This window comes from Squalius cephalus (genome assembly GCF_949319135.1).
Source record: "Squalius cephalus genome assembly, chromosome: 8".
In the NCBI taxonomy this organism is placed as follows: domain Eukaryota; kingdom Metazoa; phylum Chordata; class Actinopteri; order Cypriniformes; family Leuciscidae; genus Squalius; species Squalius cephalus.
This window is the reverse complement of record NC_137129.1, coordinates 40,307,866-40,572,262: the sequence shown is the minus strand read 5'-3', so window position 1 is coordinate 40,572,262 and position 264,397 is coordinate 40,307,866. Positions and strand designations below refer to the sequence as shown.

At 38.1% G+C, this 264,397-nt stretch overlaps 5 protein-coding genes, 4 long non-coding RNA genes and 1 pseudogene across 19 annotated transcripts; 5 read left to right on the top strand and 5 right to left on the bottom strand.

Moving 5' to 3' along the window:
- Positions 1-25,466: 25,466 nt before the first annotated feature.
- LOC307163369 lies at positions 25,467-28,328 on the top strand. Its single transcript, XR_013822060.1, has 3 exons — positions 25,467-25,635; positions 27,416-27,510; positions 28,058-28,328. It is a non-coding gene; the product is annotated as an uncharacterized lncRNA (long non-coding RNA).
- A 31,165-nt stretch (positions 28,329-59,493) lies between these two features.
- sh3bp5a (SH3-domain binding protein 5a (BTK-associated)) lies at positions 59,494-80,983 on the top strand. Its single transcript, XM_079878013.1, has 9 exons — positions 59,494-59,848; positions 60,960-61,022; positions 63,354-63,482; positions 72,821-72,985; positions 73,103-73,233; positions 74,758-74,800; positions 75,757-75,976; positions 76,760-77,083; positions 80,029-80,983. The coding sequence occupies exons 1-9, from the start codon at positions 59,768-59,770 to the stop codon at positions 80,214-80,216; spliced, it is 1,344 nt and encodes a 447-aa protein (XP_079734139.1). The 5' UTR covers positions 59,494-59,767; the 3' UTR covers positions 80,217-80,983.
- A 4,855-nt stretch (positions 80,984-85,838) lies between these two features.
- On the bottom strand, positions 85,839-86,246 carry LOC307163636. Its single transcript, XR_013822120.1, has 2 exons — positions 86,119-86,246; positions 85,839-85,966 (listed from the first exon to the last, which is right to left on the bottom strand). It is a non-coding gene; the product is annotated as an uncharacterized lncRNA (long non-coding RNA).
- A 12,698-nt stretch (positions 86,247-98,944) lies between these two features.
- On the bottom strand, positions 98,945-99,587 carry LOC307163634. The gene is made up of 2 exons (XR_013822118.1): positions 99,450-99,587; positions 98,945-98,980 (listed from the first exon to the last, which is right to left on the bottom strand). It is a non-coding gene; the product is annotated as an uncharacterized lncRNA (long non-coding RNA).
- Positions 99,588-102,738: 3,151 nt separating this feature from the next.
- On the top strand, positions 102,739-105,017 carry LOC307163341 (biotinidase-like; annotated as a pseudogene). The gene is made up of 3 exons (XR_013824079.1): positions 102,739-103,171; positions 103,611-103,760; positions 103,870-105,017. The product of XR_013824079.1 is annotated as a biotinidase-like (transcript).
- Positions 105,018-117,666: 12,649 nt separating this feature from the next.
- LOC307163635 lies at positions 117,667-118,313 on the bottom strand. Its single transcript, XR_013822119.1, has 2 exons — positions 118,241-118,313; positions 117,667-117,749 (listed from the first exon to the last, which is right to left on the bottom strand). It is a non-coding gene; the product is annotated as an uncharacterized lncRNA (long non-coding RNA).
- Positions 118,314-119,653: 1,340 nt separating this feature from the next.
- On the top strand, positions 119,654-122,257 carry LOC307163633 (biotinidase-like). Its single transcript, XM_079879760.1, has 3 exons — positions 119,654-120,222; positions 120,659-120,808; positions 120,918-122,257. Exons 1-3 carry the CDS (start codon positions 119,995-119,997, stop codon positions 122,127-122,129), a joined length of 1,590 nt encoding a protein of 529 aa, XP_079735886.1. The 5' UTR covers positions 119,654-119,994; the 3' UTR covers positions 122,130-122,257.
- Positions 122,258-124,193: 1,936 nt separating this feature from the next.
- Positions 124,194-157,798, bottom strand: ankrd28a (ankyrin repeat domain 28a). 4 transcript variants are annotated; one of them, XM_079878819.1, is made up of 28 exons: positions 157,550-157,798; positions 148,289-148,372; positions 146,389-146,467; positions 145,284-145,354; positions 145,005-145,205; positions 143,249-143,336; positions 143,013-143,155; positions 141,732-141,944; positions 139,912-139,990; positions 139,718-139,832; positions 139,550-139,632; positions 138,551-138,614; positions 138,400-138,468; positions 137,962-138,102; positions 136,624-136,735; positions 136,510-136,536; positions 136,056-136,130; positions 135,419-135,620; positions 134,752-134,839; positions 134,545-134,662; positions 133,332-133,542; positions 132,284-132,371; positions 132,104-132,187; positions 131,886-132,031; positions 127,798-127,880; positions 126,273-126,355; positions 126,073-126,164; positions 124,194-125,151 (listed from the first exon to the last, which is right to left on the bottom strand). In XM_079878819.1, the coding sequence occupies exons 1-28, from the start codon at positions 157,571-157,573 to the stop codon at positions 124,862-124,864; spliced, it is 3,153 nt and encodes a 1,050-aa protein (XP_079734945.1). In that variant the 5' UTR covers positions 157,574-157,798; the 3' UTR covers positions 124,194-124,861. The 4 variants fall into 4 exon arrangements, with proteins under 4 accessions (XP_079734945.1, XP_079734944.1, XP_079734946.1 ...); XM_079878818.1 differs by lacking the exon at positions 157,550-157,798 and adding an exon at positions 151,957-152,399; XM_079878820.1 differs by lacking the exons at positions 145,005-145,205; positions 145,284-145,354 and having other exon boundaries at positions 157,550-157,570.
- Positions 157,799-160,751: 2,953 nt separating this feature from the next.
- Positions 160,752-194,798, bottom strand: snx13 (sorting nexin 13). Of its 4 annotated transcripts, none has more exons than XM_079879751.1 (26): positions 194,646-194,798; positions 185,214-185,326; positions 185,029-185,131; positions 182,982-183,071; positions 180,468-180,589; positions 180,123-180,244; positions 179,736-179,840; positions 178,415-178,503; positions 177,510-177,593; positions 177,288-177,426; positions 176,849-176,937; positions 176,320-176,419; positions 174,479-174,675; positions 171,472-171,576; positions 171,259-171,391; positions 170,589-170,626; positions 170,434-170,503; positions 169,446-169,621; positions 168,528-168,635; positions 168,327-168,437; positions 167,267-167,428; positions 166,941-167,012; positions 164,368-164,513; positions 164,210-164,278; positions 164,017-164,129; positions 160,752-163,327 (listed from the first exon to the last, which is right to left on the bottom strand). In XM_079879751.1, the coding sequence occupies exons 1-26, from the start codon at positions 194,655-194,657 to the stop codon at positions 163,095-163,097; spliced, it is 2,901 nt and encodes a 966-aa protein (XP_079735877.1). In that variant the 5' UTR covers positions 194,658-194,798; the 3' UTR covers positions 160,752-163,094. The 4 variants fall into 4 exon arrangements, with proteins under 4 accessions (XP_079735877.1, XP_079735878.1, XP_079735879.1 ...); XM_079879752.1 differs by having other exon boundaries at positions 169,446-169,588; XM_079879753.1 differs by lacking the exon at positions 167,267-167,428 and having other exon boundaries at positions 160,758-163,327; positions 194,646-194,791.
- A 9,242-nt stretch (positions 194,799-204,040) lies between these two features.
- On the top strand, positions 204,041-232,969 carry LOC307163632 (histone deacetylase 9-B). Of its 4 annotated transcripts, none has more exons than XM_079879757.1 (11): positions 204,041-204,432; positions 210,253-210,464; positions 214,827-214,995; positions 215,905-216,025; positions 216,155-216,276; positions 223,285-223,416; positions 223,580-223,686; positions 225,754-225,876; positions 228,060-228,204; positions 228,917-229,134; positions 231,806-232,969. In XM_079879757.1, the coding sequence occupies exons 1-11, from the start codon at positions 204,342-204,344 to the stop codon at positions 232,112-232,114; spliced, it is 1,749 nt and encodes a 582-aa protein (XP_079735883.1). In that variant the 5' UTR covers positions 204,041-204,341; the 3' UTR covers positions 232,115-232,969. The 4 variants fall into 4 exon arrangements, with proteins under 4 accessions (XP_079735883.1, XP_079735882.1, XP_079735884.1 ...); XM_079879756.1 differs by having other exon boundaries at positions 204,071-204,432; positions 210,253-210,518; XM_079879758.1 differs by lacking the exon at positions 204,041-204,432 and adding an exon at positions 205,311-205,386 and having other exon boundaries at positions 210,253-210,518.
- Positions 232,970-264,397: the final 31,428 nt, after the last annotated feature.

The window sequence follows — 264,397 nt, the reverse complement described above, 5'->3', positions numbered from 1 at the left end:
CCATAGGAATAACGGTTCGAGAGATATGCGAATAACACACACAAACACAGACACAGACAGAAAGACATCCCCGTAATTTATAGATAGATATATACAGAAGTAAACGGCGTTGGTGACTTACAGATTTCAGGGAGCAGGCTACACAGTGAACTCCGAAAAAATGCTACGCTTGAGCAAACAGTTTGTGAATAGGTTACTACAAATGATGGCCGTGAAGAAAATATAATATTCAGAAGTAAACAGTGTAGCTGACAGAGTGTTTATATCATTATGTTTATTTTTAAACCACAACCTTCTAAGTGCTTCTTTTACCAATATATTTAACGATATCTTTGGCATTTCTAATCCAAACAACGTCAAACTTAGCAATGCACTTACTCGTGCCTGTAGCGAGACACCAGTCCTGTCAAGTTTGAAATCCATCGGACTAACGGTTCGAGAGATATGTGAATAACAGACACACACACAGACAGACAGACAGACAGACAGACAGACGTTTCTGTAATTTATAGATAGATGTAAGCGTCTTATAATGAATTTATATTACAGCATAGATATCATCAAGATTAATTATTTGCAACTAGGTCTATTAATGCATGAACGTGTGTGTGTTTGTGTGTGTGTGTGTTTGTGCGTGTGTATTTTAGGTCCTATCTATTGTGCTCCACTAGAGGGCGCCATTAGTCCAGTGTTTGGAGCAGTGGGAGAACAGGGTCAGATTCACGAACATTTTAATCGTAGGGTGCAACGAGGCTAAAGGCACACCTTAAGAAAAAAATTGCTTTTCACTATTGCAGAAAAAAAAAAAAAAAAGTTTGTATTGAACATTTATGGAGCAACAGATTTTGTGTGAAAATTGTGTTTATTTTATTTAAAAATCGTATATGTATGAGGTTGCAATGTGGGCCTTTTACCCCACAGACACCCGGTGTAAAACCAGCATGGGGCAAAAGACACACAGTATTTACACAAATACTTTAGCTGAAATACTTTGTTTTTAATAATATCTGAGTTAATACTTGTTCAAAACAATCACTCTAGCAAAGTTTGCACTGTTTTCTGTTTATTTTGATACATAAGAGAATTCAATTTTTTGTTCAATAAATATACTGTCATTAGAATATGTTAATAATATATTAAAAATATATTTAAAAAATACATAAACAAAATCATTTTAAAGTAAAGATTCTGAAAGCATTGAATGAGAATGAGATCCCATAATACAGTTTTTTACAATCACTTTGTTACTATTTTCAGAACCTTGATGTCATTTTTCACAACTCTAGACACAAAACTCACAACCAATGATCAAAATGCACATTTTTCAAAACTCTAACCCTTTTCTCAATTGCTTGGATACAATACACATAAAACTTAGATCATTTGTTCATTCAACAAAAATCACCTGTTCAATATGACACAACTTAACATCAAAGTACTACTATTTCAAAAGACAATTCACACATTACATTTCAAATGAGTGTCTATTCATTTCCTTACAATGATCTAACTATCAACTGATACAACTACTCAAAATGATAAGTAACTGTTGCAGTACTCTTAATGCATAGTTGTAAACAGACAAACAATCTTCCATGTTTACTGTAAATCATGAAAGTTTCAAGATAACGAGATTCATTGTCACCAATTAGCGTGAAGCATGAACCAATTAGACTACAATATCCATGGATGTAGCCTAATATTTTATCATAATGCTTCATCAGACACTGTGTCTACACTCTTAGAAAATAAAGTACATAATTGTACCTTTAGGGGTACACTGGCTTGTCACTGGGGCTTTTTGACACTCAAAAAGCTACATATATGTACCTTGAGGTCCAATAAATAAGCCCTATGGGGTACGTTAGTGTAGACTGTAGGGTAGACTGTGTACAGTTGAGACATAGGTACAGCTGAGACACCTTTAATAACTTGTGCTCGCAGCATGCACAAGTTGTGATTTTTGCTGTGCACATGCATATTAGTGTCCTCTTTTATCCTGCAAAATCTGAAGACTGGACGCATCTCCGATCAGAAGATATCTGCAAAAGTTTTTTTTCTAAGGGAAGGCTTGCATCGTTTTTTGCGCACTCAACTATGAATAACTTATTATCCTTATGTGACTGTTAAACGTAACTGGTACCATTACAAATGTTATTCTGTGCCCTAAAAATTGGCATATTTCATGGTATTGAGTCATGCAAGCTCAATGCAAAATCTAGAGAAATGTGCGAAGTGGCCAGCGGAGGATAGTTGAGACACTAGTGTCTCAACCGCACCCCAATAGAGTTATATTACAAAACACGCTGTTTATTTGTTCAGTGTTATGATAACAGGTTAAACGTCATAATTGGCCAGCATAGGACGCAAGTAAAAATACAATTTCATATTTATTATATTTAACTGTATGTTATTAATGAATATATTTTTCTAACATGCATGTTAGAAAGATAACCTAGCAAGTTGTCAAATAGACAAGGTGGTAAAACGGGTACAGTTGATACACCCTTTTAAGATGTGTCGTCACATAGTTAATTTAAAGAACATTTAATTTTTAAAGAATTAATTTAATGTGTGTGTGTGTTAGCTATGCTGTTTATGTAGTGCATGTGGACTTTTCGTTTATGTTTATCTTATACTTGTGCAGGATGCCCCGCACGAGAGCTAGGACAACAAATAGGGAATGCCAGGATACCATTTAGAGAGGGCCGCAAAAGTTGTAGATGAGGGCATATCAATTAGGAAGGTAGCTGAGAAGTTCAAGATTCCTGTTGCTTCACTGGCACGATATGTAAAAAAAAAAGAAAAGAGCTTCATTTCTTCATTTGTCTTTATTTATTATATTTGCAATGAACATTTAGTTACATTTCCCTCATTAAAAATGGGTGTCTCAACTGTATCATAGTACTGTCTCAACTGTCCCGTACATAGGTACAGTTGAGACAGAGTTGACACAAAAAGCACCTTATTTTTATTCGCTAATTGTGGAAAATGTAAACTACTTATGGGTATTATTGATTGATAATATATTAGTCTACATGCTAATGTAATGTCATGTGGCATTTCATGTGAAAATTCAATTCTTTTCCGTATGTATTTTTGTGTGAAAAATCAAAACTCAAAAAGTGTCTCAACTGTACACAGTCTACCCCTACCTTGGGGAACAGAAATGGACTCCTACTGTACCCCTATTTCTGACAGTGTATGGTCCCAAATACTGTACCACCTTTTCAGACTATTTACAGTATTGACAGTACTGCACTGTATAGATAATCACTCCTGTTTTGTTTCTTACAGTACAAGCAAGCAAGTTGAGGAACACTGCATTTGATGTTTTACAGTACTGTCTTTTCTTTTCTATTTCATAGCTAATTATTTTTGCTTTGACTCAAATAAACCTGTTGTGGTTGTACTGTAGTGTTTTGCATCAATATATTACAAACTTTGTTGAATGATTCCACTGTGTCTGTAGTATTCTCTCTACTACTGCAGTGCTTTTACAGAGATGTATTTACTGTACATGTAGTACCATAATGAAACCTGTATCACCTATTTTGTTCTACAATATTTAATGATTGTACGAACAATGGCACAATGAAACTATCGGTTGCTTGTGTGTGGGTGATCTATAGTTATGTTTCAATGGTATTTCACAGTAAATTTGTTTTTTGAACCAATGATTGTGCCAGTGCAAGATTTCTTTAAAGATGTGAATGCACAATGCAATGTTTTGAACATTAGATAGCCTGTGTTACAAGTGATAACCGTTTTGAGTTTTGTGTCTAGAGTTTTGAAAAATGACATCAAGGTTCTGAAAATAGTAACAAAGTGATTGTAAAAAACTGTAATATCTTTTTGATGCTGTAGTAAATATGAATTATTTTTAACAACAGCAACAACAACAACATTTCAAGTGTATGCTGGTCATATGCTGGCGTATTTGGTAAAGAAATGTATACACAATTGATATTTGTTTACAGTTTTTTTAGGAATTGAAATAATTTAAGAGTAAGTCTTTAAATCAATGAATATTGTATCATAAATATTATTAAGATTAATTATTTATAACTATTACAGTTTTTACCAACTGCTTACACACAAAATCTTTTCATGTCACACGATTTTTGAAACCTCTCACTCAAAGTGCAAAACTACATGCTAAATCTCCAAAACCATAAGCTATTTCTCAGCCTTTGACTCAGTTTTCAATTGCATAAAACACTTTTTTCAAAACACTACACACAATTCTCTACCTAAAACACAAAGATCTATCAGGAAGTGACTTGCTTTCCTTTTCCAAACACAACCAATCAAAATGCTACACTTATTCACCAGGTCACACAGACACACTCCTCACATGTGCAAACACTACAGTTTTTTACGATTGCTATGACAGATTTTTCAATACTTTTAACAATTTTCCAAAACTCTTAACACAGTTAGCACTACATCCGCCTGTGTAAGCTATACTATTAACACATTTCTTGTTGCTTTAACACAAAATGCATACAATTAACACAAATTTAAAATGCTTGAACTTCTTTTACACACAAGCTCAAACTAGACCAAAACAATGGATTTTTACTGCCAAATTTACCAATGCTTTAACACTGTATGTCAGAACAGATAACACCATGTTCTAAACCTAACCTTACAGTAAAGTCAAGGTAAACAGCTGCTTATATTGTGAACTGAAACACAAATATATCCCCTGTATTTTATTCTATTCTTACTGAGAAACAGCTGATTGAATTATGCAAATAATTAGAAGATGACTCATGATGAGAAGTTGACTTTTTTTTAATTACAGTATTATGGTGCTTTTTCTGTTCGTATATTTTGTATTTTCACATTATTCAATTGCTAGTGAGAAACAGCTGATTGAAGTTATGCAAATATGGGACAATGTGGCATTCCACCATTCCCGTGCAGTCACAGCCTGGTTTGAAGCCCATCAGAGGATGATGTCCATTTTCCTTGCCCCTTACTTCCCTTTCCTCAACCCCATTGAGGAGTTTTCTCAGCCTGGAGATGAAAGGTTTTTGACCATAGTCCACAGGACCAAATGTCCCTCCTGTATGCAAAAGATGCTGTATACCAAGACATCACAGCTGAACACTACCAGGATAAGGCAAGCCAAAAGATTCTTCCCAAGATGCCTTGCCAGGGAAGATATCAGGTGTGATGTGGATGAGAACGTGGACAAATGCAGAAGACCGGGCAGATTAGAAGATGGCCTTTTCTGTTTGTATATTTTGTATTTTCACATACCGTAATACTGTAAATGGCAGCTATATTGCATATTTTTGTTATCTTGCAGAAATGTCCTGTTGCAAATAAAGCCGTTACTGCAGCAATTCTGTCTCTGTCTTCTTCTTTTCATAAACCATACATTCTATAAAGCTACTCTAAGAAGGGTCATTTATTTTGTTGTATTGAATTTCTGCTGCTGCAAAAAACAAAAAAACAACAACAAAATGCATGCATTTACATTACAAACAAAACAAAAATGTAGAGAGACTAAATGTAGAAGAAAAAAAAACTGCAGTGCAAAACACAATCTATGATCAATACAATATAATGTCTATTGTATAACGGCATACCTGACACATATAAAATAATGTAGTTTCTGTAATTCCATCTGATGTTAGTGTTTTTTTTGTCATTGTGTTATGATTGACTAAATGTTCCTGTTGGAAGAGAACATGTGTTAGTGTTTTGAATAATTATTTGATTTTGAAACATGTTTGCAGTGTTTTGTTAGACATAGTGTATTGTGTTAGTGTATTATTGTATTTTGAAAATTAGTTTTGGAGTTTAGTTTACAATGTGTGATTTTGAGCATGAAATTAACCGTTTTGCTAATTGTGTGTTTTAGGTGTGTTGGTGCGTTAAGAGTTTAGGAAACTTGTTAAATGTATTGAAAAAACTGTCATAGTGATTGTAAAAAACTGTAATTCCTTAACTGATCACTAACCAATCACTGCTTTACTGTAGTATAGGCCTAAATAGGTCAAAGGTCAGATGATCTGTTTTGAACAATGGATTCCTGGGACCCCCCCGGGACCCCCCCACACAATTGTGTTCTTTACTGTATTCTAAAGAATATACTTTTGGTTTACAGTACATTTTCTGAAAGCATGCCTCATATTCTCAGAACTCTACACACAAATCAAAAAAAACACACACACACACACACTCACAATGGGCAAAACCCCTCAATTCTCCTGCAAAATTACAGTAAACTCTACATTCAAAACAATGTTATTTCTTCTCAAAATGGTATTTTGTTTTCAAATGACACATATAAACCATCATATGAAGAACCACTTGAACACTGATGTGCTCAGTGTAAAACACTATGATGAATGGAAAACACTTCTTCTCCATTCATCATAATGACTTAGGCCTTTTTTTGTTCAGTGTTACACTTACTACAGACAGTACATACATAAGTGTGTTGTAAAATATTTGAGAATATTGTTTTTATACTCAGAACACACAAAAACACGGTAACAGATATATTTTATTTTCCCCACAAAAACAATGTTCACAGTGTACATCCCCAACCAACACAAAGTAGGACATACAGTGGTCTACATACAAAACAACAGAAGAATTTACTGTATACAGTTACAGTAAAAAAACAAAAATCCAATGTTGGCATCCATTGCTCCATTGAAGAGCTCACCTGTTGCTCTTTTATGCTAAAGCTCTGATTGCTAATTGTAAAACTGTGTGACGGGTGTTTGCCCATGTGATGAGCCAGTGTGCATATCTGAATGGCAGTGTGTTCCTTGTGAAAACAAAATATTTTCTGCATGAAAATTGTGCCATAAGCAGAGAATTGTGTGTAGTGTTTTGAAAAAAGTGTGTTTTAGAACTGCAATTTGAGTGTAAAGCAGGAATTGTGCTTGTAGTTTAGCAGAATTGGTTCAGGCGGTTGGTGAATGAGTTACATGTTGTGGTCATTGTATCTCAAGTACCAGTATTTGTGTGTAAACAATTGAGAAAAACTGTAAATATTTTCTGTTTCTACATTGCATTGGTGTTTACAGTGTACTTGTTACACCAGATTACTTTCACTGTAGAACATTGTATTGAAATGTAGATACAGTATAAGCCTATGAAAGACCAAAGAGCTTTAGATTTAGAACAACAGTGTTTACATGGTATATCCAAAAATGTACTATTATGAAATATGTGTTTGCCATTTGATGCAAATGCTTCATTCTGACATGTGTTTATGGCATTTTGAATGCAGTGTTGCATTTTGAAGGAGATGTGAGGCACTTTGCATTTTGTGTGTGCAGTTTTGAGAATTGTGTGTAGAGTTTTGAAAAAAGGAGACTTAGTTTTGAAAACGTGTGTAAGCAATTGGTAAAAACTGTAAATTGTGTGTGTGTGTGTGTGTGTGTGTGTGTGTGTGTGTGTGTGTGTGTGTGTGTGTGTGTGTGTGTGTGTGTGTGTGACTGTGTGTGTTTTGAAATGGCACTGTAGGTCGTATCTATTGTGTTCCACTAGAGGGCGCCATTAGTCCAGTGTTTGGAGCAGTGGGAGAACAGGGGTCAGATTCAAGAAAATTTTAATCGTAACAATTATACATACAAAATTATAGAACTTACGATTATTTTATATTTTAACAACATTCTTTTTGGAAATTTAAAATCTTAATTTTTGTCTTAAGAACAATCTTATGGAAAATATAAGAACATAACGCAATGTTGTGGTGAATACAAAATATTCTTAACCTTTTTCCCCCCGAAAATAATGCTAAAAACATAGCAGTTGAGAAGAAGCCTATTAAGCTCCATCCACACACAAAATAGAATCAGCATTTTTTAAACACCTCTCATAATAGGAGTGGGGGAACGGATTCCGACAGCAGTTTTTATTGCCGTCGGATTCTGTTCCCCCCATATTTCTGACACACTGAGGTTCTAATGTTTATCAGATTGATGCTGTTTAAGCTCCATCCACACACAGAATAGAATAAGCATATTTTAAGCCAATACATCAACATCTCTCATCATTGGGGTGGGGGAACGGATTTCAACAGCTGAACTATTTGTTGTCGGATTCCGTTCCCCCTATGTTTCTTACACAATGAGGTTCTAATATTTATCAAATTGCAATAAACAACAAGACCCAATAGCCTAGTGGTCAGTGCCCTGACAGTATTTATTTTTTAGCTTTGGGCGACCCGAGTTCAAGTCCCAGGTCGTCGAACTTTCTTGATACTATACTTTCCTATCATAATAAGAGGCAAAAAATATATTCTTTAAACTAATGCAAGTTAAGCTGCATCCACACACAAAATAGAATCAGCAGTTTTTAAGCCATTACATCAACACTTCTAATAATAGGAGTGGGGGAACGGATTCCGGCAGCTGTTTTTTTTTTTGCCGTTGGATTCTGTTCCCCCCATATTTCTGACACACTGAGGTTCTAATATTTATCAAATTGATGCTGTTTAAGCTCCATCCACACACACAATAGAATAAGCATATTTTAAGCCAATACATCAAAATCTCCCATCATTGGGGTGGGGGAACGGATTTCGACAGCTGAACTATTTGCCGTCGGATTCCGTTCCCCCTATGTTTCTTACACAGTGACGTTCTAATATTTATCATATTGCAGCACACAACTAGTCTCAATAGCCTAGTGGTCAGTTCCCTGACTATGTTTTTTTTTTAGCTTTGGGCGACCCGAGTTCAAGTCCCGGGTCGTCAAACTTTCTTGATACTATACTTTCCTATAATAATAAGAGGCAGTAAAATATATTCTTTAAACTGATGCAAGTTAAGCTGCATCCACACACAAAATAGAATCAGCATTTTTTAAGCCATTACATCAACACCTCACATAATAGTAGTGGGGGAACGGATTCCAAAAGCTTTTTTTTTGTTTGCCGTCGGATTCTGTTCCCCCCATATTTCTGACACACTGAGGTTCTAATATTTATCAAATTGATGCTGTTTAAGCTCCATCCACACACAGAATAGAATAAGCATATTTTAAGCCAATACATCAACATCTCTCATCATTGAGGAACGGATTTCGACAGCTGAATTATTTGCCGTCGGATTCTGTTCCCCCTATGTTTCTTACACAGTGAGGTTCTAATATTTATCAAATTGCTAGACTCAATAGCCTAGTGGACAGTGCCCTGACAACATTCTTTTTTTAGCTTTGGGCGACCCGAGTTCAAGTCCCTGGTCGTCGAACTTTCTTGATACTATACTTTCCTATCATAATAAGAGGCAAAAAATATATTCTTTAAACTGATGCAAGTTAAGCTGCATCCACACACAAAAATAGAATCAGCAGTTTTTAAGCCATTACATCAACACTTCTCATAATAGGAGTGGGGGAACGGATTCCGACAGCTGTTTTTTTTGCGTCAGATTCTGTTCCCCCCATATTTCACACTGAGGTTCTAATATTTATCAAATTGATGCTGTTTAAGCTCCATCCACACACAATAGAATAAGCATATTTTAAGCCAATACATCAAAATCTCCCATCATTGGGGTGGGGGAACGGATTTCGACAGCTGAACTATTTGCCGTCGGATTCTGTTCCCCCATGTTGCGTTCACAGTGAGGTTCTAAAATGTATCAAATTGCCAGAAATTACTAGTCTCAATAGCCTAGTGGACAGTGCCCTGACAATGTTTTTTTTTAGCTTTGGGCAACCTGAGATCATGTCCCGGGTCGTCGAACTTTCTTGATACTATACTTTCCTATCATAATAAAAGGCAAAAAAAAATTTTTCTTTAAACTGATGCAAGTTAAGCTGCAACCACACACAAAGTAGAATCAGCATTTTTTAAGCCATTACATCAACACTTCTCATAATAGGAGTGGGGGAACGGATTCCGACAGCTGTATTTTTTTGCCATCGGATTCTGTTCCCCCTATGTTTCTTACACAGTGAGGTTCTAATATTTATAATATTGCAGCAAACAATTAGTCTCAATAGCCTAGTGGTCAGTTATCTGACAATGTTTTTTTTAGATTTGGGCGACCCGAGTTCAAGTCCCGGGTCGTCAAACTTTCTTGATACTATACTTTCCTATAATAATAAGAGGCAAAAAATATATTCTTTAAACTGATGCAAGTTAAGCTGCATCCACACACAAAATAGAATCAGCATTTTTTAAGCCATTACATCAACACCTCACATAATAGTAGTGGGGGAACGGATTCCAACAGCTTTTTTTTTGTTTGCCGTCGGATTCTGTTCCCCCCATATTTCTGACACACTGAGGTTCTAATATTTATCAAATTGATGCTGTTTAAGCTCCATCCACACACAGAATAGAATAAGCATATTTTAAGCCAATACATCAACATCTCTCATCATTGGGGTGGGGGAACGGATTTCGACAGCTGAACTATTTGCCTTCGGATTCCGTTCCCCCTATGTTTCTTACACAATAAGGTTCTAATATATATCAAATTGCCACACATGACTGGGCTCAATAGCCTAGTGGTCAGTGCCGACAATGTTTTTTTTTTTTAGCTTGGGCGACCTGAGATCAAGTCCCGGGTCGTCGAACTTTCTTGATACTATACTTTCAACACAGTCTCACCCCCAAACGTCACATACTGACGCGTCTTGACCAAACGGCAATATACGACGAAAAGGGTACCCCTAAAACGTCCGTATGTGACTATTCGGGTTATGGGTAGGTTTAGGTATGCGTTAGGGTACCGCTAAGAGGCGCTGCTGGTGCGCTTATGTCTTCGTCTCATATGGACGTTTTAGGGGTACCCTTTTCGTCGTATATTGCCGTTTGGTCAAGACGCGTCAGTATGTGACGTTTTGGGGTGAGACCGGGCTGATACTTTCCTATCATAATAAAAGGCAAAAAAATATATTCTTTAAACTGATGCAAGTTAAGCTGCATCCACACACAAAATAGAATCAGCAGTTGTTAAGCCATTACATCAACACCTCTCATAATGGGAGTGGGGGAACGGATTCCGACAGCTGTTTTTTTTGCCGTTGGATTCTTTTCCCCCCATATTTCTGACACACTGAGGTTCTAATATTTATCAAATTGATGCTGTTTAAGCTCCATCCACACACAGAATAGAATAAGCATATTTTAAGCCAATACATCAAAATTTCTCATCATTGGGGTGGGGGAACGGATTTCGACAGCTGAACTATTTGCCGTCGGATTCTGTTCCCCCATGTTGCGTTCACAGTGAGGTTCTAAAATGTATCAAATTGCCAGAAATTGCTAGTCTCAATAGCCTAGTGGACAGTGCCCTGACAATGTTATTTTTTTAGCTTTGGGCAACCTGAGATCATGTCCCGGGTCGTCGAACTTTCTTGATACTATACTTTCCTATCATAATAAAAGGCAAAAAAATATATTCTTTAAACTGATGCAAGTTAAGCTGCATCCACACACAAAATAGAATCAGCAGTTTTTAAGCCATTACATCAACACCTCTCATAATAGGAGTGGGGGAACGGATTCCGACAGCTGGGGTTTTTTGTCGTCGGATTCTGTTCCCCCCATATTTCTGACACACTGAGGTTCTAATATTTATCAAATTGATGCTGTTTAAGCTCCATCCACACACAGAATAGAATAAGCATATTTTAAGCCAATACATCAAAATCTCTCATCATTGGTGTGGGGGAACGGATTTCGACAGCTGAACTATTTGCCTTCGGATTCCGTTCCCCCTATGTTTCTTACACAATAAGGTTCTAATATATATCAAATTGCCAAAAATGACTGGGCTCAATAGCCTAGTGGTCAGTGCCAACAATGTTTTTTTTTTTTTAGCTTTGGGCGACCCGAGATCAAGTCCCGGGTCGTAGAACTTTCTTGATACTATACTTTCCTATCATAATAAAAGGCAAAAAAATATATTCTTTAAACTGATGCAAGATAAGCTGCATCCACACACAAAATAGAATCAGCAGTTTTTTAAGCCATTACATCAACACCTCTCATAATGGGAGTGAGGGAACGGATTCCGACAGCTGTTTTTTTTGCCGTCGGATTCTGTTCCCCCCATATTTCTGACACACTGAGGTTCTAATATTTATCAAATTGCTGCTGTTTAAGCTCCATCCACACACAGAATAGAATAAGCATATTTTAAGCCAATACATCAAAATTTCTCATCATTGGGGTGGGGGAATGGATTTCGACAGCTGAACTATTTGCCGTCGGATTCTGTTCCCCCTATGTTTCTTACACAGTGAGGTTCTAATATTTATCAAATTGCCACAAATTACTAGACTCAATAGCCTAGTGGACAGTGCCCTGACAACATTTTTTTTTAGCTTTGGGCGACCCGAGTTCAAGTCCCTGGTCGTCGAACTTTCTTGATACTATACTTTCCTATCATAATAAGAGGCAAAAAATATATTCTTTAAACTGATGCAAGTTAAGCTGCATCCACACACAAAAATAGAATCAGCAGTTTTTAAGCCATTACATCAACACTTCTCATAATAGGAGTGGGGGAACGGATTCCGACAGCTGGTTTTTTTGCCGTCAGATTCTGTTCCCCCCATATTTCTGACACACTGAGGTTCTAATATTTATCAAATTGATGCTGTTTAAGCTCCATCCACACACAATAGAATAAGCATATTTTAAGCCAATACATCAAAATCTCTCATCATTGGGGTGGGGGAACGGATTTCGACAGCTGAACTATTTGCCGGCGGATTCTGTTCCCCCTATGTTGCTTACACAGTGACGTTCTAATATTTAGCAAATTGCTGCAGATTTTTAGGGTCAATAGCCTAGTGGTCAGTGACCTGACAATGTTTGTTTTTTTTTAGCTTTGGGCGACCCGGGATCAAGTCCCGGGTCGTCGAACTTTCTTGATACTATACTTTCCTATCATAATAAAAGGCAAAAAAAAATATTCTTTAAACTGATGCAAGTTAAGCTGCATCCACACACAAAATAGAATCAGCAGTTTTTAAGCCATTACATCAACACTTCTCATAATAGGAGTGGGGGAACGGATTCCGACAGCTGTTTTTTTTGCCGTCGGATTCTTTTCCCCCCATATTTCTGACACACTGAGGTTCTAATATTTATCAAATTGATGCTGTTTAAGCTCCATCCACACACAATAGAATAAGCATATTTTAAGCCAATACATCAAAATTTCTCATCATTGGGGTGGGGGAACGGATTTCGACAGCTGAACTACTTGCCGTCGGATTCTGTTCCCCCTATGTTTCTTACACAGTTAGGTTCTAATATTTATCAAATTGCCACAAATTACTAGATCTCAATAGCCTAGTGGACAGTGCTCTGACAACATTTTTTTTTTAGCTTTGGGCGACCCGAGTTCAAGTCCCTGGTCGTCGAACTTTCTTGATACTATACTTTCCTATCATAATAAGAGGCAAAAAATATATTCTTTAAACTGATGCAAGTTAAGCTGCATCCACACACAAAAATAGAATCAGCGTTTTTTAAGCCATTACATCAACACTTCTCATAATAGGAGTGGGGGAACGGATTCCGACAGCTGTTTTTTTTGCCGTCAGATTCTGTTCCCCCCATATTTCTGACACACTGAGGTTCTAATATTTATCAAATTGATGCTGTTTAAGCTCCATCCACACATAATAGAATAAGCATATTTTAAGCCAATACATCAAAATCTCCCATCATTGGGGTGGGGGAACAGATTTCGACAGCTGAACTATTTGCCGTCGGATTCTGTTCCCCCATGTTGCGTTCACAGTGAGGTTCTAAAATGTATCAAATTGCCAGAAATTACTAGTCTCAATAGCCTAGTGGACAGTGCCCTGACAATTTTTTTTTTTAGCTTTGGGCAACCTGAGATCATGTCCCGGGTCGTCGAACTGTCTTGATACTATACTTTCCTATCATGTTAAGAGGCAAAAAAATATATTCTTTAAACTGATGCAAGTTAAGCTGCATCCACACACAAAATAGAATCAGCAGTTTTTAAGCCATTACATTAACACTTCTCATAATAGGAGTGGGGGAACGGATTCCGAAAGCTGTTTTTTTTGCCGTCAGATTCTGTTCCCCCCATATTTCTGACACACTGAGGTTTTAATATTTATCAAATTGATGCTGTTTAAGCTCCATCCACACACAGAATAGAATAAGCATATTTTAAGCCAATACATCAAAATCTCTCATCATTGGGGTGGGGGAACGGATTTCGACAGCTGAACTATTTGCCGTCGGATTCTGTTCCCCCTATGTTGCTTACACAGTGAGGTTCTAATATTTAGCAAATTGCTGCAGATTTCTAGGCGTAATAGCCTAGTGGTCAGTGCCCTGACAGCATTTTTTTTTAGCTTTGGGCGACCTGAGATCAAGTCCCGGGTCGTCGAACTTTCTTGATACTATACTTTCCTATCATAATAAGAGGCAAAAAATATGTTCTTTAAACTGATGCAAGTTAAGCTGCATCCACACACAAAAATAGAATCAGCAGTTTTTAAGCCATTACATCAACACTTCTCATAATAGGAGTGGGGGAACGGATTCCGACAGCTGTTTTTTTTGCCGTCAGATTCTGTTCCCCCCATATTTCTGACACAATGAGGTTCTAATATTTATCAAATTGATGTTGTTTAAGCTCCATCCACACACAATAGAATAAGCATATTTTAAGCCAATACATCAAAATCTCCCATCATTGGGGTGGGGGAACGGATTTCGACAGCTGAACTATTTGCCGTCGGATTCTGTTCCCCCTATGTTTCTTACACAATATGATTCTAATATATATCAAATTGCCACAAATTACTGGTTTCCATAGCCTAGTGCTCAGTGCCCTGACAATATTTTTTTTTTCAGTTTTGGGCGACCCGAGATCAAGTCCCGGGTCGTCGAACTTTCTTGATACTATACTTTCCTATCATAATAAAAGGCAAAAAAATATATTCTTTAAACTGATGCAAGTTAAGCTGCATCCACACAGAAAGTAGAATCAGCATTTTTTAAGCCATTACATCAACACTTCTCATAATAGGAGTGGGGGAACGGATTCCGACAGCTGTATTTTTTTGCCATCGGATTCCGTTCCCCCTATGTTTCTTACACAGTGAGGTTCTAATATTTGTCATATTGCAGCAAACAATTAGTCTCAATAGCCTAGTGGTCAGTTCCCTGACTATGTTTTCTTTTAGATTTGGGCGACCCGAGTTTAAGTCCCGGGTCGTCAAACTTTCTTGATACTATACTTTCCTATAATAATAAGAGGCAAAAAATATATTCTTTAAACTGATGCAAGTTAAGCTGCATCCACACACAAAATAGAATCAGCATTTTTTAAGCCATTACATCAACACCTCACTTAATAGTAGTGGGGGAACGGATTCCGACAGCTTTTTTTTTGTTTGCCGTCGGATTCTGTTCTCCCCATATTTCTGACACAGTGAGGTTCTAATATTTATCAAATTGATGCTGTTTAAGCTCCATCCACACACAGAATAGAATAAGCATATTTTAAGCCAATACATCAAAATTTCTCATCATTGGGGTGGGGGAACGGATTTCGACAGCTGAACCATTTACCTTCGGATTCCGTTCCCCCTATGTTTCTTACACAATAAGGTTCTAATATATATCAAATTGCCACAAATGACTGGCCTCAATAGCCTAGTGGTCAGTGCCGACAATGTTTTTTTTTTTTTTTAGCTTGGGCGACCCGAGATCAAGTCCCGGGTCGTCGAACTTTCTTGATACTATACTTTCCTATCATAATAAAAGGCAAAAAAACATATTCTTTAAACTGATGCAAGTTCAGCTGCATCCACACACAAAATAGAATCAGCAGTTGTTAAGCCATTACATCAACACCTCTCATAATGGGAGTGGGGGAACGGATTCCGACAGCTGTTTTTTTTTGCCGTCGGATTCTTTTCCCCCCATATTTCTGACACACTGAGGTTCTAATATTTATCAAATTGATGCTGTTTAAGCTCCATCCACACACAGAATAGAATAAGCATATTTTAAGCCAATACATCAACATCTCTCATCATTGGGGAACGGATTTTGACAGCTGAACTATTTGCCGTCGGATTCTGTTCCCGCTATGTTTCTTACACAGTGAGGTTCTAATATTTATCAAATTGCCACAAATTACTAGACTCAATAGCCTAGTGGACAGTGCCCTGACAACACTTTTTTTTAGCTTTGGGCGACCCAAGTTCAAGTCCCGGGTCGTCGAACTTTCTTGATACTATACTTTCCTATCATAATAAGAGGCAAAAAAATATATTCTTTAAACTGATGCAAGTTAAGCTGTATCCACACACAAAAATAGAATCAGCAGTTTTTAAGCCATTACATCAACACTTCTCATAATAGGAGTGGGGGAACGGATTCCGACAGCTGGGTTTTTTTGCCGTCAGATTCTGTTCCCCCCATATTTCTGACACACTGAGGTTCTAATATTTATCAAATTGATGCTGTTTAAGCTCCATCCACACACAATAGAATAAGCATATTTTAAGCCAATACATCAAAATCTCCCATCATTGGGGTGGGGGAACGGATTCCGACAGCTGAACTATTTGCCGTCGGATTCTGTTCCCCCATGTTGCGTTCACAGTGAGGTTCTAAAATTGATCAAATTGACAGAAATTACTAGTCTCAATAGCCTAGTGGACAGTGCCCTGACAATTTTTTTTTTTTAGCTTTGGGCAACCTGAGATCATGTCCAGGGTCGTCGAACTTTCTTGATACTATACTTTCCTCTCATGTTAAGAGGCAAAAAAATATATTCTTTAAACTGATGCAAGTTAAGCTGCATCCACACACAAAATAGAATCAGCATTTTTTGAGCCATTACATCAACACTTCTCATAATAGGAGTGGGGGAACGGATTCTGAAAGCCGTTTTATTTTTGCCGTCGGATTCTGTTCCCCCCATATTTCTGACACACTGAGGTTCTAATATTTATCAAATTGATGCTGTTTAAGCTCCATCCACACACAGAATAGAATAAGCATATTTTAAGCCAATACATCAACATCTCTTATCATTGGGGAACGGATTTCGACAGCTGAACTATTTGCTGTCGGATTCTGTTCCCCCTATGTTTCTTACACAGTGAGATTCTAATATTCATCAAATTGCCTCAAATTGCTAGTCAATTTGAGGCAAGTGGACAATTTGCTAGTCAATTTGCTTGTCAATTTGAGGCAAGTAGCCTAGTGGAAAGTGCCCTGAAAACATTTTTTTTTAGCTTTGGGCGACCCGAGATCAAGTCCCGGGTATAGTAGTATAGTGAAGTATAGTATCAACTTTCTTGATACTATACTGTCTTATCATAATAAAAGGCAAAAAAATATATTCTTTAAACTGATGCAAGTTAAGCTGCATCCACACACAAAATAGAATCAGCAGTTTTTAAGCCATTACATCAACACTTCTCATAATAGGAGTGGGGGAACGGATTCCGACAGCTGTTTTATTTTTGCCGTCGGATTCTGTTCCCCCCATATTTCTGACACACTGAGGTTCTAATATTTATCAAATTGATGCTGTTTAAGCTCCATCCACACACAGAATAGAATAAGCATATTTTAAGCCAATACATCAACATCTCTTATCATTGGGGAACGGATTTCGACAGCTGAACTATTTGCTGTCGGATTCTGTTCCCCCTATGTTTCTTACACAGTGAGATTCTAATATTCATCAAATTGCCTCAAATTGCTAGTCAATTTGAGGCAAGTGGACAATTTGCTAGTCAATTTGCTTGTCAATTTGAGGCAAGTAGCCTAGTGGAAAGTGCCCTGAAAACATTTTTTTTTAGCTTTGGGCGACCCGAGATCAAGTCCCGGGTATAGTAGTATAGTGAAGTATAGTATCAACTTTCTTGATACTATACTGTCTTATCATAATAAAAGGCAAAAAAATATATTCTTTAAACTGATGCAAGTTAAGCTGCATCCACACACAAAATAGAATCAGCAGTTTTTAAGCCATTACATCAACACTTCTCATAATAGGAGTGGGGGAACGGATTCCGACAGCTGTTTTTTTTTTGCCGTCGGATTCTGTTCCCCCCATATTTCTGACACACTGAGGTTCTAATATTTATCAAATTATTGCTGTTTAAGCTCCATCCTCACACAGAATAGAATAAGCATATTTTAAGCCAATACATCAAAATTACTCATCATTGGGGTGGGGGAACGGATTTCGACAGCTGAACTATTTGCCGTCGGATTCTGTTCCCCCTATGTTTCTTACACAATGAGGTTCTAATATTTATCAAATTGCCACAAATCACTAGTCTTAATAGCCTAGTGGACAGTACCCTGACAATATTTTTTTTTTTAGCTTTGGGTGACCCGAGTTCAAGTCCCGGGTCGTCGAACTTTCTTGATACTATACTTTCCTATCATAATAAGAGGCAAAAAAATATATTCTTTAAACTGATGCAAGTTAAGCTCCATCCACACACAGAATAGAATAAGCATTTTTTTAAGCCATTACATCAACATCTGTCATCATTGGGGAACGGATTTCGACAGCCGAACTATTTACCGTCGAATTCCGTTCCCCCTATATTTCTTACACGATGAGGTTCTAATATTTATCCCATTGCAATAAATTACTAGTCTCAATAGTCTAGTGGTCAGTGTCTTGACAATGTTTTTTTTTAGCTTTGGGCGACCCTAGTTCAAGTCCCGGGTCGTTAAACTTTCTTGATAGTATACTGTCCTATCATAATAAAAGGAAAAAAATATTAATATTTTAAACTAATGCAAGTTAAGAAACGGAATCATGACAACATGCGCAACACCGTTTTCTCTCGTCATGCTTACAATAGATCTATGCTCAGGTACAGTAGTTTTGTCTGTAATTGCAATAATTAATTTAAATATAGTGTATAATTGCAAAAATTAATTTAAATATAGTGTATTTAACAGGTACTATGGTAAGCTACTATGTTAACCTCCCTAAAAATGATAAATTCTCTAAATTGATTATAAGCTATAACATTAATCTCTTTAAACAAGAAGCTGCTAATCATGGACACAACATGTCAAATTGAGATTTTAATATGTGACAGAGATTATTGGTTATTGTATAACGAGTCGTCAGGTAGTGGTTCAGGTTGCAAAACTTGCAGGAGTGTGAAAACTTCTCTGTCGCGGCGTACACAAGCGCATGTGCAGAAGCAAGCTAAAGGATCAATCCGCTATAGGCTCTTAACATTTTAAGCAACAGATCAACACCATTATGTTCTACTACACTTATAAGTTTATTAGTCCTGTGAAGTTTTTTAACCCTTCATTACCATCGTAGTACTACAACAGTATCAATAAAAAAATCAATGTCTATTCCTTTAATGTGAGAAATACATTGTACAAAGTACAGTTTGTTTTTAGAAGGCAAGTCCAAAATCTGGGTCCCGAAGCAAAACCACTGCTGAGGTGTTTTCTGTTGGGTTCAATGTGCAAGGAAAAAGGTCAGGGTGTGCTTTTGGGGAGTTGCCACATTGTATTACAGTTAAAACTATTCAATAATCGTCCTACTAGAGTGTCTACATATTTCACAAAAAGAGAGGGTTGGCTGAATTCTACTCTGGACTAAATGCAGCAATGATCAGCAGGTGCTTTAGGCCAAGAGATGGGATTCTAAATGTATTATTATTATTATAATGGTAGAATTAATAGAGAGCCTCTGTGATGTTAGCTGTCTGTCAGTCAAAAGGTCGGTCATAGGTGATTTTAACATTTGAATAGCAGTGTCTATTTCTCTATTTTCACATCTTCACACTCAAACAGCTTGATTGACAGTTCCTTCTGTGGCTTGATTGGCTGCCAGAAATCCCTGAAGAATGATCATTGACAGCTTGGAGCATGTGTTGAGTGAGTAGCACACCTCTTACATCACAGATAGTTTTCACTGTCAACCCTTAACAACATTTCACAAAAATACCAGTTCTCAGCTTACTCTGAAAGAATGAATTAAAACTATGTGAGTTCCTTTACCATTTGAAATTTGTACATTGCAAAGTAAGACACAATGTCTAGCATTCAAGGGATTTGTGAAGTGTGTCTTTTCATGAAAGCAATCTTGATTGTTTATTTGATCATAATTAAATGACAAAAACAAAACTGTTTATCCTGAAAACAGCTGAGCGAACTTTTACAATGTTTACATTTGAAAATAACAATAAAAACATTACATGGAATTACATGCAGAAAATGCCCTCTTTTCCCTCCCAGAAGACAGCATGAAAAATAGAAATTCATTTCCTTTAAAAAAAAAAACAACTACTTTTAAATGAATAAATGCATTTTAAGAATTATATTCTTGAGGAATAGTGCAAAATCAAACTCATCTTTAAATGAACCTACACCCTAAATCGAGATTGTGCTATAATTGCAAATATTATAAGATAATATATATGCTGTTTAATTTGTTACAGCATGCCTTGCTGAACTCTCATGTTTGGTTGATATATGATTAAAAGATCTACAGGAAAAGTCTTAATATTTTTCCCATAATAATGAGGCCTGTTGCTTGTAGCAGATGCGATTCAATCTTTGATGCACTTGAAGATGCAGCCGCTGTAGCAAAAGCTGTAATAGAAAGATTAGCAGATCAGATCAAAATTACCTTTTTTGCTTCATTCAAGTCAAAATGAGAAAAAAAGTGAGGGTTTTGTATCTTGACCCTTCTGATTAACATTAATGTCTATTGCTTACTGGAACCATTGACAGAAATTGTCTGAGAAATGATGTTCAATGGATTGACATTTCCTGATTCTGCTGCTGCCAAAAGGGTGTCTGGACTAGAGGTCTTCACGGGTCCACTTGGATCCGAAAACCCGAGGTCCGACCCGAGACCCGAGCGGTTTCGGGTCCAAAAATCCGATGAGTGTCTCGGACACGGGTCGGGTTCGGTATTAGTGGCCTCGGGTCTCGGGTAGGCTAATTTAAAATAAATATGCCTTTTCCAAATGGACCCGAGAAGACCCGAATTCTTTTAAACTATGTTGGGCATTTAACAAAATTGCATTATTTAAAACAAATCTATGACACCGTTCTCTCACTTTTTCTAAATGAGAGAGCGAATCCGCGCTTCTACGTGCAATGGGCTATAAGCACGGTTGCCTCCGCATTTATTTACTCAGTTATTAATTTGCTTAGTTACATAATTTATAATTTGAATAAGAGAACAACCCCAATAAACTTGGGGTAATCAGAAAAAATGTTTTATTCATTAGGCTAGCCTACATCATAGATCGGAATTTTCTTCAGGAAACGGGCAGACTTGAATAAATAGCAACCAGCAAACAATAAACGATAAAAATTGCAAAACAAATTTTAATAATTAATCCAAAGTTAGAACATTTATGAGTAGGGTAAAACATCTTATTTTGAACGTGCGCTGTGTGACTGTTTACAGTAAGCAGACTCGTTGCTCACGTTGCTAAAGAAAAGTTGTGAAAATAAAGACATGCCTACATGGTAAATTCTGCTATGGCGGTTCTAATGCCCTGTTTTTAATCTGGTTTTATCTAAACAACTTTTTAACAACTGGATTGTAGGCTAAATAGCAGTCAATGACTGGGATACTTTGGATATTTTATTGAAAATCTGTTATAGGCTACATTTGAAAAATAGCCATCGGTAAATTTTACCCTGTGGTGGTTCTAATGTTAATCATCGTATGGTCCGGTAAATAACATTATGCCAAAATGTATAGGACGTAATGGGTTACAGTGATGTGTAATTGACATTTCAGCACTTCAGAGCGCAGGCTGTGCACAATGTAGGCAATCTGACATTGGATTCTGACATAAACCTGATTTTCATTTTCAGCGTTGGGTTTGGTTTTCTAAATGCGAATTTTGCCTAAATGCCGTTTACGTTCGGGTCCAGTCGGGTTCTAAAGGAAATGCCGTCAGGTCGGGTCGGACTCGGGTCTAATTTTATCGGGTCTGTCTCGGGTCGGGTTTTTCTTAAAAAAAAAATTGTATTTATGCACGTCGGGTTCGGGTAAGTATGATTGGGGTCCATTCGGGTCGGGTACAGTTTTTAGGACCCGAGAAGACCTCTAGTCTGGACTCTCTCTTCTGGATGGTAAAGATTGTTTGAAGCTGAAAACTAGTTGTGTTCTCGTGATGAAATATATTAAAAGGATGTAATAGGGGAATCCATTTTGCAAGCACATATAATTAAAAGTTCAATGTTCATGCTCAACACACACACACACACACACACACACACACACACACACACACACACACACACACACACACACACACACACACACTTACCTAAATTCGAACAAATGCCCAAATTTTAACTTTGGGTTTGTAGACAGTTCCAAGCTGGAACAAATAACAAACAATATGGAATATCCAAAGTTAAAGTGTCAGTCATTTTCTCCTCTGTTGGAGTGTTTTACAAATGCTCGATCAATCCAATAGAAATGTTTTCCTGTTGTGATATTTCCCACAATTAAACGATAATTTAAGAATGACTCTCTCTACTGTTCAGAATTCACTGCAGTTTATGTTGCATTACAGTACAAAATTATTGGTAAGTTTCATAGATTTTTGGTTGTGATTGTGTCTGAGTGAGAAAATAATTAATGTCAGTACGTGACGTTTTGGGGTGAGACTGTGTTATGTTATTGAATGCATTTTAGAGCCAAATCAATGATAAATGATCCACAGTTTAGCCCACATAAATTGCTGTTGTGCTCAATGTGTGAAGAGTTTTGACAAAGTGATTTAAGTATTGAGAAGTGTGTCCTAGTGATTATTAAAAATCCAGACATTTATCATCAGAGAAGCTCCAGTTGCTTCAACTCACCTGATCCTTCACAAGCTTAGACCTATTCTTGAACCCCTGAGACTCTGAATTGTTGAGAGCATCTGTAAATGTGTCAAAAGAGTGAAACTCCAGATCTGTTAGTAGCTCAGGTACTATTTTTGCAGTGGTTGTAGGCACTTTAGTTGTGGTGGGTGTAGTGGGTCCAGTGTTAGTGATGGATGATGCAGCAAGAGTTAATGTGGCTGTTGAGGATATTGTTGTAAGTGTTGTGGATGTTTCGACTGGACTAAACGTTGAACTTGCGGAAGCTGGTGACCCATACAAAAATGTAATATATGGCCATATATGTACTTATATTTTAAATAGCATGACATATATCTATACATATATTTGACTTGTATGAGAACACAATATATGCCTGCAACATATATCTATACATATATTTGACTTATCTGAGAACACAATATATGACTGCAACATATATCTATACATATATTCGACTTATCTGAGAACACAATATATGCCTGCAACATATATCTATACATATATTCGACTTATCTGAGAACACAATATATGCCTGCAACATATATCTATACATATATTCGACTTATCTGAGAACACAATATATGCCTGCAACATATATCTATACATATATTCGACTTATCTGAGAACACAATATATGACTGCAACATATATCTATACATATATTCGACTTATCTGAGAACACAATATATGCCTGCAACATATATCTATACATATATTCGACTTATCTGAGAACACAATATATGACTGCAACATATATCTATACATATATTCGACTTATCTGAGAACACAATATATGTTCAACATATATCTCTACATATATTTGACTTATCTGAGAACACAATATATGACTGCAACATATATCTATACATATATTCGACTTATCTGAGAACACAATATATGACTGCAACATATATCTATACATATATTTCACTTATCTGAGAACACAATATATGCCTGCAACATATATCTATACATATATTTCACTTATCTGAGAACACAATATATGACTGCAACATATATCTATACATATATTTGACTTATCTGAGAACACAATATATGACTGCAACATATATCTATACATATATTTGACTTATCTGAGAACACAATATATGACTGCAACATATATCTATACATATATTTCACTTATCTGAGAACACAATATATGACTGCAACATATATCTATACATATATTTGTCTTATCTGAGAACACAATATATGACTGCAACATATATCTATACATATATTTGACTTATCTGAGAACACAATATATGACTGCAACATATATCTATACATATATTTGACTTATCTGAGAACACAATATATGACTGCAACATATATCTATACATATATTTGACTTATCTGAGAACACAATATATGCCTGCAGCATATATGAACATGTATGTGTCCAAACATGTGAAGAAAATATTTGAGTTCATCCATATATGATACCATATATCTGCATATATTACAGTATAGTATTGGTTTCTCGCATATATGGACAACATTAATTATAAATATGTGACATATTTGTTTTCAACATATTTAATAAATGTATGTAAACATACACTGTAACCCTTTACTGTAAATTTACAACGAATTTCTTACAGAATTGTAGGCTACTGTATTTCCATAATACAGTATTAAGCTGTATCTTTTACAGAACAGCTGTAAATATACAGCACATTTATGTTTTCGTCCTGATAAATTCGTTACCATCATACTGACTGAAAAGGCATTGCATTGTGGGATTGATTTCTTTCGCGCTCAATTCAGTTCAAATGTGACGCGTCATGCGAGCAGACACTATTACGTTAGGCAGCTACAACAGGCAAACTCGTTTTGTCAGCGGGATTCAACTGAACAAATAATCATTCCTGTTATCAAGATAAACAATGTCTGCGAATCTGTGAGCAATTTTAAAGCTTTTTTGAGGTTCGGTTCGGTTCGGTTCGTGTTTCAAACATTAGTTGCCTGTGACGCAGCAGAAAATGGACGACGTTAACGGTAGCAGCTACCTGAAGACGGATGGAAGAATTTGTCATTGAATAATCTAACCTGCGCGTGACGATAAGTGGGATTTAGAGTTTGAGAAGATGGAGAATTGTTCAACTGAGTGATACGGTAAGCCAATATATAAGTTTTTTTTTTTTTTTTTGCGTTCGCATTTCTACATTGTTTTCACGTATTTGGTTTGATTTTGCGAACGCGGTTTACTACCGTGGCCGCGCAAGCAATTCACTGACTCTGTTCCACCTGTTTACCAAGTAACGTTAACTTCGACATTTCATATAATAGACAACCTTTACCATGCTATTTGCATGACGTGCATTTGATATTTTTTTCGTTTTAGGCTTTGTAATCTGATGGCCATTGTTAATGTAAGTGCTTTTAAGTAGTGTTACAGTTATAGTCTATGTTGTAAAAAAAAAAAAAATGCTGTCAAATTCTGTCAGTTCTGTGATCGTGCTTTTGAATCGTTGTCAGAATTTTGCTAGCACATGAAAATCCATGTTCCTAATGCTGTTTTCAAATGTAGTAGGCCTGTTCCTGATTGCCATCCCATGGTCCTACAACTACTCCCTAATTCAAAGAAGTTAGACGGTGTTATCCTTCAAGCAGATAAGTAGAGATTATTCAGCAAATCTCATTAATTTGTAATATGTTTTATGTTTTGGGTTCTGTTGATCAAGGTTGTGCTGTCCTTTTTAAAAATTGTTTCAGAAATTTGCATCGCTGATGTCCAGCAATCTACATTTGCCAGAAAGTCCACGACTTATTTCCTGGTATGTAAACATTAAAGGGGTAGATGAAACCTAAAATGAAAAGCCATCATTTACTCACCCTACTGCAAAATATGTTTTTCTTAATTAGTGTTTTTATTTTGTTTCCAGTCCAGATATCTACAATTCTTACATGAAGAAGCATTTATTAGACACGTAAAAATTGTCTTGTTAAGTCAAAATTAAGTCAAAATTAAGTGAGTTTATGCTTAAAACAAACAAAATTATATGCCAGTGCATTTTAGCATTCTAACCAATTTTAATTTTTAGTTGAAAAATTTAATTCATAGAACTATGAATAGACAACTACATCGAACCACAGTGGAACCCACAGTAGTTATTTTAATTATTAATATTATTTATTTATTCTTTTTTTTTATTTTCTTTTTTATTCCATTACAGGTCAATCTCTAAGCAACCAGTGCTGGATATTAAGTTTGGAAGGTCAAGGTGTGTGTGAAGGATCACAGCCTCTTCATCACTGGCCTAGCAGCGCTGTTTGCCTCCTCCTATAACTTCAGCTTGCAGTACCAGGAAGAGGCAGCACCTTGAGTTTGGTCAGAGGTTAGTCATTGGCATATTTGCCATTCATACATATATATTAGACTGAATTGTGTCACTAACCTTGACTTGACAGTATTTATTATGTTGACTACTGGTATGAACAATATGGCCCTGGTTTCCATACAGGGCTTAGCTTAAGCCAGGTCTAGGCCTTAATAAAATTAGGGTATTTAAGCAGCTTTTATAATAATGTATCATTAAAAAAAAAAAAAACATTACTGGTGTGCATCTTGAGATAAAACAGTGGCAGTCATATATTTTAAGATATATCGGTGCAAGTTGTTTTCAGTTGAAGGATTAGTGAAAATTCTGTCATTAATTACTCGCCCTCATGTCGTTCCAAACCTGTAAGACCTTCGTTCATCTTCAGAACACAAATTAAGATATTTTTGATGAAATCTGAGAGGTTTCTGAACCACCCATAGACAGCAACGTCTTTGCAACTTTTAAGGCCCAGAAAGCTAGTAAAAACATTGTTTAAATAATCCATGTAACTAGTGCAACCTTAAAGGAGAACTCCGGTCAATTTTAACATTGAGCTAATTTTTTTGTAAATTTGGAGTGCTGTCAATACAGAGAACAACGACAAAAATCGGTGTTGCCTACACCGTGTTATCCTCTTTTTAAAATTTGCACCCTGTTGACTTCAATTTTTAAACCTGCTTTTAGCCTCTTAACATCCTTGATGTGTCATACAAGTGCCCAGCCATGTGAGTGATTCCTTTAGAGTGAACACGAGTGAATCTGACTGCAGTAGATGTGAAAGATATCTTGTTGAAACATCTACAAATGTCCGTATATAGGTGAAAATGCCCCTTGAAATCAATTTAAGGTGGCAAATATATTACCCCTTAATAAAAAATGTTAATTTCTGTCACTGCTGTAAACTGACCACTGCATAGAATATGAATATCTTTGTCAGTCAGCTGTCAACAGGCCTAAACAAGCCATGGCACCAAGCACAGAAACACAATCCGTAAAATGTTATCTAATTATTATCAAGAAAACTTTGAAAATATCGATCGAGACATATTTTGTCAATATTGCTCACCCCTAATGCATGGTATTAATTTTGATTTCTTCGGGTCTTAAAAAGGTCTTAAAAAGCCTTAAATTTGACTTTAAAAAATGTGCAGAAACCCTGCTTCATAATATTTAGGTTGAACCACTGTAGCTATATATTTACCAATGTTTTTACCACTTTTCTGGGCTTTGACAGTTGCAATGATATTGATATCAATGGAAGGACAAAACTATCAGATTTCATCAAAAATATCTTCATTTGTGTCCCGAAGATGAACAAAAGTCTTGAGGGTGAGTAATAATGACAGAATTAAAATTTTTGGGTGCAAACATGCATTTAGTCTGGTAAATCATGTTGTCATATATGCAATAAACTTGCAAGGCTTGCAATTAAGTTAAATTATTTCTGTCACAAAGGTTTGGGCTGGATTCTGGCAGTGTGTGCTCTATATAAACGGAGAGTCTAAAGACTGCCTTTCCACTGATACTCTGATGGCACCGGATGAGGGCATGATATTGTTAATGAGCTGGGTGATGAGTAGACAAAAGTTGTAGAATAAAACTTTAAATCTGGCAACCCCACTTCCAAAAATTTAGTTAGTTGACAGTGTGCATGTAAACAGACACATTGAGTTGATGTATTTTACCAGGGCAGAAAAAATATCAGTTATTGATCACAACATCCAACATTGCATTTTTTTTTTCACAACATCCAACATTGCATTTATTTTATTTTTTTCATGTTGTTCAGTTTTAGACCGCTTTGTGCTGTCTCTCTTTGTCAAAATATATACACTCAGTTAATAATATTTAATTGTTGTTTTTTTCTGCCTTTTAGACGCTTTCTTGACATCAATCCTGAACGTGGATCAAAAACAAAGAAAGGACAAGTAACTTCAAAGAAAACTGGCCAAGTTGTGCAAAACAAGAACACCACTGTAAGCCTACAGGTGTCCTCACTTCTGCGAAACCTTGCAGACTTTGAATGGGATTTCGTTTGCACTTTTATGGACTATGGTCGTTATAAAGCTTGGAAGAGCCAGGACATTTTTTAATAGAACTCTGATTGTATTCGTCTGAAAGAATAATGTCATATACACCTAGGATGACTTGAGGGTGAGTAAATCATGTGCTAATTTAAATTTTTGGGTGAACTATTCCTTTAATTAAGTGCTAACTGTTACCTGTTTAAGTGTTAAAATTGCATTTTATGTTTAAAAAGTAATTCAGCCAATATGTTCACAGAAGGCAATTTAACTAAATAAATGTTGTAAAACCCAGAAAATGTTTTCTTTTTCCTAGTGTGACTACTCTTATGAAACCTTAAAGTATAATATTTTAATTATGTAATAATAAAAGCAGTATTCCCTGTAAAAATACAATTTATTGCTGTCGACAAGTTTAATGTAAAATGTGGTATATGCTGTATTTGGTAATTACAGTGGAGTACTGTAAATGCTGTTTACTGTAGTAGTGTTGTAAAAATACAGTATGTGGATAGCAACCCAGCTGCCAGTATTTAACTGTAAATTTACAGTGAAAAGTTTTACAGTGTACATGCATGTGATACTGATGCATTTTTAAAGCTGTGGCATATGGTTATGGTACTTTGTGGATGTATTTGTCAAAAATGACAAAGAAAACACTGCATTATTGTATTAAAATACTATATTTGGTATTCACACAATAGACAATCTCCAACTATAGGCATTTAATTTCAAGGCATTCAGATATAAGGTTTGTATCCCTAATACATGTGAAAGTATGTACTATAGAAATAAGTACATATATGCATACAAATATATGCGTCATATATGCGTGTATACATATATGCGTCATATATGCGTGTATACATATATGCGTCATATATGCGTGTATACATATATGCGCCATATATGCGTGTATACATATATGCGCCATATATGCGTGTATACATATATGCGTCATATATGCGTGTATACATATATGCGTCTTACATATATTTCACATTTATGTGCATATACGGGAAAATATATGGCACTTACATGAAAACGGCCATTTTTGATATATTTTGAAATATATGTTTCATATATGTATATGTGTTTTACATATATGAATTTTGCATATATTCTCATATATGCAGCAGACATACATGGGCACTAACATTATATATGTAATTTACATATATTGACATATATTACATTTCTGTATGGGGAAAAGGAGCCGGCTGAAATCAAGGTAGAAGCTGTTGGTGGTGATGCTGTTGTGGTAAGTGTTGCACTAGTTGTGCATGTTGTGGTTGGTGTTGTGGATGATTGAGCTGCATGAAAAGCAGATGAAGAAGGAGTGGCTTAAGTAAATGAGCTAGTGGACGACGCAGCAAGAGTCGATGTGGCTGTTGTTGTGGATGTTTTGCTGTTGAAAGTACCTGTTGGTGTCGTGGATGATCCAGTTGTACTATGAAAGGCTGAAGAAGACAATGTTGCTGTAGATGCTGTTGAACTGAATGCACTAGTGGTGGGTGGTGGTCCAGGAACAGTTATTGGTACTACTATTGGAAATTTTGATATTAGAAAAAAATATCAAGTTAGATTGAACCTCATGCCAACACCGACATCTGACAAAGAAATGTCATTGTATCATGTTTAATGAATTTTCAGTTCAGATATACTAAGCTTATTTTGTACATTACTTTTTCTGTAAGATTGAACACATTTAAAACAAGATTACTTTTTTCTTTTTTCAGGTGTTACCAGACCTACCTAAATCATTAACAGTGACAGAAGCAGAACTTATGTTCAGGTTATTGATTTCCAATAATGCAAATGCTATCTCATCAGCTGGTGGCGCATCCCCTTCAAAAATGAGCTCTAAGTCTGTAACAATTGACCCAACTCTGGAATGAAATTCAGAAACAGTATTATACTGTGTTCCTTTATAATTTGACAATTTGGCCACAGTTTTACTCTTGCTTTGTCCAGTTTCATGCATGAACACACACAAACACAAACACAAACACACACACACACACACACACACACACACACACACACACACACACGCGCATTCTTTAAATATTATAAATATATACTTACCTGAAGCCTAAGACATGAGCTCTTATGAAGGAAGGATACTTCAATTTGTAGATTGTCTCAAGCTGTAACGAATAACAGACAGTTACAATAAACACCTGTAATTTGGTATGATTTGGCTCGTGAGTTGATGAAAAGCTTCAAATGCAAAATACAGTTTTTTACGATTGCTATGACAGATTTTTCAATACATTTAACAATTTTCCAAAACTCTTAACACAGTTAGCACTACATCCGTCTGTGTAAGCTATACTATTAACACATTTCTTGTTGCTTTAACACAAAATGCATACAGTTAACACGAATTTAAAATGCTTGAACTTCTTTTACACACAAGCTCAAACAAGACCAAAACAATGGATTTTTACTGCCAGATTTACCAATGCTTTAACACTGTTTGTCAGAACAGATAACACCATGTTCTAAACCTAACCTTACAGGCTAAAGTCAAGGTAAACAGCTGCTTATATTGTGAATTGAAACAAATATATCCCCTGTATTTTATTCTATTCTTACTGAGAAACAGCTGATTGAATTATGCAAATAATTAGAAGATGACTCTTTTTTCATTCTTCTGGTGCTTTTTCTGTTCGTATATTTTGTATTTTCACATTATTCCATTGCTAGTGAGAAACAGCTGATTGAAGTTATGCAAATATGGGACAATGTGGCATTCCACCATTCCCGTCTAGTCACAGCCAGGTTTGACGCACATCAGAGGATGATGTCCATTTTCCTTGCCCCTTACTTCCCTTTCCTCAACCCCATTGAGGAGTTTTCTCAGCCTGGAGATGAAAGGTTTTTGACCATCGTCCACAGGACCAAATGTCCCTCCTGTATGCAAAAGATGCTGCATACCAAGACATCACAGCTGAACACTGCCAGGATAAGGCAAGCCAAAAGATTCTTCCCAAGATGCCTTGCCAGGGAAGATATCAGGTGTGATGTGGATGAGAACGTGGACAAATGTAGAAGACCGTGCAGATTAGAAGATGGCCTTTTCTGTTTGTATATTTTGTATTTTCACATACAGTAATACTGTAAATGGCAGCTATATTGCATATTTTTGTTATCTTGCAGAAATGTCCTGTTGCAACTAAAGCCGTTACTGCAGCAATTCTGTCTCTACTTTTTTTCATAAACCATACATTCTATAAAGCTACTCTAAGAAGGGTCATTTATTTTGTTGTATTGAATTTCTGCTGCAAAAAACAAACAAACAAACAAACCAAAAAAAAATGCATGCATTTACATTACAAACAAAACAAAAATGTAGAGAGACTTCAAAAAAACACATTCTATGATCAATACAATACTGTCTGTTGTATAAGGGCATACCTGACACATATAAAATAATGCAGTTTCTGTAATTTCAGCTGATTATAGTGTTTTTTTTGTCATTGTGTTATGATTGACTAAATGTTCCTGTTGGAAGAGAACATGTGTTAGTGTTTTGAATAATTATTTGATTTTGAAACATGTTTGCAGTGTTTTGTTAGACATTGTGTATTGTGTTAGTGTATTATTGTATTTTGAAAATTAGTTTTGGAGTTTAGTTTACAATGTGTGATTTTGAGCATGAAATTAACCGTTTTGCCAATTGTGTGTTTTAGGTGTGTTAGTGCGTTAAGAGTTTAGAAAATTTGTTAAAAGTATTGAAAAAATTGTCATAGCGATTGTAAAAAACTGTAATACTGTGTATATATATATATATATATATATATATATATATATATATATATATATATATATATATATATATACACTCACCTAAAGGATTATTAGGAACACCATACTAATACTGTGTTTGACCCCCTTTCGCCTTCAGAATTGCCTTAATTCTACGTGGCATTGATTCAACAAGGTGCTGAAAGCATTCTTTAGAAATGTTGGCCCATATTGATAGGATAGCATCTTGCAGTTGATGGAAATTTGTGGGATGCACATCCAGGGCACGAAGCTCCCGTTCCACCACATCCCAAAGATGCTCTATTGGGTTGAGATCTGGTGACTGTGGGGGCCATTTTAGTACAGTGAACTCATTGTCATGTTCAAGAAACCAATTTGAAATGATTCAAGCTTTGTGACATGGTGCATTATCCTGCTGGAAGTAGCCATCAGAGGATGGGTACATGGTGGTCATAAAGGGATGGACATGGTCAGAAACAATGCTCAGGTAGGCCGTGGCATTTAAACAATGCCCAATTGGCACTAAGGGGCCTAAAGTGTGCCAAGAAAACATCCCCCACACCATTACACCACCACCACCAGCCTGCACAGTGGTAACAAGGCATGATGGATCCATGTTCTCATTCTGTTTACGCCAAATTCTGACTCTACCATCTGAATGTCTCAACAGAAATCGAGACTCATCAGACCAGGCAACATTTTTCCAGTCTTCAACTGTCCAATTTTGGTGAGCTCGTGCAAATTGTAGCCCCTTTTTCCTATTTGTAGTGGAGATGAGTGGTACCCGGTGGTGTCTTCTGCTGTTGTAGCCCATCCGCCTCAAGGTTGTGCGTGTTGTGGCTTCACAAATGCTTTGCTGCATACCTCGGTTGTAACGAGTGGTTATTTCAGTCAAAGTTGCTCTTCTATCAGCTTGAATCAGTCGGCCCATTCTCCTCTGACCTCTTGCATCAACAAGGCATTTTCGCCCACAGGACTGCCGCATACTGGATGTTTTTCCCTTTTCACACCATTCTTTGTAAACCCTAGAAATGGTTGTGCATGAAAATCCCAGTAACTGAGCAGATTGTGAAATACTCAGACCGGCCCGTCTGGCACCAACAACCATGCCACGCTCAAAATTGCTTAAATCACCTTTCTTTCCCATTCTGACATTCAGTTTGGAGTTCAGGAGATTGTCTTGACCAGGACCACACCCCTAAATGCATTGAAGCAACTGCCATGTGATTGGTTGATTAGATAATTGCATTAATGAGAAATTGAACAGGGGTTCCTAATAATCCTTTAGGTGAGTGTAGGTCTCCACTCATGCTGTTTGGATTGACATGTTGATTACTGATTGTTGACAGCTGGTTGGAATGATGTGATAATTGGATCAATTATTTGAACGTGCTCCTCTCGAACTTTGTTAATAAAACAAAATTTAACTGTAATAAACAAATATCAACAGATAAAAAATCAAAACCTGACGGCCTCTGCTAGAAATCTTATAATGGGCCGTGGTTGGATCTTCCATCAGGACAACGATCCAAAACAAACATCAAAATCAAAACAAAAATTTGTTGTGGAGCACAAAATGAAGCTTCTGCCATGACCGTCTCAGTCCCCTGACCTGATGAGTGGGCTGAACTGAAGAGGAGAAGCACCAACATGGATCTGGGAATCTGAAGGATCTGGAGAGATTCTGTATGGAGGAATGGTCTCTGATCTCTTGTCAGTTATTCTCCAAACTCATCAGGCATTATAGGAGAAGACTCAGAGCTGGTATCTTGGCAAAAGGAGATTGCAAAAAGTATTTAATGAAAGGGTTTCAATAATTGTGGCCAACGTGTTTTGGAGAAAAACATTTATTTCATAATGTGATTTCCCCCCACTTTCAATTCTTTTACTTCAATGAAAGGTTAGAATTTTGCACATTTTTTGAATGAAAGATCACAAGGATAATCGATGCAGATTTATTTTTTACAGCCAATTTTGATCATATTTACCAGGGGGTTCAATAATTGTGGAGGGCACTGTATATATATATATGAAGAGTACAGATGCAAAAGCCTCTAAGTGCCATCTGAAATTTTCTTCTAGAATGATCATTTTTATCAAGCTTGTATATTTAAGTTCAACAAATTCACTTAAATGGCAATGAAAATTACCTATTAATTGTCATTTAAGTGAAATTACTGAACTTAAATATACGAGCTTGATAAAAATGATCATTCTAGAAGAAAATTTCAGATGGCACTTAGAGGCTTTTGCATCTGAACTAATATATATATATATTGTAGCGGCAGATACAAGCTCACACATCACTGATCTAATGACATAATTCACATATCAACAAGGCGCACGCATGTTGGACATGTCCCCTTTAAGAAGATGTTCATGAGAGTTTGGGGGTTGGGTTAATGCACGTTTTTCTGACGCATAGTGTTAATAAAAACAACTGTTGTTGTTCTGACACTGCAATCCTGCCTCTGTGTATTTTTGATAGCACAAAAGCTACATTGGTGACCCCGATGCAGAACAATTAATGCATGATGTCGACGAATGCTGTATCTCTGAAGCTGCCGGAGTTTTGGGAGCAACAAGCGACCGTGTGGTTCGCTCAAGCCGAAGCTCAGTTTGCATTGCGGGAAATAACCGCGGACGACACGAGATATTATTATGTTGTTGCCGCCCTTGGCAACTCCACGGCCGCGCGAGCGATCAGCATTCTGGAAAATCCCCCAGCTCGGGATAAATATGATACACTAAAGGCGTATCTATTAAAGACTTTCAATTTATCAGAGACTGAAAGAGCACGTCGTTTGCTCTCACTGCCGGGCCTCGGAGATTCCCGGCCGTCTGAGTTAATGGATCACATGCTAGCGCTGCTGGGTGAGCATAAACCATGTTTTCTGTTTAAAGAGTTGTTCTTACAACAATTGCCAAAGAGTGTACGTACCCCTCTTGCAAATAGTACAGTGACTGACTACAGAGAACTAGCACAACTGGCAGATGTTTATCAGGCAGCATCACACCAGTGTACAACTACTGACTCAGTGGCTGCATCTGTGTATCCGGTTATGAAAGCTGCTGCACAAGGTTCAGACGAACGGCCAACTTTTGCTGCACGACAGTCGGCAGAACAAGGGCTATGTTTCTTTCATGCCCGTTTCGGGGCAAAAGCCAAAAGGTGCCGTCCACCATGTACATTCAAGGGGAGCCGCAACACGCCAACAGTTAGTAGCATAGTGGCTAATGACAACGCTTATCTACTGTTTGTCACAGACTCATTATCTGGCCGACATTTCCTCTGTGATACAGGGGCACAGGTTAGTGTCCTCCCCGCTTCCCCAGTGGACAGACGCCTGGGCGAAGCCGGCTTACCGCTCGAGGCAGCCAACCAGGGCAAGATACGCACCTATGGGAAACGGCTAGTACCGCTTTGCTTTAATGGACAGCGTTTTACATGGGAGTTTGTCTTAGCAGATGTGAGTAGACCCCTCCTGGGTGCAGACTTCCTGTGCACTAATGGACTGTTGGTTGATGTCAAAAATAGCTGTTTAGTCACTGCAGAAGATTTTAATGTCTTACCCTGTTCGAGGAGCACTTTTCCCACAACCACACTGTCTAGCGCATTGACAGGCGAGTGCGGGTTTTCCCAGCTGCTCGGTGAATTTCCCAGCCTCACCAAGCCCACTTTCTCCTCAGCACTGGCCAGCCATGGGGTCGTGCATCATATCTCTACATCTGGACCGCCAGTACATGCCCGGCCCCGTCGACTGGATCCATTTAAACTGGCAGTTGCCAAAGAAGAGTTCACTAACATGGAAAAACTGGGTATAGTGCAACGCTCCAACAGTCCTTGGGCCTCACCCCTCCACATGGTTCCCAAAGCAGACGGCGGTTGCCGCCCTTGTGGGGATTATCGTAGACTCAACGATATCACAACCCCTGATCGATACCCGGTTCCACACATTCAGGATTTTTCTGCCCGCCTGGCTGGGAAAACTATTTTCTCGAAGGTGGATCTTGTTCGAGGATACCATCAGGTGCCAGTATTCCACGAAGACATCCCGAAAACAGCTGTGATAACACCATTTGGCCTTTTTGAATTTTTGCGGATGCCTTTTGGACTCAAAAATGCGGCACAAACATTTCAGCGCATGATGGACTCAATCCTACGGGATCTGGACTTTTTATTTGTGTACTTAGATGACATTTTAGTTGCCAGTACCTCTAGATCAGAACACCTGGCGCATCTGAGATTGCTGTTTGCTCGCCTCAGCCAGCATGGCTTGATAATTAACCCTGCCAAGTGTCAGTTTGGCTTGGCCGTTATCGACTTTCTTGGTCATAGAATCACAGGCGAAGGGGCAGTTCCCCTACCGGACAAAGTCGACAGCATTACACGATTCCCTGTTCCACAGACAACCAAAGGGCTACAAGAGTTTGCGTGGATGGTGAATTTCTATCACCGTTTCATTCCTCGAGCAGCTGAGCTCATGCATCCTTTGTACAAGGCCCTCAAAGGACAGGGCAAAAACAAAACGATTTCCTGGTCCGAGGAGATGTCTAGGTCATTTGAAGGCGTTAAACTCGCTTTGGCACAAGCCACATTGCTGTCTCATCCAGTTCCAGGTGCCCCTATTGCTCTCACTTCCGATGCTTCAGACTGTGCTGTTGGCGCTGTACACGAACAGCTGGTTGGCGGGGTTTGGCAGCCACTTGCATTTTTTAGTCGCCAGTTACGCCCGAATGAACAGAAGTACAGCGCATTCGACAGAGAGTTACTCGCACTGTACCTGGCAGTGAGACACTTCCGTTTCTTTTTGGAGGGACGTGTGTTCACAGCATTTGTAGATCACAAACCCTTGGTTCATGCCATGTCTAAAGTTTCTGAACCCTGGTCAACACGACAACAGCGACACCTGGCTTACATATCTGAGTTCACGACAGATATCAGACACATCGAAGGGAAAAGCAACGTGGTGGCAGATTGTCTTTCCAGGGCCACAGTGCTAGCGGTGCACTTAGGTATAGATTTTGTTCGTTTAGCAGCTGACCAGCACTCTGATCCTGGGGTACAGGCATACAGAACAGCCGTTTCAAGTCTGAAAATAGCCGATGTCCGCTTTACGGAAGCAGGAGTTACGCTGATGTGTGACGTTTCCATGGGCTACCCGCGACCAGTGGTGCCTGGACAGTGGAGGCGAGCTGTTTTCGACCAGGTCCACAATTTGTCACACCCCGGACGGAAAGCTTCACAAAAACTGGTCTCGTCAAAGTTTGTGTGGCATGGATTGAAGAAGGATGTCCGAAACTGGGTTTCAGCTTGTGTAGCATGTCAGCGGGCTAAAGTTCAAAGACACGTCAAGGCACCACTGGAAACTTTCGAGGTACCAGAGCGACGTTTTGACCATGTCAATATCGACCTAGTTGGACCACTGCCGCCATCCCGGGGGTTTACCCATCTTCTAACTATGGTGGATCGAACCAGCAGGTGGCCAGAGGCAGTACCTTTGACCTCAACGACAACGGCAGATGTAGCACGGGCTTTTGTTGATACTTGGGTTGCACGTTTCGGCACACCGTCGGATATATCTTCAGACCGTGGCACCCAATTTACATCTGAACTGTGGTCAGAGGTGGCTCGGATACTAGGGGTGCAGCTTCATCATACTACAGAATTTCATCCACAGGCAAATGGCCTCTGCGAGCGTTTCCATCGCTCTCTTAAAGCTGCACTCAGGGCCAGTTTGACGGATGACAGATGGACCGAACGGCTACCTTGGGTTCTGCTGGGCCTGCGGACAGCTCCCAAGGAGGATCTGCAAACTTCTTCGGCAGAATTAGTATACGGTCAGAGTCTGCGCGTCCCTGGAGATTTCATTCTAGACAGCACAAAGCCCTGGAGTCCATCTTCTGACCGTTCTGCGCTCTTAGACAAAGTCAAGGCTTTCAAACCGTTTCCTACCTCTCAACATAGGCTGGCCGGGGCTTGGGTACCCAAAGACCTATCTGAGGCTAAGTTTGTATTCATTCGTCATGATGCTCATCGGCATTCTCTGAGACCCCCATATGATGGACCGTTTCGGGTTCTGGAAGCTGGAGCCAAAACCTTTCTGGTCGATATAGGTGGACGCCCAGAACGAGTCACTGTCGATCGACTCAAAGCTGCTCATGGGGAGCTTGGTCAGCCGATGGTTCCGGCACAGGCTCCAAGGAGAGGTCGTCCACCGACCAACAAGGAATCAGCCTCCAAAAACGAATCTCTGACTGCTCAGGAGGTTCAGGATTCTGCCAATTCGCATCACTTTACACGTTCAGGGAGACAAGTTCGAGCTCCAACCAAACTGCTTTTGCCGGTGCTTGTGAATTCTGGGGGGAGCTGTGTAGCGGCAGATACAAGCTCACACATCACTGATCTAATGACATAATTCACATATCAACAAGGCGCACGCATGTTGGACATGTCCCCTTTAAGAAGATGTTCATGAGAGTTTGGGGGTTGGGTTAATGCACGTTTTTCTGACGCATAGTGTTAATAAAAACAACTGTTGTTGTTCTGACACTGCAATCCTGCCTCTGTGTATTTTTGATAGCACAAAAGCTACAATATATATATACACTCACCTAAAGGATTATTAGGAACACCTGTTCAATTTCTCATTAATGCAATTATCTAATCAACCAATCACATGGCAGTTGCTTCAATGCATTTAGGGGTGTGGTCCTGGTCAAGACAATCTCCTGAACTCCAAACTGAATGTCAGAATGGGAAAGAAAGGTGATTTAAGCAATTTTGAGCGTGGCATGGTTGTTTGTGCCAGACGGGCCGGTCTGAGTATTTTACAATCTGCTCAGTTACTGGGATTTTCACGTACAACCATTTCTAGAGTTTACAAAGAATGGTGTGAAAAGGGAAAAACATCCAGTATGTGGCAGTCCTGTGGGCGAAAATGACTTGTTGATGCTGGAGGTCAGAGGAGAATGGGCCGACTGATTCAAGCTGATAGAAGAGCAACTTTGACTGAAATAACCACTCGTTACAACCGAGGTATGCAGCAAAGCATTTGTGAAGCCACAACACACACAACCTTGAGGCGGATGGGCTACAACAGCAGAAGACCCCACCGGGTACCACTCATCTCCACTACAAATAGGAAAAAGAGGCTACAATTTGCACGAGCTCACCAAAATTGGACAGTTGAAGACTGGATCGTAGGGTGCAACGAGGCTAAAGGCACACCTTAAGAAAAAAATTGCTTTTCACTATTGCAGAAAAAAAAATTTGTTTGTATTGAACATTTATGGAGCAACAGATTTCGTGTGAAAATTGTGTGTTTATTTTATTTAAAATCGTATAAATGTATGAGGTTGCAATGTGGGCCTTTTACCCCACAGACACACAGTGTAAAACCAGCACGGGGCAAAAGACACACAGTATTTATACACAAATACTTTAGCTGAAATATTTTGTTTTTAATAATATCTGAGTTAATACTTGTTCAAAACAATCACTTTAGCAAAGTTTGCACTGTTTTCTGTTTATTTTGATACATAAGAGAATTCTTTTCTTTTTTTTGTTCAATAAATCTGTCATTAAAATATGTTAATAATATATTACAAATATAAAAATACATAAACAAAATCATTTTAAAGTAAAGATTCTGAAAGCATTGAAAGAGATCCCATAATAATTTAATTTAGATTTACTGTAACATTAAATCATATTTTATTATATTATATGATTAATGTATTTTTAAATATGTTTCATTATTAATACGGTGATTATCTCTAAGGAGAACACCCATGTCGTAAAGAAGAGATAGGATCCAAATGCGAACGATAGTCAGAGTTTATTGAGAGAGCAAAAACAAATAGTTTCTTCAAAAGAGGAACACAGGTAGCTTGCAGGTTATGCCGAAAAGTCTTTAGAAAGGAAAACAGGACGGACTCAGTAGAAGGTCCCCTTTAAACGGGTCAGCAGCTCTCACAACTCTCGCTCGTAGGCTGGGGTGCAGCAGAAAGTCAGGGAGACCGGCCAGTAGACTTCAGACCTCTCGTCTCCACGTACAGAGCGGCAGCAATGCAATGAACACAGCACAGGGCGTTCGTCGACAGCGGGAGGGCTGGACACAGTGTAGAAGAGATGATTAATAGAGAGTGGAATAAATTAGCTGACCTGAACCAGACTGTTGACAGGACTGGAACACGACAAGACAGATACAGCAGGGTTTGTAAATAGCCACCAGCATAATACTCTCACGAAATAATCTGGCAAATGGCAAGGGAACAGAGAACATTAAATAGCTAGCGGGCTAGAGAAAAGAACAGGTGAAATGAATAAGCGTGATTACAGCTAATGAGAATCAGCTGAAGAGGGAAGAAGGGAAAGAGAGAGGTGGTGACCAGCAGAGGGGGGAAAAGGAAAGGAAAAGCCCGAGAGAAGAACCAGACTCATGACAACCCAACTTAATATATGATATTTACCATCTGAATCTAGCCATGTCATGTCAACATATGGAAAAGTCAGACAGATATTTATTATCATGTAAGTGTACTGCGTTAGACTAAACTGGGAATGGTCACAGCACTTGCACTGTTGTCCTATTGTTAGTTTATTGGCTTCTATTGCTCTCCTCATTTGTAAAGTGTCTGCTAAATGATTAAATGACTGTGGCCTAAATGTAATGTAAATGCAAGCACACACACACACATACACACACACACACACACACACACGCACACACACACACAAATATACATGTTGGGTTTCCATGTTTTATGGAGACTTTCCATAGAATGATTTTTATACTGTACAAACTGTATATTCTCTCCCCTTCCACTAACCCTATACCATTAAACCTATCCATCAAAGGAAACTGTATTTTAAAGACTTATGCTGGGTACACACCAAAAGATAATCGGGCTGATTTTGGGCCGATTTCCCCCCTTCCGACAATCCTAGCTATGTCCCGATTATCTTGATGGTTCAACAGATTATCTTATCAGATTTTCCCTTGGTGTGAGGTGTGTTAAGAGTGTCCGAACCTGCTCGGAAGAACGCCGGAGCCGCCCCGATCGCGAATCGTAAATATTAAACATGTTTAATATTTACGATCAGAAATCCTGATGTGTGGGGGGAACCCCGAGGACAAACGCGCGAACGTTCTGGAGATTATCACGTGAAGCGAAACAATATCCAATCAGAAAGTGAGATGATGGAAGACGGTCATTCTCACACACACACACACGCACACACGCAGGAAGCTGAGTGTTATAGGCTAAGGGTTCAGTGAGGGATTAAATAGGCTAACTTTTTCTAAAGAGAAAATAAATACAATAAAGAATAAATTAAGACAATAAAGAATGAATATATTTCTGTATAAAAGGTTATATATAATGGTGGGTACAATGTTTTTTTTTTTTTTTTTTTTTTTTTATGTGAATTTTCTGTGAAAATCATTCATCAAACACTATCATCATAATTTCTTCCTGCATATCATCCGACATGCTTATTCTGAAGTCTCGCGAGCTTTTGTGAGATTTCCTGTGTTCACAGTCGAGAATCTGGTTGAAAATCTGTTTGTGTGTGGTGTGCTGTCTTTGTCACATCATGGCACACCACACACTATAGGAGCAAAATGCTTAAATCTAGGATTTTTTGTCCTCATGTTTGTGGTCTATCACATTTTGAAAATCTTATAAGATGTAAAAAATCTTTTGGTGTGTACCCAGCATAAATCTGAGCATCAAGGATCCTTACTGTGTGTGTGAGTTTATGTTTGACACAGTATTTTTGTTTTGACAGCAAGTTACAGCAAACTGGACTGGAATAACTAGGGATGTAGGAAGTTTGTTTACCATTTTGCGAATATGGAAAGGGCAGAAAGCAGTGACATTCCCTGAATGAGATCCCACACACATTCAACTATCCCTATTTGTTTCTAGCCTATACCTAGGCCTACAGTGTGAGTTAGGTGAATTCAGGTTGATTGGAACACTAATCTTCTGATCTGCGGCTGTAGAGCAATACCGAGACTCGCTACAATACATTCACAGTCATGCTTCTGTGAGCATGTGAGACATGATGCTGCTGCTGCTCATGTAACATACATGTAAAAGACCCGTTGCAGATCTATACAGGTGGAGCTGGGGAAGGGGGAGGGTTTCTGAAAGCATTCTGCACTGCTAACAGCAACACTATTTAAATGTTGAGCCGCAGCTCATTGGCTGCTGATGTAACAACAACCAATCAGCTGTGCAACCTATAATGATGTGATCGCTACCAAATGAGTTAAGGACCAATCAGCCTGCGCCGTCTAGAGTTTCATGCCAGAACTTGGTATTGCCTTCAAAAATATTTATTTTTACAGTTTTTTACAATCACTTTGTACTATTTTCAGAACCTTGATGTCATTTTTCAAAACTCTAGACACAAAACTCAAAATGGTTATCACTTGTAACACAGGCTGTCTAATGTTCAAAACATTGCATTGTGCATTCAAAGAAATCTTGCACTTGCACAATCATTGGTTCAAAAAACAAATTTACTGTGAAATACCATTGAAACATAACCATAGATCACCCACACACAAGCAATCGATAGTTTCACTGTGCCATTGTTCGTACAATCATTAAATATTGTAGAACAAAATAGGTGATACAGGTTTCATTATGGTACTACATGTACAGTAAATACATCTCTGTAAAAGTACTGCAGTAGTAGAGAGAATACTTCAGACACAGTGGAATCATTCAACAAAGTTTGTAATATATTGATGCAAAACATACAATCACAACAGGTTTATTTGAATCAAAGCAAAAATAATTATGAAATAGAAAAGAAAAGACAGTACTGTAAAACATCAAATGCAGTGTTCCTCAACTTGCTTGCTTGTACTGTAAGAAACAAAACAGGAGTGATTACTGTACTTCTACATTGTCATCAACTCTGTGTTGTGGATTTGTGGTACAGTATTATTTGGGACCATACACAGTGTCTGATGAAGCATTATGATAAAATATAAGGCTACATCCATGGATATTGTAGTCTAATTGGTTCATGCTTCACGCTAATTGGTGACAATGAATCTCGTTATCTTGAAACTTTCATGATTTACTGTAAACATGGAAGATTGTTTGTCTGTTTCCATACAACTATGCATTAAGAGTACTGCAACAGTTACTTATCATTTTGAGCAGTTGTATCAGTTGATAGTTAGATCATTGTAAGGAAATGAATAGACACTCATTTGAAATGTAATGTGTGAATTGCCTTTTGAAATAGTAGTACTTTGATGTCAAGTTGTGTCATATTGAACAGGTGATTTTTGTTGAATGAACAAATGATCTAAGTTTTATGTGTATTGTATCCAAGCAATTGAGAAAAGGGTTAGAGTTCTGAAAAATGTGCATTTTGATCATTGGTTGTGAGTTTTGTGTCTAGAGTTGTGAAAAATGACATCAAGGTTCTGAAAATAGTAACAAAGTGATTGTAAAAAACTGTAATATCTTTTTGATGCTGTAGTAAATATGAATTGTTTTTAACAAAAGCAACAACAACAACATTTCAAGTGTATGCTGGTCATATGCTGACGTATTTGGTTAAGAAATGTATGCGCAATTGATATTTGTTTATAGTTTTTTAGGAATTTAAATAATTTAAGATTAAGTCTTTAAATCAATGAATATTGCATCATAAATATTATTAAGATTAATTATTTATAACTATTAAAGTGTGTGTGTGTGTGTGTGTGTGTGTGTGTGTGTGTGTGTGTGTGTGTGTGTGTGTGTGTGTGTGTGTGTGTGTGTGTGTGTATGTGGACATGTTTTTCTACACCGGTGGGGACTTAAACCTGAATGCACACAGACTCATGGGGACTCGTGTCACCGTGGGGACCTAAATTGAGGTCCCCATGGGTACAAAAGCTTATAAATCATACAGAATTAGTTTTTTTGAAAATGTAAAAATGCAGAATGTCTCCTGTGATGGGTAGGTTTAGGGATGGGGCAGTGTAAGGGGATAGAATATACAGTTTGTACAGTATAAAAACCATTACGTCTATGGAGAGTCCTCACAAAGATAGTGCACCAGACATGTGTGTGTGTGTGTGTGTGTGTGTGTGTGTGTGTGTGTGTGTGTGTGTGTGTGTGTGTGTGTGTGTGTGTGTGTGTGTGTGTGTGTGTGTGTGTGTGTGTGTGTGTGTTTTGAAATGGCACTGTAGGTAGTATCTATTGTGTTCCACTAGAGGGCGAACTTAGTCCAGTGTTTGGAGCAGTGGGAGAACAGGGGTCAGATTCAAGAACATTTTACTGTAATCGTAACAATTATACATAAACAATTATAGAATTTACGATTGTTTTATATTTTAACAACATTCTTTTTTAGAAATTTTAAATCTTAAGTTTTGTCTTAAGAACAGTCTTATGGAAAATATAAGAACATAACGCAATGTTGTGGTGAATACAAAATATTCTTAACCTTTTTTTCCCCCGAAAATAATGCTAAAAAGACAGCAGTTAAGAAGTAGCCTATTGATTCCGTAAGCTCATCCACACACAAAATAGAATCAGCATTTTTTAAGTCATTACATCAAAATCTCTCATCATTGGGGTGGGGGAACGGATTTCGACATCTGAACTATTTGCCGTCGGATTCTGTTCCCCCTATGTTTATTACACAATGAGGTTCTAATATTTAACATATTTCATAAAAATTACTGGCCTCAGTAGCCTAGTAGTCAGTGCCCTGATACTATTTTTTTTTTTTTTAGCTTTGGGCGACCCGAGTTCAAGTCCAGGGTCGTCGAACTTTCTTGATACTATACAGTCCTCATGATAAAAGGCACAAAAAAAAAAAAAGAAAAAAAATCTTTAAACTGATGCAAGTTAAGCTGCATCCACACACAAAACAGAATCAGCATTTTTTAAGCCATTACATCAACACCTCTCATAATAGGAGTGGGGGAACGGATTCCGACAGCTGTTTTTTTTGCCGTCGGATTCTTTTCCCCCCATATTTCTGACACACTGAGGTTCTAATATTTATCAAATTGATGCTGTTTAAGCTCCATTCACACACAGAATAGTATAAGCATATTTTAAGCCGATACATCAACAACCGATACAACAATAACATTTCAAGTGTAGGCTATGCTGACATATGCTGACGTCTTTTGTAAATAAATGTATACGCAATTTAGATTTGTTTACAATTTTTTAGGAATTTAAACAATTTAAGAGTAAGTCTTTAAATCATAGATATCATTAAGAATTATTTGTAACTATTACTGTAAATTGTGTTTGTGTGTTTTGAAGTGGCACTGTAGGTTGTATCTATTGTGCTCCACTAGAGGGCGTCCTTTGCATATACATAAACAATTGTAGCATTTACGATTATCTTTTTTAGAAATTTTAAATCTTAAGTTTTGTCTTAAGAACAATCTTATGGAAAAATATAAGAACATTCACGCAATGTTGTGGTGAATATAAAATATTCTCAACCTTTTTTTCCCGAAAATAATGATAAAAACATAGCAATTAAGAAGAATTGTATTCTTAAGAATCGTGAATCATCACAACAAGCGCAACACCGTTTTCTCTCTTCATGCTTACAATAGACCCATGCTAGGGTAACCTAGTTTTTGTCTGTATAATTGCAAAAATGCGCTTTAAATATACTGTATGATTTGCACAGATTAATTTAAATATAGTGTATTTAACTATAGCCTAGGTACTATAGGTAAGCTACTACTTTAACCTCCATAAAAAGATCAATTCTCTAAATTGATTATATAAGATAAATCTCTTTAAACAAGAATCATGTGCCGCAAAAGAAAGAAGCAGCAGATGATGGACACAACATATCAAGTTGAGATTTTAATATGTTTTAATATGTGACAAAGATACTCGTTATTGTATAACGAGTGGTAAGGTAGTGGTTCAGGTTGCAAAACGTAGGCTATCTTTATTTATAAAGATGCCGGAGTGTGAAAACTTCTCCATCGCGGCGCACACAAGCGCATGCGCAGAAGCAAGCTAAAGGATCAATCTGCTATAGGCTCTTACAGTAACGTATAAAGCAACAGAACAACACCACTATATTCTACTACACTTATTATAAGTTTATTAGTCCTGTAAAGTTTTTTAACCCTTCATTAATACCACGCACTACAACAGTAGCCTATCAATAAAAAATCCAATGTCTATTCCTTTAATGTGAGAAATACATTGTACAAAGTAAAGCAAGTCCAAAATCTGGATCCCAAAGCAAAACCACCGCTGAGGTGTTTTCTGTTGTGTTCAATGTGCAAGAAAAAGGTCAGGGTGTGCTTTTGGGGAGTTGCCACATTGTATTACAGTTAAAACAATTCAACAATCTTCCTAATAGGCTACTAGGCTAGAATGACTGTAATGTCTACATATTTCAAAGAGAGTGTTGGCTGAATTCTACTCTGGACTAAATGCAGCAATGTCATCAGCAGGTGCTTTAGGCCAAGAGATGGGATTCTAATAACTCTATTTATTATTATAATTATTTCTAATAGCTATATTTAATGTTAATATTAATACAGAGCCTCTGTGATGTTAGCTGTCTGTCAGTAAAAAAAAAAAAAAACCTGTGCGCCTTGTATTTGCAGCAGTGTCAATGTTAAGGGTCATGCCATTCAGAAGATTCATGGGTGATTTTAACATTTGAGTAGCAGAGTGTCTATTTTTCTATTTTTACATCCTCACACTCAAACAGTTTGATTGACAGTTCCTTCTGTCACAGAAGTGATGTGGCTTGATTTGCTGCCAGAAATCCCTGAAGAATGATCATTGACAGCTTGTGTTGAGTGAGTATCACACATATCATCATAGATAAATCGTTTCATTGTCAACCCTTATCAACAATTCACAAAAATACCAGTTCTCAGCTTACATATCTCTGAAAGAATTAATTAAAACTGTCAGCCGAGTTGCTTTCACATGTGATATGTACATTGCAAAGTAAGACGCAATGTCTAGCATTTGTGAAGCGTGTCTTTTCATGAAAGCAACATATTTTGGCCCATATAAACTCATATTTATTTGATCATAATTAAATGACAAAAAAAACTGTTTAATCCTTAAAACAGCTGAGCGAACTTTTACATAAAATAATACAGAATACAGAAAATAATAATAAAAACATTAGGAATTACATGCAGAAAATGCCCTATTTTCCCTCCCAGAAGACAGCATGAAAAATTTAAATTCATTCCCTTTTTAAAAAACCTACTTTTAAATGAATAAATGCATTTAAAGTATTATATTCTTGAGGAATAGTGCAAAATCAAACTTATCTTTAAATTAACCTATACCCTAAACCGAGAGTGTGCTATAATTGCAAATATTAAGATAATATATATGCTGTTTAACTTGTTACAGCATGCCTGGCTGAACTCTCACGTTTGGTTGATATATGATTAAAGGATCTACAGGAAAAGTCTTAATATTTTTCCCATAATAATGAGGCCTGTTGCTTGTAGCAGATGCGATTCAATCTGTGACGCACTTGAAGATGCAGCCGCTGTAGACGGAGCAGCCGTTGTAGAAAAAGCTGTAATAGAAAGATTAGCTAATTAGCTGGAAAAGATCAAATATACCTTTTTTGCTTCATTCAGGTCAAAATGAGAAAAAAAGTGAGGGTTTTGTATCTTGACCCTATGATAATAATATGACAGAAGAATGTCTATTGAGTAATAATGCTTACTGGAACCATTGACGGAAATTGTCTGAGAAATGATGTTCAATACATTGACATTTCCTGATTCTACTGCTGTCAAAAGTGTGTCTGCAATCTCTGTTCTGGATGGTAAAGATTGGTTGAAGCTGAAAACTAGTTGTGTTCTCGTGATGATTGACCCTGGTCTGAAATATAGTAAAAAATGTTAGAGGGGAATCCATTTTCCAAGCACATATTATTAAAAGTGCAATGTTCATGCTCAACACACACACACACACACACTTACTTACCTAAATCCTTGGACAATCACTCCAAGAAAGTTAACATACTTGGGTTTGTAGACAGCTCCAAGCTGGAACAAATAACAAACAATTAGAAATATCCAAAGTTAAAGTGTTAGTCATTTTCTCCTCTGTTAGAGTATTTCACAATTGCTAGGACACATTTTTCAATACTTGGGTCACTTTTTCAAATCTCTTCACACAGTTCTCCTAACCAACTTTCATCTTGGCACAGCAGTTCATTTCACATTCAAAATGCACTAAAATCATGTCAATGTCTCAAATCAACTCATTCTTCCAGAACACTATGGATTTCACCCAACAAACACACTTTGTCTGTCATAAAACAAAAACCTAAAAACACAACAGCTAGCATAATGTTTTCTTTTGTAAAATGTCTCTACAAAACAAGAACGACTCTCTCTACTGATCAGAATTCACTGCAGTTCATGTTGCGTGGTCCATGTTTGCATTACAGTACAAAATTATCACAGAGTTTTGGTGGTGTTTGTGTCTGAGTGAGTAAAGAATTAATGTATTCTGAAATATGTTGTTATTGAATGCATTTTAATGCCAAATCAATGATAAATAAATGGTCCACAGTTTAGCCCACATAAACTGCTGTTGTGCTCAATGTGTGAAGAGTTTTGAAAAAGTGACCAAAGTATTGAGAAGTGTGTCCTAGTGATAATTTAAAAAAAGCTATAGGTCTTAAAAATCCAGACATTTATCATCAGAGAAGCTCCAGTTGCTTCAACTCACCTGATCCTTCACAAGCTTAGACCTATTCTTGAACTCCTGAGACTCTGAATTGTTTAGAGCATCTGTAAATGTGTCAAAAGAGTGAAACTCCAGGTCTGTTAGTAGCTCAGGTACTATTTTTGCAGTGGTTGTAGGCACTTTAGTTGTGGTGGGTGTAGTGGGTCCAGTGTTAGTGATGGATGATGCAGCAAGAGTCGATGTGGCTGTTGAGGATTCTGCTGATATTGTTGTGGATGTTTCGACTGGACTAAACGTTGAACTTGCAGAAGCTGGTGAAAAGGAGCCGGCTGAAATCAAGGTAGAAGCTGTTGGTGGTGATGCTGTTGTGGTAAGTGTTGCACTAGTTGTGGATGTTGTGGTTGGTGTTGTGGATGATTGAGCTGCATGAAAAGCAGATGAAGAAGGAGTGGCTGAAGTAAATGAGCTAGTGGACGACGCACCAAGAGTCGATGTGGCTGTTGAGGATTCTGCTGATATTGTTGTGGATGTTTCGACTGTGGTTTGTGTTGGTGTTGTGGATGATTGAGTTGCATGAAAAGCAGATGAAGAAGGAGTGGCTGAAGTAAATGAGCTAGTGGATGATGCAGCAAGAGTCGATGTGGCTGTTGAGGATTCTGCTGATATTGTTGTGGATGTTTCGACTGTGGTTTGTGTTGGTGTTGTGGATGATTGAGTTGCATGAAAAGCAGATGAAGAAGGAGTGGCTGAAGTAAATGAGCTAGTGGATGACGCAGCAAGAGTCGATGTGTCTGTTGAGGATTCTGCTGATATTGTTGTGGATGTTTCGACTGTACTAAACGTTGAACTTGCAGAAGCTGGTGAAAAGGAGCCGGCTGAAATCAAGGTAGAAGCTGTTGGTGGTGATGCTGTTGTGGTAAGTGTTGCACTAGTTGTGGATGTTGTGGTTGGTGTTGTGGATGATTGAGTTGCATGAAAAGCAGATGAAGAAGGAGTGGCTGAAGTAAATGAGCTAGTGGACGACGCACCAAGAGTTGATGTGGCTGTTGAGGATTCTACTGATATTGTTGTGGATGTTTCGACTGTGGTTTGTGTTGGTGTTGTGGATGATTGAGTTGCATGAAAAGCAGATGAAGAAGGAGTGGCTGAAGTAAATGAGCTAGTGGATGATGCAGCAAGAGTCGATGTGGCTGTTGAGGATTCTGCTGATATTGTTGTGGATGTTTCGACTGTGGTTTGTGTTGGTGTTGTGGATGATTGAGTTGCATGAAAAGCAGATGAAGAAGGAGTGGCTGAAGTAAATGAGCTAGTGGATGACGCAGCAAGAGTCGATGTGTCTGTTGAGGATTCTGCTGATATTGTTGTGGATGTTTCGACTGGACTAAACGTTGAACTTGCAGAAGCTGGTGAAAAGGAGCCGGCTGAAATCAAGGTAGAAGCTGTTGGTGGTGATGCTGTTGTGGTAAGCGTTGCACTAGTTGTGGATGTTGTGGTTGGTGTTGTGGATGATTGAGTTGCATGAAAAGCAGATGAAGAAGGAGTGGCTGAAGTAAATGAGCTAGTGGATGACGCAGCAAGAGTCGATGTGGCTGTTGAGGATTCTGCTGATATTGTTGTGGATGTTTCGACTGTGGTTGGTGTTGGTGTTGTGGATGATTGAGTTGCATGAAAAGCAGATGAAGAAGGAGTGGCTGAAGTAAATGAGCTAGTGGATGATGCAGCAAGAGTCGATGTGTCTGTTGAGGATTCTGCTGATATTGTTGTGGATGTTTCGACTGTACTAAACGTTGAACTTGCAGAAGCTGGTGAAAAGGAGCCGGCTGAAATCAAGGTAGAAGCTGTTGGTGGTGATGCTGTTGTGGTAAGCGTTGCACTAGTTGTGGATGTTGTGGTTGGTGTTGTGGATGATTGAGTTGCATGAAAAGCAGATGAAGAAGGAGTGGCTGAAGTAAATGAGCTAATGGATGACGCAGCAAGAGTTGATGTGGCTGTTGAGGATTCTGCTGATATTGTTGTGGATGTTTCGACTGTGGTTGGTGTTGGTGTTGTGGATGATTGAGTTGCATGAAAAGCAGATGAAGAAGGAGTGGCTGAAGTAAATGAGCTAATGGATGACGCAGTAAGAGTTGATGTGGCTGTTGAGGATTCTGCTGATATTGTTGTGGATGTTTCGACTGTGGTTGGTGTTGGTGTTGTGGATGATTGAGTTGCATGAAAAGCAGATGAAGAAGGAGTGGCTGAAGTAGGGAATGTTGCTGTAGATGCTGTTGGAGTAAATGAGCTAGCAAGAGTTGAGGTGGCTTTTGAGGTTGGTATTGTTGTGGATGTTTTGCTCATACTAAACGTTGAACTTGCAGAAGCTGGTAAAAAGGAACTGGCTGAAATCAAGGTAGAAGCTGTTTGTTGTGATGATATTGTGGTAAATGTGGTTGTGAAAGAACCTGTTGGTGTTGTGGATGATTCAATTGTACTATGAAAGTCTGAAGGGGGTCTGGGAAAAATAGGCATTGTTGTTTCAGATGCTGTTGAAGTGAATGCACTGGTGGATGATCCAGGAAGAGTTATTGGCTCAACTAGAGAGATTGAAACTGCTAATATTCGAAAAAAGCATCAAGTTAGATTGAACCTCATGCCAACACTGACATAGAAAAGTCATTGCATCATGTTTAATTTATTTTCAGTTCAGATATGTTTTTTTTTTCATGCAAGACTAAACACATATAAAACAAGATTTCTTTATTTCTTTTTTTCTTTCAGTTGTTATCAGACCTACCTGAGTTATTAACAGTGACCGAAAAAGAACTTATATTCAGGATAGTGACGTTTATCTGATCAATCAATAATGCATTTGCAATCTCGTTAGCTGATGGCACATCCTCTGAGTCTGTTGCATTGAAAGTGAGCTCTGTTATGGTAATGACTGACCCAGCTCTGGAATGAAATTTTCAGAAGCAGTATTATACTGTGTTCCTTCATAATTTGACAATTTGGCCTCTACATTATAAATATTATATACTTACCTGAAGCCTAAGACGTGAGCTCTTATGAAGGAAGGATACTTCAATTTGTAGATTGTCTCAAGCTGTAACGAATTACAGTTACAATAAACACCTTTAATTTATGTGATTTGGCTGTATACAATTAATCAAAATCAAACTGAAATCACGATATATCAAATCAAAGGCTGTCACTGTTTTCAGGGTCTTGAGTCAGGAAATGCTTCTGACAAACTCTCTGTATATTCTGTGAGTTTAACACTTAATTTAGGAAGGCAGTATGCAATTTCTCACGTTTTTGAGGACAGAAGTTTACAGCATTTCACCAGTCAAATGCACCGCAAAAATAAAAGCTTGAGGATTTGAAATGTTAAAAGCTTGAGGGTTTGGACATTTGAAAGTGAAGATATTGAAATATTAGTTAGTTAATTTTTTAGGACATTTTATTAATATTTTTTATTTTAAAATCACTATTTAAGATGTTTATTTTGCAGTGCAATTATTATCATTATTATTATTATTATTATTATCATTATTATTCAGTTTGATTTGGCTCCTAAAGTACGAATGTAATGTGGACAATTTGGACACAAAACAACTAACGAGAGGTTTAAGTTCACTTTTAAGTCTTGTAATAATAACTACACCGAGGCATTTTTTTATTTATTTCTTACAATCAAATAAAACACTAATTGAAAAAAAAATGCTTAAATATTTTATCTAAATGCCTGCGTGTCATGTGACCATTAACCAACATCAGAGAACCATGAATATAGGAATGTGCCATTTTTTTCATTTATTAAAATCTTAGGATGTAGCCTATCAAGTAAAGTTTAAGGGGTTCAGCTAAGTTTGAGACTCCCTGATGTAAGCTGTTGTTATAGTGAATCAGTTAAGTGGGTTTAAACTCACATTGTCTTTAAAGTGCTTAGCCCTGTCCTTGAAAGCCTGAGAGGATGAGTCGTTGAGTTCAGGTATAAATGTCTCTGAACAGCGGATCTCAAGCAGTGCATTGGCTGTGAAAGGAGACATTGTTGCTGTTTCTGTAACTTCTGGTGTTGTGGAGGATGGTTCAGCAAGAGATGTTGATGACGGGGATGATGCTGAGTCTGTTATTGTTGACTGAGTTGCTGGAAAAATTATGTAAATTTGACATACAAGTGAATGTATGAGTTTTTAATGATAATTTTGATCTCAAGTATTGTAAAGTTGATTCACCTACCAATCAAAATATAGAAAATAATAAAAGCTTTTCTCTCCATCTTGGAAAGCGTCCAGTGAGTCTGCAACGTATAAGCAATGAGTCACTGAAGAGTTAATGAATGTGTAAACTTTATTAGTATAACCAGCTATAGTTTTATAATGCTTCTGGAATATTTTTGAGAAAAACAAAACAATCCGGAAAGACGAGATGAGAGATGGCAACATCTGTTCAAATAAACCTAATATACAAGTAAGCTAATGTTAACATAAACAAAAAGTTATTACAGAGTTCTTAAGACCTTTTACAGTTATCTACTCTATAATTTACTCCAACACACATTTGACATCATACTTCTGTTTATCTCTTACAAATCACAAATTCTAATCAAATTTAAATTAAAGTATTATTTCCTCTAGCTACAATATTTTTCTATTATGACACTCTTATCTTATTAATATTTATTTGCGTTTAACAACATTATTTTCCTTTGATATTAACATCAGAATTTAAAGATTTCCCAGACTGGAATTTGGTTTCCCCAAAGAAAGAATATTTCCCAATTAAGATATATAAAGTAAAGTAATATAAAAGTTTATTTATATTGAGCTAGACAGCTGTCACATAGGGCTTTACAATATAAACCATAAAGATTACTTGTAATCAAAATAATGTAACTGCTATTTTCTTGTAACTGAAGATGTGTTACAATTACACAACTTAATAATTATTTAATTTCATTTAATTTGACACATACTGCTATGTCTTACAAAGACAAAAGCAGGCATCCATTATAAATGTTTTCCTGTTGTGATATTTCCCACAATTAAACGATAATTTAACACATAAACTTAATTAACACAATCATCTTTAGTGAAATAAAATGTTCTTACCAATCTTTAAGCAGATATATTACTGAACACATTGATTGTAATTTTGCTGTTGCCTCGTGGCTTTAAGTAAGTCTGCAGGTTATGCCTCTTATACCTGTGGCGATACTGCCTTTTAAAAGCACATAATGACGTCGAGACGTTTTTTTCCGCCTTCATTGAAATGCAGAAATAAACTACAATGTGCCTTGGCATTCTCATTAATTTCACTTTTCCAGAACTCATCACTCATAGCACAAAAGCGTTCTGTGTGGGTGAAACTGGATCTTAACCTAGATAACACAAACTCAAGACAGCAATTTGCTACATTTTACAGTAATACTGTAATTATAAAGATTTGCATTGTAGCCGAAGAGCTAACAATTTCATTATCATCTTCATCTTAAGAATAAATATGTAGTTTAATGTAAACATGGAGAGCGTGAATTCAAAACAGTAGAGAGGTCCCTATAGTGTAAATAAATATACTCAAATGTATTTGAAATAAATGTATTTTGTGCTAAGTATACTACAAATACATTTACATATTTATGTGCTTAATAAAAATACCCTGCAATTGTACTTTTGGTATATTAAACTGCATGGTCTTTTTAAAGTCTGCTAAATTGGATGTGTAATTCTTTTTTCTAAAGAAATGTTTCAAACCAAAATGTGCAATGCTACTGTTTAAGTGTACTATACTGTGACTGATAAAGTGTGGTATGGTGAAAAAAATTTGCTAGATTGTTCTAGAAGAATGACTTGATTCGAGACATGAATGAAGTGTTTTCGGTTTGCTTTTTGAATGTGAAATGAGCTCAAAGTTGGATAGGAGAACTGTGTGAAGAGTTTTGAAAAAGTGACTTTTGGGTCACTTGGGTCCTAGCGATTGTAATAATAATAATAATAATAATAACAATAATAATAAATATATAAGGCAAATCTTTGGTAACATTTCTTAAGAATGTTCTTATCTGTTTTCTTAAGATTGTTCCTAAGACAAATCTTAAGAAGAATTTTAATTTAAAGTATGATCTTAAAAATGCTACAAAAAGTCAAACAGTGTTCTCTGTTTATGAGAATATGCATTTATCTCACTGGTGTTTGTAGGTACATTGACAGCATTGAATTGTTCACATGCTTCTATCCAGGAAGGACCACAGGTTTCCAGATCTGTTCTGCAGAAATGGCCCTGGGCTCTTCAAGGAATTCCATCGGCATGTTCATTTATTTCCATGAATGTATCAGTTTCATCCTTCCTGTGTGATTATGGCATGTTTCCAGAATGTTCACAGCACAAATCCTTTGCTATGTTTCTTAAGGGTGTAACAAACATAACCCAGGTCGGCACTTTCAGAGACAGGATTTCTGACTCTAAAATAAGATCAAAACCATAACAGATCAGATAAAGCTTTATTCCAAATGTCTGGAACCTTTCACCAAATTAGACATGCTCAAAGCATTTACATTTTTAAAAGCATCTAAAGACACATGTTTTTGCTTTTGATTAAATACCTTTACTTAACTACCTTTATTTTATTTCTAATTTCTTTTAAAAGTTATTTTTTTCTGAATTATGTCATTCAAAACCAAACAAAATTAATAATAAGGTTTTGTAATTGGTTGCTAGGGTGTTCTGGGTAGTTGCTAGGTTTCTTACTCTCTGGTATAAAACTCACTCACACTTTTCACACGCTCTCACGCCACACATCCATTTTCTCACGCAGAGAAAAATCGCGAAGCAAAGATGACACTGACAAACAAGACTGAGCAGGTTACTTTAGATATTAAACAAATCCTCAGCTCTCAGATTCTGTCAATTTTATTACGAAATTCAAACAATAAATACCGTTTTGGCGCATATAAATGTGACCTGACAGATCGCTGTAGTGCCTCAGTTCAAGCGGCACGTGAACCGAACATCTCTTACTCTTTACTAGTTAATAAATAAACATGAATGAACAATAGGTTGGTTGAAAGATATCTTCACAACTTACCGAAATGTATATGCCCACATAATATTGATCAATCAGTGTTTTTCAACCGCGGAAAGAGGTCAATAAAACAGTTCGAGAACTATAAGTCACATAACTTTACATTTACCTCAGGAAAGCCATTTAATGGCCAAAGCACATTAGTTGGCTATAAAAATTAGCTATAGGCTATAGAGAGGAGTATTTTGTGCACTATATTACATATTTAATATATTTTCCTTATATCATTAAAATAGCCTATTATAAGGGTGCTATAATAATAACATTATATTTAATTTGAGTTGTTATTTTTAACCTTTTAATAATAATTCCAGCTGACAGCTCTCTGTGTTTACAGCATTAGGTCAGATATTTTTTTCTTGAGAAAAATGATCATGTAGGCCTATCTACTGTAGGCTAGCTAATATTTATTCAAATTAATCGATATTAAATCAAGATCGGAATCAAATCAAAAGAATTTAATTGAAATCGTGAAATTTGTGTCAAGCAATAATAAAAACAGTAGCCATCATTGTAATTTGTACCATGTAAACATTGTAACATATTGTCACTAAACTTAATAGAATTATGTTTAGTTGCCAAATGTTTTGACTATCACAATACACTTATTGATTGTGATGCAAGGTTTTTTTATTTTACACTGTACAGACGTAACTGTATGACCACGAGATCATTTTCAGTGGGACAGCAGCAGAACGGGGGCAGATCGCAAGCGCTTGACAAGCTTAATGAGAATCGTGCATGCAAAAATATACACCCGTTTCCTCAACTGTTCATACTTAGGCTACTATATAAATAATCATATATTTTTATGCTATTTAGTAAATATAAATTATTAACAACAGCAAAAACAACAACATTTCAAGTATATGCTGATGTCTTTTGTAAAGAAATATAGGCTATAGCCTTTGCTATTTATATTTGTTTACATTTTTTTAGGAATTTAAAGAATGTGCGTCTTTTCATCAAATTATAACATCATAGATATCATTAAGATTAATTATTTATAACTAGGCCTATTAATGCATGAACGTGTGTGTGTGTGTGTGTGTGTGTGTGTGTGTGTGTGTGTGTGTGTGTGTGTGTGTGTGTGTGTGTGCGTGTGTGTGTGTGTGTGTGTGTGTGTGTGTGTGTGTGTGTGTGTGTGTGTGTGTGTGTGTGCCCTTGTTTAGATTACATTGTGGGGACCAAATGTCCCCATAAGAATAGTAAAACCTGAGATCACCTACATTGTGGGGACCAGCCAGCGGTCCCCACTTTTCAAAAGGCTTATAAATCACACAGGATGAGTTGTTTTGAGAAAGTAAAAATGCAGAATGTTTCCTGTGATGGGCAGGTTTAGGGGCAGGGTTAGTGTAAGGGGACAGAATGTACAGTTTGTACGGTATAAAAACCATTACGTCTATGGAGAGTCCCCACAAAGATAGTGAACCAGACATGTGTGTGTGTGAGTGTGTGTGTGTGTGTGTGTGTGTGTGTGTGTGTGTGTGTGTGTGTGTGTGTGTGTGTGTGTGTGTGTGTGTGTGTGTGTTTAGGTCGTATCTATTGTGTTCCACTAGAGGGCGCCATTAGTCCAGTGTTTGGAGCAGTGGGAGAACAGGGGTCAGATTCACGAACATTTTAATCGTAGGGTGCAACGAGGCTAAAGGCACACCTTAAGAAAAAAATTGCTTTTCACTATTGCAGAAAAAAAAAATGTTTGTGTTGAACATTTATGGAGCAACAGATATTGTGTGAAAATTGTGTGTAAAAACGTATAAATGTATGAGGTTGCAATGTGGGCCTTTTACCCCACAGACACCCGGTGTAAAACCAGCATGGGGCAAAAGACACACAGTATTTACACAAATACTTTAGCTGAAATATTTTGTTTTTAATAATATCTGAGTTAATACTTGTTCAAAAGAATCACTTTAGCAAAGTTTGCACTGTTTTCTGTTTATTTTGATACATAAGAGAATTCTTTTTTTTTTTGTTCAATAAATATACTGTCATTAGAATATGTTAATAATATATTACAAATATATTTTAAAAATACATAAACAAAATCATTTTAAAGTAAAGATTCTGAAAGCATTGAATGAGATCCCATAATAATGTAATTTAGATTTACTGTAACATTAAATCATATTTTATTATATGATATGATTAATGTATTTTTTAAATATGTTTCATTATTAATATGGTGATTATCTCTAAGGAGAACACCCAACTTAATATATGATATTTACCATCTGAATCTAGCCATGTCATGTCAACATATGGAAAAGTCAGACAGATATTTATTATCATGTAAGTGTACTGCGTTAGACTAAACTGGGAAGGGTCACAGCACTTGCACTGTTGTCCTATTGTTAGTTTAATGGCTTCTATTGCTCTCCTCATTTGTAAGTCGCTTTGGATAAAAATGTCTGCTAAATGATTAAATGTAAATGTATGTAAATGCAATCACACACACACACACACACACACACACACACACACACACACACACACACACATACACACACACACACACAGCGGAGAGAGAGATTGATATAGATTAGATATAGATCTTTTTGAGTAAAGGCAAGAACTGGTTATTGAAAATGTTACATAGGCCTACATATATGCATTGAATTATCTCTCTAAAAATATATGATTTTATTGTTAACATGTCAAATTAAACTACAAAAATACGATTCTTGTTACCTTTGTGAATTCATAGTTGAAGACATGTTCATAAAATATATTAAAATGACTATTTTAATTACTATAAGGAATGACAAGAATTTTTTTTGAGCACTTAAAGTATTTTAATCCTTGTCCAAATAATAGAAGTTTAATCTTATTTTACTTTTATTTGGTCATTTCAAAATAACAACGGTGCCGTGTCATATATTGACCCAGTCAGTCAGAGATATTAAAAATTAAAATTTTTGAAGGCAATACCAAGTTCTGGCATGAAATTCTAGAGGGCGCAGGCTGATTGGTCCTTAACTCATTTGGTAGTGATCACATCATTATCGATTGCACAGCTGATTGGTTGTTGTTGCATCAGCAGCCAATGAACTGCGGCTCAACATTTAAATATGGTAGAGTTGCTGTCAGATGCTTTCAGAATGCTTTCAGAAACCCTCCCCCTTCCCCAGCTCCGCCTGTATAGATCTGCAACGGGTCTTTTACATGTATGTTACATGAGCAGCAGCAGCGTGTCTCACATGCTCACAGAAGCATGACTGTGAATGTATTGGCAGTAGCGAGTCTCGGTATTGCTCTACAGCCGCAGATCAGAAGACCAGTGTTCCAATCAACCTGAATTCACCTAACTCACACTGTAGGCCTATGTATAGGCTAGAAACAAATAGGGATAGTTGAATGTGTGTGGGATCTCATTCAGGGAATGTCATTGCTTTCTGCCCTTTCCATATTTGCAAAATGGTAAACAAACTTCCTACATTCCTAGTTATTCCAGTCCAGTTTGCTGTAACTTGCTGTCAAAACAAAAATACTGTGTCAAACATAAACTCACACACACAGTAAGGATCCTTGATGCTCAGATTAAATCTTTAAAATGCAGAGTTTCCTTTGATGGATAGGTTTAATGGTATAGGGTTAGTGTAAGGGGAGAGAATATACAGTTTGTACAGTATAAAAATCATTCTATGGAAAGTCTCCATAAAACATGGAAACCCAACGTGTGTGTGTGTGTGTGTGCGTGCGTGCGTGCGTGTGTGTGTGTGTTTGTGTGTGAGAACTGCAGTGACCCTCATTCAGGACACCAGAGGGGGCGGGCGAGATCTCAGCAGATCTCCGAGCTTTAGCGGCTCCTCATTCTCGTGTCTGCCGGTGTTCTGTGTGTTTGTGTCTCTGCAGATTCATATCTTTCGGATATGAGGGATCGTGCGTGTTTCCTTTAATCGCGTTTGTCTGGATGAACTAATGGAGTGACCGCAGAAGCGCGGCTCTGCGCGGATCATCGGAGCCCGTTATCCCGGACAGAGACCCGCTTTGTTCGGCTAATAATAAACGAATCGCGTCTACTATTAAAATGAACGACATAGAGAAAGAGAATAAATCTGATGAAGACTCGGAGTCTCTGGAGGAAGAGGAGGTTGACCCGAGGATTCAGGTAGGCTACAGAGAAACAAAATCAATTTCGACTGATACATCTGAGAATTCACATCGACACAATCCATTTAAAGCGGATTAACGAAACTCGACTGAATACTTATAGGCTATGTTGGCTGTATTGACATGTTATATTGTTCTATATGTCGATTATTGTTCTATATGTCGATCAGAAGTCATTCCTGTTTAACCTTCCCGAAACCAGAACTGAAGTTAGACTGGGTCAAACTCTTTTTGGATAAAAGCTCGATCAGATCGTAGATAAATTCATCAGAAGTCTATAATAATCTGATCAGATAATGCTCTGTTGGTTCAGATTGTTCAACAGCTGGTGTTTGATTCGATCAGGGGAACCCCATTGTGACATCATCTCTTATATTGTGTTACATTGTTTCTTCGTTTGTTACATTGAGGAACCGCGTTGACAATCAGATACATGTTTACTTTGACGTCATATTTAGAATTCGGGTTGATTTTTAAAGGAAACGGTCGAGTTTACGCGCCCTGCATGCAGAATTAAGACGTGCTTATGAAGTGTTCGATTCCTGTTAGAATTATAATGTTTTTTATTCGTTAGAAAACGATCTACAATCACCCAAAAAAGTATTTGGACACACTGCTATATTGTTTGACCCTGCAAAAACAACAAAACACTTGCACCAAATTAAAATCACCAAAACAATCGCAAACAAATTTTCTATAAAGCATGGTTTTTGTGTCCAGATACATTGTCTATTTTTTTTTAACACAATATCAATTGTTTTATCATTTGTAACGTTAAACTGTCTTTACAATAAATGACACTTTTAAATGTATTTTAAAATGAAGCGTTTCTCTTGGTAAGAAAGTGCTCCAAAGAATCATGAAACAAACTGTAAGACTGTGCAAGTTGAACTGGTTTTTCATCCTCCACCCATGAAAGAAAATAATCCCGTAATGAAAACAACAGTGTGAAACATCTGTGTGTCATCAACGTGTAGCTAACATGGGAGGAAAAGCATACATATGAGCTTCATTTCAGTGTTGGGTTACTTGAAGAACACTTTCCAGATGTTGCTGGCATTGCAACAGACATCTCACTGCGATCTCAACTGGCTCTCTCTCTTCAACAGGGCGAACTGGAGAAACTGAATCAGTCTACCGATAACATCAACAGATGGGAGACCGAGCTGGAGGTAAGGTTCACATGCCTGCTTTCTGCTGTCACTGTTTTTGCTGAAAATGGTTGCAGGCTGAATTCCAAAGACATGTCTGAAAGCTCAGCACCCTCCCCCCCATCCGGCTCTGACCAATAGGACCATTCCTTCATGCGACTGACACCCTTTTTATCTACTGAGCAGACAGAGGAAATCTCTTCAATCCGAGTCTGGAATTCCTGCTCTGAAAGCCTAGATGAGTAGTTTAGGAACATACACTTCCTCGTTTCATTCCAAACTCCAGTGACTAACTTTCTTCTGTGGAACACTAAAGGAGATACAAATAAATTGCAGTTGCTAAATTTGCACAAGAAATATCCATTTCCATGTTTTGTTTCAGCTGATTTATGATTTCCTTTTTTAATACAGAATACACTCTTACTAAAATAATGTGCTGGTACCACGGTAAATGTAAGCTGCCGAGTGACAATAACATGGTAGTCCAAAGTATTTAAAATAATACCATGGTAGTACCATGGTTAAAAAATACTAAGAAATAATGAGCAAAATGCAGTCATAATCTATGCAAGGATTATGGTAAAATTAGCTTTATATATTTGTATATGTGATTATCAGATATATTTTGTAAAACAGGGTTAATCCGTGTTATTTTAGTATTTTTAAGGCAACATTGTAACATTTAAGGCAATACTACTATATATATTATATTTTTAAATTCCCTCATATTATTATATTTTATTTCAGCTTTATATCTATGAACTAAAATGCTTTTAAAAGTTTTAGTTAGCAATAATAACACTGTAGAATTCAGACATTCGTAAGTCAGTAACACTTTATAATAAGGTTTCATTTGTTAACAAAATGCATTCATTTACATTAACTAACCATGAACAATACATTTGTTACTGTAAATACTTCACAGTGCATTAACTAATGCTAACAAATACAACTTTGGATTTCAATGATGTATTATTAAATGCTGAATTTAACATTAACAAATATTAATAAATGCTGTAGAAGTGCAGTTATTATTAGTGTTAACTAATAATATTAACAAATGAAGCCTTATTGTAAAATGTTTCCCATAAGTTCTCTTTTAGTCTTATTTCAGATTCATTTGTTCCTCATCCTCATTTTTTTTTAAATGACAAATGATCTCTCACGGTTCTCTGTATTTCACTGTATTTGGCCTGTGATTAATCAGCAGAGGGAACTTTCTGTCAGAGGAAGTCTAAATCCCTCTGACGTGTCTTTTGTCACAGAGGTCCTGTGTGGAAGGATGTAGATGTCAGTGTTTTTAAACATGTCCAAACCCAGTCCACAACAGATTCATGACCGGCAGAACTGGACACGACACACGGACACACGCACGACTCAAACTCACAGGCCCCGCGGCTCATCTTATGCTTGTTTCTTTCTGCTGAGGGAGAGTTTTCTGTCTAGAAAGCAGGGAGTAGATTCCTCCTTAACTGGGTTAAATGCTGAATTGAGTTAGCTGATCCAGCGCTTTTCAGGGAGCAACAAAAGGCTGGCTATTGAAGCGTTGCATTGCTGTGAAAGTGAAAGATGGAAACTCATAATTCAGAGAGATTCCTGAGCATACAGTGCATGTTGCCTGGATATGATGAGCCTGGGAATTATTCAGTTTACACAGACTGCATGTACTGTAATTCACACTTCAGTATACTTGTAAACACAAAGACAAGTATTCAGTTGTTCATACAGCTAAAAATGTTCAGGGAGTCAAACCTTGACAGCACTGTGTTCACTCATGCATATTGCACAACATTTGTTGTTAACACTTTACAATAAGGTTCATTAGTTAACATTAGTTAACTACCTTAACACTTCTACAGCATTAAATAATTTTAGTTAATATTAATTTCAACATTTACTAATACATTATTAAAATCAAAAGTTGTATTTGTTAACATTAGTTAATGCACCGTGAACTAACATGAACAAACAATGAACAGCTGGATTTTATTAACTTTGTTAATTGTATTAACTAACATTAATAGAGATTAATAAATACTGTTACAAATGTATTACTCATTGTTAGTTCATGTTAGTTAATACATTAACTAATGTTAACTAATGAACCTTATTGTAAAGTTTTACCATTTTTTTCATCTGATTTGCTAGCTTTATGCAATATTTAGGAGTGTGTGAGTGCACTTTATCAAGAAACAAAGTTGTATCAAGTTCCCAGTGCTTTCAATGAGGAACTACCCACTGAATTTGACAGATCTGTGAGTTTGTGCCATTGAATATTGAGTTTTGTTTGAGACACTTGAGCGTGTGTGATTTTTAGATTCACTGTCTGTTATTGATCTCTGTTTTCTTTAGGATTCCCGGCAGAAGTTTCGCGCCGTCCTGTTGGAGGCCACAGTCAAGCTGGACGAGCAGGTCAAGAAGATCGGTAAAGCCGTAGAAGACTCTAAACCGTACTGGGAGGCCAGGAGAGCGGCCCGCCAGGTGAGACGCAATCATGTTTGTTTGGTCACTGTGTTTTGCTGGATTTTTGCATGGTGTGGAATCTTCTGGAATCCCATCTAGGGAATAACTGATTAGGAAAAACACATTTAGGCCCTTTTAAACGTTATGAAATATAGTCGTTCACTACTGTAAAAAGGAAAGCAGGGTAAAGAACAGAGTTATGTAATGAAGGTTTGGCTGTTGCCATAGAGGCCCGTTGAACAGCAGGAAACAGCTGGTGACCCGGTTCAGCGGGCATGACTCTGGTTCACCTCAGATACCAGTAGGTTAAACACAGGCAACTGTGGATCTATGTGCAGAGTAAACTGTTGAAATGACCTTGCATGTCTAGAGCTGGACAATATATAAAAAATATTCATAATTCTTATGATATAAAATTAAAATTATTTTTGCTTTTAGCTTTTAAAAATACCTTTTTCCTTTGGCCATGAAGTAAACATGTTCACCATGATAATGATAGATAGATCAGCAGTGCAAAACTATCTTGCTGAGTTTACATTGTAAAGTGTCATGAACTAATAGTGTAATCTTTATAGATTAACAGAAGATTAACATGTGCTATGATAAAAAAAAAGTGATGTTACAAAAGAGTGTGACTCAAATTTTGGTGGACGAGTTTAAGAAAAACATGTTTGCCCCAGTTTAACTTCTCATAATCACATGACCGCCTTCCACCCCCAAACCCAGCCGGCGCTGTCAGCTTCTGAATAATGAATGACCTGCAGTGCAGCGCACAGACCATCATCATTTGTTTGCAAACAGGCCTTGGTATTTCCTATAGATAGAAACAGCGAAGGAGAGAAGACTGAACATGACGTCCTTCTAATGCGTCTAAATGCATGAAAAGCCTCTTCTCCTCAGAACATCTTAGCATACGACAGTTATTACAATCAAAATCTAGATTTTAATATGAACAACCCAGTAAACAATTACCGTCTTTCAACGTTGAAATATGGTTGAAAATAAGTCGGTCCGCCTTGGACTGGTTTACGACATGATTTCAACTAAGTAGTTTCGGCCGGACTGTTTGACTACGTGTTTTCAACTAATAATCTAAGACAGGATAAGTCTGGTATACATGCTAAAATAACGGACAAAACCAAACTACCAAACCATGTTCATTATTATCTCAAATAAATTTAAAGAGTTTTACATATTCCATCAAGACGTTGAAGATCGACCTGTTTTCAACGTTGAAAAATCGTAATTAGACGTTGAAGATTTACGTCTAATAGACGACTTTTTGCTAGCTGGGAAGCGTGTGTCATTAGTGTCATGTGAGTGTGTGTGAGGATGGACTTGAGATCCCTGTTGCTTTCAGCCATGAAATTCTCCATATTATCACCTTGTGACAGTGATAAATCAACACAAATGTCTCTCTCAAACAGTCATAAAAGAGCTTTTTATATCCAAGAGGTCCATTTTAGTGAGAGTTCTGCTCAGCTTCTGGCTCTAACGCAATTATAACACTGTCAAAACCCAACAGAAGTGCAGTGTTTATCTGCAGTGTATATTCAAATGTTTAGAGTTATATTTATTTATATATAAATAAAGAGAGAGAGAGAGAGAGAGAGAGAGAGAAAGAGAGAATTCTCATTATAAACTAATTTTATTTCAAATGAAGTGATGAAGAGATTGACTCTCGTGAGAAAGCTGTGAGAAGTCTTCAGAAAGACAGAAGCTCCGGTCACTCGCTCATATTCTCTGTCTATTTTTATACGCATTAAAACAAAATGATCTGACATTAGTCATGAGTCAGTAAAGTGCCGCCAAGAAAAAGACAACGCTAGCTAATCTTTTAAAAGCTCCTGGTAAAACCTGATTCATTTAAGCTGAAGTATACACAGATCGTAAGTAACACATCTGTACGTCAGCATCTACTCATGAACTTTCTTAGTGCAAACGATACGATCAAAAGAAACATAATAATACAGATGGAGTATATAATACACAGCACACACACACAGTTATTGATGTTAGCTAATATGATTTAATGGCTTGATTTAATCTTAATATGCATTATACCACTGTGCTTGATCTGTGTAAAGCTGAAGTCAGTGTGTGTGTGTGTGTGTGTGTGTGTGTGTGTGTGTATGTGTGTGTGTGTGTGTGTGTGTGTGTGTGTGTACATTTCCCTGCGCTGGTAATGAAATGAAGGTGGTCTTGTGTAACTGTCCTGTCATCACTTTAAAAGACCACCATGATTTGTCTGTGTCAGTGGGTGAGACACACAGCTAAGACTGGCAATGCCAGCTGTCTCAGTCAGAATGCCAACGCCTACTTTACAGCCAATCAGAACACAGTACACGATCACACCTCCAATGAGCAGACAGCTGAGCAGACAGACAGACAGACAGACAGATAGATAGATAGATAGATAGATAGATAGATAGATAGATAGATAGATAGATAGATAGATAGATAGATAGATAGATAGATAGATAGATAGATTCGGTCGGTCTGTCCGTCGGAATATCTGTCAGTCTGTCTGAATATATAGATAGATGGATGGGTGTGTCTTTTAACAGTGTTCAGTGTGTTCTGGCACGTCTCACACCTCTCGTTCCTCTGGCATCTGTTCTGTCCTGTGACACGTGAGCAGCAAACATCAGACATCAATGACAGGCGACTCCAACACGTGTCAGCTGACCTCACACCTCACGTCCCCTCACAGCGTGTGTGTCTGAGTGTTGATTAGAGATGAGCAGAGGTTTTAAAACAGACACACACACACACTATCATGGTCAAATCAAGGTCATTTGAACTGACAGGACATGAAGGTGTTATCCAGACTGAGACTGCACTGGATCTTCTGCTGCTGCAATGTCTCATATGCAAATGTAGAACTATTTTAGTTAACCACTCAGTTGGACATTAAAATATTCAAACATTTGTTATCTCATTTCTTTTCTGCTCACAGCAAAATCTTGTCCAAACTTCTGTTTGTTCAAAATAGCATACTACAGTACTTATACTCTTTCTGCAGTTTACTATGCACTTTATGCATGCATAAAATCAACATGATATACAGTGGTGGTCAAACTTGATGGCACCCCTGATAAATATGATAAAAAAATGGCTATAAAAAATAAATCTGCATTGTTTATCCTTTTGATCTTTCCTTCAAAAAATTCACAAAAATCTAACCTTTCATTGAAGTAAAAGAATTGAAAGTGGGGGGTGAATCACATTATAAAATAAATGTTTTTCTCCAAAACACGCTGGCCATAATTGTTGGCACCCTGTTATTAAATACTTTTTGCAACCTCCTTTTGCCAAGAAAACAGCTCTGAGTCTTCTCCTATAATGCCTGGTGAGTTTGGAGAACACCTGACAAGAGATCAGAGACCATTCCTCCATGCAGAATCTCTCCAGATCCTTCAGATTCAGAAGTTCATGTTGGTGCTTCTTCTCTTCAGTTCAGCCCACTCATCAGGTCAGGGAACTGTGATGGTCATGGCAGAAGCTTCATTTTGTGCTCAGTTGCCCATTTTTGTGTTGATTTTGATGTTTGTTTTGGACCGTTGTCCTGATAGAAGATCCAGCCATGGCCTATTATAAGATTTCTAGCAGAGGCCGTCAGGTTTTGATTTTTTATCTGTTGGTATTTGCTAGAATCCACAATACCATGTATCTGAACAAGATGTCCAGGACCTCCAGCAAAAAAAATAGGCCCACAACATATAAGATCCAGCAATATAATTAACCAGGCATGGGGTACTCTTTATTCCTGTTTGCACCAAACACATCTGCTGGGTTTGCTGGCAAAAAGCCCTTTTTTAGTTTTATCTGACCACAGAATCCGGTCCCTTTTGAAGATCCAGTCGTGTCTGACAACTGAATATGCTGGAGTTTATTTTTGGAGGAGCGAGGAGGATTTTTCTTGAAACCCTCCCAAACAACATGTGGGGATGTAGGGGTTGTTTGATACATTTTTTTTAGGCTTTCTGACCCCCAAGACTCAACTAATCCCTGCAATTCTCCATCTGTGATCCTTGAAGAGTCTTTGGCCAGTCAAACTTTCCTCCTCACCGTCCATTAAGACAATATAGACACATGTCCTCTTCCTGGCAGATTCGTAACATCTTTAGTTGATTATAACTTCTTAATCATTGCCCTGATGGTCAAAATGGGGATTTTCAATTCTTTAGCTATTGTCTTACAGCCACTTTCTATTTTGTGAAGCTCAACAATCTTTTGCTGCACATCAGAACTATATTCTGTGGTTTTACTCATTGTGATGGATGATTCAGGGAATTTGGCCTTTGTGTTTCCTCATATTTAAACTCCTGTGAAACAAGAAGTCACAGCTGGACAATTTCATGTTCCTAGTCCCCCTGGTGTGCTAAAAAAAGGTCAATATTAATGGGTATTTACTTCAGAGATATTTTTCTCCTAAAAAATTCTAGGGGTGCCAACAATTATGGCCAGCGTGTTTTGGAGAAAACATTTATTTCATAATGTGATTCACCCCCCAATTTCAATTCTTTTACTTCAATGAAAGGTTCGATTTTTGTGAATTTTTTGAAGGAAAGATCAAAAGGATAAACAATGCAGATTTATTTTTTACAGCCATTTTTTATCATATTTATCAGGGGTGCCATCAATTTTAACCACCACTGTACTACATTTGCACAAGAATTAGATTAGGTAATGAATGACACATCTTACTATCAACCCGCTCATTTTACTCATTATATTTGTTCAGTGTGCATTATGTATACAATATGCACATGTATTCATGGAATACCTGGATGACTAATTACATTTGCCGTAATGTGCTTGTGTATAAAACAGTGCAATGAATACTGAATCAGATTATACACTGCACTTGACCTATAACCTTGCATTTACAGTGTGATGATTGAATCAGAATTAATACCATCCGGGCTTGATTTCTTTTTACATCTTTTTTTGGACTCAATATTTGATTTCTCAAAAGTTTCTTAAAATTAATAAAAATGCAAAATAATAATAGTTATTTCTAAGATTATAACTGAATATGACAAAATACCACTGTTTATTGTTGCACACTGCATTACATGCAATTAAAAATAGCAGGCAGCATACAGGAAACACTGTAGTATTGAACTAGTGCACTGGAAATACTAAACTTCCTGTTTTCTACACAAATATTTGGCCTCAATTTAAGATTTATGTATTTGAATTGCATAAAACATCAACTTGCACAGTTTTAATATAGACAAGCTAATAAACTTAATGTAATGCATATTTTTCAGTCATATTTAAAAGAAACAGGTATGATTTATGTAATAGTAAACATAAACATTAAAAAATATATATATTTTAAAATGCACAATTAACCAGGTATATGAATTTTTAATAAATCAATCAATCCAATTAGTTTCAGTCTTTGAACTAATTGAGTATGGTTTGTTCCACAGATTGCCATATTCAAACTTTTTAAATTAATACATTTAATTGTTTTCACAATTAGAATATTTATGCATTTTGAAAATATGGTTATTTTAAAAAAAGTTGTAAATATATGCAAAGAGCTAATAATAAACTAGCCATTTAGTTTTTTACACTTCAGGGCCACTATATTGTTCTGTAAAAGCAAGACAATTTTAATTTTAAGTCAAATGAATTATGCTATAATAGGAAGGATTGTGGACAGAGAAAGAGAAGTAGCTCGTATTGCATAAATCATAGTCATGAAGAAAGATCCGGATTGTTTACTCTGATCCCTGTGGATCTGTGCAGAAGGAAAACAGCCATCTTTGTCTCATTTTGGATGAGGTTGTGGAATTCCACTGGTTTGCTTATTGGATGCTGGGAGATCTCCACTCTCGCTTGTGTATAAATATGTTCATATGTGTTTTCATAAAGGCATGTCATTTAAAAGGCCTTAATGTGTGATCATGCTAAAACCAGCAGGAGGAAGTTTGTAGATTATTTACAGACAGTGAAGTTAACATGCAAACATACTTCTGCATTTAATGCGAATGCTAATAAAAACACGGGGAAGTTTCCTGCGTTTAGTTGTTGAGGTGATTATGCATCTTCAGATCATACAGAAGTCCTGAAATGGTAATTCAACATGATTTCGTGAATGCTTCTCATGAAAAATGCATCGTGTCTGACCGAGTTTAGGAAGAAAATAGGTCAGCAAACCAGAGAAAATCATACTTGTGCTGCCTGTCAAACACATTACCAGGAGGAGAAAACGGGCAGTATAAGAAACAGACAGTGCATGTCTGTTCCCTTCTCAGTCCAGACACACAGAGCATGACAAGTGTGTGTGAACAGACAGGCAGATGAGCGAGTGTGTGTGATTTTGATCTTAAAAGCTCCACAGCAAGTGAGAACCTTTATTGACGTAACTCTAATCTGTCATTACAGTGTTAACAGAGCTCAGCTTCACCTGACCTTAACCTTGACCCCGTGAGGGAAAGTGTCTAAAGGCGATCGGATCACAAGTGGGCGACACTAAATACAGGTGTAAACAGAGTCTTAAGCGTTTTGAGCTTTTTGACCACTTCAACAACACATTCGACCGGATTGCTTTCGTTGTGTAAACGCTCCTAGATGTTTTTCCAGCTTCTAGCATCTCTCATTGTGCATCAGTATGTTAGGAATCCCTCAGTGGGTCACTGGAGAGTCTTCAGGAGCACAGTTCATCACGAGTTACATCACAGCCACAGTGACGGCTTTATGGCTGTCGTCTCTCCAGACTCCGGCGGGCCGACACACACAGGCTCTTTGTGACTGAGCAGCTCGGTCAAAATCACAGTATTATGAGTGACACACAATGGGCAGTTGACAGATCGGGAGAAATGCATCATCTCTCATCATCTCTAGTGTGGGCCGCTGTTCTGGGTTACTCTGTGGTCATGTGCTGCACAACTGGGTGTTGATTGAGCCATGGATTTTGTAATAGCCAATACTGAAAAAAGAACATTTATAGAACAGTGTGCACAACGGCCAATATAAAGATTATAATAATATACACTACTGTTCAAAAGTTTGGGGTTTCAGTAAGATTTTTTATAAAATCTTTTTATATATGTATTTATCAAACATATATTAAATTGTTCAAAAGTGACAGTAAAGACAGTGTTAAGTTTTCTATTCAAATAGTATTAGTAGACATAGTATCTATTTCTTACTTTTGAACATTCTATTCATTAAATGTATCATGGTTTCTACAAAATATGAATGTAGAAACAATGTTTTCAACATTAATTATAAAATTAAATGTTTCTTGAGCAGCAAATCTGCATAAGAATGATTTCTGAAGGATCATGCGACACTGAAGACTGCTGAAAATTCAGCTTTGATCACAGGAATAAATTACATATTACAATATATTCACGTAGAAAACAGCCATTTTACATTACAATAATTTTTCATAATATTACTGTTTTTTTAATCAAATAAATGCAGCCTTGGTGAACAGAAAAATCTTACTTGACCCCACATTTTTAATGCTAGCGTACTCATATAATACAGTTTAATGACAAATAAAGACCTACAGAAAATTGCTCAAATCAAACAAACAACTTTTCAATTAAAATGTTTTAAAAATCACTAAAAACACTTAAACACTGCCCCACTGAGAAGCCAAAGCAAATTTAGATTTTAATGTCTCAATGTTGCTTCAGTGTGGAGCGTTTGCCCACGCAGACATGCCATCATCACATCCTTGCATTAGCAGAGGCCTAAATAGAGCTATTGTTTGATGCTGGACATGCATTGTTTCATGATGTTGAAAGCTCGGTTTTGAACAATGGTCAGAAAGGTCAGTTCTGGAAACGTTTGACATGACGCATTACCAAATGTGTTCATGAACCCGAGGAAACTAAGCGTTCACCTCATCTCGCTAATGCTAACTGACGTGTAAGTGTGTGGGTCGTCTGTCTGGAGAAGTGCATGTCGTCTCTCTCTCTCTCTACCTTCACACTGTACTGAGCACTTCTGGATGCTTCCATGCAAAACAGAAATACACTGACGTTCGTTCACACAGCGCTGACCGAGCCACTGACTCCAGCTGGGATTTTTAATGGACTGCGACACAGATAAAGCAAGAAAGCAAGCAAGACTTAAAGTTAATATGAAACTAGTAATTCACTTACTAACCTTGTCTGTGTAAAGTTATATCCAGCTAACCTTGTCTGTGTAAAGTTATATCCAGCTTTGAATCTCCTGTCATGAGATTAAAGCTGGAATACTTTTTTAAATAAACACTCTTATAAATAAAGGTTCTTTATTGGCACTGATGGTTCCATGAAGAACCTTCAAAATCCATGGAATCTTTCCATTCCACAAAAGGGTTCTTTAGAATTGTAAAATGTTCTTCGCACTAAAAAAAATGGTTCTTATAAGAACTTTTAGCTGAAATTTATTTTGGGGAACCAAAACTTTACAGCATCACTGGGAAAACCCCCCTTTTAGAAGCTGAGAAAATTACAATTATTATTAGATTCTTTGTAACTGAGAAAATCAGATTTGATTGCACAGACCCAGGAGGTGAGATGATTGAGCTTTATGAAGTATATATTAGCTTCTTGTCTCAAGCTACTAGTTTTCTTTATGAATTCTTCAGCAGAATATAGATTTGAATAATGACAGAGGGATCGCCTGTAAATGAGAAGCTCATGAGACATAGCCTGGTCATGTGATCTATTAAAGCTGAGCGACTAATGCCGTGACTGATGGAGCTTTATGGTTCTTTGAGTGGAAATGAAAAGAAAACTAAAGATTAAATTGTGTAGTAACAGTTTAGAGTTAGATCCCATTATGGGACTAATGCTAAATAATGTTGCTAAATGGGACTTTTAGCATGGGACTAATGCTAAATGCAATATGGGACTAATGCTAAATGCAATATGGGACTAATGCTAAATGCAAATGTAAAGTGGTACCAATTGAACACACACTTAAATCACACTTTAATTCTTCCATAAATAGAAACATTGTCTCACATTGGCACTGAATTGTGGTACATTTGCGTCATCAGTATGAGCAAATGACAGAGTATTGACAGCAGTTGTTTACTACGGTATCTTGGTAACACTAAGGATGTGTCATCATGGTTTACGTAACAACATGTGCACACTTGAATGTGTCTGCTGAGAATGCATTGCAAGAGATGAAGAATGTGAGCTGCTCGCTGAAGACAGTTTCTGCTGAGACATGAGTTATACATTAGTCTGCAAATTATGCTTCAGCAAATTATACCGTATTGCATTCATACTAATTGCTTAATATATATACATACACAAGCTTAATTTCAAGAGTTTGGAAAACAGCCCAAAGTCCTGAAACGATGGTAATATTCTGATGTGTTTCAGGCTCAGGTTGAGGCTCAGAAAGCCACACAGGAGTATCAGCGGGCCATGGAGATCCTGCGGGCAGCGAAGGAGACCATCGCTCTGGCCGAGGAGCGTCTGTTAGAGGAGGACAGCAGACAGTTTGACTCGGCCTGGCAGGAGATGCTCAACCACGCCACCCAGAGGGTGAGAGACACAACAGCACTCACCATAAACATGCTACACGATACATGAGTTCCTGTAGCTGTAGAACACAATATTCTGTTCTATGTGATTCTGAACTGCTCTGATTGGCTCCTCCAGGTGATGGAGGCGGAGCAAACCAGGACACGCAGTGAACTCGAGCACAGAGAAACAGCGACCAAATACAACGCCGCCATCAGCCACATGAGACAACTGGAGAAGAAGCTCAAACGCACCATCAATAAGTCCAGGTCAGAGGACAACCATCCATCCATCCATACATCCATCCATACATCTATTTATCCATCCATCCAACCATCTATTTATCCACCCATCCATCCATCCTTCCATATACCCATCCAACCATCCATGTCAAGTCAAGTAATCTTCATTTATATAGCGCTTTTAACAATGTAGATTGTTCCAAAGCAGCTTTAATAGGAAATTAAAGTAAAGTGTTTTGGCTTTATAGCAGCTCTAGAATAAAGTTATTGTCCAGCTAAAGTTAGTTTGATTGATTCACTTCCGTCGCAAAGATCATTAGTTATTAACTTAGGGGCCGCTAACACGACACCGTTTTAACAAAAAACTATTTTCTGCGCAAACTTCAAAAACGCGAACCAGTGAGAGCGCTGATGGCGTGCACATGTGTATTACGAGTTCAGTCGGTATGTGCGTTTGAATATATGTGCGCAGGCGTGTAGTCCTTCCCTACAAATCAACCCTCAACATACGTCTGGCCTTAAAATTAATAATACAGAATTTTATCGCTTCCACGTAGCCACGCGAACTGGAATTATCCCGACAACGCTTTATCTGTAGAGAGGTAAAGGGAGGGGAGGGAGGCCTTCACAGGGAAGAGCCCACAGGGATCATCCATCCATCCACCCATTTAAGCATCCATCCATCCATCCATCCATCCATCCATCCATCCATCCATCCATCCTTCCATCCATCCATCCATCCATCCATCCTTCCATCCATCCATCCATCCATCCTTCCATCCATCCTTCCATCCATCCATCCTTCCATCCATCCATCCATCCATCCATCCATCCATCCATCCTTCCATCCATCCATCCATCCATCCATCCTTCCATCCATCCATCCATCCATCCATCCTTCCATCCATCCATCCTTCCATCCATCCATCCATCCATCCATCCATCCATCCATCCATCCATCCATCCATCCATCTACCCATCTATCAATCCATCCACCCATTTATCCACCCATCTATCAATTCATCAATCTGTTTTTGATATACATACACTACCGCTTTGAGGTTTGAGGTCTGTAAGATTTGTTTTGTAAGAAATGAATGCTTTTATTCAGCAAGCACACATTAAATTGACAGAAAATCTTTGTTCGAGGCATTTATTAAAATAATACAAATAAATCATGTCGCAATTGACATAAAGAGGAGACACCCTAAAATCTTGCTGAAACAAGTTCTGCACGCACTCGTTCTGCAGGACATGCATCATTCATAATGATCCATTTCAAAAACATGTTTGGGAATAAAATTATGTTTGCTAAGAAAACCCACAAAATGTTTCCTCTCTCTCACATATAAATTGCCAAAACTCTGTGTTTCCCCACCCCGGGCCTCTGCTGTGGATGAAGTGTAGTTCAGTGTGGGGCGTCTCTAATGTGTTCCAGATGTGCTTCTGCTGATGGAATGTGCCGGTTCCTTCACAGCGCTCTGTTGTTGCCGTGGAAACCGGCTCTGAGACTCACTCTGTTCTAATCGTCCTCTTTCTCTCCCTCTGCAGGCCGTACTTTGAATTAAAGGCGAAGTATTATCTGCAGCTCGAGGTACGTCAGTTTTTAATATTCATTCATTCATATTTATTTATATTTTATCTGAAGAAAATGAAGGCTATTTTTAAAACCATTAAGTACTCATTTCACCCTTAATTCTCATTACTGTAATATGAATAAAATAATTTTATTTTTTTATTTTATATAATCGGAAATTATTTAAATTGTAATGATTTATGCATCATTGTATAGTTTTTGTTGTACTGAAATGAACTTGTGTTGATGTATATAAATCATTGTACTACAGTAATTTTGTAATATTTTAAAACTTCAATTAAATTTAAAAATAAATTAAAAATAATATTTGTCAAATATTTAAAAAAATATAATATTTTTTTAAAAATGTGTTGAAATATTATGTTTTAATGTATATTTTATTTTAAAAAAAATACAGTATGTAAAAATGTAATCTAAGGAGAATCACCATTAAGAACAACGGAAATTACAATTAATAAATATAAAAAAAAAAACATAGAAGCGCATTACAGTAATGAAACTACTTCAACCAAATGTATATTTAAATATATAATTTTAAAAAATATATTATGTTTTAATATATTTTATATTTTATTTAAAAAAAATACAGTATGCAATACAGTAATGATAATCTCAGAAGAATCATCATTGAGAATAATAGAAATATAAAAATAATATTATAAATTAAAATAAATAAATATATAGATAAATAAATTTAAATACATACATGCATACAAATTACAGGTGCATTACAGTAATGAGAATTTGGGGGGAAATGTGCTAATATGTTATTAAAAATAATGTCACGATATTAAAAATGTAATGATCCAAAGGTCCCTTCTTTAGACATTTTCTTTAGACAATTTTTGCATGTTTTTAGTCATTCAAGAGTATTCCTATTAGAAACACAAACTAACATGTAGATTTGATCTGAATCTTGATTATGAATATATGTGACCTGTTCTCCCACACAGCAACTGAAGAGACGGGTCGACGAGCGCCAGGCTAAACTGACCCAGGCCAAAGCCGAGTACAGGACGGCCCTTCGGAACCTGGAGACCATCTCGGATGAGATCCACGCACGCCGCCGGCTCTCGGCCATGGGGCCCCGGGGCCGAGGGGTGGGGGCCGAAGATGACGGGGCCGCTACCGACGACATCGCCAACTTCAAAATGGAGTCTGACGGCATATCCAGTAAGTGAGATCATACATAATGCACATTGTAATTCAGTTTGTAATACATACAGCAGTCTTGAAAAGAAACATTTCACAAATATAAATTAATTTGGTTTAAAATGGCATGTGACATTTTATCCAATTCAATAAAATTCATACATTTTAAGTGATTTTATATTTTTTTGTGCCACTGTATAAGCGAAAAAGTAGTTTACACCCGTTTCTCTGATTCAAAATCATGCTGAATTACAATCAAATCTGTCAAGCAGTTTCACGCAACCTTATAATTCATTTTTTACTTCAGTTTTATTTTAGAGCTGAAACTAAACTAAAATTTTAAATGTTGCTTTGGCAACTAACTGCTGATACAAAATAATTGTATTTTAGACTGACTATAAAGTTTTTATTCATTCTTATTTCAGTTTGATTTCGCTTCAGCTGTGCCTGTTTTAGACCAGAGAGACGAAACAAAATTGAGCAATTACAGTGGCACAAAAAAGTGAATATAAACTTCAAAAATGCATATATTTTATTGCATCAGATAATGAAATATCATATTTGACCATTTCGCACCAAACAAACTTCTATTTGTGAAATGTTTTGCTCACTTTCCAAGGCCGCTGTATGTATTTAATCATTTCTAGTCCATTTTTACATTTACATGCAATTTGTCAAAAAGCCAAAAATATACACTTCCAGGTTTATTAGATAACTGGATTGGTAAGCAAGCTAGAAAAGAAATAGCAACTAACAATATTCAAAATGCTGATGTAAACTCAAACGGTTGTGTTTTTTCTACAGTGATTTCAGTGAATATGGAGGACAGCTGCACCGGCACGACATCAGAAGACGATCCCGAGACACGGTCCACCGGCAGCCTGAGCTCCACGTCTGCACCTCTCGACCTGGCCTGTCCGATCCCCTCCTCTCCCTCCTCATATGCCCTGCTCTCGTCCTCCTGCCCGTACCCGTCCTCCTCGCCCCCGTCGTCTCCCTCCGCCGCTCCTGAGCTGCTCCAGCTGCCCGGCTCGGGGTCTCTGGAGGGCTTCGAGCAGGTGTCTCCGGTGTTGGGCCCTCGCAGCGAGTGCAGCGGGGCCTCGTCTCCAGACTGTGAACAGGAACGAGGTGAGAGCCAAGAGTCATAAAGTTACCGGCCAACTAGCGAGTTTTATTCACTTGCCAAAGACAGTTTTACTTACAAGGAATTGTGGCATTATGTTGATTATCCACAAAAATATATATAAAAAAAATATATATATTTTATTTATTTAACAGGGACCATGCAAAACAAATGTTGTGCCAGAGTTAGCTAATTTGCATATGTGGTCCCTGGACAGGATGTTGTTACATAAAATTACAGCACTCCATTTCAATCCAGAAAAAAGAAGAAAATAATAATAATAATAATAATAATAATAATAATAATAATAATAATACATCACAATATAACAAATTACAATATCACAATATCAAATCACAAAAAAAAAAAAAAATCCAAATTAATGATCACATGATTGATTTTTTTTTAAGGCAATTTTTTTTTTAATGTTTCTTTATTATATTTAAAACATTTGTGACAATAAACAAGCCAGAATGATTAAGCCATAATTTAAGTGCTTGTTGCTTGTCCCCCATTTTCTTTAAAAAAAGCAAAAAGGCACTTACAATGGAAGTAAATGGGGCTAATCCATAAACATTAAAATACTGAATGATTCAATAGTATAAAATCCTTCCAATCTAAAGAGTCTAAAAGCTCAATGCTTGAAATGAATTTGCTGCGTATCCCAAAAAAAGGATTACATGCTGAGATTCTAGCAATCTTCTTATTAGAAGTGCAAAAAATAAAGCACAATCTTTGGAAACATTTCGTCTTTATATGCAATTTCTTATATATCATTCAACATGTACATTTAATTTAGCAATTATAGACCAGTTACTCAATTAGGAATTAACAAATCCAAAGGAGGAGGAAAAAAAACAGGACAGATTAAAGTCTTCATTCAATCTATGTGATTGTACAGTATTGAGACGAAAAATCCATTTGCTTTCAGTTTGTAATAATTTCTGTTCCATATTCGCAGAACGACGCATTGGAAGTACCATGTCTATTCCACAAAAAGAAAAATTAACTGGTGTAATACATAGGGCCCTATAATTTCCGCGATCACGGAATCGCGGACGGAATCGCGGAATTGGCAAATTAACGCGGAATCTAGTGTCAACGCGGAATTTCGCGGAATTTTACATATTTGGAATAAATTTCTGTTTTAGTGTGGAAGAAAAACGTATGTATGAGTAAAATCGCATATTACTGAAAGAACGAGCAGAGAGAGGCCCGGTCGCGCGCGCGTCTTCAAACTGTCTTGCTCTCTCTCACTCCCTCGCGCTTATTAATCTAAATCAATTGAGAATTGACACAATGGTAAAAGATCGGAAGAACGAAGTTTCACGTGGAGCATTCGGATATTTTTTCCTGAATTAGGCTACGCTGGGTGTGAATTGTGCAAAAAAACAAAGTGCTTTTTTACCTTGCCTTCTCTGAAAAGCGTTCCGCCCATTCAGCTGACATAAAAAACACTTTCAATAAACTAAACAAAACCTATCCAATGATGAAATGTTTTCTGTGTTGACAAATCTCGTGCGATGTCCTAACTGGCGGGATAATCACACAACGCGTACAAGTCTGCTAATGATACGTCCGATTCGCGAACTAATGACTCCTTTGAACCGATTCACTTTAATGAATGGTTAAAACAACTGATCTGTCCAACACTGAATCGGTTCGGTGTATAACAAAATCGGTAACACTTTACAATAAGGTTCCATTTATTAAACTCTAGTTAACTAGATCAGTTAACATTAACTATTGATAAACTGCACTTCTACAGCATTTATTAATCTTTATTAATATTAATTTCACCATTTAGTAGCCTACATTATTTAAATGAAAAGTTGTATTTGTTAACATTAGTTAGCTTAATGCACTGTGTGAAGTAACATAGTAAAAATACAGGGTTAGGGTTAACTAAGATTAACAAAGATTAATAAATACAGTAACAAATGTATTGCTCGTGGTTCATGTTAGTTAGCCTAATACATTCACTAATGTAAACAAACCAAACCACATTTAACACCTCTTAAAATGAGAATTTTGTTTGTTACCTCAATAAATTTAGGGTCATTCCTATTTTATTTGTGTACATTTTAATCATTAACATTAAAAACACTCTTTTTACAACTAAAATAACAGTAAAGGGTTAAAAAAAACTGAATCCCCAAAAATTAAAACGGAAAAAACGGAATTTGCAAAAATTAAAACGGAAAAAACGGAATTTGGGAAAAAATAAAACGGAATTTGGGAAAAAATAAAACGGATTTTATAGGGCCCTAAATACACCTCTGGGAAATGTGGAGCAACTGGTGATTAACTATCAGCTCTATTTATAGCACTCCTGTGTTCATTAAATCGGAATCTCAGCTTTTTTGGGATATGCAGCAAATGAATTTCAAGCTTTGAACTTTTTTGGAAGGATCGTAATGTATCTTTGAATCATGTCAAACGTGGATTGAAAAATGCGCAAGATCCTTTTCTCTCTTTTTGATTCGAAAGTATCGCTACAAGATGTAAACAATATGCACGTAATCATGCTTTTAGTGTAAAAACAAAACAAAATCACTTACATTTTTGTTATATCCATTCTTACACCTTTGTCGCAATGCCATAAGCCATAAAAGGACCGTAAAAAATGACTTTAACAGCTCAAATAATACAAATGAACAGAAGAATTAATCATTTTACATTTGTTTAAAATTGAAATTTGAACATTTTTAAATCTTCCAAAAAATTAGCCCTATTCACTTCCATTAAAATTGCTTGATTTTTACTTTATTTTAAAGAAAACAACATCAAAATTATTTTATTGAGGTAATAAACATTATGCCACAAATACTGTCGGCTCGCTTAACTTGTTCTGAACCTGAACATACCTTTATTTTAGATGTGATTTCTGGCGTTCATTTGATGTGAATAAATGAACAGATTCTCATCAGTTGTGTGTGTTTTCGAACAGGTGAGAGAGCCGAGGGCGCAGAAGTTAAACCTGGCAGAACGAACAACACCAGCGGTCAGAAAAGCTCACGTCTGGAGAAGAGCCTGCGCAGTTTATCTCTCCAATCCGCAGACGACAACGACACGGACACTCGTTCTTTCACTGTGACCTCCAACACACCAGCAGTGCTGCTTCTCAACAGTGTTTAGGAGCACAGACCTTCAGCACAGGGGCCAGAGCAGGGGCCCGGATCCGACACTACAGTATGACGAAGGAGCCATTGTGTGAATCTGTTATCATCTCAGTGTTACGGACATCTCATCTCAGACTGGTTTAAAACCAGAAAACCATGAAAGTATTAGAATTGCCATGCAGACATCAGCTATGAAGTGATGGGAACTATATTGAACTTTTCATCATCACTGAGTGGATGCTCTTCATGTCTTCCTCAAATGTTCGTGTCGTGAATGGACACTGTTTGTATTGTATCTTCTGCCGCGGCGTCTCACTAGCTCACTTGAAACGACTCCATGTTGATTGTTGTTGATGACACACTTACTAACTGTTGTAGCATAAGTGTCTGAATACGTCACCTGACTCTCCAGCGACTGTAAAGAAAGCGTACGACTTTAAAGCGGCGAGTGGGACGCCAGCCTTAGCAGAAGATTTCTGCACTTGTTTTTCACTCTGTCGGCGTTGTGCGATGAACTTTCTCTATAGTCTTAGATTTACTCCACAGGTCATAACGTAACGAGGGACTCGTGTAGTTCAAAGCTATATATTTATACTCAGTGTTTATCTCATGATGTTATCGATGTGTTTTCATGGCACAAAGTTCTTATTTGTGTAATAAACAGATGCTCACAGCTTGAGTCTCTTTCCACTGTTGTGATTTCACACAATAAGTTTTTATTCCAAAGTCTTGATCTTGTGATCTTGGACTTGAGGGCCTCAGTCTCAAATTTAAAGGAATAATTCACCCATAAACAACAATTGTCATTATTTACTAATCCCCATGTTGTGTAAAACCCATATGACTGTCTTTAATGGAACAGAAAAAGATAAGTTTTGACAAATACCATATAACATAGGGGTGGGTATATGATGACAGAATTTTCATTTTTGGGATATTCTTTGTCTGGATCTGGATCTCAGTTTAAAGCCCAAAGTATACTTTCGGTTTTGACGCATACAGTGCATTTGATGTAAATTTCATCCCCAGCATAGCATAGTACGTGGATATTGTACGTGCACTATGGGGGTGTAAAACTTGACAACACTAAGCAGCCAATCATGTCGATCATCGCTTACCTTTCCGTGAACTGATGTCGTAACCAATGACAGATTAGAGAATAAGTTTGACACTCTTGTTTCCACCCTCAGAGAATGCAGTAACTTTATTTATTTACAGTTTAATATCACAAAATAACTCAGTAATGTTATAGCTTCCCAGACAGTAACATAGAGTCGGCCCGGATCCGGCCCACATCTGGTACGTGGGGAATCCCTGTGTATCAGATGTGGGCCGGATCTGGGCCGACACTATGTTGCCCTCAGGGTTTCTGCGGTTGATTTGTTTATAGCAAGCTAGCCTTCATGTCAGTCTAGTTGCTGCTCTCCAACAATGAGCCTTTCATCAGCGGGATTGGTTTGAACTCTTTAGCCGCCAATGACAGAAATTTCTGTAATTTATGAGACAACGCTTCCCTGCCATTGATGGAAAATTCCGACTTTCCGTGTTTTCACTGTTATACGGGAGGAGGGCACTTCTTCTGAAGAGTGCTGAATCTCCTGATCAAAACACAGGTGAAGAAGAAGCAGAAACAACTTACATATGTAAGCACTAAGCAGATGCATGTGTAAAAAAACGCCATCATCAACATTAAACAGCATATAAATCAAAACTGCCTAATGTTACTGAGTGAAATGTCGACCCAGGAGCTGTAGGACTCTGAAGCTTTGGGGGTGTTGATGGACTCGATCTACTCCATCTGTGTTCTGATCATCGCTCTGAATCTGATCTAGATTCAGTTTTGTCTTTGACAAAAACACGTTTTTCTAAACGTTACTAAAACTAAACAAAAAGAATGCATTTAACTAGAGTAAAAAAAAAATTGTAAAAGCAGATGCTCTGTTCTTTTGATATTGCATGTTCGGATATTAATACAACAAAATATTCTGGGGGCCATGAGAATTATGTGAAAATGATAAAAAAATGCTGCCGGTGGCTGGTGGCAACTTTAAAAAATAAAAAGCTGACGGGGAAAGAGTTATTTAGAAAGTGAAGATAAAGGTAGAGTTCACAATGCCATTCTAGCTTACATGGAAAGGGAATAAATAAGTTATAGCCCCGACAATCTTTAACCAAAAAGTAATCAAATGAAATTGGACTAGCCCTTCAGCTTATTGGCCAGTTTGTTGATAGTATTATATCAATAAACTGGCCAAACTAATATTTCAAAATAATGTCGTCCCAAACAGTAAGAACTGGAAAAATTCAGAGTAAGGCTGAATCCATAGACCATGATTGCATTTATGTGTAATGTGAGGAGTCATTTTCTTACACATTATTTGACACAGATATATATTTGAGTGTTCATTGTAATTCAGTTAGAAAAAGAAGATATTAGCATATGGACTACCAGCTATTGGTTGGAGGTAATAGTCACAAGCCATGAAAGCCTGTAATTGGTCTTAAACTACACATTTAAAAGCATTAGGCCATTAAGTACAAACATTTCTAGTAGTGCTCAAGATGTTGAAAAGACACAATATCACCTTCTTACCTGCAATATGGGAATGCGCGCTGTGGTAAGGAAATTGGAGAATGGATTTAACAAATATAACTTTATATTTGTGTCTTCTTGGTGATAACAACTTCTACCACAGGGTGTCAGCAAAGCACATTTTGAATTAATACTGACAGTCTTCATTATTGCAGCAAGATTTGTTGTGAAACTATGGGAAGAACACAAAATCATCTGAACGAGTGGTTACATTGATGACTGAAACAGCTTACTGTACATTGAATTCTTGATATCTGAAAGAAAAGAAAAGGGAAATTTTTAGTAAGTCTGGGATCATTTTTTCCTGTACATTAAGGGCTCAATGCATTAACTAACAGTTTGTTAGAGGAGAGATTTTCTTTCTATTCACTATTTCTTTCCAGAAGTTATGACAGATATAAAATGTCTTTGCACTCATTTAAACTAGTTAACCCCCTCACACAATCTCTCACCAAAAGACTTAACTTCACATACTTCCAGCGTTTAGTTGATCCTAATAAGCTTCACTGTCCCAGTTGTAAACATAAGGGGGTTTGGCGTCACGCCATCTTTGTTTCCAGTTAAAGAATGCGATACACACGTCTCCCGAAATCTTGTAAAATTCAACTAATCAGATGACGACTTCAAAACTACTGAAGTGTTCCAAATTGTGTGTGTCATTTACATCAGACGTTTAACCAATGGTCCGTGGACGTGATGTCTGAGGCTGAGGCTAGCCTGTGCCGTTGTTTCACAGTCGAAAAGATGGAAAACAACAAACTACTGGACACCACAACAATAGACGCAATTTGTATGCCCTTCTCTCGCTAACTAACTTCCCTTTGTCTCGTTTTCTACTTGATCACTAGGGATCAGCTATGGACCTGGTTTATTATTTACAGTTTTTTCTAGCGTGACTTGAAGTCACTTGTCAAGGAAATTTGCAAGAGGAAATATTTCAGTTCCCTAAAAAGAATTTGGGCCAGAAGTTATTTATTATTATAGGTGTGGTGAAATTGCGTGCCACATTGCCATGAATACAATTCGTACAGTATGTTCCATCACATATTGTTCTGCAAACAGTTTTTGATTAGTAAGGGTTCATTTTGTGTGTTGTGTGTGTGGTAATGTTTACTTGTACTGTGTGTGTACATTTGATGCATTAGCTTGGCTGCTGGTCGATTGCAATCATTGAGCATTAAATGCAAAAGTCTGCCGTCTGTATTTGCATCCTTCCAACACTCAACTGTCTTTCCTTTCACTTCATTCCGACAAGGTTAAACCTTGGTCTAAATTATTCTTAGCAAATATACAACTATCATCTTGCACTACAAATTCTGTCCAATCAAATGCTCTCTGAAAATACTCTTATACCACATGCCTCTAACTAGCAATTAGAAGGAGCAAATCATAGTTCATTACTGTGACATACAAATGGAGGTCAGGTCAGTTGCAAGTACACAAGGACTGTCTGATTCCCAGGGTTTTTTAGTAACTAGACAGAAATGTCATGTAGCTTTTCAGATGCAAAACTACTTTATTTTATCGATAAAATCACAGGGGATCGCTGACAACTGTGTGTGATGTTTCCATGTGTTTGTATGGTTGAGAGAGCGCAAGAAAGAAAGCACGATTTCCATAGATAACAAATGGTAATTTAGTAGGGAAAACAAGGAAAGTCATAGGCTATTTGTTTGCTTTGTCAATGTCTTTGTGGGTTTTGGTTCTTTTGCTGTTGTAGGAAGTTATATGGGACAGTCCTAAAACAGCTACTGTGCAACAGTCATTAGCTATTCAGAATCAATAATTCATCAGCCCAGTGGTGTAATCGGTTTTAACAAATGTTGTAATCACACGCTTAACCTGGACCTCATATCAGTGGGCTACAGACCATTTGACAAGATGACCCAAACAAAAACATTCAAGAGATTGTGATTTTAATCAAATTAGCAGCCCTAATTTATATATTTTTTATTTATTTGAAGGCATCAAGTCCATGAGGAGGAGAAATGTAAAGCTTTAAAAACACTCAACGTCTTCTACCAAGCTGGCACATCAAAGAATGGCAATCCTGATTTTTATTGCATTGCCCACAGATATGAACTTTATTTTTGAGTCAGGCTAACTTCTATTTCTGATATCATGTGTGTGATAACATTCCTGCAACCGTCTGTCATTAATATTAATCAAACATTCAACTAAAAAAAAAAAGAGAATCATTCTCTGCTCTTGACTGAATGATTTCTGTATAGCTTTAATAATAATCAATATATATTTAATTCTTATAGTGATGAATATGCAGTTTTTAATTTTACATTTGATTAGTTTAATCAATTTCTGTAGTAATCTTCTGTTATAGCCATAGCTGAAATGCGTATACTTACGTCCTATTATTTGTAAGTTTCTTATAGTAAGTTTCTATGTAGTTTCTTTCTTCTTATTTTAGTACTAATTGTTTAATTGTCTTCAACAAGCTTTGGGAACTTTTTACTTATATTAGTTAGTCTATATTAGCTTTCACCTTAATAAAATGACTCAAATGCCCACCCCTATATGACACATACAAACCCTTTTTCAATAGTTTACCTACATGTAAATGCCGCCCATCCTTAACCATTCTGCTGCTGGAAGGTCGTTCAGGAAAGACATCAAAGTCATCAAATGTGTTTTTCTTTATTCTTAATGTGAAGTCTTCATACGATCATACATTTGTTTCTATATTTTAATATTATGCAGATAATTATCAGAACAGTAAATATCTCCAAAACGATCAGTAATCTGGCACAGTCTGATATTAAGTGTTAAGACTTAAAGACATCTGCATCCAAGAAAGCAGAAAGCAGAGTGCATCCCATCCCGTAGGTTTAGCCGTGTGACAGTCACAGACTGAGGGAGTTGATGATCAGATGAGCTGGAAGAGTTTGAGAAGCGCAGTGGAGGTGAGCGTGTAGATCAGAAGTCCAGGCAGCCCCACCATCCCCACCGGTGAAAGAGATGCCGCTGTGCTGTTGGGGGCCTTGGTGGCGCTGGTTGTGCTGGTTGCGTTGGTTGTGCTGGTTGCGTTGGTTGTGCTGGTTGCGTTGGTTGTGCTGGCTGTGCTGTTTGTGTCGGCGGCATTGGTAAGACCATAGCTTGCAATCATTACAGCCACTAGCAGGAGTAGTACTTCAGTTTTGAAAGCCATATTCAGGTCACTATTTAGATGAGGCAAACAACGAAAAAAAAAAATCATACTATTTATTAATATTTTCTAACTAAGACACATCCCAATAAATGAAATAAATGAACTTTTGCACGATATTCTAATTTTTCGAGTTTCACCTGTATATAAAATAGTCATATTTACCGTTTGCCACGGATGATTGTTCTCTGTGTCTGTCGATTCTCTTGAAGGTTGTTAATGTGAATGCCAGAGTTGAGCTTAGGCTTTTATTTGAATATTACACCCTCGCTAGAGGCGGAGATGTCCTATTACTGCAGGATGGAAGGGAATGCATTTATTATGATTTCTTTGGTCAGTCTCTTCCTCGTAGGGATAGTCCACCCCAAAATGAAAAATTGGTTATCATTTACTCACTCTCATGTACCTCCAAAACTCTCTTCTGTGGAACACCAAAAATATATATTTTGGAGAACACTGGATCGCATTGACTTTCACTGTATTGCCAAAAAAAAAAAAAAAAAAAAAAAAAAAAAAACACCTATGAAATTGAGAAACACTTTACTGTTCCACAGCAGAAAGTAAGTCATAGAGAAAGAGATTCCTACTTGAATCTGGGGTTATTGAAATTTCAAAAACAGCTGTGTAGTTTTTATTTACAGTGGGGAGAACAAGTATTTGATACACTGCTGATTTTGCAGGTTTTCCCACTTACAAAGCATGTAGAAGTCTCATTTTTATCATGGGTACTCTTCAACTGTGAGTGACGGAATCTAAAACAAAAATCCAGAAAATCACATTGTATGATTTTTAAGTGATTAATTTGCATTTTATTGCATAACATAAGTATTTGATACATCAGAAAAGCAGAACTTAATATTTTGTATCTTAATATTGCCTTCTCACCAAGCTGCTTGCCTATTGTCCAGTAGCCCATCCCAGCCTTGTGCAGGTCTACAATTTTATCCCTGATGTCCTTACACAGCTCTCTGGTCTTGGTCATTGTGGAGAGGTTGGAGACTGTTTGATTGAGTGTGTGGACAGGTGTCTTTTATACAGGTAACAAGTTCAAACAGGTGCAGTTAATACAGGTAATGAGTGGAGAACAGGAGGGCTTCTTAAAGAAAAACTAACAGGTCTGTGAGAGCCGGAATTATTACTGGTTGGTAGGTGATCAAATACTTATGTCATGCAATAAAATGCAAATTAATTATTTCAAACCTCTACATGCTTTGTAAGTAGGAAAACCTGCAAAATCGGCAGTGTATCAAGTACTTGTTCTCCCCACTGTATATATTTAAACAATAGGACCTGATGTGAAGAAATGGTAGTATTTCACATCAGTTTGGTTTTTCAACCAGCAATATAATACATAATGCATTTATTTTCTAGATATTCAGGGAAGTCTTTGACTTTGAGCAGGTGTTAAGTTTTGCATATAAGCTGGAAGAGGTTCTTTCTGTCCTTATTAGGTATTGGTTAATCATACTGTAGGTTGGCTACTAATCTGGACTAAAGTGAAACTTGCGGGTAGGAAGAAAGTTTGCATATCATACCTGTAACACTTTTGAAGGTCAACACACAGCGTTTTATTGTTCTGTGGTTGTTCATTAATTCTGTTAAAACAACAGTGGGCATCTCTCTGAATGTTACAATGTAGCTATTTACTTGGATAATTTGTAACAATGGTGCTCATGAAATCTGTTACATGGTCAATGATCTTAATCTTAATCTGAATCTGAACAGATTAAGATTAAGACAAAGAAAAGTGCTTTTGTCCTTTGAATAAGCCAAAGGAGATGGTGGGAAGGAAAAATCCCAAAGTAGAGGAGGAAGGACCAAGACTCGGGTGGGAAGGCCCTGCATATTTAAACAAACTGATGAGAAAACATTTAAGGCCGTTTCTCAATATGCGTTCTTGTCTGTACTTGTGTTCTTGTGGACTTGTGAAACGTCATCAGTCGCTGCCCAAGTACTGTCCCAATACACAAGTTTGCATTTTGGCAAGAACGGTTAAAAATCCCGGAAGTGTTCTTGACACGCCCATTTTACTGAGGATGCATCGGTTGGTAACTTGGGTGCTTCTCAATATCCCTCCTCGTCTCCTCTCTCCTCCATCCTCCATCCTATGACCCGGAAACCGATCGAGCTCAGCCATCTTGAAGGACATCTCAATTCTCTAATTGCACCGCGAGGAGGTGAGGATCGAGGAGTGAGGAGGCTTCCTGAGGAGTCATGAGCGAGGATACACAGGTGTATCCTTTGCGGAAGAGCTTTATCGACTAAAACGTGACGCATGTATAAATTCTCCTCCCCCATCACATCGTTCACAATAATTTTAATTTATACTTTACCTTTGCAGTTTATACAAACCACACATCTCACATATTTCAACAGGACATCTTGCTTTATTATTATTTATTATGAATTTCTTAAATAACCAAACTTTAACAACATAAGGGCAGATCCTTTGAGTGCAGTTGATGACGCTGTGTGTGGAGTGACGCTCGAGTGATGAAGTATTCCAATGTATAAATAAGCTTTCCTTCAATTCCTCCGTCCTCGCTTCTTTTCCTTGCAGCCTTCCCTCGCATCCTACAGGGGGTGGAGCTGAGACGCGAGGAAAGGAAGCAAGGAAAGGAAACGAGGATGCACAAATAAGAATTGAGAAGCACCCCTTGTGTGAACTTGACGGCAGAAATATCCCAGCATTCATTTCGGCATTCGAGGAAGGAGAGGCAGGTCAATACAGTAAGTCGTTTTTCTACAATTTCGTACGCTATTTCATCACTAAATTAACTTCTGAGAATGTCAACTTTATCATTTTCGGAAGTGAGAATCTCCATAAGCGTTGCTTTATTGTTATGAATATACATTACATTGTAATGTACAGTTGTAGAGTAATCCCTTGAGCTGAGGGTAGGCTTAGGCGATAAAGCCTGCTGTTATCGTCAATAATTCTCGTTATGTTTGGGTACTGCAGACGGCGTCTGTGCGGAGGTATTATTGCGATAATAATACCAGCAAGAACACATCGTCTCAAACTGTCAGCAGCGTTCTGTGTGCTCGTCACCTTGTGAGTTCATTCTTCCAAGAACAACTAGCAAGAGCGTTCTCCCCAAGAACACAAGTCCATTCTGTAATGATTAGATCTATTATGTGATGAGTAATGATTGATTCCAGCAGATGGCAGTAATGTGTTGTATAAGATGATGTGCATTTGCTAGAGGAAGAGTTGTTGTAATGGAGATATGCTTGTGTTCCACATGGAATAAAGTACCAGCTATTCCTCTTATCTTTATTTGTTGTTTCTTGAACAATACATGGTACCAGGAGTGGGGTCAGAAAGGCGCAATGGATGCCATTAAACGTGACACTATTGGACAAGGAGCTACTGTGGATGAAAGAAAGATTGCCGTATTACTTACCATTGCTGGAGCTGATGCCGTGGAGGTCTATAACATTAATTCTGAGGAAGAGGCAGACAAGAAGAAACTGGATAAGGTACTGAAAAAATGTGATGCTCATTGTTTGTCAAGAAGGAACGAGACACATGAACGATATGTATTCAGAATGCGAGTGCAGCATGAAGGAGAGGCTTTTTATTACTTTTTGACAGATCTCAAGATAAAGGTAAAGACTTGTAATTTTAATGAATTGAGAGATTCAATGATTCGTGATCAGATTGTGTTTGGAATCTATGAGAAAAAACTGAGAGAAAGATTGTTGCGAGAATCAGAACTCACCTTGGATTATGCTGTCAAATTGTGCCAATCAAGTGAAGTAGCGAGACGGCAAGTGAAGCAGTTTGATGGGGATAATTCGTCAGCGATGTCATTTCAGAGCGCAGCAGTAGACGCCATTTCATTCAGAGACAAGAAAAGAGGTAACTCAAGAAGTTTCAGAGATAATGACAATGAAACATTCTCTTGCAAGCGTTGTGGGACCAAACATAAGTGCAGACAGTGTCCAGCTTTCGGTAAAAGATGTTCAAAGTGCAGGGCCGGAGTGGGGCCACTTTTCATCCCGGGAGTTTCAGGCCCAAGACCGGCCCACTTTTTCCATGGTGGAATTCCAAATTAGCACTTTTTCTAAATTGGATAAATGAAGCAACAGTTCAGCTCTTACTATTGTGTAGTTTGTATTAATACCATGGGTTAACAAATAATGTAGCCTAAAGGTTAAATAATAATTCACTTAGACTTTAAGCAATTGTGACTTTATTTCACACAATTCTGACTTTATATTTCGCAATTCTGACTTTATATCACACAATTCTGACTCTATATCTTGCAGTTCTGACTTTATAAGCAATTGCGACTTTATTTCACACAGTTCTGACTTTATATCTTGCAATTCTGACTTTATAAGCAATTGCGACTTTATTTCACACAGTTCTGACTTTATAACACACAATTGCGACTTTATATCACGCAATTCTGACTCTATATCTTGCAATTCTGACTTTATAACACGCAATTCTGACTTTATATCACGCAATTCTGAGAAATAAAGTCAGAATTGCGAGATGTAAACTCGCAATTGTGAGATAAAAAGTCACAATTATCTTTTAAAATGTTTTATTCTGTGGCGGAAACAAAGCTTCCATACCTCCTGGCCTCTTCCTCCCATCCATCCTCCCTGATGCATACCGTTACTGTAGGGCCGGCCCAGCTATTGGTAGGCGCTAGCTTTGCCGTGGTAGCCTACCTGAGAAAACGTTTTGGAAAAGACGGGCTATGGACCCAACCAACTCTATAGGAGGGGAGGGGAGAACTCTATCACATGGTACAACCCATGCAGAGGCTGCGAGCTGCGCTGTCAGAATGCAAATGTGTGTAGCCTAATGTAACTAACGTGACACTGAAATGTGAAAAAAAAAAAAAATTCCTCGACCGGCCCAAAAGTGAAGCGGCCCACCGGGAATTCTCCCGATTCTCCCGATTACCCACTCCGGGCCTGTCAAAGTGTAATGGCCCGAACCACTTTGCAAAAATGTGTTTTTCGAAAGACATGAAGAGGGAAAATAAAGTGCACGTAGTGGAGGAGGTAGATGACAGTGACTCTTTGAGTGACTCATTTTATGTGAACATGGTTTCCGAAGAGAATACACATCAGGATGCTGCAACTTGTGTATCCAGTGAGGATTCGGTGAAGTCTTCGAAGTGGATTGTTCCTCTTGTGGCTAATGGGACCATAGTGCCTTTTAAATTAGATACGGGTGCAAAAGTTAATTTAATTAACATCAGAGATGTGAAAGCATTGAAAGAAAAACCTCTAAACGTACCTCTAAACCAGTGGTTCCCAAACCTGTCCTGAAGGCACCCCAACACTGCACATTTTCTTTGTCTCCCTAATCAAACACACCTGATTCAACTCATCAGCTCATTAACCCATGTGATAATGAGCTGTGTTTGATTAGGGAGACAAAGAAAACGTGCAGTGTTGGGGTGCCTTCAGGACAGGTTTGGGAACCACTGCTCTAAACGTTAAAAAACGTACAGTTCCCCTCAAAGTCTATAATGGACAACCAATTGAAACACGAGGAGTATGTAGATTAAAGATACAAGTAAGAGGAAAGATGAAAAGTTTGATGTTTGTTGTAGTTCCCAATGGCCATGAATCTCTTTTAGGAGATAAAGCTTGTGAAGACCTTCATTTGGTTAAAAGAGTGTATCAAGTCAACAGGGAAACCGTCGTCTTACAGACTGTCTGTGACCATGTAACTGACATTGTCAAACAATTTCCAGATGTTTTTGAAGGTCAAGGCACATTGCCATTTACCTATAAAATAAAACTGAAAGATGATGCTACACCAGTCATACATGCTCCTCGGCGGGTCCCTGCACATCTGCGCGAGCCCTTGAAGTAGGAATTGGATCGCATGACCCAATCAGGAGTCATACAACGGATTGAACAACCTACAGATTGGGTAAACTCCATAACCTGTGTGAAGAAGCCTGACTTAAGAGTGTGCTGCTTAGACCCTAAAGACCTCAATGATAGCATCAAAAAAGAACATTACCAGATACCCATCCGTGAAGAGATCATTAGTGAAATGTTGGGTACTAAGTTTTTTAGTAAATTAGATGCATCTCAAGGGATTTAAAGCTCAATCAGAAAAAGTGTCAATTTGGAGTCACAGAGATCAAATTTGTAGGTGACAAGCTGTCTGCAAAAGGTGTGGAGCCACACCCAGCAAAAGTGCAAGCCCTCCTTGATATGCCTCCACCTATAGTGACAAGAAGGGAATTCTGCAGGCCTTGGGAATGGTGAATTTCCTAGGAAAATTTCTGCCAAATCTGTCAGCCAAAACTACCCATATGAGAAAGTTGTTACAAAATGATCAAGAGTTTGTGTGGGCTTCAGTACATGATCAAGAATGGAAGAGGTTAAAGGAGATTCTTACTAATGAACCTGTCCTTGTTTTTTTTTTATCACACACTGCCAACTAAGATCTCTACATATGCCTCTCAGGATGGATTGGGGGCGATGCTTCTTCAGGCCATTGGGGATTCTTGGAGACCTGTGGCCTATGCTTCTCGATCTATGACAGAGACTGAAAGACTCTATTCTCAAATAGAAAAAGAGACCTTGGGTTTAGTATTTGGCTGTGATAAATTCCATTGATATGTTTATGGATTGCCTACTTTTACAGTAGAGATGGATCATAAACCATTAATATCTATCATTCAAAAGAACCTAAATGATATGTCACCTCGAATTCAACGCATGATGATGAAATTACAAAGATATGATCTGAATCTAGTGTATACACCTGGAAAGTATATCATTGTGGCTGATGCACTGTCTTGAGCACCAGTTGCTTCGGAGATCAGCAATATGGACGAAGTTGAGAGACATGTGAGTATGGTGTTTTCATCATCTACCAGTTTCAGATGAGATGTTAAGACTGATTGCGGAGGAAACTGCAATGGACGCTGAACTGCAGAGGGTTATTGCACATCTTCGTCATAGATGGATCAAAGGCAAGTGTCCACAGTACTTTCCATTAAGGGCAGAACTGAGTGTGGTTGTTTTTTGAAAAAACAGAATTGTCATTCCAGTGTCAATGCGCCAAGACATGCTTCGTCAAATTCATGAGGGACATCTTGGTATTGAAAAATGCAAGAGAAGAGCTAGAAAAGCTGTATTTTGGCCGGGAATTTATGTGCACATTGAGAAATACATCAGTCAGTGTGACGTCTGTCTGAGTCATCATTATAAACTGGCTAAAGAACCTATTATATGATGATAGCTGCTCATCCTACTGAACCGTGGCAAAAAGTAGGAACTGATCTTTTCCAGTTGAATGGTAAGGATTATTTGGTGGTTATCGATTATTATTCCAATTATCCTGAAGTTGAACAGCTCCGTCATACAACATCGAATGACATGATTCAACGCATGAAATGCATTTTTGCAAGGCATAGAATTCCTCATATTGTACAAAGTGACAATGGTCCTCAGTATAATAGTCGTGAATTCAGGCTGTTTGCAGAACAGTATTGCTTTAAGCATACTACTTCAAGCCCCCTTTATCCAAAGGCAAATGGTAAAGCAGAAAAAGGGGTACAAATTGTAAAAAGACTTTTGAAAAAAGCCGCGGCAAGCAATTCTGATGAAAATCTGTCTCTACTGAGTTACCGTTCTTCTCCACTCAGTTGTGTATTATCTCCTGGTGAGTTATTGATGAATCGTAAACTGCGTGACACACTGCCAAAATTATCCCTGAAAACAGAAAACCACAGTTTGTCATTGAAAGAGATGCAACATCTTAAAGAGAAGCAGAAAGAATACTATGACAAGGGAGCTCGGCAACTGAAACCTCTTTCTGAACGAGATGTAGTTCGAGTTGAGGAGCCTACTGGATGGAGAAGGAAAGCTACAGTCCTAAAAGAGGTAAATCCAAGATCATATCTTGTTCAAACAGAAGATAGGCAGACCTACGGAAAAAATCGACGGAGTCTGCTTAAGACTGCAGATAAATGTCCTTTGGATGAGCCAACCTCCAGAAATGCAGTCTTGTGAAATGCCCTCTGTTGATCTGCAATGTCCTGAAATGCTATCTTCAGTTATGCTTTACTCTGCAGGCCAAATTCCTGAACTTGATTTATCTGTACCAAAGACTGACATTCCTGATTTACGGAGATCTAATCAAGTTCGAAAACCACCTGTTCGAATGGACTTGAAAAAAAAAAAGGATTGATTAACTGATTGCTGATTTTTTTACAGTTAGGATGGTGTGAATTGTTAGTAATTATGTGATACTAATATGTAGAATTGTAAAAAATGAGTACTGATTGATTCCAGCAGATGGCAGTAATGTGTTGTATAAGATGATGTGCATTTGCTAGAGGAAGAGTTGTTGTAATGGAGATATGCTTGTGTTCCACATGGAATAAAGTACCAGCTATTCCTCTTATCTTTATTTGTTGTTTTTTGAACAATACACGTTCTTTGCATTCTTGGTTTTGAGAAACACCCTTAGACTGGTTTCAACCTACTGTTTTCCGCTCAGCACCAGCTTTGTGTTTTTTCCCCCTCGTTTGTTGTTGTAAGCATAATGAAACCTATTCCAGAGCCATAGAGATGTATACAAACTTTTAAACGTTTAAAATGCATCAGTTCTAATAAGAGATGCACCAATATGAATTTTTTTTATTGCTTATGATGCATTCACTAACTTTCACTAAGTTTATGATGAGTTCGGCCCACTGATAAAATAGCTAGCGCTATTCACCACGGAAACGGCAACATTAATGAGGACTGCATTGTTGCAAACATATTACATATACTACACCTGTAACTCTGTCTCGGTTCTACTCTCCTCAGTTCAGCACTAATTTCAACTTGTGCTTTGCTGAATGTTGCTCACAGCTGCTCTTGGATCAATCATTATCTGACTTGGATGCTGATCAGCATCTTAGCCTCATGAATTTTGCCTGGCTGAAGGTAGCAAATGCAACTGCTCCCTTTAAGCCTCACAAGCACAAACCAAAATCTGAACCGTGGCTTAATTCTGACACCCGTCTCCTAAGACAAAATTGTAGAAAGGCAGAACGAAAATGGAAAAAGGACAGGCTGCATATCTCTCTTCTAATGTTCAGAGATTCTCTGACATCTTACCAGACTGCAGCGAAGTCTGCGAAAGCTGTATATTTTTCCAATTTAATTGAAATGAATCACTCTAAACCTAAGGTTTTGTTTTCTATTATTCAATCTGTGACAAATCCTTCTGTTAACTCTTTGCCTGTTGCCTCTGTTGCTCTCTGTGAAAGCTTCTTGAGATATTTCAGTGACAAAATTACTAACTTAAGACTTAGCGTCTGCCCCACTTTAACTTTAACTGTCTCTCCAATCATGTCATCGGCCTCTGCCGTTTTCGATGCTTTTGTACCTATCAATCTCCAGGAATTGAAGGAGGTGATTGGCAAGCTTAAACCTTCATTCTGTTCTACCGATATTATTCACCCGCGATTTTTAAAATTAATTATCAATTCGATTGGGCCAGGTTTGGTGTCTCTTATCAATAAGTGTCTCCAAACTGGCTCTGTTCCTGCCAGTCTTAAAGTGGCTACGGTCACTCTTCTGCTCAAGAAGCCTTCACTGGATTCCTCTGTCCTAAAAAATTTTCGGCCAATTTCTGTCTTACCTTTCATTTCAAAAGTTTTGGAGAAAATCGTGCTGAATCAACTTCAATGTTTTCTGTCAAGTAACTGTATTTATGAGGTTTTTCAATCAGGTTTTAAGTCTGCTCACAGCACTGAGTCCGCCCTGTTGAGAGTGTTAAATGATATTTACCTCTCCACTGATTCCGGAGACTCTGTGGTTCTTATTCTTCTAGATCTGTCTGCCGCTTTTGATACCGTAGACCACTCCTCTCTATTATCTAGACTGGAGTCTTGGGTAGGTCTAAAAGCTAACGTCCTGAAATGGTTTCAGTCATACCTGTCTGACAGAAAGTTTTTAGTGAAGCTGGGTAATTTTACCTCTTCCCCTGCACCTCTGACCTGTGGCCTTCCACAAGGCTCTATTTTAGCTCCCTCTCTATTTTCTCTCTACATGCTTCCTCTGGGCTCTATTTTGCGTAAACATGGCGTGTCTTTTCATTTCTACGCAGATGATACTCAGATCTATTTACCCATCAAAAGAAACAATTTCACTGCGATTACTTCTCTTCTGCAATGTCTAGAGGAGGTTAAATTATGGCTTGCCCAAAATTTCCTCTTCCTAAATGAAGACAAGACCGAGGTAATTGTTTTCGGTCCAAATGAGAACTCTCAGTGTATAAGCCCGGAGTTAGAAAGTTTATCAGTTTTTAGATCCTCACGGGTTCGGAACCTAGGAGTTCTTGTTGACCAGCATTTAAAATTTGACAAACACATCTCCTCTGTTATCGGATCCAGTTTCTATCAGCTTCACTTACTGTCTAAAATTAAACATTTTCTCACTCCTAAAACTCTAGAAATGGCTGTTCACGCTTTTGTTATATCTCGTCTAGATTATTGCAACTCTTTATACTGCGGTATATCTAAGGGTCAAATTGCACTTCTTCAGCTTGTTCAGAATGCTGCGGCCAGACTTCTTTTAAAGTGTCGTAAACATGAACACATCACCCCGGTTCTTAAATCCTTACACTGGTTGCCGGTTTGTCAGAGAATAGATTTTTAAATTTTACTCTTTGTATATAAATCCCTGCACAACCTAGCCCCTGTCTACCTCTCTGAACTTCTTCATCTCTACACTCCGTCCAGAAGCCTACGATCCCGTGACCAGGCTTTGTTGGTAGTCCCTCACGTTAGGCTAAAGTGTAGAGGCGAACGCGCATTTGCAGTGGCAGGGCCTCGACTTTGGAATGCCCTGCCTCTAGAGATTGGAATGGCCCCTTCACTGTCTGTTTTTAAGTCCCTGCTAAAAACGTATTTGTTTTCCTTAGTGTATTGACTACTGTGATATGGCCTTTTATTTATTTATTTTTTTTAATTTTTTTTTTTAATCAGGTTATATTAAATTTTGCTTGGTCTGTTTTTCTGTGTATGTGGTTTCATCTGTAAAGCACTTTGGTCAGCCTATTGGCTGTTGTATATGTGCTATACAAATAAAATGAACTTGAACTTGAACATATTATTCACCCCGTTTTCAAGATTAACTTTTAAAGAAAAGCTGCAGTCAATCGGCAAAGGAATACCAACACCAGAGCTTAATCTTCTGCAGAAAGCCAAAGCTTTTTAAAGCATTTCAACCTCAGCAATTAGTGATACCCCTGGATGACAACATCAGTCAAGATCAGTTGATTAAATATACAATGTTCCAATGTTGAGAAAACACTAATTAAAAATTAAATGATTTCTGTAAATCCAGTGACGATTTCTGTAAATCCACACTGACGAAGGCAAAGAGCCGAAACGTTTGTTAACTTTATCTCTTGTTACAATAAAATAGTTTAAGAGTTCAGACCTATTTTGCATTTTTGTAAATCCAGTGATCAAATGCTGTGGGTCTCGGTTTTCAGTGATAGTCATGACTAGTGGCTGGACTGTGTGTGTAATTCCACAAACCTGGAAGATCTTCTGAACGTACAGTATATAAGCAGTAGGCTTTAGAAAATTAGAAAATTAAAAATATAACAAAGAAATATAACAACTTTACTGCCATTGTGAGGATAACATGTAATCATGTAATCAATAGAAAAGTAATTGGAACACTGTAAAAAATGATTTTTTGGTGAAGTAAATACTACTGAAAAAAAAACAATGTAATTTACATGAAAAAGTTAGTTCAGGCAAGAATTAAAAAAACTAAGTAAATTCCATATCAGTACTTAATTCAAGCGAGTAGAAATGAAAGCGTAAATATCAACTCAATAAAATTAAGTAAAAATTACTCAACTTTTCTGATACTGGGGTTCCCATCATGCACTGGACCTTCAATAATTGAGGTTCATTTTTCACTGGTTTCCAGCTGTATTTACACTGTTTTATCATTGCTTTTGTTGTCAGGATTAGTAACTTGCCATTTTGTGACATTTCGAGTAAATTTTCTGCTCAAAATGACACATTCAAACACAAAAATGATCCATCAAATGTTACCGTCATTGTGTATTGTCTACCAAGTATTGAGGTCTTTGCATTCACATGAGGTTTAACATCTGACATGAAGTAGTATAAATTACTTAGATAATCTTAAGTAAAGCACATACTATAAATGACTGGTATAATTCAATATTATTGTTTGAGTGAAATGTAATGCAAAGGAAATTTCAACTAAATCGATATTAATCAACCTTTTACTAGCCAAGTTAAAATGACTTATTTTCTTTGTTACTTTCACTTAACTAGGTTAAGTAAAGTTTACTTAATTCCATATTCCATTAATTCCAAGTAAATTTAACTTAAAGATTTCTAATTAAAGCTACTGATAAATATGTTTAGGTTTTTATTTGGCAAATCTTTGTAAATTTACTAGCATTTTCTGAGTGGAAAAAGTTGCCTAGCTTTTTTCAAGTAAATCCTACTCCAAATTTTTTTCAGTGAAGGTCTAATTAGAAAACTTATGGAAGGTCGTTTAGGAAAGACATCAAAGTCATCAAAAGTGTTTTTCTTTATTTTTAATATGAAGTCTTCATACGATCATACATTTTTTTTCTATTTTTTAATAGCATGCAGATAATTATCAAAGCAGTAAGTATCTGTAAAACAATCAGTAATCTGACACAGTTTGACATTAATTTCTAAAAGACATCTGCATCCCAAAAAGCAAAGTGCATCCCGTAGGTTTAGCCATGTGACAGTCACAGACTGAGGGAGTTGATGATCAGATGAGCTTGAAGAGTTTGAGAAGCGCAGTGGAGGTGAGCGTGTAGATCATAAGTCCAGGCAGCCCCACCATCCCCACCGGTGAAGGAGATGCCGCAGTGCTGGTGGTGGCCTTGGTTGTGCTGGTTGCGCTGGTTGTGGGGTTGGCGGCATTGGTAAGACCATAGCTTGCAATCATTACAGCCACAAGCAGTAGTAGTACTTCAGTTTTGGAAGCCATATTCAGCTCACTATTTAGATGAGGCAAACAACGAAATAAAATAATATTCAACCTTAAAAAAAAAAATCATAATTATTTATTAATATTTTCTAACTAAGACACATCCCAAAATTGCCTGCATAATATGATCGCCTATAAAACATAACCTGTATAGGTGAAACTTGAAAAATTAGAATATCGTTCAAAAGTTCATTTATTTCAGTAATTCAACTTAAAAGGTGAAACTAATATATTATATATAGACTCATGCATGCAAAGTGAGATATTTCAAGCCTTTATTTGTTATAATTTTGATGATTATGGCTTACAGTTTATGAAAACCCCAAATTCAAAATCTCAGAAATTTTGAAAATGTTCATAAACTGTAAGCCATAATCATCAAAATTATAACAAATAAAGGCTTGAAATATCTCACTTTGCATGCATGAGTCTATATATAATATATTAGTTTCACCTGTATATAAAATAGTCATATTTACCGTTTGCCACGGATGATTGTTCTCTGTGTCTGTCGATTCTCTTGAAGGTTGTTAATGTGAATGCCAGAGTTGAGCTTAGGCTTTTATTTGAATATTTCCCCCTCGCTAGAGGCGGAGATGTGCTATTACTGCAGGATGGAAGGGAATGCATTTATTATGATTTCTTTGGTCAGTCTCTTCCTCGTAGGGATAGTCCACCCCAAAATGAAAAATCGGTTATCATTTACTCACTCTCATGTACCTCCAAAACTCTCTTCTGTGGAACACCAAAAATATATATTTTGGAGAACACTGGATCGCATTGAAACTGTATTGCAAAAAAATAAAAACACCTACAAAATTGAGAAACACTAGTGTTCCACAGCAGAAAGTAAGTAATAGAGAAAGAGATTCCTACTTGAATCTGGAGTTATTGAAATTTCAAGAACAGCAGTGTAGTTTTTATTTATATATTTAAACAATAGGACCTGATGTGAAGAAACAGTAATTTTCACATCGGTTTGGTTTTTCAACCAGCAATATAATACATACTGTATTTATTTTCTAGATATTCAGGGAAGTCTTTGACTTTGAGCAGGTGTTAAGTTTTACATAAGCTGGAAGAGGTTCTTTCTGTCCTTATTAGGTATTGGTTAATCATACTGTAGGTTGGCTACTAATCTGGACTATGTATGCCAGTGAAACTTGCAGGTAGGAAGAAAGTTCATATCATACCTGTAACATTTTTAAAACACAGCGTTTTATTGTTCTTTGGTTGTTCATTAATTCTGTTAAAACAACCGTGGGAATCTCTGTGAATGTTACAATGTAGCTATTTACTTGGATAATTTGTAACAATGGTGCTCATGAAATCTGTTACATCAATGATCTTAATCTTAATCTGAATCTGAACAGATTAAGATTAAGACAAAGAAAAGTGCTTTTGTCCTTTGAATAAGCCAAAGGAGATGGTGGGAAGGAAAAATCCCAAAGTAGAGGAGGAAGAACCAAGACTCGGGTGGGAAGGCCCTGCATATTTAAACAAACCGCTATGATTATGATGCGTTCACCAACTTTCACTAAGTTTATGATGCGTTCCGCCCACTGATAAAATAGCTAGCGCTATTCACCATGGAAACGGCAAGCAACATTAATGAGGACGACATCGTTGCTAACCTATTATTCACCCCGTTTTCAAGATGAACTTTTAAAGAAAAGCTGCAGTCAATCGGCAAAGGAATACCAACACCAGAGCTTAATCTTCTGCAGAAAGCCAAAGCTTTTTAAAGCATTTCAACCTCAGCAATTAGTGATACCCCTGGATGACAACATCAGTCAAGACCAGTTGATTAAATATAAATAATATTGAGAAAACACTAATTAAAAATTAAATGATTTCTGTAAATCCACACTGACGAAGGCAAAGAGCCGAAACGTTTGTTAACTTTATCTCCTGTTACAATAAAATATTTTAAGAGTGCAGATTTTGCATTTTTGTAAATCCAGTGATCAAATGCTGTGGGTCTCAGTTTTCAGTGATAGTCATGACTAGTGGCTGGACTGTGTGTGTAATTTCACAAACCTGGAAGATCTTGAACGTACAGTATATAAGCAGTAGGCTTTAGAAAATTAGAAAATTAAAAATATAACAAAGAAGTAGAATCAATGAATTATGAATACTTTACTGCCATTGTGAGGATAACATGTAATCAATAGAAAAGTAACTGTAGTCTGATAATGAGTATTTTAAAAGGTAATATAATCTAATTAAAATTTACAAGTAGGCCTACTTAATTTTTTTTTCTGCTTATGTAATTACCCAGCACTGACAGTATGCACATATGCTGGTGGTGACAAAAATGTGCTCGCACTGTACAGTATACACATGACATACACCCTCGTGTATGTGTCAAAACCAAAGTATATTTGGTTACTTTGTGGTGTCAAATTTCTGATAATCATTCATCCGTTTCCTCAACAACCGATCTGCATATGGTCTCTGTAGGCTACAATATTTGCAGCATTGTCTTTATTTGAGTTCATTAAAATTGGTCTGAATCTCATCATCTAGGGTCAAGTCCTCGTCTGGGTTTTAAAGGATCTGGGTTTTACAGATCTTGACATAAACTCGAAAACATTTCAATGGTTATCTCCCTCAAAACACACGCACACCAAAATGATGGTGCAGACAAACCCTGAAGATGCAGGAAAAAACGTCGGCAGTCTCTGCGCATTTGCATCATATAAGAACACCAAGACAGCTCGTTTCAGATCAAGTTTGCAGTCATTTTTCTGTCTCTCAGACTCCATTTGCCATAATATACAGTAGGCTACACTACAAGAGCACACTGCATGAGATACTATATCCCACAATGCAATATGCTCAACTTCACCATCCATCTCCAACTAATGAATCAAAGATTAGATCAGCTGTAGTGTTAAACATCTTTGTTGACTCATTATTTTTCAAAAGTAAGACATTTTTACACAAAATTTTAATCTGAATTGAATAAAAACAGCTAAATAACAATATCTGGCTGCCACACACTATAATAAGCTTGCAACATATTAAGTAAACAATATTTACAGCTACACGTGTATTTTTCCACATGTCATTCAAAAAACAGAACATATGGTGCATTCAAGTCCTCCTGGGAAGTTATTTACGAGGTGGGAAGTCGTGTTCAGGAGCGTTCAAGTCACTTTCATCGGCGTAAGATGGCGGTGTACCTTCTCTTAAATAACTACACAAAAATACAGCAAGGCTTAACTCTATTTCTAGAAAATTATGAACAAAGACAATCTTGCTTTTTTAGGTTTCAATTAATTTATGAAGCCACTGTAAACTTTACATTTACATTTATGCATTTGGCAGACGCTTTTATCCAAAGCGACTTACATTGTATTCCAAGGTACACATTTACATTCTTATCAGTTCTTGCTTTCCCTGGGAAAGCAACTTTATCGTTGCTTATTATATTGTTATACAATGGTATCATCTTTTGTAGCAAGCAATTAGCTTACTTCACTCACTACTTAATACTGGTATTCCGCCATTGTTTACTGACACGCCCCCAACTCGTAAACATCGGGGTTTGAAGAAAATCCCGAGCTTCCCACTCGATCTTTCCGACAAATGACAAAAATGGAGCTCATGCCAACCAATAGAATCGCGGATTACGAGTGACGCAATGCCACCCGGAAGACGATTAACAATGTGCTATTGTTTACGATTGTTTATCATAATGGGTTTTTTTTATGCAGTGCATGCAAATATATTTTATAGGGAAACGCTAATGTAAATGATCCGAAGAGATATAAATAAGCAGGGAGCGACACGTTTCTAACTTTAGAAAACGTACCTTCGTTGTTTACCTTGTTGCACCGCATGTTTATGTAAAATTGTTTTTAACCACGCTAATAAGACTTCTTAAATCCATGACAGATTTTGCAATGATTAACCTGAACTTTTGGACTCACTTTTGAGCTCATGACAGACTGACCCACATGTTTCCATGTCCACCCTCCTCATGGCGCTCGGGCTCGCCGGGTTTGTGCTCTGTTTGAGCGGACTGAACCTCATCCTCGCCGCGGATCATCCGTCCTATGTGGCGGCGGTGTACGAGCACCGAGTGCGGCTGAACCCGAACCCCAGAGTCCCGCTGGACCGGAGAGCCGCCCTGGAGCACATGAAGCAGAACCTGCGTGTGTTAGAAGAGCAGACAGTGCTGGCAGCACAGCAGGTACACTGACAGATGGTGTGTGTGAGAGCTTCAAACACTGATCAAATGACAACAATAAAAGGGAATGCAATAATAATTTGTACCCATTTAAACACGTACCATATGCAAACTATGCATAATATTAATGCCAGAAAATGTCACAACCTTTATAGTGATAAACATCTCTCAGTGCTTTGTAATTGTTTTGTCAAAAGGTTATTTCACAAACACTTTGCACATGAACACGCTTCTTTCTAAGATAAAACGACCCTTAAAATGGCATTGAACAAAATACATTTTTATATAAATGAATGAGATACTAGTTTGCCTAAAAGTAATGGGTGCTAATGTGAAAGGATTGCATTAAACCATAAAAATGCAAGTCATTTAACTGTGGATACACAGACATTCCTAAATGATGTCTACAGGACCCTTGACGTTTATATCATGTGTTAAACAGGGTGCCCAGATCATAGTGTTTCCAGAAGACGCCATCCATGGGTTCAACTTCACCAGAGCTTCTATCGCTGGTTATCTGGAGACCGTTCCCCACCCTCAGGAGGTCACATGGAGTCCATGTGCTGATCCACACAGATTTCCAGACACTGAGGTACAAAACTGATATTTACCACCCTTTTTAAGTATTATTTAGACATGATGAGTGCCAGTTTTAGAGCCACTTTTTTCACAGTTTCTAACAAGTTATGTTTCTTTCTCAGGTCCTCCAAAGCCTCAGCTGTATGGCTCATAAGAACCGACTCTTCGTGGTGGCCAACATGCCGTCCCGTCAGAGCTGTAACCGAACCGCCGACCCTCGCTGTCCTGCAGACGGCCAGTACCAGTTCAACACAAACGTGGTGTTCAGTGACCAGGGCGTCATCGTGGCCCGATATCACAAATATAACTTGTACTTTGAGGCGGCGTTTGACGCTCCACCGGAGTGCGAGTATGTCACTTTCACCACACCGTTTGCAGGCCTATTCGGGGTGTTTACGTGCTTCGACATTCTGTTCCGTGACCCGGCGTTGACTCTAGTAAAGGACATGGGTGTCCGGCAGATCGTGTATCCCACCGCGTGGATGAACCAGCTCCCCCTGCTGGCCGCCATACAGTTTCAGCGCTCGTTCTCGCACGCGACGGGCGTCACGCTGCTGGCCGCCAACATCCGAGCCGCTCAGTATGGCATAACCGGCAGCGGCATCTTCACGCCATGGGATTCACTCATTCATCATGATATGAAGGGGGATTCTGGGAAATTGCTGGTGCGTAGAGTGCCAGTTTTGGATCCAGCTTTTATTGGGGATGCAGCATGGCCTACACTGATGCCATTTTCTGGGTATCCAAAAGAGAAACTGAGGTCAGAAGAACCAGAAAAGATGCATGTTTGGCCTACAAGTAGCTTTGAACCAGATGATGGTGTAAAATACTGCCAAAAGGACTCTGAATGTGCACAAGAAGCCACATCTACAACCTTTACCTCCATCATGATGTATGATAATTTCACTTTGGTCCCTTTGCGAGGCAGTAAAGGGAACATTAGCATTTGTAGTGGCTCTGTCTGCTGCCACCTGCTGTTCCGGAGGTCCGACACGCATGAGTTTTACGCTCTGGGCGTCTTCAACGAGAAACCGAACACGCTCGTACACCGGTGGACTTCAGGCTGACGGGGATCTTTACGACTCGACATGTGTTCCCTGGAATTCTGGGTAATGGGATGACTCTGGATGTTCCGGATCATTCTGGTTGGGAGAGAGGAAACCGCTTTTACATGAGCCGGACGGGAATGAGCGCTGGACTCGTAACAGCTGTGCTGTATGGGAGACACTATGAGAAGGACAATGATTACAGTTTTTTACGATTGCTATGACAGATTTTTCAATACTTTTAACAATTTTCCAAAACTCTTAACGCACCAACACACCTAAAACACACAATTGGCAAAACGGTTAATTTCATGCTCAAAATCACACATTAGAAACTAAACTGCAAAACTAATTTTCAAAATACAATAATACACCAACACAATACACCATGTCTACCAAAACATTAACACGTGTTCTCTTCCACCAGGAACATTTAGTCAATCATAGCACAATGTCATAAAAAACACTATCATCAGATGGAATTACAGAAACTGCATTATTTTATATGTGTCAGGTCTGCCCTTATACAACAGACATATTATTCTATAGGTATATTATACTATATCTATTATATCTATAGATAATGTATTGATCATAGATTGTGTTTTGCACTGCAGTTTCTTTTGAAGTCTCTCTACATTTTTGTTTTGTTTGTAATGTAAATGCATTTTGTTGTTGTTTTTTTGCAGCAGAAATTCAATACAACAAAATAAATGACCCTTCTTAGAGTAGCTTTATGGAATGTATGGTTTATGAAAAAAGAAGACAGAGACAGAATTGCTGCAGTAACGGCTTTATTTGCAACAGGACATTTTTGCAAGATAACAAAAATATGCAATATAGCTGCCATTTACAGTATTACTGTATGTGAAAATACAAAATATACAAACAGAAAAGGCCATCTTCTAATCTGCCCAGTCTTCTGCATTTTTCCACATGTTCTCATCCACATCACACCTGATATCTTCCCTTGCAAGGTATCTTGGGAAGAATCTTTTACAGTAACATGCCTTATCCACCCCTGGCAGTGTTCAGCTGTGATGTCTTGGTATACAGCATCTTTTGCATACAGGAGGGACATTTGGTCCTGTGGACTTTGGTCAAAAACCTTTCATCTCCAGGCTGAGAAAACTCCTCAATGGGGTTGAGGAAAGGGAAGTAAGGGGCAAGGAAAATGGACATCATCCTCTGATGGGCGTCAAACCAGGCTGTGACTATAGACGGGAATGGTGGAATGCCACATTGTCCCATATTTGCATAACTTCAATCAGCTGTTTCTCACTAGCAATGGAATAATGTGAAAATACAAAATATACGAACAGAAAAAGCACCAGAAGAATTAAAAAAAAAAAAAAAAAAAAAAAAGATCTTCTAATTATTTGCATAATTCAATCAGCTGTTTCTCAGTAAGAATAGAATAAAATACAGGGGATATATTTGTGTTTCAATTCACAATATAAGCAGCGGTTTACCTTGACTTTAGCCTGTAAGGTTAGGTTTAGAACATGGTGTTATCTGTTCTGACATACAGTGTTAAAGCATTGGTAAATTTGGCAGTAAAAATCCATTGTTTTGGTCTTGTTTGAGCTTGTGTGTAAGAGAAGTTCAAGCATTTTAAATTTGTGTTAATTGTATGCATTTTGTGTTAAAGCAACAAGAAATGTGTTAATAGTATAGCTTACACAGATGGATGTAGTGCTAACTGTGTTAAGAGTTTTGGAAAATTGTTAAAAGTATTGAAAAATCTGTCATAGCAATCGTAAAAAACTGTAAAACTTTCATAGGACACTAATTATAGTGCACTTCAAATAACATGAATTAGATTGAACTGCATTTCTTCACCCAAAAATGAAAATGAAAAATTCTGTCATAACTTTTTAATAAAACCTCATTGCAAGCCTTTTTTTCCTGTCAAACACTGTTTTTAAGATTATTTATGCTCTTGTATCACCTTATTTTGCAACGTGGAAGTACGTTATATTCTATGAATGCGCGAGACTGATTCATTAGCCGCTATAGGTGAATAACTAAAAGAACAGCAACGTGCAGTAAATGGTAAAACTATTTGTACTACAAACCAGTGTGTTTATAATTATGACAAAACATTAAAATAATATGATAATAAATACCAGTTTGCAATATCAAGCAGCATAAGCTGTTTTGTAGTTTAAAATAACTGGAAGCTGAGGACAATTATTTTTTTATAGAAATAGTCTTATGCTATATTTCAAGTTATCTTAAGTCATACAATTGCTTTATGTGAGAAATGGCTTTTCAAACAAGAACAAATGTAGGGCGGGGCTTGATTTTGTCCACCGGGAAATTATTAGATGGTTGTGGTTTGCTATTGGTTGATCTCATGTGAGTGACAGGTTGGTCCGCCCCCGTCATCAGAGAAGAGAAGAGATGCTGCGAGAGGGAGGATAAAGTGATTTTGATTAAAGATCACGACAGGCACATGAATTAATAAAATGATGTGCACGGATAAATAACAGCTTATAACAGTGAAAGAGACACTCAATTATCGACTGGTGTTTTCCTACAAAAATAAATCTTTCTGGGCATTAAGGTTTTACAAAACATTTAAATGGTACAATTTACAGTATTTACAAAATACACTTCAATAATAGATAATACGGAACATTAAACGGGGTGAAAAATATACCTGAAACAAAGAAAACTAATATATAAATATTAAAATAGATAATGCAGAACATTAAATGAGGTAAAATGATTTCTGACAATAAATATATTATACGCAAATATTAAATAGAGTTAGGAAACAATAAATTAATAGATTCAAAAACTATTGGATTATTGGATTGTAAAAATCCAACTGGATTCGGCCGAAATGAGCTTTTTCCGCAGGGGGGCTGGGCGATCCCTTAGAGATAGGGTGAGAAGCTCAGTCACTCGGGAGGAGCTCAGAGTAGAGCCGCTGCTCCTCCACATCGAGAGGGGTCAGCTGAGGTGGCTCGGGCATCTTTTCCGGATGCCTCCTGGACGCCTTCCCGGGAAGGTGTTCCGGGCATGTCCCACCAGGAGGAGGCCCCGGGGAAGACTTAGGACACGCTGGAGGGACTATGTCTCCCGGCTGGCCTGGGAACGCCTCGGTGCCCCCCCGGAAGAGCTGGAGGAAGTGTCTAGGGAGAGGGAAGTCTGGGCATCCCTGCTTAGACTGCTTCCCCCGCGACCTGGTCCCGGATAAGCGGAAGAAGATGGATGGATGGATGGATGGATGGATGGCAAATTGCTCTCTGAAAATACTGTTATACCACATGCCTCTAACTAGCAATTAGAAGGAGCAAATCATGGTTCATTACTGTGACATACAAATGGAGGTCAGGTCAGTTGCAAATGTCACAGGCCGGGGGTGTGCTGGCGCAGAGCCGGACAACCAACACCCCCGAACTACCACACCACCCTGAGGAGCTACCCCGCTGGACAGAAGAAGTCAGACGACAGGAGATACAATTTAAACTTTTATTTATTAAAGGAATGTCTCTTTTAAAATCAAGCAGTCTCTTCCTTTGTCTCTCCAACACACATTGGCTCTGTATTTCTTATCCACGGGACTGAATTACCGCAGGAGATAGACTCAGTTCAGCAGCTCTGATGTGCTTCAGCACAGACGGAGGACCGACGAGGATGCCAACATTAACTCTGTATGTTGTACTCACAGGACTGGATGACAGCAGGAGATAGACTCGGTTCAGCAGCTCTGATGTGCTTCAGCACAGACGGAGGACAGACGAGGATGTCAACATTAACTCTGTATTTTGTACTCACAGGACTGGATTACAGCAGGAGATGGACTCAGTTCAGCAGCTCTGATGTGCTTCAGCACAGACGGAGGACAGACGAGGATGTCAACATTAACTCTGTATTTTGTACTCACAGGACTGGATGACAACAGGAGATAGACTCAGTTCAGCAGCTCTGATGTGCTTCAGCACAGACGGAGGACAGACGAGGATGTCAACATTGACTCTGTATTTTGTACTCACAGGACTGGATTACAGCAGGAGATGGACTCAGTTCAGCAGCTCTGATGTGCTTCAGCACAGACGGAGGACAGACGAGGATGTCAACATTAACTCTGTATTTTGTACTCACAGGACTGGATTACAGCAGGAGATGGACTCAGTTCAGCAGCTCTGATGTGCTTCAGTACAGACGGAGGACAGACGAGGATGTCAACATTAACTCTGTATTTTGTACTCACAGGACTGGATTACAGCAGGAGATAGACTCAGTTCAGCAGCTCTGATGGGGGAGGACAGACGAGGATGTCAACGTTGACTCTGTATTTCTTACTCACAGGAAAAACTGGATTCAATGAGCCGGCGCAGTTACATAAAGGGTGTTTATCCACTCGGTCGCCCGAACAATCCGCGGAAGTCCCACACTCGTGTGTACACTACAAAACTCTCAACTCCACACGTGAAAATATCAACTCAGCACTGCAAATCATTCCAAACCTTGCAATGGATAAGGCAGTGTTCGGGCTCAGATGGACACCTCGATGAATGGAATCTTCATGCGCTGGCATAACACAGGAATCTATTGCACCATCATCTCCACATCACTTATCTTCCCAGCAAAACACCCCCACCTCGGGGTTCAATCAGGCCGGATAACCACCTCCCGGGTAACAAACAGAGTACAAGAATCCTTAGGCAATATGGGGATATAATCGTTCCTCATATAATATTCATGCCAAAGAAAGTTAGCCACTTAGCTGAAAGAATCCTGATTCCTCAGTCCTCCGTCCTTCTCTCGCGTCTTTACTGTGTCTCCCGCTGTTTCTTCCTCCTTCCCTCGCTGCTCCCCTCTCTCCAATGTCAGCGTCTTTTATGCTTCTCGCGCCCCAATCACCGTTTGGGATTTTTCCCTCGCACGTGCCGGTGATTTCGCCCGATCAAGTCTCGCTGCATTTCCCCCCTGTTCGTGAGTCACCGGAACCAGCCCGGTGTTGCACCGGAAGTGTTCCTCCATAGCAACAACTCCCGTGCAGAAAGGTTCCGGCCCTGGTCACCCCGTGACATCCTCCCCCACCAATGAGTTCTAGTACCTAGAACTCCTGACCGGAGGTCCACTCACCGTATCTCGCAGGTGGTTGCCCCCGGTTGTCTCGCTGCGAGCGTCGGGGTGGGGATGGTAGAGGCTCCCCTGTTGCCACAGATTCCAGTCCCTCTGGGACCACTGCCCATCCCACCACCGTTGGTTCCAAGGTCCTAGGGGCTGTTGGAGCCTCCCCCGCAGGCCTCGAATAATTAGGGCAGGGCCGAAGCAGGTTACGGTGCAACACCCGTTCTGGGCCCGACCTCCCTTCAGGGCGAATGGTATACACCGGTAAGTCAGGGTCTCTCTGTCGTTCCACCACGTAAGGCATAACCTCCCACCGATCACTCAACTTGCCTTTTCCTTGACGCCGACTATCCCGAACCAGTACCCGCTCTCCGGGCAGCAAAGGGGCTTCACGGGCTGTTCGGTCGTACAATCGCTTGTTTTTCTCTGCAGCTCCGTTTATTCGGTCCGTGACCCTCCCATAGGCGAAATGGAGCTGTTGATGGTGCCGATTCACCCATTCAGTGGTGTTCGGGGCCCCTGCCGCTGAAGCAGTCCCCCAGAGTAGGTCGACAGGTATGTGTCTCCCAAACATCAGAAAGGACGGCGCAAAGCCTGTGGTACTATGTATGCTGTTGTTGTATGCTTGCACCAAAGAGGGGAGGCAATCCACCCACGAACTCTGCTGGTCCGCATCAAGAGTCCCCAATAGGTTTAGCAAGGTCTAATTAAACCTCTCACACCCCCCATTCCCTTGGGGGTGATACGGGGTAGTATGAGTCTTACGGCACCCGTAGAGCTGGCACAGTTCTGCGATAACCCTTGACTCAAAGTTTGGACCTTGGTCGGAATGGAGGATCTCTGGGCATCCGAAAGGCTGGAACACGGTCTTCCAGAGGGCCATAGTGGTGGTAGTCGCCGTCTGGTCGAGAGTGGGAACAGCCCAAGAATACTTAGTAAACAAGTCTGTTGCCACTAAGATGTTTTGAAAGCGGTCCGCTGGTCGACCCAATGTCAGGAAGTCCACTCCCACAATATGTAGAGGGGCCCGTGGCCGCATCGGGACTAATGGAGCTCTCACCTCCTTCCGGGTCTTAAAAAGCAAACAACGGGGGCAATCTTGAATAAAGGCTCCAACCGTCGCCTCCATCCTGGGCCAAAAGAAGTGCCTCCTCAACAAGGACAATGTCCTCACTTGGCCTTGATGCCCTATCTGGGTATGGTAAGCGTGCAATAATGGCTGGACCTGGTCTTCAGGCACCACCACCGGGTACACGATTTCTCGGGTCGCTGGGTCCTGAACAGACCGGCAAATCACTCCTTCCTTCAGGCGAAGCCTCTCCCAATGCCCCAGGAGTCGTTTCACCGTGGCAGTCTGCGCCTGTCGTTCTGCGGCGGGAGGCAAGGAGCCCTTCTCCAAGTAGGGCCGCAGCGTCGCCAGATCTCCATCCCTTCCCTGTAGCTCTCTCCACCGCCTAGGATCCCATCCCCAACTAGCGGGGACATCAACCACACAGGTTCCTGGGGCCTCTACTACCCCCACCAAAAGTTCCCCCTCTGACTCATTAGGACGGGTTAAAGCCGGGTCACTCGTGCCGGTGACTGGGAGCCTGGAGAGCACGTCCGCGTTCGTATGTTCCCGACCAGGCCGATACTGCAACTGGTAGTCATAATTGGCCAATTGGGCCACCCAATGCTGTTCGACCGCCCCCAACTTAGCCGTGTGTAAGTGCACCAGGGGGTTGTTGTCGGTCACCACCAACACCTTAGCCCCCCACAGGTAGTCCTTGAATTTTTCGCTCATTGCCCACTTCATTGCCAAAAGCTCGATCTTAAAAGAGCTGTAGTTCGAATCGTTCCGCTCTGCTGGATGGAGGCTTCGGCTCGCGTAAGCGATCACTCTTTCCACTCCCTGCTGCCGCTGTGCCAGCACTGCTCCCAACCCCAAATTACTTGCATCAGTGTAAAGGATGAACGGTTGAGAAAAGTCAGCATAGGCGAGGATCGGGGCCTGCAACAACTCCTGCTTAAGGCTCTGGAAAGCTGCCTCACATGCTGAACTCCAAGTCACCGCGGGAGACCCCCGGCCCCGTGGGCGTGCAGTGCCCACAAGCAATTGGTTTAGGGGCTTGGCGATTTTTGAAAAGTTTTTAATAAAGCATCGGTAGTACCCCACAAAGCCCAGGAAAGATCGCACCTGTCGAACAGTTTTAGGGGGCTCCCACCCTTGCACAGCCGACACCTTTTCTGGATCTGGGGAGACCCCCGCAGCGCTGACACAATGACCCAGGAACTTCACTTCCCTCCGGAATAGTTGGCACTTATCCGGCCGTAACTTCAGCCCGTACCTTTCCATCACTTGGAACAGTGGCTCAAGGTGGAGTAAATGAGCTGCAAAGTCCGGGGAGAAGACAATAACGTCATCCAAGTATACCAGCGTGGAGTCGACCAGTTGTCCTCCCAGGCACCGCTGCATGAGCCGCTGGAAGGTTGCAGGAGTGTTGCAGAGTCCGAACGGCATCCTATCCCATTCGAAGAGGCCGAAGGGGGTGGTAAAAGCGGTCTTCTCTCTGTCTCCCTCTTCTACCTGGACCTGCCAGTACCCACTGGCTAAGTCCAGCGTGGAGTACCAGGCGGCCTGGGTTAAGCTCGTGAGAGAGTCCTCAATTCGTGGTAGTGGGAAGGCGTCCTTCTTAGTCACATTGTTCAGCTTCCGATAGTCGACGCAGAACCTCCAAGCTCCACTCTTCTTCTGCACTAAGACAATAGGGGCCGCCCAGGGACTACTGCTCTCACGGACAATGCCTCCCTCCAGCATCCCCCGCAATAGGGCACGAACCTCTGAGTAAAGTGTCGGTGGTACTGGACGATACCGCTCCCGACTTGGGGCTGCGTCCCCCGTGGGGATCTGGTGTCTCACAATGCTAGTACAGCCGTAATCCTCTTCATGGGTGGAAAACACATGCCGCCACTTGCTCAAAAGGTCCTGGAGCTGACGCCGCTGGTCCTCCTCTAGTCCTTCTCCCCATAGGGACTCCCTTGCCAGATGGTCTGGCATTCCGCCTTCAACCGGGTCTGTTCGCTGATCCTCTTGCGCAATAACCACTTCGACCACCGCAGCATCCACTCGGCTGAAACACACATCTCTGCTTTCTCGCACTTGCTGAGGATCCACTGATATCACCCGGACCAGTTGCTGATGACGATGAAGGCTAACCGGGTATGGACTGGTATTCCGCACTCTCACAGACACCCGCCCTCGGCGGACTACAGCAAGCCCCCGGGCAACCTCAACCGCCCGACAATCCCAGTGTGGCTCCACAAGAACCCAGTCGTCTGGTCTATCCGAGCGGGCCGGCAACCGGGCCCAAATAATGGCCTCACTCCTCGCCGGAACAGAAAGGGCATACCTGCAGGCCACCCGACCAACATCTTCCCGGTCCCACTTTGCTCTGGCAGTATGGATCCTACGGCAGTCTGTAATTATGCGTTCCCACTCTCGCTCCTCTGTGGAAGGGGGTCTTAGGGTGGGCCGACTCCGGAACAGCTCTTCCCAACATTCTGAGATAACATTCATGCCCAAAAGGGCTCGGTGGGCCCCCAGACACTGGTCTCGGACAATGACAACGCCTTTTTGTTGGACACCGACCCCCTGGATATGAAAGTCTGCTACTACGTATCCAATGTAAGGGATATCGAGCCCGTTCGCCCCCCGAAGAATGAGCCAGGGCGCTTCGGTCCCCTGGCCTCGGCATCCATCAAAGAGTTCCTTAGACAGGCTTTCCGAGAACAAAGTGACTTGAGAGCCAGTATCGACCAAGCATTGGAGCCTCTTACCATTGACTTGGATTTCGACTGTAGGACAACGTCCGACCAGTTGGTCTCTGGGAGCAGGCAAGGAGGGGGGGGTCAATCGAAGGGGTCCCGACCACTTGACCCACAGTGGCCGGTAAACCTAAAAACCCCCTTGCGAACCACGCCGTGGGCCACACTGACGACTCATGTGTCCCGACTCCCCGCAGTGGTTACAGATTGGCTGCCCCTGATCATCCCACTGGAACCTGGCCTGACCCGGCCGCCCAGGGCGGCGCCCCATCTCCCGACTCCCATCAGAATAGGACCGCTCTCGGGGCGGAGGCATTCCACCAGACCGGCCCCGGCAGAGTTCATCCAAAAGGGTCTTAGAGAGCTCAGCCATCTGCTCTTTGACGTCTTTCATGAGCTCTGCACGTAGCTCCTGCTTCCAGTCGACTGGTACTGTAGCCGCGGGGGTACAGGTTCCACTGGCGGCCATGCAAGCGGGCGGGTCGGTGGTCTCGGTATGGTCGACCTCCTGGGCCAAGGCCTCTCGTCGGAGAGCCTCAAAGGACAATGTGGGGTCCTGGCGGAGTTTTAAACGTAGGCTCTGGCGGATTGGTCCATCGCCCCAAGAGGAATTGATCCCGCAACAGGGTAGCTTCGTCCCCCAGACCGTGATCGCTTCGTTCTTTCAGGCGAGTGTACTGTTCTCGGAGTCGTAAAGAGTATGCACGGAGGTTCTGCCGGGGACCTTGCCGGAAGTTGAAAAACTGGGCCCGGAGAGCAGCCACCGGGGTGGCATCACCATACAATTCAGTAAGGAAGTCGAAGACGGCCTTTGCATTTGCTCGTGCAGCCCTGGGAGCGGCTTGGACCTCCCTCTTGGCCTCCCCCTCAAGGGACCCCAGTACAAATTGCAACTTCTGCTGTTCACTCATCCCTTGTAAGCCGGCCAAGTATTCAGTCTGGGTTTTCCACTCATGTAGACTCAGCTCTGATCCGGGCCCTCCGAACCTTTGCGCCCAAGGTGCTCCCATAAAGACCGGCATAACTTGGGGTCTAGCAGCTGGTGCCTCTTCGTCCTCCATCTCCCGGAATACGGGTGCTCAACTCAGGGTGGAACCCTGCCGACTACGGCAAATGTCACAGGCCGGGGGTGTGCTGGCGCAGAGCCGGACAACCAACACCCCCGAACTTCCACACCACCCTGAGGAGCTACCCCGCTGGACAGAAGAAGTCAGACGACAGGAGATACAATTTAAACTTTTATTTATTAAAGGAATGTCTCTTTTAAAATCAAGCAGTCTCTTCCTTTGTCTCTCCAACACACATTGGCTCTGTATTTCTTATCCACGGGACTGAATTACCGCAGGAGATAGACTCGGTTCAGCAGCTCTGATGTGCTTCAGCACAGACGGAGGACAGACGAGGATGCCAACATTAACTCTGTATGTTGTACTCACAGGACTGGATGACAGCAGGAGATAGACTCGGTTCAGCAGCTCTGATGTGCTTCAGCACAGACGGAGGACAGACGAGGATGTCAACATTAACTCTGTATTTTGTACTCACAGGACTGGATGACAGCAGGAGATAGACTCAGTTCAGCAGCTCTGATGTGCTTCAGCACAGACGGAGGACAGACGAGGATGTCAACATTAACTCTGTATTTTGTACTCACAGGACTGGATGACAGCAGGAGATAGACTCAGTTCAGCAGCTCTGATGTGCTTCAGCACAGACGGAGGACAGACGAGGATATCAACATTAACTCTGTATTTTGTACTCACAGGACTGAATGACAGCAGGAGATAGACTCAGTTCAGCAGCTCTGATGTGCTTCAGCACAGACGGAGGACAGACGAGGATGTCAACATTAACTCTGTATTTTGTACTCACAGGACTGGATTACAGCAGGAGATGGACTCAGTTCAGCAGCTCTGATGTGCTTCAGCACAGACGGAGGACAGACGAGGATGTCAACGTTGACTCTGTATTTCTTACTCACAGGAAAACCTGGATTCCATGAGCCGGCGCAGTTACATAAAGAGTGTTTATCCACTCGGTCGCCCGAACAATCCGCGGAAGTCCCACACTCGTGTGTACACTACAAAACTCTCAACTCCACACGTGAAAATATCAACTCAGCACTGCAAATCATTCCAAACCTTGCAATGGATAAGGCAGTGTTCGGGCTCAGATGGACACCTCGATGAATGGAATCTTCATGCGCTGGCATAACACAGGAATCTATTGCACCATCATCTCCACATCACTTATCTTCCCAGCAAAACACCCCCACCTCGGGGTTCAATCAGGCCGGATAACCAACTCCCGGGTAACAAACAGAGTACAAGAATCCTTAGGCAATATGGGGTTATAATCGTTCCTCATATAATATTCATGCCAAAGAAAGTTAGCCACTTAGCTGAAAGAATCCTGCTTCCTCAGTCCTCCGTCCTTCTCTCGCGTCTTTACTGTGTCTCCCGCTGTTTCTTCCTCCTTCCCTCGCTGCTCCCCTCTCTCCAATGTCAGCGTCTTTTATGCTTCTCGCGCCCCAATCACCGTTTGGGATTTTTCCCTCGCACGTGCCGGTGATTTCGCCCGATCAACTCTCGCTGCATTTCCGCCCTGTTCGTGAGTCACCGGAACCGGCCCGGTGTTGCACCAGAAGTGTTCCTCCATAGCAACAACTCCCGTGCAGAAAGGTTCTGGCCCTGGTCACCCCGTGACACAAGTACACAAGGACTGTCTGATTCCCAGGGTTTTTTAGTAACTAGAGAGAAATGTCATGTAGATTTTCTGATGCAAAACTACTGTATTTTTCAATAAAATCACAGGGGATCGCTGACAACTGTGTGTGATGTTTCCGTGTGTGTGTTTGTGTGGTTGAGAGAGCGCAAGAAAGAAAGCACGATTTCCATAGATAACAAATGGTAATTTACTAGGGAAAACAAGGAAAGTTTTTTGTTTTTTTTAAAATATTTGTTTGTTGTAATCAAACGTTTAACCTGGACCTCATATCAGTGGGCTACAGACCATTTGACAAGATGACCCAACCAAAAACATTCAAGAGATTGTGATTTTAATCAAATTAGCAGCCCTAATTAAATTTTTTTTAAAAACCATCTGTCATTAATATTAATCAAACATTCAACTAAAAAGAATCATTCTGTGCTCTTGACTTAATCATTTCTGTATAGCTTTAATAATAATCAATATATATTTATTTCTTAGTGATGAATATGCAGTTTTTAATTTGATATTTAATTAGTTTAATCAATTTCTGTAGTAATCTTCTGTTATATCCATAGCTGAAATACGTATACTTACGTCCTATTATTTGTAAGTTTCTTGTAGTAAGTTTCTATGTAGTTTCTTTCTTCTTATTTTAGTAGCCTACTGATTGTTTAATTGTCTTCAATGAGCTTTGGGATCTTTTTACTTATATTATATTATTCAATAATTTACCTATATGTAAATGCCCATTCTTAACCATTCTGCTGGTGGAAGGTCATTTAGGTAAGACATCAAAGTCATCAAAAGTGTTTTTCTTTATTCTTAATATGAAGTCTTCATACGATCATACATTTTTTTTTCTATATTTTAATAACATGCAGATAATTATCAAAGCAGTAAGTATCTGTAAAACATTCATCAATCTGACATTAATTTGACATTAATTTCTAAAAGACATCTGCATCCCAAAAAGCAAAGTGCATCCCGTAGGTTTAGCCGTGTGACAGTCACAGACTGAGGGAGTTGATGATCAGATGAGCTGGAAGAGTTTGAGAAGCGCAGTGGAGGTGAGCGTGTAGATCAGAAGTCCAGGCAGCCCCACCATCCCCACCGGTGAAAGAGATGCCGCAGTGCTGGTGGTGGCCTTGGTGGCGGTGGTTGTGCTGGTTATGCTGGTTATGCTGGTTGCGCTGGTTATGCTGGTTGCGCTGGTTGTGCTGGTTGCGCTGGTTGCGTTGGTTGTGCTGGCTGTGCTGCTTGTGTCGGCGGCATTGGTAAGACCATAGCTTGCAATCATTACAGCCACTAGCAGGAGTAGTACTTCAGTTTTGGAAGCCATATTCAGCTCACTATTTAGATGAGGCAAACAACGAAATAAAATAATAATATTCAACCTTTTAAAATCATACTATTTATTAATATTTTCGAACTAAGACACATCCAAAAATTGCCTGCATCTAATATGATCGCCTATAAAACATAACCTGTATACAGGTGAAACTCGAAAGTTCATTTATTTCAGTAATTCAAATTAAAAGGTGAAACTAATATATTATATATAGACAAGATATTTCAAGCCTTTATTTGTTATAATTTTGATGATTATGGCTTACAGTTTATGAAAACCCCAAATTCAAAATCTCAGAAATTTTGAAAATGTTCATAAGCTGTAAGCCATAATCATCAAAATTATAATAAAAAATGCTTGAAATATATCACTTTGCATGTAATTTTCTATATATTACTTTCACCTTTTAAGTTGAATTACTGAAATAAATTAACTTTTGCACAATATTCTAATTTTTCGAGTTTCACCTGTATATAAAATAGTCATATTTACCGTTTGCCACGGATGATTGTTCTCTGTGTCTGTTAATTCTCTTGAAAGATGTCAATGTGAATGCCAGAGTTGAACTTATAGGCTTTTATTTGAATATTTCCCCCTCGCTAGAGGCGGAGATGTGCTATTACTGCAGGATGGAATGGAATGCATTTATTATGATTTCTTTGGTCAGTCTCTTCCTCTTAGAGATAGTCCACCCCAAAATGAAAAAAAAAAAAAACGGTTATCATTTACTCACTCTCATGTTCCTCCAAAACTCTCTTCTGTGGAACACCAAAAATATATATTTTGGAGAACACTGGATCGCATTGACTTTCACTGTATTGACTTTCAGTTTCTCACTGAAATTGAGAAACACTAGTGTTCCACAGCAGAAAGTAAGTCATAGAGAAAGAGATTCCTACTTGAATCTGGAGTTATTGAAATTTCAAAAACAGCAGTGTAGTTTTTAATAATATATTCAAACAATAGGACCTAATGTGAAGAAACGGTCATTTTCACATCAGTTTGGTTTTTCAACCAGCAATATAATACATACTGTATTTATTTTCTAGATATTCAGCACTACACTGTCTCTTCACATTTGCATCACATTAGAAGACCCAGACAGCTCGTTTCAGATCAAGTTTGCAGTCATTTTTCTGTCTGACAGACTCCATTTGCCATAATGTACAGTAGGCTATAACAAGAGCACACTGCATGAGATACTAGGCCTATATCCCACAATGCAATATGCTCAACTTTGCCATCCATCTCCATCTAATGAATCAGAGATTAGATCAGCTGTAGTGTTAAACATCTTTGTTGACTCATTATTTTCCAAAAGTAAGACATTTTTACACAAAATTTTAATCTGAATTGAATAAAAACAGCTAAATAACAATATCTGACTGCCACACACTGTAATAAGCTTGCAACATATTAAGTAAACAATATTTACAGCTACAAGTGTATTTTTCTACATGCCATTCAAAAAACATTACATATGGTGCATTCAAGTCCTCCTGGGAAGTTATTTACGAGGTGGGAAGTCGTGTTTAGGTCACTTTCGTCGGAGTAAGATGGCAGTGTACCTTCTCTTAAATAACTACACAAAAATACAGCAAGCTTAACTCTATTTCTAGAAAATGAAGAACAAAGACTGTGCATATCTTGTTTTTTTAGGTTTTAATTAATTTATGAAGCCACTGTAAACTTTATCGTTGCTTATTATATTGCTATTACAATGCTATCATCTTTTGTAGCAAGCAATTAGCTTACTTCACTCACTACTAAATACTGGTATTCCGCCATTGTTTACTGACACGCCCCCAACTCGTAAACATCGGGGTTTGAGGAAAATCCCGAGCTTCCCACTCGATCTTTCCGACAAATGACAAAAATGGAGCTCACGTCAACCAATAGAATCGCGGATTACGAGTGACGTAATGCCACCCGGAAGACGATTAACAACAATGTGCTGTAGCCTGTTTATTATAGAAAAAAAAAAAAAAAAAAATGGAAGTGCATGCAAATATATTTTTATACGGAAAAGCTAATGTAAATGATCCGAAGGGATATAAATAAGCAGGGAGCGACACGTTTCTTTAGAAAACGTTCCTTCGTTGTTTACCTTGTTGCACCGCATGTTTATGTACAATTTTTACATAAACGCTAATAAGACTTCTTAAATCCATGACAGGTTTAGCAATGATTAACCTGAACTTTTGGACTCACTTTTGAGCTCATGACAGACTGACCCACATGTTTCCATGTCCACCCTCCTCATGGCACTCGGGCTCGCCGGGTTTGTGCTCTGTTTGAGCGGACTGAACCTCATCCTCGCCGCGGATCATCCGTCCTATGTGGCGGCGGTGTACGAGCACCGAGTGCGGCTGAACCCGAACCCCAGAGTCCCGCTGGACCGGAGAGCCGCCCTGGAGCACATGAAGCAGAACCTGCGTGTGTTTGAAGAGCAGACAGTGCTGGCAGCACAGCAGGTACACTGACAGATGGTGTGTGTGAGAGCTTCAAACACTGATCAAATGACAACAATAAAGGGAATGCAATAATAATTTGTACCCATTTAAACACGTACCATATGCAAACTATGCATAATATTAATGCCAGAAAATGTCACAACCTCTATAGTGATAAACATCTCTTAGTGCTTTGTAATTGTTTTGTCAAAAGGTTATTTCACAAACACTTTGCACATGAACACGCTTCTTTCTAAGATAAAACGACCCTTAAAATGGCATTGAACAAAATACATTTTTAAATGAATGAGATACTAGTTTGCCTAAAAGTAATGGGTGCTAATGTGAAAGGATTGCATTAAACCATAAAAATGCAAGTAATTTAACTGTGGATACACAGACATTCCTAAATGATGTCTACAAGACCCTTAACGTTTATATATCATGTATTAAACAGGGTGCCCAGATCATAGTGTTTCCAGAAGACGCCATCCATGGGTTCAACTTCACCAGAGCTTCTATCGCTGGTTATCTGGAGACCGTTCCCGACCCTCAGGAGGTCACATGGAGTCCATGTGCTGATCCACACAGATTTCCAGACACTGAGGTACAAAACTGATATTTACCATCCTTTTTAAGTATTATTTAGACATGATGAGTGCCAGTTTTAGAGCCACTTTTTTCACAGTTTCTAACCAGTTATGTTTCTTTCTCAGGTCCTCCAAAGCCTCAGCTGTATGGCTCATAAGAACCGTCTCTTCGTGGTGGCCAACATGCCGTCCCGTCAGAGCTGTAACCGAACCGCCGACCCTCGCTGTCCTGCGGACGGCCAGTACCAGTTCAACACAAACGTGGTGTTCAGTGACCACGGCGTCATCGTGGCCCGATATCACAAATATAACTTGTACTTTGAGGCGGCGTTTGACACTCCACCGGAGTGCGAGTATGTCACTTTCACCACACCGTTTGCAGGCCTATTCGGGGTGTTTACGTGCTTCGACATTCTGTTCCGTGACCCGGCGTTGACTCTAGTAAAGGACATGGGCGTCCGGCAGATCGTGTATCCCACCGCGTGGATGAACCAGCTCCCCCTGCTGGCCGCCATACAGTTTCAGCGCTCGTTCTCGCACGCGACGGGCGTCACGCTGCTGGCCGCCAACATCCGAGCCGCTCAGCATGGCATAACCGGCAGCGGCATCTTCACGCCATGGGATTCGCTCATTCATCATGATATGAAGGGGGATTCTGGGAAATTGCTGGTGCGTAGAGTGCCAGTTTTGGATCCAGCTTTTATTGGGGACGCAGCATGGCCTACACTGATGCCATTTTCTGGGTATCCAAAAGAGAAACTGAGGTCAGAAGAACCAGAAAAGATGCATGTTTGGCCTACAAGTAGCTTTGAACCAGATGATGGTGTAAAATACTGCCAAAAGGACTCTGAATGTGCACAAGAAGCTACATCTACAACCTTTACCTCCATCATGATGTATGATAATTTCACTTTGGTCCCTTTGCGAGGCAGTAAAGGGAACATTAGCATTTGTAGTGGCTCTGTCTGCTGCCACCTGCTGTTCCGGAGGTCCGACACGCATGAGTTTTACGCTCTGGGCGTCTTCAACGGCCTCCATGTGGTGCACGGGACGTATTACCTGGAGGTTTGCGCTCTGGTGAAGTGCACAGGTGAACATCACAGCAGCTGCGGAGGAGAAACCGAACACGCTCGCACACCGGTGGACTTCAGGCTGACGGGGACCTTTGCGACTCGACATGTGTTCCCTGGAATTCTGGGTAATGGGATGACTCTGTATATTCCGGATCATTCTGGTTGGGAGAGAGGAAACCGCTTTTACATGAGCCGGACGGGAATGAGCGCTGGACTCGTAACAGCTGTGCTGTATGGGAGACACTATGAGAAGGACAATGATTAAAACTTTCATAGGACACTAATTATAGTGCACTTCAAATAACATGAATTAGATTGAACTGCATTTCTTCACCCAAAAATGAAAATGAAAAATTCTGTCATAACTTTTTAATAAAACCTCATTCCAAGCTTATATCATTTTTTTTCCTGTCAAAAACTGTTTTTAAAGGGGTGGTTGATTATGATTTCACTTTTCTAGCTTTAGTTAGTGTGTAATGTTGCTGTTTGAGCATAAACAACATCTGCAAAGTTACGATGCTCAAAGTTCAAAGCAAAGGGAGATATTTGCTTTTAAAGAAATCGCTTTTTAAGGACTACAACAAACGGCTGGTAGAGACTACACCACATTCCTCCCGGGTTAGTGACATCACTAACTCTAATATTTACATAAACCCCGCCCCCGGGAATGCGATTTATATATTATCATGACAGAATTTGCTAATCAATGACTAGAAGATAGTTAACTCTACATCAGCTACATAAATTTAAACATAAACAAAAAAAGTTTTTGAAATTTTCAGGACACAAGCTGTTGTAGCTCCGCCCCCCGTGCTGGGAGCAGCAGCTCATTTGCATTTAAAGGGACAGACACAAAAACGGTGTGTTTTTGCTCACCCTTAAAAAGTGACAATTTTAACATGCTATATAAAAATATCTGTGGGGTATTTTGAGCTAAAATTTCACATACACACTCTGGGGACATCAGAGACTTATTTTACATCTTGTGAAAAGAGCAATACACCACCCCTTTAAGAATATTTATGCTCTTCTTCCACATTATAAATAAGGTGATACAACTTGTAACGTGGAAGTACGTCATATTCTATGAATGCGCGAGACTGATTCATTAGCCGCTATAGGTGAATAACTTAAAAGAATAACAACGAGCAGTAAATGGTAAATCTATTTGTACTACAAACCAGTGTGTTTATAATTATGACAAAACATTCAAATAGTGTGATGATAAAAACCAGTTTGCAATATCAAGCAGCATAAGCCGTTTTGTAGTTTAAAATAACTGGACGCTGAGGACACCGAAATAAAGAATTATGTTTTATAGAAATAGTCTTATGCTATATTTCAAGTTATCTTAAGTCATACAATTGCTTTATGTGAGAAACAGATCCAAATTAAATGGCTGAAAATCTTCCTCTTTGCCACACATCAGGGTGAGTAAATGATTAGAAAGCTTTAATTTTTGAGTTGAATTAACTGTTAAAGCTGAAGACTAGCAGTGATTAAAGTCGGCATGAAATCGAAGTTGGGAAGTCAAGTCTTTTTTCCCTATTGTGCCGTATATCCAAGTGAAACGGCTTTTCAAACAAGAACAAATGTAGGGCGGGGCTTGATTTTGTCCACGGGAAATTATTGGATGGTTGTGGTTTGCTATTGGTTGATCTCATGTGAGTGACAGGTTGCCCCGCCCCCGTCATCAGAGAAGAGAAGAGATGCTGCAAGAGGGAGGGGAAGTTATTTTGATTCAAGATTATGGGTGCACATGAATTTATAAAATGATGTGCACATATAAATACCAGCTTATAACAGTGAAAGAGACACTCAATTATCGACTGGTGTTTTCCTACAAAAATAAATCTTTCTGGGCATTAAGGTTTTACAAAACATTTAAATGGTACAATTTACAGTATTTACAAACTATACTTCAATAATAGATAATACGGAACATTAAACGGGGTGAAAAATATACCTGAAACAAAGAAAACTAATATATAAATATTAAATTAAAAATAAAAATTAAAAAGATTTCTGACAATAAATATATTATACGCAAACATTAAATAGAATTAGGAAACAAATGAATAGATTCAAAAACTATTGGATTGGATAAATAAAATGTTTTCTTGTATGCAGACTAATTTATGTTCTGATATATATACTGTATATATATATATATATATATATATATATATATATATATATATATATATATATATATATTATTATATTATTATTATTTATTTTTTAACACACATAGTAAATATAATACATTATTTTTATATAATTTTTTAATATTTGGCAAGTTTCTGTAATAAAAAGACACTGTAGAATCTTATGGCAAAAGATTTATTTAGAATTATTAATAATTATTAACAATGTACCAAAGGTCAAGTCACACACTTGATCTTTTCATTGTATTTGAATTATAAAATAAAATCACACACACACAACCATTCGAATTCACAATCACACACACACACACAACAGGAAGAACGCTGTAATTCCTCACAACAGCAGAGGAATAAATACTCAGATTGATCCTGAAAGTCTTCATGTTTTTTAATAATAAATAATCCATGATGATGCAAACCTAAAGTCAATCTTCATGCACGAACGGGGATTAAAAGTAAAGCTGGAGGAAAAGTCTGCAGCTCTTGGTCCCTGACGTCTTCTGCAGTTACAACAATCCATTGCCTTCTCACGTTTCCCGTGAATGCTGGCAATAACAGGCCATTTCTTCTGATTAAGGAAAACAAAATGAATTTGGCTTTAAATAAAGAGTATTAGAGATGCTTGAGAGTTCAAACATTGACATAGTAGAGAAGAAACAGAAATAGACTGGTTAAACTGCAGTGTTGGCCACTTATTTTCCTGTTTCTCCGTTTTCTCCTGAGACTTTCGTACGCACCGGTCATTGAGAGACGACCCTAATTAGCATAGTCACCATTCGGCCAATGAGGCGAGAGTTTAAGACACTGAGGGGCGGGACAGAGTGTGTTGTCAGTACGTTTCCGAGTCTGAATCATTGAGTTCATCATCGGGGACGATGAGGCCGTCCTCGCGACCCAGGCTGTTGAATTTACGGTAGGAGACGTGCTCGGGACGCAGCATGGGTAAAGGGTCAAAGGTCACGGTCTTGGATGGGCTGGAGTAATGGTTAATGGTGGTAAACGTGAGGTTTGATATGGTGCCGGGACTGCTGGGAGAGATGGGCATCATGGTGGAGAGTATCAGCGCCAAACAGTCGGCCACGTCTTTGTTCGGGGCACAAGACAAAGCTGGAGTGTAACCTGGGAAACACATTTCATCCAATTCAATTCATGTTTATTTGCATAGAAATATTTGTATACATGACCATGTCAAAGTAATGTCAATATGGCAGTTATATGCAGCTATTATATAACACGTTATGTGGTCAAAAACAAAAACAAAAAATTGCACCCCAAGTGCAAATATTGTGCTGATGTAAATTTACATGATGCAAATCTATTGTACAGAAATAATATCAGCAGCATATCCGTTTACCTGGAAATCACCCATAAGCACACATCCGATCAAAAGTTTGGTGTCAGAAAGATTTTCAGGTTTTTTTATGTTTTTAAAAGTCTCATCAAGGCTGCATTTATTTAATCATAAATACAGTGAAAATAGTAATATTGTAAAATACTGTTACAATTAAAAATAACTGTTTTCTGAGATGCAAAGCTGAATTTACTTTAATCGCTTGTGATACATTTTACGCATCCTTGCTAAATAAAAGTATTAGTTTTTTATTCCAAAAAAAAAAAAAAAAAACCTTACCATCACATGTAATGGTACACTTGTATGTTTTTTTTAATTGAAGTTATAGTGAGATTTCAATTTAAAGTCTTTGATGCAGTGTTATTTTAGTACCACTGAGATGCATATTACAGTTTTTATTAATATTTTGAATGTTTTTATATTTTCTGTTTTAATTTTAATTTTAGTGAAAACAAATTTTGTTGTGCTTTTATAATTTTTATTCAATTTTTAATATTTCTATTGTTTTTATTTCAGTGTTAGTGCAAGTTAAACTAAACAAAATGAGAATGTTGCCTTGGCAAGTTTTTAAAAATATTGTATTTTATTTCAAGTAATTTGTTTTATGGCATTACTTTTTCAGTCATCTTTAATAATAATTCTGCTTTGATGAAAAATGAGCTGTGCTTTAAAACCCTTTAAGCGCTCACCGTTTTCATCCACGGCGAGGACGCTGGCTCCTTTACCCAGCAGCTCCTGCACGACCACCGTGAGCCCGTTACGAGCCGCGACGTGTAGCGGCCTGAGACACGAGAGAGAGAGAGAGAAGCAGCTCTCTTTAATCTCGAGATAATGATGATGATGATGATGAGGAAGAGGAGGAGAACATGCATGAGGACACCAAACTTACGTCTGCAGCGCTGCGTTCGTGCAGTTGATGAGGTTTCTGTCCGTGACCTTCTCAAGAATTAACAAGGCACTGGTTTCATGCCCCTAAAAACAAACAATACAGGTGAAGTTAGATTTGCATTTCCACAAAATACGAGTGCACGCAAGGCTGCCGAAGACATGCTAGATACTCTATGAACAAAAAAAGCCTTTGTTGGATCATGGAAATTAACCCTAACAAAAGAAAAAAAATAGAAAAATCTAAATTTTTAAATGATCCATTGATATCACATTTGATACATTTTACGTCTTTTATGGCTCATATAGTATATATATATATATATATAAAACAACAAATGCACCAAATTTGATATTTTTGCTCAATTTGGGCCTCTGAATCAAACTGAGGTGTTTTGCCCTCCATATTCTCACTATATCAAACTCTATAAGATTTTACAATTTTTTTCTTTTGTTAGGGTTAATTACCATTACAGGTCAAAAGTTTGGACACATTACATTTTTTTATATTTTTGAAAGAAGTCTCTAATGCTTATCAAGGCTGCGTTTATTTGATCAAAAATACAGAAAAAAACAGTAATATTGTGAAATATTATTACAACTTAAAATAATAGTTTCCTATTTGAATATACTTTAAAAAATAATTTATTCCTGTGATGCAAAGCCGAATTTTCAGCATCATTACTCCAGTCTATCACATGATCCTTTAGAAATCATTCTAATATTCTGATTTATTATGAGTGTTGGAAACAGTTCTGCTGCCTAATATATTTGATGAATAAAAGGTTAAAAAGAACTGCATTTATTCAAAATAAAAAAATATTTTCTAATAATATGAATCTTCTTTATTATCACTTTTTATCAATTTAACACATCCTTGCTGAATAAAAATATTGATTTAATTCAAAAAAAGAAAGAAAAAAATTACTGACCAGTAGTGTATATTGTTGTTACAAAAGATTTCTATTTTTAAAAAAATTGCTTCTTTTTTTTTTTTACTTTTTATTAATCAAAGTATCCTAAAAAAGTATCACAGGTTATGAAAAAATATTAAAGCAGCAGAACTGTTTCCAACTTTGATAATGAATCCTCATATTAGAATGATTTCTAAAGACTGGAGTAATGATCTTGAAAATTCAGCTTTGCATCACAGAAATAAATGATAATTTAAAGTATAATAAATTGAAAACCAATTATTTTAAATTGTAATAATATATCACATTATTACATTTTTTCCTGTATTTTTGATCAAATAAATGCAGGCTTGATGAACAGAAGAAACTTCTTTCAAAAACATTAAAAATAGTAATGTTTCCAAACTTTTGACCTGTACTGTATATGGTCAAAACCAAGATGAAATTCTGATAGTTTGCAATGTAAATCAATGAGATCTTTATAAAATTATAACAGACTTATGTAAGTCAGCTGTTATTCTATATCTGCCAATAATGTCTTAGTAAGCTAGACTCTGGATGATGGACTCTCATGTAAAGTTGATGTAAAGTCAGTATTCGTCATTGAGATTGTACCTTACTGCAGGCCAGATGCATTGCTGTGTTTCTGTGCGCGTCCTGTAATGTGAAGTCTGCTTTTGCACTGCTCACCAGCACCTCTGCAGAAACAACACACTCGTCACAATCATATCAGCATCAACACTTCCAGCTGCTGTCAGACCGACCTCGAGCAGCGTGTCGACATGTTTACAGCAGCTTCCTGAATAACAACACTTCTGAAACTCTATCGCCCTCTAGATCCACAACTCAGTAACATCAATCCATGAAAAGCCTCGCTACTAATGAAATTCAAAAGATTGCAATGCAACTGAAATGCAAATAAAAGCTAAATAGAACTAAAAAACTACTTTAAATTTTGTTAAGCCTTTCTGTACTCTTTATATTTCTCCAATAAAAAAAGAAAAGAAAAAAAAAAAAAACTAACAAAAATGACAAAACTGTTATTAAAGGGGGGGTGAAATGCTATTTCATGCATACTGAGTTTTTTACACTGGTAAAGAGTTGGATTCCCATGCTAAACATGGACAAAGTTTCAAAAACTAAGTTGTACGTTTGATTTTTGTTCCAAAAATACTCCTTCCGGGTTGTCACAAGTTTCGGAAAGTTTTTTTCGAGTATGGCTCTGTCTTACGTAAGATAGGGCGGAATTTCCTTATATGGGTTCTAAGGGCACTTCTCCGGTAAGATCGCGGCCGCGCGCGCACTCGTAGACCAGAGCAAGAGAGTGAAAGCAGTTCGCCATCAAAGCGCCCTGCCCGGCTTTTGGGAAGTCAATGTCACCAAAGAAGTGTGTTTTTGGTTGCCAGGGCAAGACAACCCTGCACAGATTCCCAAAGAACCCAGCGTTAAGGAACCCGTGGATGGAGTTTGTTTTCCTGAGCATAAACGGAGTTGTGTAAGACTGTTGTTCCCTGCATTTCGACGATGATTGTTTTATAAACAAAGCCCATATCGACGGATTTGCAGATCGTCTAATGCTTAAGGATCGAGCAGTCACAATGATAAAGGTTCGCGGTCGTGCGTTGGAACCGGACGGTGAGTAAAACTGTTTGTTGAACAAATGTCTCTGTGTGTTGTCTCTAGCTCGGCGCGTTAGCACAGCTTTAGCTTCGCCCACAGGGCCCGCCCCCAGCCGCTCGTTTTTTTCCGGAAAGACTCGGTACAGCCTATCTTTCTGTTAAAAATTTAATAAAACAAAAGACTTTTTGGAGATATGAAGGATGCAATATTACTCTATAGGTACTCAAGATTAACAGGAGATTGAGTGAAAATGAGCATTTCACCCCCCCTTTAAAATGAAAACCAAAAATATAAAAAATAAAAGCTAATTCAAAATATTAACAAATACTGGTATAGTGGTATAATAATAATAATACTAAAAGAACTAACTAAATAAATAACTAACTAAATAAATAAATAAATAAATAAATAAATAAAGCACTGTTGGGGAATGTTGTTTACAAAAGTAACTTCACATTATTACAAGTACAAATAACTAATTGTTACATTGTTACATTTCTATTGCGTTTGACAGTTAATAAATAGAACACGAGTCTGTGAAAAGAGATACACTTAGTGTTTCAGTGTTTGGGGTTGGAAAGATTTTTATTTTATTTGAAAAAACTAATTATTGTATTCAGCAAGGACGCATTAAATTGATCAAAAGAGACTAAGTACATTTATAATTATACAAAACATTTATATTTCAAATAACTGTTCAAAAGAATCCTGAACAAACTTTTGATTAAAGAACTCCGGTCAATTTTAACATTGAGCAAATTTTTTTGTACATTTGGAGTGCTGTCAATACAGAGAACAACGACAAAAATCGGTGTTGCCTACACCGAGTTATTCTATTTTTAAAATTTGCACCCTGTTGACTTCAATGGGGCAAGTTTTAAACCTGCTTTTAGCCTCTTAACATCCTTGATGTGTCATTACAAGTGCACAGGTCATGTGAGTGATTCCTTCAGAGTGAACGCGGGTCAATCTGACTGCAGTAGATGTGAAAGATATGAATAAAAATTATGTTATTTCAGCCAGCGCACACACCTGTATTTACATCCTGTTTTCGGCTGAAGTCCACAGTAGTCGATTGTCGAGTTCACGCGCATAGGTTTAGTACGTACGATCATGCGCCCGAACTCGACAATCGATTACTATGGACTTCGACCGAAAACAGGATGTAAATACAGGTATGTGCGCTGGCTGAAATAACATAATTTTTATTCATATTTTTCACATCTACTGCAGTCAGATTCACTCGTGTTCACTCTGAAGGAATCACTCACATGGCTGGGCACTTGTAATGACACATCAAGGATGTTAAAGGAGTCATGACCTGCAATTTTCACTTTTCCATGAGAATCAATGTATGTTATGATTGCCTAACGATTATACACTGGCCGGGAAGTTAATATTTAAAAGTGAAGCGTTCGTTTACCCCAGGGTTCATAAACCAGCGCGCGTGCACGCGCACTCAAATACGAGATTTTGATTTCAGCCCCCTCTTGACGTCATGACGGGGCAGGATATACCATATATGGACACCGCAGACCTGCCGCAGGAAGTGCGCCCTGGCGCCCCTCCTCCCCTCATATTCAGTCGAGAAAGAAGCAGAAACGTAGTGCACACTGAGTTGCTCTGTTGTTGACTGCCAGAATCAACATGTAAATGTGTTTTCTCTCCCAAGAACGGACCAAGCTGTCAGGGACCAGTGGATTAAATTCATTTTTAATGACGCGGTTCCTACAACCCTTCCCACTGGCTTAACGTTATGTGTCTGTGCTAACTAAACATTTTACGCCGGAATCCTTCACAAATTTGAGGCAATATCAGGCGAAGTTGGCATCGAAGCTCCGTTTGGAAAAAGGGGCCATTCCAACAATCAGACACTTGCCTGCAATTGAAACAGTAAGAATGTGTTTTTATTGCTCTACTCTGTGTAACAAACAGCAGCTAACTGCTAATGCGGCTATTGTATGCTAGCGGGAGTATTAGCTTCGAGGTAAACATGGGGAATGGCTGCTAACGTTACTTTGCAAACAACAAATGACTGAGATCATCATGAATTCGGCTATTGTATATTGATTGCCTAACGCTTATATATGAGGCGCCGTCTAGTTTGTGTGTGTGTGTGTGCTCGCGTCTCATATGAGTATGTGCGCGAGTTTGTGTGTGTGTGCTCGCGTCTCATATGAGTATGTGCGTGGAGAGTTCATATACATGTATGTGTGACTACTTAGTATGTATGCAAGCGTGTTTCATATATGTGTGCGTGAATGAAGTTTGATTTAAGCCCTAAACGGCGCCTCATACTTATACACTGGCCGGGAAGCCGGTCGCGGCCAGGTCGGGTTCATTCATAATTTGCGCCATGATGTCATTTTGTAATGATATGCTAAAGCGTCACCTGCGGTGTCAACCCCCCTCCTTCCTGCCACCAATCAACACGCCCCTCATTGGCATTATTATAATGACCGTCCACGACAGCCAAAATATCGCATCAGATCTCGCGAGACAATAATGCCTTCAGAAATAAGGGTCTGAGGAGCTCTGTGTTTATTTTTTTTCCACTTTTCTTTTTTAGAAGGGCCTGAAAGACTATAATACAGCAGTAGGTATCCAAGGTAATACTAGGTCATGACTCCTTTAAGAGGCTAAAAGCAGGTTTAGTACTTGCCCCATTGAAGTCAACAGGGTGCAAATTTTAAAAATAGAATAACTCGGTGTAGGCAACACCGATTTTTGTCGTTGTTCTCTGTACTGACAGCACTCCAAATTTACAAAAAAATGAGCTCAATGTTAAAATTGACCGGAGTTCTCCTTTAACACTGATAATAATCATAAATGTTTCTTGAGCAGCAAATCATCATATTAGAATGATTTCTGAAGGATCATGTGACACTGAAGACTGGAGTAATGATGCTGAAAATTCACAGGAAATGTTAAAAATGTTGCCGACCCCAAACTTTTGAATGGTAGTGTATTTAAACAATTTTTTTTTTACTTTATTTTAAACATTTTGTTGCTTATACTGATCTGCTGTTTGATCTCTGAACTCTCTGTAACTGAAGAAAAATACTATATTTGGTGTGTCTCACCTACGGCGTTGGTTTGCCCGTTCTCGGCCGCCATCATGAGCGGTGTTCTTCCCAGCATGTCGATGGAGTTGACCTGAGCGTTGTGACCCAGCAGAAGCTGCAAACACTCCACGTGATCAGTGTAAGCGGCGGCGTGCAGCGGCGTCCTACGGCACACACAAAACACATCAGCTACAGAACATAAAGCAGTGCTGATCCTACAGAAACCCTGTTCTTACCTGGACTGAGAGTCTGTGGCGTTCACGATCGCTGGACCTAAAGTCTCAATCAGCATCTCAGCTGCAGATTCATTATCATTAATACTGAAACACACAGAGAGAGAGAGAGAGAGGAGAGATGTGATGCTTCAGATGCACGTCTTCATCCAGGAGGAAGCAGATCATACGAGTGTTTCTTACACAGCGCAGTGCAGCGGACTGAAGGAGTTCCCCTCCGGCTGCCGAAACACCTCCTGCTCTAAGAGCAGCTCCACACACGCGTCGTGACCTGAGATCGACACAACACGATTCGTTGATGAACAGAAAGTTCAGAAGAACAGCATTTATTTGAAATGGAATCTTTTGTGACATTATAAATGTCTTTACTGTCGCTTTTGATCAATTTAAAGGAGTAGTTCACTTCAGAATTGACTCTCCCCCACGTCATCCAAGATGTTCATGTCTTTCTTTCTTCAGTCGTAAAGAAATGAAGGTTTTTGAGGAAAACATTCCAGGATTTTTCTCCATATAGTGACTTCAATGGGGTCCAATGGGTTGAAGGTCCAAATGTCAGTTTCAATGCAGCTTCAAAGAGCTCTACACGATCCCAGCCGAGGAATAAGAGTCTTCTCAAGCCAAACCATCGCCCATTTTATAAAATAAATAATCATTTATATACTTTTTAACCACAAATGCTCGTCTTGCACTAGCTGTGATGCGCCACACATTACGTAATCATGTTGAAAGGTCTCGCATGTTCCGGTTCAAAAAGGTATATGGTAAGGTGAAAACATCTCATTTTCTCCTACAACTTTAAAATCGTCCGACATCATTGTTTTACCTTTTATTTAAAAAAAAAATTCCTAAAGGGCGTTTTACTCAGTCTTTGCACGTTCGCTTTGTAAACACTAGGTCTGTACTTCCGCCTACGTCACGCGTGACCTTTCAACGTGATTACGTAATGCGTGGCGCATCGCAGAGCTAGTGCAAGATGAGCATTTGTGGTTAAGAAGTATATAAATGTTTTAGTTTTATTAGAAAATGACTGATGGTTTGTCTATATAAGACTCTTATTCCTCGGCTGGGATCGTGTAGACCCCATTGAAGTCACTATATGGAGAAAAATCCTGGAATGTGTCCCTCAAAAACCTTCATTTCTTTACGACTGAAGAAAGAAAGACATGGACATCTTGGATGACGTGGGGGAGAGTAAATCAGCATCACTGTGATTGGATGGCGGCATGTTTACCGTTATAACAGGCCCAGTGCAGCGGTGTGAAACCACAGTTGTCCTTGAGGACGAGGACGGTCTTTTGGATCTTCAGAAGGGCCCTCAGAACCCCGACGTGACCGCAAGCAGCCGCCAGGTGTAGAGGAGAGCGCCCCCTGCCGTCCTGAACCACGAAACTGGAGCCGTGCTGCAGCAGCGCCTCCACACACGCCTCGTGACCCATCACCGCCTGTGACACAGTCAAGAGGAAAGATCTTCGTTTAGATAGATCGTCATAAACACCGCGGGAGAGCTATTCCAACAAGCTATCTTTAATTAAGTGACACCCTAGACACAAATCTGCTTTCTTTCGTCATATTCTGGGCTCAACTGAATATGATGGCAGATGAAGGCATATTTCTCCATTGAGACCAGAGTATGTGAGCGGTGCGGAGTGGGAGCGGATTTTTTTAATGTCGGAGCGTTGTGATTTTCTCTTGCTCTGAAAACGTTCCACTATCGCTCAATTCCGAATCACGAGCCAGGACCAAACCACTGTGAGGCAACGGAGGGGGACTCAAAATGTTTCTAATCATATTTTGCATTTGTATTGTTTTACTAGTACTTTCACAAACATTTATATAAAGTATATATCATGTAATTAATTTTACACATGCTTTTAATGATATTTTTACCGACCCCCTCGCGATTTCCGCCTGTGCAACTCGCGATTTTGGACGATTTTTATAAAAGTTGGCTTAAAGAGATCTATATTTTTTCATTTGGCAATTTGTTTAACTTCATATTTTAGTTTGTGATTTATTTATTTTATTTAATGTATGTTTTTTCGTTTGATAATTTATTTAATTTAGCCTCATTCAACACTTGTTTTTTATTTTGCTTTGTATAAAAGTGAGCTAAAGGACAGCCTAATTTATTGGTTTGGGGCTGTTCAAAATTCCTATAAAGTATGTGGATGTTCTTCTCTTAGTACTACGTATTCGTTTTACAGTACATGCATCTTCTGATCAGAGGTTGGTGTTATTTAAAAAGAAAAGAATAAAAATTAACCGTGGAGCGAAAACGGAGCGAGACGTATTAAGGACGGCGTGGGGAGCGAGCGAGGAGTGGAAAATTGTACACCCAGAGCGGAGCCTGAGCGGAGTAATTATGAAATGCTTTGAGCGTGGAGCGCAAATTTTTTCCGCTCTGCTCACATACTCTGATTTAGGTGTTTGTGTGTGTGACTGACCCCGCGGTGGAGGGCCGTCCTGCCAGATTTATCTCTGGCCTCCACAAGGGCTCCTTTACTCAACAGAAGATACACACAGTCTGTGTGTCCCCCCAGAACCGCCAACATCAGAGGAGTCCTGACAACAACAACAACACACAGTTAACCTATTCATCAGACTGACAGCATTCAAGCATATAGCGGAGACACAGAAGCTCTGAAACTCACTGTCCCTTTCCATCACGTATATTGATGGTTGTTTGCTGATCGGCGTTATGGATGAGCAGACGCAGACACTCAGAGTGACCGTTCATGGCTGTAGATGGACCAAATCAAACACACACAATAAAATAACACACACAATCTGACCTGACACATCAGCTCATGTACCATCAGTCTCAGTCAATGCTGTTCTTTTGAACTTTCTATTCATCCTGAAAATAAAATGTATCACAGTTTCTACAAAAATATGAAGCAGCACAACTGTTTTGAATACTGATAATAATCAGAAATGTTTCTTGAGCATCAAATCATCATATTATACTGATTTCTGAAGGATCATGTGACACTGAAGACTGGAGTAATGATGCTGAAAATCCAGCTTTGATCACAGGAATACATTACAGTTTACAATATATTCACATAGAAAACGTTTTTTTTTAAATAATAATAATAATATTTCACAATATTAGTTTTTACTGTATTTTTGCTCAAATAAATTCAGCCTTGGTGAGCAGGAGAGACTTCTTTCAAAAACATTTTTAAACAAAATCTTATTTAGGAACTCACTAAGGAAATCTCATTTATTTACTCTACATATATATTAAATGGTGATCAGGTGGTCTGAGGCTGAGATTAGTGTCTGATGCCATAAGTGTGTGTGTGTGTTGTTGACCTGCGGAGTGTAAGGCGCTTCTCTTGTGTGTGTAGTCCTTCAGCAGCATTGACGCGCCCTGATTGATCAGAATATCCACACACTCCACGTGACCCTTAAACGCAGCCAGACTCAGAGCGGTGTGACCCTGAGGCGTCCTCACGTCCAGATCCAGCAGAGACTGCACCAGAACCTCAAGAGCGGGGTGGTGACCGTGATATGCCTGCCAAAACACACACACACACACACACACACACACACACACACACACACACACACACACACACACACACACACACACACACATTAATGCACTGACGCTGACTTTTGACTTGCATGTTATTGTTGACAATCAAACCTACCCATAGACTAAATAACAAATAAAGGTTATTATTAATATTACATGTAATTATTTAGAAAGCATTTGAGCCTTTTATTTACTGAACTTCCTGCCAAGAGAATATATATATATATATATATATATATATATATATATATATATATAAAAAATATTTATTTATTTAGCCTCAGTTAGGTGGTGTTCTCTTGGCAGGAAGTACAACAAATAAAAGGCACAAATGTTTATATATATATATATACACACAAATAATATTTCAATATTATTCTACCGAGCAGGAGATCTGGATCTATAACTCACCGCTAAGTGTAAAGGGCTGACGGGAGGCTGGACGTCTGTGTCGTTTAAGAGACTTGATGCAGATGTGTTCATCAGCTGAAAATATACATGCATTCATGGCTTTATGAAATTACAACATTTAAAACAGTTAAACAAAGGAATAAGGAATTTTTTATATACTTGAGGACATGAAATGGCATTCAGAATGCATGCAATTTAGAGAGAGAATTTATTTTATTCATCAGAATGATATTGGACCATGAAATGTTAGGAGAAAGGCATTACATTTTGATAGATTATGAAAGAATACAAAATGTTTTTCTTCATGCACTGATGAATCACACATGATAAGAACAGAAACATTTATCAATACAGTGCACAGGGTTACTTCTGAACTTTATGTGGCCATTAGAGGGCAGCACTGGCCAGATCGTGTGTCGTTTAGCTCAATCCACACAGAAGTACAGATACTCACCACATCTAATGGTGTTTCGTTGGCGATCTACAAAATAAAACAGAGAGATTAACCCTGAAAACAGAGCAGTGTTGAGGAGTGTTTAAGCTCACTGTGTTTAGATGATGAACTAACCAGCTCTAGACACACTCTGTGACCGTACGCTGAAGCGTAGTGAACAGCGCTGTATCCGTCTTTATCCCTGAGACCTGGATTCGCATCATTCCTCAACAGATACTCCAGACACCTGACAGAGAGAGAGAGAGAGAGAGAGAGAGAGAGAGAGAGAGAGAGAGAGAGAGAGAGAGAGAGAGAGAGAGAGAGAGAGAGAGAGAGAGAGAGAGAGAGAGAGAGAGAGAGAGAGAGAGAGAGAGAGAGAGAGAGAGAGAGAGAGAGAGAGAGAGAGTGCAACAGACAGAAGTAAAACTCCATTCATTTTCTCCATAGAGAAATAGATTTTAATGATAACTTGTACATTTTTAAAGACAGACTTACTGGGAGCTCTGAGGTAGTTAAACGATGGTATGAGTTCTTTATTTCACATTATTTTATTTTAACAGCGGAACAACTACATTACCCATGATGCTGTATAGACAATTCCACCAATCAGAGTCACGGTGAGCAAATTGAGCCAAGAGTTGCGTTCCAAAAGTAAAAACTCCATTAATTTTCTCCATAGTGTGTTTACAACACAGTCTTGTACCTTTGTCTTAGTTGTCCGATTTTCAAACTTTTTTGCTTCAAATCAAATTTGTAATGTTGTGATTCACCTCGTGGCTGGTTGGCTTGGTTCATGGCTTATGCCTCTTTAACAAAGACTTTTTTAAAACCTTGAATGAATGTAATAAAGGACCCTTCAGGGAACGCCATACACTCCTCAAAATACTAATATATACACATACTGTATATATGCTGATTTTGCAATAAATTTAAAATATGTTCCTGAAGGAATAATCAACAACTTTAAATAAAAGAGTTTTATATATACCATTGTTTTTAATTTGATTATGTCATACGCAATGCTTCATGGGATTGTAGTTGGTTCCCTCACTAAAGCCATGAAGTACAGAGTTTTTTCCATTTTCAAATGCTATTTTGCTTTGAATCAAAGTTTGTAATGTGATTCTCCTCATAGTTTTTTGGTTGATTCATGGCTTCTAACGCTTTAACAAAGACTTTTTTTTTTAATTAAATCTATGTGCTAAAAATATATGCAAATAATACTTCCGAAACAAACGTAGCTGAAAAAGTGTGTGTGCACAATGCAGTCTATGGCACATTAGCTCATATTTGTGAGATATCTCTGCACAGCAAACACATTTTCTGTGTGCCTGTAATACCCGGATCGGATGACCTAATACATTTGAGGATACAGTATGTGCAACTAGAGCACATTACTTAATGTGTCTCCGTATCCCACAATGCATTGCGCTTGACTCGACCTTCCGTTTCCAGTGTGTGTGTGTTGATCACCTGCCGTCGGAGTCGGTCGCAGCTGTGTAGTGTATTGAGCTGCAGCCCCGGACGTCCCGCTCGTTCACACTGGCCCCGGAGCCCACCAGAGCAAACAGACACTGATAGTTACAGTTAGCAGCAGCGTAATGCAGCGCCGTCCTGAGAGAGAGAGAAATCATACATGATAAACACATTCCTCCTGCAGGATTCACTGTGCTGGGAATATGGAGGAGAATATACAGTACATCCCAGGCTGCTTTAATAAAACCAGCTGACTGTAAGTGTGCAGACTGTCTACAACATGTCTGGGTCATATCTAAACCCAATTCTATATAATATTTCACAATAATACTGTTTTTACAGTATTTTTGATCAAATAAATGCAGCTTCTTTCAGAAACACACACACACACACACACACACACACACAACCTTTTGATCATCTAATGTAACTCACCTCCCAAATCTGTCTTTCCTGTTAAAGTCCGCACCTGTGTTGAGCAACAGATTTAAACACTCCAGATTCCTGGAGAAAAGAAGGAGAGACGGGACCATAAAGCATCCAGGCCACAGGAGGAGCCGATGAGCCAATCAGAGAGAAGACTCACCCTCCTGCAGCGGCCGCATGCAAACACGTCCTGCCAAAGTCATCCGGCGTATCGACGTCAAAACCTGAAGCAACAGATAAGCATTAACCAAGAGCAGAACACAAATGCACTTCACCGAGAGAGGGAAAAGTGTGTTTACAACAGCAGGAATCAGTTTTAGAACTGCTGTTGTAAAGGCATGGATAAACATTAACCTTTATGATCAGGGTTTGAAATTAACTTTTTTACCCACCGGCCAATTTGGCTACTAAATTTTTAATTCACCGGCCATTCAGAACTTCTACTAACCCCAAATAAAAAGAAAAAAAAGAAATGAACCAGATTAACTACGTCACTGCAAAATCCAAATTTTACTAATATATATTTATGTAATAAAATTTGGATTTCACATCCAGCATCTCTTCCCTTCATCATTCATCCTCATCCTTTTCACCATAATGTGTTTTAGGTGGACAGATCAATGCAGTACAAAGAACATGTAGGATGTAGGAAAATAACAATGTCTTTTCTGTTAACCCTCTGGGGACCAAGGTGTTTTTGGGGCCCTTGAGATGTTCTGACATGCCTTGACATTTGTGCTTTTTTCAGTTATTTATAAACATGTTAATGGCTAAGGTGTAAATTCACTCTATATAGCACAAACAGGGCTACCATAATATGCGAGCAACGTGTATGTAGATGTTTGTATTTTTAAGAGAATAATGTTTATGCGTGGTTATTGGAAAAAATAAAAATGAAAGTTGCTGAATTAAGACCACAAAACGCATATTAAATATGTGTCCACAAGACTTTTGACTAATGGATGTTGTCCCTTTGAGTTCTAGCTAAATCTGCGCAGATTTGTCTTACACGAACTTCCCCAGCAAAGTGAGTAAATATAATAACACGCCAAATTGGCTCGTGACTTGACAGCGTTACCCGCCACAGTTAATTTTTACCCGCATTGGGCGGGTTGGCTGGTGTTCATTTCAAACCCTGCTAATGATAAATGTGTTTCACCTGAGGAGAGCAGTTTCCGGCAACAGTCTGAAAATCCGCTCAGCGCCGCCAGATGCAGCGGGAACATGCCGTGGATGCCCCGCCTACAGGGGCGGAGTCACAGTCACATGATCAGCATCAGCTCATATATCAGGCCTTAACTGTGTACACACACGTCCTGTCACTCACTTTGCCGTATCCGCACCGTTGGTTATGAGCGTGTTGACGAGCAGCTCGTGACCGTATCGAGCCGCTATATGAAGCGGAGAGTTCCCGTTCTCGTCCTCACAGTCGATCTCTGAGCCTACAAACCACAAAACAGAGGATGAGGAGAAACTGGAGAGGAAGACACCCAAGGAACGGCAGAATAACAACACACTCACCGTTCTGAATGATGGCCTGTGATCTGGAGTATCGCCCGTGAATGGCCGCCATGTGGAGAGGAGTTTTACCATCTTTACTCTGGAAAATAAGTTATTTTAGTATTATAAAAGTATACATTTCTTAAAAAAAGTATACGAATCTTACTCACCCCCACAGTTTGCATCAGAAATATGCAAAATAGAAGTGGTTTTGGATTGCATCACGGTATGCTTGTAGCTATGTTTCCATACATCTATTTTTATGCAAATTATGAGATATCACATTAAAAAAATGGCTGGATGGAAATGCCAAGATATGCATAAATGCTTATAAAAAACATGCACTTAATTGAGGCGGATATTTTTGAACGATGGGAACACATTTACAGAATAAACTCCTGCGCAACAGAAGACTCTGTGACTTTCCCTGAACAGAGGATGTGATTGGATAACTGGAATAACCAGTGGACCAATCGTATCACACGTCATCTCAAATGTTGGTTTGGTCATTCTGAAATGCCTAAGCCAGTCTGTCTGTCATCAGAATGATTTTGTGTAATTCCCTCCCAGAAGTACCCTGGTAATCCAGAGTTCTCGCGAGAGCACAAGTTGAATTTGCTCAGCGAGTTACTCTGGTGTCTAGTAATGATGCTCATTAAATATGCCCCTCGATCTGAGCTGCACCAATCACATCGGGTTATCTGATATAGGCGGGCCAGAGGCGAGATGACAACAGCGCTGTGACGTCGAAGTCATTAGTAAACATTGCAAGATGGCTATGGATGAACACCAGTTGTTTGAAATGGCTTTGGCCGCTACAATGAAAGATTTAGACTTTTTTCTCTAAAAGAAGAATAGAAGACGGCGCTCGAATCCTTCCTTTGCAAGAAGGACGTTTTTGCTGTTTTGCTGACCGGATACGGCAAGAGTCTAATCTACCAGTTAGCTCCACTGGTAGCCAAGCGATAACTTGTTGTGATTGGTCGTAGTGTTATCCAATTGCGTGCAGTGAGATTTTCAAATGCATGCTTGGTGCCGCCCCTCGAGCTGGCCGAGTTTCATTAGTCGATGCCAGACCATTAATCTTTCAGATTTAGGTCTGGATTTCCAGGCTATCCCAGAAGCGTCTCACAGGATTGCGTTCACAAACACCAGCATCCGAACGCAGGAGAACATGACAGCGTTTACTGCGTTTCGTCTGTGCGCTCTAAGATGCAAGTTATTTACAGTACATGTACTAAAAAAGAGAGTGTCCTCCCCGATTGCAGCCACTTCCATTTTTATTGCAGATATTTTGCTCCAATTTCCCAGGAAGTGACGATTTTGTTCTCTTGAACACAAAGGACAGAAATGCTGCTTTATTCGCAAATGTTTTATCCGATATTCCAATTTTTTACTTTGTATGGAAACATAGCTAATATCAGTGCATTAACATGAGTGAAATTTATATTATCAGACGGATTTCTGTATACTTCATTAAAGCATGTGAACAACCAGACTTTCTTGTTTTGCTTTGCTCTTCTTCAAGTTATTGCATTATTAATCTGCTTTCATCTTTATGATGATACTGATCTCTTTACTGTATTTTTTATCAAATATATGCAGCCTTGGCGCAGATTAAAAATGAATAATAATGCAAGATATTGCATTTTGAAGGGCCGGTTCGCACAGAATGCATTTTTCCATTCCACTGCGATGTTTTTTCTTTGTTAAACACACACTAGACAGACGTGTTTGACTTTTGCACTCTCTAATGCTTTTTTTCTGTTCCACTGCCCTGCGTCTCACGTATTTAACCACAAAAACGAGTTCTGTGTGAACCATTGAGGAAAGTGCCTGACCTTGTGGTTGACGTTGGCCCCGTTGGCCACGAGCAGCTCCAGACACAGCGCCCCCTGGCGGGAGGCAGAGGTGAAGTGCAGCGGAGAGAAACCCCTCTCGTTCACCTGATTCACTTCAGCACCCGCTTCTATCAGCTCATTCACCACCACGTCCTGCCCGTTAAAACACGCCAAGTGCAGAGGACTGTTCCCATACGCGTTCGGCTCGTTAATCTAACAGAGACAGATCATTTAACACAGTTATTTAACACTTAACTGGAATAATAAACCATCATAATAAAGTTTTACTGTGTTATTGATCAAATAAATGCTTTGGTGCAGATTAAGTAAATACAATTCCAGTTCTTAAATGTCAATAAATAATATTTTTATAGTTATTTTGTACAATTATATTATATTATACATGCTTTCTGTTGATGACTAAAATATTAATAAACATATATCCTTTTACAACTGAACACTACAGTAGATGATTGGTTATGATGTGGATTTTTTATTATTTTAATATGTTCCTTGAGGTTCACTTATACTGTTAATAAAGTTCCTTGCACAAAAAATTATCTTCAACCTTCATTCTCCTCTGTCTGAAACTATCAGTTTTTAAGGCGTGGCTCCTTTAAGGCTTGTCAGTAAAAAGCCACTGTTATGATTGGCTAACGTCAGTGTGTAGTAAACAGTGCCAACGCCCAATCGCTATTGCACGCGAGTGTTTTGTAAACATTATCCACAGAAAAAGCATTATGCATTATAACATTAGGGTTTGTGATGCAGCTTCTGGTCAGATCTAATACAGTCGGCTGTTTTACCTTTCAACAAAAGTCTCTTTGCAAACTCTTCATTACACTGTGTGTCAATTATAAAACAATCTGCTGTCAAATGCTCCGAACAAACATATAATCCTCAGACGGAAACATATAAACCATCCACTTGTACCTGATGCTGGGATTGGTTAAAAAAATACTTAGTTTTTAATGAGGACATTTTAAGCTATGAAACTTGCAGGATAATTTAATGGTACAAAGACCTTTTATATGTCCTTCTATATGTATATGCCTTTTATATGTCAAATTTGATTTCTCATATCATGAACCCTTTAAATTCTTTTATAATTTAAGGAAAATAACAATGTGAGTTCTATGAGTGTAGTAACTTGTGTAGGGTATTTGAACATTTGTAGCTTTGGCTAAACATATGGATTGTGTTCTCTATATAAAAACAAACACAGTTGACGTGACGACCAAGGGGCGGAGTTGAAGGTACGTGTGGGCGGGGCTTACTTACATCAACACCCAGATTCAGCAGGTATTTGACCACGTTGATCATTCCACTGGAGGCAGCGGCGTGAAGCGGAGTGTATGATTTCTTATCCTTACAGCAAAGCTCAGCACCATGAGACACCAGGAACTTCATCACCTCTAAATGACCTGAGACAGAGAGGGAGTGAGGGAGTGAGTGAGTGATTTCAGATCAATGACAGAAACATGTTTTCTGTTTGTTCTGATGTTGATGTTTTTCACCCATGTATGCGGCCCAGTGAACTGCACGTCTGTCCTTCTTATCAAAAGCGTTGATGTTTGCTCCTCTGGACACAAGCAACTGAACCATCTGCAATGACAGAGAAACTAAAGATTTCACATGCACACATGTCCGATTTGATGATTATAGATAGAGTCATGATGGGAAGTACAACTTAAAATGCATTTTAATGCTCCAATATGTTCCAGTAGAATAAGTGTCATTTTAAATCCCAATAAAATTAAATTAATGTTATTTGTCTTTGTTTGGAGACCTGAGCTGTGTTTGAAATCGCCCCCTATACCCTCATTCACTACATTACTCCCCTAATGTAGCTCACTTGATGGAGTGAATGAAAACGAGTGAGTGAATTCAGACACTGAGTGCGCCGGACGGGCTGCCGCTTTTGCATGGTTTGCGCTTGCAGTTTAATAATCATTTGACACGTAGCAAACTGGCAGCTTCAGTAATAATGATAAGATTGAACTCTGGAAACTAGCATGTACAAACCTTAATTAAACAATTTAGCAATCAATTAAAAATGTATGATATTACGCTGTAGCCACATTTGGAAGGATGGATGGATGATTCAGCTGCGGGCGCCATCTTCTGGTCAGGAGCGGGAATTCATTCAGCACAACCCTCACAGTGCATTATGGGTACTCTCTAGCCATTGAGTGTGCATTGGTTGTACACTCGTTATTGCAGTGCATTTATGGGATTGAATGAGTGCACTCGATAATGTCCACTATGGTTTCGGACACCATTACAAATGGCTGTCCCATCAAATAGTGCTCTATTTAAGGTATGGGATTTCAGACACAGCCCTGGTTGTTTTTCCCTAGCCTGCCTGACTGATCAATAATATATAAGCTTTTGGGTCATGTGTCCGCTAGCGGCACTCTAGACAGACCTCAATCTGTTGATCTCAGTGAAGAAAGAAGATATAAAAGAGCAAAAAGAAGGGCAAAGTTTGTGGCAATTAATTGATTAGTTCTGAGGCTGTCAACTAGCCTTGGGTCACATGACTTTTAAGATGGTCTGACTTTGTTTGGAAAGTTCAAATATAAATATACACTAGCTTTCAAAAGTTTGAGTTTTTTTTTTAAGTCTCTTCTCCTCACCAAGGCTGTTTGTTTGATCAAAAATACAGTAAAAACAGTAACACTGAAATATTACTCAAATTTAAAAAAAAAATTGTATGTGAATATATTGTAAAATATAATTTATTCCTGTGATCAAAGCTGAATTTTCAGCATCATTACTCCAGTCTTCAGTGTCACATGATCCTTCAGAAATCACTCTAATATGATGATTTGATGCTCAAGAAACATTTCTGATTATTATCAATGTTGAAAACAGTCGTGCTGTTCATATTTTGTGGAAACCGTGACACATTTGTTTCTTAGATGAATAATAAAGTTCAAAACAACAGCATTTATTTGAAACAGAAATCTTTTGAAACATCATAAATGTCACTTTTGATCAATTTAATGTGTCCTAAACTAGTGAACAATAGTGAAGTCTGTAAAATTAGAAAAATACATTAATGCGAGTGAAATTTATATGATCAGATACTATTTTTCAGTATTTTGCATTGAAGCAAGTGAACAAGCAGACTTTCTTATTTCACTCTGGGTGTGAATATGTCTTTTGTCTGTAAATCGTTTCCCCTTTTCTTTCATTCTTTGTGTAAAGGGGTCTCGTAACCTCAGCTATGATTGTGCAGCTGTTGATCTGTGAGAGTGAACGTCTGACCTCCAGGTGTCCGCTGAAGGTGGCGTGGTGCAGAGGCGTCCGTCCGGCGCGGTCCGACACGTTGACGTTGCTCAGCAACGGGACTAAAGCCTCTGCGCAGCGCACTGCTTTATGGGCCGCGGACACGTGCAACGGCGTCTGCCAGTTTTTGTCCCGCGCGTTGACGTCGGCAGAGTGTTTCAACAACACCTGGACGGCCTCCTGAACACACAACGAGAACATTAACGAGCCTGAAAACCTTTGTCTGTTTTTATTTGTTGTTCCGTGGACGTGTCGTACCTCGCTACAGGAAGCCACGGCCCGATGAAGAGGAGTGAGCCATTTATTATCTTTGGCATTTACTCTCGCCCCTGAGAGAAAGGATATGCAAAATGAGTTGCAGTTATTAATGTCACAGTTGAAGCAGCTTCTCGTAAGCCTGTTTAAAAGAAACTCCCACAATCCTCTGGGATCACATCTGTTGCTTAAAATACAGCAACACCTGTTACTTTTACTCTGTCATTCATGAAGACAACTCCCCTTTACACACGTACACACTGGAAGTCATTCAGGAAGTCACATGATGTGTATGTGTTTTGTCAGTGTTTCAATGGTGCAAAATCTAGAAAGGCTGATATAATTTACACACACGAGGCATTTTCTATTATATACAGTACACAAAGTCAGAATGGTGTTAGTGATTGCTAAGGGTTTCTAGGATGTTTAAGGGCTTGATATATTCTATTTAGATGAAAACACATTAAAAAGATGTTTTGGTGACAAGCTATCGTTCAAAAGTTTGGGGAAGGTACGATTTCTTTCCTTTTTTATTTTCTTTTATTCAGCAAGGACGCATTAAATCGATCAAAAGTGACAGTAAAGTTTATAATGTTACCAAAGATTCTATTTCAAATAAATGCTGTTTTTTTTTTAACTTTATATTTATCAAAGAATATTAGAAATAGAATCATGGTTTCTATAAAAATATGAAGCGGCACGACTGTTTTCAATATTGATAATAATCATAAATGTTTCTTAAGCATCAAATCATCATATTAGAGTGATTTCTGAAGGATCATGTGACACTGAAGACTGGAGTAATGATGCTGAAAACTCAGCTTTGATCACAGGAATAAATTACACTTTACTATATATTCACATAGAAAACAGAAATTTTACATTGTAAAAATATTTCACATTATTATTGTTTTTACTGTATTTTTGACCAAATAAACACAGCCTTAGTGAGCAGAAGAGACCGAAGAAATCTCACAGACCCCAAACTTTCAAACAGTTTTGAATACCATGGAGTTGGAAATTATGCTTTGGCTGTCAGTAGATTTTGGAACATATACAAAAGCATTGGTATATATTGGTAATTATATGTGGAAACGGCCCTTCATACCTGACAGGATGAGCAGCTCGATGATCTCAGCGTCGCCCAGGTACGCAGCAGCGTGAAGCGGCGTCCTCTTCTCACTGTCCTGAGGATTCACAATCACAGACATTAATAAACACTCACAGTAGCATCACATACAGCAATACACAACATACACACTAGTGTTTATCTCGCTAAGATTTCATAATGTTTTTGAAAGAAGTCTTTTCTGCTCACCAATGCTGCGTTTATTTGATCAAAGATACCGTAAAAACAGTAATATTGTGAAATATTATTACAATTTAAAACAGCTGTTTTCTATGTGAATATATATTAAAATGTAATTTATTCCTGTGATCAAAGCTGAATTTTCAGCATCATTACTCCAGTCTTCAGTGTCACATGATCCTTCAGAAATCATTATAATATGATGATTTGATGCTCAAGAAACATTTCTGATTATTATCAATGTTGAAAAGTATGGAAGCTTGTTTCCGCCACTGACTAATAAATAAATAATAATAGCGACTTTTTATCTCACAATTCTGACTTTTTTTCTTACAATTGCGATATATCAAGTCAGAATTGTGACTTTTTTTCTCAGAATTGCGACTTTATATCTCTTTATATCTAAAGTCGCAATTGCGAGATATAAAGTCGCAATTCTGAGAAATAAAGTTGCAATTGTGAGAAATAAAGTCAGAATTGCGAGATGTAAACTCGCAATTGTGAGATAAAAAGTCGCAATTATCTTTTAAAATGTTTTATTTTGTGGTGGAAGCAAAAACAGTCGTGCCGCTGCTTCATATTTTTATGCAAACTGATAAATTTTTCAGGATTATTTGATAAATAGAAAGTTCAAATGAACAGCATTTTTTTTTTTAAATTAAAATCTTTTGTAACATTACAAATGTCACAGTCATTTTGGATCAATTTAACGCATCCTTGCTGAATAAAAATATTTATTTCTTTAAAATTATGCCTCTACATCAACAAAACAAATTCTACTGCAGCTCCAAAACACAGATATAAAACCGGATGAAGCTGGTGGTTTTACACTCATCTGCTGTTTATGCTACATCCAAAATGATAATCTTGTAATTCACCTCTTTATTTGCATGCGTTTTGTACTCCATTTGAAAGCTTTGCGTTTGATGCATGTGTGGTTTCAGCAGGGTGTGTGATATATGATACACACAAACACACTGGATTCTTGCGCATGGTGGCACAATGATGCATTTCTGTGTGTGTGTGTGCGATCCACACTGATCAATGCGGCCACAGATCTCTTGAGAGAGCATGCAGTAACATGAGACACACACACATTTTTCTGTTTTTAAGGTTCCTGAGATCTTCTGCGATCACTGTAGCTTTAAACATTCCTCCAGATGCCTGAGTAAAGCTCCTTCTACATTTCCATCAATAAAGGCAATTACGAAAGAGCCGTAATCATTCATTCTCCATGTCATGCCACCCTGCAGGCTTCTGTTTTCCATCTGGTCTGGAATGAGAATGGAAAACAGGAGGCCAAGCCACACGGAGTCATGTGACCCAAAAGGGCATCACTGATTGGTTGGCAGTCAAATGGGCGTCGCTCCAGCCCAGGCCTGGCATTGGCGACGAAAACAGACTCCTCATTAAACAGTGAGCGGTAAAATAACCATCTTCAGTCCAAATGCAGGCTCATAACAGCGTATCAACCTCTCAGATGACGATCCATTACGAAACTAAGAGTGATAATGTACAGAAACCGCCAGTGTGTCCATTTCAGAATGGTTTCCAAGACCATTCATCACTGAGAGATCAATGAACTGGTCTCAATACCTGGCCAAATGCAATAAAGACTAAAAAGGCCCCACATACAGAGAATTTCAATGGGATTTAATGGGAAAGTTCACCCAAACAATACTCAGTAATGGACATTTACCTGCACATTCACATCTTCTTTCTTGAATATGAGAGAGCGAACTTCATCTGCGTCCACATTAAATATGGCTTTAATCAGAGAGGGCTGTGGAGAAATGAGAGAGAAACTAGTTAAATACAACACTGAAGAGAAACATCACATTGATCAAAACTGAAATTATGGCGAAAATGTTGTGTGAAGATGAAAAGAAGCTAAATGAATGAAACACTGTGTTTTGATCTATGCAGAAATGAATTCTGAGAATCAAACGTCAAGCGGCAGAAGAAAGGAAACCATTGATTCATCGAGACGCCAAAGAGGAAAATCCATTCAAGCTCAGGATGAAATAAATGCATTTAATAGTGTATGAAATCAGTCCTCACAGCATCTGTGATAACATGGAGAGATTCGGAGTTAGACTGTCCCTCTGTGATCAGTTACTTTACTTTACACAGAATCAATCAACCGTTTATATTGAGCAAATTATTAGGGTATGGTCAAAAACAGGTCAAAGGAATACAGTATGATGGGGGGATGCATTAGTATATAGACATTTTGGGTAATATAGCCAATAATCATGTTTACACTGTAGCTGATAATGAGAATTAGGGATGCACGATATATATCAGCCAGCATATCGGTATCGGCTGATATATTTTCATTTTTAACGTTATCGTTATCGGCCCGATAAGAAAATTTGGCCGATATATCAAAGCCGATAAATAATGGATTATTTTCTTCAGATGCGCACTGTTCGTCATGATGCTTTTGAATTGCTTGAAATATGATTGAAATCACTTAAAGGAAAATACTGTAAAGTGCAACATGTGCAGCGCAAGTCTGTCATATCGGCTACATCAGCTTGTTCACTAAAACTATAACAAACATTTTTGTTAATTGAAGTAAAGCTGAAATAAAATAAAACAAATATTAGAAGAAAAACTTACATTTTTGTAATAAAATTAGAAATGTTGCCTTGGCAACTAATTTACTGAAATTACTCAAATGAAATAAAAACAAATAAAAACATAAATGGTAATAAAACATAAATGGTAATTCAAAATATTATGTTTAAAGGGATACTCCACTTTTTTTGGAAATAGGCTCATTTTACAGCTCCCCCAGAGTTAAACTGTTGAGTTTTACCGTTTTCGAATCCATTCAGCCGATCTCCGGGTCTGGGGGTCCCACTTTTAGCATAGCTTAGCATAATGAATTGAACCGGACAAGACCATTAGCATCTCTCTCAAAAAAAATGAACAAAGAGTTTCTATATTTTTTCTATTTAAAACTTGACTCTTCTGTAGTTACATCGTGTACTAAGACCGACGGAAAATGAAAAGTTGAGATTTTCTAGGCTGATATGGCTAGGAACTATACTCTCATTCCTGCGTAATAATCAAGAAACTTTGCTGCAGTACCATGAGTCCAGCAGGCGTAATGATATGACGCAGCACCTGATAATAGTTCCCAGCTCAGTAGCCTATTATCAGGTGGCATGCGCTGCGTCATATCATTACGCCTGCTGGACTCATGGTACTGCAGCAAAGTTTCTTGATTATTACGCAGGAATGAGAGTATAGTTCCTAGCCATATCAGCCTAGAAAATCTCAACTTTTCATTTTCCGTCGGTCTTAGTACACGATGTAACTACAGAAGAGTCAAGTTTTAAATAGGAAAAATATAGAAACTCTTTGTTCATTTTTTTTGAGAGAGATGCTAATGGTCTTGTCCGGTTCAATTCATTATGCTAAGCTATGCTAAAAGTGGGACCCCCAGACCCGGAGATCGGCTGAATGGATTCGAAAACGGTAAAACTCAACAGTTTAACTCTGGGGGAGCTGTAAAATGAGCCTATTTCCAAAAAAAGTGGAGTATCCCTTTAAATAATACTAAAATATCACTGTAACCAAACTGATGAAAATTTGCCATACATATCTCATTCAAGGTTATTCCAAATAAGGCCAGGCTACATTACAGCCACACCCTGTTTGGCCCCGCCCACCAGCCACACCCTGTTTGGCCCCGCCCACCAGCCACACCCTGTTTGGCTCCGCCCACCAGCCACACCCTGCATGCTCAGGTGTCATTATTACAGGAAAGAGAGTAGCAGGCACTTACTGAATGACACAGACACACACACTGCAGGTTTTCTGTGAATTCACCTCACAAACACATGAAGATGAGCAGCAGAAGGCTTTGTTTTTAATAACAATGAAGGAAAGACGGGAGGGAATGCCATAAAAGAAAGAATGCAGGTTTCCTCTGTTTAAGGAAACGTGGCTTGTTACAACAGCAAAAACTTCAGCCTGAAGGTCCTAAAAACTGCTTAGACCGGGTGCTTTTAACTATTAAAGGACAAAACCTGCCAGCAAAATCCACAGAACTGAGACCTGTCTGGTTCTGCCACTAAACTGCTGATTATCCTGCTACTTTATCGAGAGTTTCCATCCTAACACCTGCTGTTGTCACTGATCAAGAACACTTTTAGCTGCACAAGATGCATTTGGTCTGAAATGTGAGAACACAAGTCATAATGTAGCATTCTCAACACTGCTAGTGAGCATTAGCATAAAATGTGTTCCTCTTTTATAAGCTTGTTTTAGGTGTGCTACAGTCGTGGCGAAGAAACAGTTTCAAGAATATCGTGAGATTTTATGAGTATGTTTAGCTCCATGAATAATGGCCTAGACATGTGAAGGTAACTGTACACAGTCAGGTCAAAAAAACAACAACAAAAAAACTTTTTTTATGTTTATCTTTTATTAAAAAATGTAAAATAAATACAAAAATAAAAACAAATAAATATTAGAAGCAAATTAAAACTAAATGTATTAAAGTTTTTAAAGTTGATCTTAAATAACAAAAAAAATCTAAGATAATAAATAAAAAAAATAAAAAAATAAGATAATATTAGAAAAAAATAAATTTTAAAAATTACATAAGGTTTTTAACCTTATTTGATGAATGAACAAATGTAAAAGATTTATAATTAATAAAAAGTAAATGTATAATTTAGATTCAAAATATTAAAATAAAACAAATTTGCAAAAGGTTTTTCAAATGTATCTTTCTTAAATAAAAACTAAAGCGGACTCTACTTTAGTGAATATATTTCCACATGGATCACAAAGAGAGCATGAGGTTTGTTTATGTCTGCATTACAGCTGATGTCGGCCTGAGGCCTGTTGTTGTTCACACAGAACATGTTCTAGCATTTTACTGCAGCGTTTTGTCATTTTTGATGGACATCTTTGGCCTTTGTAATGCATCTCATTGTTTTTCCAGCATCTCACGTTAAATATGTAGAAACGCCGGTGTCTTTTGACTGTAAGAACGTGTTAAAGCGTGTTAAGCTTGTGACATTTGCGTCTGACAGCTGCATTTCCATCCAGAGGCCAAAGGTCACCAGGTCAGATGATCCAGGGTTTCCAAAGGAATTTTTGGACCTCATCTGGCAGCACCAGAGATCTCCTTACCTGGAACCCCAACCAGATCTGACAGACTGATGAACAAGTCTGTATCTGTCTCAGATAATAATGGGGACAGATCATGACATGCAAATACTAAAGCAACTGAATCATTTAGCTCTTCTTCTCTTTCACACTGATACCTGCTGCTGTACACACACACACACACACAACAGAGAAACTATTATCATATCCTAATAGTCAAATCAGCCACCTCACCTTCTCGTCCTGAGAGGAATTCTGGGAAATGTGGTCCGGAGTGGCTTTGGAGTGCAGAGAGGAAGGTTCGTCATCTTCCACCTCCTCCAGGACCACGATACACACGCGACTCATGCGCTCCGACCGCATAGCTGCCTTTCACACACACACACACACACACACACACACACACACTCACACAAAACGCCCCCTCGACGCGCGCGATCCGACAGCGATATTCAGGTCCGGTTCCATTAGTATCCGTTAGGAGCGTTAAATCCCTCTTCCAAACACACACATCCCGGTGAACAGGGAATTCCTTTATTCCTCAGAGCAGGAACATCAGCAGTGCTGCAGTGAGGAGATGCGTGCAGCGTCCTCACACACACACACACACACACGCACACACACATTCACTCACTCACACACACATTACACACTGTGATCTGAGGACAATGGTGTGTGAGCTCCAGCCTGCTGAAACCTGCACTTTTACACATACACACACACACAGATCCAACCCCCACCGACCGCAATAACACACCAGCCAACCCTACTGCAGCGAGAGAGAGAGAGAGAGAGAGAGAGAGAGAGAGAGAGAGAGAGAGAGAGAGAGAGAGTGCGTGTGTGTGTGTGTGTGTGTTTTCTAGCGAGCTTCCGACAGCACGAGCCTTTAACAGTGAAATATGAAGCGCAGAGTTGATGGGACAAACACACTCAGGAACAGATCAAATTATTCTTTGTCAGGACGATGGACAAGGTCACTGTGGTTTTTGTTTGTTTTGTTTTTTACTTTAGAGACAAAATTGTTTCCAGAAGTGAGTTCAATGTGGAAAAGCCTTTGGGATACTAATTTTATCATTTTTTATTTTATAAAGGAAAGCTGTAACAGATCGCTATTGGTGTATATCTCATCAAACCTGTCAAGAACACATAGGTCATATTACACCTCAAAATCAAAAGAATTTCAGTTTGCATATGGAATATGAATCCTGATTTAAGGACAAAAAAGCATCCAGGGCTTATTCAAGCACATTTAAAATTCTTGTTAATGTAATTGAAAAAAAGTTGATAAAAATATATACATTTTAAAGTAATTATACATCTTGGTAGAATTTGTTATACATAATTTAATTAATGCTGATTTTAATTCATTATTGAATATAATATTATCAGATAATTTCATTAAAGTATTTTCAGTAAGTTCAAGTAAAACATTCAAATATATTATAAGAATTTTAGTAGAAAAATGTGCTTAACTGTCATAAATAATATCCAAATTAGGCCTAAAATAGGCTTCACTTTCCTTACACAAATTTTTTTTGAGAGTAACGTTATGTGTGTGAGAGTATGTGTGTGTGTGTCCAGTCTCTCTGAGATCATGACTGATCTGTGACTTATCTTCATCTCATCACCCTCCTCTTCCTCTCTCTCTCTCTCTCTGTGTGTCTCTCTCTCTGTGTCTCTCTCTCTGTGTCTCTCTCTCTGTGTCTCTCTCTCTCTCTCTCACACACAACAACAAACTGCTGACAGCCTGACACTCGTTAATGGAGAGATGTGCGACACGCACGCACACACACGCGCATGCACGCACGCACACACACTTCAACTGTCTCACAGAATTATTAATCAGATGTGATTTCTGCACAACACAGTGTTTGTGTTTCTGATTTGAGGAGCCACAGCGCCTAGCTCAAAAATATCCTAACTAATTCTGCCGGACTGAACACTAGCATGCACAGCAACACACTGGCAAACACTCACAACACCTCAGGTGGTTTTTGCACAAGCGATGTACTTCAGACAAGGTAAAAATGTAGCAGATTGTTTTGATCAGAGTCTCCAGAACGCCTGACAACACTGAAGCCTGTAACAACAAGATTCAGATGCTCTGATGCTCTTGGCAGACGCTCTCCAAACAAATGACTTATCCAAATCACGCTTGTGTCAAAAAAACAAGACCATAAAGCGAGCATGAAAGTCTGATAATCACACACGTGTTCCCTGAACACATTCCAGAGGTCAGGGACCTTTACTGTACTCGAAGTCACGGGTTCACAATCGTGACAGTCTACATGCAACGCTTATTTTGAGGAGCTTTCCACAAATAGTGTAGAAAAATTCCAGCTTGAAGCCGTCGCTCACTCATTAGGAGCTGGTGTGGGACCAAATGTTGCTTTGCATTTAGTGATATATTCATACGACACAAAGTGTTTATGCATGTTTTTTTCCACAATAACTCTGATCACAAGGCCGAATGATCAAGCTTGATGAATGAACGCAGGCCACACTACAATCTGAAGGGATTGATTAGTTACTTGTCTTCTTTTAATGTGTTTATAACTACAGTTTGTTAATATTGATGTTATCTCAAACAGTTATATCACATTAGAGTTAGATTTTTATTCATGAAAAGTAACTTTCAAGACAAACCTACACTAACAATTAAACTCTCAAATAGAAAGTCTACACATTTCTAAATATAACAGTAAAAATTGCTAAATGTTTTTTTGCAATGATGAACTAAAAAAAGGGAGTTTACAATTAATTATGATTGCAAAGCATTTCTGGAACTGCAGGAATCTGTTGACTTTTTCTGACATAATGATGCAAGACACAGCAAAACATTTTCCTCCCTGAACACCCTGGAGTCTAAAACTGAGTTATGAAATAATAACTGAAAATGACTGAAGACGTCCTGTATCATTGCATCAAAAACCCTGTATCAAAACCCTGCAGCATTGAACAGTCCTCTAAGCTCCGCCCCCTGAGCCCCTGCAGCCAATAACGAGCTCCTCTACCCGAGACTGCAACCAATGAGAACCTGCCGTCACAAGCTGCCTGCCAGATACAGAATCTCATTACACGCAGTCTGACGGTTACTGTATTATCAATCTAGTCTGATTTGTCACTAAGAAATACTGTTTATAATAAGATCCAGTGCAGAATGGAACCCGAATCAAGAGAAATCAGGCATCAAAACAAGCTAGTTTCATACTTTTGAAACCCGCCATAGATAGACATTGCGGACTGAATTTTGAATAAATAATCCTTAATATCAGCGAATCGCGACCTTCACTGACCTCTTTAAAAACAAGCAGAACTGACAGAAATATCATGCTAGACACAAGCTATATATGAACTACAGGGCAGATCCGGGTTTTTGCGTCAAACAGGATCTTTAACAAGGAAAAACGTGAAAGTTGTGTTTCGTATTAGAATGGAGTTTGCAGTTGATTGTGTGTAAACTGTTTTACATTAACCAGCATTAAATGACTGTTATTAATAACGATTGATAAGACTTGAAAACGTAATTAAACATGTTGGTTTAAAGTAATTAAGTAATTACTAAGTAAAAGTAATTAAACAACTTGTTTTAAGGCCCACTAAAGTGCTTTGTTCAATGTGTTGATGTGATTTCCACTGAAACAGGAAGGGGCGGGGCATATCGAACAGCCCCTCCCCTTTTATAAAACAGCCAATAGCGTTTAGTTTCTATCACAGCTCGTCCAGAGCCGTTGAATTCAGTAAAGCCGCAGTTTCCAACTGATCTCTAACCGTTTCTCCTCATAATCTCCTCCATATCGCTTTAAAATACAGCATAATTCAAAAGGGTTCGAATCATTTTATGATCCGCTCTGTGTTTCGTGTCTCTGGACCGGAGCTGCGGCGGTTCGTGTGACACTAACGTGAAACCAGACTTCATTCGCCCCAATGGAAAGATTATTTACACTGTCAGAATCGTTCCCTATACCCTATATAGTGCACTGTGCGCCATTCAGCATGTAGAAAATAGTAAATGTGTGAACAAGTGACCGATTTCAGCGTCTGTTTATAATGAAGGGGGCGGAGCTTAAGATTCTAGAGAGCATTGGATTGGACAGTGAGAGACTGTAAGTTTTGAATTGAATGCTTATATCTTCTAAATGTGAATTGTGTCATTGTTTTGGAGCACTAGCTTATAGATAACAGTAAGGCAAACATATTCATACTAAAATCCCAAAAACGTCCCATTTTGATTTAATGGGGACTTTAAAAGTCTCAGAATAGAGTCTGGATTTGATATCAAACGCCCTCTAGAGGACGCGAGAAGCACAACCGCATGAGAAAAGGTGTCGATTCATGATAAACAGTGTTTACTGTACAGATAAACGCAGTGTGCTTTAGCTGTGCTGGTTTGATGGTTTTATAGGGGTTTTGGCCCTGCAGAACAACTAGACCAATGTAACCCAGTTCAGGGTTTTCTTTAGCAGGTTCTGGCTGATGTTTCAGTCTTCATTCTCCCTTTGTTTTCAACCAGCATGCAAACAAAGACTACGGCCTGCTGTTCTGAAAGACAACCCGTGTGTGTTTTCACTCGTTTCTAACATCAGTCTCATTTATATGACTATTTACAAGATGAACGCTTCTGTTTGTTCACTATCTTCTCCTCTCAACCTAATCTAACAGCCCAAAACGAAGAAAGTGGGAAAGGGTTTTATAAATGCAGGTTTGCTTTAGTTGCGTGAATGATGCTTCATTTAATAAGCAGAATGCTGTTAAACTTTCTTTCTGTCAGTCATAAATCCCTCATGTTTTACCAAGCAGAACTTATTTAATAACAATAACAGCAGCCAGAATTTGTCAATCACAGCTAATGATGCAGATCAACTTGACTGTAAAATGGCAAATATTAAACATGAATGTTTGCTTCTAAAAAAAAAAAAAAAAAAAAAGCAAAAAAAGGCAATTTAAATGAACTGCAAATCAGATTTAAGACCATTAAAAAATTTATAATAATAATAATAATAATTGATTAAAAAATAAATAAAAATGGCAACGAAATGGCAACGTCAAAAAATATAATATTAATAATAATAATAAATTAATAAATAAATAAATAAACAAATTAATTAATTTAAAATATAGATATTTTTTAACGTAAACGAAATGTCAACCAGTCTACGGAAGCCCTAAAGGGAAATGGGGGGGGGTTTTTTCCCGTTGTTTTTTTCGTGATCTCGACATAAAAAAGTAGTAGTTGTTGTTGTTTTTAACAATAATTGTTTGATTCTGAAACACAGTTCACACTGAGAGTCTACTGTCGCTACACTGCCACCTCTTGGCACAGTTGTGTAACTTATAGAACAACTTTTGTTATGTCGAGATCACGAGAAAATGTAATTATTGAAAACAAGAAAAAAAAAAAAAATAATCCATGGCCTCTTAGGGCTTCTGTAACCAGTCAATGAAATGACAAATAGAAAAATACTATTTATCTAATACATTTATTTAAATTTAAAATGAAAATGTTTATGTTGCAAAAAGTTAATGTCCGTGTTATCCTATTTGAGCACTACGCAGAAAATACGCACATACTTTAAGGGTATTAGGGCCAAAAAATTAAACGCTAGGTAAACAGAAAAATTAACCCTTAGATAAGCATAGAGTGCATTAATGCAACAACGCATCATTTGCAGCAACAAACCCAACGCTGAACCACTGAAACCTGCGATTGTTAAAAGCTTAGCCTGCTGTTTGATTAACACTTTCGAGGCAGCAGCAGCAGCACAGCCTGAGATGCGAGCACAGGTGAGGTGAGGTGAGGTGATTCAGGTAACTGATGATCACAGACCTGCTCTCGGATCCGCAGCAACATCTTCTTTCTCCTCCAGCGCCGCGACTCATGCGCAAACCAAGCCGGACTGGCGCTTTAAAAGCCTAAAAGAGCCCGAAACATCTCAGACAGCCGCGGGAGAATGTTCTGCCACACATGCCAGGGCTTGAGTTTCCTCTCCTCTTCCTGAAATAGACAAACACAAGCGGCACAAACACACAGAAGCTACAAAAGCTCATTTCTAGCGTCTCCACTCTGCGGTAGAGCGACTCTCGCTGCAGTTACAGGCCGAGTCCGACAGAGGGCGCCGAAGACACGCGAATGTCATGACATATTATTATGAAAGTCAATTTATCTCAATCGATTAATTATGTAGCCCAGCATTACATCCACAAAAAGCACAAAAAATTACTATAACTTCAATAAAATATTAGAAGGACTTTATTATTTTTTATTTACCATTAGACTATTTATCGTTGATACATTATTAGTGATATGCGATGTTCTTATCTTGACGCAAAAAAAGACAGAAAATATTCATATTTATTTCTAATATTTAATTTTACAAACAACAAATGGGTTGGTAAATTATATAGATATTCAAAGTGCAACGTTATGGTAATACACCAGGCTATTTAATAATTATTCATGTTAAACTCAAATGCGACATTGATCTGAAAAGGCCTATCTAATGTTTGACAGCTTATCAAAGATTCTAGCGCTATCGCTTATTATCGTACAAGTCAAATCATTTGACTCAATCCGGAAGTAAAACCAGAGTGGAAGTTCTTTTGTCGTCTGAAAACATCTATGCCTGACATTCCACAACAAAGCCTAATCGAGGACGCCCCTGATTGGCTGAAACCGAGCGCGAGGCAAAGTGAGGTCATCGATGATTTCTTTCCTACCGTGTTGTTGGTTGTTTTTCTCATCAAACTGTCCAAAAACTGTTCAAATATATTCATACAAGCTGAATGTTGTGTTCATTTACCTCGTCTTAGAATCAGTTCACCAAAAAAAAAAAAAAAAAAAAAAAAATTACCGAGTTATATTTGAACAACATACATTTAATAAATGTATTTTATATTTAATAATAAAATAATTTAACTTAAATAATTTGATTGTAAGCGAAAATTTAAAAAACTAAAATGTTTAAAAATAGATTAAAATGTAATACAATAAATAAACGGTTTTTTTTTTTTTTCTAGCTCGATACTAGAGAAACGTGATAATGCCTCCAGTCTTGAAAATGTTCATATAAACTCACTAAGATAAACTCAAATAGACTGCTTTGGCATGTGAGTAATGTCGAAGTCAGTGCTTTAGGGTGCAGTAATTAGACAGATGGTCATTTCTCCTGCTGGGGAATCTGTGGCTGGAATAAGACAGAAATACTACAGCTGTGTGTGTAAGAATAGCAGAAGAGTCACTGAACCACTCTGGCCTTTAGATGTAAGGAAGAGCCTGAGGCCATTCATCAGACAACCTGACATTTGTCAGAAGAGTTCCTTCCCATAATAACCACAGTTGCATCTAGAAATACTCTCGTTCATTACTGTGTGCTTTTGGCGCCACCTAGATGTCACCAACAATAATGTAAGAAGAAATCACCAAAACAAACACGCATTCAATTATTGAATGAATTCATTTTATTGCAATACATGGAATAATTATGGCTGGAACTTAAAATCAATTAAACAAAAAAGAAAAAAAAAAAAGAAAAAAGTAATGAGAATAAACACTCTACTAGAATACACAAATTGTTAATAAATACATTTTCATGTAATTTCTTTAATTGCGGTTGTTGTTGGGAGAATTTTCTTTGCATTCAGAAATACTAATTATTCTTGGTATATAAGATGTTAAATATCAGTTATTTTTGTATCCACGGTTTAAATAACTCTTTCCCGCCAGCATTTTTGATAAATTTCATAAAACTTTCATGGCCCCCGCACAATATTTTATTGTAGCCTATAACATATAATATATCAAAAGATAGAACAGAGCTGTTGCTAAAACAACACCACTCATTTTACTCTAGCTTCATTCTTTTTTAACACTAAAATGTGGGTAAAGTGTAATAATAATAAAAAAGAATCGACATTTCATCTGGTAACGTTTGGCAGTTTTGATTTATATGTTTGATGATGGATTTCATGCACATAAGCAATGCTTCTATCATGTATATATATTATAAAAATAAAAATATATAAAAATTAAAAACCCTACACATTTTTCTATTTGTGTTTTCAAATGTACTAAACAGCTAATCATATTTTCAGTTGTTTGATGATATATCTAGAACAATTATAATTTTATCATGAGAATGCAGTTTCGGAAAGATTGGATAGATTTGAAAACTGAAACCAGTTTTGAGACTAAATGGTGTAGATTTTTAATATCTTCCATAACTAAAAAATTATATTATCAGCATTTCATCCCTCAAAAAAACAGTTTCTGGTTAAAAGATCTTAAATCAATGCTAGAATCAAATAAATCAACTACAAATGGTTTAAAACAGACTTGTTGCCCACACTTGTGATATATATATGATTATTTTCTATATATAAATACACACATATGCATGTATATATTTAAGAAAAATGTGTTATTTATATATAAAATATTTATATATAATATAAATATACAGGTATATACAGTATATGCATGCACATTTTTCTTAAATATATACATGCATATGTGTGTATTTATATATACAAAATAATCATACACAGCACACACATATAATGTAAACACAAACTTTTATTTTGGATGCGATTAATCATTACACACACACACACACACACACACACACACACACACACACACACACACACACACACACACACACACACACACACACACACACACACACACACACACACACACACACACACACACACACACACACACACACACACACACACACACACACACACACACACACACACACACACACACACACACACACACACACAAATGAAGAGTTCAGATGCAAAAGCCTCTAAGTGCCATCTGAAATTTTCTTCTAGAATGATCATTTTTATCAAGCTCGTATATTTAAGTTCAGTAATTTCACTTAAATGACAATTAATAGGTAATTTTCATTGCCATTTAAGTGAAATTACTGAACTTAAATATATGAGCTTGATAAAAATGATCATTCTAGAAGAAAATTTCAGATGGCACTTAGAGGATTTTGCATCTGAACTCTTCATATACACACACACACAAAACATAAATGTAAAACTTTCAGAGTTGCCATGCTTAATTCTAGTCAAGACTCTTTATTTCCGTCTCCATCAGACGTCATTCATACACACACACACACAGTAACGACAGCTCTCATCAGGGCAGTGAGTTGGAGTTAATTTTATTAGTGTTATACTGAGTTAAGCTGCTCAAAATTAATGTTTTAGAAGCATAATGCAAAACACTCTACTCCTTTAGAGTCCTTTTCAGTCTATTAAAACGACCATGACATTCAAATCGACTTACTTCGTTAAAGAAAAATAAGAAAATATAATTGACAGTACATTTAGGCACACCGCTGACACATACTATACACCAATACGCACAGTTCATTTTCATAGATTCATACAGACGGGGATTCAGAGAGCAAATCAAATGAGGAATCTGAAACATTAGTATCAAACACTGAGTGAATTTAAAGGGGAAGTGTGCTCCTGTGTGACTCGACCAATCACAGCAGAGTTCAGCTTCTCAGTGCCAGCCAATCACAGAAGAGAAAGAGTAAACCTGCGTGTGACGCTGGCCAATCACAGCAAACAGCCACAAAATAAGAGCATCATAAACAATGTTCAATTAAGAGTTTAAGTGCTATTTTTATTTTAAAATCACATAATTAGTTCTTGTCTATTGGCATCAATATCTGGATGAAGCTCATGAAACCTGAGACAGGTCATATTCACTCCAAAATCTAAATAAATAATATATTAGCGTAAAGACCAAAACTTTCCCATGACGATTTCTGATCCAAATTCTCATTACTTAAATTGAAAGAAAAATCGAATTATTACATAACATGAAGAAAAATAGTTTACATAATAATAATAATAATTCAGTTTTATTTGAATTGTAATATGCATTTATTTCACATTACAGTAATGAGAATTAAGGAGGGAAATGTGCATAATCGTCATGAAAATAATGTTACAAAGCAAAAAAAAAGGGCATAATTTTCTTTAGTTATGTACTTTAAGGGTGAAATATGATCCGTGCATGTTTTTGCAAAGTGTAGATCTATCATAAGAGTGTTTAACCTGTGTGCTCTAACGCCAGACGACCTCTGACCTCTGCTTGCATGTTTTGAGCCTCCGTTCACCAACAATGTGCTTTCACTCGTCCCTAAAAGCAAAAATCACGCCAAAATCCATCGTCAAGAAAACGGCAGGAGTGACGAAACATTAAAAAAAAAAAAAAGCATCCCCAACACAAACATAAAAGCCAGACTTATAAAACAAGTCCTTTAAAACAAGCCATTTACAACAACGGAATGTTCAGGTGGTTTCTGAAAGAGTTTCGTGTGGTTTCCGATTTCCGCTTCACTCGAATACACTTGAAAACTATCCCATACACGATTATTAGAGAACATGCATTAAAGAAACATATTGCACAACAAAGAATAACGTATTCTCTGATCGGGCCAGTGGAGATCTCCTTGATGTGTGTGTTTGCGGGGAAGCTACGTCTACAGCACACGTCTCTTGGTCTTGGGTTTAAGGCTCTATATCTCACGCGCAAACAGTCTTCGGCTTCGGACAGTTGCAGTTTAGTGCTACACTTGCTATTCTAAAATAAAGTAGTTTTAAAAAACAAACACATGTACACGAGCCTTTGATTGAGTTATAAAAACAGGACACACACACACACACACACAGGCTCACTAGAGACGGGTACATTCGTTTAAAGCATATCTCCGTATGCGCTGAACTCCACCGCCCGAGACGGCCATGCAAACACACGCTAGGTGAAATTCACCATCTCTGTCCCCATTTGATGTGTTTGAGGGCTTTAGATAATGATTAAGTCATTTTTATGTTATGTGTAAGTGAAAGGCTGAGGGGCGTGGCCTGTTTTAAACCCCACCCACTCTATACAACAGGATAACATTACGCCTATTTCAGTGTCAGTGCCACATAATGTTTGTAGATGAAGATCATACACCCTCATCGTACGGTTCTGCTTGTAATGAGTGTTAAGGTGCATAGGTTGGTTCGTTCACCATACTGTATTGACGACGAGTTCGACCACTGCCGAATACAAAACAAACCCAAAAAATCGCATGTATCTACACAGTGTCATCCCAGCAAACATACAAACGGAGAGGACGATCGCTCAGTGTTCAGTCTTTAGTGGTTCAGAGGTGAGCGAAGTGTCGGACAGTGCGCTTCACGATGGTAAGATGAATCCTCTATGCTACGACCGTGTCGATGCAGTGCTTTAAACGAGAACAGCCAGGAGGCACTAAGAGGGAGGTGTGTGTCGAAACACACGCGCCTGACTCCTCCTCTTCTGCGTCGGCGGGAGAATCGTCCGTCTGTCACCTCTTGTGCAAGCTGCGCAGTTTTAGTGAGTATTTGAGCACACGCGGCGAGCGCGAGTGGAGCTTCACGAACAGGTCGGAGAACTTGTACTGAGGAAACAAGGTCTCCAGGAAGCCCTCTAGAAAGACGTAGACCAGCCGGCGGTTCAGAGACTGGTGCTGGAACATGTCGAAGACACGCAGGATGCCCTTGCGCGTGGTGTCCGCCCCGATGATGTGCTTCAGCTCATCTGATGGCAGGAGAGAAGAGTCAAAATTTCAAGATTAATCGCTAAAAGATCACAATCTCCATTCAAACACCCACGCGATCTCATTCCTAAATGACAATGATCCTCCTGTGTCTATACAACCTATGAAAAAGCTTCAAAAACAAGCACTTCATTTCAACCACACAGTATTTTGTCAGTTTTGACAGTGAGTCATTGAATCATTCACTCAAACGTTTTTTTTGTTTTTTTATAATTTGGATTAATGAAACATTTGAAATAGACTGCAGCAATTAACATTTTGTTAGAACCTCTAGTAAATAATGTTAATTGATGCTTCAAATAATGATTGCATCCATAACATCGTAACGCCACTAGGTGGCGAAAGTGAGTGTCTTTGAATCATTCATTCAAGAGATTCGTTCAAAAACGCTGATTCATCCAGTAATGAAACAAGTGAAGTATTTGATTGAGTCATTGAATCATTCACTCAAACTTTCTTTTTTTTTTCTATAATTCAGATTAATAAAACATTTTAAATAGACTGCAGTAATTGACATTTTGTTAGAACCTCTAGTAAATTAAGTTATTTTGTTTAGTTTGCTCAGAATTGTGATCTTTATTTAATAATAATAAAAAAAAACCTGATTCTTAGTTTATCCAGAATCACACAGCTCTAGTATAGCACTTTCCACAATACTCATTGTAAGTACCTGGCATGATGCCCAGGAGTGTGGTTTTGGCGGCGACCCGCGTCCTCATGCGGAGGCTTTTGTCTCTGCGTGGCGGCGTCTCGGCGAGAATCCCGTTCGGCCAGTAAGAGTCTCTGAGGAGCCAAAAACCCAGTCAGAAGAAGAACCACAACCATTTATATGTCAGAACAGACAGTACGCATGCAATCATCACCTGAATCTCTTCACATAATCAGACACTTGCTCAGGCGAGGTCATGTACTCGACGTGATCCACGATTTTCCTGCAGTGAAGCAAAAACAAATGTTTGCCGTTGAACAGAGAGGAGAAATACTGTCGTAATGCGCGCGAGAGTACACGTGTCCATCGCACCTGTTAATGGTGTCTCCATACGTCGCTTTGATGAGCTGCTGCAGGAGGTTCTTGATGTTTCTCCGCAGCCACTGATTTCTCTCCTTCAGGTCAAACACTTCGTCCATCAACAGCAACATCACCCTCAGAGGAATATTATCATCCACCTTACAGCAAAACAACATTTATGAAACTCACAGATCCAACGCTCATATGATTAGATTGTCCACATGCAAAATCACTGAACTACCAATAAACAGGGATGCAAACTAATAGGGGGAAAAAAGGTGACAGAGGCCTCATAGGAGGGTCTGAGGTCCAGGAAGACTTCATTTTTTAATATCAGCTTTAAAATGTGGATTTTGCATTGACACAGCTTGTTATTATGGTACCCATTCAAAATGACTATATTTGTTCAATTATAAAAGTAAAATTCAATAAATACATTACTATGCTAATAATACTATTGTACTGTAAAATAAAAAAAATCTTTAAAACAAATTATTATCATCATTTTATATAAATTCGATACATTAAAGTATTTAATAATTATAATAATATTTCTATATTTTAAAAAATAATTAAAGATATACATTTCTATGGTTATAATAATATTGTACGGTAAAATGAAAAAAGCATTTAATAATAATAATAAATATTTTATAAAAAGTAAAAAATCCAAAAAGAAATATATTACTGTGGTAATAATACTACTGTACTGTAAAATAAATAAATAAATAGTATTAAATAATAATTTTAAAACTGTAAAAAAAATCACTAATATTACTACAAACTAGGGCTGTAGTCAACCAAAGAAATGCTTAGTCGACCAAAGTCATGTCCTGCGCAACGATTAGTCGACTAAAAAAAAAAAAAAAAAAAAAAAAAGACGCGATGTTTCGACATTTATTAAACATTAAAAATAAAAAATAAATTTATTAAACAATTGTCATAGAGCATTTATAAAACAACAACGAAAAAAAATCAATAATACATAAAACTATAATAATAATACAATTCTTTGAAAATTAAGTGATTTTTTTTTAACTGCAAAGTGAGGAGCTCTGTCCTAGGTCTATAGTGACAGTCACAATCGCGCACCTGACCACACCACACGCTACAAAAAAATATAACTGCTAAAATTGCCAAATAATGAAAAAACCTAACAAAAGCTCTGTTTATACAGGCTGTAACTTATATTCTTCTTTACTTTCAAAGCTATGGGTTAACTTTTGTCCAGCCGATCTAGGCGTTTTAAAACAAACACACAAAAACCCCAAATAGCCTAAAAAACAATCCTAATAATAGGCTGTATAGAAGGAAGGCCTATAGGTTTATTTTCGTTTTGTTTTGTAATAAATAAGAAGCAAATACGGATCGGGCGCCCGCGCGGTCACATTGCACGTTAACTGGAGCGCATCTCATCCTAACTTAACGAAACTAAGTGTATGCCTCACACAGACATGAGAAATACATCAAATACACAAAGCTTGAAATGTCTTTAAACGAAATAGGCCTAATTCAAAAAGATAAAAGAAATAGGCTACTCTCTGATTATGATCCATTATGGGCATTTCTCTCTGTACGGCTCGTTCACTACGGAGAAGGCGATCGTCAACTTCATATTTGCAGGCGACACTGTCAGAAAACACTAGTTTATTAATAAAAATCAATGCACTCGTCACCGGATTTACGCACATCTTGCTTGTTGCACGCACACATATTATGTCGAAATAACGAGATATTATGTTGAAATAACATTATTAATAATAGCCTACATCTTTTAAAATATTTGATTGAATGCTGAATGTTGCACTTGTTCAATTTAATAATAATTTAAACAATTTAATAACTCCGCTTCGCGTCGTGACCGCATTACCACCTCGGGTGTGCATTATTTTTCTAATAATTCAACGGCCTGTCGTCAATTATTCCTTACTTGTTCCATTACCTCCAACCCCCGTTTTAAATCGCCGGATCCACCCTTCCTTTGCGCTCCGGGACCTCCCACTTTACAAATTAAGCACTGGTTCTAACTGAATGAATACAGCAAAACTACCTATATTCCTTACTGAGCGCGAAGCTGCAGTGCAGCCAGCCACAGGTGCGGTTCCCGAGTGTTCTACGTGGTGCGCTAAACTGTGGCCCTGTTACAAAATAGCCTAAATTAAAGCATTTAAAGTTGGGGATAAAACATAGGCTAATTATATTTAGAATACAGTAATATATAACTGCTTATAAAGGAATAAATATCAAGGAGTAAATCAATGAAAATTTCTTTATTGGGAAAAAAAAAAAAAAAAAAAAAATTATGCAACTGGTCGACCAATGAGAATGTCAGTCGACCAAGACGGCATCGACCGATTAGTCGACTAAACGACTAAAGTTGACAGCCCTACTACAAACATCATTATTTCTTTGCTTTTAACCATTAAAATATAAACCTTCAACTAGAATTGTTTATTTTAATTATTAAACTAAATGTCATTATTTATCAGTGCCTTAAAACATATTGCACTGCGATAAAAGACGACAAACCTCTTGAGGCTGTGTTAGAGTGATCTGGCCAAGTGTTTGATGTGATGTTGACTTACGTTGTCGTCCAGCTGGGCCGAGACGCGGCAGTGTTCGGGATCGATGTCAGACTTTTGGATTAAAGGAGGAACCTGTGGAGCAGAAACATCTGGAGTTCATGACATGCATTCACTGATAAAAAATTCATATATTCAAATAACGCCAGTCGAGCGCAAATGCTCTGCCTACATGTGTTTTGCTCCTGCTCAGCTATGCATGTGAAATTACTGACTAAAGTTTCCCAGTTTTACAGAAATAGGCTAAATAAAAGTGTATGTAAAGCGTCCAGTTTTTGAGGTCTTTCGCATTTCTCGCTGTGTTCTGTGATTCTCTAGTCGTGCTCTACCTTAAATATGGACTGTTTAATATCCTGGCCAATTTTCTTAATATCCTGGCCCATGTCCGCCGAGACTTTGGACACTCCCTCGGCCAGGCTGTCCGGCAGTGACTTCACGGCATTGGACACGTTCCGCATGGAGCTCCGGAGAGGATTCACAAACGTGTCCATCTGTCCGAGTCCAGAGAACAGGACAAATTTACAAAAACTGCGAATCCCATCAGACAACAAGTATGCCGCTCCCCTCTGGATGAATACATCGGGTTGCGTTCAATTTAATCACTGTTAGTCGCTATGTTAGTATCCAAATGTATCAAGACGTGGATCATGGGAGCTTAATTGTCTTTGCCACTGCTAATCCTGCTCAACTTTCCCGCTCCACCAGTGGTTGCTTTTCCTCGTTGTCCAGAATCGTGAATTGAATGACTTTTGGCAACTCCAAAATGCTGTTTGTGTGAACGCACCTTTAGTCTGTCAATCTCTCCATCAAAAGTGTGACAAGAATATCAAGTCCGACACAGTTTGTGTTTTTTCATCTTAAATTTATGAATGATTTCTGCTGCAGTGTATTGATACGAGTAGTTTGCAATAATATACACCTCTGTTAAAAAAAATTTAGGTCAGAATGATTTTGTTTTATTCAGCAAGGATGCATTAAATTGATTGGTAAATTTGAGCAGCAAATCATCATATTAGAATGTTTTCTGAAGGATCATGTGACACTGAAGTAATGATGCTGAAAATTTCAGCTTTGATCACAGGAATAAACTACATTTTACCATATATTCACACAGAAATCATCTATTTTAAATGTTAATTGTATTTTAACAATTTGACTCTTTTTACTGTATTTTTGATCAAATAAATGCATCCTTGGTGAGCAGAAGAGACTTCTTTCTATTGATGCATTAAAATAAAAATGGATAAATATGATTCTTTCTTGTGATTATTTGGTTTAAAAAAAAAAAAACATGCTTAGATTGTTTTATATCAAGAGATTTCTGGCTATATCTGGATATATACACCACTGATTATTCAGAGCATATTTTCTGCATGTGGCGTTTCTCACCTTGCGTGCAAAGTCCCCTTTGCCTTTGCTGTACGCTTTGTTTTCCAGGAAGTCATAGACGTAGGGTATCAGCATGGGACAGGCCTTCACCATCTCAGGGTTCAACAGCAGCTGCGGGACAAATTCAGCTCTCAGCACACCTGGATCCAAACACCTGAGCTAGCAGAATCCCAAATAAACACACGTCCTTATCTGACCCACCTGTAAATATGAGTTCAGGTCCTTCTTCCTTTTCTCCAAAAACTCCCTGTCCATGTTGTTAAAGGTCTTTTTGCCAGGAAGCTTGAGAATCGGACCAAGGCTCTCAAACTAAAGATAGGAAACAGATCTCAGCAAACTCCACAAAAGCCGTTTAGGTCAGAAAATGACTTTGTTTACACTGGCAGCCCACATTTTTAAGCTTATCCAGACCAACATGCAATCTGTGTATGCAGAATTAAACACTAGTTTTTCTACACTTCCTTCGTCCCTTCCACATTAGTTTAGTAAATATTTTAGCTAGTTGATTATTCATCAACAATCAGCACAGAAAATGTAGAAAAATGTTGATTAAAATCTGATTTTTACAAAGCCAACACAAGCTACATCCATATATATTTTAAGATATGTTTAAATTCAAATCGTTGTGAATTTGTTTCAAGAACAACCAAAATTAAAACAATAATAAAAATACCTATTTTGCTTATAGAGAATGAAAATCTCCAAATTTCAAATTCTCAAATAAACACAATTCAAAAAAAATATTATTATTATTATTTTTTAAATGAGCGCGGTTTGGGTGAAATTACATTATTCATCATTGTGACTTAAGCACATTTCCCCCCAAAATCTCATTAATGGCAAAAACAAACATTAATTACAATTGTCAAGAATTTATACATCAGGGTGGTTTATTGTACTGCCTTTCAAGTTATACAGATTACATTTAATACATTTTTACTATTATATAGTTAAAAAAAGGTCATGTAAAATGTAAAAAATACATAATAAAAATAGCAAAACATAGTTAAAAAATTAAATCTGCATAACTTAAAGACAGTCAAACAACCTTCCCTGATTGGTGACGCCTGATGTTCATTTATTGGTCAAATTCTTCATTTTCCCCCTCGACTCGCTCACCTGCTCCGTGATGCGCATGTGGAAGTCGTGGAAATCGCTGTAGCGGCGGTATGTCTTCCAGATGTCCTCGCTGCCGTCTGAGTTCTTGCGTATGACGGTGACGGTGTAGAGGGCGTACGTCTTGCCATGATCGTTGCAAACGCCTGCCATAGGAAGTTGGTTTAGAAAAGCATCAACTACAGGGAGGCAGGATCGATGGAAATGAAGGAGCAAGAGCCGGCAGGGGCAAGAGGACAAGAACGACAAGACGGACACACAGCAGAGAGAGAACGACACAAGACAAAGCCACAGAGGGACAGAGGGAAAGAAAATGAATGTAAGAAAATAAAGAAATAAAGTTGATGGAATGACAGTCACAAAATAAGAATGAAAAAGTGGCAGGAAAAGTGTTGCATCCTTCAAATAAATGAAGCTTGAAAATAAGAAGAAGTGAACACTGAACATCTCTTTAAATCACACAGACTTCTACTTGTAAGTGTAATTACTTATTTACATTACAGATCTGAAATAACACGTTTAATAGAATGTAACTGAATTAAATAGAAATCAGAACTCGAAGAACATCTGCAGATGAGAATAGGTCATATTTCACCCCAGAATCAAAAAGGAAAAATTAATTATATTATGCATAAAGTAGATGAAACTTATTTTAGGAGCATTAGGATATTTGTGACATTATTTTCATGACATTTAAGAACATTGCCTTAATTTTCTTTTTTTTTTCCTTTTGATATTAGGGTGAAATATGACCCGGTTATATCTCATTAGATTCACCTCTGCAGATTTGTGTAAGCATGTGCAATGCAATAAAGACACAAGCATTGCACATGGTTACAACCATGCTGGTTCAAGTTTGTGTCCAGCCATGATGAGCGATAAGCAACAAGACAGAAATGACTAGACGCATAGTGAATGATTAGGACACAATGTTGAACTCTTGAAACAGTAAATTTGGGTAAAAACAGCAAAAAAAGGGTAAAATTCTCACCTGTATCAGAGATAAAGGCATGAAGCTGAGCAGACTCATCCACGCTCCCGCTGCTGAGATCATCTAATGACTACAAAAAACAGACATTCATTAGAAACTAATCGAATGCATTCAGCACAATGTATGTACATATAGATATGTTTTATTTTACATACTAAATTAATGCTTCCTGTTGGAGACCCGTTGAATGACTCTGGAGAAACAGAGAAATATTAACAGTTACACAAATCTAGATGCTTTTTCTCTACGTTTTGGCCTTTCGTCCACACTGAAGTGTTTATGTCCTACGAAAACTGAGGTATTTGAAAACGATGACGCATGTTTAGTCATGTGACGCATATCGTACCAATATATATCTATGTTTATACCAGTATGTACCTGCTATGTGCTATTAATTTTCACAAGATAAATGTTACTTTGTACAATCTTCATATTATATTTCTACAAATATGACAGAAAAATTGCGTTTTAGACCACACATGAAGTGGTGATTGAGTTCGACCTGAATGCATCAGTAAGTGGTGAGATATTTTGCAATTAAAATGATCGTGCCAGAAGAATAATATGAAAAATGTATTGTGTCTGATCTCTTGGCATCATCTCAGTGAGCTTTTATTATGTTTTTGCATGTGCATTAAGATGATTTAAGCTTCAGTGTGGACGAGAAACTTTTGGAAAACGCTTGAAAATGCTAGTGTGGACGGAGAACATTTTGAAACGAAAATGTATCCGGATTAATGTAGACATAGCCTTAGAAAATTATGCTTAAACAGACTCATTGTTGCAGTCATTCATGACAGATCTGATCCCGTGTGGGTTTCTCACCTCCGTCCCCATCATCAGATCCCCTGAAACTGGGTTCCTTCAGCATGTCCAGCTCGGCCAGCATCCGCACATACAGCGGGTGCTGCCTAAAAGACGGGTAATACCGCTCATCCCTCAACATCATATCATACACCTGAAAAACACAGTGAGCTCAATCAGTGGGCTTTATACTGGTCAGAATACACAAATCACACATATGCACAGAAAACTGACCTTTCTCTGGATCTCATCAAATATCTCCGGTGTGGGATCCTCTTTGCTGAGTTTTTGAGCCAGTCTGGTTACGGACGCTTCGTCCACCTCCACCCTAGGAGAGGCCTGATTGAAACAAGAGTCTGTCAATTATCACTTCATGGACCTACTAGACAGGAAGAGACCATCTGACTGACATGTAATGGAATGGGCGATATTACCAAAATCTTATTTCACGATAACAACATATACAATATAGTTATTTCAGTTATTAGAAATACAAACAAAGAAGTAAATTAGAAGGCACCAACTTCTAAAATAATTTCACATTTCTACTACATAAATGACCCAATTTAAATACACATTCAACTTTCCAGCGGTTAAATATCCCTTTAAGAGCAATAAGCTGTGAAAAAGAACTGAATTTGGGATTGTATGCTGTCTGAGAAAGGCGTTTTCCTGCATGCTTCAGCGCGAGTGACAACATCGATTATTTTTTCATGGCTTACTGCACTTCATTTTAAAAAAATCTGTATTTAATCATTCATGCATGTTTCTTTATCACTCTAATGCCGGAGTCACCAACCCGTCGATCGCGGTTGACAAGTCGATCTTGGAAGCATTTTAAGTCGATCGCGAAGAGTTTTCAAAATCAGAGAAAAAAACCCAATATTTTTTACTCATTATTATTTATTCATTAAAAATGCACCATGTGTGAACTTATTGTGTGTAGTAAATGGTGTCTAGGGGAGAGAGAGGGTATATCTGTCCAATCAAATAGCCTATAGTTTACATATAATGTCTGTAAAACAACCGCTGACTTAATCCTTGTTTATACTTTCGCCTGGCACCGCAGCGTGAGCCTCCGCTGACTGCGCGCGCACCACCTCTAATATCCGTCTGCCCGGGCAGATTCGGCTCAAAGTCGTGCATCTTGGGATGCGGAGGCGCGCGCGCTGTTACAATGACGTCATTTTTGCCGCGCCTCCGCATCCGAAGATGCACGACTTTGAGCCGAATCTGCCCGAGCAGACGGATATTCGTTTTTTTTTACCTTCGCGCTCATGCGGACGCGTCGAGTATAAACAAGGTTTTACAGCTCAGCCACTTGTTTTTTCATATTTTTTTGCAAGTGGTAGATCTTGGTTTACATTTGGACTTTGGATGTGATCTAAGGCTTGAAAAGGTTGGTGACCACTGCTCTAATTAGGGCTGTCAACTTTAGTCGTTTAGTCGACTAATCGGTCGATGCCGTCTTGGTCGACTGACATTCTCATTGGTCGACCAGTTGCATAATTTTTTTTTTTTTTTTTTTTTTTTTTTTCACCAATAAAGAAATTTTCATTGATTTACTCCTTGATATTTATTCCTTTATAAGCAGTTATATATTACTGTATTCTAAATATAATTAGCCTATGTTTTATCCCCAACTTTAAATGCTTTAATTTAGGCTATTTTGTAACAGCGCCACAGTTTAGCGCACCACGTAGAACACTCGGGAACCGCACCTGTGGCCGGCTGCACTGCTGCTTCGCGCTCAGTAAGGAATATAGGTAGTTTTGCTGTATTCATTCAGTTAGAACCAGTGCTTAATTTGTAAAGTTGGAGGTCCCGGAGCGCAAAGGAAGGGTGGATCCGGCGATTTAAAACGGGGGTTGGAGGTAACGGAACAAGTAAGGAATAATTGACGACAGGCCGTTGAATTATTAGAAAAATAATGCACACCCGAGGTGGTAATGCGGTCACGACGCGAAGCGGAGTTATTAAATTGTTTAAATTATTATTAAATTGAACAAGCGCAACATTCAGCATTCAATCAAATATTTTAAAAGATGTAGGCTATTATTAATGTTATTTCAACATAATATCTCGTTATTTCGACATAATATGTGTGCGTGCAACAAGCAAGATGTGCATAAATCCGGTGACGAGTGCATTGATTTTTATTAATAAACTAGTGTTTTCTGACAGTGTCGGCTGCAAATATGAAGTTGACGATCGCCATCTCCGTAGTGAACGAGCCTAGAGAGAAATGCACATAATGGATCATAATCAGAGAGTAGCCTATTTCTTTTTTCTTTCTGAATTATTTCGTTTAAAGACATTTCAAGCTTTGTGTATTTGATGTATTTCTCATGTCTGCGTGAGGCATACACTTAGTTTCGTTAAGTTAGGATGAGATGCGCTCCAGTTAACGTGCAATGTGACCGCGCGGGCGCCCGATTATATTGTCTGTTATACCGTATTTGCTTCTTATTTATTACAAAACAAAACGAAAATAAACCTATAGGCCTTCCTTCTATACAGCCTATTATTAGGATGGTTTTTTAGGCTATTTGGGGTTTTTGTGTGTTTGTTTTAAAACGCCTAGATCGGCTGGACAAAAGTTAACCCATAGCTTTGAAAGTAAAGAAGAATATAAGTTACAGCCTGTATAAACAAGAGCTTTTGTTAGTTTTTTTCATTATTTGGCAATTTTAGCAGTTATATTTTTTGTAGCGTGTGGTGTGGTCAGGTGCGCGATTGTGACTGTCACTATAGACCTAGGACAGAGCTCCTCACTTTGCAATAAAAAAAAAAATCACTTAATTTTCAAAGAATTGTATTATTATTATAGTTTTATGTATTATTGATTTTTTTTCGTTGTTTTATAAATGCTCTATGACAATTGTTTAATAAATGTTTTTTTTAATTAATGTTTAATAAATGTGAAAACATCGCGTCTTTTTTTTTTTTTTTTTTTAGTCGACTAATCGTTGCGCAGGACATGACTTTGGTCGACTAAGCATTTCTTTGGTTGACTACAGCCCTAGCTCTAATGTGTCAATAACTTCATGTAGCACTGTGCTGCACGGATATTTTTACATAGCACAATATAAATGATACAGCGAAATCTCTAACGATACTAGCCACTTTATATCTTCGCTCGTCACAATATATATCATTATACCACAAGGCCCTATATGAGACAAACCTCAGTTGTGTTTTTTGGTGAAGTTTAAGAACCGGTAAATCTAAATCACCTCACCTTCTCAGACAGGTACTGGTCGTAGACGCCGACTGCAGCGGCTCTCAGAAGCCCTTTGGTTGTCTGGCTGCTCGGCTTCTTTCCATCTCTCTGGCTGCTATGTAGGACCTCCAACTGCTGCTGCGCCGTGACCCGGTAACCCTCCACCGTCAGCCAGAAGAACAGGACTGCCTGACCACCCATGTGCTGCATGTAGTCTACAGAGAGAGAGATAAAAAGCAATAAGGGACGAGCTGATGATGTATTTCCAGTGTTTCCCCTGCAATGTATTCAGCAGCGACGCAGCGAAAATCTTCACATGATCAGTAATTTCACTTCATTCACTTACACACCAAAAAACACTGAGACATGGCGACCGGCGGCGCTGCTAATGCGGTGGCTCTGAATCCACTTGTTGACAAGAAAGGAGGAAAAAGCCACATATGGAAATATTTTCGATTAGGCTAATGTCACGTTGCCATAAGGGGCCGTCCACATAGCACGTTTTTTTGCATGTGCAAATTTGTTATTTCAAATGTAGGCGTTCATAATAGAATGAAGAATGGCGCGCCTCTGTTCATAGTTGCATAGCAATGACAGACGCCACGGGAGAGCAAGCGCTTGTGGAAAGGAGAAAGCAGTGCGAACTGCAAAATTGGTACAGAGAACCGTGGATTTTCACTGGTATTGGTAACGAATACTGAAATTTTGGTACCGTGACAACACTATTATTAGGTAGTTATAAATATTCTAATCACAAACAGACCTTTTTTATGTTTAAAGGAGAATTCCGGTCAATTTTAACATTGAGCTCATTTTTTGTAAATTTGGAGTGCTGTCAGTACAGAGAACAACGACAAAAATCGGTGTTGCCTACACCGTGTTATCCTCTTTTTAAAATTTGCACCCTGTTGACTTAAATGGGGCAAGTTTTAAACCTGCTTTTAGCCTCTTAACATCCTTGATGTGTCATTACAAGTGCACAGCCATGTGAGTGATTCCTTTAGAGTGAACGCGGGTGAATCTGACTGCAGTAGATGTGAAAGATATGAATAAAATATTATGTTATTTACATCCTGTTTTCGGCTGAAGTCCACAGTAGTCGATTGTCGAGTTCGGGCGCATGATCGTATGTACTAAACCTATGCGCGTGAACTCGACAATCGACTACTTTGGACTTCAACCGAAAACAGGATGTAAATACAGGTATTTGCGCTGGCTTAAATAACATCATTTTTATACATTTCTTTCACATCTACTGCAGTCAGATTCACTCATGTTCACTCTGAAGGAATCACTCACATGGCTGGGCACTTGTAATGACACATCAAGGATGTTAAGAGGCTAAAAGCAGGTTTAAAACTTGCCCCATTGAAGTCAACAGGGTGCAAATTTTAAAAAGAGGATAACACGATGTAGGCAACACCGATTTTTGTCGTTGTTCTCTGTACTGACAGCACTCCAAATTTACAAAAAAATTAGCTCAATGTTAAAATTGACCGGAGTTCTCCATTAAGGCATTAAACATACTGTAGGCTAAGTAGAAAGGGTTGTGCCATTTCATTTTTCCCCTATTCAAGGTACGTGCTGCAGTAATCATGCCTTGAATCTGTTGATGGTATGTCATATTTGTATGTCTCAAAATGTCCATTTCTATCCACAAAATTTGCCAGAAGTCGTGATTTATGGGGTTATTTAAAAAAAAATTCTACCGGAGGTGCACGCCCCCGGACCACCCCCGCACGCGGCTTGGTAACAACATCGTAACAACATGACACGTAACAGCACCGCTGCTGGAAATGTCTAGGGGAAACACTGATTTCAAACGAGAGGACAGTTTGTGTGCATCCGTCTCGACTCACCCATGAAGAACTGCAGCGCGATGTTATGCACTAGGATATGTTCCAACGGAATCACACACAACTTCCCAAAATTAGCCGCGAGTTTCAAAGCGTCAACTTCCTGTTTGGCAAAAACAACCAAAACATGTTAGTCATTCTGAGGGTGAAATGTTGCATGTCAGACAGCTGATATAATTTGTTATATCAGCGAGATGATTTAAAAAGCTCATAAAAGTCAAATTTGAATTGAAAAAATAATAAAATGTTGAAAGTCAAAGTAACATCCGATAACGGTAATTATTTATTATTTTATTTGTCTGTATAATTATTTGTATAACTTTCTTAATTAAATAAAACAAATGAAACTCCAAAACATTAATTAACAGTGCATTCTGAAAATACATTAGGAGCAATTGTTTGTTTAAAATAATCTGAAAAATATTCCTAGCAAATATTATTGTTTTTAATGAATTCATTACATAATTTTTTTAAAACAATTTTAATGAATTATAAAACAGGAAGTGTAAATGAAACCGGGGGATTTGGTTACCTTTCCTGATTGTAGCCTTTGTATCCGTGTTTCACAGACTTTCTTCACAAAAAGCAAACTATTGATTTGATTTTTTATTATGTTGATATCTGTGAGTATGGAGAGAGAGAGAGAGAAAGAGAGAGAGAGAGAGAGAGAGAGAGAGAGAGAGAGAGAGAGAGAGAGAGAGAGAGAGAGAGAGAGAGAGAGAGAGAGAGAGAGAGAGAGAGAGAGAGAGAGAGAGAGAGAGAGAGAGAGAGAGAGAGAGAGAGAGAGAGAGAGAGAGAGAATGAAGAGTAAACAATGTTTGTTATTATAAAGCCCTGAACTTGCTCTCATATTTTCCAAAATAAACCCCAGAATTCCCCTGGCAAGTTATTTTCCAAACAAATGAAAAAAAAAAACCCTGCCATTTAAGCATACGCGTGTAAAAATAAGTGTGTAGTGAGCGTGTGTGTACCGTCTGCGCCCGTGTCCAGAGATCGGAGATGCTGAAGCTCCTCCAGGACTCGGTCTTTCACAGCCTCCAGCTCAGGCGGTTTGTCCGTCAGCTTTAAGATGTTCATGAAGGCCTCATAGTTACAGCTTGAGTCACGAATCTAAACACACACAGAATGTTTTAAAGGGAAAGCATAAACATTTACAACACACTCCTCTACTATAAGAACAGAGCAGGTCTCACCATCCAGATGACGAACTGATTGATGTAATCCGGGTCACTGAGCTGGTTAATTAAGGGCAGGAGAACTCCTCTGGCCAGAACTTCCTGCAGGACATCAGACAATCAATCAATCAATCAATCATCATCATCAACAAGTTTGTCCAGTTGCAAAACACAAGGCTGGAGCTCTAATCTTGCAGTCTCAGCAGCGAGACCTGTCAGGACCACATTAGCCACTTCTTAAAGTTCAGAAGTCCTGATCTCAAAACAGAATCCTGCTTTCCGTAAATCCCAGATCTGGTGTCTTAAAGGATTAAATACTACTTAAGCTCTATCAACAGCATCTGTGATATACTGTCAATAACCACGGATTATTGAAGCTGGGATTTAAATTTACAGCAGATTAAAATACAATGAGTGTTATTTTATATATTATAATAGTATTTATTAATTTTATTTGAATAACCTTTTATTTTTATACTTTGAGTTATTTAAATGTTAGTTTAAGTTTTAGTAATTTTGTTATATGCTTTTGTCTTATTAGTTTTTTTATATTTCTATTTAGCTTTACTTTCTTATTTCAGCTTTAGTTTTAATAATTTTAGTATTTCAACTAATTTATTTCAGTTAGTTTCCAAGGCAACATTTTTTTTTTTTTATGATGTTATCTAATATTTACATTCTAATTTATTTGAAATAATGAAAACTATTTTTAAATAGTTTTAATAGGAAGACAGAAAAGGTTACAGGGTTTAAAAGTAAGAAAATGCTTGCATAAAATGTATGTTTTATGGTTTCCTCCGTGTAAACACTGCTTTACAGTATTCCTCCTGTTCATTTCTTTAGCCGGCCATGACTAGCTGAAAGATACATTATTATTTGGATGCATTTGGGACTGATTTAGCATGTGTGTGTTTATGTCTCACCCTGAGGAAGTATCTCATATTCTTGTTGTGGAAATCTCCAGAAGGTAGTAACAGGTACAGCAGCACTTCACAGAGATCCCGCAAGTACCCTGCACCAGAAACACACTACAGTCAAATCTACAGCACAAAGACAACGTACAGGACAGCCTGATCCTCACCCAGAGCTATTGCAGGGGCTTATAAATTTAAGGCTTTTAAGATCTTTTTTAAGATTAGCACAAATAAAATGTCAATTCAAAACAAACCAATACAATCTGAAATTAAATCATGCATCTCGGAGTCTTTTCTTAATTAAACACACATTCAACAAGGACTTAGTACTGCTTATCTGCAGCACAGGGTAACTGCAATCATAAAACAGTCAAGACATGTTTTATTCAATATGTACTGAAAAAGGTTCATGTACCAACATGCGAATTACAGATTACTGTGCCGATACTAGTAATCACTATATATTGAATGTGTTAAATTATGTTCTTAGTCTTTCCTTCCAGTGACGGAGAGAGAAGCTACAAGAGCTTACACTGAATTCGATGCCAGACACCATTAATAACCAGAACAATTTTTTTTTTTTTTGCATAATGTGGAACTTTTAATTATAAACAAGCCTGAATTACTCCGGAAACTTATTTGGAAATGTCAAACATTTAATTCTGCCATCTACACAATAAGGAGATAAAACTATTACAACCATTTTCAACATATTACAATATAAACACCATAAAGTAAACATTGTCTTAATGCATAAACAGTAGATCAGGAAGCGATCACTTGGCATACATTTGCAGTGGTCTTGATTTCAGAAGTCTTGGAGTATAACGCACGAGCTGTACAAACTATTTTCATGGTGTTTTTGTGCATTTGTGAAGTTTCAACAGCTGCAGTTCCTAATCACTTTTAGTGTTTGAGAAAAAGCAGCGTGAACATTCAACACAACTTCTTTTGTGTTCCACAGAATAAAGAAAGTCATTTGATTTTGAAAAGACACAAGGGTGAGCAAATCATTTGTTATAAATATAAAGGTGGATTCACATGTGACATCTTTATTCGCAAGGCACATACACGCACACAACAGTGTTCTTGCCTTCTCCCGATTGTCTGTCAGTCACTAAAGCGTTTTCAAAGCATTTCACTGTATTAATGACTGGGTGTGTGTTTGTATTTTTTGCTAATCAAGTCTTTCAGCTTGTCTGGCCTATAAGATCTGCCCTAGAGAAGCATGTACAAGTTATTCATGACTATTGTTGACATAAAAAGTGCCTTGAATCACTGGCCTGGAGTCTTTGATCGGTCTATAGACACAAATCTGTGTTTGTCTTACCTTCTTCATCCTTGCGTGACATGCACACCATATCTCTACAAATATTCCTCTCCATTTCCACCTCCGCCTCAAAAAACGAGTCCAGCAGCTCCTCTGGATCGTCACCTGCCGCAAACACACAAATAACGTCATGCACATTGCTCACATTTTTGAGTCATTAAAACCAAGTTACAATTAAAGCCCTTTACTCAGTAATTAGGCATTAGGAAATCAACTATTTATTACAGGCTACAACAATTTTAGTCCTGATATTGAGATCTTTAAACATTAAATTAATGGGACCTTATTGTAAAGTGTAACCATTATTGCTTTTCTTGGTTTAATCTGTCCATTGATAAATGTTTTGTCTATTGACGATGTGAATTGAGGGGAAAGAATGATCATTACGTTGTTTAGGATCTTCTCTCTCATTCAGCCTCTCTTGAGCTTTCCTGAAAACACGCAGATGAGTTGCAAAATCATCCACCAGTCTGGTGGTGAAATACGGCTGCCAGTCCACCTCTTTAGACCTGAGGAACGGAAAGATTGAGAATCAATGAATCATGGGAGTTACAGTCTCCGTTTCAACATCATGTTTACCAAGGAAAATGAGTAAGAACATCTGAATGCAGTGTTTGGATTGTGGTTAGGTGTTGCATCAGCGCTGGAAAACCACAGTGTCGTTCACAACCCTCTGCAACAGTGATTGTAAAGCAGGTGTGTGAGGGTGAACGGGCCGGACGGGTGTCTCACCTGGTGGAGAACTGGACGAGGGCGTTCTGGACAGTCTGACGGATCTCCAAGAGGAACGTTTCATCATCACTCAGTGTGTAGTACCAATACTGGATATAGTCCCTCAAAGCAAACTGGATGACCTGAGGAATGACATGAACAAAACAGGACACTATTCACTTAAATATTGTCAAAAAGTCATATAGTATAACAATATCACACAAGCAAAAGTTCTGTTTTTCCCAATTGTAAAAATACAATACAATTCAATAAAAGTAAACATTTTGAGTAACATTTTAGACACAACATTGTCAATTTTGTCTGTTTTTGCTTCATTTTGGCAACGAAAATCGTTCCAAACAAAACAACGATCCATTTGTAAACACAACTGTTAATGAATCAGCCATTTGAACGAATCGGTTGAATGAATGATTCAATGACTCACTCATTAAGAAAGTGACTTGCCGCCACCTACTGGTGGTTTTAGTTTCATATTTAAAGTGCATTTATTAATTTAGCAGACTCCAAAGCGATACAACAAGATATTAATTTTAGGAGGCAATAAACATGAGAAGTACTAGCAATACAAAGTTTCAGTCATCGTTCAGATAAAGTATTTCATTTAAAAAGATGACACGTACATCTAATAAGGTTAGAAAAATGTCCCTTATAAAAGTAAAATTGCCTCTTGAAATCAAATTAAGGTGGCAAATATCACCCCATAATGAGAACGTTATTTTCTGTTAAACTCTTAATGTACATGAAAAGCATCAGGCACAAGGAAATGTATTTTTCTTGATCATGTGCCCTGAATTCTTCTTGGCACAGACAGACACAACAACCCATAGCTTCTACCACAAAGGAGTCCACACTGAACAGAAAAGCTTGCGAAGCTGCTGACACACTCTCATGACTGTTTAACTTTTAACACAATTTCCTCAAAACGTCAGACTAGTTTAAAAATGAGTTGCATAATGATTTTGGTCATGAAGAGCTTATATACTATAGTTTTAACAGGGTCATATCATGAAAACGGCACACTGCCCACAAGGAGGCTGTTCAAAACCGTAGGTAACATCGTGTTGCCTTCCACTAAAATACCTTGTTTTAGCTCTTCTCAGGCAGACTAATCCAAAATGCACTGCAATGATTTAATTAGAAATTAACAAATTATGAATGTAAAATTTATTGGAAATTGATGAATTAATAATAATAATGATTTATACAACAATTTAGTATATCCAACTTTACCCGGATACATACAGCACAGTCATGTTAAGTGATATGTACTACATAGCAAATCAAAACTATATTATCGCCCAGCACTCTAGTCAAGTCAAGTCAAGTCATCTTCATTTATATAGCGCTTTTAACAATGTAGATTGTTTCAAAGCAGCTTTACAGAGGTAAACGTATAATTTAAGGTAACAGAGATTGTTTTGGCTTTATAGAGGTTCTTTAATAAAGTTATTTTCCAGCTAAAGTTTGTTTTGATTGATTCGCGTCCGTCGTAACTCTACATAAAGTTGTGTATATATATATATATATATATATCTATATCCAACTTTATTCGAATGCCTAACATACACTTATATTAAGCATAATATGTGTATTGTGAAGCAAATCTCAGATGCCACTTTTTTTTTTTCACCCAACTCTAATCTGCTAAATTTGACTATTAGGCTTTAAGATATTAAGATATCATAAACATTAACATCACGATTTTCTGTAAAGCTGCTTTGAAACGTGTATCATAAAAATGTATACAACACTAAAAATTATAGCTCCATCTAATTAAAATAAACCATTTTATCCAAGATTTTGAGTGTACTTTGAATTGTACTGTGTATTTTTGTGCTTCTTGGAATAAATCATTAATTTAGAAATGAGCCTCTTGTATGCTTAGTGATATTTTTGGCTCACAGATTTGCTGCCTATGTAGAGGGTTCCACATCATGGTACGTGCCAGTTATGATGTCTTGGAAGCGGTCTACGCAGGCAGCTCGTTAGGTGTTGGAACAGAGCCAATAACGTACAAACGCTCATGTTTTCAGAATTCTGCAACTTAAACAACCGTTTCAGTGATACTGGTACGTCATGCTGGTACGATACATATCTAAGGTGGAGTAGTAAAACAACCTGTTTTCTAAATGACAAAGAAAGAGTAAAACATGCAACATCAATAGGAACCTATTTGACTAACAATAGAAGTGGCCTTTAGGGAAGCAAAAAAAAAAGCTAGTGTAGAAAATAGTTCCATCGAAAAAAGTGACACTTGCAGAATATATGCATTGTAAGCAGACTCAAACTTGATTCAGTGAAGCATGTGAGAGCACTGAGTGAAAACGAGTGTCATGTGCTCATCAGTTGTATGAAAACACCAGTTCAGCCTAAATCCTCAAACTAGCTGATCCAGCGTCTTACTCATGTCACATGCAGAAAGAAACGACTCGACAGTCTGAGAAATCCTCATCAGTAGAGAAACCACAGGTTCCTCAAACACACACTCTGTCCGTTTGGTTTGGTTGACAGTACCTGCTGCAGTGGCTCATCTATGATATTGGATCCTGTCAGACGACGGTCTATCTTGATGGGTTTGGACTCTGATTTCATCTCCTCCGAAACCTGAGGAACAAAGACTTAAAACTCAGGAGTGGAACACAAGCACAATTTTAACATTTCACAATTTCATTTGATTTAAAACTATTGTCATGTCATATGCACAGAAACTCAAAGATCGTCACTACAACCAACCAAAATAAAAAGTTATTACAATTATTAAAACGTCATTTAAGGAATATCATAATTTTTTCTTCCATCCTCTAATATTGCCAGTAAACCTCTGTTTAAAGTAGGGATGCACCGATCCGATACTCAGTATCGGTATCGGCTCCGATACTGCCATTTTGGCGGATCGGGTATCGGTCAGACAAGGCCGATCCAAATCCGATATTGTGCGTATACTATTCTGTGTATTGTTAAGCCCCACAAAAGGCACACAAACATTATAAAGCACCATAAGTTTTCGTGCACAATATTATAAGTGTTCTGAAGCCATTATATAGTATAATGTGAGATAGAAATTAATATTTAAGTCGTTAAATTCAAGATCACGTAAACGTTTCCCTCGGCTGCGGCTGTCAATCATTCTTCATTCAAACAGCGCGTCGCGCTCGGTTACGACAGTTAACACTATGAAACTCTCTCCAAGATGATTCAATGTTACTATTATTATACTTGATCTGTAGATAAAGGTCTATGGTTTCACATAAAACAACTTTATCTTGCTGGACTTTATTGCTGTACCTTAATCATGTTACTTTGTACCGGGTGTCTGTTAGGATCACAACACTGGAGTAAAGTCAGAGCACTATTTGTTCTTCACGCGCACAGTAACTGAAATTTAAAACTGTTAAAAGAAAATGCTGACTAGACTATTGCATAGATAGATACTGTATAATACACTACGCATCAATATGTATTTTCTTTGTGCTTTAAACTTTTCAATGCGGACTCGACGCGCTGCGCGCTGTGACTCATGTTGCTTCAAGCGCATCATTCTGCGCTCGGGATGCTGTGTGCCGCACTGTATTGGAGCCTTTCATATCATAATACTGTGACGAAATGAAAGATTATTAATAGCGTTCTTGTTCTGTCCTATCTATCATGTTGCTACCCCATTAAACAGCTGTGCTATACATTTAAAAAATGTCTCTATTTTATAGTAGGCTATATATAAAATAATTGCTATTTTTGATTTTTATCTTGTTTTTCATGAATGTATTTTACAACAATACAAAGAGCAATGTGTAAAGTTTTACCAGATTTAGTGTTACACTTATTGTCTCTAATTTGTTCCCCACTAAACTTTTTTTTTTCACAAAATGTTCAGATTTTATACAATTATTGTGCACTCATGATTTTTCTAGACTAAATTTTACTGCTGAATTATCCACTAACCTAGTTTATAAAAGCATTTATGTCAGATTATGATCATATATTTTTTGTTGTTGTTGTTTTTCTTTTTTTTCAGTTCTTATTATCAGTTCAACACAGAGTTATAGAAATTCTACTTGATTAAAAAAAACGGCGCTGGTATCGGTACGGATTGGTATCGGCCGATACTCAGAATTTTTGGTATCGGATCGGATCGATTCTGAAAAAATGGTATCGTTGCATCCCTAGTTTAAAGTGCAGCACTATGTTTGGCAAAAATTAAATGAATTGTTAAATTTTCATTTGATTACATTTTAAAATATTAATTACATTTTTAAGGTTTTATGCCATCATTGGATTACCAAAGTTTTCGATTAATAAATTTGTATTCAATCATACATTTACCTCCCAAAAAAAAAAAAAAAAAAAAAAAAGTAAAAGACAACAGAGAAATACTGAAAAAATTTACATTTAATTGGGCCCTATTGCAACATTGAAAAAATTATTGAATTGTTAAAGTTTTATGAAAAAAAGCAGATTTTCATACTATATTTCTTAAATGCATTACAAATGCATTTGTGTGTTGTGGCAAACATAATAAATTAAAATGCAATCATAAGGAAGACGGATGCAAGCGTTTGCGCACCTTCAGTATGGCCGTCTGTGTCGATGGCAGGTAGGAGTGCTCGCACCTTTCCAGGTGTTTCTCTGAGTTTGTCTTTCCAAATAAAAGCAGCACTACAAAACCCCTGGAGAGAGAGAGAGAGAAGGGAGAGATCATGCTAGAGCATCACCAGGTGTTACAGATGCTCTAATGTGGGATCCACTTACCCGCCAATGAAACAGAGGATGTAGAAGGCCAGATAAAAGATGGCAAAGGGTCCAAATGAGATGAGGAAGAGGACGACTCCCAGACCCCCCCATCCCCAGACGGACAGACTGGCCTGAAACACACACACACACAGTTAACAACATTATTTCTTATCTTTGGCTTACTGTGAGTGCTCATTTTGAAGGACGTTAATTGATCAGAATGAAAGCAGCATGAATACAGTATACTTGAAAATACAGAATTAAAGACACGGCTGCAGCGACTGAACACCTACAATTGAACATCATCATCGGGGTCTAAAATGTTTTTCCAAACGTGGGTGAATTGAGTTAATTTCAAGGACATGAAATTGTATTTTGCACTATTTCATTAAATTAATGTTTTATCTCTAGGACAAATGCACTGTTTTGCTGCGAGCACCTGTCACAAAAACACCAAGACTCATTGTGATTTTGTTTGTATTTGCATTAATGTGAACATGCCTGAGCTCTTCTTTAACATTAATATTCTCTGATGTGATTCACTCTTGCCAGAAAAAATCAGCAGCGGACAGATTATCATTCTTGCATTGCAATTAAAGTGACAAAGTTACAGAACAACACGACAAAATACAAAAAAAGTTGCATTTTGCTCCTGATCATCATCATCATCATCATCATAACAAAGACCCAGAAGAATTGAAATCGCTGCTGGAGCTTTCAGCAGACGGGTACAGGTTTTTAAAAGACTATACGAGGGATGAGACAGATGAATTGAGTGTGACAGAGAATGTGTCCAGTGGACAGGTTTCCTGTTTTTTCCAGGACAGGAAACTCAGTGACCCAATCTCTGCCCTTTCTCTTCCTTCTCCTGAGACGATCGCACACACACACACACACACACACACACACACACACACAGACACACACACACACATCTCTGTGTGCCTCAGATCTGAAGGGTCGGACCTGGAGTATGTCCTGCTGACGTGTGTTAAATAAACATCACCCAAAAATATGATCAAATGTTCAGGGACCCTTTTCACAGACTGCGATGACGCATTTCCACAGTTATTAAAGTCGAAACAGAATGAAACAGAAGTTGTGATAGTCTTTATTTCCCCATTGCGACGTATATCCGAGTGAAACGGCTTCTGGAACAAGAATAAATGTAGGGCGGGGGCGGGGCTTGGTTTTCATGGGGAATTGATTGTTTGTGGTTTGTTATTGGCTGATCTCATGTGAGTGACAGGTTGCCCCGCCCCCATCATCAGAGAAGAGATGCTGCGAGAGGGGGGGGGGGGGGAAGTTATTCTGATTCAAGATTACGTGACACTTCAATTAAACAAAATGATAGATAATTTATATTAAATTCCTGAAAAAACAACAATTGTTATTTTTGATTTCTTGGTAACTTTAACAGAGTAAATCTAGCAACTAGGACTGCAATATAGCTAAAAAATTATCACAAAAAATCGGTTCATATCGTTCGGTATCGATAATTATTGACATTTTTTATAACCTTTTTTTTTTTTAAGACAAGTAGAAAAGTTTGAATTTAAACTTAAAAAAAAGATAAATCTTTTTTTATTTATCTATTTCTGTTATATTACCCTGGCATTAAATTAACGAGAAAAATAGATTAACATATGATGTACGTAAATTAATCTCTCTGTTTTTTTGGAAAGTCATAGAAACTCTGGTCGTGGAGTTTTTCTTTTGCAATGGGAGGAAATGAGCATGTAAAAATGATATTTGTTGTAGTTTCCGTTCACCGCACTATAGAGGTTTATAAAACTAAGACAACTTCTGCTTCTGAGAACCCCGGAAATGTTCATAATGATGAAAATAATGAGAGCAAAAGAAAATAAGAAATTAAAGTGCAAAGAGGGTGCAAAAAAAAAAAAAAAGGCTAAGGAAAGAAAAGAAATCTAGATAAATATGATTTAAGATAAACCCGCCCTAGTCTTTTCCAGTCAAAGTGTGCAGTTTTTGTTCATTTGTTAAAAGTCTGGCCACATAAGACCATTAGACCACGTATTCATCCCAAGACCACAAACCCCAGTCCTGACCTCTGTGACCCGTGAATCATTCATGACTTGTGCTGACATCATGTGGATTTAGGCAAACAGCCTAACAAACCCACTCTGGATGCGGCTGTAGCGTTCTAGAGATCATCACAATGCAGGTGTGTGTTATTACAGGGACAAACAAACAGGCTTTCACGTGTGTGGTGTGTCACAGGACTGCAAAACAGGGCGCTGGCAAACTATCCCAGCTGAAACACCAGCTTACACACAACACAACGCTATGGTGGATGCTATTAGAGCAACACAATGATATATCGGTCTAGTTATATCATTTAATATCATACACTCTCTGATTTTTACATTTTCTTGTATTGTTTTTTGTTTGTTTTTTGATGACTGCTTAAGACTCAACTAATAAGAGTATTGCACCCTCAAGTCTCTGGATCTTTTGTCTCTAGACAAGGCTTGGGAACATCCTTTAATGTGTGTCTGTGGGGTTTTATCACCGGTTTTATTGTTGTTTTATTGTCCAGTACGTAAAAGCATGCATCTGATTACTTAGTAAAGCAACAGCCCGTCTCTCCTCAACAGATTCATGATTTGAGGAATCAATAATGTCTGTTTGTCTCAATTCACCCGAAAATGAAACTTCTGTCATAATTACTCCCTCTCAAAACAGATTCTTTCTTCCATGGAACACAAATGAATTTCTGAAGAATATTCTTGCCTAAAATGACAAAAAAGCACCATTAAAATTGTCAACACAACTTCTGTGCTGATATTTAAGTCATTATCATCAATAATGTTTGCACCAGTTCACTGTTCATTTGAAGGGAAGATTATCAGTGAACAATGACTTAAATGTTGATCATTTGAAATTAAAGATGTGTAAAGTCGTACAAGCGATTTTAAAGGTGCTTTTGTGCTCATTATGAAGCATGAAAGTTACAGCCAGTGAGCAGAGCACATTACTCAAACTTTCTCCTGTGCTCTGTGGAATAAAGTCAATCATACAGAACAACATAAGGCTGAGTTAATACTAAACAATGATCAATTTGATTGATTAAATAGCCAGTGTGGTGGCTACTAAACAGTCCTGATGTGTCTACCTCAAAATGATTGTGTCTGCTTTGCATTTGGTCTCAATGTGTGCAAGTAAACGTCATCAAAACAGTGACACCGGACCACAAAACACAGAAAAGGTATCAGGTATGAGGGAAAACAAGACATCTGAATGCCACCTTACCAAAAACCAAAGACAAAGTTATCCACTACATCAATCAAACAACATGAAGGGGAGAAAAATCTGTTCTGAATCAACATTCACTGTTTGTTTTTTTTATCAAAGTTCATAATATATGGACTAGCCTAGTTAATATTAGCAGTTTACGCTTTGTGTTTTTTAGATAAAGAGGTCCTTGACTGTGGGAAGTTTTCCGTGTGCTCTAAAAAACAGGTTTCGGCTCTTATCGCCATCAAACTCATACCTCTAAAGAAGATAAAAGCAGATTATGACATACGGGGGACTAGAAAACCAAAGCTGCTCTCTGTCGTCAAACACACAATAATCCAACAGCCGTTTTATCTTTAACATGTTTTCACATCACAGCAAATCACATGAGGGCTGCATATATCATTTTAGCATCGATATAATGATGTGCGAATCCAGGATAGTCACACCGCAGGGTGTGCGATGTCAAGTAAAGGGATCGAACTGTAGTTGATCCGTATGGGCCAGTTATCTGTGCTTGTGCAGATTCACTCCCCTACAAAATCACATAAACAATTCCACAATTATTAATTCTTTCCAAATAGAGCTATTCAAGTCATCTGGTGAAACTGTTTTCATATCATATCTCTATCCAGTAGGAAGACAAAGACAAATAATTTAGCCTAATCATCAGGCTTTGACAGAAAGGTGTAAAAAACCTTAATTGGACTCTTAAAGGGATGGTTCAGAGTAAAATCAACCTAGGGTCCTTTGCACCATGACCTCGAGCCAAACACCCCTCACAGAAGCCTTTTTTCCCTTGGTTGAACTGAACATTATTAAAGTTAGAGCTTATTTAGAGATATCAGCCGGATGCCTTAGAGCAGGCGCTATTGGCTCTACATCCTTATGCATCGGTTTCTGACAGAACTTTTACGTGCTTTGTTTTCCCAAATCACTGAAGTGACCTCGGCGTCCGGGTTAGCGGTAGCATGAGCCGTCAGGCAAGTGTTACATAAATAAACTCCTGATGTACTTACAAACTTTCCAATGCCTTGTTTTATGAGTACAGAACCTATTTGTACTACTGTAGAAGTTTGGTACCATTCTGGGCATTATTAGTGGGGTAATTTATGCATCCTTGGATCCATTAGCGCCTGCACTAAGCCATTCGGCTGATATCTCTAAATAAGCTCTAACTTTAATAATGTTCGACCAAGGGGAAAAAGGCTTCTGGGGGGGTGTTTGGCTCGAGGTCATGGTGCAAAGGAGCCTAGGTTGATTTTACTCCGAACCATCCCTTTAACAATAATGATCTCAGTCTGTCATGTCAGAATAGGCCACCAAAGATCTCAGCCAGGTTAAGATTATTATCCAGCGACGGTCATTCAATCATCTACAGCAAACAAGCTCCACCTTCTTAATCAAAACGCAAAATGCATTCACATTACGCTGCGTGGCCATGCTACGGCTAACGGCGTGATACACGGATGTTTCCAGAACATGATTCTCAGCTCAGATCGAGGGTGACTCGGCACTGAGAAGAGCTCATAAGAGATCCCAAAGGTTTCAAGAGTGATCTGGCACAACTCCTCAGACTTTGGCGTTAATTCAGGCTTGTCACCGAGGTCTATTTTAAGACGGGTGTAAATACCCCAGGCTCGAGTGCCGCTTCCCAGAGACCAAAAGCTGTGTGTATAATCCAGATCTATGCCAACTGCACTTATATATAAAAGAGTTAAAGTTCTATACAGACCAAATTACTACATTACACGTATTGCCATGTAAATAAAATAATGTTCTTAAAAAGCTTACTTGAAACACGCAAGTAGTAGCACCTGTACTCGGCCGCTCGCTCTAACGTTAACCTAGATAAATGTGCGCTATTATTAGGCGCATATCCAAGTGTTTGATAACAGTGGAAACAACTTAAAATGCTTATTTTTGGTCATGCAGATAAGAGTTATACATCATTACTCTTATTTGTGTAAACTCACAATAACAACAAAACGTTGTCCCTTTGTAAAATAAAGAAAACAAACAGGATGCGCTTTCTGCCGTCTCAGTATCTGTGAACTGTTGAACTGCACCGAAACTCAGCGTATACTCGCCATCAGGGTCCGAAATAAACTTTTTGGCTCACCTGCCACGGGGACTGGTAGATGAAAAAATCCACCAGCCAAGCATTTTTTTTACCGGCCAAAATAATAAACAGCCTTTTTTTTTCTCACATAGGCCCTACATTCATTTCAGTAGTTTTAATTGAGATAATAAGGTAGGCCTATTATGTTGAATACAAACATAAACAATTTTCCAGAGCAAAATTTGAAATGTAGCCTATATAAAAAAACAACTTTATATATGTATCGATCAAAATGTGAGAAAAATATGAAATATTATCATTGGGGTGAAATAAAAAAAAAAATTGTGAGTTTTGTTACCTGACTGTGGTAAGAGGCAGAACGTAACTTACTCGGTTACTTTAACCTCGGTTCCCTGAGAGATAAGGGAACGAGTAGCCTATTGAGTTGCAAACGCTATGAGAAAACTCCTTTTCTCGAGAAAAGAACGACCGGAAATATGCACGATCCGCGAGTGCTGAAGACGTTCTGCACGGCTTTGATGGGTGCGCAGGAGGACACAAATGGGCGGCGACAGCTTCTTCCAGTGGCGGGAGCTTTTTCCTCAGCGCCGTCAACAGAAAGAGCGTTAACTGTACGTACACACCGCCGCCGACTTGAGCTGCAAAGAAGCTCTGGCCACCCTGTCAAGGACGCTTGTCAAAAAGTACGGGGAAGCTTGACCGCTCTGAATGGTGAGTGAGTGCGCGCGCGCGCGGCCGGGACTCGCTCTCTCTCTGCTCGTGCGTGCGCGCTTAAAATTTAATATTTTGTTATGAACATTCACCCGCCAGTGTGGCGGATAGCCTTTTGAGATTTACTCGCCAAACAGAAAATCTACCCGCATTTGGCGCTTGGCGGGTGTTAATTTCGGACCCTGCTCGCCATACTTACAGACATGACAAATATATCTATAAAAAGCTTGAAATGTCTACTTTTAAACAAACCAATTCAAATAGAAAACAAATGCTCTGATTATGTAATCCGTTTGAAATAGAGTTGTCAAAAAGTACCGACTTAGTCGGTATACTGAAATTTAAAAAATGTGTTGCTTTGAGCGCTGTTGAGCACAATCGTAAACACCTCTGATTGCCTATTGTACTAATGCGCTCATCGGGTTTGTCTGTGATTGGCTACAATGATCAATGCACGGGAGCATTTGAGAGCACACGGAAGTGTTTGAAAGTGTTTTAAAAAAACGGGAGCAGGAGAGTTTTAAAGCACAAGCGGCGCGTCTATTAGTGGACCGCTCTGCTGACTGACGGCTGCTTTCAAACGCTCCCATTTGTATCTGTGTAAGCGCTCGGTGAAGAGTGTGATTGATGTATATTTACAACATGTTTTTGAAACGTTGATCATTGTAGCCAATCACAGAGATTTCCAATGAGCGTGCGAGTACAATAGGCAATCAGAGGTGTTTACGATTCGGTTCAACAGCGCTTAAAGCGTCACATTTTTTAAATTTCAGTACAGACTGGTACCGAAGTCAGTACTTTTTGACAACTCTGGAAAAGCCCCTCCACTATATCAGCAGCGATGACGAATCAGCATCGCCAACTTCATCTTTGCAGCCGACACTGACTCAGAAAGCACTAGTTTATTAACAAATAATTAAAATGTCTCCTTGCTATTTTTTTTAATACTTTTGTCAGTGCTTTGCGGCAAGCTTATAGGCTACATATATTACACCTAGGCTGTACATAGTAAAGGCTCATTATGGTTTAGTATTTCCCCCAGTATATATTTAAGTAATTAAATATTAATATGCAATAGGTCGACTAATGGCTTAGATGAACGACGACTAGGCTAGTCGGCAAGAAAAATCTTTAGCCGGAGGCAGCCTCGAAATCAGACATAATATTTTTGCCAGGCAGATGATAAAACGGGTGAAACAAAATCTTACGTCTAGTTACATATAACTACATCACTTCAAAAAACAAACTGCACAGGCTACGGTCACGGTGTTACTGTGAAATAATTGTCAGTATTAGATAATAGCACTCAGCTAATTAGGCTAACACCCCATGACCAGGAGCTTCACAAAGCCTTGATAAGGATCAGATAATAAGATTTACATCAGCATACATCTCACAGCTGTGATGGGCATAAACAGGGCACAAGCAGAGAGCATGCTGGGATAGCTTCAGTGCGCAGGTGAACTGAGCTACTCGTGTCGTAACACGAGTCTGATAGTCAAGTTCTGGACATTTACACACAACCCAGCGGCGCACTGTACAAGAACACATTATAATTTACTGAGGAAACAAAAGGAATGAAGAAACAAACATGAAAAAACTCTGTTGTTGTTTGTGCATTAAATTCCTATAATTCTCTATGATTCTATTCTATTTGTACTTACTGCAAACAAACGAAATGACCTGTAATATAACATCACATGCGTCACAGCAGGTTGACCTGAAACTCTTTGGTTCAACGCCACGGGCTAGTAAAACATTTGCTGTAGTGCATTAACTTCGAGGTCCAGCCCTAAAATGCAAAGACAGAGTGAATGCGTTCAAGTCCTGATATGCCAGCAGAGACACGTGAGGACGCTCTTACAGCGGGTCAGGCGACTCAAGAGGATCCAGCTCATCCACCTGTCATCAGGACACCAAATACACACACATTTCAACAATGCACTGATCTTTTGACAAATGCACGATTTTCATTGCTGAAATGTGGCATGCAACCAAGCTTGTCTTCATAACAAAACAGGTGTTTAATCTTTAAGTTAGTTTCTAATTAAATACATGTGATGACCTAAAATAACCCCAACACAGGGCAAGTATCACACAACAAGACTCTTTCAGGCCTGTCATGATTAACTAGCCTATACTACAATATTTGCATGAGTTTAAACAATCATTCACAGCTAAAACAAAAAGCAACACACCTATTCACAAAATAATCAGGTCCCCAGAAATCTCACCAATTAATTTCTATGACTTTTCCTGTTGTTCTTGATTACAGATTTGATGCTAAAATTGCATACAGTATATATGCCCCTGAAAACAATAATAAAAACAAAAAAACAGACAGTCTGCTTATTGCAAATGTCCCAAACAGGAGTTATGTTGAAACTATATAATTAGAGGGTGAAATGACACATCCAGAGAGTAAGTGTAATGAAACCAGACTGTTATCTTGCCATCATAACCAACCATACCACAATGTTTGCATAGTCTAAACAAGTATGTCACTTTATAAATATGCTCAGAAACTGAAATAAAATCCACACATAGGCTGAGCGTGACCAACTTTAACATCCGACACAAAGTCTGCATGGCTTTACTGCCTCATTAAGGCAAATTAGATGTTTATAGACATATTCAGAGACCGAAATACCACATACACATATACTGATAGGTTAAAAAAAAACATAAGACAAGAGCAAAACAAAGAGAACCAGGCTTCTCATCATAAACAAAGTACATACAGCTAAAACAGGTTCAAGGTTTTACTTTCTATACATTGCTTTTTCAGTATCAGCACATCAAGATCAGATACTGATATGACACTAACAAACAAAACCAGTGTCTGTTATCAGGTGTGTCATCATAATCAACCTTATGGCCTGAAGAACTGCAGCTTTACAAGGTTTTATTTCTCCCATACACGCAAAACTGGCATTTTATTTCAACATAGTGTAAATACATAATCATACGCTCAAACGACACGTACACATATGTATAGGTTTAACACACATGCCACGACGTATCTCAACATCAACAAGCTGAGACACGCAGAAAACACACAAATACCCATCATCACCACCCATGGCCCCTATACACACAACTGTCTCTCTCTCTCACACACACACACTACTCATGTAAACACACATACATGTAACAGGCACAGCTGATGTTAGCTGAGCTAGCTGAAGACTTACTGTCAGTGCTCAGAAACATATAATCCCATCGCATTACTGTGAGTAATCCTGCACACAAGACGCGCGTGTGTGTGCTAATGTGTGTAACTGTGTGTGTACTTCAGTGTGTGTGTTTATTTACCTGCTCAGGTAACACACGGCTAAGCTAACAGCAGCTCAATACAGCAGGAAATAAACAAAACAGAACAAAACATCATGGCTTACCTCTGCAAACATTATTTAAAATGTAAAAACGGTTGTCTGGTTTATCCCCGCCACATTATTAGCGCATTTCTTTCTTCTCACGTTCATAAACTGAGGCGCTTCAGGACTGCGCGCGCCCACCCTGCAGCCGCCATGAGCGCGAGCTCGACAAGCAACGCAAACTAGAGCAAACACTCCGGAGCGCTTCTGGGAAAGGTCATGTGATGAGAAAAGCGGGCACTGATTGGTTGGCAGAATTCAATCACCCGGAAGATTGCCTACGAAGCTACGATTTTGGCAAATATTATAACCATGATTTATTGAAAAATATCTTCTAAAATTATATAGACTCATATAGAAATTATTTTTATAATGATAGTTAGACGTGAGCCAAATGGTATTCTTCTCCCAAGCAGGAGTCTGCCCTGCGCTGTGTATTACTCGGCGTTGTAGAGTGGGCATACTACTCAAAACAGTTACCTGTGGCGTAACCTGTGATTGGTCAGCGTGTGATGATGACACACCTTTCTTACCCGTGACTCATGATTTATTATATTTGGTAAATTTAAATAGTGCAGGCCTGTGTAACGATGTAAAGTGCCTCGTATTGTTGATTTTTTTCTTCTTCTCAGAAATCGTGCTTCATTTTAACGCACTTCTGCTGAACCAGCACTGATACAGCAGTTGACCTACTCAATGCTCTCAACATGTGACACAATAAAACTCTAGTGCACAACTTGCATAAAAGCATTTTCTTTCTTTTGACATGGCATATGTCAAGAACTACACTGAAGTAGAGCCAATTATCTGTGTAAACATGGCTAAAACATAAAGGATGATCCCAGCTAACAGGGAATGCTCTCAGAACGGCTTTTCTGAACAAACATTCTTCCAGTAAAGTAAAGTTATCTGGTCTTTAATAATGTTTTTAAAACGTTAGCAAAAAAAAAAAAAAAAAAAAAAACAGTTTAGACATCATTAATGAATGTAGCCTAGGCCTATAGCACTTTTTATAAAATGTTACTAGGCTATACTTGTTTTAGAATGTTTTGAGAACATTCAGAAGTAACATTCCCATAATGTTTGCAGAATAATGAAATTGAATGTTCCCCTAACGTTTGAAAGTTTGAAAACTGGACATTTTGAACATTCAGAGAACATTAAGAAATAATTCCATAACTTGATGGGAACATAAGCAAAATGTTTTAGGACACATCTTTGTTAGCTGGGTTGCGTGGTGTGACAGCTTGATATATTTTGATATTGATATATAAATATATTCAATATGAATCAGCTTTTGCTGCATTGGCATTACCGGTTTCCAGTTGCTCAAAGCCCGGCTCGGGTCACACTGCAGGCAGGGAAGAACCATCATCAGAGGTACATGAAGGGCAAATGAAGAATAATCTTCACATTTCTATTCCATTTCAGATTCCAGGTAAGCATCATATGTCTTCATTTTATAAAGTAGTCCAAGTCAGAAATAATTATGTTAATGTGTTTCCTCCATAGGCTATCAGTCACACAACAGGATAAAGACCGGCTGACGCGGGCCATGACGTCACACTGAATGATCCTAAATAAACTTTGGACCTTATTTATGTTTATGACCGTAAGTGAGAAGAGCAGAGATAGATGAGGAAGAAGCAGGAGATGAATGCACAGAGTAATGCACATGCAACTGATGTGATGCCTATGATAAGGCTTGTTCATATATATGAGCCTGTGATGATAAAAATGGAATTAGATGCTTTGATGTCATGATTAGTGTATGCGTAGCTTATAGTTGACTAATAGCATGGACATTATTTTTCCCCATGCACAGCAAGATTTTATGACAAAGTTCAACAGACAAATCAGACAAAAATATCTCATTTGTGATTTTTCTTTTCTATTTGGAACATAGTTTTTTTCAACAGTTCCAGCTTCAACTGAGGCTGATTATAAAGCAAAATAAAATTTGCTATATAGATTTTATCTTTGATAGCCTATATGCATTAGAAAGATATAGATGTCCTGTAGCCTATTTTGTGCTCATGGTGTAAAAGATCATGTCACACTCATTGCATCAAGCTATTCTCACTGTCAGCATCTCTTGAGTGATATAAGACAGCACTGTGATGTGAGAAGCAGTCAGCGTGGGTAACGCGTTATTCCACTGCATCTGTTCTGTTGCGCGACGCGCTATTTTTAGATCTCGCGTCTTGATGCTGCGGGCGCGCGCGTGCGTTCGTCTACGGCGCGCGCTGAAGATCCGCGGTGCGTTTTTATGAATGAGTGTGTGATCGCCATCGCTCCTCTCATAGCGACTCATAAACGAGCAGGAACAGATATATACTTTTTCAGGTGAGTGTCAACTGCATGTCTCATTTTATCCTCTTGTCTTGTCTTGGATAGATAGATAGATAGATAGATAGATAGATAGATAGATAGATAGATAGATAGATAGATAGATAGATAGATAGATAGATAGATAGATAGATAGATAGATAGATAGATAGATAGATAGATAGATAGATAGATAGATAGATAGATAGATAGATAGATGCACTGTTTTTTTGTTTAATTTTTTTTTGCCCAAACTTTAATTAGATCATTGCTTTTGTTTAAAATTAGATTCATGGATTTATGACATTATGCACTGCAATGCATGTATTTTTTTATTACATGTAATTTTTTTTATTACATGCAATAATTTTACATGAGAATCTATCTCATAAATTTAGCATAGCCTATATAAGGGCTTATAATACAGTCTAATCAGCACTAATAATAGTAAATTGTAAAAACATATAAAGCATGACACAAATACATCTGAATCATTTTTGTAGTTTTCCCCTTAAAGAAGGGTTTAGAGCTCTTGGTAACAGGTACAGAATATATCCAGCATTGTCTGCTCATAGGATGCATGGAGGACACATCACTGAGCTGCTATAAATAGAACTGACAGCACACACACACACACACACAGAAGCTGTTCCTCCTGAGCATCTCAGGTTTGTAGGCATTAGTTTGCACAGATGAGATTTCACATGATTCATCCACAGGTGAATTGTACAGCGACAGGGTGAAGATCAGATCCACAGGTTATATCAACAGGTCTGCTATGAATAAACATGTGAATACAGTACACCACGGTCTAGCACTATTATTTCACAGCCTATATCACAGTAAAATAATTCTGAAATGCAAAATAGCTTATCAAACGGTAAAGGAAAAATATCCAACCATTGTTTTGGCTGAGAGCTATATTGATTTGCATGCAATTACATAAGGAGCTGTAGTGTACTCTGCATCTCGCTTATAATGTGTTCTTGCTGTTAAAGGACTCACGTGATGCTCTACGCTCTTCATCATTGGCTGACATCTTGATGAGCTTACACACAGGTACCACTCCATCACTCACAGCTTTATAAATTATGTAATCTCCTATAAATAAATGAAATAAAGGTTTCACAGCAATGCCATAGAGCAATAGTCTTAGAACAATTCAGTGAACAGTTCTTAAGAGAACCATTTTTTCTTAGTGTAAAGTCAATGTTAAAAATCTTAGAACCCTTTTCCACTAAGAACCTTTTGTGGAATGAAAAGGTTCTTAATGGAACCATCGATTCCAATAAAGAAGCTTTATTTCGAAGAGTGTATCTTGACCTTTTGACCTCTCCCATGCTCTCACACACACCTGGACTGAAGGTCGATGTCTCTCAGTGATGGCTTTAGATATATTTAGCACACTTTGGATGTGTTTCTGGCTGATGTTGTGTGACTGAGTCTCGACTGAGAGGTTTTGAAATGAGTTCATGAGTGTGTGTTGAGTGACGCAGATGGTGTGATTGTTTGAGTGATGTCAACACAGAAAACTGCAGCTTTATATTGGCTCGTCCATCCTCAAATCTCCGAGGGTGGAGACCAGCGGCATTCCTGACACACTGACATATGCGTGATGTTTCCTTCACAAACACACACACACACACACACACATAAATGAGCAATCTTAAAATACACACTCACATAACACACATGTATGAACACTACCTTGAAAAAGTTTTGTCGATAAGTCTCTCCTGTTCACCAAAGCTGCACTTATTTGATTAAAAATACAGTAAAAACAGAGATATTGTGAAATATTATTTTAATTCAAAATAATAGTTCCATGTGAATATATTGTAAAATGTAAATTATCCCTGTGATTAAAGCTGAATTTTCAGCATCATTACTCCAGTCTTCAGTGTCACATGATCCCTCAGAAATCATTTGATGATCAAGAAACATTTATGATTATTATCAATGTTGAAAACAGTATCTGTTTCAGGATTCTTTGATGAATAGACAGTTCAAAATAATTTATTTGAAATTCAATATTTTTGTATCAAAATAAAAGTGTCACTTTTGATCAATTTAATTCAGTCTTGCTGAATAAAAGTATTTATTTCTTTGAAAAATATACTGACCCCTTTTGAACAGAAGCACACACACACACACACACACACACACACACACACACACACACACCTGGTTTACATCATATCTCCACCTACACTAATACAGACATGCACTTGAGTATTTTAGCCTCAAGATGGCGCTGTTGCAATCTGACCCTAAAAGCTCCACCTTTAATGAGTGTGTGTGTATTTTTATGTGTTTGAGCATCTAAATGTGTTTACACTGGTGCGCTTTTATGTGTTCCCCTCCTGATGCCTCTCATTCCTTTAGTGTATGTCATGAGGTTTGATCAGTAGAGGGTTTCCGTCCACTGTGACGAGTCTCATTCGATAAGACTGCAAAAACAAAAAAAAAACAAAAAAAAAAATCAAGAAGGCAAAATAAGAATATTTATTTGCTAATCAAGATTATGATCCGGTGCTGAATTAAACAAGTAATGTAGTGAGTCATCACGTCACAACAATGCAGCTGCTGTTTGAAATGTCTCTCATTACATAATGCCTACAGTTTCACATATTCTCAGGCCTGAGAGATACTCTTACTGTCTACACAACACAAGTACAGTCACAGTAACACAAGAAGCATTCACAAACTGCATCCTTCTTGCTTTATACATAGAACATACTGTGCAATATGCAGTTGCCAGTGCACTTGTGTTCAGAGAAACCGCTGAAGGTCTTTATAGATAGAACAGGCTGTTTTGCTGTCGTGGTTATTTTTATCTGCCCTCTTTTACCTTGGGAGTGTCTGTTTCTCTGTCAGACCTGTGCAGATGACCTATTTAACAACACTGCTATTGTTTTGTCTGGAGAGGAAGAGCAGGACATCTATAGGTCTGTGTGTGTGTGTGTGTGTGGATAAGAGCAGTCAGTACACTTCACAAAGATGTACTGTAGCGGTGTTTGCACAATTCACAGCCACAGTGCTACACATTTGCCAAAGGTTTTGTGAATGGTTTTTACTTCCAGCATGTTGTCCTGTGGTTGCTAGGGGTGTTCTGGGTGGTTGCTAAGGTGCTGGGTGATGTGTGCCTTAGCAAACATCCCTAAAAACTGCATGCTTGGGAAACTAAAGTTGTGATGCCATTTGTGGCCACAGAGGAACTTCATCTCTGTCATGCATTAGGAATGTCTCACTCCTGGGAATTGTGCTTTTTCTGGATTACAAAAAGATTTCCTCTGTTTCCTAATTCATTGGGCAGGCCTGAGGGGATTCCACGTCAGAAGCCGGTGTTTTATGTCCTATTTTTCCTTAAAACTGGCCGATTGTCAGGTGTTTTCCCTGCAGGGAAGTTTAGTGGGGCTTTCATGATTTTGTTTAAAGAGCCCATGAAATCAATCTATCTATCTATCTATCTATCTATCTATCTATCTATCTATCTATCTATCTATCTATCTATCTATCTATCTATCTATCTATCCGTCCGTCCGTCCGTCCGTCCGTCCGTCCGTCCGTCCATCCATCCATCCATCCATCATCCATCCATCTGTCTGTTTTCTCTATCTATCTATCTATCTATCTATCTATCTATCTATCTATCTATCTATCTATCTATCTATCCATCCATCCATCCATCCATCCATCCATCCATCCATCCATCCATCCATCCATCCATCTGTCTGTTTTCTCTATCTATCTATCTATCTATCTATCTATCTATCTATCTATCTATCTATCTATCTATCTATCTATCTATCTATCTATCTATCCATCCATCCATCCATCCATCCATCCATCCATCCATCCATCCATCCATCCATCTGTCTGTTTTCTCTATCTATCTATCTATCTATCTATCTATCTATCTATCTATCTATCTATCTATCTATCTATCTATCTATCTATCTATCTATCTATCCATCCATCCATCCATCCATCCATCCATCCATCCATCTGTCTGTTTTCTCTATCTATCTATCTATCTATCTATCTATCTATCTATCTATCTATCTATCTATCTATCTATCTATCTATCTATCTATCTATCTATCTATCTATCTATCTATCTATCTATCTATCTATCCATCCATCCATCTGTTTTCTCTATCTATCTATCTATCTATCTATCTATCTATCTATCTATCTATCTATCTATCTATCTATCTATCTATCTATCTATCCATCCATCCATCCATCCATCCATCCATCCATCCATCTGTCTGTTTTCTCTATCTATCTATCTATCTATCTATCTATCTATCTATCTATCTATCTATCTATCTATCTATCTATCTATCTATCTATCTATCTATCTATCTATCCATCCATCCATCCGTCCATCCATCCATCCATCCATCCATCTGTCTGTTTTCTCTATCTATCTATCTATCTATCTATCTATCTATCTATCTATCTATCTATCTATCTATCTATCTATCTATCTATCTATCTATCTATCTATCTATCTATCTATCTATCTATCTATCTATCCATCCATCCATCTGTCTGTTTTCTCTATCTATCTATCTATCTATCTATCTATCTATCTATCTATCTATCTGTCTGTCTGTCTGTCTGTCTGACTGACTATCTATCTATCTATCTATCTATCTATCCATCCATCCATCTGTCTGTTTTCTCTATCTATCTATCTATCTATCTATCTATCTATCTATCTATCTATCTATCTATCTATCTATCTGTCTATCTGTCTGTCTGTCTATCTATCTATCTATCTATCTATCTACAGTATATTGCATTTTGCAGCGTGATATTATTGTGACTTCTCATTTTCATTGCAATGTGAAGAACTGATATATTGCTTTATAGCTATTAATACATATACTGTATATACATTATATATAATTATAACGTACAAAAACATTTGTAAAATACAATTTTAAGTATTTGTCACAGTAGTATTTGTACTGAATTTAATTAATATATTAAAATGAACAACAATAAAAACAAATTGAAATTATATTCATATTTTTTATTTTTTTAATTATTCCTTTCTGGTGTAAACCTACAAGCTGGCAAAAATAAACATTTAATGATAAAGAATTTTCTGCCAGTAAAACATTCCAAAGTTATTGATGACTCAGGTCAGAGATTTTTACTGTCTCCAAATATTTGTCTAATGCTAAAATGTAGAATGAGAAAAATCCTCCTCCTTATATCAAATTATATATCAAAAAGCAAAAAAGGTGAATTAAAGGTTGTTTCAACCCAATTTCCCAAATATGTTTCGACTCAATTTCATGTATCAATAGGAAATGCACAAATCTGAGCACAAATCTGTTCACGTTATTTGTTAACAGTAGCATCAGTTTATATTAAATGTGTATTTCATTATGGAATTTGGAGGAAAGAATAATCACAAATCTCTCTGATATCTCAGATGTTTCTCCTAGAAATAAGATTAAATGGAGACATTTCCAAAATTACTTCATTATCTCTTCTAGTTTCAGAAGAAATCTCAACAAAGTCTCAAACTGTGCTCAGACTGCTCAAATTTGATGGTTTATAATGTGATGTTAATAAGCTGGAAATTGTACACACCAGATTAATCACAAAGAAAGGCACTAAATTCTAACTGTCTACTAGCAAAGACACTTTTTATCTGCAAAGTCAAAGTCCAGATCTCTCTATTCTGTGCATTTTGACTTAAATGCCATTTTGCAGATAGAAAATCAAAGTCTTTATTTGCTGACTGATGAAGGTTTGGGAAACAGCAGAATGTGTCCGAATCTCCCTTTGAAATCGTCCTGCTAATGCTTTTACTGAGATTAACCCTCTGAGAGAAACAGGTGAAGAGAAGACAAGACCATGAGACAGACCCGTCTGAAAGAGTGTAAACGGATAAGAGGAAAGATCAAACAGAAGAAAAACACTCAATGACAGAAAGATTGTCCACAGGAGCTTGAGGAAAAACAGTCTGACACGAGCAGAGAGAAACTGAGAGAGAGATAGAGGGATTCAAAGGGTCATCAGGAGAGGGAACCTCAGCAAACCTGTCAGGATCTCGGCCAGCTCATATTTTACCACAAGATCAAAAGAAAGAAATCAAGAAATTTGAAAAATGTCATTTAAAATAAGACAATTATATATATAATGTCACAATAATGTCACATTGCAATATATATATATATATAGGCTATATATATATATTGCAATGTGACATTATTGTGACAACTAACCATATTTGTCCACAAATGATAATTTTTATTTCTATTGGTTCAATTATAAAGTACAAAATATGTAATAAATTTGTTTTTATTGATTTTAATTAGAATAATAAAATAAAATGAATTACAATATAAAAAAGTAAAATTTCATTCATATTTATAATAGTACGATTGATTTAATTTGAATATTTTTTTAATAAATTACAGTTATGAGAATGAGAATTTTCATTGCTCCAATATAAGAATTTTGAATATATATATATATATATATGTCTTCAATCATAAAGTACAAAAATGTGTCCTGAATTTAATTCATGTTGATTTTAATTTAAATGACAATAATAAATAAAAGTAAATAAAATAGTAAATAAAATAAATTACAATATAATTCATATTTTTCATTTAATTTTATTTTATTTACTGTAAAATAGATTACAATTCTGATAAATTTTCTTGTTGAAGCAAAAAAAAAAGCTATTTTCTGCATTAAAGTAATGAGAGTCTCAACATTTCTCATGTTACACCAATAATATTTTTTCACAGTCACAGTCATGAGAATTTAGTAGGATGAAATGTGCTTAATTTCCTTCCAGGCTTCCTTTTCTTGACGTTAAACCTAGTTGCCTGGTCCTTTCTTTTGGTTTTGTGGTGAAACACGAGCTGGTCGTTTTCTTCATGCGACTCACCCATGCAGAGATAAATGAAAGGAGAGAGAGAGTGCGCAGGGAAGAGATGAAGGCAGACAGCTGTGTTTTTGTGTTGCTATTTTGAGCGTCTGGCCGCTGCTCTACTCCCCTGGTCTGGCCCGGCCTATTTCTGTCCTGGGCTGGTCCTGCTGCTATTCTTGGCACCTAAGCGAGAGAAAGAGAGAGAGAGAGAGAGAGAGCGCGCGGTTAGGAAGAGTAACAGAGAGAGAAAGCGTGAGACAGACAGAGAGAGAGTTTCCTCTACAGAGGTTGAGAGGCAGGAACAGAGCTGACGTTCTCACCTGTGACGTCTCCTCACTGATCTACCTGATGAAACTCAGCAGGGACGGCTAGAAGAAACCACAGAAGAGACCCGGAAACAGCAGAACCCCTCTGCAAGAGAGAGACGGATCAAAGGAGAGGAAGCCGGGACGCTGAGACCGAGGTCTGAAGCTCAAGTTATGCTGCAAACCATTTATGAAGCTGACTCCAGCATCACTGCAGAGTGGAGGAGGAGAAGCCTGGACACACACGCCGCTGCCATCGGGTCAGGTACGACACCTGAACACACGTCCCAGAGCATGCTTACATGAGCAACATCATCTCAGACGTTTCTCTGAGAATTCCATCATTAGAACTTTAAATTGATGTTTCTCTTAGAATTCCATCATTGGAATTCCAACAAGAGACATTATGTTGTTGATGTTCAAAATCGAGATATTTTGTGAAGTGAAAACCTCAGACGCAGGTGTTTAGTCTTCATTAGCTCTCCATTAGACCTGTCTACAATGCAAAGGATTTGCTTAGTAATTTTACTTTTATGTTTTTAATTAAAAAAAAAGTATTTTTTACTTGAGAAGCAAAATTACAAAAGATGTAAGTCTTTTTTTTTCTGAGAAATTTATCAAAATTGTGTGAGTTTATGCTTAAAACAAGAACAAATATCTGCCAGTGGGGTAAGAAAAGTAAAACCAGTTTTCACCAGTTTGACAACATTGGCAGATAACTTATTTGTTCTTGTTTTAAATGGGCTATATGTAATAAGTTTCATGCATTAATCGTTTTTTTATTGCCAATGTGTGAACAGCTTGTAATGAAACTTAAAAACAAGACATCTTGTGACTCGGGAGTCGGGACGTTTTTGCCGGGAAAATCAAAAGGATGTGAGCCTCTCTTCCATTATGTGCCACATGAAACGAATGCTTATCCAATGTTCAGATCAGGATAATGAAAGAGCCATTCTGTACTGTAATGTCAAAGTGCCATGTTTCATTACCTCATCTGTCGACATGATGCCTGTGAACTGCAGAACTTGAGCTAACATGTCCACATCGCAGATGCTCTTTGCTGTTTTCTCACCGCTGTCATTTTTGTTGTGTGTTTATTTTGTCACTGAGAGGAAAGATCTCAGAGTGTATTCACATAGGCTACTCGTCTAAACACCGCTGTCAGCAGCGTGGACGGCGTCAGGGTGTTCGTTAACAGTAGGCCTGTATTGCTGCAAAGGTATTTCCAACTTAATTTTACTTCTAAGCGAAGAACGAAAAATAACTTCGCCGTGACGCGAGTATATCAGGCCTTTAATCACGATCAGTGTCTTTCTTGTGCGGAATGTGCGCGTTCACGAGCAGTAAGTGGCTGTCTGCAGTTCACTTAACGGCCACCGGTGTCGCTAATAACAAGGGTTTCTGAATTCCACAGCCGATTTAAGTATGAATTCGCCTTTTCCCTCTTTTAATTGTCAAGTAAATGTGTCTTAATTAAAGAATGTTTAGATAATTATCAGTAATACTGAGTAAGACAGTCCTTTTCTGCAGTGTACCAGAAACAACTGAGATATTAAGGTGATGGTCAGGTAGGCCTGTCACATGTGAGGACCAGCTCAGGTAAATTGTGTTCCTCAAATGTCGCTACACACAAGTAGTTGGCATATAGTAAGAGTATATGAGCTTTAAAATGAATGTGAGAAGCAGCTCAGGTCATGTGTTCTTGGGAGAAGTCGATGAGAAGTGTTTGAGTTCATATCGAGATCTCTGCAGTTTTCTGTTTCTGTTTCCATCTTGTGTGATGAGAGTTACTGAGAGTTTCACATCACACTATTCGTAGATGATTCAACAGCTCTTGGCCAGGTCAAATCTATATTGAGATGTCAGATAGTTTCATATGTCACATAATAATCCATTGTTTAATTTAACAAAAGCAAATGACTCACATCAAATGATTCGCATCATGTTTCCTCATGATGGTGTTGTATATAAACACCAGACACACTCATCCATTAGTCAGGCACTTTACAGCTAAAGTCCAGCAGCAGGTTGCAGATCTCAGACCAATAGTATCCTCATTTATTTCATGAAGATGGACTAAAAACAGTCATTTTTGCTTTGTTTTGGCAAGTTATGTTTCTTACTAAATACTGTGCAGTATACTGCATTTTGCCTATGCGTTGCGGAATTAAATAAGTAGAATGAATTGTGCAATGATAAACATTTTAATCAGTTGCATGCTAAAGTGTTGTCACATTACCTCAATTATTTGCACATTGAGTCCCATCCAGCATTTTTATTCCATTTATGCAAAATCTTACTCAACATGTTTGTCTTGTTTTCTAGTAATATCTAACATTCCTAAATCAAGATTTACTTGAGAATCAAAATGGCTTTAGATATTAATATCTTATGTCATTTTCCTTCTCAAGTAAATCTTGATTCAATACTTTTTACTATATTTTTACTGGAAAACAAGACAAAAAATATATATATTTTTTTTTGCAGTGAGAGCAGTACAGTATGCTTCCAAACAGAGCTATTAATCTACCAGGTTGGTAACTCTATGAGTTAGCAGCGTAAGAGTTCAACAGTGCAACTCCTGTTTTTAGCATGTGTGTCGACTGTGAGGAGAATGTTTCTCTTAGACACCTGAAGTCGTTCTGCAGGGAATGAGAGCTCGTCCAAGTGCGTGCCTGCGTCCCATTTAGCATATTTAGGCTATACTATGCACTAAATGTATGTACTTGGCTGGTGATGAGAAAGTGCACACTAAGAAGGTAAAATTGATAGCACAACCCCCATTGTCACACACTGTTTGCATACGCATAAAAGTGCAAACGTCCAACCAAATTCATTCCTTTTGAACTTGCATTGCAAAGCTGGATTTTCAGCATCATTACTCCAGTCTTCAGTGTCACATGATCCTTCAGAAATCATTCTAATATGCTGATTTGATGATCAAGAAACATTTAATAAATATTTAGTTGTGCTGCTTCATATTTTTTTGTGCAAACTGCTACCTTTTCAAAGGATTTTTTGAATAAATAGAAAGTTCAAAAGAACAGCATTTATTCGAAATAGAAATATTTGTAACATTCTTTACTGTCACTTGCTGAATAATAGTGAATATCAATAGATTTTCCAAGCAGAATCTAATGCTGTCAAGTGAAATCAGTGTTTAGCAGGTGGATGCGTGTTTACTTCATGCTTGATTTGTGGTTTCTGGGAACATCTTTTGACAGTGTTGTGCTCAGGTGTGTTTGTGAGCGGCGTCCCGCTTTAGGAATGGCGTGAGAGGGCAGTTATTTACCCCTCTGCGCTCCCTTACTGCCCACGGCTGCATGGTGAATGTTCTGGCCTCTTGACTTCAAGCCTGACTATTCTTAGCCACCGTATTTTGGGCTTAAGGCATTAGGATGCTAAGATTAGGCCTGGTTATCGTTCCGTCTGAGTTGACTCCTCACGTAACTACATACCGGAAGGCTTTATTTATAACGCACGCTGTTTTTTAATAACAGCAGGAGAAACAAACAATGAGATGTTTCTGAAGTGAAGGTTTTGAGAGTCAGAGAGTTATCTCATGGTGTCTTTTATTACGTTCAGAGGCACATGCCGCAGTATTTTTGGTGTCGATTGACACCTTTGGCCAGTGTTGTGGTTCTGTTTTGGTGGCCTGTGCTTTTTGTGGTTTGTGTATTCTGGGCCGGGGGCCCGGTGGAGTCTCTGTGGCAAGAGATGGTTTCACAACGAGGCGGTTTTTATTTCATCGCCAGAACTTGGACGTGATGCTGATATTCTGAGTCGAATGCAACATGGTTACCCCCATAACCCACTATCAAAGAATAACTGTGTGTGACCAGAGGGAGGTTTTATTGCACCGAAGTATAGAGTATTTAGAGTATAGAGCTAGAGTGCAGTATCAAATGAATGTGGAGAGCAGCTCATATTGTTTGATCATTGAAGATTGAGTTCATATTAAGATCCCAGACTTTGATATCTTGTCATACCCCAGCATATCATTGAGATCTCTTATGGAAGTCCAATTTCAGCCACATAAAAAAAACAAAAAAAACCACTTTATTTCGATGGTCCACTTTAGTCATTCTACTAGCTATAAGTAACTTTGCATCTATATGCCAACTAACTCTAATTAGAGTATTAGTAGACTGTCTGCTTAATATCTGCTAACACGTTATTTTGATGCTCCTCCAACAGACATTATACAGACTTTGCAACTACAGTATGCCAACTTATTCTACTAACACCCAACCCTAACCTAACAGTCTACTACAGTCTAGTAGTACTATAATGACTGCTAGGTGACACGTGGTTGCAAAGTTACGTACAGTTAGTAGAATATCTAAAGTGGACCATCAAAATAAAATGTAACCAAAAAAGAAATCATACTTTGGTAAATTATAATTATAATACATAAAAAGTCAATTTTGATATACTATAATTATAAGATAAAAAGTCAGAATTATGACATAAGAAGTAAACATTATGAAATAGGCCTAAATGTCAAATTTGTGACACACTTAAATCATAATCATGACATGAGATATAGTCGAAATTGTCATACTAAGTCATAACTATGAAATTAAGTCATATGACATCAAAATCATGAGAGACTAGTAATAATAATGATAAAAAGGTAATAATTATGGCATAAAAATTAAAAGAATATGAGATAAAAGTCACAGTTGTGACATACTTAGTCATAATTGAGATACAGTCGAATGTATGACTAAGTGAACTATCACAAAAAGTTATGGCATAAAAAAATATGAGATAACAGTCACAATTGTGACATTCTAAGTTACACAATTGTGACATACTAAGATAGTTGTGCCAATAAGTCACAACTATCACATACAAAGTCAAAATTATGACATAATAAGTCATAATTATGAGGAAATAATGGCATACAAGTCATAACTATCACATAAAAGTCCTAATTGTGAAAAAAATAAATAATTGTGACATAAAAAGACAAAATTATGACACACTAAATCAAAATGAATGATTTATGATTAAAATTATGACATAATTTGAAATTATGAGATACTAAGTCATAATGAGATAAAAAGTCATAATTATGGCAGAAAAAGTAGAAATTATGAGATACTAAGTCGTAATTATGACATTAAAAAACAAGTCATTTCTTTTCTTATCTCATATTTCTGTATTATTGTCTCATGATAACTTATGTCATAATGTCTTGGTATTTCGACTTTTCATGTCATCATTTTAATCTTATAACCATGATTTCCCAAAGCATATTTTTCCTCATGTGGCTGAAATGGGCTTCCATACATCTGAAACTCAAGAGGAGACACGCATGAGATTACTGGGGTCTTTTCCTCAGGAGGGACATCGAAGAAACTATTTGAGATACTGTATATTGATATACTGAAACTGAAAGTCTATCTCATTGTTGTCTCATGCTTATGGTCGTGTCTGTGTGCTTTATAAAGAAAACAGCGCATGCAGTAATAGGTTTATTAGTGAGGAGATTGGAGCAGCAGATTAAGGTCATGTTTACGAGCGCATTTTTACAGCGCAGCTTTTTTAGGGCATGAGACCAGATCATTCTCTCTCTAAACACACACATATACTACACCGAACGAACGCCTTTCCTTTTTTCACCTGTGTAAAAATACATTAAGTGCATCTCAAACATGACAGTCACACGGTGTCTCGCTTTAGATTGAGCTCAAATAAGATTTCGGCCTCGAACGGGAGGGTTGTTGAAATACCTCTGTGTTTACGCTCAAGGCATTTGAAACAGACCCCATAAAAAGACCCTCCCTGTAGATTATGCCCGTAATTGCCCTTGGGTTTATTTAAAGACCGTAAAGAAGGGTTTTAATTTGTCATTTTCATGCAGCTAACACTGCAATCCTTCACAAATGAGCTAGTCTCAGAAATAAGTTTGCGATCTGTAAAACTGAGGCATTTAAACTGTACTTGTCCACAAACCATTTGGCTGAATTGAATCAAACTTGGGCAAAGTAGCATGTTACCTCAAGTGTGGCTTTATTGCATTAAATCTAGTTTGACACTCTTTGCTGAGTGTATTTGCGCTGTCTCTCTCTCTCAGATTCAGAGGGGTTGTCCGCGTCGGGCACATCTGAGGTCAGCATGTTGGACTGGGACCGTGATTCGGATGACTGGGAGAAGCAGTTACAGCGCGAGCTGCTTCTGATCCAGAGACAGCAGCAGATCCAGAAACAGCTGCTCATCTCTGAGTTCCAGAAGCAGCACCAGAACCTGCTGAGACAACATCAGGCCCAGCTCGAGGAGCACATCAAGGTACAACCATCTAACAGGGAAGCTTCCCACAACTTTGGCACGGTTCTCTCAAAGGTATTATTAAGACATTGTTCAAGGAACTTTTTTTTTCTGAAAAGTTTTACCTGAATATTTTACTAACATTTTTTATTACTTGCTTCAGAATGTTCATTGAACATTGTTTGTGTAATGATAAAATGTAATGTTCCCAATGACGGGGGCCCATTATGCTATATATACACATGTTCATCTTTCTGTTTAATGTTGCTGTTCGAGCATGAAGAAAGTCTGCAAAGTTCCAAAGCACCAAGTCCCTCCAGCGGGAGTTATTCTCTATATCAGTGTCAGGAGGCGCGTTTCCATTACAGATTTGTGCAAAACATTTGCGATTTTTGTCTAAATGTCGACAAAAAACTATTGCAAAATGACGGCATTTCCATTAACCGATGTTGTGCAGCTAAACTTCATTTTTTCCTCTCGCGATAAGTCATTCCAAAAATCATGACATCGGACGTTGGTAGGTTTATGTACTATATCCCAGCCACTGCACTGGCCATTATTATTAATGGAAGGAGACGTATGTGTGTTATCCAATCATTAATGGCAAGGAAAGACCCTTATACTTGAGAGCGGCACATGTGAGGTGTCTCTGGGTGTTTCTCCCTCATTCCTACTTCAAGGTCTTGATTGTGGCATTTCTTTGAGGTTTAGAATCCAGTATTCCTGTAATTATTTTGTCTTTTATGAATTTAATAAAGAACTCTGTCTCGTAATCTGTCCAAACACACCGCGTCATCTACGTCAGGTGACTGTAAATGCGCAAAAACTGTTTCCATTGCAGTTTTGCGAAAAATTTATTTTTCAAATTGCCTGAAAAACCACCTCATGCGAGCATACAAACTTTTTTGCGATAAATGTTTTTTTTTTTTTTTTTGCGAAATTGACGTGTTTCCATTGGGCGTATTTTCAATTCGCAATTTCAATTTGCGCAATTTGAAGGGTAATGGAAACGCGGCTACTGTTTCTGAACTCCCTGAAACGCCTCCATTGTAGTCTTGAGTTTACTTCTAGGAACAAACACGTCACAATATTCCTCATTTAAATAATTATACACAGAATAAAGGGGCGGGGCCTGGTTGAGTTAGTTAGTAGTGTGTTGAAACTGGTGGTTATGGTAAGGGGCGTTGACCAATGGTTGACCAATCACAACACACTGGTTCAGCCGACCAATCAGAGCACATTGAGCTTTTCAGAAGGAGGGGCTTCATAGAGACAGGAACTAAACAGAGCGTTACTGACAGACAGGGAAGAGAGGAGCTGCAACAATGGAGAATATGGGAAAATAATGTGTTTTTTGATCATTCAAGCATGTAAACCTATTCTAGTGGAGCCCAAAAACAAAATCAAGACCAAAGGACATATGGCCTCTTTAACTTTTTAAAAAAAAAACATTTGAAAAACTTTTAAATAATGTTTTCATAACTTAATGGGAACATTCACAAAATGTTCTTTGAAAATAATTTGGTTACACTTTATTTTAAGGTGACTGAATTAGTTACATTGTGCATACTCAAATAAGTACTGAGTAACATTAATTAAATACATGTACTTACTATAGAGTTACGGTTAGGGTTTGGGTTTGGTTGGGTTAGTTAGCTTGTAATTATACATAATTAACTGTTATTACTATGTAGTAACGTGTAACTACGCCACCTTAAAATAGTGTTACACATCATTTTGTTAGCTGGGAATCAGTCTTTATTTACTGTGACCCCGGATGGAAAAACCACACACTGCAAATAAACATGCAAATTTTGCAGTTATCATACTATTTAGAAAGTATAATCATAAATGGTTAAACAAATGTGATAGAAAAATCACCAACCCTGAAAAACTGATTTTCCTACTTGGTATTGTTTTGTACTTTTATGTTTTCCAGTATAAATATCTAAACATACATTTACTTGAGATGCAACATTTCTTAAGATATTAAGTTGTGAAAAAATTTATCAAAATGAAGTGAGTTTATGCTTAAAATAAGAACAAATATCAATCAGTAGGGTCAGAGAAATAAATAAATGTAATTCAGTTCATTTTTCTGACCCCATTGGCAGATATTTGTGCTTGTCTTCAGCAAAAAAAACACATTTTACATAATTTTGTATCTCGAGTAAATGATTGTAAATGATAAATCTTGATTTAAGAATGTTTAGATATTTGTACTGGGAAAACAAGACAAATTTTGCTGAGGAAGAAAATAATTTTGCAGTGTGTGCAAGTTTATCCTTGCTAAAAATAGTAAACCTGGTTACTTGTTATCTGTGTGAGGATACCAGGAAGTTACATGCAATGACGACAATGTGACGTATCCGTATAAAGCTCTGTTTTCATTAGAGCAAACTCCACCCACTGAAATGATGCCGTTGGTCCGTTCATTAGTCAAATCAAGACGCTGTTTGTGTCAGATATTTGTAGATCGGATGAAGCTGATCTTCTTTCTGAAGCAGGTCAGTGGGGTTTAAGGTCACTTGTCTGACCTGCAGGAAACCAGTCGATTTAGTCAGAGATGCTCAGCTGATCTCATTACCTCAGTGTGTGTGTGTGTGTGTGTGTGTGTGTGTGTGTGTGTGTGAAGCATTGAATGAGTGCATACATGCAGAATAGTTCAAATTGGGCCACAAAAGAAAGTCATAAAATATTAAAAGTAATGGTTATCTGCACTATTTCATTTTCAGTGACTTTTAATCTTAATCTTTAAACCTTTTGCATGTTTAGTTTGAAAAGTATGTTTTCTGATAAATTAGATTTAGATTGAGTCAATGTGCAGAGTACAGTACAAAGCCAATGAAATACAGAAGCATCTAGCCAGAAGTGCAAATAGCAATAAGAGCCAAAACATTATAACCGGTCACAGGTGAAGCGAATATATTGTTGATCATCTCCTAACAAGGCCATATATTAAAGTCCCCCTGTAGTCAATCATTTGATCCCTTAAAACTCATCTTTGATCACCAATATGACATATTTAAAAGTTTTTTCCTTAAAATAGCTTGAATGTAACTCGACACCCTTGCCTCATTTAGTATTCGTGGTTCTATGAATATGCAAATGAGCCCCGCCTCCACTCACTCACTCAGCTCAGAGATCCACTCGTTGATCTGATAAATACTCAGCAATGGTGTCGACTTATGAATTTACACATGGTTTTCCTTAAAGCATATTAAAAACACCACATAGACATATAAACAACATTAAAAACTTGATTTTCACCACAGCGGGACTTCAAACAATCAGCAAACAATCAGTTTTCATAATCAATGTGTTGGAAATGGGCAGGAATAAAGAAATGAGACACCCTGATGAAGGCTTATTGGCCGCATTGCTTGTCACCTGGTTTTAAAATCATGAATAAAGTCATGAAATAATAAAGGCTTTTTATATTTTTCTAAAAACTAATACTCGAGTGCCTTGGATTGTTTTTTCTTATGAAAGATATGAGACACTTTGATAAGGGCCAGATTATAGCAAGGCGACTGGGTTGGAGTATCTCTGAAATGACAAGACTTGAGTGTTGCTCCCAATCAGCCGTGGTGGGAATTTACCTACAGTGTCCAAGGAGGGACAAACCACAAACCGGCGACAGTGTGTTGGGCATGTGGTCGTAATGTTTTGGCTCATCAGTGTATATGCACAGATAAAAGTTAAAGTACATTTAAGATGCAGATGGGAGACCAGTCAGTGCAAGTAATGCTCTGGTTGTGATGTGAAGGAGATGGGAGATGATGGTCAAAATGCAAAGAAAAAAAAAAAAAAAAAATGGGGGTTCATAATCATATTTGTTATTTAATACTACATTTAAACATTAAGTGTGCACTAAATGTCCAAATACTGCTTGGGGACACTGAATACACTGCAAAAATGCTTTTCTTGCTTAGTATTTCTGACTTGTTTCCATGCAGTCCAAATATCTAAAAATTCTTATTTCAAGAAGCATTTACTAGAGAAGTAAAATGACATAAGAAATGATATCTTAATTCAAATGGAAAAAAGTATTTTTGGGGTATTTTTCTTACCCCATTGGCAGATCATTTTGCTTGTTTTATGCAAAAACTCACTTAATTTAGATGTTTTTCCCCAGAAAACAAGATATAATTTCTTATGTCATTTTACTGCTCTAGTCTTGATTTAAGAATTATTATATATTATTTATTATAATATTTGAACCGGTAACAAAGATTTCAAACAAAAAAAATCATAATTATGAAAAACATTTTTTGCAGTGTATCGCCAATACATCAGTCTGAAGTCAGTTTGATCTGTAAATATCAGCATCAGCCATGTTCTTTAACCCTGTGCACATGTCGGGTTCATCTGTGTGTTCAGCTCCAGCAGGCTCTGTTGACTCTACGGCAGCAGCAGGAGGTGTTCGCTGAGGAGCGTCGGCTGGTGTGTGAGGAGGAGAGAGAGGAGGTGCGAGAGGACGAGAAGGAGCTCCACAGGAGAGAAACACACAAACACCAGCACCACAGACGGAAGGAGCGGTCTAAAGAGAGTGAGCAAACGCTAGCAGAACAACCCTTCCCTGACAGTCGCTCTCAGTCTTTCCCACTTTCAGTTCAGAATTCCCCAAATTGGCCCAATAGTTTTTTCTTTTGGTAATACACTTGAAAATGAATAATGACTACTGTTTGTTATGTCCAGAAACTATTGGAAAATGGTTTGATTCACCACTAGGTGACGCTGTTTCTGCACATGTCTCTCTTTTCTGAGTTGCACATGTAACTTGAGCGGAGTGAGAAAATCAAATAATAAAAATGCACTGAATTCATTATACAAATATTATGACTTATATTAAGACACCTGAACAAAACTTTTAACAATATCAAATTTTATTTGTCAAGCATAATTAGAATAGAGATAGCACGCAAAAAAATGAGATCTTTTAAATTACTGAATTGCAAGGAAAACTATTAGACTAAGATATATTAAATACATGTTTAATTAATTCATTTTAATAATATAACTATATCATATTCAATCTTATTTATTATATGAATAATATTTGTTTAAATATTATATTTAAATTATAAAAATAATTAACAGATATATTTAAATATTAAAATGTAAAATGATAGAAAATTACTGTTTGCTTGAGATAATGAGATATTTGAAAGGGCTTGATTACAAGAATAAATATTTCTTTAAAAAACAAAAAAACATAAATATGAACAATTAAATTGAAAATACATACTTTTATTTGAATATATATTAAATACATATATAAAAGAAAATGAAATATGCATTTATTTAATTATTTAAAAATAAATATAGCTACATATATAAAAAAAGGAAATTTCACATCAGTTCCATATTAATTATATATCCATTACATATTAAGTCATTACATATTAAGAGTCACATATAGGCTGACTTTAATACGTTTCTAACATGTTTTCCGCAGGTGCGATGGCAAGTACTGAAGTCCGTCAGAAACTGCACGACTTTCTGATGAGTAAATCGGCTAAAGACCCGTCTGTGTCCGGCGCCGGTTACCCTCTCAGCCGCTCAAAACTGTGGTACAGGTACATCATCACCCTCCTCATTCTGCACTTTAGACTTCTTTTCCATGTGAGTGTTTAACAAAGTAGAATAGAATGTGAGTGGAATCAAAAGTATGAAAAGTGTAACGCGCTCTCATGATGTCACCACAGCTCCGCCCACCCGGGTCCTGCGGAACAGAGCTCCCCTCCTCTAGGAGAGACTCCGCCCACCTTCAAATACCCTCTGACCTCTGGCCTGGACTACAGAGAGGACTTCCCTCTCAGGAAGACTGGTAGGTCAGAGTTCAGAGGTCACGCTGAAGAATCCTGTCCTATGATCCTTACCAAATCAGTATAATCTGAGACACGTTTGGAGGCCTTCAGGTTCGGGTCTCTGATGGGAAGTGTGTGTGGTTTTGTCACAACTAATGCTTCTTAAATTTGATTTAATTCTGAAGGCTTAAATACTGTAAGTCGATGTGTTTTGCATATTATTGCTAACGGCTCAGTTTGATTATAGTGAGCTGCCCTGCTGTTTACTACCTACATCTGCAGCATGTAGAAAGTTTGCCATTAGCGTTCCTGCTTAACTAATAATGCAATGTCATATATATATATTGGACCTAAACACATTCATTTGTTTTGTTTTCCAGTACAAATATCTAAACATTCTTAAATCAAGATACTTGAGAAGCAAAATAAGTCTTATTTTCTGAGGAATATATCAAAATTAAGTGAGTTTATGCTTAATAAAACAAGAAAATATATCTGTCAGTGGGGTTAGAAAAAATACACTTAATTCAACGAGAAAACACGATTATTTTTCTTACCCCATTGATAGATATATTTTCTTATTTTAAGCATAAACTCACTTAATTTTGATGTTTTCCTTCTCAAGTAAATGCATCTTGATTTAAGATTTTTAAAATATTTGTAATGGAAAACAGCACAAAAATACTTTTTTTGCTGTGCAAACTTTCTCAACGTTATGAACAAACGTCCAGTAATGTTAACAGAACGTTCGTTCAAAGTGATCTGGTCTTTAATGAAGTGTCCAAAAAACCTTTGTTCCTAAAACCCTTTGTGCATCATTAGTTTGTTTGACCAAATGGATGGATGTTTGTAGTTTGTTTGCCCTAAATGCAGCATAGTTTCGCTGCTGTCTAGGTAGGGCGCTGATTGTGTTTTGTAGCAGAGCTCAGTGCCCTGATGTGTGCTCTTGCTCCGAGCTCGTGCAGAATCTGACAGCATTGCACGAGTGTCACGGGGGCTCGGCGGAGGTGACACTGCCTAAATGTTTGCAGATGAATCTGGCCGATATTTAATCACTGGGGTCAAGGGTCAACTGAGCATGTCACTGAGCCCGGTGGCCTGTGGGCAGAGCTAAATGGGGCCGGTGAGTGACCCTGTTTAGCTTTAGGGTCAGTGTGGTGAGAATGACCACGCTTGTGGCCGCTGTGTGCCCCGGGGCGGCCGGTGCGAAGGTTTGCAAACAATTACCCAGCGGAGGGGTTGTAGAGACGAGATCCGGGCCGGACCGAGGGACGGGACGGCTCTCGGGCCCCTAATCAGAAGAACAGAGGTTAACTCGTCCTGGGGGCGTAGGTGGCTTTGGGTCGCATGGTTGCGAATCACCTCAGATGAGTGTTCAGTGTGCGCATTTGACCTTTCAATTGTTTTTGCATGTTTTACTGTCGGACAGGTCAAAAAGTGCTTAATGTTTTAAAAGTTTGGGGTTAGCAGAAATATTACGCTTATATTTGGTGGGGGGGGGGGGGTATGTTCATGCTCACCAAAGCTGCATTTATTTGATCAAAAATACAGTAAAAATAACAATTGTGAAATATTATTACAATTCAAAATGGCAATTTATTCCATTTATTTATTATATAAATGTAATTTATTCCTGTGATCAAAGCTGAATTTTCAGCATCAATACTCCAGTCTTCAGTGTCACATGACCCTTCAGAAATCATTCTAATATGATGATTTGCTGTTGAAGACACATTTCTGATTATTATCAATGTTGAAACCAGTCGTGCTGTTCATATTGTTCATATTTTTGTGGAAACTGTGATGCATTTTTTAGGATTCTTTGATAAATAGAAAGTTCACATGAACAGCATTTACATTATGAATGTCTCTGCTGTCACTTTTGATCAATTTCAAAAGAAAACAAAAGTCTTTTAAACGGTAAAAAAGTAAAAGTGATGCTTGTCTTTGCAAACACCACAAAAAAAAAGTACAACATGCTCACTTTTCCGGGAACTCGCATTTGAGTCAACATGATCTTCAACCTCGGATATTTTCTGCATATTTCGGCGTCTCGTAGCGAGGCTGATTCCGAGATGAGTTTGCAGAGGAAGGTGATACGCCTGACTCGATGATAAGACTGAAACCCTTTTCAAAGGAAATGTAAATATAGACCTGGTTTTCATCCAGGCACTGTTTTCACGGAATTTCCAGCATGGCCTGAAAACTGGGAAAGGGGGTCCTGAGGCTCAACGGGCCGGAATACCGCAAACCTCCTGGGAGATTTTTCCTGAGCGCAGGGGTTTGCGCCGCATCGAAGATCACGAAACCGTGGGCCGTCTTTTCATCCCCTCTCAATAACTCAGGTAACAGCTTTTAAAAAGAGGCCCGTCCGGTACATTAGGGGGGGATACAAAAACAAAGACGCAAAAGCTGAAAAAAACGGGAAGAAAAACAGCCTGCTTTTTTGTCAATGGAATAATTTGTCTACGCTGACAAGACAGTCTGCAGGGCCACTTCCCGTGGCTCCGGTTTCAGGCCGTAGATCAGAACGAACAGAGATAGAGCAGGAGCGGCCAATTAAAACACAAAACACCTCCCTGTGCCTGAACAGAATGATTTTTGTGACTGTAATCACTCCCACAACGAGAAGCTTTGCATCCAACATTCTAGATGTTTAAGCACGGCTAGTAAAAGATGTTTGAATTGAAATATCAAACATCCTGTATGTGGACTCTCCTTGATGTTCCGAGGCCTCATTCCCGGTAGATTCCCGCTCAGATTCGGCCAGGCGGGGTGATCATGAAGGTAGCGTTTGTTCTTTGCCCTGGTCAGGACCTTCACGGCTGAATGATTGACAGGTGTGAGGGGGGGGGGGGGGATGCTGAGTGGTCATGATGTGCAGGCGACAGATCTGTTTGTGTAAGAGAACAGCGGGAGAGACACTGGAAAACTGCCAGTGCAACTATGACTTACAACTAGTGATTTGGACAAACTCTTAATGCCAAGTATTCATGTTTAGCGTTTACTACTTTACTAAGTGATCAGGCACACCATTTTCAGCAAAAAATAAATATGTTTAGATATACATTTAAAATATACTTCAAAAATGGTCAAAACATATATATATATATTTTTATTATTAATTAACTAATATTTCCTCATGTGTTATATTTTTTCAGTGTAAATATATTTATATTGTCCAAAATGTATTTTAAACAAATATATTTAGTGCATTTACATAAAATTTAAATGTATTTTTTTATCCTTAAAATACATAGCCTAATACATTTAGCCATATGATGGTTTAAAGAAAATATATTTTAAATTTCAGTAAATATATTTTCTTAAACCATGCTGTTCACAACATTTATGTATCTTATACAGTATATTATACATATATTTTGGCAAGAAAAATAATGTTTTGCCGTATAGAAAGGAGGAACTGAGTCTAGAGACAGAGCCGTTAAACATCCACCTAGCAACAACCCAGAATATCCATGCAACCACATAGCAACACCCTGGCAACCACCAATAACACCATAGTAACCTCATAGCAACATGCTGTAAACAACTTAGAATGTTCTGTGTGGTTGCAGTTGCTAATGTGTTCTAACAACCACCCAAGAATGTGCTAAAAACTGAATAACACTTTAGCAACCACATCACAACACCCTGGCAACCATCAAGAACATCATAGTAACCTCATAGCAACATGCTATAATCCACTCAGAACACCTTAGCAACTGCATAGCAACCACACAAAACATTCTAGCAACCACCCAGGAATGTGCTTAAACGGCTAAAGAACACTTTAGCAAACCACATAGCAACACCATGGCAACCATCTAAAACACCATAGTAACTTCATAGCAACATGCTGTAAACCACTCAGAATCCTAGCAACTTCTTAGAAACCACACAGAACATTCTAGCAACCACACAGGAATGTGCTTAAACAGCTAAAAAACACTTTAGCAAACCACATAGCAACACCCTGGCAACCATCTAGAACACCATAGTAACCTCATAGCAACTGTAAACCACTTAGAATACTTAGCAACCGCATAGCAACCACACAGAACGTTCTAACAATGACCCAGGAATAAAACTACTGAAGAACACTTTAACAAGCCACTTAGCAACACCCTAGAAACCATCTAGAACACCATAGCAACCACATAGCAACACCCTGGCAACCATCATAGCATCATGGCAGTAAGTTTTGCATGGGAAAGAACCACTTACATTTTATTCAAACATATAAAAATCTATTTTTTAAAACATTACTAAAATTAACTCAGTATCAGCCACCAGTGACTTTAAATTAAATACACAGTTTTAATGCAGATCCTTACGATTTCACAGTCGGAGCAATAACTGTAGTGACTAGGGTATTTTGGTGGGATCTGTAGTTCACATGTATTGAGTGCTCTGTTGTGAGGTGTAGCGGGGAACAGGGTGTGCTGGTTTGTTAGCACTGGTAATGTATGCGGTGTGTATGTTCTCATTCCTCCCGCCATATGGAACTGGTCAGCCGCAGCTAAACAAGCCTCACAGGTGCACATGAGTTTGGTGGACGGACCCCTCTAGCCGTCACCCGCTCATGCCTTGTAACCCCGTCCCACAGGTGTTTGTTTAAGGAAGCTTGAGTCGGGCTACACTGAAAATCCCCTTTAATGACGCGGCCCAGCGTAAACATGCCGACCGCTCTGCGTATTTTCCCTACGAATTAAAAATGTGTAAATCCTTCCCGCTAATTGCTGGGCAAATATTTTTGCGGTATTTTTCTAATAGCTCTTATTCATCATGTGTCAGAGAGAGTAAATTACAGTATTTCGCCATTGCCGTAATCTCTGATCTCGGCCCAGTGCTCCAGAAACTCAAAGCATCCGTTTCATTATGATCAGCCTTTTTTTTTGTCAGCCGTCTTCCATTTTATTAATCAATGTGGGGCTCTTAAATTGCTTTTAACATTTTTTTGCATTTACAGCCAAATATGACCTGTTGGGTTTTTCCCCGCACGACAGCCGTAGGACTGTGGGGTTACAGTAGTGCTAAAAACTTTGGGAAGTCAAAACTTAGTTTCTGCTGGAAATCAGTTGTATCCTTGAACTATTTGCATGATTGTAAAGTCAAACACATTCAAAAGGCCTCACGTTTAAGTTGTCTGTGCGTATATGTTCACTATTTATCCCCCAAAGTTTAGGCAAGTCTGACAAAACCCACAAATAATTATTCATAATTTATAATATTCAAAGGAACGTTTGTTTTTGTCAACAGTTTATCTCTTAGGGGTAGGATGTAGTCACTTTATTTTAATTATAAATACAATTATATTTAATTTCAATTTTATTTAATTATTTTGTTATACATTTTTATAACAAATAGTTATATTTAATTGAAATGTTATATTATTTTGTTATAATTTTGCATTTTATTTGAATTATAAATACAATTATATTTTATTTCTATTTTTTTTAGTAAATATTTATTTCATTTTTGTTATAAATATAATTATATTTAATTAACATTTTATTTTATTCTTTTTTATTTTAATTTATTACAAATACAATATTTAATGTTAATTTATATTGTTATAATGTTGTATTTCATTTTCATTATAAATACAATTATATTTAATAATTGTTATATTTCTATATTATTTTGTTACAATTATTATACTGTATTTTTATTATAAATGTTTAATTTAAATTTTGTTTAATAATTTTATTTATTTTTATTATAAATATATTTAAATTCAATTTGATAATTTTGTTATAATTTTTTATTTGATTGTAAATACAATTATATTGAGTTTAAATGTTATTTTATTATTTTATGTATTATTTTATTATTTATTATAAATACAATTATATTTATTTCAGTTTAATAATTTTGTTATCAATTTTTGTTTTAATTTTATTTTTATTTATTATTCTCACCGATAAGTCTTTGCAATAGTGTGTGTGTGTGTGTGTTTCAAATTCCTTCTCTCGTTTCATCTCTGTCCTCAGCCCTCAGTGTGTTGTAATCATGTCGGTCTCCTGATGTGTGTATCTTTGATGCCCACTCAGCGGTCAGACGGCGGTAGGTGGCGTCTATAGGGCGGCCTGAGTAAAATCCAGGGAATTTTGGTACTTCATAGGTCATAGTGGTACAAAAAAAAAGAGGATTTCCCCTTTTTTCCCAAGCCAAATCTGCCTCTGTCTGTGCCGATATCTCTGTGTTAGTTTAAACATGGCTACCGTAGAGGTTTGTGGTTGGCAGGCTGGCAGGTACTGGACTCCTACAGCCAGCGGAGAGCTGTTGGACAGATTTAATGTCCTCCAGATGAACGTTAGAATTGATCTTCCAGTTCTTACCTCATTACAGCTGGGAGACATCCCAGAATTCCTCAGTGTGGCTGGACCGCGGCCACACATTCACTCAGCTGGTTCTGTGAGCTGCCTCGTCAGACCACTTGTGTATGCATATATGTGAAAATGAAGTGACATTGAATTTAAAGCTATTTTAAAGGTTCCTCATTTTGTTTTGGAATCTCGAATAGGTTTACATGCATGCAATGTCAAAAAACACTCTATATAATATGATATATATACTCTATACTATACTATATATAATATACACTGCAGCATCAGCTCTTTTCTCACAGTGTCTGAAACGGTTCGATCAAGGATTCAGTCTCTCTAAGCCCCGCCTCTCCGAGAGTCTGCTCTGCTCTGATTGGTCAGAAGGCCCAGTTTGTTGTGATTGATTGGTCGACTGCTTACAGCTTGTCGGATACCAAAACGCCTTTTACATGCACAAACAGCTCAATTACACACCGCATGAAAAGTAATATTTGAAAAAGCATAATGGGGAACTTTAAATTTGACATGTATTTATTCAAAAATGTATAAAGACATTGTTTATTATCCTCTGAGAACAGTAGATTTTAGAACTAAAACTCTTGTAAATAGCAGAAAACCTCAAAAATAGCCAAATATCGGGTAATTAATCGGCCTGGCAGAAATAACTAATGTAATCTGTTTTCTCTATCCTCTCAGCATCTGAGCCCAATCTGAAGGTCCGGTCCAGACTGAAGCAGAAGGTTTCTGAGAGAAGAAGTGGACCTATACGCCGCAGAGACGGCAGCGTTCTCGTCACGCCGATGAAAAAACGAACTTTAGAACTAACAGGTGAGCGAACAACAGTTGCTTGAGCTAAACACATCCATCTATCTGCAACCTGAAACAGAAACAGACTATGTGAAGAGAGATTTTGATGTTTGATATACAGACCAATGAGCTTCAGCTGTGGGCGGAGCTCACAGTCAACACTTCCTGTTTTCCTCTTGTCTAGATTCTTCAGCCAATGAGAGCCCTGCAGGTTCTGGACCGAGCTCACCCATTGGCTTGTGCAGCAGTGAGAACGGAGCATCATACCGGTCCAGCACCAGCCAAATTGAGGTACCAAAACTTTTTTTTGAGATTATATAAAATGAACATTTTGAGCACTGCACAAAAGTTTTACTTTTAATGGCTTTATTATGACTAACCTCTCCACATGGGAAATGACTAACAATACTTGTGGGATGCAAGTATTACATAGGAAGGTCTGAATATCATTGCTTTGGCAAGTGGCAAATCTGCAATCAGATATTGATATATTGATACAGATATGTTTATATTGATATATTGATACAGAAGTGTTTTTCTGTGAAATGTTTTGCTTGTAATCTGGATTTGTGATGTTTTTCTTTTCTCTCAAAATAATTGTCATTTGCTTTGTTATATTTAATGTCATTCTTACATGATATACACGTAGCAGTGCTGTCTTTAAAGAACAGGTTAACACCCTTCAGCACACAGAGGCAGCTGTGGAACGGGTCTCATGCTCTTGCGTGCAGTTTTGAGCCCGTGATTGCATTTTTAGGAACTGAACCATAAACCCCAAAAACTGAAACTAAATAAAATCCTCCATTAAAGTCCCGTGCCTCATTACTCTTATCAGACTGTGAGGTGAATGAGTCGGGCCCCCCGATTGATTGGTTGTTTGGAGCTGAGCGTACACAGACCCGGTCCCGGGACGCTCGTACCATCAGCCTGACAAACAAACACATGGAAACACTGCATTTAAAACCGCATTTGAAGTTGTAGAGTTCTAAGAAGTTTGAAGGTGTGATTATGTGTGTGTGTGTGATTATGTGTGCGTATGCGTGTGTGTGTGTGTGTGTGATTTATATGTGCGTGTGCGTGTATGTGCGTTTGTGCGTGAGTGAGTGTCTGCGTGAGTGTGTGTATGTGCGTGAGTGTATGTGTGTGTGTGTGTGTGTGTGTGTGTGTGTGTGTGCGTGTGTGTGTGTGTGTGGCAGTGCTGTGCTGAACTAACTGTGACAGCTCTTTTCCGCTGTGGTTTCTGGCTGCGCTGGCGTTTGGGGAAGGGGGTGAGGGGCTCTGGGATGGTGAGGTTTATTTCTCCTGTGAAGTTCTTCCCAAGCATTTCCTCATGGGCAACGGGCCAGCGAACTCTCCTCCTGTAGACACACACTCTCCTCCTGTAGACACACACTCTCCTCCTGTAGACACAGCCTATTGAGTTCATCCTCACACGAGAGACGGCTAAACCTACAGCTGGCCGTTAGTGAGGGTGTGTGATCATGAGATTTCACTGCTTCAACTATGACCTAAAGATGACATCACACACACTGTTAACTGATATTGACTGACAAGGGGCAGAAGTAAATACCCATAACACTAGAAAACACCTAGCAACACCCTAGCAACTACTACAGAACATTAAAAAAAAACTCTAGCAACTACTAGAGAACATTTAGAACACTCTAGAAACCTTCCGGAACTGCATAGAAGCGCACAAAAACATTCACAACACCCAAGCAAGCACATAGAACACCCTAGCAACCACTAGGGAATGTTCAGAACACCCTAGCAACCACTAGAGAACATATCCAGAACTGCATAGAAGGAGACTAAAAACCATTCAAAACACCCTAGCAAGCACACAGAACACCCTAGCAACACCCTAGCAACCACCAGAAAATATGTAGAACATTCTAACAACCATCCAGAACTGCATAGAAGGAGACTAAAAACCACTCACAACACCCTAGCAACCCCTTCAGAACACACTAGCAACCAGCTTTTGCCGGATCAGTGTGTTACACCTGATTGAACATCCTGAATCGAAGTTAGAATGTCTGAGAAGTGGCGTGCCGTAATCTGGTCGGCGTTGGTCTGTGTCTGTCGGTGCAGTGTGAACTGACCTTTAGAGTTGTATGTTAGAATGCACTCTGATTGGCTGTGATGGTGGAATTATACACACACATACACACACACACACACACACACACACACCCCTCTGAACGCTTACGGGAGGTTACATCATAGACACTGCAGACTGGTGGTAATGTGACAGCAGAACCTTATTCAGATATTTGTACAGCATCAGTGTTGTTTCTCTGTGACGCTGCATTATACGAGGTGATGTAACGCAGTCTGTCTGTCTGTCTCCTCCAGCGGTGTCTGTCTCAGAGCGGCGTCCTACAGACGGATGGGTCCCTGTCCCTGCTGAATCTCTACACGTCCCCCTCTCTGCCCAACCTCACGCTGGCTCTGCACCCGGCTCACGCACACCTCTGCGTAAGTTACTGCGCATCATAGACAAACCCTGTGAAGATATAAACAAAGACAGTCAATTTTTCCTCATGGAACGAACACGTCACAATATTCCTCATTTAAATAATTCCCGCCCAAGGCATATGCAGAATAAAGGGGCGGGGCCTGGTTGAGTTAGTTAGTAGAGATATTTTTGTCTTGTTTTCCGGTACAAATATCATAACATAACATTCTTAAATCAATACAATATTATGTTTACTTGAGAAGCAAAATGACTTTTTTTGAAAAAATGTTCTGAAACAAATATTGAATGCTTTTGTGCTTCAAAGAATTGAATATTTCTTTCTGCTTAAAACAAGAAAAAGTATGTCAGAGTGGTCAGAAAAATAAAAGTAATTCAAAGGGAAATTTTTCTTTATTTTTCTGACCCCATTTACATATTTTTTCTTGATTTTAGCATAAACTCACTTAATTTTGAGATGAATTTTTTTGAAAACAAGACTTAATATCTTGTCATTTTCATTCTTCAGTAAATTTATCTTGATTTAAGAATATATATATATATATATATATATATATATATATATTGGCCAAGATACAAAAGTATGCAATCAAAAGTCAGGGATCTCAAACACTTTTCATCAAATGATTTGCTAATTCATTTTACACTGTAGCTTTGTAGGTCAACTATTGGCTCATTCAATTTAGAGAAACATCTGAGACACTCTTGATTCTTAAACGAGACAAGCTTTGAAAGAGCAGCCTCTGAGAAACACGGCTTTCCTCTGGGAATCAACACAAAAGCAGCATCGCCAGCTCTCGTTCTGCTGCGCAACAGATATGAATAGATCTTGCAGAAAGAGCAAGGGACTGTGAGACGGTATTTTTAGGAGACAGTGAGACACAGAGTCGCATCTATTTGCGGAGAAAGCACAAAACACTGTATGAGGAATGTGACGGGTGCATTAGGAGGCAGCGATGGGACCAATCGCCTTTACAGAGCGCAGAGATCAGCCGTGTTTTGAGAGAGATGTTTGCTGTTTGCTGAAGGTTTAGGTGCAGATCTCATTATCTGCTTTCACTGAGTGCTAGTGTTCAGTCCCGGCTGGATTAATGTACACCCCCGAGGGCTCGTGACCTCTGACCCCTGGGATCTTTAGCCCTTGGGTAAATACGGCGCTCGGTTTAGGGTTTCAGAGTTTTAGAGTTTAGCATCTCGTTCATCACGGGCTGTTAAAAAGCTCAAGAAATTGTGTTCGGAAAGCGCGTAACATGCCAACAAATCAAAACACGGATCACTTTTACCATCCAGACGAGAATACTTTCAACACTTTCACATTTTAAAATAGTTGAATGACTCACGAGGGAGCTCTAAATGCAGCTCGGTAATTACGCGCACCTTGTGGACGCCGCCGACGTGAATGCTGACTGGATGTGTTTTAAAAAGAGCACAGTTATTAATATTTCATATGCATGAGGCATTATGTAAGTCACTCTCATGCTTGAGTGAAAATTTGTCTTTAAATGCAAAAGTAGGGGATCATGTTTTATGATTTAGAGCACATGTCGTCTTTGGCTTCCTTAGATGGAGTTTAAAAGACTCTTAATATTCAGTAATATCATTATTATTTGACTGCACTGACACTCGGATGAACTGAATTGAGGTGAATTATGACACCTCTGTACAGCTGCTTATAGCCGAATCCAGTTTGTTTCATAACTGACTACATAATTGACCATGAATAATGTCAAGTCATATTTATTTATATTGCGCTTTTTAGCAGCTTTACAGAGATAACAGGATAATAATGCAAAAAAGTTTGTTTCCAGAAGAAAGTAGATCCACAATCCAGCCTAAGTAAATTCAGTGATGTTTCATTTTTGTTTAAAAAAAAGTTATTTAGCTTTTTTTTTTTGTTTAATTTAGATGTCCAATGCAGGCAGATCAATATTATTGTTGAATATTAAATTCAATGTTATTAAATATAATAATTCAATGTCATCGATTCTATTACTGTGAAGCTGCTTTGAAACAATCTTCTCAAACGTGAGCTAAGTTGATCGTAGAGCCCATCGGTGGCAACGATTCTACAAACTACTAACAATGCTGTTGAGAAACGCAGCCCTGTGTTTAGCGCTACATAAACAAAGGTGAGCTGATTTGACCTGTAAGATGACTAGCGTTTGCCTGATCTCTCCTCTGTTAGACGGGAACGGCGCTGAAGGACCGGAGCACAGAAGGTCTGGCCGCGTGTCCCGTCTCGCTGGAGTCTAAAGTGAGCAACGGACAGCAAGCGCTCCTGCAACACCTGCTTCTGAAGGAGCAGAGACAGCAGAGGATGATCTCGCCTGGTGAGCAGATCTTACAGAACAGCAGACATCCCTTAACCATACAGACTTTTTTTTTTTAAATTATAATAAAATGGCAAAAACACAACAAAATCACACACACACACAAAAAATACAAATCAAAACTTTTCTAATACTTTATGTGATAAGTCCCCATGTGGTGAAAATCCAGTTTTTAATGTTGTTTATGTGTCTATGTGGTGTTTTTAATATGCTTTAAGACAAACCGTGTGTAAATTCATAAGTCGACAGCATTGCTGACTATTTCCTCCTTAAAACTGCAGTGAACCAAAGACAGTCTCAAAAACACGCTTTGAAATCGCTGGTGTTTCTGACGTCACACACTACCTTGTAACCAATCAGATCAACGTGTGATCGACAACAAGTGGATCTCTGAGCTGAGTGAATGAGTGGAGGCGGGGCTCATTTGCATATTCATAGAACCGCGTATACTAAATGAGGCAATGGTGTCGAGTTACATTCAAGCTATTTTAAGGCATTTTTAAAGGGGAAAAAAAATCATTTTGGTGATCAAAGATGAGTTTTAAGGGACACAATGATTGACTACAGGGGGACTTTTATAGTTCTTGCGTCTTGAACTCATTTTAACTTGAGAGACGCTGCTAAAAATGCAAGCGCACCGGTTAAAGGCGTCCGTCTAGCGCGTTTACATTGAAAAACATGTGTGGCTCATGTTTGATTTCTGTCTGTCCAGTCACAGGCAGCGTCCCCGTGCTGTCCTCGTCTCCTCTGGCGATGAAGGAGCGTGCACCGGTGAGCGCTCGCGTCAGGTTACCGCGACACCGACCCCTGAACCGCACGCAGTCGGCACCGCTGCCACAGAGCACTCTGGCCCAACTCGTGCTGCAGCAACAACACCACAACTTCGTGGAGAAGCAGAAACAGTTTCACCAACAGGTTCACATCAGCCAGGTAACTTCACAAGACACCCTTAAATAATGCCTCAAACCCCACAGTAAAAGCTTTCTACAGTAAACACTCTACATGCATGAGAAACTTTTAGTTTTTGTACATATTTTCACATGGACTCAAATAAATGGGAAGCAGTGAGTGCTTTAAGGTGAGACACGGCAGGCAAAAACATTGTTTTTTTTCCACTGGTCAATTTTGAGATATTTGTCTTCAATAACATGTCTTCTTTCAGACTTGTGGTGAAAAAAAGTCAGAAATACACATTTAGGTCTTTATTTTACTACACTTTGTCTGTTTGTGTCTGTAGATTACTCATAAATTCAACAAAAGTTGGCGTTTTTAATCAACATGCTGCTCCGCGATCTCTGTCTGCACACTGTCATCACACACACACCGTTAGAAAGCTCTCTCTCTCCTGTACAATGATGTCTGATCCAAATATGGTCATTTTCTTTTTATCAGCAACCAATCATGAAAGTAAAAGGGCTGAATGCGCAATCTCATTGGCTGATATAAATCTTTAAAGCCCGTTTTCTCAAGATGACTTTTCTCTCATTCTCCAAGTCCGAAATCTCCACTTCAGTAGCACCTATATACACCTGACTTTCCAGTCTTGTACCTAGTTATATTATGAAGACTTTTACAGAGGGATTTGTAAATATATTATTCCTAGCCTGATTTATATAACATTTTATTCCAAAAACATGGCGAAAATAAATTTAAGGCTATTGACAGTATATTCTGATTTACAGGATAACAAAAGTAGATATCCATAAATATTTTTTTTCCCATCTAATATGTGAGCACAATGAAAAAAGAATTTTGAACCTGGCTTTATCCAATACTCAGATTTCGTTTTTTAAAATATATGCAAATTAGTGCATATTTAATTAGATAATGCCTCATTTGCATATTTAAACATTAAATTACAGAAAACATGTAATACATTTTTATCTCATCTTAATGTAGTTAATCAACTGGGAAATTTTCATGCTAGTTAAAAATGTTGCCCTATTCACCTGTAGTGTCTCGCCTTAAGTATAGTCTTTATTTCTATAGCACTTTATACAATACAGAATGTTTCAAAGCAGCTTCACACTAATAAACAGGAAAATAAAATAAAATTGCTCTTACGAATGTTCTTATTAAATTCTTATTAGAAGCTCTTATTATATGACAATAGTGTTATTGTTCAGCTTGAGTCGGTTCAGTGTTGATTTAGTTTAGTTCAATAACAGTGTAAAGTTCATTAATTATGAAACAAGTTCATTTTAGCTATAAAGCTCAATAACAACATGTTGATAACTATAAAGCAGCTGTACAGAAGACCATATTGTCATCATCCTCTCGATTCAGTCAGTGCGGTCAAATCAATAATCTTACTGAATATGAAGAGTCTTTTAAACGCTGGTGATTGTTTAATGGACAGTACATCATCAAAACAAGAGCACTGTCATGATTTATCACTTTGTAATAGATTAACAGGATCTTAAATATACCAAAAAAGACTTTAGTGTTTTGTTTGAAATGTCTTTAAATGAGTTGAGGTTTTCTTAACAGTTATATAGATAGATGGAGTTATGTTACATAAATGTGTCTTTCAGAGCTGGTGAAGGACTGCAGCATTTTCACAGGATTCCAGAGTGTCATCTGGAGTGTGTGCGCGTTGTGTGTGTGTGTGTGTGTGTGTGTGTGTGTGAGAGAGTGTGTATGTGCGCGTGTCTGTGTGTGTGAGACCCTGCAGTGTGTCAGTGTTCCTATTAAGAGTTTTAAGGGTCCTTTTCTCTTAAATGACTGTGTAAATGGAGCTGACTGATGCCTCGTTCAGACAGGAAGTGAGTTAATACAAGGAGAGGAAGTGAGTAAATCCCAGCAGGATGTTTTACTGCAGCTGCTTTTAACTCATTTAACATTCAGACAGTCAAACATTCAAGATATTTTATTATAATTATTTATGTATTTATTTTTGTATTTTATTTTATTTTGGAAAATTGTCAGTAATTCAGTGATGAAAACGGTATATTTTGCAAAGCTGGGTAGTAAAAAAGAAAATGCTTTATTTTTACCCCAGTAATATAGCCTACCCAGTTCTTTATTTTAGTCTTTCTTTCATTTCCTGAAGGCCTAGGAGAGGATTTTGCAGGCAGGCGCTGGCGGCACTTTAACACACATGTATCCGCGTGTATAATTTAGCCACTTTTCATTTTACACAAAACTTTTACAGCTGCTATTTTTTCGGGGTGGTATTATTTTACCCTTTTACAGCCGGACTGAAGCCAGACCGGGCGGCGTGTTCGGCGAGCGGCAGAAGACTGAGTTTATGACGGCTCTGACCACATTTACAAGAGGATATCAAAAAGAATGAAAGAGCATGTTAATGTGTAACTTCTGATTCATTATGATGACACATAACTGAACACAATGCTGGAATAGCAATTGTGACACTGTTTCAAGTACTTTTCCAAATTATTTTCTCCATAGGAATCAGATCAATTACCCCATTAGGTTTTAAACAGTTAGAAAATCTGGAAAAATGATACAAAACTGTGCATCTAAAGACTTGAATGTGTATTTAATGGAATGAACTACTCATCCCATGATGCTTTGCGAATGATGCAATTGAATCAGCATTATAAACTCCTCTGTTTCTCTCTCTTGTGTTTTCCTGTAGGCTCTGTCTCAGTCCATCGAGCAGCTGAGGAACTCCAGCACTCATCTGGAGGAGGAGGAGGACGAGGAAGAGCACAGAGAGCCAGAGATCGCATCGCCCCCTGCTGGAGTCATCCACAGCCGCAGCTTCAGACACACACACGCCGAGCCCAGAGTGATCCGGCTGAAAACCGAGCCCGAGGATGGAGAGATCGAGGAAGGGAGAGGGGACGGGAGAGATGCAGGTGAAGAACAGAAGGAGATTTCAGCTCAGCTGAAACGAAGCGACGCCGAACGCAGTCTTGAAAACATGACGGAAACTGATGTTTGAAAAAAAAAAGAGAAAGAAATGAAGAAAGAAAGGGCAGAATCTCATGAAAATTGTTCATATGTCCAGGTCATATTTAAAAAACTAAAAATAAATAAATAAACTAATTTCTTTTTGCTTAAAGAAAATAAAGCCTTAAGATTTTTCATTGTGACTTATTTTTAAAATTACATTTTTTAAACTTATTTAAAACTATTATATATTTTTTGCTTTGTGACAATTTTTTTTTTAAATTACAATTTTGTAACTTAATTGAAACTATTATACTTTTTTTGCAAATTGATTTTAAAATGACATTTTACTAAGAAGTTGGGAGATAATTACTGTAATACAGTAAAAAAAAAAAGATTTAAGCATAAATTAAAGGCAGATATTTAGAACAAATACTGCATGATGCAAAAAATACTATAATGTACAATCAATTTTGCATTACATTAGTGACATTTGTTTTGCCTTACAGTAATGAATATTTGGCAGCGATGGCTTTGCAAAAATCTCAGCTAAAATGAGCTTCCACTTACTTTAAGCAAAATGTCATTTCTTTTGAGTGTGGGGTGAAATGTGACCTGGACATTTTTGAATTGAGGTTCAACCAAAGAAAAAGAGAGATAGTAAGTGGAAAGAAAGAATCAAAGTGAAGTCCGATACTGAACAGAAAGAGAAAGTCCGCAGGTATGAGAGTGAAACGTGCTCGTCTGGGATGTTCCTCATGGAAACACTCACTCGGTCGGAGTTCGCCCTGTTAGTGTGACACTGTATGTGACCTCTGACCTCTGTCTCTGCTGTGATCTTCCTTCTCGGTGGTGGTTGTTGTTGTTGTTGTTGTTGTGTGTGAAGCTAAATAAAGAAAAGCAATGACCACAGAGCTTCATTTGCCCCCCACATTAAAGCAACAGTAGCACAGCAGCTGTGTTTCCAGCCGGCCTCGTGTGAAGGGTCGTCTGACTAGAGGAAATGATGAAGCTTTTCTTTTCAGTGTCTGTCTGAAGGGTGACACGCAGAAACCGTGATAAATGACGTCTTGAGATCACTGTGTTGTGAAACCGTGTGCCAGTACATACACACACCACAGTTTAGTGAAGGCTAATGAGACTTTCAATAGCCGAAAGTAAATGAACACGATGAAAACTACTGGGTTTCTCGATTCTGGTCACGATCGCGCCTGATTGAGACGAAGTGCTCCCTGCTGTTGTCTGGAGGCCGGATTCACCAAAATCTTCTTCAGAAAGAAGTTATGAAATTCGTAGGAACGTTCCTAAGTGCAATTGTTGAGAACATGTACGGCGCGCTCATATGTGCTGAAGCTGCCGAAAATGATGCTGTGATTACACATAAAAAATGAGGTCCCTATTTGACTCGATTTCTGGAATTTCAAATTCAGAACAAAGTCACATGATGCATAATCATAACCGATCATTGTTTATCAATTACGGGTGTTACTTTTAGAGAGCCACATCCTTAGCGGCGTCAATCGAGTTGCTATTATAGTTTTCATTCATATTTATTTCTTTTTTTAATTTTCAACTTTAAAGTTTTATGGTTTTTGTTGCATTTTATTAGTTTAAATGTATCTATTGTTTTTTATTCATTTTTATTTCAGTTTTAGGTATTTAGTTCAACATAAAATTGAGAAATGTTGGCATCTTGTTGAAAGAATTTAAGGTTATTTTAAAAAAAAGTACACAACAGGGGCCTGAAAACACAAACTTTTGAAAACAGGTTAAAAATGCAAGTTTTTGAAAGTGATACCGTTATTGTCTAACTACTAAAACGCAAATTAGTGAAAACTAAGTGTATAGGCACGCGTGTGTTTCTTTACAAAAGTGACATCGCCAACTACTGGCCCGACGTGAATATTACAGTGTTTTTACTCGTTTTCGTGGATCCGTGAGAACGACGAATTAAAAATTTCTCAGGTTTTGTCTTTGGACAAAAATTGTAAGAACTTTGGGAATTCAAAATATACTTAACTCTATTCTTAAGTTAGAAAAGAAGAAGAATGTTTGGTGAATCCGGCTCCGGGTTTTCTGTGTGTGTTTACATGTCATGTGCAGTTCGACCAGTCAATGATTCACACCATTCAGTGATTCGGATCAGTCAGCGTTGGTGTTTCGATGTGTCTCATGTCTTGCCTGGTGTTTGATTCTTGTTTGTTAGTGAAGAAAATAAATATAATCAGTGTGAAGAGCCAACGAGAACTTCGTGCCGATGAAGAAACCTTTTGTCCATGTGACGTTTGTAGTAAAAACACTGATATTTCATGTCCATATCATCTAAAGTTTTCATTTTCACGATGACGCCAGCACAGATCCTCTGAGATGTATAAAGTTTTGTGAATTTGCAATATCATTTTGTGATCGTACACTGTGTTCAAGGCCTGTGAGATGTACAGCACAGATGAATTAATCGCCGTCACTAATCGCACTAATGAAATGAATGATTGACGGTTTCTTAATCATGTGGCCACGAAAGCCTGTTTTTACTTCACTGCTATGTAAATAAAGTTTATTATCCACTGTTACGCTAGATTGAAACAATAACTGCATGAAAAACCTCGGGTCGAAGGTCATGTTTACGCTGACATTATAGTTTTAAAATAAAACTTCTCTAAACCTCCTCAGACTCGTCGCATTATTGCCATTTTGAAGGGTGGGAAGGTGATTTCTGCGCTTTCTCTGGGTTTGACCTCGCTGTCTTTGCCTCTGCCACCCTGCACATATTTCCCACACCGCCTCACGTCTCAGGGTGATGCTGAGGGAACGTTGCGTTAACCTCTTGTGCTCGAGCAGAGCTCAGGGATCAGGTTAACCCTTTGAAGTGTGCTTGATCTTCTGCCTGCTATCAAGGGAATGTCTCTGTCTCAGATATACGACCAGCACATCACAGACCTCTGTGGGACTAGGAATGCTGCAGGTTCAATATACGTTAAGCACTATTGACAGCATTAGTGGCACTTTTTTAAAAAGAAATGTATACTTTTTTTTAGCAAGGGCGCATTAAATCGATCAAAAGTCACAGTAAAAACATTTATAAATGGTACAAAAGATTCTATTTCACATTAATGCTGTTCTTTTGAACGTACTATTCATCAACAAATCCTTAATGTATCAGGTTTTCCACAAAAAATATTAAGCAGCACAACTGTTTTCAACATTAATAATAATCATAAATGTTTCTTCAGCAGCAAAATCGGGATGATTTCTGAAGGATCATGTGACACTGAAGACTGGAGTAATGATGCTGAAAACTCAGCTTTGATCACAGGATTAAATTACATTTTATATATTCACACAGAAAACAGCTATTTTAAACTGTAATAATATTTCACAATTTTACTGCTTTACTACATTTTAATGATCAAATAAATGCAGCCTTGGTGAGCAAAAAAAAAAAAAAATATATATATATATATATATATATTTTTTTTTTTTTTTTTTTTACTGTAGATTAAAAAAATAATGGACTCATGCCTCAGCTTTTAAAACAAGCAAAAACTGTGGTTACAGTGAGACATTTATAATGTATGTACATGAGGCAACACTTGCATGTAAAAACACACAATGTTTTTTTGAAACTATAGCCGCAAGTCTTACACATCATACATTAGCATGATAAAATTGCTTAGTAACCTTGTCTTTGAAAAGTTATGAATCAATCTTTAAAGTCAGTAAACCAGAAATGAACTTTTCACATCCAAACTCTAAACAATAAAAGTTCCTTGACCTTTTTTTTTAAATAAAAGTAAAACCTGAGCTTAACCTTTGTAGTACGATGCAGTTTATAGATATATGCTTATATATCATCTGATCAACGACCTGTGATGACTGCCTAGCATCTAGTAAACGAAACATTTAAATACATCTTTCATCAAATTGATATTTATTTCCCAAGCAGGTCCACAAGCCCCTGGAGATCGACTCTTTCTGCGGCTGCAAACCGACCCCTTCCTTTGCTTTACTTTCAGACCTGCTCGACTCAAAAAGAGTCCTGTTTTCTGCCTTGCTGCTCTTATCCTCTGGAAATTGCTGTGGTCAGACCTCCATTTGACATCAGATCTCTATTTCAGCAAGGGGCCATTTGGTTCTCCACAAATAAAAGCAAACATCATTCATATATAGATTAGGAAATGCCTCAAAATAGAGGAATTATCCACCCGCCCCCCAATTAGAGAGCCTTCCACCTTCCCGCAGAGGTATGCCATTCATCTTAGGGCTCACCGGGGTTTCCCACCGGCAGAAAACAAGCCCACCTGCATCCCGAAGCCAGCTGTGAAAGCAAACTCCAGCGCTGCAGTTTAAACGCTGCATGGCCTGCTTCATTCTGGCTGTTGCAGGTATAACATGTTAGGCCTTGCAGAACCAATTCATGTTCACTTAAGTGCCAATACCAAAGACTTTAGGTATACAAAGACGGTGCACTCATGAAGAGAGAGTGCAACGCGCAATATGGCGGAATAAGTCCCGCCTTCTAAAACAGACAATCATCACTCAATAAAGTCAATGTGTCAATGCACTGCTTATGATTGCACATGCGCATCCAGCCTGAAAAATTCATTTTTTTTGTCACGATTTGAGCGTTTAGAAACAAAATGTCAGATTTCATTGGTGATTTTAAATATGAAATTTAAAGCAACACTAAGGACTTTTTTTACCTTAAAATAATGTTTCCAAAATCGTATCAGTGGTTCATCAAGTCGTAACAGGGTGAAAGGCACTCCTGCATTCGCTTTGCAGCCCTATATCTGCTATAACCGCACTATGCAAGTTTGCCAGATCGGGTCGAGTTTCTATAGTTCGAATGAGACATAATGAACTACAAATTTGACTTGCTTTACGTCAAGCGTTGCAATAGTCATTATTTATTTTTTCTTCGTTTCTGATGTCGCAATACATCATACTTTCATGAAATCATACAACATACTCTACCTTGTCTGTGGACATCGTTCATTCAAAGCTGGTGCTGGATAAACAGCAAGTGTGCGTATGGCGGTAGGCTAAATTATTTACGACAGCGGTAATGGACAATTCCGCTTCCAACCTGTAGGGCGACCGAAGAGGAAAAGTTCCTTAGTGTTGCTTTAACTGTAAGCTTGGTGAACAGCTTTGGAGAATTTAATGTTTCCCCATCTGAAGAGATAGGAGCTGTACTTGCATGACTGGAAACGCTGCCCGAGAGTTGTTTCAAAGATGGCAAAGATTATGTAAAATTCACTTTTATATTGTTTTTGAACATATGTATGTGTCTGCAGTGTGTGTACACAACCACCCTATTGTGATAAAAAAAAAGTCCACTCCACTCCATTTGATAAATCTGAAAGTGTCTCAAAATGAGCCGTTCAGGATTATACTCCAACGTGACATCACATATGCTTAGGCCCCGCCCACGACTGGCGACGGACTCCGCCCTATTCGCTTAGCTCCTCCCCTCAGTGAGCTCTACACAGTCTGCCATGTTTATCTCCTCGCCAGAGCATTTAACAGCAATATTCAAGTAAGAAATGTGTTCTTATTAAAACTACTAAAGTTATTCAATCAAGAGCAGTGAGTGATTTTCTGTTTTTCTTTTGTTGTTTGGTTCATATTAACAGCATATACTATTATGCTCCTGTCACTTTAATACACAGATCTAATATACACATGTGATTTCTTTCCCTGCAGTTTACGTTCACAGACATAACGACTATTGTTTGTGAACTTTGTTCACTACAGTTTTAAAATAACCTTGTGTGTATTTGACAGTTTAAGTGCATTAAGACGTAAAGGAGAACACGCCGTCTGACAGGCAGCTTTCTGTGCGCGCGCTTCAGATGTGTGCACTCGGAAAACATATATCAGAAGTTTAGACTTTAAAATGCATGCAAAATAAAAAATGTTCATGATGACGAAGAACTGCAACGTCATGTGAGCATGACTGTGATAGAGATGATAATCAAAACCAAACAGATGTTTTGTTAGATTTTGACAGAGTATCTGAACCGACACAGGCTCCGCCCTCTTCAGGGCAGCCGCTCATTTGCATTTAAAGATACATACGCGAAAACAGTATGTTTTTCCTTCCACTCAAAAATGGTATTTACAACATGGTATAATAAATTATCTGTGGTGTATTTTGAGCCGAATCTTTACAGACACATTCTGGACACATCTTGTAAAAAGGGGCATAATAGGTCCCCTTTAAAGGGACTTTAAACTGAGTGGTAGAAACCACTGAAACTGAGGTTATTTTCACTTCACTTACAGTGTGAATTAAAAAAAAAAAGCTTTCTAAACCTATTAGTCATCACTTTATTTATATAAGAACTACAGAGGCCAAACTGTACGCAAAATATTTAACATGACAGAGAGCAAATTTAATATTTTACAAATGCGTAAACATCAGCAGAAACGCTTGGAGTGCTTGGTTTCTAAACACCAGTTGAAGGTTTGGTTCCATGCTTTCAGCAGTCAATAATTCACCTCGCATTTCGATCAACACAAGCCATGTTTATCCTAGTCTGGGTTGTATTTATTTGTACCTTGTGTAGTTTTGTTCATGCTTTTGGGGGATGAGGACATTGACAAAGAGAACTGAGAAGTGTTTTCCTCACTTTTAAGTGACTGAAAGTGTGTGCTGGATCTAACAAGCACTGGACTGGAGCACATGCATGGCCTGGATTGACAAACAAACTGCCAATATTTTTTCTTTCCGGATGGTTTGGGACTATTTCAAGCCTTCATGATGTGTGTGGTCGAGGTTCCTGAAGAGAAACTTCCTGTCATTTAGTTTAATGATGTTGCTCATGCACACGGATCGACTCTGGCGGAGAAACAAAAACAATGTCACTCACCATGGAGAGACTCCACAGTCTGAGTAAACCTTAGAGGAACATAATATCAAATAATGACACACTTGTGTCAATTGTAATTGCAGTGTAAATGGATTTTGATGAAGTAAGATGGATTTTGTTAATACTGATTTCTTTTAAATAAACGATGATCAACAATATGTAACTTATCTTTTTATAAATATTTTATTTTCACTTGAGCACCTGCCCCCAAAATGTCTGTGCACGGCCCTGAACCAGAGTATATCTGTGGAGAAAAGGGAGGCACATGAACCATAAACATACAGGTTTTTGGAGACCGTACCCCCCTCCACCAGGCAAGTCCTCATGACAAACTGCCTGTGTTCGGTTTATGTGCACCTCGCAATTATCCTGGTTAATCTCGAAATGCCGTGGAGCTGATCATTAAACAAACAAAACATTTATCCCTGTTATTGCATTGACACTGAGGTCCCACGCGAAGTTTATTATCCCCTTCTTTTACTCAAGACGCCAGAGAGAGAAGAAAAAAACAAAAAGCAACGCACATTCTTGCAGCATGACCTATATGCTGCAGAGAAACCCTGGTGTGAAAGATAATAAATTTGTGTTGTGCATAAAATATGTGACATCAACACGTTCGGAAAGCTCAAAGACTCACCTTGCGGAGCGCGAGATGCTGCGTTAAGAGCTGCACTGCCATAAAATACTGTAAAATGCATAAAACAGTTTGCTTTTATGCTTTGAAATAGGACCGAATCACTTAAATGACCTCATCCGAAAGCCCATGTCGAGAATTATGTGCCCCTAAAGATTCATAATGCAAGAAACAAATCCTGCATCACGGGCCACAGGGAAATATATTTAAGACTGATGAACCCCACCGCTGAGTCACTGAATGTTTGAAAATATTTCAAGCTCTTTTATAACAAGAAGAAAAAAAAAGGTCTAGAACAGTGGTTCTTAATGTTTGTTCTGTCAGTAGGGAAAAATAATGCTAAAAGCAACTGATAAACTACAAATAAATGTTCTATAATTGTGCATAGTTACGACAGAGAAATTAATAGGCTAAAAGTTGACATGAAATGTTCTATTTTCTAAATGTATCAATGCATCTGTGGATACGTTTCATTTTTTAAAAGTTTGTCTTTGTAATATTTAATCAGAATGTCAACTGGATCTTCCGGTGAAAATGACAGACTTCTCTCTGGTGATGTGTGCAGGACTTCTCCAATCATTTAGTCCGCTTAAACCCCACCCCTTTTGAAAGCCACACCCACACCTCAACATCCAATCAACAGACGATGCATAGAACTAAGTCCCCTCCCTAATTTTTTAAATAATCCATTATACTCAGATGCATTGCATTGCATTGCACAAAAAGTAGTCCAATAGCCTATAATGTGTTGCATATATTTTCCTACAATAGTTTGTTGAACAGATTAAAGATTTGAAGCTCTCAAAACTGATCAAACTACTTTTATGATGTTTTTTGTCCTGTTGGGAATGTGACAGACATGGCCTACTCTATACTGTCATTGAATAGAAAATATATTGTGGCATAGGGAAAAAACTGCATAGATCTGGAATGATATAAGGGCTTTAAGAATTTTTTTTTTTTTTTTGGGTGAGCTGTTAATTTAAGATACATCTGTTGGTTCCCCACGTGATGTCCAAAGTAAGCAAACCCAGTTGCATCATTTAAAGGAGAAAAAAAGGCGGGATTTTTACGTAGTCCACCTGTTGGCAGGAGTTTTGCACAAAGTACTAGGACAGACTTCTGAAAGATGACGGGGTGTGTGTGAATCTGGTTTATTATTCTTCTTCCAGCGTTCCTGTGTGCGCAGGCGTTCGGGTATGAAGCGGTAATGTATCGTGGCTGTTATTCTTTCCGTACATTATTCCCGCATGGGCGGTGTGGGACAGCATTGGCAGCGGGATAAAGAGAAAGACTCGATGCGTGAGAGTATAAAACAGACCACCCTGGACTCAAACACAGGCCTGATGAAGCTTTTCATGGCGGTGTGTGTTTCTCAGCTTTGTCTGTTTTCCTGGTGCCGTCCGATTGTTCATGCAGTCCAAATAAGCTGGGAGAGACCCGTCTACTATAATACGTGGCTTTGTTCGGTTAGGCAACAGTTATGGCTTCAACACTGACGGAGAAAATTGAGTTTTACAGGATAAATGACGCAATAATCCGTGCGCTCGGGGCAGACCACCGCAAACTTTTGCTCCCCGTTTCTTTTTTTTGCAATGACTGACAGAACTGAAAATACTCGTAATGAAGTCTAACAGGTTCATTCTTTAAAAAGTCAGCATGAGTTTTTATCACTGTGAATTTTAAAGGCTATAATAACATGGCTGCAGCCACTAGACGAGTAATCAAAACATTTCGCTGTTTATAAATGAAAAAGGAAAAAACTTATGATCGCTGCTCTCGGGTACAGCTGTCAAAAGTCTCGTATTAAAGCTGGGAATCAGTGAATGTGAACCAAGAAAGGTTTTCTTGTGGTTTTGAGCGAGAGCAGGTGCAAATAACACCAGGATTTTAAAAGGGTAGTTCACCCAAAAATGAAAATTTTGTCATCATTTACTTTCGTAAGACTTTCGTTCATCTTCGGAACACAAATGCAGACTTTTTTAATGAAATCTGAGAGATTTCTGTCCCTCCATTGACAGCTACGCAACTACCAATTTGACGTTTCAGAAAGTTCATAAAACAAACCTCATTGGTTCTTGCAGAAGCTCAAACGTGCTGCGAAATGAATCTAGAGATTGCTTCAAAATTCATCGAATTTTTGTTCATTTGTGCAGATTATCATGATGACTAAAACATGTAAGAATCATAAACTTTGGTTGGTTTATTAGCTTATTTTCTGCAATAATCCAGAAGCCTATGGAAAAATCCTATTGGATTTTTAGTCAAGGAAACCAGGGTGAAACACGTCATCACCACAGCTCTCTATATACAAGTTATATTGGCTACTATTTTGTCAGCCTTGCCTCGAGATGTTTTGGTATAGCAGAGCTGTGCGAAGATCTTCAAGAATTCTCCTCCACGGAATAATATATTAGCATACAGGTATGGAGTGACATGAGGATGAGTAAATGATGACAGAAATAAAATGATTGCTTTTAAGTTATAAATGTCCTGCACCGTGGAATTCAGTCAACCAGCATGCGCACTCACGGCTCATGTATAGAAAGATGAATGAGCCTTTAGTGGAGCTGGTTTATGAGTTTGTCAGGCGGATTGCTCTTACGGTCCGCGCTGTTATCTCAACCCCTCTGAGGGATCAGCACTCCCTCTCAAGTTATGGGAGATAAGACCCCTGGAGGAGGGGGAACTCACTCCTGGAGTTCAAAAGACTAAAGTTTTATCTGCAGGCTGATGGAGAGACGCTTTGTGGATGGGAGGCAGACTCCAGATCTTCATCCATTCAGCTCTGATGAAGGTTTAGGTCACTTTCACCTCCCCCACTCCATCAAAAACACGTCCTCGGTCTCTAGGCCAATGGCACGATTGCATCTCATCTATATAGATCCGTCTTAAATGCAATGCAAGATTAGTGCATCCAAAGTGTGTTGAATATGCTAACTGTGCATAGTAAGGATTCACTTAGTAAAACTCCCACTAAAGCTGCTTGTTCAGTTTTGTGAATCCAAATTATTGCAAAATTATAGCTATTGCAACACATTTCTTGCTCATTTTGTCAAATTTTATTACATGCAATCCATTTAAATTTGAAAACTGGAGGTTTTCTTAATGCATGAATCATTTTTGTTGGCATAACTTGGCCAGGGAATTGCAGTTCCCCGTGTGCTTTGCATGGGACGTGATGGGGAGAGTAAATGTTGAAATTAAGTGTTATTTTAAGCATTTTTGGACAAGATGGAGAAAAAGAGGGAGCATTTATAGTGTTTAATGTCCAGTATTGTTGGGATTTCGAAAAGTTTCTGTTATGTTGCTTCATATGGTGGTGAAAAATGAAAAAAAAGGGGGAAAAATAGCACTAACTACTAACAAGCAACAGCACATATTTGCATGATAATAGTAAATGCTCATTTGAGTAAAGTAGCATTAAGCTAATTTATTACTAGCTGGTAAAATAAAAAATATATAATTAAGTAATGTGACAAAAAATGATGAAATTAATTATTTTAGGGACACATCTAAAATCACACTGATTCTACTTAATTGGCTCACTTTCTCATGTTATACATTTTCAGTAAACATTTTTCTCACGCTTGTCTTCTTTTCTTTAAAAATGAAATGTGTCCCGTATCATACAGTCTCCCATTTCTTATGTTTAAAAAAACCCAGGAGGGAGGAATTCAGTTTACAAAAATATTGTTGAAACTCCCTATAATTTAATAAAAGGCCTAAAAAAATGGAATGAATCTAATTATGCACATATCTCTTGGAATCAACTCTGCTCTGCCCTCTGTAATACATCCATGTTTGTTTTTCTTCATTGAAGAGCCACATCAAAAAATGAGTTTTTTTCTGGTATGCCGAGGCTAAAGAGGTTATACTTAACTTACTTACTAACACAAATAGCCCACAGCAAGGTAGCGTTTCACTGGCTCGCTTTCGGCCCGTCCCGCTCTCATTCTTTGAGATGCTTTTTAGATTGTGTTCCTCTTTATTGGAAGCAGATACAGCTTATGTAATCTTTACTTATCTCTGTTAGTTGTCAATTTGTCACTGTGATCAAGACGATGGCCATTGAACATTTGTAGGTGTGTGTGCAAAGGCGAGTATCACTATTTCTGTGGTGTTTTGAGTGCTTTTTAACCTTGTTGATACTGAATGTGGTTGCTAGGGTATTCTAAGTGGTTGCTAGGTGCTTCATAAGAGTCCAGATGTTTCACACACCCTGTTCAATATGATAGTCTACGTAGCAGGAGTATAAGATGGAGTAGATCACAATTCAAATAAAAGTTGCAATATTTATCAAAATAATGACAATATGACTTATTTTTTGGCCAAATCATGCAGTCTTAATACTATCCGCTATAGGCCACGTCTCCGTCTAATTTGTTTCTGCTTAAGAGTCATAGAGCAATGACACGCTCACATTCACCAAGATAATCCATCCTGTCACTGCTAGAACAATGACTAATTCATCTCACTTTTCATTCAGGCGTTTTCATCCAAGGAACGGTCACATCCATGAACTTGAAGACTCAAATCAGTGGCGTTATCAGGCTGTGATGTCACTGACGCTTTATTTAAAGGAATTCTGGGAATCTTCCTGCTCTGGTATCCTACTGAGATGAGGATTCAGCGTCTGTTTTTTTTATTTTTTACACGCTGTGGTTTTAATCAGAAACTCGATCTGCTCTTCTAATCAGTGCATTGATTTCCCTCCTGCTAACGTGGGTCAGACGGAGCAGATCTGCTTTCAAACGTGACCACAAATCAAGCGCCGAAGAACAAATCCCCTCTGTGTGTGTGTGTGTGTGTGTGTGTGAGAGAGCAAACGGAAAGCCCTTCCTCAGACCGTCGCTTTGCTTTTTGATCAGGCGCTCAGGACGGTTGCTATTGCAGTCTAGCATTTGATTATAGCGGAAAGCACTTTTTTTTTTCAGTGTCAGATGAAGTTTTTGGGAAATCTGCCCCTTGAACTGCGACTGCATGGAAACCTCAATCTGTGGCTTTTCCAAGTTCATCACAAGCGCAGATGTTCAAAGCGAGCTTGACCGTGGTAAAGTTAGAGCGACTGGACTATATGCAACACTCATCACAGCTTGATTGACACTGAAGAAGATTTGCAGGGTTGAATTCTGTTTGCATTATCTGGTTTAATCTGGTTTTTATCTGGTTTATCTGGAGTGCATGAAGTCAAGTTTGGCTGCATTGTCAGATACTCATACTCTGATGTTTAGCATTTAAAGGCAATTGTCTCTTTGTCTTTCTAAAGAACATTCAAGTCATGTTGGAATGATTGTATTTACAATGTCGATTTTTTTCAACAATGCACTTTTTTTGGGGGGACTCTGAGTTGGGAAACTCAGAGTCCCAACTAAAGTCGTTTAGTAGCCTATTTATCAATTTAAAGTGTACCTACTCTTTTATGTTTTCTCTTCCTATTGTTGCTGATAAAACTGGCCAGAACACAACACTCGTTTAGCCAGTTTATAAGGCACAGGTTTGCATCACTAAACTACATTTCCCATCATTCTCGGAGGCAGCACCAGCTAAAATACATAGATTTATGCTGCCTTCAGAAGTATCATAAATACGAGTTTCCTAGTCGGAAATTGGACATGAATGCCCTCTCAAGTCATATTTACTACTGGGAAACTCTGAGATCATTTTGTTTCTGAGTTGGGCGGGACATGAACTTTAAACATGGCGGAGGGGAGAATGATTGGTTGCTCATTTCATAAAGTGATGTTTTTTAACATCTTATCGGGGTGAAAATGTGTGTTCTGGTCAAATAAGGCCTTTATCAAGCTGCTTTTTTTGACTGATCTTCCATTTTTGAGGAGTTAATATTTCATTTCATGTGCTTCTGGATTGAGCCTCCCAGTTTTTATAACTGTCTATTGGAGCTGCAGATAAAGATGAGCCTTGTAAACGTCATCCAGAGCAAATCTTACTGAATATTAATGCCTTTCAACAAGTACAATTTACAGTTCTCTCAAATATTGAGCTGGCTTATCTGGACGGTGAAGACGGAGCGGTGTGGAGATGAATGAAGTGGTATGAAGAGAGCGCGACAGATAGACGTGGAGACAGGCGGAGAGATTCGGGTCGGTGGAGGCAGACTCTGTGACAGCATAACCCGGCATGATGAACTGGTTCATTAAGCTTTCGGTTGAAAAACAGCAATTCGAACATGGGGCAACTCCAGCTGTGAAAGAAATTACCAAATAATTCCACAAGATAAATCTCTCTAAATATGAAACCACTTGACTTCCCAGCACACACAACCTCTTTGCATGACTAAGGGTGCTTACATGCTAGAAAAACAAAAACGTTTGATGGATACGCAAGATCCATTTTGAAGCTTTTCTAATTTCAAAGCACCTTGCGTTTTTACATTTGACAGCGTAATCTCTAATGGCAACTTCAGTTTTTGTTGACTCAATCCATTCAAACATGGTCTTTTATTTATTGTGTTCACTGTAAAAAATTATCGTGATTTTAACAGTAAAAGACTGTAAAAATTCGACAGGGAAAAACTGTTAATTGGTTAACAGAAAGTTCCCTTACTATATACGGTAAATAACTGTGATAGATCTAATGGTACATTTCATGTAATTTTACTGTAAAATACCGTTACAGTTTTTGGAAGTGAAAACGAACAAGTCATTTAATAAATAACAGTGAAAAAACGTAAATTGACATTCCCACAATTCCCTGCATGACACTTCACATTTGATGTATTTTTGTTGAAATAACTTTTTCGTCATAGTTTTCTTAGTTTTTTTCTAATCAGTTATGTACATTAGGGTTTTATGTTACATCTAATGTTGTTAAATGTTTATTGTATTTTTAAAATTTCATGTGTGTTACCGTTTAATGTTTGTATGAATGACACTGCAGCTTCTATATATACATTAATTTGAACTTTAAGGAAGAACTGCTTGTGATGAGCTTTGATTGATCATGTGACTCATTACTGCTGTGATTGTTAGTTGTCAGTGTATTACAATGGTACAAAACAGATTTGAAATCTTCTATAGGTCAGTAAATTAACATTATATCAGATAATGAAATACGGTTTATCACTGTACATTATAAGTTAAGTCTGTAAAACCTAAAATGTTGCTACCGTATTCTTTACGGTAAATTTCTGGTAACCACGGCTGGCAGTTTTTTTCCATAAATTTAACAGATTTCTTTTTACAGTGTTGAGCACGACTTGATGAGCATCAACTGCGTCCTTTCGTGTTCGACATATGAGAGAGAGAGAGACAACGATTGATCCAGTTCTGTCTGGATTGTTTCAGGCTTTAAACCGTGACGGCCATCTGTGTCAAAACTCAAGCCAATTCAACTTTTAGTCGAAAAGAAACAAAGACGACTGTTTTTCTTCCCGTTTTTTTCAATAGGAACTTTGAGATGATGAATAAATATTGTTTTCCAGAAAGGTTGTGAGTCAGTTTTGGGCTGGTGTTGTTTAGGGTGGTATTACAGTGAGACTGTATGCTTTCTGTCTTGGTTATTTCTATTGGCATTTTGTTTCTAATCCAGCAGGATTTGGGTTTGTTTCATGTGGATTTGGAGGTCCAGGAACCAGAGGGTGGAAAAACTCCTCTAGAGAAACACAAGAGCAACAATAAGGTGGACTTCACCGCAAACATTTCTGGATGTATTTATTTATAGGGGAAAACTCACAAATCCAATTTGGCTCCAAAATTCAAAACAATACAATCACTTTTCTGGGTTTGTACAGGAAATCTTCCGCCTTGAGGAACATGATCATATAGTTGAACATGTACAGGTTAGTGGAGTTTAAACACACAGTATAAAGGTTGATTCACAAGAGAATATACAAAACGTATATAGAGATTCATCAAGGACACATTAATTTGATCAAACTTGACAGTAAAGACATTTATAATTTTACTAAAGATTTCTATTTCAAATAAACGCTGTTCTTTTTAACTTTCTATTCAATCCTGAAAGAAAAGTATCTCAGTTTCCACAAAAAATTGTTTTCAACATTGATAATAATCAGAAATGTTTAAATATATACATATTAGAATGCTTTCTGTAGGATCACGTGACACTGGAGTAATGATGCTGAAAATTCAGCTTTAATCACAAGAATAAATTACATTTTACAACATATTCTCATAGAAAACAGATATTTTGAATTGTAATAATATTTCACAATATTACTGCCTAATTTAAACATGGTCCAATTCATCCCGACAAAGAAAAAATTGTCATTTGCACCATTTTTCAATCTGTTCGACAACATTAATCAATGACCAATAAAATATAAGCTTTCGGGTCACGTGTCCACGTTCCAGATTTATCATCATTGATCTCTAATTGTTCAATTTACTCTACCTATTATTAATATACAGCATATTTCCATATCACACCATCACTATATCAGTGCTTTGAAGTACAGTAGTGAGTGAACTTTCTGCTTTTTTGTTTCGTGTGGCGCCTGTGTTTGATACCAAGGGTCTCTTTGGCTGCTGTGTGAAATAAATGTGCTTCTGTAGTTAACTAAAGTCCAGGAAAAGCATGAAAGCAGAGATGTGTGTGTCTTGACGTCCTGTCAGCGGCCGGCTGGACTCAAAGGACTCCCGCTGTGTGTGTTGTGCTTTGACTGACGGAGGAGCTGTGGATCTCAGATGCCTCTGAAACATCTGCAGAAATACACAACATGTCGTCCGCTGCTCGGTTCTGCTCGTTCTCTCTCTCCGTCGAGGGTCTTTTCGCAAGCCTGAGATGTCCGACCTGGATCTGAATGCTGGAAAGCATGACGTGGCGTTCGAAACCCACTTTACTTTAGTAATGTGATATTTTTGAGAGAAACAGGACACTGAATATCAGTGGTTCTTAATCAGGAAATAATTGAATGATGTCTTTTAGGGCCGATGTACATTTTGTCCGATACCGATAACCCATAATTATTTATATTTGAAAGCTGATAACCGATATATTGGCCAATACATTTAAATACAAAATTTTATTTTTAAGTGATTCCAATCATATTTCAAGCAATTCAAAACCACCATGATGAACAGTGCACATCTGAAGTGTCTCAGCTGAAGGAAATAATACATTATTTATCGGCTTTAATATATTGGCCAAATTTTCTTATCGGGCCGATAACAATAACATTGAAAATGAACATATATCGGCAGATACCGATTTGGTGGCCGATATATATCGTGCATCCCTAATGACTTTATTACAGGTTGAAAAAAACGAGGGCTTGATGCTTTCTTACAGTTTACATTTTGATGAAAAATTAAGACAAAGACTTTTTTCTTTGGAATAATATGATTCTAAACGACTACAACATCTCTATAATCTAATCATGTTAATTCCCCTATAAACTAATTTATATAAAGTGCAGAACATCCAAACATAATATCAAGGTACAGAATCAAATAGTGTAACTACAGATGACTAAATCTAGTCAAAAACAACAATTGGGAGTTTTGCAGTTAGGTCATTTCCAGTTTATATATCACAATTTTGATTTTAATTAATTTAATTTATTCTGAATTGCGAGATATGAACTCGATGTTCTGCCTTTTTCCCTCAGATTTGCGAGTTTATATCTGCAATTCTGACTTTTTTTCTCAAAATTGTGAAAAATGGGCTACAAAAAAAAAAAAAAAAAGAAAAAGAAAAAAAAGAAGACGATCTTCTTTTTTTTTTTTTTTTGAATCCCGATTCTGACATCCAATGGCACAATACTATTTGTTCTCTCATTCTGGGGATCTTGTCCGTTTCCTCCACAATTAAGCGAATAAGAACAAATGTAGAGAGGGACTTGATTTTGTCCATGAGGAATTGATTGGCTGGTTGTGGTTTGCTATTGGCGGATCTCATGTGAGTGACATTGCCTGATGATGTGACAGGTTGAGTCCTTCAGACATGAAATAACACCTGCAGATCACCAAGGCTTTAAGGAATCATCCAAAAATGAGGTAAAAACAGCCACTGAAATGTTTTTCGTGTTGCCAGGGAAAACATCTAGGCTGGGACTTCTGCTCGCAGAGTTTGGTGATGTTTCTTCATTCTTCACTTCCTGTAACAGTCGTTTCTCTTCGTCCTCCGTCTGTCTGTCATAACCCCTCTGTCCTCATCCGTCTCTCTGTGACAGCAGCGTTTCTGCCCACACACACACACACACACACACACCTCTTTCCTGTTTGCTCAGGTGGATGAAGCTGTGGTTTGGAGTGAACCAGTAGTGACCCTCTACTTCCACACACACACACACACACACACACACACACACACACACACACACACACACACCTCAACCTTTTAACTGACAGCATCACTTAAGGTTCATGCAAAGTCAACAGATCACATGTCTAGATTAGTTAATGAAATGTGAAAAAACGGAGTAATCCTGAAGTGACTCTCAGTGCTCAAATCAACAGAAATCAAAACTGACCCTTTCAAAACTGGAGTTTTGTGACTTTTCGTCCATATCTGTTCGCATCTACTGCATATGCGAGTGTCACGCTCAAAGCTGTTCACACAAAAGCAAAACCAGCAGCACTTAAGGAGTGGAAATATTAAAATCAAGTCCAAAACTCTTAAATGCACAGATTTACCAATAAGAGTTAAAACAATTCAGATATATCATCCACCAGCCACCAAACCAATGTCAAACCAGTCTCTATTCATATGAATTTGTAAACAATATTCTATATAAAAACAATGCGTAAAATATAATTGTGCATTTATATTTTTACATATAAATGCACATCCACAAACATATTTTAAATGTTTACAATAAGTAGAAAATATGCAGTATACCCATGCTAAGTAAACGTGTGTATCAGTGTCAGAAATGAATGGGTCTCGAGGCAGAAATGCCACCGAGGGTGACAGAAATACCCCAGAAACTCAAAATATGGCAGTAAAAATATGATCATTTATTTTTGTATAAAATATGAGCTGATGTTCATTTAAACTGATATCATGCACTCAAGTTTCATGTAATGCATTGATTAAATTCAGGTGTTTGATAAAACTGCATGACATACAGGGTGTTTTTATATAAGAAATGCCCCTGAAAATCAGATCCAGGAGCAAACATGGGCTTTTTATGTTTTTTATTGCTTTTTTTTTTAAAGAATGCCACTGGTGTGTGTGTCTGGAAGGAGAGCTGCACACCTGCAGGGTCTACGGCCATCATTACCCAGACTCCCCCTCTCAGAGAGTGACAAGCCAGACCCTTGCAGCACATCCAGCCTGGAACAGGATATGACATCGGACAGAGCGCTGGACTCACCACACATGGAAACCATCAGAACTCATAGTCATTTGTAGAGACGGTCGGTGGTGCTAAAAACTTTTAGACACAACTCTCTCTCTCTCTCTCTCTCTCTCTCTCTCTCTCTCTCTCTCTCTCTCTCTCTCTCTCTCTCTCTCTCTCTCTCTCTCTCTCTCTCTCTCTCTCTCTCTCTCATGTAAGACCTTCAGGAAGTTCCACTTAAATAAGATGCATTGTGGTACAAGCTGAAGATATTTCATGTTCTCTGCATTTCTAGCATAAATTCAGCTTTTACTTCTACTGATTCAACCATATAAGCTGACCAGTCAGGTTGTGAACCTTTAGGTTCGGTGTTAAAATGCAAATGTGAACGCTAAGCGGACCAAGACTAAATGTTTTTTTTTTTTTGTCAGAACCAAGCAAACTGAACTAGAAGTGTGAACACGCAATGAGATAAAGAAATATCTCAAACCGGACTACTTGGCATAGCCTGATTTGTTTAGGTTTCGCCATTAGACATGCATTTGCAATCTTACACTAGTTTGGTGCCGCTTAAAAACAAAGACGGTCTTAAGTGGTTTAAGTTGTTGTTTCCCCGCATCCATCCGTCTCTAGTGCAATAGGTCTTTGTTCACGTCTAGCATGAGGTTTGTTTTCCTCTCATATTCAGCCCCATTAATCAAACGTGGCAGTGAATCTCCTCAGAGGCTTCGGGTTGGGAAGTGTTTGTTTTTCTCGGGCAGTAATCACTGTATTTCGTGTAGTGTTCAGCTCTATGAATTGAAAAAGTTGTGTTGCTGTGGAGAGAAGCAGCATCGTGTGTGTTGCACGACCTGTCATGGCATCCGACGTTATCGCTCGCGCTGTGTTTATCTTAGCAGTTTCCTGAATGGGGAGCCGATTAAACACGCCATTCTCTGGGTCGCTTCGGTTTGATTGTGTCACGATTCATTACACAGAATTACCTCTTGCGTGAGCGGACGTCTGTGGAGGTTAGCGAGCCCACTCTTTCCTCGTTGTTTATTTTCTTCTGTCTTCTTCACTGGTTGGCTCATTATGCGTCATTCAGCTGAATCAGTGCGATGGACAGATATTTGAGGAGGTAAAGTATGAATTAGCAGAGCGATGTCTTAAAGGGACAGTTCACCCAAAAAAAAATGCAAATTCTGTCATCGTTTACTCACCCACAAGTTGTTCTGCTGAACACAAGAAGATATTCTGAAGAATGTCAGTAACCAAACCAACAGGCCCCACTGACTTCCATAGTATTTTTTTCCTCTTACAGGTTTGGAAAATCTTAAGGTGAGTAAATGATGTCAATTTGCATTTTTGCGTGAACCTAATATATCAATATGCACTGATCAAATGACAAATGATATGATCTAACAATGCACCACGTAAAAAAGATGCACTTTTATTTTGACACTCATGTTGGCCACATCTGCACACAACGTCTTAAAGTTTGTTACTTGCTACTTGTTTCTCTGACCCCTGACTCTATGATCTGATTTTTATGTATCTCTATCTATTATGTTATCCATCTCAGTTTATTTGTATCGTTTCTGTCATGTTTATTTTTACTTTATTGTAAAGCGACCTTGAGTTTTCTGTAAGGCACTATATAAAATAAACGTATTATTATTATTATTATTATTATTAAAGAAAACCCCTTGAAAAACTTGTTTGACTTATTAAAAGATGTCAAATTGCCTCTAAACTGTCATCAAATATTTGATAAGTTTTAACAACTTATTTTTCTGTATAAATGTGTTTCTCAACACCTAGAGTGCCTCATTGTGTTGTGTATAATCAAGTACATACAATATTATCAAAAGTATCAAAATATGCAAGTATTCAAATATTAATTGATATTGGTCATTTCAGGTAAAGACATGGAAAAGCATGTTGCTATGACTTACTGATCATATCATTTTTACAGTCTATTATTCAAAAACTAAAGTGTATTTTATGTTGTCAATGTCTCATGTGGGATACAGGATTTGCAATTTTCAGAGAGTCTGAATTAAATGTTCATGCTACATTTTGGTTGCATTTGTGAGCCAATAAAAAAAAAAAACATATGGTTGTGAATAGGCACATACTGTGTTAAAATTAATCATAAGCTCCTGAATCTAATCAAATCGCATGCTTTGAGAAATCGCCAAATATCGTTTCGAAGTTGTGCATAGGCAAGTACCGCTCGTATTTTCTTTAAAAAACAAAATGCAACACTTAATATTTCAATATTCCAAATAATTAAAAGTGGCATTTTGAGCAGTCAAACACAGTCACATTTTTCTTCAAATAAGGTTTGCTGTGTTTGTCCAGCCTTGACTGACACTTCAGATGCTGCAGAGTGGAAAGATCAACACCTTCACTGAAGAACATTACACAAATAAACTTCAGCTTGTTCTCAGAAATGCCACGGCGAGAGACAAGCACTTTATTTCATATTTCAATCCCACAAATAATCTGACATGGCACTTCTGAGTAGCACTGAAGTCCAGCGGCGGTAAAGCCTGGTTGGTTTTTCTCTTTCTGCAGGTACTTGTGCTTCAGGTATGTGCTCATGCAGCGTTTGCGTGTGTGTGTGAATGTGCTCGGCGTGTATAGTTACACGCATGTGTGTGTGTGTGTGTATTAGTGTGTGTCCGGACCAGCACGCCCGCGGGTCGCTCCACAGATGAAACAGATAAGGTAATTGGCTCTAATGAAATCCAGACCTAGCAGTCCAAAATCTCTCTCCTGTTCCTCTCTCTCTTTTCATTCAAATCCATTTATTCTTCTCCCTTTCCTTCTCCCTCTCATGCTCATGTATGTCTGTTTGAAGTTTGCGAAACTTCAGGCTTAAGCGAAATTTTGAAACAGAACTTCAGGCCGCTGGGCCCGTTGCCATGTACAGAGGGTCTAATTATCGCCCTTTTGCTGTCGTGGAGTTTACGGCACAGGAAAAGAGTCATTATGCCTTCTATCCATATTCTTTTTTTAATGCGGAGGGAAGGTTGAAAGGTCGCCAAAAGGAGGTGCAGAAAAATGACTTCGAAACTCGCAAGCGGGGATGGGAATCTCACGGAATAAAATGATTAATGATAGGTGATGTGTGTTATGTTTTTCTAAGTTCAAATACTTCCCGTCTCAGTTTAATATGGAGAGATAAAAGGAAGCCGTTCGCAGGTTGAAACTCTGTGGTGATTTCAAAACATTGTTCTGTTTGTTTGAGCAGCAACACAGCGACTGTGGCTCAGCCAATGGCGTGATGTGGGGGCGGGACCATTGATCGACCAATGGAAGGGCTATATAGCATATCTCAACTGCTTGATTATTTATATCATCGCAAAATATAAACTATGTTATCACCCAGCTCTTTATATAAAGGTGGATATATGTGACCCTGGATCACAAAACCAGTCTTATGTCGCACGGGTATAATTGTGGCAATAGCCAACAAAACATTGTAAGAGTCAAAATTATAGATTTTTCTTTTATGCCAAAAATCATTAGGATATTAAGTAAAGATCATGTTCCATACAACCATACATCAATGCAAAGATTATGTATTCAGCTTTCAGATGATGTATAAATCTCAATTTAAAATAAATTACCCATAAGACTGGTCCAGGGTCACATATTAGTATATGTCCAACTTTATATATATATATATATATATATATATATATATATATATATATATACAGTGCTATGCATAAGTTTAGACACCCATGCTAAAGTTGACTAAAAAGAGGAATAAAAAATCATCTTTGGAAATTGAACAATGCATTAATTAAAAAAAATTGGAAAAATCCAACCTTCTTGGACACCAATTTTCTTTGTGAATGAATAATGTATCGTAAATAAATGTTCTTCCTTAAAATACAGGGTGCATAAGTCTGGACACCCCTATGTTAAATTCCCATAGAGGCAAACAGATTTTTATTTTTAAAGGCCAGTTACTTCATGGATCCAGGATACTATGCATCCTGATAAAGTTCCCTTGGCCTCTGGAATTAAAATAGCCCCACATCATCACATAGCCTTCACCATACCTAGAGATTGGCATGGGGTACTTTCCATAAGATCATCTCTCAATGCAAATCAAACCAGCTATTAGGCTAACTGAAATAAAACCATGCCAATCTCTAGGTATGGTGAAGGCTATGTGATGATGTGGGGCTATTTTAATTCCAAAGGCCAAGGGAACTTTATCAGGATGCATAGTATCCTAAAAAAACACACAAAAAAAATACTTAAAAATAAAAATCTGCCTGCCTCTATGGGAATTTAACATAGGGGTGTACTCACTTATGCACCCTGTATTTTAAGGAAGAACATTTATTTATTTACGATACATTATTCATTCACAAAGATAATTGGTGTCCTTAAAGGTTGGATTTTTCCTAATTTTTTAAATTAAGGCATTAAGTTCAATTTCCAAAAGATGATTTTTTATTCCTCTTTTTAGTCAACTTTAGCATGGGTGTCTAAACTTATGCATAGCACTGTATATAGCCCATATCTCTGCTGTTTGATTGCTTATATTAATATATTATAAACGTTAACATCATGAATTTCTGTAAAACTGCTTTGAAAAGTATGTTGTGAAAAGTGCTATGTTTGACTGGAGAAGACTCCACCTTTAGTGATTCTATGTGTGCTGCTGTTTTGTGTGTAAATTAGTGTTTTTTGAATGATTAATATAAAAGAACCAGTTCATAAGTTCAGTTCATGAATCTGTCATTGAGGACATTGCAAGAGAAAAATGTTTTTAGTTTACCGTCTTCGCATTGAATAGAGATGCACGAAACACTCTCAGAATATTTTGATGCAGTGTCAGTTTTAACTGTTAATGCAACTGAAAGCTTGGGTTTTCCCTCATCTGCATTTTACTGTTCATAAAGGAATTCATAAGGCAGCGTTGGCAGAACAGTAGAGAAAGGAAAGCGGAAAAAATGAAGGAACTTTTTTTCTTTCATTAATTATGGTTTGAACTTTGGCTTAAATATTCCCAAACAGGACATAATTACAGGTTTTAATGAAGACGAGGTTTAATGTAACAAATCTTACAGATCCCCAAGCAACATCAGCATGCTAGAGGTTTCCATGGTTGTTTACACGTTGCTATGGTGGGCTGTGTGGTTGCTAGGTGGTTGTTTAGTCAAAAGAGGTATCATTCATGTCTGTCGCACAAATGGCACAACGTTTAATTCTCAGGGTTAGGGGTTTGACAACTTAACTCTTAAGTATGAGCAGCAATGCTTGACTTAGCAAAGCAAACACTACTAAAAACTAATTTAACACGCAAACGGATCCCTGGGAAGAGGGAGGAACGGAGACCTAATGAGGAAGGATTTACAATGCCCCACTGAGACATGAAACCCCAGTTTGGGCTATTAAAACCTCTTATCTGTCCTCAACTTTTAACTTGAGCTTCACACTTCTGTATAGTTGGGCTGGGTTTGAGGGTGCGAGAGGCTCTTTTACCCCTGCGGGGGGGCAGAAACGCAGGGGTGATGAAGTTGTTGTTGGTTCAGACTGCATGGGGCGATGGACCATCTGTTTCAGGTTTTCCGTCTTTACTTTTCTCTTTCTCTGTGGCGTAATGGTGCATGCAAAGCAGCAGGAGATACCTGCTCCTGACCTCCAGAAACCTCAGACGCAGACTTGGGTTTAGATCATAGAATGAACACAATTACTACTGAATCGGCCCATTTTTCCCAAATGTTCTCATGCTGTATTTAAAAAAAAAGATGTGAATGATATTTGAATGTTTTAACTAATGAATGTCACTTCATTTCTATTTTCTGAGTATGAATTATCGTATGCAATACAAGCACTGTAAAAGGTTTTGCCACAAACTTCGTCATGCTGATGTCGTCACGAGACAGCTTTTCACCTCAACGATAAAACATCGTCACGTTTTAATATCGCGAGAGCTCGTCACAACCCTTGTTCTTCTGAATGCAGCAAAGTTTAGGGTTCATGTAAACAGAGATTTCAGAATCTGAAATCAGATTGGATTCATTCGAATTGACAATAAATAGTGCATGTAACATAACTAATGAAATCAAATTTAATATAATGAATATATAAATTATATAAAAAGAGCATTATTCCTGCATGGACATATGGAGATAAGCACACTTCTGGCACTCTAAAAGGGATTGTTCACCCAAAAATGAAAATTCTGTCTTCATTTACTCACCCTTATGTTGTTCAAACCGGTGTGACTTTCTTTTGAGGAACACAAAAGAAAATATTTTGAAATATAGGGTGAATTCAGGTTGATTAGGATATTTTTTGCCATTGAGATGACTGGAAAAAAGTGTCCCAATCAACCCAAATTCACCCTGTGTTTTTTTTTTTGTTTTTTTTTCTCCATACAATTAAAGTCCAATGGTATATGGATCCCAACGTTCTTCAAAATATCTTCTGTTCAACAGAGGAACGAGAGAGCAGATTCAATCTGACTTGTGAACAAATTGTTCAGGACTGCATTTCCCAATAGCATTGTGAGCCTACGCAATTGGTGGAGAGCACTTGTCCCAATGCTTTCTACAAGGATAATTTGGGGAAATCTCTGGTTCAATCGATTCATTGAAAAGATCCAAAGTCCAAAGAATCACTCGTTTACAAATCAGACTAATGTGAAGTGTTCTCAGTGACTTGTCAACTAGCAAGACTGAATTTTCATTTGAGAAGAGCAATCAAGCAGAAATGCAGAGCGAATCGGATCAGAGTGACACCGTTTGCAAATGAATCTGGATCATGAATGAGGGCTAATAAAAGTTGAACGGCCACTTCTCAGGAATGCTTTTGAAACATGAGAAAACCTGCATTAAAACTAAAATGAATGTTTAAAAACTGGCTTTTTTCCTCTTTGAACGCAGCATGTGGAGTTTAATAGTTGCTGGTGGGTGGACTGCATGCAACTCCATTGATGGTTTTGACATTTCGTGAATCACGTTGCCATTCTTTAGCGATGACATGCATGTGTACACAACATTTTCTTAAAGGATGCAAAAAAAGAAAAATCAAGCTCACTCATTCGGAAAGATTTTTCTTTACGATTTTTAAAAGCACAGAGCAATTTTCTTGTTTCCTCTAAAGTGCTCAGACAGGATGTGAAACTGTTTGAATCACTTTTACAGCGAGTTCAACAGTTAAAACGCCGCAGCCATGACTCAGCAGTGAGTTTCCTTGCTGTCTACTGCCTACATTAGCAGCTCCCTTCTAAGGGAGCATCATGACTGACATGGAGAAGCCTTCAGTTCAAAACTACATTAGCAGAAACTCTGAGCATCATGCAAACAGCTTAGTAAAAAGTGATCATGGAAAAAGCCTTGACATAACGCATGTACCCTGAGGAACCCTACGCTGACACGTTGAAAAGAAGCAAGCATCATGCAGTCATGATGAACTTTATACACTTGTGTATCTGTTTAGCATTTCTGTCAGGGTGACAGCAGTCAACGAGGCTTAATGAAGGCCTGAAGCTTCGCCCTGGAGGGGGGCAGTTGAATGTTTGGAGGTGTCACTGAAGGCTAATTACCCCCCAGGGGGATGGAGGTCTGCATTTACCCCCCACAGATCCCCTCCAGGAAAGCCTGACAAAGATGCATTAAGCAGATCTTAAAAAAAAAAAAAGAGAAAAAACCCTCTCTGAAACGTTAACCTCCCCTGACGACACGCCGAGCGGGACGTGCTCCTTAGTTTGATACATACGCACGGGACTAAAGTGCATTGGTTGGTTACACTTTATTTGAAGGTGTCCTGAGTAATATTAATTAACAACATGTACTTACTATAGGGTTAGGGTAGGATTTGGATTTGGTTGAGGGTTAGTTTAATGTAATTATGCATTATTTACTATTATTGCTATGGTAACATGTAACGTGTAACAAGCACACTGTAAAATAGTGTTATTTGATGCAACAAGTTGAAGAGCCGATTAAGAACAAATCACAGTCTTTATCTTCTGACTACCTTCAATTATTCATTGATGTAGAAAGTGTATTCTTTAAGCTTTTTTAATGTTGTTGACTAAACAACAGTTGTCGGAATATTATAAGCTGTCATGATGGTGAACATGATTTCACCAATGAAATCGCATGTTCCTGGAACAACATTACGATATCTCAATCAGCTTTGAGAGACAAGTTTACAGTTTATGTCAGGTTTAGGCTTACGACCAGGGTTCGGTGCTTCTGCATCAGTGTTATGTCTGTGTCTGATTTTAGAGATAAGTTATGGGTAGGGTGACACACAATTTGAAGTCCATTTCTTTTTTGGTGGTTTATGTCCCTGGCCACCAGGCTGGTTTCCACTGGTCAGACTGGTCTAGTTTGATGGTTTTCGAAGGTTTCTGGGCACATACCTGACTGAATTCATCATCTCTCCAAACACTGACTGCTGAATGTAGTTATTTTATTGTTTTTTATTTTAATGCTTACATTTAAAATAGCACTTGAACATTTTGTGACAACTCAATTTCATTGTGTACAATCAGTTTAAATTTGTAAATCGGAAGTTTACTTTATCCATTGGGATTACAAGAATAATTTTATAGCAGGATGTATGGAAATCCAGATCTAGACCAAATCGGAATAGATTTAACCTTTTTTTATTTTATTTAACTTCATCCATTTGTTTAGTCTTCATATTTTTATTTATTTAGTAATTTATTACCTTACTAAATTAAAACATAAAATGCTTTATTATTTGCATAGAAAAGTTACATTCCTCAAATTACATTTTTTGGGAATGTATACATTGTGTGTTTTAATTTAACTTAAACCAGCAAACCCCCTAGGCTGGTTTAGGCTGGTTTAAGCTGGTCTTTTCAGCCAGGAAATTAGATTTTTGTCACTTTTTATTGATAGGATTGAGAAATGTGAACATTCGAACTCCATAACCCATGACCACTGCTCCAACAAACTCACACTTTTCTAATAGCTTTGGATCAATCACCAGATGTCCCACGCTGCACAAATCTGTCTTTAAAACTGACTTGACATGTTAAACATCCAGATCATACCACAATTATGTTAATTTGTGCTGAATCTGTGAACACAAAACCAAACCGTGGACCTCGAGAACAATGCGCTGTGTTTGTCAACCAAGAACAAAAAGTGTGTGTTTGATCCAGCCCATCAGATTTTCCTGGCGAGTGGTGTGAAAACGCAGAGGGCTAGTTTCAGGGACCAGTCTAATTAAAATATTTCACTTATAAAAGTTTCCAGTGGATAGATTTGACCTTGTGTGCATTCCAGCTATTCAGGGGAATAAAGCAGGGCAAATGCATGCTCATAACTTTCTGTTCCAAGCAGGGATCTCATCCAGAGGAGAAACAGAGGAAGTCAGAGGGGAGTTGGCTTCATACATCTTAGTGAAACAGGTCAGTAAGTGACTCAGTCCTTTATATTCTCTTGCTCCTCCAGAACATCATTCTTCAAATGGGGGTGTTCATGTGACTACAGGCACTTTTTGTTCCAGTGGTTGATTTTTATTAAAACTATCCGATTTCAGCTTTTTCTTTTTGTTATATGAAGGTCACATTAAACATTTCTTGTGTATTTAGCAGATGCTTTTATCTGAAGTGACTTATATTGCATTAATACAGTCAAGGTACACTCATAGGAAAAAAGCACAGCTGTCACTGGGGCGGGACTCTTTTAAAAGGTACACTTTTGTACCTTATTTACCCCTAAAGTATATTAGTACCTTTTGACTAATATAATTCTTCTAATAGTTTTTTTTTTTTTTTGAGAGAGAGTGTGCAGTATATATATATATATTTTTTTTTTTATCAAGTCATGCTAGCGCTGTGTTAAAACCATCTTGGAAACTTTTCTTAATCGTTTATTTGTGCTACTTTTCAAATGTCTTTCAATAAAAATATTTTATTGTTTTGCCTAGATTATCCCCAACTTTCAATCTTTGAAAATTCATCATAAAAATATGAATTATTAGATTTTTAAAGGTGTGATGGTCTGGGCTCATGACATGGATTTTTTTTTTTTTAAAGATTATTTTCCTTGAGGTTTACTCATAATGTTAATATTAACAATAAAAAGAATCTATGTGAAAAAAAAAAATTTGTCTTCAACCTCATCTTGACCCTCTGTTGGAAATGATCATTTTCAAGGTTTGGTGGAGACAATGGGGTTCAACTGTTTGGTTACTGACATTCTTCAAAATATCATCTTTTGTGTTCAACAAAATAAAGAAATTCATACAGGTTTGGTTTGGAACAACTTGAGGGTGAGTAAATTATGACAGAATTTTAATTTTTGTGTGAACTGTCCCTTTAAGGCTTGTCAGTAAATGGTCACTGTTATGATTGGATAATTCCATTGCATAGGAAAACATCACACATTTTGAAAACATTATCCATATATAAAGCATTATGCATTATAAAATTGTTTACTTACAGTTTGCAATGAAGCCCTAGCTGCTGTGTGCAGTCAAATGCTCCAAACAAACATATAATCCTCTGACGCGATTCAGGACGCCATTGTGAATAAACCATCCAGTTCCTGACGCTGGTGTCCTTCTGAAGTCTGAACAGCAGATATGCATTTGTCCAGATGTTAGGCCGCAGGCTCAAGCGTGTGGAGTAGGTCAGGAACTGAACACATCTGTAAACTGTATCCAGTGTAGACAGTGTCAGTGATTAGAATGGGTTCTGTTTGCTTTTGACGCGATGCTCGTGTTGAAGACGAGCCGTTAAGCGATTGAATGCCAATGGGCGGGGCTTATGGTGCAATGATGTAAAACTGTTGGTCCATGTCTTGATTTAGAGGCAGTCATATGCAAATGTATTTTTTTTTTTTAAAAAACCTTTCAATATTTACTGAGTGATTAATACTTTAATCAAATTGTAGCATTTCCATTTTCTCAAGCTGTTATTTTGTCAAATTATGCAAAACGTTTACATTAATGGTGCCTATTTAGGGCACATAGAAATCTTGGCAATATTGTCAATAACCTTATCAAGACAAAGAAGTTGACCATTTTATACCACAAATGTTACAATTTAAATACATTTAAATTTGGAGGTTGTTACACCTATATTGTTTTTCTAATAATTCGATGGACATTTATCATATTCTATGACTAATTTCAATTTCCCAAAGCGCCTATAATTGAAGAAACATCCTCTATATAAAATCTCCCCATCACTGAAATCTTTTGGACAGCGACAGGATGATTTAAGGTTGAGTTAAAATTGTTTACCCCCTTCAAACGTATTTCAGGGGGCAACTGGCAAACATCAACAAACATCAGACAAAAGGCCTTTTATTTTGCATGAAAGTTTGTGATGTCTTTGTGTACACTGATCTGCATTCTGATTGTCTGTTTATTCTCATAGAAACCGCACTGATGGGCAGGTAGATGTGAGCTGGCGGTCTGTAAACTGTATTGTGTGCCACATGTAGGGTGGCACAGTGATGCCAATTCAGCTGCCTGGGTGGTACACATATACACAATAACCCCACTATTGCCAAACACACATGGCCGTGACCAGCCACTTAAAGTCTGGTATTGGCGTAATGCCTGGGATGTGAGGCACTCTTGTGTTTTGTGGGGCTTTATAAGAAAGATTCTTTATTTATCAGACACATTCAAAGTGATTTACAGAACATTTTACCACATAGACAATCTCCTGCTGGAGTAAAATCTATTTTTGGGGGTTTAAACCTACAACCTTTTGGGTTTTAAACACAAACACTTGTGTAGACGCAACATGCAACATAAAGTTGTGTTCAATTTGCAGCTTAATTTGGCCGACGTGTAAAGAAACCAACAACTTTCTGTTTTGTTTTTAATAGATAGATTATACCACACTAAGAGATGGACGTGAGCAAAACTGAATCAAATATGCCTACCCTCAAAACCTTGTGCAACCAGTATTTCACATATTGCTCAAGGCCGCTTGATTTCTGAAAATATCTTGAATTCCTGTTATTGTGTGGGATGACTTTTAACACCAATAAAATGTCTCGGTTACGTTTGTGCATTTTTAAGGTTTCTTATTGAGGCATGTTTGCAGTAAAACAACCGACGATCAGAGCGCCTTTAAACATCAGAGGGAAAATATGCCTCTGAAATATGGTTATATGAGTTTTTAGCATCCCACTAAAAAATGAACACGCATTATCACTGCAGAATTCTGAATATTGGACGATATTAATCTCTTAAGGGAAACGGCAGCATGCAGGTGTTCATCAAGGTCCTCCATGCATACATGCTGTGCACAGCTGCATATTGCAGTACTATATGAGTATGATAGTATGCCATTCCAAGCACAACCTGATATAGGGATGAATTATCTGCAGCTCCTTTTCTCTTGAATATGAGCGAAATGTAATGCGCTGAATCTCTGGACACAATTAAAACAAGCACACATGATCTGGCTGCTCATAATAATTTAAATATGATTGGAATCTGCTATATGATCAGAGCTGCGTGGCATGAAAGAGCTGAATCCATGTGGTTCCGCTTACAACCCAGAACCCAGTAAATCAGAGATGAAAAGGCCTTCGCTCAAATCAAATTATATATTAATCTAGTCTTCCAGGACGGACATGCTTTGTTGAGCTGAGCCGTTTGAGGTATCGTTGTGTGCTAGAAGTTTCCATTGAGCAGAGAAGACACGAAATGAAAGCAGCATGTCGTGAACAATCTCACCTCAACTAAAGCTACAACAGTCAAGAATATCTACAGCCGACCCTTGACCTCACTGCTGAATCAAAAGGTTCTTCATGTGTTCTGCTGATAATCAAGATTGTGTTTTAAACCTTCTTGATCTGTTGAATCTGATTTTAGTTGTGCTTATGTTTGGCATCTCAGAGACATTTAATATTATTAGGATGAAATTAGGGGCCCATATGCACATGTATACCCTGCATACAGATGCTATACGCCACTGTGAAAGGGTTAAAGGCCCATTTACACCAAGAACGATAACTATAATAGCGTCCATTCTGTTTTTTTTTTTTAAGCGTGAGCTTGTCTGTCACTTTAAATGCTAAACTTAATAATAATAAATAATAATGCTTAAAAAAACTTTAAATGCTCAACCTTGTTACAGCAGGATGGAATCTGATTGGCTCAGTGTCAATGTTTTCATGGTGCATCAGCTGGATAAAATCGTTCTGAAAGTGATTCCAACGATATCGTTTCTATGTGCCATTATCGTTATAGTTGTGGTGTGAACTATTCTATTCTTAAAATATTGAGAACGATTTTTAGAAATATCTTATCGTTGTTGTCCTTGGTGTGAACGGACCTTTAGGTTACGATAACGAAAAAATATCTAGTTCTAAAAATTATAAATGTAAAAGAATAGTCCACACACCATGATAACGGCACAGAGAAATTACATTGCTGGAATCATTTTTAGAACGATTTTTTTTTTCAGCTGATTAACAATAAAAACATTGACAGCCAATCAGAATCCATCATGCTTTAAAGAGCTCGAGCATTTAAAGCGGCAGACGATAAAACTGCAGCGCGCGCCTAAAATAAACAGAATTATATCGT

Excerpts from the sequence above, each read along its gene's own strand:
- LOC307163633 (XM_079879760.1), top strand. The coding sequence starts at position 119,995 with ATGTCCACCCTCCTCATGGCACTCGGGCTCGCCGGGTTTGTGCTCTGT. Across the intron at positions 120,223-120,658 it reads CAGTGCTGGCAGCACAGCAG|GGTGCCCAGATCATAGTGTT; the intron begins GTACACTGACAG and ends TGTATTAAACAG. Across the intron at positions 120,809-120,917 it reads ACAGATTTCCAGACACTGAG|GTCCTCCAAAGCCTCAGCTG; the intron begins GTACAAAACTGA and ends TTTCTTTCTCAG.
- sh3bp5a (XM_079878013.1), top strand. The coding sequence starts at position 59,768 with ATGAACGACATAGAGAAAGAGAATAAATCTGATGAAGACTCGGAGTCT. Across the intron at positions 59,849-60,959 it reads AGGTTGACCCGAGGATTCAG|GGCGAACTGGAGAAACTGAA; the intron begins GTAGGCTACAGA and ends TCTCTTCAACAG. Across the intron at positions 75,977-76,759 it reads GGAGTCTGACGGCATATCCA|TGATTTCAGTGAATATGGAG; the intron begins GTAAGTGAGATC and ends TTTTTTCTACAG.
- LOC307163632 (XM_079879756.1), top strand. The coding sequence starts at position 204,342 with ATGCTGCAAACCATTTATGAAGCTGACTCCAGCATCACTGCAGAGTGG. Across the intron at positions 214,996-215,904 it reads GAAGGAGCGGTCTAAAGAGA|GTGCGATGGCAAGTACTGAA; the intron begins GTGAGCAAACGC and ends TGTTTTCCGCAG. Across the intron at positions 229,135-231,805 it reads AACAGGTTCACATCAGCCAG|GCTCTGTCTCAGTCCATCGA; the intron begins GTAACTTCACAA and ends GTTTTCCTGTAG.
- ankrd28a (XM_079878818.1), bottom strand. The coding sequence starts at position 152,085 with ATGCGGTCGGAGCGCATGAGTCGCGTGTGTATCGTGGTCCTGGAGGAG. Across the intron at positions 136,736-137,961 it reads GCGACCGACTCCGACGGCAG|GTGTCTGGAGTATCTGTTGA; the intron begins GTGATCAACACA and ends TCTCTCTGTCAG. Across the intron at positions 125,152-126,072 it reads CCTCGCCGTGGATGAAAACG|GTTACACTCCAGCTTTGTCT; the intron begins GTGAGCGCTTAA and ends TGTGTTTCCCAG.
- snx13 (XM_079879751.1), bottom strand. Across the intron at positions 169,622-170,433 it reads TGCCTTTATCTCTGATACAG|TTGATGCTTTTCTAAACCAA; the intron begins GTGAGAATTTTA and ends GCCTCCCTGTAG. Across the intron at positions 163,328-164,016 it reads ACTCCTGGGCATCATGCCAG|ATGAGCTGAAGCACATCATC; the intron begins GTACTTACAATG and ends TCCTGCCATCAG.